This window comes from Bacillus rossius, chromosome 6 (genome assembly GCF_032445375.1).
Source record: "Bacillus rossius redtenbacheri isolate Brsri chromosome 6, Brsri_v3, whole genome shotgun sequence".
Lineage (NCBI taxonomy): Eukaryota > Metazoa > Arthropoda > Insecta > Phasmatodea > Bacillidae > Bacillus > Bacillus rossius.
The window spans coordinates 33,351,382-33,639,739 of NC_086334.1; the positions used below are offsets into that span (position 1 = coordinate 33,351,382).

A 288,358-nucleotide genomic window follows, 5' to 3' on the forward strand; every position below is an offset into this window, starting at 1 on the left:
ATGTAATTTGCATGGAAGCTCGAAAAATTCCTCAAAATAGTAGGTAGATTTTCAGTAGTTTTATGGTGTCTACTAACAAATTAAATAATGTTTGAAAAAATCACAATACATATTCCTCCCATGTTGAAAACCCTAAAATACTTACATTTATATTGATAAAACTGTAGCATGTAGACTTATGTCATAGCATTCCATTTTAATATCTGATTTGGGAGGCATAAGACACTATGTTCACTACTGGGCAAAATGCACTTATAATTATAAACTTGACCACTGTTTGGCTACAACACTAATATCAAACAGCTCTCTTGTGACAGAGTATTATGCTTCCAAAGTACACATATGCACTTACAACTTTTTTTTTTGCTATCAACAACAGTTTAATCTTTCAATCTACAGAATAAACATACATGGTGTTTTATTAACATAAAATGTTTGCACAAGAGAAATTGGGACTATGTTTTTTTTAAATACAATATAAACACATATGAACATTATAAAATTATCTGTATATTCACACTGGTATATATTTACAACAGTTGTAACGTTGTAAACACTGAAGTTGAAATATATACTACTGTAACATTAGCAGAGTACTACATACAGTCAAACTCCTATTTTAAATTTTTCAAAGAACCAGAAAAACAGTTTTGGCGATTTCAGGAATTGAAGAATCATAATGAAGAAAAAGGAGTTTTAAAATAAAGGATATAGTATGTACTTTAATTCTAATAGTATTGAGATTATTATTTCTGGTTAAAAAATTGAATAATTTAATTTGCAAAATATTATTATTCACTATTTCACTTAATGTTACATTCTGTTAAAGATTAACTAACAATAAAAAACTAACAAGATAATTTTTACAAACAAATTTATACAAAATATAAAACTTTACTAACTACTAAACAAAATACATTTAAGTTCATTCAGCAATGGAAATTCTTTCTCCATTAAAACTTTTATCATTATGTACAATAATGGAAAAAATAACTGTCAAGGAACAATATAAATGTTTACATAACTGTAAGTATGAAATATTATTATTATTACAATATTTCACTTATATATCACAAAGTTAAAAATGTATTAAATATTGTTTTTCATTTCATATTTGTTATCAATGTACATTGAAAGTCCATTTAAAAAGTACTAAAAAAGAAAAAAAAAACATTTCATTGAAAAATTGGTCCCACGATTACAATTACACATAACATTTTCAATGCACATTATCTACATTTTTAAAATTCTGTACACCAATGGTGAAAATAAAAACAAAACTAGAAATTGAAAAACATACTTGTAGTATGCTTCATTCAATACTGCTGCAGCCAGCCATTTAAAACATATACAGAAGATTCCAGACTATCCAGGGTAATGACAAGCAGGGGTCCACGGATAACCGAAACGTAAACAGAACTTACATTTAAAGAAATATTACCACTATTACCAGACTGAAAATTCTACTTTTAATAATTACTTCTAGCTGTGTGACCACCAAGGTTCAACATTCAAATGCCTCTACTGGAATTTAACTAAATACATATGATCCTATCATATTATTTTTTATGTCTGATGAATTTGAATTTTACCTGTGTGTTAGGGATTTATGAGTTTTGTGCTTTGAGGATGGTAAATTTAAGGATTTAAGGATTTTAGTAATCTTATAGAAAATTATTACTTAATGTAATTTTTTGGCACATTCTTATAAAACCAATGAGTAGGGGCTAGAAAAATTAGCATTTTACTATAGATTTTATATATATATATTGCTAATTTACATTTTAGATGCTATTATTTTTTCAGCTAATTTGTTTAAAATAATACTTACTTTTAAATATTCTTCATAAAATTCCAAGTATCTGCTACATATTTTTTTGACAGTTTTGATAATTGTTTTACAAAATATATCTTCTCAACTTAAAAGAAACAAACCAGTCTTGTAGACTGTCAGTGATTTGTACTTTGCAGTTTGTCTGGGACACATGCACATTTATGATTAAATTATTTTAATTTTATGTTATCAGCACTTTGGGTAATACACAAACACAACACACGTCAACCATCTTTGCCACAAATTTTCAAATCTCGCAGATTAATGTTGTATTGTTGTATGGTTGGCTAGTAAGATGAAAACAAAACAGGCTGCACTCTTGCATTTTGCTTTAGCAGGAGCGTGAAGTAACCACAGCAGTACTACAGGTACACGGTGTTGACCCTGTGGCGATTTCCTGCTAATTGTTCTCTACACTAGTTTTCGTGACCATCATGTTTCGTGATATTGCCATGTCTCTGTGATGCAGCCAAGTTACATGTATCCAAAATAACATCAACATAATAAGCCCCACCCAATTAATCCAGTTGATTTGTGTTTTATTCTATGAATTTAACATGCAATTTAATGTTCGTTAGCATATTGCACACCAATTTTTTTAAGTAAAATAAGATTTTTTTTTGTGTTTTTAGTTTAGAAAGACATTAAAAATATTTTTATTGTATAAAATTGAACTAAAGAGTTATTTGTAAGTATCTGTATATGTGAATATTTAGTTTACAAACATTTATAATGTAAATACTGTTTTAAATAAATAGCATTAAAAATGCTAATTATACAATTTCATATGTTAATGTGTAAAATAATATGAGCTATAGATGCTAATTTTTCTAGCACTTACCAATGAGTAGGGGCCTGTTCTTTTCGCGATCGCGATTAAACGACGATAAACGCGAAATCACCGTTAAATACAGTTTTTACGCGAAATCGCCATAACACAGCGTTTTTACACGAAATTTTGTATTAAAACGCGAAATCGCAGTGTTTTTACGCGAAATTTAAATACTGGATAAAAGACTTGTCTCGTCAATGGTAACAAACACCGCAACATGGCCGCCAAACATTAATCATAAATGAACTAAAGCAAACAAAAGCTTACACACGCTCACGTTATAATGTTAAACCCAAAAATATACTGTTAAAATACGCAAAACTACGGCGTTTATTTTCCTTTCTGGCATAATGTTTGGATAGATAAGACAAACAGGCGAAGTTTTGTAGCGTACACACATCACACACCGCTCGGGGCACTGACGTCAGCTTGGAACAGCGACACCTGATAAATACAAAAGCAAGCAGATGATTGGGCGAACGGTGTTTGGAATAGCCTTACGTGAGTGGCCATATCACGTCAGCTGGGGGCGCTGGCATATAGTTGGAACAGCGTCGTAGTATCAAGCAGATTATCGGGCGAACCAGGCACAAGCATTTTAAATCGCGCCATAAAGCGGAAAAATGTAAACAAACATTAATTTTCGAATGGTGTGACGATGATGATTAGTTGGCCAACAGTTTTTATAGATTTTGTTAGGACGTAACCACAACGCGGAAATACTATAACGCCGAATGTCAAAATTGACCACAACGCCGAAATAACAACTGAATGAATTTGTGTGCATTTCTTAAATGTACCTTAACGCCGAAATACCACAATCAAACCTTACCTTACCTTACCTTACCTTACCTTACCTTACCTTACCTTACCTTACCTAACCTTACCTTACCTTACCTAACCTTACCTTACCTAACCTAACCTAACCTAACCTAACCTAACCTAACCTAACCTAACCTAACCTAACCTAACCTAACCTAACCTAACCTAACCTAACCTAACCTAACCTAACCTAGTCTAACCTAACCCAACCTTTGTGGCAGCCCTGTAATGACATTTTTCGGCGTTGTGGTACACAGCAGTTTTCTAGCTGTCGGTGTGATCAATTTGGCATTTCGGAGTTGTGATGCGTCCTCGATTTTGTTAAAGGGATTAATAGTTTTACAAATTAGTTTGACGCCAACCGCCGGTGCTCCCTCTGGTCCGCAAAGGTCGTTATGCCACAACAACACTGGCTCCGAAGTGCGACGAACACGCCCGAGCGTGATCTTCACAAAGTGTAAGAAAGTGCACCGCAACGAACGCCGCAACGACGACAGCGCCCGGCCGGGTGTGGCAATGCGCCTAATTAAACTCTTGATTATTTTGTTAATTAGAACAACCAAATTAATAACAATTTAAAAGAAGGGTTCATGTAAGGGTAATTATGTCTAATTGTCTTATAAGCATATGTCGTGTAATTTGTTTCTAAGTCCAAAACTGGTCGGGTCGGTTTTCCCGCGTTCCACGCGTTTAGGCGCGAGGCCGCCGGGCGGTCTCGAGCAGTCTTCATCGCGGGCTCTCCGGGGTCGGACGCTCCGCGAACGTCGGGCCAGCACTTCTAGTTTCTCATCAACATTTCAGCAATAGTGTAAGTTTCTACAAACCTTTCAATTAGCTCGGCGCCGACCCCACTTAAGTCGCACGATACTTCGTGCGACATTTAACTTAATATTTAATTCCCTTTAGGGATTTTAAACGTAATACGTAAGGCCATGTCCAGTTTAAGGACCGCGTAATATTGGCACGCAGTTTTCGGCTCCAGTAGCCCATTAATTGTTATCGTCGAGAATCTTGTGAAAGACTGAATAACTTTCATACTGTAACTTTCTTCATGTTTTAGTGTAATTGGCAACGTGTGTTTTAAGTGACTATCTTGCCACGCATTGAGACTTTACGCGTACGTCGCTCACTGACGTGATTGCATAACTTTTCGAGTCTGTAGTTTTGTCGCAGGCTAGGCTGCAAACCACCCTGATCACAGGGACTCCGCTACTCGTTAACTTTTCTGTATAATTTGTCGCGTCCACAATTCCGTGACTGTAGGCTAAATCTTACTCAGAGACACGTAGCCACAGCTTCAGCCCGTCGATTCACTTTGCAACCTATCCTGGTCGCGCGTATTATTCGCCGGCGTTTACGTGTGTCACAGCGGTACGACAACGGACGCGGCCAGTAAAAGGACCATCCAGTGTATCGACGTTGAATAAAGTGCAGTGTTCTGATAATCTGTTTATTAATTATTTTCAAGGCGTCCTGGGTGGCCTAAACAGCCCAGGTAATTTCTGAACGTAATTTTCAAACTCCGAGACGCACCCCTGCCTGCAGCCACGAGGCCGAACCCCCGTTAAAAACCCTGAGATATTTTACAATACTAATAATTAATTAAAAGCTAAAACCAGGCAGCGGGAGTGGCGTAAAGTTTATGGGAACAAACTAATAATCAGTGTCTAAATCAAAAGTATTGTCATATAAATATATGTAACCTATATGTTTAGGGTATTCAGTAATGAGTAGGTACAAGTAAAATTATTTTACTTAAATAATTTCAGATATATTTACGGTAACACACACTTTTTTTTTTTTAAGTTTTTAGCACCGCTTTTGTGTTTTTAAGTGAATTTTAGCACCGCTTTTGTGTTTTAAAAGTGAATTTTAACACCGCTTTTGGTAATTTTTAATGACGAAATCTGAAAATTTTATTTACCACTTTCAGGGGGCCCTACCAATGAGCAATGAGGTTTTATATGGTGTTTGAGGATATATCTTCAATCAATCAATGATGATCAAAATCATTTTTTAATGAAATTATTTCAAAAAACAAAGTGGGTAGTTAGCCATTTGTAGATTAATATTTGGGGTCCAGTCTGCTGCCAATGATAGTAAGGCAATTTTGTTGTAAAAAAAAAATTAAATAATTATTGGGAACTCTGGAAACCCAATGTAATGACCTGGAGATTGCCCAGAGTCGATGCAAACCATGTTCAATAATTCACGTGGATTTTTTTTCTAACTATCCAACATGCATCACAATTATACACTTTACTTTGTTGGCCCTTTTTGCCAGGTTAGTTTTCACTTTAAATTTTCATTATTTTTAAGAGTTTCAATTGTAAATCTAAATTAAAAACTTAAAGATAAGAAAATGAGCATCAAATTAAAAATATTCTATCACTCCAAGAACAACAGCTAGCAAAACAATAAAAATTATATGAACTTTGATGAGTAGTCTTAAATGAAATTATATGTATAAAAACTATTACATAAATTGGTCATATATATATATAATATATATAAAATTATCACAGTTTGTAAACAGCTGCAATGATTAAGTCAGTAGTAAACTTAATTCATTAGCTAAGCCCTAAAGCACAGCTCATTGACATGTTTAGTTTGCGATGCAAACCGCTCTGCCGCTTGCACAAACACCAGACCGAAGATGAACGTCCCGAAGAGGATGAGGAACGCAGACACGACCACCATGAACTTGTCCTTGTTCAGCAGTATGTGAGGATCCTTGCGGAGAGTAGACAGCAGGAGGCACACACCTTGAGGGCAAAAAAAAAAATTATACAGCACTGCATTTGTGTGGATGACCAATTTTAGTTATGGTGACACAATCAGTAGCGGATCCAGAGGGGGGGCTAAGGGGCTCAAGCCCCCTCCAAAAGCATCTGGCTCCACTATTGTTTTAGTGTTTGCCTTGATAAAGCCTAGCCTCAGCTGGATCAAGCCCCTCCCAAACCAAAATCCTGCATCCGCCACTGGACACAATAAATGGAAAATCTATGGCCAACGTTTTTTTTTCCTGTTTAACATCTGTTTGACATTTATTATGATAGTTCATGACAGCAAAGACCAGGGATAGTAAGGAAGAAATCAGCCAAGGCTACACTGGTAAGGAACCAGTCCTGCATTATGTATTTATTAACAAAAATGAGAAACAAATTCAAGTAAAGAACAAATTAATCAAAAATTTTTGTTTACGCAACATTTGGCCAGTGCAAATCTTTGACTAAATGAATCAATTGAAGATATTTTTAATATTCAATTTGACTTCACCAGGAAATTTGCTATTTGTTTTATTTGCTAAGGTTGTGATGTAAAGCTTCGAATCTGATGTGAAGCTTCACATTTGTTGCAAAGCTTTAAAATATTGGAAGTCTAGGATTTGTTCGTCAAAATATTAAGTTTTTATTTTATTTTTGGGTTGTATGGTTAAGCTTAAATAAATGTTTTACTAAAAATAAAATCATGAGGTGGCACCCTGTTTGCTTTTATGAACTCAATATTATGCTAGGTTATTTTACAAATTTTAATAAATGATGATGGTTTACACGGAGCACAATTGTTTATTCACTTAATCAGTTCAAACATTATAAATGTTAAACAATTTTTTTTTAAACTTCAATCCAATGCTGTGGTAGGAGGCGAAAGATCTGACCAATCTAACAACCGAGGTCACCCTCACACAGGGGCACACACGTTATCGGCAGATAGGAAAGAACCCCTTACCCCCTCCCGAAAACCTAAGAAATTCTGAAATACCTATCACTCTCACCACAAAAGGAAATAATTTAAAAGAAACAGCAGGCATAGGTTCTACCGTGTTTTATCGCATAATGGTCGCACGCGCGTAATCGTCGCAACCATATTTTAGGCTGTCAAAATTGGGATAAAAAAAACTTCTCGCGTAAATGTTGCATGATGTTTTTGGTCCTGCTAGTAGATGCCGAGCGCTATGTGTAGGTATCTTTTCCGTATAAAACAATGTATTTTAAAGTATAAATCTAATATTTATTCGGTCATTACCACTAACTTAATAAATTAACGGAAAAATAGGAAGTTGTTTGATGTGTAAAATTTCTTATAAAGACATTATTAAACGTTATTTCCTTTATCTGATCGTCTGCGTCGCCGCCATGTAGGTATAATATAAAATTTAATTTCGGTCATTACCACTTATTTATTTAATTAATGGAAATACAAAGTTGTCTGACGTGTAGATTTTCTTTTAAAGACTTTTTAAATGGTATTTCCTTTATCTGATTGTCTGCGTTACCGCGGCGTACCGCTTATAAAAATGTAGCCAGCACATCATTCATGTTTGGTTATGTTGCTTCCTGTATAGAGCGCGCGCACGTAGTCAAATATCGATATCTCGCCGAATGGATGCAACGCGTGCTCTCTGTCAGGTGCCGAGTTAACTACATTTGATAGCCCGCATTCTTTCGTGGCAAGTGTGTACTACGACACGTTAGTTCACGTCAGATACAAGTCGCGTTCGCGTTAGAGTTTTGGTTTTTCTATTAAAAGTTGAAGAAAAATTTTTGTTGCACGACTTATTAATTTAAATTTTTGGTGTGCTCCTTTAAACTTCACTTTTTAAATAAACGTACTTTCCATGAACAGGTTTTGTTTTTATGAATAACTTTACCTAACAAATTTTTTTTTCCGCATTATCGTCGCACCCCTACTTTTCAAACTTGATTTTAGAATAACATGTGCGACGATTATACGAGAAAATACTGTATTCCACTTTCTCCCTACCCAAATGAAATTTTATATACGTTCCTTCCCTCAAATAGAGTTTATATAGCTGGAAGCCATGTGTGATTGTTAGGGACAAAAATTATACGGTGAATTGCGATGAAACCGAAATAACACGAAAAGGCATGTGAAACACCACAGAACACAGACATGCAAGTTAAAAGTTAATGCACCGTATTGAAATGCAAGTTATTTTATGGAATTATGTAGCATTTATCCAAAACTTAATACAAATCATAATTCAAGCAATCTTTTAATGATTGAATTTCAAGGCATGTCTTTATTTACGAACAAAAAATTGTACCAAAGTGCACGGTTCACAAAATTTAATTTAATGTGTTTTGTTGTGCATTTATTATTGAAACACTTTTAAACCACAAATGCTCGCTAATTTATTTTTGTTGTTTGGTTTAGACCATTTTATTACAAATATTTTATCTTAAAAATGCAGCATATGTACATATTTTATCACTACTTTAGTGGAGTATGTATTACAAAACAGCTTTTCAAAAAAATCAAAACATGACAACAAAATCCTCTGTTTTCAAAAACTAAATTGGACTAACAATAAAACCATAAAATATTGTCTCTAGAGATTTTTTGTGGAGTACACTTTACCAGTGCCCTTGACCAGGGCAGCCCAGCACCAAGCATGGTTCTTGGCAAGGGGAGGGCGCGCACCCGGCCGCCGATGTTATACAATACACATTCATACACTCACCTTTAACGACTTCATGTCTTGGAAACAGTTTGAATAAAGTTTTATTAAGCTTTGCATGTGACTAGAATCTTTAGTTTTTCTGTACTGATTTTGACATTTTACATACTGCACAATTGGCCATTTTAACTGCATATGGCACACAATTATGCACCAACAACAGCAAATATTCGGGCGAGACGTAAATGAAACGGATAGAGCTTGGAAAAAAATCTGGCTGCATCCAAGCAACCAAGGTGACGTAACAAGGGAGTGTGTGGAAGAGGTAGACCTGCGCCCCCCTGTATCCGCCACCGCACTTGACACACGTCCCCCGCACTCTGCCCTGACCTGGGAAGACGAAGATGAAGACGGCGGCCAGGCTGCCCAGCATGTCGATGACGGAGCCGATGTCGGGGCTGACGACGGCCAGCGCCAGGGTGAGGGCGAAGCACGCGCTGGTGATGACGACCCGGCGCGACCGCTCCTGGAGGGCCACGTCCGCCGACAGCGTGTGGAAGAAGCTGCACCAGAGCTGCGACACCGCCTCCCTGCGCCAACGGTTCATCCGTTCTCCGCTTTGTTTCGGCTGAGCTTCTCGCCAATGCGGTCATTTAGAGATGGAAACATTCTAATCAAGGATGTTGGGGAAGGAATCGACCGCAGTGCACAGCGAGACACACGTTTTCCTGGAGTGATTTTCGGGAAAGCATGGGAAAACCGACATCAGGATGGCCAGACCGAAATTGACGAGTACCTTAGACTGCTGGGTTCAGTGTCTTACCATTACGTCACCTTACTCCACTGGATCGACAATACTGGCTGAACACACAAATTTTTAAGATGCAAATTACCACCTCACATTGAACCAGTAGCATTTAATTTTGTATTGAGGTCATTTACTACAAATATTTCACAATGTAAGCATCATATTTAATGTTTTACAGCAAATTTTGCTGACTGATAAATGCTATAAATGAACTGCTATTTATAAAAAGTAAGGCATTTTTTTATCATTATAATTTTTGCATGGCAAAAACTGTCTTTGCCACTCATTAAAAGTTCATGTGCTGGGTTTGCGCAGCTTGGTAACACATAGAAAATAGCTTCTATAGTCTCGTTTTTGAATGTTTTACATAGATGTCTGGAATTAGCCGAAACAAAATTGAACACAGCCAGCCAGCCCCCCCCCCCCCCCCCCCCCTTCCCCTGTGGCACCCTGGATAAGCCTGACTTCATGGTAGACATTAATGTTTCAGATTTACAAGTAGCTACCTATCAAATGACAATGGCAATGCCTGAACTGAGAAATGTCCTAAAGTTATATGGAATCACATGACCTTGAGTGACCTCCCACATGATACAGCATAAAATTTTGGTTGCAACCTACCCAGCCCCCCTCCCCTCTTATCCTTTAACCATGCTGAATCTACTGCAAGGCTAGTTTATCATAACTGACAAGTACCAACCAAAAGTTTCCCAGCAAATGGTAAATAAAATTGTAAAGTTTTATGTTTCAAATATAAATTGATGTTCAATTTATTTAAACTTTTTAAGAGCAACATAAATACAAACCATATTGTGTCTGTGACAAGGAAGACCTAATTGGCTTTAAAGAACAAGAGTCGCCAAAACCATCTGTCCTTATTTATTATTAATAGTACTTGTGAAGCAATCACTACTTAGATGGCATTTTCCAAGACAACCACAATAAAAACATTTTAATTATGTATGATTATGTAGCGTTTTTCCTTGTTTCATAAACTACAATAATAGTTTCAATAGCTAAAAACTGCTCAAGTATTCAACGTGCCGGATTTGATGGTGTACGACTCCCTGGTTGGGGATGCACTGACACAGGCCTGCTAGAGATATTGGGATATTTCATCACAACTCAGATGCGTTTGAGGAGGAGCTACAATGAGGGGCTGAGGCAACCAAACCCAGCATCACTGCCATCCGTTCGGTTCCCTTAAACCCATTCCGCAACTGTGATTACCTCAGAGGAAACCCAATTCCGAGAGACTCGCAAGGTGCTCATCCAAGTCTATCACAGTTCTGGGGACACCAGCTGACTTGGCTAGTACAGCCCTCCCACTATTGGAGCGGGGAACTTCTCTAGACATGCTCTGCGTGATCAGAGCACCAACACCAAAGGAAGACGGGACGTGCCCTCACCGGCCGCAGAACAGCAGGATGGGGTAGGTGGTGATCGTCTTGACCGCGATGGAGACGACGCCCATCAGCACCAGGGGGCTGGACTTGTCGTACGACTCGAGGATGTCGCTGGTGACGAGGGACCCGAACGTGAGGTAGCCGAACGCCCCCGCCAGCGTGTACACCACCGCGCACAGGCCGATCGCGCACGATGTGCACAGCGTGAAGTTGCGCAGACTCCTGCCCTTCAGGCACGCGTAGATCGGGATCACACTCACGTGGCACTGGAACAATGTCATCCACGTGAAAAGACAGTAAAAACAATTGTTTAACCCTTTGAACTCCTATGTTGAGCCAGGACCTCCATCTTTAGCTTCCTGTTCCAATGATTTGTCAAGTCTGTCTCTCCAACCCTTTGAATCATTCTGCATGGAACAACGTCACATAATTCAAGGGACTGGAGAGCATGACTTGACAAAGAATTGGAATAGGAACTTAAGATGACAATCCTGACTGATGAGAAATTGGTGTTCAAAGGGTTAACACCATTAATTATTCTCCTTATTCGTTTAAATGTAAGGTGAGCACTCGAACTTTGAGCAATCCACACCCAGGTTGATCACTGCTACTTCCAGCTTGCCACTGAAGATGCACAGTTTGCTCCCAAACAAACAACTACCTATTGTCCGCACAAATAAAACTGTATAAACTCAAGAAAATCATTTTAATAGGTACAATATGAACATTAACTAGGCATGAACACTGAAGATATTTTCTAAATACAGCCAGGACTGTCAGTTTCAATCAGTATTAAAAGGTGATTAAATTATTTTTTAACTATGCTTGTTTCTTTACAGTATAAAACATAGCTTACACAAGTCATATATTAGGTAGGTAATATTAAATACAAAATGTGCTTTCTAATAAGAAAAACATATAGAGGACCATGGAACAAGCCAGAAAGACTTGTTCCTTTACACATGTACAGCATTATTTATGATAGTAAAAGTCCAAGGTGCATTCACCTGCTAGCCACCTCAAATGAACAGCAACAAAGTTTTATTTTCTCTGTTTGGGAACAAATTGCTTTGTACTCCTATGCATTAAGAGCAAAAATCTTGCCAACTGTCTAACTGAGGCTGCTGGACAGTTTGAAAAGCATCACATTGAAAGTTTTTATTTGTTAATGTTTTATGATAGGTATTGGACAACACTGAAAGCATTAATAATATTCTAATGTAGCTGTAAATTTGAGTTATTTTCCCCATAAGTAGAGCACACGTATTTAGAAACAGAAACTCTTTAAGAATGTTTTGACAGCCATCCAGTCAATCATTTTGTTTAGTAATTATTTTTACCAGTCCTACGTACGTCTTGCAAAGAAGCAAATGGGAAGAAGTGGCTTGCTACGACACCGGAGCGTTCCTTGTGCACAACTTCCCTTGAGCGCTAATAGCACTCTATTAGTTGCATCTTAGATTCACATTCTTATTGTAAATAGTGCATCAAGTACCCCATTAATTGCATTACAGCCAATCTGAACATTTTTTAATACTGGCCAAGATTGTTCTCACAGCTAAGAATGTGCTGAAATGTAAAACAACTTCTTCCACAGTGGAAACAGGTGAAATGCAGGCTGTTTTTAAGTATGTATCAACTCTGTGCTGTTTCAACAGATATTCCTAAACAATATTAGATGGACTTCACTATAGCGATCTCAAACATTTTCAATAATGGAGAGGAGTTCATGTAGTCATCAAATCACTGCCAGGTAATTTTCCGTGACCTGTGAAATATGTTTTAGCATGCATTATTATTATTATTATTATTATTATTATTATTATTATTATTATTATTATTATTATTGCAACCTCCACAATAAGAGGCATACTACCACATTGTATATGAATGACATCTGGTATCACTTCTGCGACTGCTGTCTACTGGATGCATTTTATAACTTATGCAATAAATTTTGCCCAAGTTCATTTCATTCATCAAAAGAAAAAAAGAAAATTTAAGAAAATACCTAATTCAAACACATTTTTCTTGTAAAATGACTTTGACATTCTAAACATGAAATGTTATGTATGCCATTGTTAAAATTTAAACTTTTATTTCATAATGTTATAATTTATAATGAAATCTTAAACCACAGATTATTAATTTCAGAAATAAATTTTAAAAACAGAAAAATATTGGTTAGCAGATTTAAAATAAATAATATAAAAACATGATTTATTCAAATTTCAGTAATTTTAAATATATTAATTTTGTAATGTTTCAAAATAACACGAAAATAATAAGAAAAAAAAGGGTTCACGTAAAAACCTGTATGCACGTTGAAAGTTATAGGTACTTTTTGGCATGACTAAATAAAGCATAAATGTAAAAGGTACAAATAGCGCAGCATTCCTCATATTAAAGTCTAAGAGCATATTTTTAAAATTATTTTTGTTGCATAAAATATTTTTTCATTTGTTTGAAAATAAACCATGTGCTACATTGTATATGTTGTATTTGAACACAACTGGACTAAACACGCATGCACATTAAACTTAAGCCTGTTAAATTTTCAATTCATGATGCACGCACATTTGTTGCACACAAAAATTTCACCCTCAATGGGCTTAAGTAGTATTACTAAAAAAATTAACTGTAGGTAATATTAATGATGATTTTATGAGTATGTTAAAGTGCAGCCTGCAACACTTTAGCTGAGGAAACAATCTGCTCTTGATTCAGAAAATTCCGAAGACCACCGACAAAGACAATGCATAAAAATTGGAAGACATCAGAAACAAGCACCTGGTATCCGAAGCATATGACTGGAATGACGAGGAACATGTCCGTCCAGTGGTCCGGCGCGCTCTTCACCGGGCCAGGAACGAAACCTCCATAGTATTTCTCGTAGACTATCAGCGCCACAACGCACAGGACTTCCACAACACCCAACGAGCTGCAACAACACAACAAATCCATCAGCAATTCATTCTGACAGTTTGTAAAGAGAACAGGGTTAAGCTGCAATGAACCAGCACATCCTAAAACAAAATTCTTCAGGAATCTTCAACTGCTAAAATACAGCCAGACTACATCAAGTGGTATGCATTCACGTTAAAACCAGATTTAAGTTTCTGATTAAAGTCAGCTTGTGGGCCATTCTTAAGTAACTTAAAAAAAAAAAAAATCATACACTTTCCACAATCTCAATAATAATTTTTTTTAATGTCTTGACCTTGGAAGTTCAAAGGTAACACTACAGAACTTCTGCCCTCTTTGTAGAAATTCAGCATAATTTCTTTGTTTATATATCAGTATTCTATTTTGTTATTATAATACTGTTATATAATACTTTTATTATAATATTGTTAGTATTATAATACTATTATAATTCTTATTCAGGGTTGGTTACCTGGTTTTCAATGAATATCATCAAAATTCCAGTGGGGACCTGGACCCGATATTCTCACCATCCACGACCACGGCAAATACTGTGATCATCTATAGCATCTAAAGTTTCTCATTCAAGAAAACACGAGTCTCTAAAAGAATAAGTGCATGTTTGCAATGAAGCAAAAGTAGCTTTCTCTTAATACAGACAATGGTTTTACCGAATGTTTTTCAAGCAGCACATTATTAATGAATGCAAAAATATTAATTTACACATTCTGCATAAATTACACTATTCCAATGTTCTTGTACGAGAATACAATAATGAAACAACAAAAGCTGAACTCATTTAAATTTCACACAATTTACATCCAAATTCTCTCAAAGTAAAAAAAAAAAAAAAGTAAGTAACATATGTACGATAAAACTTGAAGAAAAAATAGTTTTTAAAAGTTTCAATATTAAAACATATACTACATTGCATCTGAAAATTCAAAAATCCTGAAAATTATTAAGGCCATTAAATTTAATAAAAAAATAGCACACATTAGACTTGCTCACAAAATTGCATGCTTTGAATGGCAATAAAGCAGTTTACAGCAAAGCAAAGGCAATAAACGTTTTCACCCTTATGAGTGAAATAGTGTATGGCTATAGTAGTGACTTACAAAACTGCATTAAAAAAAAATTCAAAATTCAAGGAATTAATAATTAACTTAAGGCTTAACCTTTCGGCAACATCAACGTCATTGGAGATGATAATGAAATGATATTGGAGCATTGACTGGATGGGGGTACCAGAAGTACGCTGTTAAAACCTACCAACTCACAGCAATACCCACCATTTTTCCCAATTACTAAAATCTGGCCATAACTGCCGAGAATTCAACAAGAAAAACAGAACATTTTAATGTGTTGTGCATACTGTACATCCTCCCTACTCAATGGTTCGCCACTGTCTCACGGATACCCTACGACCGGGGAAGGGTGCCTATGTTATCAGCTGTCAGGCATGGTAATGACATGTGTGAAGGACTCACGAATCATGGCGCGGAAGTTTGCAGCAAGCTCACGCAGCAGTCAGTGTATAATGAGCTCGCCTTCCGGCTGCATGCACGTTGGACCTTCCTGACCTGACGACCCGGTAAGCAACGAGGCACCACCAACCACCAACCTGTCACCCTGACAAGTCCGTGCTCTCCGCTGCCCTCTCCGGGGGCATATCAGTGTATATATTCCACACAAAAAACCATTACGTCTTATGAAACCCAAAACACACACAAACACTCACACTGCAGGAATACGTACGATTGGCAATAGCAGCAGGTGACGTCCAAGCCTAAGTGTTCATATGCTGTGTGGTAAAATGTCGTATTCAACTGTTCAATTTCCTAAATAAACCTGGCCATGCTTGCTTAATTTTCATCATACTTGAATTCCAACAGTGGGAAAGTAAATTAATGTCCTAATGATGGATGTATGTATTTATGATAAGCTAGATTAATAAGCCATTCCCTACATTTTTTAAATAACTTAAGACTTGGTTTCACAGATTGAGTCGGTTATTTCATTTTCTTGTCTCTACAATTACTTTCCTGTAAATTTATTCTGATCAATCTGTTATTTGCTGTGAGGTCACATATTTTCTCTCCAGATATTTAAGAAATGGTATTTCCGAGCTGTAAAAGATCAAGCTTTATTAATTAACTGTTAAGAAAATTTGTGACGAAACATAAAATGCAATAAATTTACAGGAAAAGGTCTAAAAAAAAAAAAAAAATGACAACCAAATTAAATTACAAATATTGCTTTGATGCAATACGTTATTTAGGCTTAAAAAAACTCACATTAAGAACATTTGCAATTACATTCAGAGATAAAAGTGTATGTAAATGATTTAAAATACGTACAACATATGCATGCTAGAGAACAAAGTTCTGCAAATTCACATGCATATGTACTGAATTACCGTATTTAATTGCATAATGTCAGTCATCACATAATGTCCGCACATTTCTTTTTAAATACTTGAAATGGAATTTTTTTAAATCCGCATAAAGTCCGCACCAGACAAAGCAACCTTGGCCACCCCTGAAAGGCACAGTAACGGGATGGAAAATTACCGACGCTGTCAACAATGCTTTGACCTTGAGTTGTTCATTTCTCCGGAGCTGTCGCTGAGAGGGTTTTGTAGGGTGGTGAAACCGTCCGGACTCAGAAACTCGCACTCCACTGCGCAGCTGCCTGCGACGTCACGCACAAGCGAGTACACGTCCCACACTACGTCACAAAGTAGGGGAGGTAGCGGAGAAGTGGTGGGGGTACATGCGCACAGTTTTTTTATACACACAGTGGGCAAGGGACAGGGAGGGAGGCTCGTCAGCGCCGGCTAATGCAGACATTAGACATCTGCCCTGTGCCGTCAGTGGCCATCTCAATGAAATATTAAAAAGATATCTTTTCACGCAAAGTGTTTATTTTGTATGGGCAGGCTGCAGCTTCTGAACATAAGAGCGCACACGCGAGTGAGAGAAGAAAAAAAAAAAAGAGTGGCGTCTTCCACTAATCGCCGGCACCCAATTATCTCGACACCTGTCTCATTTCTCACGTCCGCTGCGGAGAGTCACCAGTCACCAGCGCTCTGCTAGTAAACTAATTAAGAGAGAACAATTTTTTTACTCTACACAAAGCGTAAAATTTTGAGGAAATTTTTTTTTTTCGGACTTCACCTTATAATGTCCGCACCCCATTTTTTTTGTCAAAAATGTAGCCAAATTACTGTGGACATTATGCGAGTAAATACGGTACTATTCTTCCTCTATGTGTTTTTTAAAAGTACCATTCTAAATCACCAAAATAAACAAAAAGTGTTCACTACTATAGTATATTTTCGGTGATAACAATATAAAATTAATTCTCATGATAAACAGGCATATAAAGAGCTTGAGCACACTTTGAAACATACCCAATGTTGTAACTCCCATAACAAATAAAAATAGGTACTGCACCATGAACACATGGCCATAAGAAAGATCAGAAATCCATTGGGTCTATCATAGCGTTGCAAAATTGCACATAAGGAGCAGACAGCTGTCTGTGACGTAAGAAAAAAGTTAAAACTACGATGAACAGCAGTTTGCACATAGACATTGCACACAATCAAAACTGATTAAAAGTTTCACATAAACTGAATGTTTGCCTAAACTTGTGCTCTTTTATGCGAGACACCAATGAGGAAAGAAATGTGCATGTCTGTGCCTACAGTTACCCGCGCATGTAAGGTAGTACAGACACGACCAACCTGGCATATTTAAGGAAGTCTATCCTCCTAGAGTAGCACAGGGGTAGTATCAGCAGGGTGGAGCTCGCAGTAATGGTAAAGCCACGGTTCATGTACCAGTAATAGCAGAAGTCTGAGCCATGCTGGGAAGACAACACTGCAGAAAAACAAATAGTGGCAATATGCAATTATTTGCAACTCTTCTAACTCAAATAAAATAATATTTCTTAGGAACAAGTTCTGAAACCACTGCTTCACTTTTCTTAATAAAATAAAATATAAAAAAATATATTACAAACTACATAGTATATTATAACATACATCAATAAATTTATTGTACATTATTGACAATTATGTACAGTGGAAGGCTTTTACAATCTATGGTTCAGTACATTCTGTAAACCAGTGGCAATCGCGCCGCTTGTATTAAGATTTTTCCGGATGGCTTCCGGCAGTTGACCTTCACCGCTTACCAAGCTGCTGGCGTTTTTAGTTCATTCAGAGTTTATCATTGATGTTGGTTATCAACTGTCAGTGGGCGTGTCACAAATATAAATAAATAAAAAAAAATTAAATAATGGGTTAGAGATCTGAATCAAGTCGCATCATATTATGTCTTTTTTAAACCGTATAGCTGCTCTGCACTTCTCTCTATAGAGAGCACAATATATTTTAATTTTGATGTTCGATAATTCAGAAAATCGCTAATCCAGCATGGCCATGGTCCCGCAACTTACACTGACTGTACTTCAGTACAAATCCTAATCAAGCAAACCTACACGCTAGATCGTGCTCGTTCACAAACCAGGTACATAAGCCATGCCTAAGAGACTACACGTGAACCACGACGGGTGGGCAGCACCTCTGTCAAACTGGTCCCCTATGATGACCAGGAAGGTGACGCACGTGCCCAGGCAGTACACGGTGATGCAGACGCTGCCGACCCAGAGCCCGGTGCGGCCACACGACCACTCCAAGACGTCCTGCAGCGTCCTGGCAGACGCCTGGTCGGCGCAGTAGGCCAGGATTATCAACGAACCCATTATCCATGCCAGCAACACCTGAAACACCACACATCCATTGGGACTGCAGCGTCTACCGTCAAACAATAAAAATGGCAGCTCTTCAATGATTTGATGAAACTTCTACTGATTGACTGAACTGGGATCATTTGAGATGGTGAGGAGTGATCAGACGAGTACAGAGCATCTGAGGAATGGATAGGTGTCGGAAATAGGAACTCCAAAGTAAAAATTCACTGGCTGGATTTTTCCAGCAATTTCCATCACTTTTTCCACTTACAAAATTTCTGAGTTAGACTCCGCTGGAAATTGAACCGAAACTAACTTAATGGAAGACGAGAGGTCTGACTGCTCGACCAATACAGCCTCAAGTAAACCTAAAATTTACAATGAAAGTAAAAACTAAATTTTTTTCAATCATTCTCGAACTCAGATCCGGCCATTCAGGAATGAGTCACATTACATAAATCCTCTATAAAATTTGCTGTGTTTTCATATAAAAAAAAAACATTGACAGAAACAGCATACTTCATGACAGATGGTATTTATCTGAGAGAGTGGCACAACAAAAAAAAGTGTTTTTTTTTTTTACATCTTGGCATTTTTAAAATAATTCTGATAATCGGAAATGCTAACATTGTATTGTTTCATTACCCGAGACAGAATTATTTTCCAGCAGCACGTTAATAGAAAAATATAATTACAGTTAAATCAAGACATTCACATGTTGTTTGAAATGTTAATGCGAGCAGTTGTGTTGTAGAGTTATTAAAGAATTCTTAATATTTTGTGGTATTGTGGTTGTTTGATTTCATAACTATATATTTCCAAGATTATATTCTCATACATGTTGTTGATTCTTGCAAAAAAGAAAGGTTTGTTAGGTTAGGTAAGCTACGGTAACCAAACGTATGTGGTATGTAACTAATGTAGGTAACCTAATTAACAAACCATTTTCACATTTTTACAGTATTTTTTTAATGTAGCTAACACAACTAATTGTTCACACAAAAAGAGTATTTTAAATGTAGCTAACCTAAGTTCACCATAAAAACTGTAAAATACCAGAAATATCACAATGTTGTTATACAGAATTATAAAATATGCCAGGAAACAAAAAAAAAAAAAAAAAGTAATAATGGATTTTTATTTGCTTTTATTTTTTTTGAAGCTCACCTCTCCTACAATATTACCTGACAGATGAAAGGTAAAAGCAAAGAAACCTCAGCTTTTAAGATCATTTTAAACCACTTGAGACCGACATTGTAATCATTGTAAGTTTAGTTCCATTTATCATTTATCACAATAATGGAGTTCTAACAGCACTCTTTACCAGAGATTGAGTCCCAGACATGAATGGTTGGACAAAATGAGCATGCTACATTCTTTAAGACCAGATATGAAAAAATGAGATGAGATTTTGAGATTAACTTAAGATAGTTTCAATTTTTTTTTAGTGATTCTTAAAAGAAAAATTATTATGTTAGAAATCTTTATTTACCTGTGCATAGCCGAGTAGTGCAGACAGTTATTAATAAAAATATTTAAACATATTTTAAATGAGTTAGATATGCAATGAATGGTAGTAATGCTGAAATTTCCTTGCTCCTACTGATTTTTCAGTCCCATGAAGAAAAAATAACACATAAAAAAGTTCACTGCAATGGAAAGCAAAAAGGTTTCCTCCCAATGGTTGGACATTGTACATAGAATAGGCTACAACAATTTATTATAAGTCGTAGAACCATGAATACAGTGTCAGATCGCCACAGTCACAATACCACCATTTTCTTAAAGAAATCAACATCAAACTACATACTTACATCTCTTAGAAAGTACAGAACAAAATTAGTAACTAAGGATCTTTTCGCACATCAAAATACACAGTGCAAGCAAAATGCTTAGGCCCGTTCTACAATGCCACGTAAATGGAAGACAGATCTTCCGGAACACTTCACTACCGCGTCTCTGCTGCTCCCACACTGCACAGAAACTTAATAGATGGCAACCAATGAGATTGTATTTCGAGGCTATTTAATATTAGTTTAATTAAAAAAAGTAATATGCTTTGAGATTATACATGATATTATGATAAAAAAGTAACCACAAAGTAATTATAAAATACTAAATATTCTTGTACTTCAAAAACATTTTAACATATTTACAATATAAACAAGCATGGCTACCACCACAGCCAAATACTTGGCTTCTATTGGTCGCACGAAGCAACGCAAACGAAACAGCTCAGCATTGCCATCTCCTGCTGCGTGCTGTTGTAGAAACTCTGTTCTGGGAGATTTGTCTATGTTTCCGTGTATTTGTAGAACAGGCCTTATGGTAACTTACAGCTTGCACTGATAACGCTGTTAGAACTCCCCCAGCTTGATCAAATGCTTGCGGGAAGTTCAGTAATCCAGCTCCTAGAGCAGCATTGATAATGAGAAATATCACAGACAAGCGACTGGAACCTCCTGCTAAAATAACACACCAAACATTAAGTCATTAATAAATCACAATTTGTACCTTTAGACATTAAGTACTAAACAGTTTTTAAGAATCTAAATGTCTTCAGGTATACTTTGTTATAATTCACGATACCAATGTAATTTATATAATGTACAGAAATAGCGTATTTGATAATGAAATTTCGGTATCGCAAAATAGACTAGTTCGTGGGGGGGGGGGGGGGGGGGGGTCCATGGTGTAGTTTACGATACTGATAAAACTTAATATTCAAAAAATACAATACGTGAGAAATAGTGTATTTATAGTTCCCCGCCCATAACCTCCATATTCCTGCGCTTGTCCCGTAAGAACGTAGGGTTGGTAATGACGTAAGCGACGCCATCTTGGTGACGACATTAGTATTGTTATGGAATCGTAAGATGTAGTAGTCCCGGTCCCGGCCAATGACAGAAACTAAGATTAGTACGAAGTTAACAACTTAGGTGAAAGTGAATACATACCTTGCTCTTCGTTGATGCTAATACTTAATGAATTACTAAGTATTAAGTCATCGTTTATCACGGAATCTTCTTCCAAAATAAATTCCATAATTATTGTAACAGCACCCCGATGGTATAAATAAATATGTTTTATTTTATACTGAAGAGATTTTTAACGAACACATAATTCTAAAAAGTATAACGTCCACTATTTTGAAATCACGTGCAAATATTTACAAACATGTATACGAAGCGTTCTGGTACCTTTCCATTGTGGTTAACAAACTCAGCTGACGTTTAACAGTTGACAGATACCAACAGGCGAACAGCAGACAGCTACAACTAGTGGTACCACTACATAAACATTCACTATTGAACATAAAGTAAATTTTAATACAATATTTACCAGTATTAGTGAAACATTTTTGAGCTCTAGAGCTTGAAATATTAATTGAACTATTTATATTGTAACAAAGAATGTTTTTATTTGAATTATTTCCAAAGTAAAGTTAATATTTATGTGCAATAAATGTGTTCGAGCTAATGTTGATATCCTGTTTTCCGATTAAAATTTATTCGCGCCGTAATTTTCTCCAAATTTTTGGCGTGTATGGTGTTTATTTGATTTTTTATTGTCCCCTACCGAAACATGACTGTTGAAGAACTTGGAAAAGATGCAAAAACTAATTTGCCATGGTTAGTAATTATATTTGCTCGTGGTTTGTTTGCATTTTTTGTTTTAATTTTTTGGTTTCTGCTTTGTGTGGTACCGGTAACCTATAAGTACCAACCATCTGCCGATGGTGATTTGGCATCTGATTAACTAAAATGTCTGTCAAGAAATGATACTATCTGTGTGAGGAGGGAAGGACTTGAGGCTTCAGAAACTTTGGGAATAGGAAAAAGGGTGGGGGCTGTAGCTCCTTGCCACTGGGGGGAAGCCCAATCGCAAACGTATCGTATCTTATAAAGATTAGGGGAAATAAAAATATCCAATGCCCTCGGCTCTAGCCTGCCGATCTGCAGTCTTGTGACAGGCACCTTAGTCAATCAGATGCCAAATCACTTTCAGCGGTAGTAGTGTAGATCTCGATACCAAAACAACAGTCATGGCGGCGCTCATGACATTACCACTCCTACATTCTTACGGGGCTAGTGCGGAGATATAACATTCACACTCTTGTTTTGTACAAAATACATTTCTTAATGAGACTAATTTTTGAGTATCTTACTATATGCACCAGCTGCGTTTTGGGCCGGAGCCTATACGCCTAATCATGTTGGGAATTAACCATTCAAGAAATGTTTTGCATGCATTGTGTGCCTAGACTAACTCCTCCATTTTATATCTAGTTTTAAAACTACCACTTTTCAAACAATTGAGTTTGGAAATTGATTGATAAACTTTCTTAGAACTTAACTAAGGTGTAAACTACACAGATACCTCGAGAAAAAAAAATTTATATCACTTTATGGTAAAAAGTTATATAATTTTAAAAGTTTCAGGTCATTATTGTCCTCTTTGATATGCTTAATTTTAAAGGCACTTCTTAAGAGAATTATTTTCCTTAGCCTGTGTGTGTGTGTCTTTTGGTATTTATTATGTTGATTGAAATGTAACACCGAAAGTAAGAAAGGCTGGTGCACAGTAGCAGTAGACCTGACTGTACTGCCAGAGGGACAGATCTGTTTGGTTTTTCTCCCTAGCTAACCTGGATAGTGGATAAGCGGGGCGATGGAATGAATACGAAGGGAAACATGGGTTCTAAAAAAAACCATGTTGTTCATTTGTCAATGATCTGAGCCTGAGTCCGCTGGGTTTAAACTCGGGGTACTTTGGAGAGAGATTTTTGATCAGTTTTATGTACCTCTTTTTTCTAGATATTAAATTTTTTCACAAAAGTAGAATTTATTATGTGTGAGTTACTAAGCTTGGGTAAAGTAGGTGGCTATATTACATTTTGAAAATATAATTTGTGAATTTTTTTTGTTACTGTTTATCAACAATTATTTGGTTTCAGGGTTGAAAAGTATCGTCCAAACAAACTTGACGACTTGATATCTCATGAAGACATTATCAATACCAGTGAGTAAACGAATTGAAGCATATTGCATGTGGATCAAGTATTGTCGTGCTTTACGTCATGAAAAACTAGATTTACGAATTGGAATAGCCTTGGCTTATTCTACAAAGTGAGGAAATTCTCTGCATGTATCTAAACTGGAAATAAACATGTAATGTTTGTAATGTCAAGCAAACAGCATAATATTCATTTGTGATTAGGTTTGGAATCCTCGAGCAATTATAATTTTTGTGTTTTAGTTACCAAAAGAAAAAAAATTGAACTTTATTTACTAAATTGGGATTTTTTTTAATGAGTTAATTTTTATAATTTTTTCAGATTAACAAAAACATGTTACTACACCTGTATGAAGATGAGCACTGTATTTAAGTGATAAATTTATTTTCCTTTCATTAAAATTTTTTTGTTGTACTTTAAAATTGAACAGTAAGGACATGTTTCCTTTTAAGTGTTTTCAAAATACATTTATTTTTAATTGCTTTTATGCATTAATGATTGTTTTCCTTTTTCTTTTCTTTGTCAAAAGACTTATCAGTTCTTCTATTATTATGTTCAGAAAATTCTAAAATTACGTTTTCTAGACTTAACATGAAATTCTTACATTATTATAAAAAATAAACCCATTAATTTTTTTTTTTTTATGTGTATGCTCAAAACAAAGTTACCACATAAAATTTAGCTCTCAAATAGCTCTCAAATAATAGTAATGAACAGAAAACGAAATAAAACCAATGTGGAGTGTAAGACACAGCCTTAGGATCTTTAAGTGTGTATTTGGATGTTGTATGGTTATGCGGTTGCTGTTAATTTTCAGTTGGGAGATTCATCAAAGAGGACCAGCTTCCACACCTGCTGTTCTACGGGCCACCAGGAACCGGGAAGACGAGCACTATCCTGGCTTGTGCCAAGCAGCTGTACTCTCCCAAGCAGTTCAGTTCGATGGTACTGTGCCTAGTGGCAGCGTCGATCAGGAACATACTTCGCCGGACTAGTAATTTTCCTAGATTATTGAACATCAATATATTTCTAACATGAATACAAAGTGGGCAGGGCTCATAACAGGTCACTATTGCAACTAAAAGTAATTTTTTTTTCTTTAAAAAAATTAATTTTGTCTTTTTTTTATTTAAATTTTTGTAAATGAATCCATTTATTTTAGTCCTTGACACATTTTGTTTGGACATAATTTTACTGTCCAGTCCATATGAAGCACATCTGAATGACTAGACTATGCTCCTGTCTACTGATAACCCAGGCTTTTGTAGGCTCTTACAGGTTTATGGGGTGTGGGATATACAGGTTTATGGGGTGTGGGATATGCCATCACATTGCATTACATTTTTTTGATTTTGAACTTTTGGTTTTTACAGTAAAGTACAGTAAAGCATGGACTTCAGTTAAAGCTTTTGATGTAGTTAAAATTTTTGTTTGGCTTGCTTGTTTTTAGATATTTAAATGTATTTTCTTTTTAGATGCAATTTGTAAAAATATTGATCTCTTGCAAATTTTGTGCTTCTGATTAAATGGTAATTTACTTGTTCAACTTTGAGCTTCTTTTTCATTCATATTTGCCATATATTAAATCTTTGTTGATACGTATCTTTAATTAAAGTTTTAGTGTACCTAGCATCTTCACAATTTTGGAATTGGCTTAAACAATGGGAGAATACCTATAATTTTAAGAATTAATGGCTTCTAAAAACTTATAGTAGTGGCAGATTTCATTCTAAATAGGTAGAGAATTTTAGTGACATGAATAAATGAATGATTAAATAATTAAAATAATGAGTAAATGGGCTTAATGCTTTGTTGACATCAATGTCAATAAAATTGAGATGGTGTGATATGAGAAAGGAGTATTGACAGAAGTAATTGGTTGGAAAAACAGGAGAACCTAGAGAGAACCCACCACTCATGGCAGTCTGATTCCTGTTTACATAATTTGACAAACAATTTAATGCTGGATTGACTACCTTTTGCTGTTATACTTTTACACTGCATTAGACCTTTTGTAAGATGAATCTTCTGTCAAGATAAGAAGCTAAATACCTTTTCATGCAGTCAAGTATCTATTCAATTTAATCCATTCAATTCAAAAACTCACGTGAATGCTCTTCAAAGAGTGCATTCAATGAAATTTTAAGTTTTTATTAAAAGGTATTTCGCACACTATTCAAGTATTACTTGCACTATCTTAGAAACATTTTATTTGTGATAGACAATTATTTTCTTGAAGAATTTGGTTTTATTATGTTTTATTTAATATTCACAGTTGAAAAAAGTTTTAAAATTGCTTCTTGGCCATTGAAATTTATAAACTCTTTTTTCATAGTTACATTTTTTGGTTGCAATTTTCTTCTGTTTAACCAAAAATTCCTTCTAAACATTTAAGAAATTTGTCAAAAGGTTCTAGAAAAATAATTTTCAAGATAATAATAAATATGCAAGAAAATATTTTTAAGGAATCGAAACATTCAATCCCTTGAACAACGTAATGACCGCAGTTAGAATGTTTCTGTGTTGTGAAATGTTTTTCAAGGAATTGAATTCAAGGCCCAAATGGTTTTACCATCATTACAAACTTTAATTTTTTTTTAATTTCATTACAGTATTTTATAAAAATAAGTGTAATATAGCCTTGCTGAGAAAATTATTTCAGTTAGATTTGAAAAAAAACTGGTATTCGCACACACGTACTTTGAACCCCGTTTGCCATGGAACTGGCTTCACCCCCACTCCTGCTAAAGCCCATCCAAATGTTTACTGTTCTCAAAGGTTCAAACTTCTTGCTTTGACCAGACAAGAATCAAACTGTATGGATCATGTTCATGTGAGGCTATTGTAATCTGTAAAAATCTTCGTGATTCAGTAATCATTTAAATTACCTTTTGTAAATTCTGTTCCTTTGGTGTTCATTCCCCCCCCCCCCCCCCGTCCCCCTTTCCGAGATTTTATTTTTCACTACACATTATCACGTTGCAGTTTGTTTAACATTAAAAATGGATAGCAAATTTTTCCCTGTTAGTGTTTTCTTTACAGATTTTGCAATCTGTTGTTATGTCTCAGAAAGGATCATGTAACCTAAGTCATTTGCAAGCACAAACACATCATGGTAAAGTGATAATGAGAAGTAATGTTGAATATTTAGCCAAGATATCCAGCCCAGGTGGTTATTTATTGTGTGTTCATATCATGTTTCACTTATATGTGAAGCACTTAGTGTTTGTTTGGTGTGTAGTTGTACGGAGCATCAAACTTATTATTTATTGCAGGTGCTGGAGTTGAATGCATCAGACGACAGAGGCATTGGTATAGTCAGAGGCCAAATTCTCAGTTTTGCAAGTACCAAAACAATTTTCAAGTCTGGTTTTAAACTGATTATTCTTGATGAAGCAGATGCAATGACAAATGATGCACAGAATGCTTTGAGAAGAAGTAAGTAGTACAGTTAGTATGTAAAGTGAGACCTCATTATAAAGTATTTCACAATAAAAGATATATATTTTTAGGTCCCAACATGCTGTTTTACATTTAGTAACTGTTCAGTTTAAAGTACTGCCCATAACTGAGTCAATGGGATAACGATTAATACCATGTAAGTTAAAATATCTTCACAAAATATAACTCATTATTCATTAATTTTCAACCAATTTAAAGATAAAAATGGTTACTGTGGACCATCTTTAGAAGATAGACATATGCTATCGCAGACTTGTCTGTAGGCCTTTTTAAGACCTACAATTAAGTAGTACATATATGAATTTGATGTTTTAGTGATGTATATTCTAACGAATATACTTTTAAGTAAAAAAAATCCTAGTATTTTGTCACTGCAACATCTTAATTGATGCAGAATATCATACTGTATATGCTAATGTTAATAACATGGTAAATAATTTATTTTCTCATTTTCAAATTTCACACTACATTTGATGGTTCAACCCCCATTTCACCAAGTTGTCCTGACCATAACTTACATGATTTTATGAGGCCTGAAAGGTGAAAGGTATTTAATCTAGCATTCTATGGTTCGGAACATTCTGTAATCCGTTGCTATTTTAGCAGCGTGTGTTTAGATTTTTTCGGATGGATTCCAGCGGTTGATCTTGGTCGCCAAGTTGCAGTACTGCGCTGATAGCATTTTTAGTTCGCTCAGAGTTTATCATTACTGTCAGTTTTCATTTCATTGTAGTGTTTCTTGTTTTATAGCAGTTCCAGAAATTGAAATTCTATGTAATGTTTTGTAAAATGTAGGTATTCCAGAAAATTTTTTTTTTTTAAAGTGCTAAACAATTTACATATATAAATCCTAGTCTAATTCTAAGTAGGGGTAACAATAGTTCTATCAACCAACACTGATTATAGTTGCGGTAACATAGATTGAAACATAAAACTCTCTTCTCAGAAGAAATAATCAGCTAGATTGATTTAATTACTAAAAAAAAAAAAAGTTTTCTAGAAAATAGGTATAGTGAATGCAGTGATAACTCGATTTTAGTTTTATATATGTAGCTATTCAGTTATTTGTGCATTATTTTACTTATAAAGCTGTACCAAATTGATCCTTCAATTTTTCAGTACCTAGGTCTATTTATCTAATTTTTAATCTGTAATGGGCTGACTCCAAATATTCTGAATTTAATTGAAGAAAATACTGAAAAATCAGGAAATATAATTGTCTGGAACAACATAGAATACATTCCGTATGTTACAGGTTATGTGTTTTTTTCCCCCCTTGTTCCTTGCAGTAATTGAGAAGTTCACTGAGAATGTGAGGTTCTGCATCATCTGCAACTACTTGAGCAAGATCATCCCTGCGGTGCAGTCGCGGTGCACCAGGTTCCGCTTCGGGCCGCTGAGTCCCGAGCAGATCATGCCCAGGCTCGAGTTTGTCATCGAACAAGAACAGTGCGTACACTTCTCGATGGTTTCGACGGCATTTGCGGCACAGTGGACATCTTTGAAACTTTTTGTTGGCCCCTACAGTTGCAATTGACTTTGCTATTAACTTACCTCATTGTGGAATGTGTTAAAGTTTGCTATCAGATCAGATTTCATCGTCACTCTAATAAATTAGTCATTAAGTTGTAAATCGTAATCACTAGAGACTAAATTTTTAGATTTTATTTTTAGTCCAAATTTGTTTTAACAGAGGATTTTGATGTTGTGATACTTCACCGAAATAGTGGTAAAATTTGTAAGCTGCATTTTTACGATAAATTAATTTGTAATTGGTCTGAAACAAATAAGGCAGAGCTGGTGGGGATAAAACTGACCTCATAAAGGGGTCACTCATCGTGCTGGTACCGTTGTCCGCTAGCGTGTCGGCCACGGAGGGCGGCAAGAAGGCCCTGCTGACGCTGGCGGGCGGCGACATGAGGAAGGTCATCAACGTCCTCCAGAGCACCGCCATGGCCTACAAGGAGGTGACCGAGGACAACGTGTACACCTGCGTGGGACACCCGCTGAAGAGTGACATCGCCAACATTGTCCAGTGGCTGCTCAGTGATGCCTTCTCCTCCACTTACAACAGTATCCTTTGCAAAAGTGTTTCCTTTTGGTTTGTTTCTTTTGTATAACTGTGGTAGCAGGTTTATACATTTTGTAAAAAACGATGGGGAAAAAAAACTGCAGTTTGGTGTATAAAAATGGAAATTTATGATGACTTAGCATTATATCAAGCTGTAGAAAGGTGTAGTTGATTCACATCTGATTGAGTAGTTTTGAAATTCCCGATGAAAATCTACTTTCAGCACTATTACTCCAGATGGCATATTTATCATTGCCATGGACCCCGTAACCTTGTGTTTAAATCCTCAAATACCATCAAATCCTTAGTATTCAAGGAATTAAATATTTGAGGGAAAAGTTTGGAAAAAAATTATTAGAGGAAATTAAGTAAATTAAAAAAATTGACATTGATAACCTAACTAATTGTAATTAACTAGGTCAATTTTTTGTATACCTATCCTGTTACTTTTCCCCAAGAATTGTACTTTCAATATACATATTTCAACAGTGAGATTAAGTGTACAGTATTACTATGACTATGTATTGCATACACATTAATTTTGTGGATTTTTTTTTTGTTTTTCATTGGTATAACTGTTAAAGATTAAACTGTTCCTATATGCTAAATTTACAGCATTGTTTGGTTTTTCTTTCATGCATCCTGTTAATACCTCTGATATAATTTTCTTAATACAAGTTTAGAAATATTGGATTTGAAGACCGCCAAAGGACTTGCTTTGCACGACATTTTGACTGAGGTTCATCTCTTTGTACATCGGAGTAAGTACTTTCAACACTTTTGTTAGAATTGGAATATACATAAATACCTAGATACCTTGACTTTGTTTTCCAGATGCTTATAAGTATGTAACTGTTCTGTAATGTGTGGTGGTGTCCACTTAAACTATTAATGGCGTACATAACCCAGGGATGTACCAATTCCAAAGTGCATTCATTTGAATTGGCTGTTATAGTTGATCTGTCTGTAGATAATTGGTGTCTAACAGGTAAATCTCCATCATAAAACTTACAATTATGTTAACTGATGCCAATCATGTAGATGTTAGAAATAAAATTTCAAGCAAAACAGCACTTTAAAATTTCATTCAATGTACTGGATGTCCACAAAAGAATGTCCCATTTTCAGTAGTATATTATACAGTAGGGGCCGGTATTAAAGAGCACAAGTGCACGTGCACACCCAGTTTTCTACAGAACATTTATTTATTTTGTAGAGTTAAAAGTTCCTTTTTATCTACTTTTACCAGTGGCAGCTACCAGAGTAACACTCGTCGCTTTGTTAGCATCTGTCACGGACGTCTGTTTTTATTTTTTCGATTGTGGCGATACGGCAACGCTGTAGTGTTCACAATGGATCTGTGCACGAAACGCGCTGCCTGCATGCCTGCCTCGGTCCTTTTGCGCATGCGCACGAAGGAATTACGTCACCCCCTACGGGACATTTAACACTGGACGAGTGCACGGCTCTGGTGTGCTCGTGATTGTCCTGGCGTTTCATTGATGTAGTTCCAAATTTCAGCACGCACAGCAGCACTGATCAGAGAAGTAAGTCATAACTTATGAATCAGCCCGGTAGATGCCAGGATTGTCCACTCCAATACTATCACCCCTAACCAAACAAACTTTTCGTTTTCAGTTTTTTACGTCCAGTAGAAAAAAATAGTTGCGTGTGGTTCAATGCGAGCGTAAATATCTTTAAATAATTAGTGTGACTGTGCGTTTGTAAAATATTTGTCTGTGCCTTCCGCAGGACAACATTTTTCTGAGGTACCTATTTTATAAAGTTTCCCTTTGTTGTAACGTTGTAAGACTTTAACTGTGAAAATGTGACTGCGTTATTTAGCGCGTATAGCAAACATGTACAATTTTTAAAAATCGCCATAATGAATTCCGTACAAACAATTTTAGCGAACAGAAAACTTACTACAAGGAAAAGTTAACAATTAAAAATTTAGGAACACTATGTCAGAAGAAAGACTTACTGCTTTAGCAATGTTGTCAATAGAAAAAAGACTAATAAATAGCATGCATGATTTTAATCATAGAGTCATCAACAAGTTTGCTCAGCTGAAAACCAGAAGAATGTTTTTTTTTTTACAAATAAATAATGGTGCAATACTTTTGTAGCATTAAAGTTTGTAAAATCATATTTTTTAGCTTCACATTGCTTTCAGGCACAACACTTTGATAAGCTTAAGCCCAGCCACAAATTTGAAAAATCAAGAACATCAAACATAATTTATTATTATTTATGTGAGGCTTGATCAGCGATCTACCATTTTGAATTACAATTTAAAATTTCTTAAAAAACAACTAGTCTGCTCAATAAGCTTCGTTGTGTTAATTCGGGCTACAATTACAGACATGAGTTTGTGTAATAAACGAAATATATCTTTCACGACTCCAAGATAAGCAGTAACTGCTACGGTGCCGCACCAACACAGATAATCTGACACCAAAACAGGCTTCTAGTACGCAGTAAGGTAGGAGGTCTTTTTTTTTTCTTTATGAGTGCATATGTGTTAGCATGTGTGTATGTATGAGTGTGTGAACACCCATAATTTAACATCACCGGCCGCTACTGATATTATAACAGTTTAATTTAGATTTTAAACAATTTACAACAAATTCTACATTAAAATGAAGGGAAACTAATCTAGTTTTTCCTACAAATGTTCAATATGTGCACCTTTAGTTATACTTATACGGCACACATTCAACCTGAAGTACAATTCTTTGCACACCTTGGTTAACACATCCAGAGTAATGGGAGCAATAGTCTCTTTAATTCTGTGTCTCAACTCTGGCAAACTATTAGGTAGTGGCGGAACGTAGACACATTCTTTTATGTAACCCCAAACGAAAAAAAATTGCATGGCGGTATGTCAAGTGAACGTGGAGGCCTTCGAAATAGAGCTCTCTCATCTCGACCATTTCAACGGTCAGGGACTTTGATTTTCAACCATTCTCTTACACGGAGATTCCAATGGGGAGGGGCTCAATCTTGTTGCCAAACAAAGTTTACAGGTTCACCTAATCAGAGAAATTATGCTGAGGAGTCGCCTTTTTGCATAGGTGGCGCTGCAAGTGAGAAAACAACAAAGCAGTAGTCGCGCATGCGCTTATCTAAAACTGCTTGAGTTACCCTCTTTTATCGCAAAATCGTCGCACTCACGTAATCGTAGCACCCATATTTTTGGGTGTCAAAATTTGGATTAAAAAAAACCTCTCGTGTAAAAGTCGCATGATGTTTTTGGTTCCGCTATTAGATTCCGAGCACTTTGTGTGGGTATTTTTTCCATATAAAACAATGTATTTTAAAATAGAAATCTAATATTTATTCAGACATTACCTCTTACTTATTTAATTAATGGAAATACGTGGTTGTCTGATGCATAAATTTTCTTTTAAAAACGTTTTTAAACGTTATAACGTTAATCTTTTCATCTGTGTCGCCACGGTGTACCGCTTACAAAAATGTAGCCAGCGCTCGTTGCAATCATTAATGTTTGGTTATGTTGCTTCCTGTGTAGAGCGCACACACGTAGCAGAATATCGATATCTCACAGAGTTCATGCAATGCGCTCTCTGTTTGGTTATGTTGCGTCCCGTATAGAGCGCGCACACGTAGCTAAATATCGATATCTCGCCGAGTACATACAACGCACGCTCTCTGTCGAGTGCCGAGTTAATTACATCTGATGGCCCGCTCTTTTTCGTGGAGTGTGTACTTACTACGGCGATAGTTACGCGTTCGTTCATCCTGCATTTGGATCACAGATTTTGTTTTTCTATTTAAAGTTGAAAGGTTTTTGTTGCACGACTCAATAATTTAAATTGTTTGGCGTGCTCTTTTATACATACTTCACGATTTTAATGAACGTAATACCATGAATTGGTTTTTTTTAATGAATAACTTTATCCAACAAAAAAAAAATTTTACGCATAATCATCGCACCCCTACTTTTCAAACTTGATTTTAGAATAATAAGTGTGACGATTATGCGTGAAAACACTGTACTCTTTGAGACCTTGAACCAACTCTCTTCAACGCTTACAGTTGATACCATTAAATTCTATAACTGGGACATTCTTTTATGGACATACTGAATAATGTTAAGATTTGCTGTTTACATAATTTTAAGATTTGAAGTACTGAAATAAAAGAGTAACTTACCTTGAAACAGTAATTATGTCATTCTTAATGTTTCATTCTTTGGTTTTTTAAATTAGTTCTCGAGTGCTCCTTTGTTTTACTTGCTGTTTGATAAGCGAGTTTAAAAAACTGTTTGCTTTCAATAGAACTAGACAGTTGGTGGTTCAATGTGTTCAGTCATCTGTGTTCTAATATCAGTTCATGCCTGAGGAGAACCCACTGGACATTGTGCTTCTGGGCGGTTCCAGTCGAGCTGCCGGCCGAGGCGAAGACCGGCCTCCTGGTGGCCATGTCTGACATCGAGCACCGCCTGTGCCGGGGGGCGGGGGAGAACGCCCAGCTCGCGGGGCTGATCGCGGCCTTCCACATGGTGCGGGAGCTGGTCCCCGCGGAGGCCTCCGCCCCCTGAGTCCACTGCCTTGCTCCGCCGCGCAGGTTATCACCGCTGCGTTACCTCCCACAAGCGTCAACTGCAGAGATATTTTTTTTACCAGTGTTTGTAATTGAGGTAATCAGTAATATTAACTCTTGTTGAGTTGAGACTTTTAGATAGCCGATTGTTGTGGTGTAACAAACAGAAAAACATGAAGTCATGTAGCAACAGCATACATAGACTTATCATGTGTTGCAAATTAATTTCTTAGTTTCATAAGTCAAGGACTGAATTTTTTCTTGCAGCACCTTATCTTGAAAGGTTCACAAAAACTTTTTCTGAAAGTTTTTCAATTTACGAAATGTACCACTGTACTACATCATTTAAAAAAAAATTTAATTTTCAGTTTATTTGTAAGAAAATGTACTTCACGGCAACAATTACTTTTTCATGCTTGGAATCAGTGGGTTATAAGTGTAGTATAACACCAAGAATAACAAATTGCCAATGCTGGAGAAATGTTGTAATGTCATGATTTGCAGAATGTGAGTTTCCAATGAACAGTTTACATGTATACATCATTAAACTGCTTTGTTTTAGGAGCTTGGTTATAAATGTTTAAAAATTGGTTCCTCGTGAGACCTTTGCATCAAAGAGTTCTCTGTGACCAGAAGCACGTTTTTGCATAGAGAGCCAGTTCTTTCCAAAGGTTTCTAAATTTTTACTCTGTTTTATTTTAATAATTTTTACAGTAAACTATTAATTTTGTACAGTAAACATCATTCCTTATTTTTCTTCCCCTCAGAAATCATCTAGTAATGATTGTAAATGTGATTCTACCAATGACACAGCATATAACCAAAGGAATTAAGTTTTGTCTTGCACAACAATCTTCAATTGGCTTTATAGGTTTACTCGGTTTCAGGATGTAGACATAAATGATAAACTTTTATTGTTTAGTAAAATATTGTGGAAACTTTATCTAATGATGTTATGGGGAAGAAAAAAATTCTTATGTTTTATTACCAGATACTTGAAAGATGCTGTCATTTATTATTTTCAAATTAAAATGTCAGGTTAACCAATTAGTTTCACAACAACTCTATTGGGCTCCCAAAATGGCAATCTACTTAACTTAAATGCACACCTAATACACTACACACAAATCGGCTTCTTTTAAAGTTGTGGCTATAAATACAGCAAATTTATATGTACATTTGTACATTAACTATTTTCTTAAAATAATCAGCAGTTTTTTCAAACACACATGGGTATACAGTTATTCAACATAAAATGTTAATATTTGAATTTGAAGATGAATTTTGGCAAACTTGATTTAAATGAGCAAGGATACCAACCTGACTGTGTGACATTTATTGATTTGCACGTTCGTTGACCATCGTGGTTCGTGATATTGCCTGTCCCTGTGGTGCAGCCAAGTTACATATGAAATAACTTATAAATATAGGTAAGCCCCACCCTATCAGTCCAGTTGATTTGTGTATTATTATATGAATTCAACTGGCAACTCAATGTTTGTTAGCAAATTGTACCATCAATTTTTTTTTAAGTAAAATTTGCATTAGTATTTTGATATTTTAATCGAAACAGCAATGAGAAAATTGTACAGAAATTAAATATTTGTTAATTGGAGTTATTTGTATTTAAAATATTCAATTTTCAAACATCCAGACTGTCATTATGTGTATACCGTATTTACTTGCATATAGGTCGCGGCAATTTTACCCAATTTGATGGGGGGAAAATGAAGTGCGATCTATATGTGAAGAAATCTTTTTTTAAATTTTTGAGGATTTTTTTTTTTTGCAATACAGTAGAATCCCGCCGATGCGACCCCCCTCTGATGCGTCCATTCCGTTTATACGACCATTTTTTGAGAAACCGTGAAAAATTTGAGCAGAGAAAGTTGAAAATTTGAGTAAAATCGGCTGAAAAAAACGGCTGTTACACTTTGTTGGGCGCTATGTGTTCACGTTTATCTTGGCGAGAGCTGTACTGTAAGCAGGCAGGCATAAAAAAAAAGATGGCTAAAAATAGATACCACCCCTCTAGACTGTCCACGCGGCAGTGTCTAGCCGAGCTCGGCGCGTCCACTATCGCACGAAAAGCCGTCTCAGCTGTCATGTTATCTTACCCGCCCGCACGAAAAGCCACTGTGGTAGCTTCTGTGAGAGCATAAGAAACTCGTCTGGCCAGGCTGGCGGTAGCGGCGGCTTGACGTCATACGTGACGTGACGCTTACCTCTTCCATCCCCTGCTAATTCTTCAAGGCTCATCCCTCCCAGAGCCACAAACCATTGTATAGTCCATTCTCGGTAAAATAAATATTTTTATGGGCTTATACGACTGTCCTTCGCCTTTAATAAATACTTTATAAGTTTAAGTTTTTATGATACAATTTGTTTATTAGTCACACAGCAGTTTCTGCTGAAAAGTCACTAATACCTCGAATTTTATTGAATAGAAAAATTTAGCAGGGCCGTAAATATATTTATTTTACTGCATAGTTACTTTTCCATCTGCATTCGAACATGATTTTTTTTCTTTTTTTTTACGCTGTGAAGGGTCGTGGAAAAGATAATTGCTTGAGCTGTCAAAATAAACATCGCTGACGGCAAGGGCGGGAGTGTATCCTGTCGGTCTGTCGCTGTGATTATCTACTCCAAAAACATGTCACAGCATTTCAGGATACAATTGTTCTTATATCTTTCGTTTATAGCCGAATGTTTTCTACCTGATCCACACAAGTTCCTTCGCCACGTTTTGAACGAAAGTAACAACCAGCCGGCTAGCATAGCCGAAGTCGTGTGACGTGAATTCACTTAGCGTGAGTATTTATCGGAACCCATAACGAAAACCGCTGTAGATATAAAAAATCATAACAGGCCTTTTTATTCGTAATTAAATTTACTACAACTTTTATTCTGTGCACTTTTTCAATACAAAGAACTGTTTTCAAGTTATAGTCTACAATTAAGACATTTTAAGAAGTCAGGAATCTAACTTGACTTCAATTTTTTATATTCGGTTATTACGAGTACTTGTTTTACAACAATTTATCACGCCATTATCAGCTCTCGTAGTAGCGGAGTTTTACAGTACCCGTTAACTCTTTCGTGCACGGTGCGCCGGCTGTTCGCGTCATTAAATTACCGGTGCAACCTATATGGGGGGAATCTTAAATACCAAATTCAAGACTTCAAATTATGGGTGCGACCTATATGCGATGGCGACCTATGTGCGAGTAAATACGGTATTTATGTATTTTAAACAAGTAGCACTAAAAATGATTTTGCAATAACAGATGCTAATTTTTCCAGCTCCTACTAATGTGGGTGTAATGGTGATAGTCAGGGCCTACCCTGCTCTTATTGTAAACTACCTTGTGATAGCCCTCTGGGACAGTGCAGAGCTTGGGTTTTGTATGCTTATAAATAGAAATAATGTTTTATCATTTTATGCCACAACATGTTCGTGTTAAAAATTAACTAGTTTCTCACAGTACATTGGTTCTGTCAAAAAATGTTATGTCAGATCTCCTTTTTAAGTCATTGTAGTAGGATAAAAATAAAAAAAACATTATATATATTTTTTGGAATATTTATTTATAAATTTATTTCATAGATCTAGAACAGTTATTTTAATAGGAACATCTTAGAGTGGAAGTTCAGTTTTGTTCTCTTTAACACAGGTAAACATTAAAATAAGTTATGGGTACTATATTGCTGGTCACTAATAATATGATTTGTGAAAAACTACATTAAATTCCTTTTAAATAATCATTTAAAAAAAAACAACTAAAACTACGTATAACACTGAATCTTTGATTGTACTTTTATAATTATAAACAATCTTTAATCATAGATACTAGAACATCTTAAGTGCAAAAAATATATAAGTGTTGATATACATATTTAGATATTCTACCATTTCACATACTTGGAGATCATTGACAGTTGTACATGATGGTAGCACAAAAAAAAAATTATATTGCAGAAATGTCAGATATATGACCAAATATTGTTATTGCTATAAGTTTTGTTTGCATTTTATTTTGAAAATATGATATGGTTTGTAATATAGTTGATGTTTGATATGTAAAACTCATTAAAATTACATAAACTTAAAAAAAATACAGACAATTTTTTTTATCACTTTTCTATGGTTTATCTGCTCTCCTGAATCCTAAATTATTATATTTTCTTGAAAATTGTAACAAAATAACATTCCAGTGTGTTTTCAACATACCTAGTATTCGTGCATGGAGCAAAGTTAAAATTCACGTTGGTGGTAAATTGCAGAGAATATCTCTTACTACACAATCAGCTGAAGCTCGCAACACTAGGAAAGTCACTGTAATTATTTATTAGACACAGCGTGTGTCGCCAGAAGATAAGTTAACAAACACTACACGAGTGAGTTCTGTTGCCTGAGCGAAGGCGTACACGCCAACCGCGGCGTTGCACGTTGCACTCTCCGGTTGAACGCTGGGCCCAGCCGCTCAGCCGAATATGTTGCTGACGAGGTTGTTGAAGCCACTGCTGATGGACGAGAAGATGCCCCCTCCTTCTGGCTTCTTGTGCGGCCCCTGGGCGTGGTGGTAGTACACGTGGTGCGGCTGCGGTCTGTAGAAGTTGTCTTGCCTCTGGAAGTAAGCGTGGCACGACCCTTGGTTACCTATCCTGCGTCTGCTGCCGAAAGCACCGCGAGGGATCCCATACGGACTTGCAGTCCGTCGGGCCCCGTTACTCTTACTACGTAGTTTCACAGCTAACTTAATATCCGTGTGCAAACTTGCTAACTGATAATTTATAATGTACATACAGGATATCTGCAGGTCACTAAAGTCACAAAAAAAAAAACAACCTAAAATAAACAATAACTGTGCTAGAAGTCACTAAACTTTAATTCCCACCAGCAGTTTGCTACCTTGGTTTTTTTTTTTTGGACATCTTTCTTCAGTTTACAGTCACGGAGATTATCCTCTGTAATCATGTGGAAATTATCTCTGAAAAGATTATAGCTTTTTGAAATACAAATCGGCATGTTATTGTGAGTATATCCATGTGGAAATTATCTCTGAAAAGATTATAAGCTTTTTGAAATAAAAATTGGCATGTTATTGTGAGTATATCTATTGGGAAGTATGTACATTAAATTTTGATAATTATATACAAAAATATGATGCTGTATTGAAAATAGTTCGAAGATAATTTTATTGCTGAAAAAGTCCTTACATTGGTTCACCAGATATTTTTGGACACCCTGACTCAAAAGGCAAAAGTGCAAATGAGGTTTCAACAACTTTGAAAACAGTAATAACATATTTACTGCTTTTAGAGTTTTAAACTGATTCCCTTTAGTAATCATCACAAACACATTTAATTCCTATAGAGTATAAAATATAACTCTCTACTTTAATTTTTTTTAAACAAATTTCTGGTCCATCACAACAGCTTCAGTTTAACTTTATTTAAAATACAAACATACCCATTGTTATTATAAAAGATACATATGATTGAGTCCAAATGGTAAAACTACAGGTAAATTGTCTTTTCTCATAAATTATATACATTCAAATTGTTCATTTTTATTTTTAAAACTTTAGAATTCCTTATCCCAATGGCTCAAGTCAGAAGTTCCATAAACTAAACTATTAGTGACTTCTTGGTTGAAAAAGAATTTAGCTTTGATAGCTGTTTTGTCTGATGCTACTTTAACACTACTAATATTACGGTGGGTCCTATTGTTATTCAGTTACCATTAATTAATCTATTAAGGATCAGTTTCTGAATTAAAATTTTTAACCACAGATAACTACAGTATTCTCATATGTTGAACAATGTTTCGAAACTTACTATAAGATGACTGTTCATATAAGGAAACCATTAACATAGGTGGCATAAAATAAAATAAATAAAATAATAATGGATTAATCACTAGCTATCACAGAAATTCTTAAAACCTATAAATTCAAAATTGTGAAACAGCATTGCACCAAATATTTTTAATAAATAATTTTGAATCTGTACTGTGTAACTGTGATGAAAATATAATTGGGGACTTTTATAACAGCATTGTAGGTAAGTGCAGCTGTTTCTGAAGGATCTGTTTGGTTGCAACTACATATGTACACAATTTAAAAATGAAAAAGTTACAGACAACTTAAAACATTTTTCCTTTCAAACATGCATCATGCAAAAATCTTCCATCACCATAAAATATCTTTACTTAATTTACACTCAAAGTTAAATGTGATAGCCAAGCTCACCTGCTGTGTAGTGTATGCAGTAAATTGCACCATTGCTCATAAACATATTGCTGTACATCTGCAAGAGAGTAAAACTGATTCTGTTGTAGTTTTGTGAACAATTTGGCTGCATTTCAGGTGTTAATTTTTAACTCTAAATATTGGGAGACATCTTTCTCTATCTTCTTCAATAATTATTTATTTACTGTGTTTTATTGCATAATCGTCGCACATTTTACACTAAAATCAAGTTTAAAAAGTATGAGTGCAACGTTTATGCAAAAAAAAAAAATTTGTTAGGTAAAGTTATTTATAAAAACAAAACCCATTCATGGAAAGTACGATTATTTAAAAAGTTGATTATATAAAAGAACGCTGAACAATTAAAAATAATAAGTAATGCAACGAAAATCTTTCTTCAACTTTAAATATAAAAACAAAATGTGAATGCGAGCCTGAACTGACGCATAACTATCGTCGTAGTACACACTACGAAAGAGTGCGGGCCAACAAATGTAGTTAACTCAGCACTTGACAGAGAGCGTGCATTGCATGCAATCGGCGAGATATCAGTATCGATATTCAACTACGTGCGCGCGCTCTATACGGGAAGCAACATAATCAAACATGAATGATGCCAACTAGCGCTGGCTACATTTTTATAAGCGGTACACTGCGGCGACGCAGACGAACAGATAAAGGTTATAACGTTTAAAAAGTCTTTAAAAATAATTTACACAATAGACAACTTCGTATTTCCGTTAATTAAATAAGTAAAGTGGTAATGTCTGAATAAATATTAGATTTCTACTTTAAAACACATTGTTTTATACGGAAAAGATACCTACACAAAGCGCTCGGAATCTAATAGCGGGACCAAAAACATCATGCAACGTTTACGTTTTTTATCCAAATTTTGACGCCCTAAAATATAGGTGCGATGATTATACGCGTTCGACGATTATGCGATAAAACAGGATATATATATATATATATTCTTCGTGTGATTATTAAGGTTTTGCAAATGTCTGGTAGTACAATCAATATTTAAACATTCAGAACATTCTTTTTTGATTTCAATAACAAATTTTCTTAATTAAAATCAGTACATTTAAAGTTAAATTACTATTTGAGTGCCTAAGTATGTTCATTTAGTTTATCTGAATATATTTTAATAGTTTGGAATCCAATTTGTACCTTCCCAATGATAAACTGAATGTTGAAACCATCAACTTCAATTTTGAATGTTTAGCATATCTAGTCAGTACTTTGGGATGGCCTCAAATACAAGATAGATACTCTAATGTATAAAATAAACTAATGCAGGGTGACACAGAACTTAATATGACCACAAATATAATACGGCCATGCACATTTTACAATCTTGATTATAAGAAGACCTTGAATTTAAAACACTCCATATGTAAGAGACAACGATTTAAGAAGACTTCCACTATATGCCAACCTCAACTGGAAGGCAGACCTGGAATAAAAGAGGAATCTTGAATAGTAGTCAGTCTTGATAAGATGACTGATACAGAGCAACTTGTAAAGTAATTTTAACTTAACTTTTTACTTATTTTTTATGTGAGTTTTATTTTTACATTCCATAGGGGGAAAATGTTTTCATTTAGAGGTGAACCTTAAAGAAAAATGTTTATTTTCATTTCAGTTTAGCAAAAATCTGCAACTATAGTTTCATTTTCATTCCATTAAAGAATATCAATATTTGCACATCTCTATAATTGATGTTTGATATTTCTTTGCATTTCATATCATTTCAGTTAATTCATTCATTTATGTTGTTTACATTTTTTTTTAATAAGCGTAAAACTGTAACAGATGAGCCACAAAAATTCCACGTGTAGACTTTGGTGCTCAGTGCATTAATTTGAGCAGAATTTGCAGTTCAAAAACATTAAGTATCAAATGCTATTTTTTTTGGTAGAAGTTATATGTTACTAAATAAAGTCTTATAATAACCAAGTATTTACAAGAAATAGTTTGCAGAGTAACAAGTAGGTGTCAAACTTTCTCTTGTGTAATACATTATGTACAATATAATTAGTGTATCATGTGTTGATAGTTCACTGGTTGTTAAAAAAAATGAAATAAAAAGTATAGTTATTCATCAAAATGTATTCTGCATGAAAATACACCACATTAAGATATTATACTTTAGTTAATTTGTCTTCATAATAACTCTGATCCAATTCACAAGTTGAATGCTCAAGACTGTCATCTTTTCCAACTTTGGAAGGTCAGTCATTGTTCCGACAGTGGCTCTTTCGTATTACATAGTTTTCGGCTGTAGCTTGGATAGCTGATTCTACTTCTGCAGTTTGTTCTCCAATTAAAAATCTGTGGTCTAAATGAAAGATAAAAATTATTAGTGAATTATACACTTTCCTAGGTTAATTTTTTCCCTTCCTTCTTATTACTACTACTTTGCAGGATCAGCCAGCAGAGTTACTCGGCAGTGTACAAAGCAGGTCGTCACTCAGAACGTTAAAACCAGCATGATTTATCTGGCAGATTGTTTGATTTGCAAGCGCATCTTGAGTGCAAACCGCAGTGTGCCTTCAGCATGCACTACGCAGAGAGAGAGATGGAAGCAGAAGAGGCGGCGTGGACTGTGTGCCCGCGGGGTCTACTTACATCCCGTCTGCTACTTTACATTGGTCAGTTTACAGTGTGAGGGTGGTTGTTTCGCGGTGGTCGCTAAGGTGTGGGGAAGACAACAGAACCTTCCAGGGATGAGTTAACTCTCACAACAGCCGCCTCAGCACTCTCTAGCTGAAAACACATCAACCCACATTTCAGTTCAAACATCGCACCATCCCTCCTGCATGCTGTACACCCAGAACCAATAGCAATAGATCTACATACATCACCCAACATATCTTACAGTATAATACATTTATCTATTACCAGATAACTTTAAATTATTTATAAAGGATGTAGTTTCTGGCGTAAAAGACAAGGTCAGTTTTTTCAGTAACCAAATAAAAAAATTCAGCTTGATAGAGACATGAGGCCGCTTAGCATTGGGCATTGAAGTAGCACAACATTTTTTTGCCCATCTACTTGCAATCTAAAAAATCTTTGTGTGACATTTTATGAGGAAGTTATGTGAGTGTATATGGCATTTTTCCAAAGAAATTGCTGCTTTTCGTTTGCTCACTCTCAGATAAGAATGTAGGATACAACCGTGATTGATGAGAACTGATAATTGAAAAGGTGAGATGGATTTTATTTTTTAACATCAGCAGTTTTATTAACAAATAGGGGAAAGATTTAGTTTAAGCTACCTTGCCCTCAAAATCTGCAGCATAAAATAGACATAATGAAAAACAACATACATAGAACACCAACACCTAGAGCTTATAATGATACTAAGTTCAATATCATAACATGTAATTTGTGAATGAGAGCATAATTATTAAGCTGGTTAGTAGTGTAGATTATAGCACCTTAGTAAAATTGCTCTTAATTGCTCTTTCTTTTTTGTCTGGCCAAGAATACAAACATCTGATTCAACAAAAATGAAGTCAAAGGTTTTTTCAGATCATTAGTACAAAATCAGGATGGTAGGTGTAAGTAATGCTTTAATTCTGACACAAATTGATAAAATGCATAATTACATGGCTCTACTTGTATGCAGAACACAGACTGGACACCATCAACATTTGTAAATATTAACTTCACTTTTGGCATTTTGCAGTTACCTAACACAAAATCCTTTTATGTGTTTTAAGAGGCTGAAAAGTTATCCTGATAATTTGTTAAAGGATCAAGGATGTAAGTTTAAGAAACCATTTATAAAACTGACTACTTGGTATGTTATTATTTTGTCACACATTGTCACATACACATTACTATTACTACATAGTTCATACATTGCAAAAATGTTTGTCTGCTTTTGGGAAGTAAAGCAAGATATATATTACAAAGCCTTTGGTACGTGTCAGTCATTTACATTTCCTTGTAGCATGTAAACCCAGTGCTACTATTACACAACCTTTATTATACTAATAGCTCCTAGTTAAATTACACATTTATTGGTGTTTCTGTCCTAAGGCTCTCTAAGAATCAAGGCAAACTATTTTGCCTTGCCTACAAGTTTTTAACAGCTTAGTCAATCAGCATTATTGTGATGCCACCAATCCATTTATATAATTTCAGAACATGTTCACATAGCATCCATTTAATTTTTCTCATTAATGCTGAGATAGGTATTTCTTTGATAAGTTGTATATTCTAATTTTTTAAAATTAGTTTGACGTGGGAATGTATATCTGTTTACAATAAACTGAAATGGAACTTCTTTGTGATGCAGTGAAATCAATATGTATTCTTGTCTTTTTTACCAAAAATTATCATTGACCATTTAAATGTATGTATAATGCTTGAGGATATGAATTTTGGATTTTTTGAAAGTATAGGTTGCAAGAAAGTAGATTTTGAGGGTAAGATGATCACTGGTGCATGCAGTAGTGGTAAATCCTTTGTACAAATTAAGCTAAGACTACCTATGAATAGTAAATATTGCTATTACAGTGCACACAACCAAATTTTGTATGCTATGCCTAACAGAAATTTAGCGTTAAGACCATAATAGTGACTTCCGGCATTAGATGTAATTCTGGGGTGAGAAGTATAGTTTGCTGGAGCAATTTTATTGATACATTTCTAGATTAATGTTAATAGAATTTTCAGCAGTGTAACAATATTGAATGCCATTGACCAATTTTGCTAACATTGTCCAATGTGATTAAAAGAGCATGTAGTGAAGGTGGCTAGTGGTTAGTAGTTATCTCTTAATGTTTATTATATGTGTCACTCTATGCAGGTATGGGCTGCTGCATTTAGATTCACAGACTGTTATAATGTGCATCACAAAGCAATACAATATACCTAGTTATAAGAATTTAATTTTGAGAACTTAGAAGTTTGCCAGATATTGACCAAACGTAGCTTGAATGATGTAGCTGTGGGTGGCTCATTAATGACTAGAGATTTTGACTTTGCAGTGTGGTGTATCCATCACATTTTTTGTCTTTGATGGTTTAATTATGTTTTTAAGACATTATTTTTTTTAAATTAATTTATTTAATTGCTTATTTAAGATGTTTTTGTATTTATTGTAATCATGTCTTTTTTTTTGTTACTTTTTAATTCCTGCTGGCTGATAAGAACATGCAGAAGGCTAGGGCTTTAAGAAAGTTACAATTTTTTTTTGGTATAATTATAGGTAGAGTGAGTAATACATGATCCACTGACAGTTTATGAGGTTTTAAATGGTTGAGTTGAATGATTGTAGAGTTTGTCTGGAAGCAAATTAAGTTCAAAATAAATTTGCAAAAAAGTTCTTTAATTGGTTATGTTGTACAAATCAAGATGCAAACTCTGGCCAGATGCGGAAGTTGTCACCTTTAATTTTGGTGAAGAATAAAGGGAACAGTAGTGAAAATCTACTCAGGTTATGACTGTCGGAGCATAGTACTGCTTTGTACAAACTACAAAGGCAACAACCTTTGAAATCATGAACTACGCTACCTAACTACATTTGTATGATCATTAAATTTTAGAAAATGTTATTTGAAGGCTATGCTTTGTCATTCCTCAAAAGTATTGCTATGCATAATTCAGTGTGTGAATGATTTAATTCCAACAATATATTATAGAATAAATTCCCTTGGTAAGCGTAAATTGATAACCATGTGTGGGTAATGCTGACATGAAAATTTCAGGAAGTAAAAGCTGTTGGTAGGTAGACAGAAAATGAGTGAAAGACAATAGGAGAAAACAAACAAACTAGGGCACGGAATCAAAGCGTGTGAAGTTACTTATTAGAGAGCATTTACTAAAAATATTTATAATTTGAAATGTCTCTAGGTAATATACTATAAATATATATATACACACATGTGCATCATGGTAAATCTGGCTTTTCGCTAGGGAAATTGAACTAATAATGCAAGTGAAGGTGGCTTAGGTGTTTCTGAATGTATTATAAAATGGATAATACATACTGCTTCTTGGATTTAACTGCTAGAAACTTCAGTAGGAATGTTAGAGACCTTCATTTTCACTCCTCTCAAAAACTAAGACCACTAACACAAATGCCAAGCACACTTATTATCTATTGCCTACTGGCAATTTTAATCATTTACATGACTTGAGATAAAAAAAAAATTTGTATTGTGACTGCAAATGTTCATAACTGCTTATACAGTACATATGCACATCAATAATTTCACTGCGGATAAGGGATCATCTGTGTATCCATTCATCATGTGGTCAAAATAATCTGGTAAGAAAATATTTTCTTATTTTCACAAAAATTAGCATAAAAGTATCAAAGTAATAAAATAATTGGTTGTGCAAGATTAAAATATAAAATATTTTCGATATGTAGGCTATTGCAGTGTTGTTCCACTATTTTTGTCTGTCTGTTCTCACTGTGCCTCTAGACAACAATTACTAAACAGCAGAGTTTTCTTCTACAGTAACAAACATACAAAGCTAACAGTGATTACTTTAAAAACAGTAACTTTGTCAAAAATGTGTTTAGTCTTTAGGGTTTGTAGTACACATGTACTGCATGTATAAAGAACCTTTTGTCAGTGTACATTGCACAAAGTTTTGGAGAGAGGAAAGTAATAATGCTGCTCTAATCCATTTATGGTAATTTAAAATTTTTCTGAAGCCATGAAAAAACACAATCACTGCCCTTTGATAGCTGTTGGTTTGACATTACACTGCAAGGATCAAGTCCAGAGTTATGGCCATTATGGTTTAATACTTGTAATGTTGTAATTAAAGAGAGTGAAATAATTTTCCACTGCATTTCAAAATTATTTCAGACTTAAATTTAAAATATTACAGTCATTCACTGTGTGAATTTTCATGTATATGTTTCACAATAGTAGTGAGGCTGGTTACATCTTGTAACCAATGGGGAAACCTAATTTATAGTCTCTGCAATAGCACTATTCTATCCCAAACGTGATATCAGAAAATATTTGTAACAGTCTATTATGCTGTAGAAGGGTTAATATGCATGAAGCTCAGTATTTTTTTTTTAAATGCAATTGTTCAAGCAAATGATTATTTGGAATTTCACTTAAAGATAAGTGATCTTTAAGTCTGTAATTTTGTTAGCAATAATGTTTTGGAAATGAGCCAAGAAACTGCTATGCTAGATGCAATATCCTAAACATTATGTTTATTTAGTAATTTGAAATTTGTTTGTTTGTTCCATTATTGTCTGCTTTCTATTTAATAATTCTGTGATTTTACATGCGTTAAAACGATTATTTATGTTAGTAGATACTTTTGGCAATAAAAAATTGTAACACCAAAATTTTATCTTTTTAACTTTTGTTACTAAAACTTGTTTAATTGTTCAAAACTAACTATTACTATTTATATCACTGACTGATGCACCATTAATTAAAAACACTTCCTAGTACCGAAAGTACTGGGAGTTCTCGGTTCCGTTAAAGACTAGAAACATAATTCCTGGTTTTGAAAATCTGTTACAGTTCTGAATACCCTAGTTGTAATAAATTGTAGTGGAAACAAATTTTGTGAAAACAGTATTTTTGTTGAGCGACATTACAACCTTTACTTGGTTCTGGCAAAGAAGTTTTTTTGGCAAGATGATACAACTGCAAATTTTCTCATGCGTGTACTTCAGCTCTGTTTTTCAGTGAACAATAAATGCAAAAGTAAGGCTGGGTGCACACAGAATCAGATTTGACGCAAAGTAGCATGGCACGACACCACAGTTGCCTCGCAACAGCTTAACACCGTATTTTTGTTACATTATTTGTTTCCCACATTCTTGAAATCAAATTGTTGTCGCGATTCTCGTTCAAAGATGGATTACATAAAATAGGTCTTTCCTGTAATAAACATACTAATTGGTCTGCATCCAATTCCATACCATGGCAAAATCAATTAAGATACTTTACATGTGAATATTAACTCAAATTAAATTAACAATGAATAACAGTCTTTAACTAGTCTGCTATAAACACACTATGGCATGCCTTTGTTGACATGTTTTCTATAGTCGCGCATGGGCAGAACACTACAGCCATCAGACAGTCTGCTCGTGAAGAAGAGGGAGCAGTCATACAATGTTGTCAACTCGTGTCTGATCACGACAGTTTTGTGGAGTTGTGCCGCGTCTGATTCTGTGTGCATTGCTTTTATGTAAAAACATGTGCAAGTAAACTACTATCAGACAAAATTTCGCGTTGTGTCGTGCCTCATAGTGTAAGTGCCCGTCGTAATGTGAATTTGTGTATTTCTTGATTTCTTCGTAAATACAATATGGATCCTACACCATGATCATTTCTGCTAATTGTAATATTGAATTTGTTGGGTCATCATTAGCTGGGTTGACCCAACTCAATCCAAACTGGTGAAATCTGTTTGTCTGATGTTAACATACGAATCACTGTTTCGGTCTCCATAGCTAAAGAGAGTCAAACTAAATAAATTCTAATTGTTAGCAATCAAATTTTTTTCTTCCTGTAGATGCTGCTTGAAATACAAAACTTTTCTTTACTACAGCACACCAATTTTATCACTTTTTTAAAATTTATGTTTACTATAAATTAAAAAAAAAAAATTATATGAAGTCCTTTACTGTCAGTAAAAGTTAAAACATTCAGTTCAATGAGCTATTTAAGATTCAACCAAACTTTTTATAGTCTGTGATTTTTGGGTTTGTGTAAAAAAAAAGTGTGAAAATACCATGAATGGACCATTTGGAAAATGTGATGTTGCATGGAGGCACAGTGAACAAAACAAAACTATAGACTAGTATAAAATTTGGCTCAAAATCTGCTTTCAAATTACATGCACTTGAATGCTTTAAGACTGTGAAGACAAACTTGAACCATTTACTGAGCCATCATAAGAGAAATTGCATATGATGATTAAAAATTGAAGTGACAAAACTAAAGGCCATAGCCAGGTAATAATAAAGCAAAAATGTTAAACATGACATTTTATGTCAACAGTATGGTAAAAAAATAATATAAGAATAATGCTATTTAGTTTTTAATGGTCAATATTATTTTTATTGTGTACTACACCATATATTAATCAACTAATGCTGAATTGGTACTAATGGATTCATGCAATGTAAAAAATAAAATAGTTTTGTTAAAACACTCTTAAGAGTGACAATTATTAAATTAAAATAGATTTTTTTTTTCCCTCAGGAAACAAATATCATGACTTCTTTCCTTTTCAGATTTTGAGCCAAATACATACAGGTTAAATATTCGACTTTCAGTGTAGGTACTTTGAAAGTTTTATTTTTTTGTTATTATCTGTATGATTAATATTATAAATACATAATTATGAACTAAATTACCAAATCAACCTTAGTAATTATGTGGTCCTCCAATTCAATATTTATGGTCATTGATAACATTTATAGGCACAATATTTAGAATACAGTACAGCAGTGATTACAAACACAAGCAGTTAACCAACTTTATGGAATATGTTTATCGTGGGGGAGCTTTTCTAACTGTCACTAGCACAGAGTGCTAATAAATTCATGAATTAAGTTTCTTCCGATTATAAATAATTACTTTCATGCAGTTCATGTTCTCAGGTTGCCCGTCTCTCACCTTGTTGTGTAGAGACAAAATTTTATTCATAAAAATAAAGTTTGTTCATTAATATGACACTAAAATGACTCATTAGGTACTCACAAAAATACTGACAATTATAATATATTGTTTACAGTATAATTATTTGTAGTATGCACGTCCAAGATAAAATTACTCACAACAATAAAACCTAATCAGCAAGAATTTGCAAGTTTGAAAAATGTGCCAAAGTCAGTTATGTAAAAATGATTAAGTAAAGCAAAATTAATTTTTCCCTATCCATTTCATCCACACATTGAGGTAAAAAAATTGAAGCTAAATTAATGAAAGTTGTTGAATTAAATGCAATTAAAGATTAAATATTTGTTATGCAAGTTTTGTCAAAATGTTGCTTCATTTTGTGATATTTCAGTTCTGTATGGTTTATTAGGTTTTTCTTTATCACAATTCAATTTAAAATCTGGTTTCTAGTCATTGGTCAAGAATAACAAACACTGCATCACTTTAAAGCATTGACAACTTACTACAAATTTCAATCCAGCGGATAAGTTTGAAAAAATAATGAATGCAGGAGAGTGGAGACGCTATAATCCTAATCTTTTTATTGGGAAAAAAAAAAAGATTTTAGTCTAACAACTGCCCAAAATTCAGCTTTTACCTAATCCTCATTGATATTGTAAGACTTTTTTCCCCACATTACACAGGCAGACTTAAGGTAAAAATAAGTACTGCAGGGGTAAGCATCCACTTTGAAGATGAGTACAGACTTCACCTTGAGGTAACGAGGCCTGTGGGAATTATAATTATATAGAATAAGTTTTGTATTCAGTTATTTTTTTATGTAGCTTTTATCATATCAGATCAACCAAGCCTTGTGTTTAAAGGTTTAAGCTCATATGTTTAGTTTTTTATTTGAAAGAATGCTATCAAATAATTACAAAAATAAGTAGTGTAAGTTATAAAAGCTCCCCTGAGAAGCATATATCATGACACAATTTATTATACACTGGGCTAAATGTTAGTGCATTAGAAGACAAAGCTCAAATGTTTTCACTGTAAAACGTTTTACGCAAATCATATAGTGTGGAGTAGGTACTACATTGTGAGTTAAACATTCATCTGATTAAATAACAATACCTTACTTAAATGTTTCAGATATGTTTTTAGTAAAGTCATTTCTCAATTTTCCTGCTGTCATTTTATATTATTGCATGTTAAAAATTAATTGTACTTTAAGCCTTTATTCAAAATATTTTTTTTTTGTTGTGGAAATAGCATAAACTGCTAGTTGGTAATGGACATGTGTGATTTATTTGTGGGTTCACATTCATAATGAGTCCATGCACACGTTATTGTTTTGGTCTAGTGTTCATGTTACCATGAAGCCCTGGAAACAAGGGTTTGGCATGTCTGTCGTTCAGCAGTTAACTGTTCCAGCACGCAAGCACAGTCGCGGAGACGAGTTGGAGCACGGCCTGGAACGCGCTCCCGTCCGAATCCCGCGCGTGCCGTGAGCCGTGGGAGCTGCCGCCCGGGGCGTGCGCGCGCGGGTCGAAGAACGCGTAGGGTTCCAGCCGGTGGTGGGGTCCGGCGCCGCCGCCTTCGTGTCCCGGCAGCTGGCCCCCGCCCTCGTCGCTGCCGTCAGGGCAGCCCATCTCCCCGCGCTCGCCGCCGTTCCCACCACCGACCATCCCCGCACCGCCGCCGCCACCACCACCGCCACCACGGGCCACGAAAGTCGTCGGCCGGGCGGGCTCGCCCCCCCACGGGGGCCGGCGCCACGGCCCGGTCTCGACCCGGCGGCCGGGACCTACCTTGGTGGGGTGCAGCGTCACGTTGAGGAGCGTCGGGTGCTGGTCCACCACCATGAAGTCCATCTCCCGGGGAACGTAGCCGTCCGCGTACACCTGCGCGCAAACACACACACGGTCCGGTTCCACGCGTACAAGCCCTCACAGTCACCAAGATCCGTGACTCATTATGACTGCAGAGAATATGAAAATACAGATGCATTACTACATACAACATTCCAGAACTTTAAAAACTAAGATTATATAACGATACATAAAGACTATAGCTCAATCGACTTGAGGCTTCAAGTATTTCAACTCTTTTGATGAAGTACTTTTACTAATGCAACTAACAGAAGTATTTGAACTAAAAGTAATAAAATGTTATTCCTAAATGACTAATAAAAAGTAACAAATTATTTTGTATTTTTTTTTTTTTTTTAATTTCTTCATTGAACGGTATTACTGTTTTATCTATTTACTTGTTTCTGTATTCAATTACATTTTTAACCATTCAATGTGAATATATTTACTGCTTATAAAATGTAGTGTAAAGGTATATATATATAAAAATGTGATGTCTAAATGAAGGAATATAATATTCATCAGTGAAAATAATGATGTTTTAAGCCCTCAATAAGCTTTCCAATACAGCTCCCAAGGGCAGTGTTTAAACATGATAAACTGATTTAGTCAAGTCAATATTAACATTCTTAATTTGGTTTCCAACTGCAGGTTACACATGCATAAGAAATGTTTCACCATTCAATAAAATTGGCATTGGCAGAGTCTGCTCAGATAGTATCCTTGTTGAAAAGCTTTAAAATTATCCAAAATTCTACACTTCTTGAAGTTATGTTGAAGAATTTTTGTGCTTAATACAAGTGCAGCGTTTCAGTGTCTGTCTCCGCTCCTAAGTTTGAGGAACAGAAAATTTCCGTATTCTTAAATATGTTTGCTCGTGTTGTATTTTAATGCATACTATTCCCAGAATTATATTGTAATGTGTAACTGAAATAAAAGAATTTCCAGCTTTGTAACCACGTAGCACAGTTACGACAGGAGTGAGAATGAATAGCTGAAACTTTTGAAAAATTAAATTACATACAATGGGATAAAAGTTCAGTGAGGAATGTTAAGTAGCACATAGTTTGGTGGTGTTAAAAGTTGTTGAACACAATGCAGATAAGAGGCGAGAGTCAGCCCTCGCTCACCTCCAGCTTGTAGACGCCCGGCAGGAGGATCCTCCAGAACTCTCCGTACTTGGTGGACTGGAAGCCGACGTCCCGCCCTTTCACCTTGAGGGAGGCCTTCTCGACGGGGTTGCCGTTCTCGTCCATCACGAAACCCTGGACCCCGCGGTGAGCTTCTGCCAGGAACTTCACCAGCGGCTGCCAAACACCAGTCACACATAGAGACAGCACTTTATAGTTTTAGTTTAGTTCAATTTTGCTTTTGAAACAGAAGACTCCGGTGTTGTTTTTACTTTTATAAATTCTGTTTTGTTATATTTACTCAATTAAAATAGTTTATTTGTTTACTGCATTTTTACAAGAAAATAATAATTTAAAATAAATTAGTGAGCATTGGTAATTTAAAAGTGATTCAATAAGAGTGGCACAATAGAACATATTAAATTAATTCTTCTGATCTATGCACTGATCAGGCTACCTTTTTTCCCCCTGGAAATAATAACATTCCTTGAATTTCAAACATTAAAAGTTTACATTTTTTTTGTGATTTGAATTAAATTTTGGTCAAATGCTGCTTTTAATTCCCTGATATAACTCGCATCTTGGTGTTCTAAAGTGTATTGGCATGCTTTTCGGTGTCATTTCAGTTTCATCGCAACTTACCATATAATCTTGTCCCTATTCATGCACTGTGATCAACTACTCAACTGCAATTCCTTCCTGGAGAACCCATAATTCAAGTTCTGGTCCATACATCCCACGTTCAGTTTTCCAAGGTTCTTCCAAAACGCTCCAGGCAAATGCCAGAATGTTCCTTACAATACCCCTCCCCTGAGTTATGCGTATTCTCTTTTAATAACCTTATACTAAACCTTATGTAGAGTCCTGCGTGTCTGTCTTAGTGGACTATGTTCAGCCCCATGATTTGATTGCAGAAGTTAAATTTTCCTTTGCTGCAAGAATATGTGACCTCCAGGAGTAGTTAGGCTGGCGGTAAGTGACAGTAAAGCCTAGTTACATCAGAGCAACCATGTTGCGTGACATGTTGATTGGCAGTATCGATGCGTAGACACACACTGCCGTTTTCCATCGAGTGTCTGTCTCTTTGAAGGTACGGCAGGTGACGCTGTTGCTCCAATGCAGTTGCAGCCCTAACCTTCAGGATTCATCATTGTTCATTGAGTGTAGGTGTAGCTGTCACACTTGTGGGACCATGCAAGGGTGGCACGAATCCCAGCACCCACTTCATACCCAAGAGTTCACAGCCCGTTATAAGTACTGTTGCATCAAACCTCAAGGGGCATAATGTGATGTTAAACTCTACAATTACCTCGTTGCATAAATACAAACCTCTTATTTTCACAGCTTAATATTATTGGTGATATCTGAAGATTCTTAGTAACCCAATCAACCAGCAATGCTGTAGACATAAACATGGTGAACTCTTTGCAATTTTTTTTTTTAATTCTGTATACCAATAGTTTGGAAAATTTTTAGTTAAGTTATTTGAAAGCTGCGTATATCATGAGTATAATTTCACATACTAAATTTGCAATGCGTTCTTAGTAACCATTATTTTTTCAAAACTTTCTAAAATTCATACTTCAGAGAAAATCCAGCCTAAAACCAAATTTGACAATTTTTGTTTTATGTTAATTTGTTTTTTATCGACCCATAACATTGTAACTCTTTCAAAAATATTTCTAAAGCATTTGGCTAGAGCCTAAGTTTAAACAAAGCTTTAGTTTAGCTGGGCGAACTAAGTCCAGTTACAATGTTATGTACCTGTGGCTGTGGCTGTTGGAAAAAATACCCCATTTGGAAGAAATTAATCTTAATTTCCTTCATCTCGGCTACACATATAAAGAGGTTGATGGAATAACAGTTAACATTTAAAGAGCACTCGTTTTACACTCCTTTAAATTTCCACAATTGTGAAAGGGTCATTTGGTTCTGAGAAATGTCATAAATGTATGCAATTTTCTTGGACATGGCATAAATCTTTATAAAAATACAGAATTGCATTGAAGAACTAACACCTGTGCCACAATGACTCGCATTATACTATGGCAATGCTACAAAAAGCAGCCATGGCTGCAGAGCACGCTAAAAGATTAGTAAGCATTTCATTACGCATCTGTGCGGGAGCCAACTTTTCCAAGCTGCGTACAACAATCTGTGTGCAGCACGACAGCTGTCATTTCACCACAAGTGTCGCATGTGTGAGGCATACCATCCTGTTCTCTTCCCAAAACTTGGGCAGTTCTGCGGCAGGGGGGTACTTGCAGCATGACAGCTCTAGCGTGATCTCCATGCAGCCGTACCACACATAGTTGAAGTCCTGCATCCCACCTGGAGAGAAACATTCATTGCATAACCAATATTTTAAAATTATTACCTACTGAAGAAAGACCCTACATTGAAATTTTTATTACAAACAGGCAAGTGATCTGCAATTATTGTGCCCATGTGTATTTATGATCACATTAAAAATTATATGTTTTCAATGTGAATTATAAATTCACTGTAACTTTATTTAAAAATATTTTACACAATTAATAAACTTTAACAAATTTGAGGTGTATTTTTACTAAAATAAAAAAAATATTTTGTGACGAAAACCAAATGAATTTGTGATATTAACATAAAAGTGGTAAACTATATGTATTTACGTATGTGTAACTTTCAATACGAGAAATCGTAGCTACAAAAAGTTACACAAGTAAGAAATAACTTTTCTGTAGCATTATAATTGTAACATACCTGTACCACAGCTGCACACAGAGTCTACAGGTCATGAATGTCACGCAAAAGTAGCGTATGAAATACTGGTCACAAAAGTCATAAAAAAGACCAGAAATAAACAGAAGCCTTGTTCTAACTTGCATTTTCTGACGTCCCACTTCAGTTTATTGTCATACATTAAATAGTCTACAAATAGTTTAAGACTACGTAATAACTTAAATAATGTGTGCATTATCTGTGAAAAAGTTTTTTTTCTAGCTTAAAAATTATTGTGCATAGCAGATCTATTTAGTATTATGTTTAATTTTGCTCACAATGCATATAAACTAAAGCTTCGTCCACACAAGAGCACTATGCTCGCTGTGTTTGTGATGTTCGCTACATGAGTAAAAGATAGCCAGCTGCATCTCAGGTGTCACTGGTTACACATAACTGTGTTCGCTATATCTGCTATGTTTGCATTATGGCGACATCTCTGGGTGTTGGTTCTCTGCTATATTTATAAAAAGTCGCTGACTTCACGCATGCGCAGATAATCAAAAACATCCACAGAATTGTGCTGTACTTCTACATTTGCTTTAAATTAGTATTATGTGACATAACAGTTCATTGAAGAAGTACGAAAATATCCATGTTAATGGAATAAATCAACAGAAGAATATAGAGAGCAGGATATCTGGGATAATGCCTGGAATTTGATTTCAAGGGAGGTTCACTAATGCTAAGTGTTACAAAATAATGATTATTAGTGTAAATTGCATTTGTTCTTAATTTTCCTTTTACTTCTTTTTGACGATTTATCATTAAAGAATTATATGATGAAATCATTGTTTACTGACCTCAAGCATACTGCCAATCATTCTTCTGATAAAATGCTTCCCCTTTAATTTAGATTATTCTCCTCAGTTTTATTCTTCATGAGAAATAAAATGCTATCAAACTGAGTTGTATTTATCCTGAAGAAATCCATAAATTTCGCTTCATCCTCGTGCAACTGCTTCATCAAATGATGAAATTCTCCCAATTATTTTCTTTTTAAATTTACTTCATGAACCCGTAACCCCAGATTATTTTAATGGAATCAGCACTCGAATCCCACGGCATGCGTCTCTCAGACATCGCGAACTAGGCTGGATCTGCCTGACCACCTAGCACAGCGAACATAGCGAACATCGCGAACACAGCGTAGCTTTCTGCGTGGCCTCTTTTTAACCCTGTGATATAAATAGTTTAAGAAAATTTTTTTAAATTTCCTAAAATTGTTTCGCTAGATATTTGTAGACACCCTCCCTCTATTAAAGTTTTGCTAAAATATGTGTGTGTGTGTGTTTACCACATTTAAGACATTGCGGTGGTGGGAAATGTAGGCCTGGTCTTCCCCTCCCTCGGCCATTCCCCTCTAAAGCCTGTTGCGCCGAGCGGTTTAATTTGCGACGAGACGAAAGCAAGCACCAGCACAGAGGGATGCGGGGCTAGGTACCTATGAGGGGGTACCACTCCGCTCCGTTGGTGATCCCCTGGTTGAAGGCCGGGGTCCCCGCCTTGCAGGCCACGCCGCGCTTCATCACCGGGTGGTTGCTGGAGTAGGTGAGCGCCAGGTGCTTGAACACGTCGTCGTCCGGCGTCAGCGACGGGGCGGAGGAGTAGCTGTGGAATACTGGGCCCGCAGGCGCAACGCACAAACACAATCACAGAACTGACACAGGCATGACGACTTGTCACTTTTCGAACATTCATCTTGCTCTCATACTTTTCATGTCCTTGTAATATAAAGTCATCAACTTTCTTTAAAAAAAATAAATATTATTTTGTGTTCAGCTGTATTATTTAATTATTTTGTTATATTTCATCAGTTGTTTCATATAAATGGATGTACATGAATACCGGTATGTATTAATTTTTAATGTCAAGTGTTATATTCAAAACTAATTTAATCACTTATAAAAAAATACAATAAACTAATTACGTACAGTAAAATGCTGTCAAGAAATTTATATAAAAAAAAAAAACATGTATGCCTACTAGCAAAATATTTTTTTTTATAAGGGTGGGACTACTTATGTTTACAAAGGCCATGTTAATAATTACTAATTTTTATAATGCAGGAGAATTTCTTTAGTGAATTTTTTTTACAAACGTGTTTCATTGTAATAACAAATATGTATGTGCTTTACCTTTTTTTTTTTAAAGTTTTATTTAGAATTTTTTTAACTTGATGAAAACTGCTGTATGGTATATATAATTTGTTATGATATTTTTATAAATAAATTTAATTGCTAGTTATCTGAACTTGTATTTTTAAAACCTCACCTTTGCATAGGGGTGAAGACCTGCACATTCCTTGTAGGGAGCACAAAGATAGAATCCACAGCATATTTACAATTTGGTTTTTATATTTTTAAGATAATTGTTTCAACATACCACTACAAAGCGTTTTTGGAAATTAAAAACAAAGAAAATTTTTATATTACTTTTTTTGACTTCGATATTTTTTTTTTTTACAAAAAAAAAAACAAAAACAAATTAAGCTCTTGTTTTGCAACTTTAGACTTGTAGGAACAGATTTTATAACAAATAGTTGATTCAAAAGATATAAAATTTATTTTAAAGGTGAACATTTAAATTTTTCTTTTAAAGGATAAAACTTACTTTAAAGTATTTATGTATGTGCACAGCTGTCAATTAACTCATTTTTGTGCTAAGCCGCACTAGAAGAATTGCATTTTTTTCCCTAATACTGCACCGACTTGGTTATATTGTCACATTTAATTATTTAAATATAAATTTACTTTTCCTTCTTTAGTATAAGGTTTAACAGATTTTGGCTGTTACTTGTTCTTAATCTGAGATGATGTAGTCTTAATGTCTATAATTTATAGTATAATTATAAATCATATACAATATCCTAGTCTGTATAAGGATGGGTTCACAAGTAGGTATAATTTAAATTAATAAATGCACCATCTTCTTGATGGAGTTAATACTTACTGGAGTTTGGCGTGTTATCAAAGGGATAACTGGCAACGAGTGCACCACCGTGCAATCCTCCAGACAGCACAAACTGAATTTTGGATATCCACTCTTTCACTGCATCTGTTTCGGGTTGTCCTCGTTTGTTGTTCTGCTTGAAGTAGTCGGGAAAGTTGCGATTCAAGTCGAAACCCCGGGCATTGTACCTGTGCCAGAAACAGATTTCACAGACTGTACGTCTACTGCTACTTTTATCGCAATCAAAACAAATTTAAGGTGATGTTTCAAAAATTTTTTTTTATTGATATATGAGCTTCTTTGAGTGTGAAAAGTCAGAGTAAAGAAAATGATTATAAATAACTTTGAAAACCAAATACCTAGTACATATGTATAATGCGAGTATGTATACAATTGTGCAAGAATGTAGTTAAATTGAATTTTATGGAAGGTACAATTTTTTTTCTAATGTAATCTTTTCCTGGTTTTGTTTTTTCTAAAATATAAATAATATTCAATGTTTGAACTTTGAAGTTAGTTTGACATAAATATATTTAAATTTTTACTTATGTTATTATTTTGATAGGAACAGTTTAAAGTAATAAAATACATAAATTACTCAAATCTAAGATGTTATCAATTCTAAGATGCATTTCTCTTTTGATCCTTATTTTCTCTTAAAGAAAAAATTTACCTCTTACTGTGAAATGCACTTGAATTCAAATAACAAAGCTGTAATCATGAATCATGTGAAATGTAATACTAGTTTATGAGCTCATAGTATTTTACTACCTTTACAGTACTGCCCATTGGGTTTCGAACACAGGCTGTACTGGTAGACCTTGCACTTAGCCTATTTAGCGAGTTTTCTTTTAAGTAGAAAGAGATGCTTCTTTGACGTGTAAACTGCTGTTGTATTTCTGAAATATATGTGTGACTTGCTGAGATACTGGTGCATCTATGATTATCAAAATTTTACCTTAATATGTCACCCCTGGTTCTTGTGCCACATCATGAATAAATTTGGTGAATTCAATTGTAAGATGTACAATTTTTTTCCTGTGCTGTAAGTCACACAAAAAAGGAGTTTCTTAAAAATTGAGTACATTTATTATTTGTTTGTCCTGACAATTTTAGGCTGTTGCTGAAGGCAAGTGTTTATTCATGGGATTGCATAAGTTTTCCAATATAATCTTCTTTATTTTTATTCAGCTGGTAATGTAAGTATTGAATGCTAAACAAGGAACTAAAAAAATATCTGTTGAATTGTCCAACTTTTAAATTAATTTTTGTGTACTCCCCGTACCCATAGTCAATGCCATAGCCACATGAAAATCCTCATATGTACTGCTAGAACAAATGTAACATTATGTGCTAGACTTGAGACAAGAGGCCCTATAAAAAATAATGTGCATTGGAATTGTAAGCTGAATGTAAGATAATGGCTAGCAAACCACAATCAAGTTGCAAATGCAGCAATGGACGTAAATTCCTCGGGGAAGGAAGGGGGAGCCCCCCTTGGAATTAAAAGGGCTCTCAGTGTGGGAGTACACTTACATTTAAAAAATCTTAAACTGTGAAACTCAGAATCCTACATATTTCAGCCCTTGAATGCAGCAGTGGAGGCCAATAGTTTGGCGGAACTATATATATACTCCAAACACCACAATGCTGACGTGACAAGACTGACCAGTTGAAACTGCAATCTCTTTGTTTCTCTTTATCTATGAGCTTTTTTGATCCCAAACACTAAAAGAGACCTGCAGCTTGAACAAAGTTAAAAGGTGCAACGACAGGGAATGGTTTGGGCCTCGTGCTTCTTCTGAAAAAAGTACTTGAACATCTCTTTTGTACTGTCTTCATACTATTTTCCATTTGATACACTCATGTAAATGTGTGTAGATTTTTGACTGCAATTTAGTTAGCTCATAGGTTTCATCTGACAGTTCATAAAAATTGACTCCAAATTTAAATTTACAACTACAATTACCTACAATTATGTAATTATGTGTCCTTTCCCAACTTTTGAGTCCTGAATGCACTTCTGGCTATGTTTTGGAAGCTCCATGTACTTGCGCATTATAACGGTACGGTAACACGTTCTAAAGTACCCACGAAGAAAACAATTTTTTGATGAAAGTAACCCTTCATTATCATTATCATCGTTATTAGGACGTCTACACAATGCAATGGTTTTGCACCATCCAGGAAGCTGTTACTGCATCGGTGAGGTCTTTGTTGGCAGCAATATCAGATCACTAACCGAGCAAGTTGGCGAAACTGTAAAATGTTGACCTGGCATTCTAGAGCACCTGGGTTCAAATCGTGGGCCGGCGATCCTATTTGCAGTTTTTTTCAAGGTTTCCTGAAGCTACGACAGTCAAATGCTGAGATGCTTCCTTGCACGAGGCCTGGCTGATTCCTTCCCGAGTTTCTCTGAATAGTATATAATGTATGTCCGTCTATAATCCCTCGCTGTCTGTAAGACGTAAACTATACATAAATAAATCTAAGCTTAACATTCTGATGGATACAAGCAAAACGTCTTAGAGAAACCAATGAAAGAACTTGCCTTGGTCTTGCCAAAGAAACCAGGTTGTCTACAGTTTATGAAAGTCGCTGGAAGTCATTAAAACTTTAATTCCCTGCAGCCTTTTTTTTAACCTTCATTGTGTGTGTTATTTTATCCTTCATTTTAGTTTAAAGACTGATGTTAATTTAAACAGGCTTGAGACCGCGTACTTAAATCACGTGGAAATCATCTCAGAAAAAGTTTGAGTTTTGTAACTTAAGAATCTGTACATTCCTGCAAATATTAGAACTAATTCATACTACATTCTCAAATTTTTTTTTTAAATTTTGCTTATTATGTACATAAAAAAAATCATCCTGTCATATAAAAAGGTCCTGGAATTGGTTACAAGGTACGTATTCGTGGACACCCTGGAAAGTGGAATACATCACAGCAACTGTCTGGAAAAAAAAATTGGTTGTCTGTAAAGTCGGTTTACGGACGATAGTTTAATGTGACAACGTCATAACAAAACATTGATGAAACTGGTTGTCTGTAAAGTCGGTTTACGGACGATAGTTTAACGTGACGTCATAACAAAACATTGATGAAATGATTGCATACTTTTATGAATAAAATTGAATCAATTTTATTGAATTATCACTATTTTGTATGGATACAAAGAAGGAGTGAAATGAAATCTACAATTTAATTGATAGATTTACTTTTATTTGCACACATTAATTAAAATCGTTGTCACGTCAAAAATAGTTTTAGTTAAAAGTACTAAATTTAAAAGCTACTTTTGAAAAGCCCGCCTTAACCTATTTAATATAATAGTAGATTCACAGGCCAATCGAGTGGAAGATAGATGCGGCGCAAGCGTACAATGAGTGTAACGGGACACAACGTAACGAGACAATATGCATAACGGGACACTTTTTCGTGCGTGCAGCCGGCGTTCATTGATTTATTAGACGTTGTCACGTCAAAAAAAGTCGGTAAACCAGGGGAGAACCGAGACGGGGATGGCTGGACTTTGCTCCCGCAAGTGTCGAAGCCGGACGTGCGACACAGCTGGACCGCCACTCACCGGCCCTGCCCGCCGTCGCACTGGCTCTCCCGGGCCACCTCGAAGCCGTCCGGGTTCATGGACGGCAGGATGTGGATCCTGGTGTTGTCCAGCAGCCACTTGATGTACGGGTCGGTGCTGTAGCTGGTCACCAGGTACTGCAAGCAGCGTGCGTGCCACACTGTCGTCACGAGTTTCATCACCAACACATCATCACATGTCAAATATTTACGTACGACAGCAATTAATGTTTACAAGTTTTTTTTTAAATTGATATCGATGGCTTAGAATGAAAACCTTGTATCTCATAAAATACAAATTTTACAGCAGAGAAAAAAACCGTGCTACTGATATACGTGGTTTCTTTTTTTCCCGATAGAAAGCAGTAGGATGCACATTTTATTTCTTTCAGCCAAACATTTTGTGAGATACAAGGTTTTCCAGCCAAAAACATAAAAAACCTATTTTCGTCCAAAAATTGAGATACAAGGTTTTCATTCTAAGCCATCAATATGTTTGAGAGAGCGCTACATTAATGTGGCAAAATCACTGTACACTGTATAAATTTAAAAGGTTTCACCAATAAATTAAGTATGTAAACAAAACTTTTTTAAAATATACACGTACCTAATAATAATATTAACAATGCACAAGTCTAGTCCTTTAAAATCCTAATTCTGACATTTCAGTTATGTACTTGGAGCTGAACAATTTTCTTTATTGCAAATGATAGAGAAAGTAGGCCTATTTAAGACGGAAAATTAACCCGGGTTATTTCAATGAAATAATTTAACGACAATGGCAAGTTACAAGAGAGTTTTACAACTTTATTAACAAAAAATTATTATGGTGCTTAGTGTTATTTTTTTAATTTTTGTAGTAGCTATCTTAAATTAAAAAAAAAAAAACTGCAATAAAATTATTTTTTAGCTATAACTTTACAGGTGTATACCAGCCTAGGGATGCATTTTGTAGACCCTAAGCAGCATGTATGTTTCCAAATAATTTTTTCGTGATGAACCTCTAGCTGAAAATTTTTAGATCTAAATCAAACATTAACTTTTTGCAAAAATATTTACAGACCAGCTGTGTGTTAAAGCACTATCATTTTCTGTGTATCGTGGTTGGCTGAGTTTATTTGAGTTACATTTTTAATGTCAACACACTAATCTTAGCCTTCCAGTGCGGAAGCAAACAAGTCATTTTCTCTTACAGACAACCCGTCAATCATAAGGAAATAATCGCTAGCGAGAGAATGTCTTATTACGGTCTAAAGAGTAATCAAATTATTTTGCGAGAAATTTGTGCCTCTACTCAGGGGCGCAACAACTAAATTTCCAAAGGGGGGGCAATATACCTTTTTATAAAGAATGATCGATCCCCCCTATTGAAGCGGGGGTCCGGGGGTTCTCCCCCGGGAAAATTTGTATTTCAAGGTGGAAAATGGTGCTATTTAAGCAGTTGTATTATCTAAAAATTGATTACACAGCACTTTCTTTGCCCCCGTTTGCCCCCACTTCAAGGTTTCAGAAGGGGGAGGGGGAGGCCAAATACCCTTGCCCCCCCCCTGTTGTTGCGCCCCTGCCTCTACTCATCCAGAAGGTTATGGCCAGAGGGGCAGAGAGAACCCATGACACTGCATGCAGACACTCACTTGTATGAGGTGCAGCATCAGCTCCCGTCCCACCGCCTCATTGCCGTGCATGTTCGCCACGTACTTCACATCAGGCTTGCCAATCATGTGCTCGTAGGGCGACGCTGACACTACCATCACCCACAAGTCACGACCTGCGTCAGGAAAACCATGCACATCAACCTATTCACAAACCTGCATGCTAGGTGAAAAAAAAAAACAACTTTGAAACTTCAAAACTTTCTACCAGTTTATTTATGTACAGGAACGTACACTGAAAAAAAAGAGGGGGGGTGGGAATAGGGGCTGCATCCCCTCAAAATCCTAAATCTTTTATTCCGACAAAAAAATTCAAAGAATTTGAAAGCAAACAGTGGGGGCAAAGTAGTTATATCCCCCTTGGAAATGAAATTCTGTAAACATCCTTTTCAACATTTTTTTTTGTAGTAGCTATCTTAAAATTAAATCAAAACAAAAAAAATCTTTAAGCCAAGTCTACCATAGTTGTACTTTAAATATATCAAACACTTTATAACAAAATCAAAATGGGGAGAAAATAAATAAATAAATAAATATATATATATATATACACACACCTAAGAAACTGGTTCCATTTTTTTCCCAGATATACAAGGGCTGTCTACTTTGTGGAAGATTAATTTAATGCAAATAAAATTATAAAGTATTGTTACAGTTTTTATTTTTTGTGTGTATATCTTTGCACAAAAATACAATACCTGATAATTGCACGATCTGAAAGCACTATATCAAGATATCCTGACTAAACTGTTCAGGGTGCTAAATAGCTCATCAACCAAAGGCTAGCAAGTACATTCATGTAACATTCCCTTTCTGAAGTATTTAATTCTGTAATGCAACACAAACACGTCTGAAACTTAAGGGGGTTAGAGCTCGTCATCTTGCAATAAAGTTTCCGTGCTAAATATATTGGGTCGACAGGGCACAGGACTTAGCTTTCGCTACTTGCTGAAGTCAATACTTATGAACTGGTGAAAATATTAAGTTAGTTGTAGTCTCCAATGTGAAATAATAATGTATTTACTTGCGGCGCTTACAGAATAGAGCCTGTTAGTAAAGGTATAGAATAGGGATTGGGAATTTTAATTGGTGAAGTGCCTTTTTTTATGAAGAAAAAATTATATATCTATGACGTTTCATCAAAGAATCTTGACTTAGTGATAATAGTATTGGATAAAAATAAAACTGTATGCTATTAACTTAAAAACTCGTTATTTGCAAACTTGAAATTTACACAGCGATCAAAATGTTTACTATTTTAAGTTTATTTAAATAAAAGAAAAGGTTAGAGTGATATCTGCTTTTGCAAAACTAGATGCTAAATATCTTATATTAGGCTCATACTTTATTACTTTTAGCCATCAAGTAAACAGATTCTTTAATTATTGGCGTGCTGGAATTATTCTGTAGCGGATCACTGGTTCGCCATCCGTGGTATAGAAGGTCTGGGAGATATAAACCAAGATCCCCAGGACGGTGATAGAAGCCACCCGCGGGCTGCCGTGGAACTCACCCTGCACGGACTTGCCGATGGAGTAGAGCGCCGTGAGGTTGGGGAACCTGGAGGAGGTGGTCCGCAGGAACTTGGTGAGCTGCTCGTGGTCGTGGTACTTGAACTCCAGCCCCTGGGAGGCGTCGGCCGAAGACGTGGCGGCCCCCAGCGAGTCGCCGTAGTACTGGCCGTACGCCGAGTCCAGCGAGTAGCCGGGCTGGTAGTGGTCGCCGACCTTCCTCAGCGAGGCGGGGTCGTCGTCCTCCCCTCGCTCCCTGTCACCTGCGGGGTGCGACAGTCGCGGCGTCAACACGCGCGGCACCGAGAAGCAGGGGCGCAACAACAGGGGGGGGGGTACAATAACCCCCCCCCCCCTCTCCAACCTTGAGGTCTCAAAGGACAATTCCTAAACGTCAAATATTTTAACCAAACGTTTTCTGCTCTACCGAAATCAAATTAAATTAAATTTAGAGTGGTTGAAAGACAAACAAATCAGAATTCCCATTTTATGTACACTATTAAATCTGTTTGAATTGTTTGTAAATCGCATAAATATTGTGTAAAAACTTTTTGCTGAAATAATTTTCCATACGACCAACCATTACTGCATGGGGTGGAAAAAAACAAGGGTTGAAAGTAAAAAAAAAATTTATAACTACCTCAGTAAGGACACAATCAAATTAGTTCAAATTGTTTTTAAATCTTATAATTTTTATCTAAAACTTGTCTGAAACAATTTTCATAAGATGAGCCATTGCTGCAGGGGGTTTAAAAAAAGGGTAGAATATTTTAAAAAATACATAATTTCCATACAATATACACTATCAAATTCATTACAATTGATTTAATACCTTGAATTAATATCTACAACCTTTGTCTGAAATAATTTTTTATTCGACCTACCATGACTGCAAGGGGTGGAATAAACAGGGGTTGAAAAACAAAAAAATTCTTAACTCCCTTAGTAGGCACACTATCAAATTAGTTCAAATTGTTTGTAAATCTTATAATTTTTATCTAAAACTTTTGTCTGAAACAATTTTTGATAATACAAACCATTATTCCAAGGGGTTGAAAAAAACCTGGGGTTGGAATAAGAAAATAAATGAAACTTCCCTACCATGTACACTATCGAATCCAATTTTATTTTTGTTTAACTTCCTAAATATTGGCTAAAACTATTGTTAGGTAATATAAATTTTCATCCAACCAACAATAATTACTGTAAGGGTTGGAAATAACAAGGGTTAAATTAAATATAACCATTTTTTTATATTAGATATACTATACTATAAATGGCTGAAGCAATTTTTGATGAAATGAATTATTACCGTAAAAACAGGGGTGAAATTTAAAATAAATACAAACCTTTCTCTTAGTGTCAAATTTGTTCGGTATTTTTTTTTCAAACCATCTTAATATATTTAACCTTGGTGCAAATCAAATATTTATACCACCATGTTATTAGTGCAAGGGATGAAAAATAGTGTTTAAAGGTTAAAAAAAATGAAATAATTACCTTAATTGGCATATAATATGAAATTCGTTCTAAGCTATTCAAGGCTGGATACATTGAGTTAAAAATATTCGTAATATTTTCGCTGCATTTAAAATGAGCGAATATTTATTCAATCATTTTGTAATATTGGAAAACATAAATATTTTATGTACATTATTTTCTTTAAATTTTCCAGAAGTTTATAGAAGATTCCAAAATATTTTCAGAATAAATAGGTACTTATAAATCTACCTACGCTTCTTGGCTGCGCCGAAAGGGATTTTTGTAAAGAATTCTACGTTGAATTTCATGTCCGAGTTTTTCGCATTACAAGTGTATTATTTGCAGCATGAGAACACATGAGGTTACATGTTTACACAGCTCTGGCAAGAGATGAAACACTCGCTCATCGAGACCCTGTCCCTTCCCGCAAAGCTGGACTCACAATCATTTGCACGCCCGTCAAATACTTTTTTCCATTTTAATGCTGCCAACAGACCAAAAATCTTAAATACTGGTGGAAATTCATCTTATATAATTATATATAGACCACCATGAAAGTTAAGCACTTAATAAATAATTAAATTCAATTCAAATTTTTTTTCACCATGTTATTTGTTAAAATATTTTCAGTGTTAAAAATATTTAATGGAAGCAGCTAAACAAATAATTATCCTACTTGAAACCCTTATAAGACAGTAAATGACGCCGGCAATGGGTGATCTTGCTAACATTTTGAAGGTTATTCGACCCGTCCGTCCGTCCGTCGAAAGTTAAGAGCTTGGTGACGGACGGGCGGGTGGAATAGTCCGGGCGTGAGTGACGGAAGGGCGGGTGACGGGCACTGACCCTCGCCGGGCCTCGTCAGCACCCGCTGCTGTCCCTCGGCGGGCTCAGGTCCTTGGAAGAGGATGCGGCCGCCGTCCGCCGCCTCGGCCGCCATCGCCGTCACGTGCAGGAGCAGGAGCACCGCGGCGACGAGCGTCGAGGCGAGCCACGCGGTGGACCTCATGGCGCGGCTGCGGGCACAGGGTTGCCATTCATCATCATCATTACCACCACCAGGGGCGCAACTACAGGAGGGGGGGCAAGGGTATCCCCCCCCCCTCTGAAACCTTGAAGTGGGGGCAAACGGGGGCAAAGAAAGTGCTGAGTAATAAATTTTTAGATATTAAAACTGCTTAAATAGCACCATTTTCCACCTTGAAATACAAATTTTTTCCCGGAGGAGGACCCCCGGACCCCCCGCTTCAATAGGGGGGATCGATGATTCTTTATAAAAAGGTATATTGCCCCCCCCCCCTCCTTTTTGGAAATTTAGTTGTTACGCCCCTGACCACGACCACCACCAACAACAAAACAACAACAAACATCAACAACAACAAACAACAACAAAAAACGACGACGACGACGACGACTTCCATAGTCTTTTCTCAACGGATATTTACTAAAAATCATCTAAGCAAGTATACGCCATCATCACTTCGCGACCTTCAAAGGCCCTGTCATAATGTCGAATTTTCGCTTCCAACACCTACCGACAAGCTGTGCCAAATAAAGTTGGAGGGTCATGACCTCACCGAAAACGTCACTAGCGCAGCCCATGTTTGTTTGATGTTGTTTCGTGTTGCAGATTAAAAAAAAAAAAAAAAAAAAAAAAAAAAAAAGGGGAGGGGTTTACCACGATCCCAGAGGTCTTGGTGTTATTCCTAAGCACGCGTCGAGTCCGGGCTGAGGGAACAGAAGCAAGTAGTACTTCATGCCGCCGCGGAGCGCCACCATCGCTTCCTGCCGATAGCGGCCGGAACTCGCCGCGGGAGAGAACACACGTGTGTTGCGGAACTGTGCGGTCAAGGAGCGGGGCTCGTGTGCCTCGAGGTCGGGAGGCCCAGCGCGTGCCAGACCTAGCATCTGGCACCAGTGGCGTACCCAGGATTTGTGTATGGGGGGTGTTAAGAAGCATGCCCCCCCCCCCTCGTATTAAAGCGAGGGGTCCGGGGGTCCTCCCCCGGGAAAATTGTATTTTAAGGTGTAAAATAGTGCTATTTTAGCAGTTTTCGGTACTTAAATTTAAATATATTAATGGTAATAATTTTATTAATTTTAATATGAAATTTGTTTGAGTGATGAATAAGAAATTAATTAAAGATTTGGAGCAAAGGGGAAGGGGGGTTGGAACCCCTAATCACCCCCCCCCCCCCGGCTACGCCCCTGCCTGGCACGTCCTGTAACAGCATCGACTTACAACAACTTCATGCACACGAGCCATTGCTTCATGTAACCGCAATAACTGGCAACAAAGATTAAAAGATAAACTCGTGGATATAGGTACCAAAATCAGTTGATATCAAATGTTAATTGCTTATAACAGCACAGATAAATCCGTGGAAGGAAATTTAGTCAGCAAAATATTACAGCACTGACTTAACAGTGGGCTGACGACGAGACAGAAATCACAGGCAAATCATCATTGTTAAGGCAGTAAATAAAGTGAAAAGTAGATATATTATAAAGTATGTTAATCCCTTATAAAAACAATTAGGTACTTAGTTAATAAGACATTAAACAAGTGACGTATTAAGGTTCCTAGATGTCCCGTTAGGTATTCTCCAAATGTCGTGCAGCGCTCCGCAGGTGTTAACAAACTATTTACAAACCGTTCATGATTCCTTGAAAATGTCTGATAACGAATAGTATTTAAGAGCCACTGCATGTTCCTACACAAGTTTCGTCCATGACGTGTATTTTTGGACAGCGAAAAATTCTAAAACGGAAGTTTTCACGGGCATTTCGAGGTATGAAAAATTCCACACACAGCGTTGTAAGTTGTATAGGGACGTGCTGGAAGACTTTGTCTTTGATATTCCATAGGGTCACCCATGGACGTCGGAAGGATATTTTTTTTTTGGGGGGGGGAGGGGGGACTTCAATTGATTTAGTTGTTGAGGAAGATCCATTCCCTTGGGGGGAAAAAAAAAAAGCAGGGGTCCGGGGGTCCTCCCCCGGGAAAATTTGGGGTTTGAAGGTGCAAAAAGGTGGTTTTTAGGCATTTTTCTTTCCTAAATTTTCTAATTATAGTTGGTTGCAATATATAATTTATTTTTACAAAAACTATTTTCAGAGAACACATTTGTAAAAACACAGTTAACATATCTGCTGGTGCTATATCCACACAAAATCATTAATTTAAACATCAAGAGAAACTACGAAACTAAATATATTATTGGAGGGGACGAAATTGAAGACTTTTATTATTGGGGGGGGGGGACGTGCCACCCCCCCCCCCCCCCCGGTTGTGACGCCCATGTCACCGCTACAAGTCTCACAGAGGTACCTTACCAAAGCGAAGACTGACTGCACGCCAGTTCGGTGCCTGAAGCGTAGAGGCGAAGGGGCGTGTGATGTGAGAGCCAGTGTCGCCTTTAACGCCCCCGCGCTCTTACGGCTCGTGCGATCGACATAAACCAGCATATTTTTATTTTTATCACTGTAAGCCAAGAAAGTAGTCAATTGTCAGTTCTCCGGTTTTATATATATATAAATATTGATACGTGTCACGGAAACACATTAACAAAAATAATAAAAGTTAGTCTATGTCCATCTGGAATAATGTGAAACCATTTCTGACAGAGGTCCGGCAGTTTTCGAGTACCTATACCTACTACGGACACACAAACAAACCCAACTCCCTTTACAATATTAGTGTAGATTTTTTTTTAATATTGCTTCGTAAAAACATGAAATCATGAACTAGCTCAAAGATCATCCAGCAAGCTGAAGAAGCCGTGAGCATAACCGTAGACTTAGAAACAAACATAAATCATATGATGTATCCAATGGAAAAAAAAAAAGGAACAATGTGGAGAGAGAGGGAGGGAGAGAGAAAATGGCTCTTGGCTTTCGGGGTTCGTAAAGTTTGTTGGTAAGTGTACTTCAATTCCGAGAAGTTAGTTTGCAAGGCGTCTCTTGCCAAGCCCTCCAGCATAATACAGAAAAGTGGACACACTACTAAATTAATTAATTAATAAATAAATATTATCTAAAGACGGTATTCGTAGGACATGAACGGATTTGCAATCAAGAGCCCTAGACATTTTGTTATTTCGAATCCTAATTTACGGAGCTGCAGGTAGTCTGCAAACAATAGGTGCTACACGGTACAATAAATTAGATAATATCTCCATAAATAAAGCTGCTGTTTACTTACTAATTTCTTCTTCCCGTTTTAATCAAACCAAACTAAGCGTTGTAAAGTAAGTAGACTATAAAATCAATAAAACCATTTAAATGTCGTTGCGTATGCAGCAGAAATAAGTTCCTTTAATTCGTTGCTACAGTGACCAACAAAGGGGCCTTGGAATGGACAGGTATGTCTGTGGTTTTTAACGAAGCCTTGTAGACATTATGCTTATGCTTGTCCAAGAATGTTTGGTCTATGGGTAAATTAATTATTACTGTCAAAAAAAATTAAGTTACACGACGTAGTGGAAGCAGTCTTATTGTTGAGTTTTCTCCTGCATTTTCTTCTTTATTAATATGAATTAATTGTTAAAATATTGGTTTTACCGTTTACTCATGCGCTAATTCCTTCATATCTGGAAGACAAATTGCTTACTCTGATGTGAAACAACTTTTGGAATGCATCTATACTAATATTATAAAGCTGAAGAGTTTGTTTGTTTCAACGCGCTAATCTCAGGAACCACTGGTCCGATTTTAAAAATTCCTTCAGTGTTGGATAGTACATTTATCGAGGAAGGCTATAGGCTATATTGTATTATCAATAACATAAGGAATCCTTACTAAAAGTCCAATTTAGAATCAAATGCGTTGGAGGGGGTTAGATACAACATGCAGTACACGTACGAAGTGTGTGTTGACAATGCCGCAGGCGCTAGAAGTTTATTTCCTATTGCCACGCACTAGATATCATTCTTAATTTTCCCATACAAGTAAAAAACACCCGTGATATTACAACGAAGCAATCAGTACCCTCATAAGAGTTCAATTAGTATTTAAATACTTTTTATCACTTTAAATCGCAAATCTAAACTACTGTTTTTTTTCCCTCTCTCAGTGTTTAATTTGTTTTTTTATTGCCCTTTTTTTCAAGTATATATATTTTACAGACTTAAAACTTCACAGTAATGTTTCTTATGTTACGCAGCATGACATTTTCCGAAAATTAGATCCCATGGGTGGTTAAAACCAGACTGCCGTAGCGAAGTACGGGTACATCAGTTGTACGATGCGTGCACGAGTCGGGAAACTATCGGTGCTATTCATTTTCTCGCCGGTACATTATACAGCATTGTAATAAATTTTCACTGAATTTTTTTTATTTAGCATTACTGTAAATGGGAGATGTGGCTTAATTTTTTTCCCATTAGTATAGCCGTGTGAAGCTGGGTCGGGCAGCTAGTTTAGAAATAAACACTAGAAAGCCAATCTTATCCCCTGCTCCTACGCGAATCTATTTTGAAAGGAAATAAGAGCATTAAGTACGAAATCCTGTTGTCCTTGCGAGCGAGCGAAGGTCTACAACTGTTAGGTCCAGCATGTTCTGGTCATGGCTGCCGTAATGACGTCGAGGAACTGTCTCCCGGCTGGGGTTCTCGTGTGCCGTGCACAAAGACAAAACTAGGCACCGTCATACACAAAAAAACAAAAGCATTGTCTTACCACGCCCACATAAACATATAGGATTGTTACCATCACACCGAATATTATGTGTATTAGAAACAGCTTACTGATTTTTCATGTTGTTGACTTATTTTCTTCGCATGGCCATACAATTATTATACAAGGTGAGTCTGAACTCGGCCGACAAACTTCTGTCGAAGGTTCATCACTACTTGTGGTCTCAAGTGCTTCCAACATTTTAATTTATTCATAACTAGCTGACCCGGCGAACTTCGTACCGCCTTAGCGTAGCAATGATGCATTACTTTATTTTGTATAGCTGACCTATCTTAGGTATGAGTACCTATTCAATTTGAATCACTATAACTGAAAAGGACCTTACTAATTTAATTAAATAAAAAACAAAATATATTGTCAAAATAGTGTTTATTCCATAGGATTCAATAATTCCACTAATGTTTTTACAAATTGCTATTGAACAACTTGGCATTTTTAAGTAAACAATGAGCTCAATACCACGCGCGCTCTATAAATCAACTAATAGTCTCTGTACCCCTCACTGCTTCTCTCTACTCTAATGCTTTTTGATAAACTATATTTTTAGTTTTATGTTCTGGCGCGTAAATAAATAATGTTGATGGTTTTCCGACACGGGAACAGGCGACATATAATTGGCCATGTGAAAAACATGGATTTTCTAGGTTGATGCCACATACACTTAGCGACTGCCCTTGCGATTTATTTATTGACATTGCAAATGCAAGCCGCACTGGAAACTGTAAACGCTTAAAGCTGAATGTCATAAGGTTACTTTAAAAATATTTATATTGTACAAAGTGTTGGGTTAGTTTGAAAATAATTTTATATATGATGGTTCAGTATTCTTAAATTTTCTAATTTTCCGTTAAATTTTTTCTTTCATAAGAACCTTCTCGTGACAATAACAAACACAACAAAAAAAGAATTAGTGAAATCGGTTCAGTCATTTACGCGTGATGGCGTGACCAAGGGAAATAGGAATTCATTATTCTTAAATTTTCTAATTTTCCGCACAATTTTCTTAATTTTTTCTTTCATAAGAACATTATCCTGACCATAGCAAACACAACAAAAAAAGAATTAGTGAAATCGGTCCAGCCGTTCACGCGTGATGCCGTGACCAAGGAAAACGGGTTTCATTTTTATATATATAGATGTGAGTGCCTGCCAAACAATCAAGTAACTTATAATACAAAACATATAAACATATAAACATTACACTATTATTAAAAACAGTGTTAATTTTCATGTCTTCAATACAATGATAATCGCGCATGTCGTTGGTCGTGCACTCGGCATTAGACCTAGACACCGTCTGCTTCCCTCGAGAAGCCCCGAGCTAACGTCGTGGAACGATGACGCAGATGGGGCTCGTGAAGAAAGAGATTGAGAAGGTTTTTAGAGGGGGGGGGGGAATGGGGGGTGGAAGAGAGAGATGGAGGATGCCTCGGGCGTCTGGAAGCTCGGTAAACAAGGACAGTAAACTGGCTGTATCGATCGCGCGGTAGCTTCCTGCTCCGAGAAGGCTGTCATATCTTCCCTCCGTCTCTCCAATCCCTCACTCACACCGCGTTATCCCCCTCCCCCAACCACCCCCCCCCCCCCCCCCCGCCTTCTATACACAAGACAGTCTGCTCACTGCCAGTCGCGTTCTAGGCTCACCACGCCAGCCGCGATTTCATCCCAGTTGTGCCAACGAACAAACCCACAATACGTCTTCAACATCTTATAGAAGACATTTCTTCGCCGAACCCAGCAGGCTGTACGTATCACCAGAACACCACCATCCTCTTGCTTTTTTTAAAATAAATAAAAAACTGAACTCAGCTTATTAAAAAATAAAAAATACAGAATATCAGAATATGTTATATATATTTATGCTCACCGTTATTTTGGTATGCGCAGTTTATAAATAATAACCGAACTTTTTTCTTTCAATTATTTTGTGCAACTTAAATCATAGTGGTTCTAACGATTTTTTTTAAGACTTAAAAGTAATCAAGGATAACTACACACTTACGCATATAAGTCTATATTAAATGAGATATGTGAGATAAACTGAGTCGTAATCGTTAAAACCTGTATGCAGTTAAGGGGCACAAGGCTATACCCAGAGTAATCGTGAAACATTTTGGAAAATGCTGCCTGGCATGGACGTATCCGACGGCTGTATAAAACGATACTTGCAAATAGAGAAGATTATTCATATAATATTTAACTTGGAATCGCCTCCTGTAGGATGAGAGACGGGAGAGAATCAGAAGAGAAATGGTCGGCATGTGCTGAGTTATGCAAGCGCTATTTTTTTTTTTAAATATGTGTATTTGTGTCAGTGAGGTGGGATGATAGGAGCGACGCACGCTGGTGCTTCTAGCGCGGTATCGCCCCTAAGCGAAAGGCTCTGAACTGGTGTGCAATCTTATCGTCGTGCATAGCGCAACTATGAGATTTGAGTGGTGACCAAAAGCATTATATGGTGGAGAAGTTAAGTTAAAGGCGTAATTCAAATCCCTTGAGAACTGTGCAAGCGAGCTAAGTGTTTTATGCCTAATATTTTTTTTCTGAAAACACATTTTCTTTTCTTAGAATAGAGTTAAAAAATTAAATACGAAAGCAGAGCTACTCTTCCGCCCTCAGCGTATTCTTAAAAGCTTTTCGTAAACACACACCACTCGGATATCTTGAGCAGGTTTCAAATCGCGTGGTTTCGCCTGAATCCCTGCTCGCCGCATGTGCGCCCGGGGCGGACACTGGAAGGTGGAGTGGTATTGATCAAAAGCTTTACAGGCGGATAAAAAAAAACAAAAAAACCGGGCAGTGGTTCCTCAATCCGGAGGATCCGATCCGGTCCGGGCCACCTTGAATCCGGGTTTCCCAAAATCTGCCCGGACACGGCCCGCCTCGCTGACGTCACGCCTTGTCGAAGGACGGCCTCCGAGCGGTCTGGCGATATTTTTCCAGCCAACAGCGCCAGCTGGTGACATTCCGCAGCCTGCTCTGCAATGGCGGAAGCCTCTAAAAGGTGTGAGAAAATATTTAGCGAACTTACTAGACAGACACATCCGAGTTTCAGACGAGAAGATTGAGTTCTGTTCCACTGAGAAAAGAGTTGGCCAGGTGACTTGTTTGCTCCGGAGAGTAGCAGTTACCTGGTTGCAAACGAATATCAGGCAGTGCTCGATCAGCGAGTGAGAATTCGTGTGGGCTCTCGATTGCTGGGTTGAACAGACTCTTTAGTTGAACGTGTAGTGTAAGTGTTGATGGGAGGTGTTCTTTTTAAATTCATTCATTGGACTATTTTTTTTGTATAAATTGTAAACCACTATAGTTTAACAAGTGTAAATATATATATATTAATTTATAAGGAGAATATAGATTAACTAGCTGCAGTATCCGGCGTTGCCCGGGCTCAAAACAGGGTAAAGGGGACCTTTTTCGAAATCAGATGTAGTTAGTAATTGTATTCTTAATTTGAATGTCAAGTGTGCAAAATAATTTATATCACTTTCAGATCTCGACAGACGTTCTGCCAGTGTATAGTTATTTACCTGTATATATCGAAAAATTGGTGGTCTGTATGTAATCTAGACTTTATAAAGCACTATAGAAAAAAGCTGAAAAATAAGAGATTACTAATATTGAAATGATTCCATTATCTAGCTAATGCTCAGCATGCATTGCAATGCCTCATTCGGTTTTGTTTTGTAATATGTTTAAAGTAGTTACACATATAGAAATAATCCATCCTTATCTCTAAATATATATTTATCTCTATTTATATATATCTCTATCTCTATTTATCATTTATATCTACATATATACATACATACCTCCCACTATTTCTATCTCTTCTATATATAAATCTCTATATAGCGCTATACATCTATATATCTCTTTATATAACCCATTTCATTCTCTATACCTCGCTCTATCTCAACTTATCTCTCTGTCTCTCTCATTCTCACTCTGTATATATATCACTCTATCTCTGTCTCTCTTTTATATTTCAATAAATTGTCTCATGCGTGCGCTCTTAGACAACAAAAACAGACGAAGTGCCGCTAAATAATATGAAATAAACACATTTTTTTGAAACGATTCGTGCTCCAACTATTGAAAAATAGTTATACCGTCTCAGAAACCTTCACGGACATCCGGATAAATGGTATAGGAACGCATACGGCACAAACAAACGAAAATTAAAGACATGACAAACGCATCGAACGAGGATGCGTTTAAAATTCAAGGCAACTCTATATATTGACGAAGTTAAGAACCAAACTGTTATTAGTACCTTTATTTTGCTAACCGCTGCGAGCTCCACTAAGCGGGCTGGTCTCACCAAGGAGAAAAATATGAATTTGCAATACCTGTATGATCGTGCGATAGACATAGAAAAATGACACTCACTCACTATTTGTATGTCTATGACCTATGATATTTTCTGTTATAAAATGAAATTTTCACTTTTTCACTCCTTAAGGATGGAATTTCATATTAATATGTAGCCTATGTGTTATTCTGATGTATAAGATATATTATTGTAAAGTTTCATTAAAATCCATTCAGTAGTTTTTACGTGAAAGAGTAACAAACATCCATACTTACAAACTTTCGCGTTTATAATATTAGTAGGATAAATGACTATCAAACGGAAACTCTCTTATATATACATATATTAAGCAACAAGTAAGCTACACTTTGTGTTCATTATGTATATTCATAGCCGGAAATACGGAGTTGTCTGGGTTTGCACAGGACCATCCATCAACGTCTTGAAATCACGTCCTACAGAAGTAGAATTTGGGTGGGGTTGACTAGTACAGAATTTTAATGGTCAACATCTACGATGCCTATACTAAAACGTGAGACAGCCGCAGTGCAGAAAAAAATAAAGTGACCAATTTTTCTTTTATATTTAACTAGTGTTTAACAGTTAACATTTTACAGATAAACCGGCAATTATTTGCATTTCACGACATGATCTGTTATAACTTTTAATTATGTGTTACGGCTTATAGTAATCAACACTTTGCCACTCATACCTAGTATACTAAGATTTTTTACGATTTTTTTTACCACCTGCTCAAATCTCCTTTGTTCTGCATGAAGAAACGTTTCTAGCTGTCTGGCTGTCTTCATAGATGGAACTTTTTGTGACTAGCGTTTGCGAGTCATGATAAAAATTAATTCAATTCACTAATAAAATTAACCTTGAACCTACAAACAAATCGATAAATATCAAAATCAGCTTAATTAAAAACACATGCAGTGTTAATTGTTGGAGAATGAGGTAGGAAGTTGCCAGACCTCACTATATGACCGTGTGGCGGACATAGAGAAATGACCCACACTCACTGTTTTATGTCTGTTATAAAAATTCATTTACCACTTTTTCACTACACTAGGGATGGAATTTCATAGTAATATGTGGCCTGTGTGTTAATCCAGGTTATGAGGTAGCTGTATGCCAAACCTCATGCAAATCCGTTTCGCGGTTCGGGCGTCGAGGAGTAACAAACATACACACTGTGATAAATTAAAGGCCTGGCATCTGTATCTTTGGGGTAGGACCGCCCATTACCACAACTCTATCCGCGCCTATGTATATATTATGGTTTCATTAAAATTTTATAAATGCGGTTTATGTTACATGGCTTATGGATATATGAGGACATTACCGACTCCTCTCATTTCGACAAATAAACGAACAAGGAAAAACGGAAGCACAGATTTAACTGTGGACGGAGGAAGCTATCGTCTTCCCGGTGCTCAAGGCCAATGAAGAAGACACGCACTCCGCTACCGACTACTCTTGTTTCTCACAACTGTCGGTCGAGCTGGAAGCAAGCAGGTCACTTGAAATTCCTGTTTCAGCCCAAGCTTGGAATCGCTGGTGGATGGGGGGGGGGGGGGGGGGGGGGGAGAATCACGTTCACAAGGTACACAGAGCGTGCTCAAAGGCTTACAACATTTCCGTAAAGAGTAAGGGGGGGGGGGGACGACTTATTACGGAATAATAAACCAAAAGACGCCATATCTGTTTCAACCATTTTTGAAGTTATAGGCCCTACTTCTTTATGCGCGTTATTAAAAAAAATTACGATGAGCGCGCACCATGCAATGAAATTTTACATACAAAAACGATCTAAGACATACAAATAAAAATTAATATATGTGCTTTTAAATCTTATATTTTAGTGATTTATACTGAATGCTGGTCCATATCAATAAAAAAACATTTATTGTGATTATTAGTGATAGGAATTGTGTTTTTAAACTTTTTAAAATGTATTTATCAAGTATATTTATATGAGTGAGGTTATGTCCCTTATGTATAATTTTTTTTGGATTCTAAAATATTATTATATTATTATTTAATAAATAGATAATATAAGTAAATTAAAATAAACTTTCAGCATATTTTTTATTTTCATTATTAATTAAAATTTATTTGAATTTTTTATCTTGATTATATTTATACTTACCAACCGTATAATTATCACTTCATTAATTTTATTTTTATTTCTTTTAAGTATTTGTATGCAAAATTAAAGTTAGTTTTTTATTACTTACGCCAAGTAAGTATAACTTCTAACGCATGTACATAAGTAAGTACATCAACCATTTATGTATTGTTTAACATGAAAAAATTTGTCTTATTAATCTCAGACATTAATTAAATTATATACTATGCCTTAACGAAACCAACAATTTGAAAATCGATATAAATTATAATAGCCCTATCCCATATATAAGTCCTTTATGTTTTCTTTTATGAGATAACGATATCTTTTGCAAGCAGCCGTGTTACGCTGAACACAGTTTACGCACAGAATTTCGATACGAAGTGTTTGTGAAGGTCTGGAAAACTTGGAAAAACAAGAGAAGTCACGGAATTTGAAAGTGGTTAGGAAACATCTGGGCACTTTTTAAGTTGTGAAATTTAATCTGAAATACTGTGTTAGCTAAATAACGTACATTGGGACTATAATATGTGTTAACTGCGAAATAAAACTAGTGGTATCAACTAAATATAATTAAAATAGTACTATACAAAAGTAAACGAAAATGCCAGAGGATTCGGGTTCGATTCGCCGTCCAGGTCATCCATGCTTCGTATCCTCTTGTGCAATCTAAAATTAAGGAGTTTTAAAGGACCTATTTACTTCATCACCTTCAAAACTACATATTAATATGTAGAAAACTATTTGTAATATCACAAATACCTGAAGAAAATAACGATGTTTAATAGTTAAAGCACAACAATTAATTTGTTTGTTTGTTTCTGCTCTACCGTCTGTAACGACCGGCTGTCGAAGGGACATAAGGCCTGGTTTATAAACAACGCAAGAACGCAAGATCGCAAGACGCGAAATATTCAGCAACCAACTTTGCAGAGTACCATTTATAAATTACGCGAAGCGCAATAACGCAACGCAATTGTTAAACTTCCAACTTTCTTGCGTTTTGTCTTAGGTTTCCGACGATCATATTAGAAGAGAAGTGTTTAGAAAACGCAAACGTTTTACGATGTTCTGTTTACTACATACATAATGTTTTTCACTAGTTAAAACTTACACACACTAAAGTAAATAATACTTTTAAATCAAATTATTGACATAATACATATTTTGTTTTCATCATTAACATGAATTGTCAATTGGTTTTCTACTGTTTTAAAATTTTAAGTTAAGGGTTGGTAACGTCTTGCGATTTGTGTGCTTTATAAACGACTGTTATTTTCTTGCGTTGGTTGCGTGATGCGACGTTGCAACCGTTGCAACAGGTTTATAACCTGCCCGTTCTACAATGGCACGGAAATGGAGACGGATCACGTAAACTGAGACTTATCTCCCGAAACATTTCACTATCGCGTCCTTGCTGCTTCCATCATGCACGGAAACGTAACAAATGGGAACTAATGAAATTGTATTTTAAGGTTGCGAAATATTAAGCCGTATTTACACATGTAATAAAAAAAATAAACCAGGGAGTGATAATATAAAACAAGATATTCTTGTACTTGGAACAATTTTTAATGTATTGGGAACATGAACAAACATGGCTACCACCGCAGCCGAAGTACTCTTGCTTCTATTGGTCGCACGGAACAACGTGCTAACCGAAGCCAACCAACCCGTCTTCCCTCGCACGTTGCTGTAGAAACACTGTTCCGTGAGATCCGTCTCTGTTTACGTGATACCGTCTCCGCATACGTGTCATTGTAGAACGGGTCTGAGCAGCAATAATAAGATAAAAAAAAAGTTTCCACTGCACGTCCAGGAAGAGTACCCCCACCCCCTCTTGCCCACCGCCTACTCAGACACTAAACATGGTGTCTCCGGACCTGCCCACGCGCCTGCAGCGACCGGGTGACCCAGATGGTCCCCGTCTGAGCGCAACGGTAGCGCCCCCCACGCGTCGGCGCCTCCCATGCAGCAATTAAGGGTCCGCTCCCCGTTTCTTTCATTTAGCGCTCACAACATGATTATATTTGATTATTTAATAAATAGATAATACATAAATAAGAATGAACATTCAGCATATTTATTGATTTTCATTATTAATTAAAAATTTATTTAGATAATTTTACTCAATTAAATAAATTTATCCACTGTTCATATTAATATTGAATACTGGGTATTTATTAAAAAAATTGTTTAACTTGATTGAATTTGTACTTACTAACCGTATTAATATCACTCAATTTATTTTATTTGTTTTATTTATATTAAACATGTGCATGCAAAATTAAAGTTAGGTTTATTTATTACCCTCGCCAAGTCAGTGTAACTTCTAACGCGCGTACGTAAGTACACGCAACCTTTTTTTTTTATTGTTTAACTTTTGAAATTGAAATAATATATACGTGTGTACGTATACATATATTGCATAACTTTTGCATAAGAAGCTGCCAAAAATTACATTTCTAACGTTTTTCCGATCAGTACCCAGGATTCAAATAAAATAGCTTATCATCCCGCCTCACGAACACAGACACACCCCTGACGACAATTCTTCATCAGAGATCTCACTTTCTCGCCAAGATGGATTCCTGGCCACACTCCCGCAACAAAGCACGGGAAACAACAAGTTCACGGCTGTGGAGAAGCTTGATTGTTGTGCGACCGGCGGCCGTGGAAACTGACTGCAGAGGGCGGAGAGACGGGACGCCCGCGATCGTCGCTGACCGGAACGCGGCAACGGTGCCGGGGAGTAACGGTAGTGCCCACTTTCACCGCGCCGCCGCGCTGCGGGGCGCATCCTCCCATTGTGGGCGCTCGGCGTGTGACGCGGGCTTGCCGTCTGTCACCGGCGCCCGAAGCCTGCCCGTCACTCTCTGACTCCGCCTGTCCGTCAACCAACAGCCTGTGCAGAAATTAATTTTTTTTTTTGCGGGTGGGGAGGAAGAAAGGGAATTGAACCACTTTGCCCGTTTTTTTTTTTACATTCAAATATTTTTTTAGAATTAGGAAGGGGAAAAGAGAGTTTACCCATTTTCCTGTTTACTCTCACAGCTTTTAATCTCGAAATTGTTTACAATTTATGCAATGTGTCAATACCCACTGTTTTTCAGCAAAACCTCGAAAAAAAATTCAGTCACGACTGAATTGTTCGGACGTTGAGCCATCCATCTGAACGAGCAAACACAAACTCCACAGGCCTGCGTTCTGGCAACAATTGACCGGCGCAATGAAGACACAGATATAATCTATTCACACCCTCAAAAAAATTTTTCGGGCCCTCTGATTGGCTGCAGGTCATGTGATCGACGGACGGATGCTGGACGAACAGAGGCGACGGACTAGTGCAATAATTACGTCCTGAAATACCTTTTCATAATTTTTTTTAACGCCTAGATTCATAGTTATTGAATGGTCTTGCCAATTTGTAGGAATAGCATCAACGTTTTCATTATTTTTGTCAAACACACGGTATATTATAATACAGTATGTCCATAAAAAATGTTCCTCGTTATAAATATTTTTAGTATCAACTATAAGCAATGTAGAGTGTTGGTTTAAGGTCAGAAGAGTAACTCAAACCGTTTTAGATAAGCGGATACGCGAGTACTGCTTTGTTTTTTTTCTCGCTTGTAGCGCCACCATGTTGAAAGAATGGATCTTTTTGTACGAGAGTGGTTGAACGTCGAAGTCTCTGACCGTAGGATCGGTCGTAATGGTTGAGACGACAGAGCTCTTTTTCGCTTGGCCTCCAGCTCTCGGTGCACGGCATGTTGTGGGAGTAATTTCACGAATGCGACAGAAGTCAAGGAACATAAGTGTGTAACAGCCACGGTGCTGCCATCTGTGGCGGACGGCGCAAACCAAAGTTAACAAAGACAAAGGGACACTTCAAAGTATTAACTATTTAATAATTTTAAGAATGTGGGCAGTATTCTAATAAAATCTCTTGTCCAAAATCAGGTTCAAAGCCGGGGTTTTAGTATATTTTGACGTGACGTCTAATAAATCGATGAACGCCGGCTGCACGCACGAAAAAGTGTCCCGTTTCACACATTGTCCCGTTACGATGTGCCCGTTACGCTCAATGTACGCTTGCGCTGCATCTATCTCTCTTCCACTAAATTGGAACGTAGCTAAGAACACAATTTGCGTTCATTTATAACGCTCTGGCATTTTTTTAAATGAATTCTGCGTCGAATTTTCAGTGACAGAATTCTGTATTTATAAGTGCATCTGCAACGTGAGAGAACACGCGAATCTGCTCGTCACCGAGGTTAGTAAGATGTTGACACATCGCAAGAGTCACCAAAAGAAAGTCCCAGCCTGTCACGAGCGCGTGACGCGGTGTCTCCGGCGCGGCTAACAGCCTTTCACCAGAAAACAACTCGCGTGAACTGGAGGGCGGCGCTATGCGGGCACGACGATCATCTCCACGCGTCCGGGAGAAACTGTCTCGTCTCGCTTCCCAGAAGCCCTTGCCAGCTCAGCGCTCGCCGTTCAGCTGCGCCGCTAGAGGTTACTGTACACTCACGGACTTCTCAGCGATCAATTCAACTTGACTGGACAAGGAGCTCTTCGTAATTTCAAATAACTAGTGACCGGAAAAATTCGCGGGTTCAATGACCTCTAGGATGAACTCCACAGTTCTACGTACACTCGGTCAAATGCCACCCACTCATTGGCTGCTGTCTTGTGAGACAACGTGTGTCCCAACGTAGCAGCCTGTGATTCGATAAAGCTTTGGTCGGGTGTTTCTCACTGGCCCAGCTTCATTCAGGTGAGTTGTGAGCCAATAGCAGAGGCAGCACTGAGGTATAAATATTTGTATTTTAGCCTATCGCGAAATGAATTCGCGAATTTTTCCGGTCTCTACAAATAACTAGAGACCGCAAAAATTCACGGATTCAATGAACTCCAGGATAGACTCCACTATCCTCTACACATTAGGGCAAAAATGCCAACTGCTCATTGGCTGTTGACTTGTGAGTCGTCTCGACTGGGTAGCCTGTGATTCGACACTTCTATGAGTGAGAATCTATAATTGGCCCTCATTACTCCAGATTAACAGTGAACCAATGTTGAAAGCATCACTAAGGTATAATTATTTGAATTGTAGCGTTTCACGAAATGAATCCGCGAATTTTTCAGGTCTTTGCAAATAACTTAAATCTTCGTACGAAATACGCGCCTACGCCATATTTATACTCCCGAGTTGTACGTTTTGTTCCAAATAAAGGTGTACACACGCGTGGACAAAATAAGATTGTTCTTACTGTAGACTTAACTACTTTTTGAACATTTTTTTTAGTATACCAATAATATTCTTTTGAAATCATGTTCAAAGTAAGTGAACCGTTAATTTACGAATATAGCAGACAATTTACGAAGATCCCTGGATGACTTGTAATCAAGCGTTCTTCATAAATTGAAGCTGAAAATGTGACCCTATTTGGCCAGTTGCCGCGAGGACAGCTGAGCCAATCGAGACAATTAATTAAAATCTAATTGACTCTGGAATTTTCCGATCATTACAAATTAAATATATGTTTCCCTTTCATTAAATTTCGCGTAGTTAAAGAAAATTTAGCGTTAAGAACATTTTCTTTGTCAGTCCGAAATGAGTTTAACTTGAAACAATTCTTATGTAACTGACTTGAAATTTAAAAAACTAACGTTTTATAGAGTAATCACAGGATTAATTAAGTCTTTATTATATTGTGATATATTAAACGCGCACAAATATTTATTTCCGCAAAGCAGATTAAGTGTACCGACCAAATTTTCAAATCATATCTACGCACTATCCAGCTCTGGTTAGCAATATTCCAATTGTCCTTTATTTTTTTTATCACAATTAATAAAGCACACGGGCAGGCCTTTTACAGAGTGGATATATAATCGAGTAAAAGTTGTTTTCAGCCAATGACAGGCCATACATAGCATGTTCTCGAATTTGCGACACGGCTTGTTTGTGCGCGCTTGCTCCTAAATTCCGCGGGCTTCCAGAGGCTGCCGCGCGGAGTGCCGTGACTGGAACGCCAGTGTTCTAGGAGCTTCGGGCGTCGTATCGGGTTGACCCGGATGACGCGACACGCAGAACATCGTGCGAGGCCATTCCAGAAGGATGGCCGATGGGTATAAAAGCGTCGACGCCAGCCTCCGGGCCACTGCAGTGAAGAGGGCGAGTGACGGGTATATCGGGACTGGGCGTGTACGACAAACAACTGAAGTAGCTCGAGACTGTGGTGTGGGACAGAGGAGCGAGGTAAGAGGCGAGCAGTAGTGAGAGCCATTGTTTAGCCGAGTTCCAGCGGGGAGAGTAAACTGTGAACTGGACCAAAGATTGATTAATTTGTGAACATACATTTTGAGCACTGTACTTTAATTAAGATTTTAAATATTAGTAACCAATACACCTGCAATTAATTAATTGGGCTAACCTTTCAAACATGTTTTCCACTCGTAACAATGCTTTATCCTTGTAGTGGTAAACCACCCTGAAAGTGATGTTTAATAAACAACTTAGCTGTTTCGTGAGTGTTAGGCTACAGAAAATAATAACGCCGTGGACTAATTGTGATCTTTATCGAGCGTTACGGGTGTGATATACGGCATAATTTGGCGTAGCTGCACGCCTGGAAATTCTCAAGGAACGGTCGCTTCTCGCCGCACGCACTCGTAGCGGGAGTAAAGTCCCCTTCAGCACTGCCGGGACGTTACCGGCAAACTCGTGACGTCACACGGGGAAAAACCGTGAAGCCAGACGGCCTCCGAGACGTACTTTGGTCCGGCTTGGCGCAGCCGCCACCAGTCGCACCAACACAAACACTCATCGCGAGACGCCCAGCACTGCCAACTCATTTACATCCAGGAAAACAGCACTGTGGCCGGTGTTCCAAGACACAAAAATGAGGGTTTAGGTATTCAATATGCTACACCTGTTCCCTAAGTTTCTAATATTTTTAGGGACCATATTTTGGTTTCCTATCCGGTGCCGATCTGTCGCCCAAATTACGCGCATGCGCGGAGCTCACTTTTTCGTTGATTTCGTCCAGATTAAGTACCCGCGTCTGGCGCCAGTAACTCGTATGTAGTCAGTTTTGTGATAATCAGGGTACGTACCAAGCGTGTTGGTGTGACAAATAAAACTTTATGGTATCAAAACTATCCTGGAATAAATTTTGTACACTTTAGTGGTCATAACAAGAAATAATCGCAAATTAAAAAAGTATTAGAGAAAATTCGAAGTGCGGTTCTATATCTGTGCGATGGTGCTGCTGCCTCTAGTATTTTTGCCGTAACAATTATATCGATGGTTGCGAAACGTCCAGTTTCTGGCCTCGCGCAGGTCACCGTTTATTAATAAGTTGCCGATTTGTTTCCATACTGGGATTCGGTTGGGACACGTTCTGGAATACGGCCCGCGAGTTAGGTTACGGTCGTGTCACAACCACAACAAGGCAGTGCTTATTCGCTACCTTACCCGAAAATCGTGGAATACCACCCTATATTAGTTAGTACTTTATACTATTACTGTGGGAGGAAAGCATCGCGAATACCCGGTGAGTTATATTTATTTTCAGCCAGAAATTATTACTCCAATATCATAAATTGTAAAAAAAAAAAAAGAACATAATGGACCCACAACCCACGCCCTAACAAGCTAAAAAAAAATAATGGAATGTGATACAATTATATAATAACAGTTATAGTATCTAAGATAGACACCTTTAACTTTTATGAATAATTTAATGAGTTAACTCTCGATTCATACCAATCTATTGAGGGGGGGGGGACATGGTTGAGTACAATATTTAGTGCCTTGAAGATGTTTCTGTTTCCACTTAAAGGTACGAAGATCCCTGGATGATTTGTAACCAGCGTTCTTCGTGGAAGTTGTTAGCAGTGTAGGTACCTACGTGGTCGCAGCGGTCCGGAGAGGAGCTCCAGCCGCGGGGAGTGACCCGGATGCTGCGCGCTCGTGTTGCCCGGAGACGCCGAGCGGCGAAAGTCCCCGCGCCCAGTCGCGTCTTCCCCGGCAGACGCGATGCGCGCAAGTGGGTCGCCAAGCGCCCTGCGCCGCGGTCTTCCCCCCCCCCCCCCCCCAACACACCCGGCACTGTGCGTGTCTGGCTCCTTGGCTCGCCCTTTGAATATATATACTGTATAGAAGTCGCCAGCCCAGGTTAAAATTTCTAATACGGTTTTGAGGTAGTTGGCTAATTCACCGCCGCAATCGCCACCATCCCTAGGGCATCGACTTGTGGTGGTCCCTAGCGGACAAGTGTCGAACTCTTCAAACACCCCTTCCCCCTCGCGTTGAACGACCTTGAGCTGCAGTGAATGATCGGTGGGGGGTGCGGGGAATGACAGCGGGCGACAGTGCTGCGCTCTAACGTGTAAATAACAACCTAAGACGATACAGGACGTTACGGCAGCGCCCTGCAGCGGTGAAGTTCCCAAGCTGCTCATCATACGCTCCTGAAAAACGTAGAGTAAATCCTATCCACTCGCGACTTCTACTTTTACAGTATATATATTCAAAGGCTCGCTTAACTCCGTGGCGCGAAGCACCGCTCCCAACGTTCCCAAGTCTGCGCCGCGTGACGTGTCTGTCTCCCGAGCAGCAGTACCACAATTGTTCGAGCACTGGCCACCACGTGAGGGTTCCTACAAGAACTGTCGACGTGTCAACAGTGGCAGGAGTGTACGTTAAGATCCTTGCGGTACGTCTTGAGAACTCTAAATTTGAGACAAGTTAACCTGTCACAGACAACACTTCTAAATTGTTTAGCTGACTAAATGTTAATAAAATAATATTTGACCTCATATTTTGACATGATTTTCCGACCGGAAGAATGAGGATTCGACACCGCTTAAAAGTAAATATAGCTCAGTAGAGAAGACTGTGATCGTGGTCGTTACGCATGACTCTACCGGTTAACACTTGCAGTGATGACGTAATGAGCGTTGGTGGGGAGCGTCGAACTACAGTCGGCGAGAGCCATTATTTCCGAAAGTAATAGACCGATCTGCGTGATTCGAACTTTAATTTGCTCGTGAGTGAGCACTGAATGGTGCTAGTTGAGTGGAATAACTATAAAGGTACTAAATTTGGTTTTGGAGCCATTGATCGCAAAATGCTTAAGCGAAAGCAGGTAATGTTGGAGAAGAGAGATAAAAATAAAAAAAAGTCACACGCAGCAGAAATTGAAAATGCAAAGAAGGGTCGCAGGTATCGAAAGAGGCAAGAAGTAGCCGAGAGAAATGAGCCAGTGGTGCAAAACGAGCCCCCGAACGAGGCGCGAAATTTACGCTCGAGCGAGCCTCAGAGGCGACGGGGAATGCAAAACATTGTTTGGTACTGGACGTGGATGTGCTCTCTGGTGATTCTGATGTTGATAAGGAGTCAGTTGAGCCAGTGGTTGTGAACGATGGGCCGAGTTTGCCGCGGTTTGGTGTCGCAATTTTTCTGGCGTGGCCGCTCGAACGTCAGGTAAGACGTTACTTGAATTCATGTCAAAAAAAAAACGCAACAGCAATTTTGTTAAATTATTTTATTTATTTCATACACAACTTTCCGTTAAGCGGGATGGAAATTCACGGCGTATGCAGTCCAAAATACAGCCTTACTTTTTTGCATATTATAATTTTTTATTTTAGCATCGTGAGTACTTTACTCACGAGAAGAACGAAACTGATTAACATTCGTGGGAAAAACTGAATACTACCTGGTGTTTAGTGAATTACTTTTATTTTAACTCTAGTAATTTATTCTTACATCATCTTTTGGGAGTCGAAATTTCACCAAAAGAAACTAAGTAAGCGTTCAGCAGCCACCAAGTTTAACTGCGTCCGTGGAGACAGACACCAACGTGACAAAATCAAACTCATTTTTATTATCGATATCAGATATCAGATATCTATACACGTCAAAAGCCCACAATCATGGGGTTCAACACAGGACAGTTTCACTTTAAATTTTGTGAAAAAAATAAATAAAAGCTAGTTTCGTTCTGTGCAAAGTTATCACCATGTTACTATCAACTTACTTAAACGGTCCCAAATGGGAAATAAAGTTATCTTTACTATAATTTTTTTATTATTGATTTAAAACATGCTGGTTTACGTTGTATATCATAGAAACCTCTAGAACGGACTAAGTGTTACATACACACGTTACTTGTTGCCAACTGTCGTTGTCAGCCCTTTTGTGTTAGTCTGTACTATGATATTATTTTCACCAATTCCTCTATATGAATTTAACTTTTGACATCGGCTGCAACCATCAATGACGTATGTCTAAAAAACACGTTAAAATAATTTTTTTCCATTACAAGAACAATTCACAGAACGTATATTTCTTAGGTTATAACTAATTAATACATATTAATAAAAAACATAGCTCTTGAGATATTTTTTTAATTTAAAAAATATCGTTGAGATTAGATATAAACAGATGACGGCCAATCAGATATAAACAAGCCAATGTAACCTTAACTCTACGTGGAAAGAAATCATCACTAGATGTACTGTGGGTTTATGTTGTAGTTCTTGAAACACGCATAAAGGATGTAATCCATCTGTAGCAGAGCTCTGATACGGACAGTTACGGTCATTTCAAAAAATGTCAATCATCGGGCGGAGTCGGCATAGTTCATCGGGTCAGTGATCCCTTCCGAGTTCTCCAGAGGTCATCCCAAGGTCGTAGCTCCGGTTGCGGTCCTCTATCTAAAAGAACGTTTTATTTTTCTTTCCTACCGACGACGCGCTGAGAAAGATAACCACATGTCTATCTACCTGTTAACGACGGTCTTTTGAAAATAGCTTCGAAATCTGGGGCACTTAACCCCCCATGCGTTGACGATAGTGGTGTTTCGACCTTTTTACGAAATCTGTTTCGAACGTGAAGTTAACGACAGCTCAAGTGATTCGGGCTACGTCTAAAGTCTCGAACGTGAAAACATTAAAAGATAAAAAAAAAAAAAAAGGCGCGTGTACTTATGTACGCACGTTAGACGTTATGAGTATTTACCTACTTGGTGTAATAAAATACCAAATTTAATTTTGCATGCAAATAATTAATAGAATTAAAATAATAAAAGGACCGGTGTAAATAAAAAATATAACTAAATACTCAGTATTTAATATTAATACTAACACGAGGATAAAATAATCATTTAAATTAGTATAATAAACGAGATAAATTTTAATTAATATTTAAAAAACCAATAGATATGCTGAATATTAATTGTATTAATTTTAATTATTATTAAATTATATTGTAAAAAATTTATAATGCAAAAAATCATACATACGGCACATAATCCATAATCTCACTTATATACATTTGAAAAAGTTTATAAACACTATTTATCACTATTATTCACAATAAATAAATGCTTTAATGAATGGACCATTATTTAATATCAATAATTAATAAATATAATTTAAAAGCACATGCTATATATAATTTTTATTTGGTTGTAGCCTTTTTTTCATCCTGTGAAAATTTCGTTGCACGGTGGCGAGCATCAAAAAATTCACTCTCATCATTTTTCATAACGCGCCTATAGAAGTATAACTTCAAAAAAAAAGTCAAACAATATGGGGGACCAACAGTGTCAAACTTTAGTGTTCTTTACTAGGACAGCCTGAAATCTACACATTCGTATAAAAATGGATGTTGGTATACATATCTGAGATTGATAAACTCCAACACCGTTTGACCGATCACCATGAAATATGGCACATTGAAGTTTTTTTCCATGTAGAAGGTTTTTATGCTATAAATGTTTTTTAAAACTCTCCAAACTTGTATATCGTTCAACCAATCGCCATGGGTAAATTAATTTTTATAACAGAAAATCATACGTCATAGACATACCAAAATTGTGAGTGTTTGTCATTTTTCTATGTCCGTCACACGGCCATATAGTAAGGTCTGGCAACTTCCTATCCTTCTCCTTGGTGAGACCCGTACGCTTAGTGAGATGCTTTGTATATGTGTACCAACTTCAAACAAATACAAAAAAAATTTAACGCTTTATCGATTCTAAATAACATACAGACCACCCATTTATATATATATATATATATATATATATATATATATATATATATATATATATATATATGTGTGTGTGTGTGTGTGTGTGTGTGTGTCCGTGTCCATGTAAATAAATATACACTGGTATACATTGTTCTACAATTATTTTGCACACTTGACGTTCATATTAAGAAGAAAATTGTCCACGTCTGATTTCGAAAAACAGTTCCCTTCACACTGTGCTCAGCCCGGGCAACGCCGGGTACTGCAGCTAGTAAATTATAAAAAAAAAAAGTCGTCAGTAAGAACAGAGGAAATTGATTACCTAGGCCGGTGTCACAAATTGCAGTTTAACCGGAGCGGTTCCCAGTTTATAGTCTGATATTTCTTCTAGATAAATTGTTTACATGCTCGATTTTGATAAGTTTAGTGTGCATTCTTTGAGAGTCCTGCGGTCGAAAGAATATTCGGTCAAAAATGCTGAGGAATTTGAAATCGCAGCGGCAGAAACGCATAGTGTGACACCGGCCTTACACTTAAAGAAATTACAGTGATTTCACGGACTTTTCAATTAAGCATTTGACTGAAATAAACCAAAGATTTATTCATTGTTTTAAAATTACTGAATCTTCGTAGAAAAATACGGCGTACTTCGAATCTCGAGTCATGTGTTTCGTTCTAAACAAAGTAAAACACACACGTGGACCAAAGAAGAGTTCTTGCAGTAGAGTTTTTTTTAAATGTTTCCTTTCTATGCCAAGAATATTCGTTTCAAGTCATGTCTAAAGAAAGTGAACTCAGTGTCCGTAAATTAACGAAGATAGCCGTGAATTTACGAATATCGCTGGGTGATTTGTTACCAGCGTTCTTCGTAAACGAAAAATAATTTTTTTAACACAGTAGCGTCTGAGTTCCCACACAAAGGTGAGAGAAGCTCCTTGGTGATCGTGATCGCTGTGACGTCATCCACTGTTTACGTTGTGCTTCGGCTCTTAAAGGTTCTCTCTCGGATCAGTAACCACTCTCTCGGGTCGAGCGGACGAGAAGGCAAGCGAGCCTCAATCAGACCTTATGGAAGCTACGTGTTAGCGGAGCCCACTTATTGCCGCGCCGTCCCGTGTGCCGAACGCTAAAGCACGGCGCTACGAATCTTCAAGGAGTAGGGTATTCGGAACCGTGACCGATTTTCAGAACCGGGAATTTCGGCGCTTGTCTTCAACGGAACCGAGAATTCCTGGTACTTTCGGTACTAGGTAGTTATTTTATTAATGGTGCAGTGATCGATGGTTTAAGTAGCAATACATAGTTTGTTTTGAACGGTTAAACAAGTTTTGGTGACCAAAAGTAAGAACGAATATCTGCGTTTAAATTTTTTATTGCAAAAAGTATCCACTAACGTGAACAAACCACTTTATTCTCAGCCTTACTCTCAATCTTTAACTTTGTAAGAAAAAAAATTAAACAAATGTTTTAACGTATGCAAAGTCATAGAATTAATAACTTAAAATAACATTTATTATTTTCATAACAAAATTAAAAGAAAAAATTGCCGTTAGTTAAATAATCTTGGCGCAACAGCCACCAGCACACAGCAGTCCGAGCACAGACTGCCTCAGGAGCACAGACTCACTCCCCTCACCCCGCCCGCAGAGATCACTCGCCAGAGGAGAGTAGCAAATGAAAGTAACCTTAGCGCGCAATTAAAACGGAATTTTATGCTGTCGATGTCGAATCCCGAAAGTACCGAAAGAATCGGGAATAGATTATAATTTCCCGGTTATTACACTATATAAAAAGTACCGGTAATTTCCTGCACTTTCGGTGCCGGAATTTCCCGGTTCTGAACCATAGTCAGGAGATGACATACGGTGGTGAAGCCTGAAGCTACTTTATACATAGAGATGCGAAAATTCCGTGCATTCATTTAGTCGCAAGTTAGAATGCAAACCTTCACACTCCCTCACTGTGTTCATGATTGGACCGCAGTTGTTTGGACACGCCCCTCTACGACCGCGAGCCGATGATGCCCAGCTAGAAGAGAAGTAAGAGAATCAGGTAGTGCCAGTTAACAAGGATAAAAATGTTCTCGCTAAGAAATCAACCAATGGGAAAGTAAAAATGGGTGGAGCACACCTATGGCTATGAATTCTACCCTGAGACCAGACGAATCCGCGAATTTTTTTGGTCTGTATTTATACCGTACCATTGCAATATTGCAACATCCAAAACATCTCGGAAATGATACTCGACCACTCCTGATGACGGGCAATAGGTACGAATTACAACAGCCGTCGTTAAAAACAGTCGCTTCCAATAAATACGGTCCATTATAACTGGTTCTACGACGCAGACACCCACTTTAAACACGTTTTGGGCGTCCTGCTACCACGGCGCAGATTGTCAGCCGAACGACACAGAAGGCGTGTTGCGTAGTCAGGTACGGAAAACGTGAGCGAAAACTGCGCAGCTTAGTCAAACAGAGTGACACTTTCTTTTGCTCCATGTCTCGACTGACTCTAATAAGCCCCTCCCATCCGTCTAGGGGTCGGCAGACTGCGGCTCTTTTTCGTGGGATTGTGCGGCTCTACAACTCACTGCGCTGCCATAACACAAAAAAAAAAAAACCCGAACAAAGTCAAACGGACCAATCAAAACGCAAGTCCTCAAACCCCAGCATTCGCACCGCCCTGCCACCGCACTCGCCCAGATGCTTTTTATATTGTAATAATTAATTAAGTAATTAAAATAATTTAACGTTTTTGTTTTATTAGCGGAGCTCTACTAATAACTACCTTTTACTTTACATTTACGTGATTTTTTTTCCAAAGTAGCTATTAATTTTAAGACTTTATGTTGAATTTGTGAATAAAATATTTTTATTCTAGTTTCTTTTTATGGTCTTAAAATTCCACGTAGATATTGAATATAGATGTTGCGGTTCTCTATAAAAAAAAATGGAGAATCAGTTTATTTGATATTTGGCTCATCTCACTCGAAAAGTATCGACCGCAATGAAAACATTTGTAAGCCCAACAATGTTCATTCTTTCCTGCCTTAGAACCTAAGATGCACATATTTTTAGTTATACGAGTAGTATGTAAATGACGGAGCTGGAACATGGCTTCAGGCTGTGGAGCGTGTGGGCACGTCCGCCATCTTGGATTGTGACGTCACGGCGGCCATCTTGGATGACCTTGACCTTGACCTTTGACCTTGACCTTGAATTTGATCCTCAAAAATCGTCAAAATTTGCCAAAATTGGGCAAAAATTGTCCAAAATTCCTCAAAATTCGCCAAAATTTCCATTTCTGTGGAAAAAAATTCCGCCAAAAAATCTCAAAAAATTCCACAATTCAAAAATCAGGATTTCGAAAATCCTCAAAAGTCGTTTTACCCTAGAAAGAACCCAAATTCCTAAAAGCGGCTTAAAACTCCTAAGAGCTAGCCGCTCTAAGCCGTCGAGGTCATGACCTTGAAAATTAGGATGCCATGGCAGCCATATTGGATGATGACGTCACCGTTGCAATTTTCGTTACGGCCGCCATCTTTAACTTTTTTATTTATTATCCGATTTTAATGAAAAAAATTAAAAAAATTATAAAAAAAAATTAAATAATAAAACTTTAATAAAATATTTAAAAAAAAACATACATTTACGACACGGAGTTCGGAGTCCTCGGTTCGAACCCGACGAGCGCAAAAAAAAAATAAAAATGGTGACCGATCCTTCCCCCCGTGGTGACTTTTGGCAGACTGACTCCCACCACTTTTCTTAAAGCATATATATCGTCACCCAGTATGACGTCATGTCCGACATCTTGTCTTCGTTGCTGGAGACCACCATCATGTATTCGTCGGCGAGAGTGCGCTGATAACATGTTAGTTTAGTTCTTATCCGCTAGAGTGCAGTAATCATTTATTACTGTGACACCTGACATCTTGAAATTCGGCCGCCATCTTGGAAATCCGTAATTATTTAGCTAGGAATTCGGGAAAAGTTCCAAAACTCATTAAATAAATAGCTCATTAATTTACATATTGATTCGATCCGCTCCTGTCCTTGGTTCGATACCCGATCGACGCAATAATGTTTAATTTTATGTAAAAAATAATAATTGCAATAAACCATGTTCATCATATATTTAAAGAACCTCTAAATCCTCTACGACCACCATCCTATCAGACATCAAGACCGCCATATTGGAAATTCGTAATTTTAATGCTAGAGATTCGGGAAAAAATTCAAAATTCATTTAATAAATTTGTAATCTATATACTGATTGATTAGATCGAATAAGGTCCTTGGTTCGATCCCTGGTCGATACAAAAAAAAATTAATTTTAAAAAATACCACAAAAGCGACAGGTTTGAGAAAATAAAAACACCACAAGTTCTTTTAAAAAAAATTATTACATAAATTCAATACACTACTACAAGTACAAAAAAAAACATTGACAAATTACCAAAGCCTTTTGGATTCCTCGTTTCAAACAGTCTTCTTATTGTACGGACTAAGCCTTTAACATGACTTTAAATGTCTATCCGATCCGTTCATTACCTCAGCCAGAGACGGACTGAAGTCCATATCACCACGGTCTCACTTATATAGACTCATCAGTCGGTACAACACATGAGTCAAAACAAGAACCATGTTCATTATACTCACACTTAACTTTCTCGGAGCATTTTACATAATGAAGATGTAAGCTATCAAGACGTGAAATTAGTTTTTTGCACTTATTGCACTGAAATTGTATTCTTTTAACATTATTAGAACAACTGCTTCTTTCATGTCTGCGAGCATTTGAGGTGATAGTAAATGATGCGTCACAGTATTTGCACTGACGCAATGTACGCTCTTCATTAGTTGAAGAATCCATTGCTGACGATGAAACTTCGGATGATGGTGGTATCACGTCTGTTGAAATCTCCTCCAATGTTGACATCGTCGGTGCACACGGGATCTGCTCCTTCTCCGTCGTAGCTGTCGTCAAGGTTCCCGTAGTCGATGGTACAACCTCCGAGTTCAACGTTAAAGACGGTAAAGATACCATCGAGGTCTCAAGAACAGCTAATTGACACGACTTATGCACCAGAAGAAACAAACTAGGTGATCCTTACACCGCCGTCGTCAGAAACAAACTGAGCGTCCTGCTGTCTAGGACTCGCTTATATACATGCACCGTATGGAATAATACGCTAGTCAAATCAAGAACCATGTACAATAATTCTAGAGTCAAATCTACAAATTAAAAAAGAGGATCATTTGATCGAAAAAAAATTCGATCTCTCCAATATACGCCAGGCTCCAAGAGCTACAATTCACGTCATCAGATCCATCTACATTTTGCTCCTATGCTTCAATTGACCATTAGCTGCAAGTGCTCCAACAGCTCCATCAGCTCCAACACGTAATGTACGCAATTTACGCGCAATACATGCAATTTACACGCAATAAATGTAATGATTACACAGTACACACAGGAAATGGAACGTACACACAGTACACACAGGAAACTGAACGTACACACAGTACACACAGGAAACGGAACGTACACACAGTACACACACACAGGAAACGGAACGTACACACAGTACACACAGGAAACTGAACGTACACACAGTACACACAGGAAACTGAACGTACACACAGTACACACAGGAAACGGAACGTACACACAGTACACACAGGAAACTAAACGTACACACACAGTTCACACAGGAAACTAAACGTACACACAGTACACACAGGAAATGGAACGTACACACAGTACACACAGGAAACTGAACGTACACACAGTACACACAGGAAACGGAACGTACACACAGGAAACGGAACGTACACACAGTACACACAGGAAACGGAACGCACACAGTACACACAGTACACACAGGAAACGGAACGCACACAGTACACACAGAAAACGGAACGTACACACAGTACACACAGGAAACTGAACGTACACACAGTATACACAGGAAACGGAACGTACACACAGTACACACAGGAATCGGAACGTACACACAGTACACACACAGGAAACGGAACGCACACACAGTACACACAGGAAACGGAACGTACACACAGTACACACAGAAAACGGAACGTACACACAGTACACACAGGAAACGGAACGTACACACAGTACACACAGGAAACGGAACGTACACACAGTACACACGGGAAACGGAACGTACACACAGTACACACAGGAAACGTAATGATCACACATACAGTAGCAGAAACACACACAGGCTTAGTTGGAAATCAGAATATAAGAAATAAAAACATTAAAATTTTTACTTTCAATATTTTATTACTTCTCAACATTACACAAATACAAGTAAAAGAAGCCATTATTGTATGTAGCCAGCTTTCCTCAGTTCTTTGAGTATGAAGGATATTTCTTTGATGCACGGATAGTTTCCTGCACAAAGCGAGCCATGTAGAAGTCTTAGCCGGTCAACCAATATGTTTGGATCTTTCCATGATGTGTAATCAATCTCTTCTACCACCATCTTACTTGCTTGTTTATTATAAATACTTTTAATATCACAATCGTCCCAGTGATCATAATAAGCATTATCAGATTTATTTATTATAACACGACGTTTCCATCGTTTCGGTCTCAGGACATCGCCACATTCTTCGATCTTGTCAGCTCTAGGTGCTTCATCACAGTCTATGCCTTTGTCATCAGCCTCAGAGTCACTGTAACAATCACTGTAGAAGACATCCTCTTCACCCAGATTACCGTATGAATTCGCTATCGATGATGTCGAAGTGTCTTCATCGTCTTCATGCTTCCTTTTTAGGAGTCCATCATTTTTACAAAGAATGGAGGATCTACTGAATATAGGCTTGAATGTATTCTCACTTTTCACGGTGTTGATACTTCCATTAGTTTCAGTCTTCCCGAAGCCATTAGCATCCTTCAATTTATGTTCTTCCTCACGATCGGGTGAGCTAATTCCATCACGCTCAGGACAAGGAAAATTATTGTCATAATGCAGATCACTCTTCTTTAGTCTAGTGGATCCATCGGTGTCCTCTATGCCGTAAGTAGTCTTGACTTTACATGTTCTACCATGTCTTTTTAAGCTGTCAATTCGTGTTAACAACCTGCTACAACGATTACAGCTTAACATGTTGCGTAGTGGGTTTCTAGCACAATCATTCTTCTCATGTCGTCTAGCATTCCTTCTCATGACAAAATCCTTGCCACAGTATCTACAGCGGCTTCCTTCCGATTCAGCTATAGATAACAAACCACGATCCATGGTAGCTTCTGTGACTAATGTTAGATACAAACTGTCAGTTTTCTCCAATTGGAACCATTTCTTAAATAGAGTTTTTGAAATATTACATCAGCGAGAGTTAAGTTATCTAATGTAAAGCAAATTGATGCAAGTAGTTCCGGCTGTCGTCAACAGATGACGCCACGTGTTGCTTGCAGGTAAATAATATATATTTCATAATGTGGGATGCGGAACGCTCACTATCGATCGGAAAGGGAGGTTGGCTTCGATAGTAGCCAAGGAGAAAAAAGTTCGTCCTTCCTGCTAGTGCTTCTCAGATTTCTCACGGTCCGCCATCTTGGATTACGACGTCACAGCGGCCATCTTGGATGGGTGTGACCTTGACCTTTGACCGAAACCGCAGGAATGATCGCAAGCACACGGATTAACCATCAAAATATTGATAAGAATAATCAGGAGCACACGGAGAAAACCATCATAATATTGGCAAGAATAATCAGGAGCACACAGAGAAAACCGCAACAAGTTTTCTTTGATATAATTGAAATACAAAAAAAATTAATAAAAAATTAAAAATAAAAAGGAAAAAAAAAATTCAAACATTCTGCTAGCTTGTGAACTTCTCATTGTTGAGCAAAGATATAGTTCTAGTACAAGCCAGAATGAGGTTCCCATATGTTCTTTGATAACTATATATATCATCTGGTTTCTCGGTAATATGCATTATAGCCTACTTCTCTTTTCTATCAGAACTGCAAATATAAGACATCAAAATTTCAAATAAAAATGGGTCTACGGTTGTATATAATATGTATATTCTGAAGACACTACATTTTTTTTAAAATTTAGAATGTTCGTTTTGAGGTAAATGATAATAATTATTGGTAGGAATTTGTAGTCAAAAATGGCAATCGCCGGCTAAGTAAGGGGTGAGTGGCCCCCACACGCATTCGTTCCAAATTTTGGCCAAACGTTGCGTTTGATGGGTTACAAACTCACCCCAAATTTCAACCTTGTAGCTGCACTAGAACAAAGATAAAAATACCACTAGTAATTTTGGTGAAGATATTTTTCTCAGTATCTACTGGACCGATGTTTATAAAAAAAATATGTTGTAAATATATTCAAGGTGATCAACAGAAACAATCAAGAACCTACTATCGAAGCCAACCTCCCTTTGCGATCGATAGTGAGCGTTCCGCATCCCACATTATGAAATATATATTATTTACCTGCAAGCAACACGTGGCGTCATCTGTTGACGACAGCCGGAACTACTTGCATCAATTTGCTTTACATTAGATAACTTAACTCTCGCTGATGTAATATTTCAAAAACTCTATTTAAGAAATGGTTCCAATTGGAGAAAACTGACAGTTTGTATCTAACATTAGTCACAGAAGCTACCATGGATCGTGGTTTGTTATCTATAGCTGAATCGGAAGGAAGCCGCTGTAGATACTGTGGCAAGGATTTTGTCATGAGAAGGAATGCTAGACGACATGAGAAGAATGATTGTGCTAGAAACCCACTACGCAACATGTTAAGCTGTAATCGTTGTAGCAGGTTGTTAACACGAATTGACAGCTTAAAAAGACATGGTAGAACATGTAAAGTCAAGACTACTTACAGCATAGAGGACACCGATGGATCCACTAGACTAAAGAAGAGTGATCTGCATTATGACAATAATTTTCCTTGTCCTGAGCGTGATGGAATTAGCTCACCCGATCGTGAGGAAGAACATAAATTGAAGGATGCTAATGGCTTCGGGAAGACTGAAACTAATGGAAGTATCAACACCGTGAAAAGTGAGAATACATTCAAGCCTATATTCAGTAGATCCTCCATTCTTTGTAAAAATGATGGACTCCTAAAAAGGAAGCATGAAGACGATGAAGACACTTCGACATCATCGATAGCGAATTCATACGGTAATCTGGGTGAAGAGGATGTCTTCTACAGTGATTGTTACAGTGACTCTGAGGCTGATGACAAAGGCATAGACTGTGATGAAGCACCTAGAGCTGACAAGATCGAAGAATGTGGCGATGTCCTGAGACCGAAACGATGGAAACGTCGTGTTATAATAAATAAATCTGATAATGCTTATTATGATCACTGGGGCGATTGTGATATTAAAAGTATTTATAATAAACAAGCAAGTAAGATGGTGGTAGAAGAGATTGATTACACATCATGGAAAGATCCAAACATATTGGTTGACCGGCTAAGACTTCTACATGGCACGCTTTGTGCAGGAAACTATCCGTGCATCAAAGAAATATCCTTCATACTCAAAGAACTGAGGAAAGCTGGCTACATACAATAATGGCTTCTTTTACTTGTATTTGTGTAATGTTGAGAAGTAATAAAATATTGAAAGTAAAAATTTTAATGTTTTTATTTCTTGTATTCTGATTTCCAACTAAGCCTGTGTGTGTTTCTGCTACTGTATGTGTGATCATTACGTTTCCTGTGTGTACTGTGTGTACGTTCCGTTTCCCGTGTGTACTGTGTGTACGTTCCGTTTCCTGTGTGTACTGTGTGTACGTTCCGTTTCCTGTGTGTACTGTGTGTACGTTCCGTTTTCTGTGTGTACTGTGTGTACGTTCCGTTTCCTGTGTGTACTGTGTGTGCGTTCCGTTTCCTGTGTGTGTACTGTGTGTACGTTCCGATTCCTGTGTGTACTGTGTGTACGTTCCGTTTCCTGTGTATACTGTGTGTACGTTCAGTTTCCTGTGTGTACTGTGTGTACGTTCCGTTTTCTGTGTGTACTGTGTGCGTTCCGTTTCCTGTGTGTACTGTGTGTACTGTGTGCGTTCCGTTTCCTGTGTGTACTGTGTGTACGTTCCGTTTCCTGTGTGTACGTTCCGTTTCCTGTGTGTACTGTGTGTACGTTCAGTTTCCTGTGTGTACTGTGTGTACGTTCCATTTCCTGTGTGTACTGTGTGTACGTTTAGTTTCCTGTGTGAACTGTGTGTGTACGTTTAGTTTCCTGTGTGTACTGTGTGTACGTTCCGTTTCCTGTGTGTACTGTGTGTACGTTCAGTTTCCTGTGTGTACTGTGTGTACGTTCAGTTTCCTGTGTGTACTGTGTGTACGTTCCGTTTCCTGTGTGTGTGTACTGTGTGTACGTTCCGTTTCCTGTGTGTACTGTGTGTACGTTCAGTTTCCTGTGTGTACTGTGTGTACGTTCCATTTCCTGTGTGTACTGTGTAATCATTACATTTATTGCGTGTAAATTGCATGTATTGCGCGTACATTGCGTACATTACGTGTTGGAGCTGATGGAGCTGTTGGAGCACTTGCAGCTAATGGTCAATTGAAGCATAGGAGCAAAATGTAGATGGATCTGATGACGTGAATTGTAGCTCTTGGAGCCTGGCGTATATTGGAGAGATCGAATTTTTTTTAGATCAAATGATCCTCTTTTTTAATTTGTAGATTTGACTCTAGAATTATTGTACATGGTTCTTGATTTGACTAGCGTATTATTCCATACGGTGCATGTATATAAGCGAGTCCTAGACAGCAGGACGCTCAGTTTGTTTCTGACGACGGCGGTGTAAGGATCACCTAGTTTGTTTCTTCTGGTGCATAAGTCGTGTCAATTAGCTGTTCTTGAGACCTCGATGGTATCTTTACCGTCTTTAACGTTGAACTCGGAGGTTGTACCATCGACTACGGGAACCTTGACGACAGCTACGACGGAGAAGGAGCAGATCCCGTGTGCACCGACGATGTCAACATTGGAGGAGATTTCAACAGACGTGATACCACCATCATCCGAAGTTTCATCGTCAGCAATGGATTCTTCAACTAATGAAGAGCGTACATTGCGTCAGTGCAAATACTGTGACGCATCATTTACTATCACCTCAAATGCTCGCAGACATGAAAGAAGCAGTTGTTCTAATAATGTTAAAAGAATACAATTTCAGTGCAATAAGTGCAAAAAACTAATTTCACGTCTTGATAGCTTACATCTTCATTATGTAAAATGCTCCGAGAAAGTTAAGTGTGAGTATAATGAACATGGTTCTTGTTTTGACTCATGTGTTGTACCGACTGATGAGTCTATATAAGTGAGACCCTGGTGATATGGACTTCAGTCCGTCTCTGGCTGAGGTAATGAACGGATCGGATAGACATTTAAAGTCATGTTAAAGGCTTAGTCCGTACAATAAGAAGACTGTTTGAAACGAGGAATCCAAAAGGCTTTGGTAATTTGTCAATGTTTTTTTTTGTACTTGTAGTAGTGTATTGAATTTATGTAATAAATTTTTTTAAAAGAACTTGTGGTGTTTTTATTTTCTCAAACCTGTCGCTTTTGTGGTATTTTTTAAAATTAATTTTTTTTTGTATCGACCAGGGATCGAACCAAGGACCTTATTCGATCTAATCAATCAGTATATAGATTACAAATTTATTAAATGAATTTTGAATTTTTTCCCGAATCTCTAGCATTAAAATTACGAATTTCCAATATGGCGGTCTTGATGTCTGATAGGATGGTGGTCGTAGAGGATTTAGAGGTTCTTTAAATATATGATGAACATGGTTTATTGCAATTATTATTTTTTACATAAAATTAAACATTATTGCGTCGATCGGGTATCGAACCAAGGACAGGAGCGGATCGAATCAATATGTAAATTAATGAGCTATTTATTTAATGAGTTTTGGAACTTTTCCCGAATTCCTAGCTAAATAATTACGGATTTCCAAGATGGCGGCCGAATTTCAAGATGGCAGGTGTCACAGTAATAAATGATTACTGCACTCTAGCGGATAAGAACTAAACTAACATGTTATCAGCGCACTCTCGCCGACGAATACATGATGGTGGTCTCCAGCAACGAAGACAAGATGTCGGACATGACGTCATACTGGGTGACGATATATATGCTTTAAGAAAAGTGGTGGGAGTCAGTCTGCCAAAAGTCACCACGGGGGGAAGGATCGGTCACCATTTTTATTTTTTTTTGCGCTCGTCGGGTTCGAACCGAGGACTCTGAACTCCGTGTCGTAAATGTATGTTTTTTTTAAATATTTTATTAAAGTTTTATTATTTAATTTTTTTTTATAATTTTTTAAATTTTTTTCATTAAAATCGGATAATAAATAAAAAAGTTAAAGATGGCGGCCGTAACGAAAATTGCAACGGTGACGTCATCATCCAATATGGCTGCCATGGCATCCTAATTTTCAAGGTCATGACCTCGACGGCTTAGAGCGGCTAGCTCTTAGGAGTTTTAAGCCGCTTTTAGGAATTTGGGTTCTTTCTAGGGTAAAACGACTTTTGAGGATTTTCGAAATCCTGATTTTTGAATTGTGGAATTTTTTGAGATTTTTTGGCGGAATTTTTTTCCACAGAAATGGAAATTTTGGCGAATTTTGAGGAATTTTGGACAATTTTTGCCCAATTTTGGCAAATTTTGGCGATTTTTGAGGATCAAATTCAAGGTCAAGGTCAAAGGTCAAGGTCAAGGTCATCCAAGATGGCCGCCGTGACGTCACAATCCAAGATGGCGGACGTGCCCACACGCTCCACAGCCAGAAGCCATGTTCCAGCTCCGTCATTTACATACTACTTATACGCCATAATTTCGCAAGTAATGTTTTTTTTTCCGCATGTGCAGGTGATGATAAGTACAATAAAGTATACGTAATATGTATCCTTCTCAGAGAGTGTGTAACTGCGTATTAAGTTTAAAGCTTTAAAATATGTACTGCGTCAAAATACAACTTAACATTCCATAAATTTTGAACGGAAATGCGCGTCTGTTGGAGAAACCATTTTCGCACATGTAAGTTGTTTCATCCGGTCGTAAAAGCCCCGTTACAAAGTAAAATGACTGATCCGAAAAATATGTACAACAAAGTTTGAAGGCTAAATATTGGACGAAATTGGGCTACGAATTTCTCCATAAAACCAAGTTGGACAGATATCTCAAATATGTTTTAAATCCTGTCACACTAGCAAAGTTCACAATCGAGACGAAAAGGAATCGGTCTACGACATCAGTAAGTCTGCAGTCACATCACGGTCCCGCCTCTGCGAAACGCAACCACTGCTTGTATGTATGTGGAGCACATTAAAAAACGAGAAGGGGCACTGGGGGTGGAAAAAAAGCAGGGGGGAGGGGCTCACCAACGCCTTGACACCGGTATCGAGGTCAGGAGCGCCTGAAGGTCGCGCCGCGCAGAAACAGTTACGTGCGGTCCGACCAGCCGACTCAAATAACCCCCCCCCCCCTTTTTTTTTTATTTTATTTTACGCGTTTACCATCACGTTTCGGAACGAGGGGACGACACGGCACAACTCAAAGCCCCGCCTGCAACTGCGCAATAGTGGCTTCGCGGTCCACTCAACCTCAGGCCGAGTTCCTATTGGCTCTTTATGTATATCTAATTAAATACCGTTCCAGACTTTTTTTTGACGTGTAACAACTTAGCTCTCGGTGAATGGCATTTGGCGGGAGTTATTTCGTGAATGCGACGGAACGTGTGTGTGTGTGCATATATATATAATTCCAAATGGTGCAAACACTATGGGCGGTATTCCAAGGCACAAAAATTATTGTTTAGGTGTTTAATATGCTACACCTATGTGTTCCCTAACCGTATTCCTAATACACGATAGGACACGGCCAGTCCCTTAGTATTAGGGAACAGATTTTGTTGTCCTATTCGTTGCTGTGTGACGCCATTAACTCGTATATAGTCCTTTATTTGATCATCGGAGGACCTACGCGTGTTGGTGTGCCAAATGAAACTTTATGATAGTGAAACTATCCTGGAATTCATTTTGTACACTTGAATGGTCATAACAAGAAATAATCGAAATTTATTTAAAGTACGTACTTGGAATATAGGAAAAGCGGTTCTATTTTCGTGCGATGGTGCTGCTATATCTCTTGTGTTTTTTTTTTGCCTTAGCGATTGCATCGACGGTTCCGAAACGTCCGCTAGAATGCGTTGAAACGAGTTTCCAAACCCTCGCGCAGGGCGCCGTTTATCAAAACGTGGCTGCCGATTTGTTCCCCCTCGCTGGGGTGGTTCGGTTCGGGACACTTTCCTGGAACACGTCTCCCGAGAGTTTGGGTTGAGGTTCGCATCCCAACTAGGCAGTGCTTCTTCGCCACTACGTCTCGGGGTAGGTACCGGCCTAAAGGTGGGTTTACGATTGAAAATTAAGAATTAAGACTTAAGACTTAGTCGTGTACTTACCATATGACTATGTAAACTAGTGGAATGGTTTATGATTGTCGTGTGTGAATTTTGACGGGTCGTGTGCGAACCATATGACGACTTAAGACTTAACAGAAATGGTTATATTTTATATTTTTCGTTAAGACTTAAGGAAAGCGACCAATCACAAAAAAACCGGAACCTTTCAACCGGAAGTTTATGTCTTATTATTGGACCGATCGAGGCAGTATTTTGGGTTGGAATTCGTATATTTGTCATTTGTAATCATCATCCATTTCGAAAAAATAGATATCCCATTTGCCAATAACCTATTTCAAACCTGCTTCTCCGTTTCGAACAATGGCCGACCATGTGTTTTTTTTTTTTTTGCTGTGATTGGTTAGAATTAACGACTTCTGTGTCAATCATAAACTGGAAAATGTAGTTTTGACTTAATCGTGTGCTCGATGTTAAGTTGTAGTTCTTAAGGAAATCAATCGTAAACCCGGCTTAAGGGGCCCGCCTCGTCAGGGGTGTATGTGTGTTAGTGAGGCGGGATGATAAGCGCGACGCTCGCTGGTGCTTCCAGCGCGGTATAGCCTCTAAGCGCAAGTCTCTGAACTGGCGCGCATTCGTCTCGTCGTCACAGGATAACTGTGAAATTTGAGCGGTGACCGTAACATTATATGGCGGAGAAATGAAGATAAAGGTGTTAAGCAAGTCCCTTAAGTGCTTTCAAGAATCTGTACTGATTGTTTTATGCCTAAAAATTACTCTGAAAACACGCGTTTTAGGCATTTTAACGCTTCTAAAAATACAGTTTAAAAACTTAATCCGAAATTAAAAGTACTTTTCGGTCCTCAGCGAACTCTTAAATGCTATTCGTAAACAGGCCCAACTCGGATATATTGAGTAGTTTTGAAATCGCGTTGTTTTTCCTGAAGCTCTGCACACCGTGTGTGTGCCCGGGTAGGCGGGCCCCTTAAGGGCCTCCCCTCGCAAGCGGCGGCGACTCGCCGTGGTTCAACCCTACGCAGCAGGACCGCGAAGGAGCGCCTGGTGCGCCGGCGACGCGGCGCAGAACTGTGGCAGTGGGTCACCAGTACACGCCGCGGCATCAGACCGCCCGCGCCCGCCGGAACAAAAGGCCCCCGCCGAACTTAGAGCCGGCGCGCCGCACGTCGGAACGGAAGAGAGTCGTGCACGCGCCGGCTCCACTCCGCTTGACGAGCGACGACCATGAAATCACAGTTGCGGAGCTGCAGACACGGGTGGCTCCGGGGACGGGCAAGTCGAACGGAAGCCCAGGCCCCCTCCCCCACACCCCTCAGCAAGGGCCACGCACGCGCCCCTTTACATTTTATACTTTCCTTGCGTGTCTGGTTTTCTGTACGTGCAATTGGGAATTTTGATTCAATACTAATTGTTGGGTATACGCCACTGCAGTTTTGCACTGTTTGTCATGAAAAAAAAAAAAATTAAAAACGTAAATTAAGAATTAAAAATGAAAACATAAACCCACAGATAACAAGCCTTAATTCAGCTATGTTGAACAGATAGACCCCAACGATGAACCTAAACAACACGACGACAGCAAAGACGAACACATTCAAACTTAAATATCAGACAGCAGAAGAATTCCGTGGAAGGAATTTAGTCATGAAAAAAAAATAACAGCACAGACGAACACAGGTAGTTAACAACGAGGAGACAGTTTCAACAATATCTGTTTTGCCATTGGAAACCTACCGTGTTCGTTGGTGTCTTTGTGTCGTCCATAATATCTGTTTATACTCATCGTTGTGTTCGTATATTTGCTGCTTTGTCTAGGGTTTGTTGTTTACCTTCATTTGCTGTATTTGTTGTAACTGACTTAGGCTTGATTGTTCTCTGTGGGTTTAAGTTTTAATTTTTAATTCTTAATTTTAATTCTTGAATTTTTTCAATGACAAACAGTGCAAAACTAGTTCTCTGTAATAAAACTAGGGATATTAATGAGAAAAAGGGAGTATTAAATAATTATTAGAACGTAATTCAAAGTCCTGGTCAATACAATTACAATTGAGGTTTTTATGATTTCTTGCTATAAAAACTTTCAAAAATATTACTGCCTCATGTTATGACCCGACTTTACCGGAATTCGATCAATAGCATTAACTCGAGTTTACTTTATTACGAAATAATATTATAATTTCTTAAGACATATTACCATAACATTCGCAGAAAATTAAGTTCAAGGTTGAATAAAAAAAACTGTTTTCTTAAATTGTCCGACAGCTGAACCTTTTATAAGTTTATAACTATATTTTATCGAAGTTATAATACGAGATTAAAAAATTATTCTAAAACATAGGTACGTTTAGCAGATAGATTTGATTTTAAAAATAAAATAAAAATTATATTTAAAGATTTTTTTTAAGTATTCAAATTCAAGTAGCTGTACAAGAATACAAAAAAAATATTAATCTTACACCAATAATGCTTGAAATTAAGATAGTCTCAAGTGAGGATTGGCTAGAAAAGAAACGATTTTCATTCCCCCCCCCCCCCCACACAATTTTAATTAGGGGACGCGAGCTCTTCCCTTTGCCAACACCTGGAACGCCCATGGAGGGGATGAATTAATGTCAAGTTATAGATATAACTCAGGTAACAGGAAACCAGCTCCGAAATGCATCACCCAACATTTTTCGGGCCTCGCAGACCGCAGCCCGCCTGGTCTTGACCGCCTCTTAGGCCGGTATTCCAAGTCACAAAAATAATTAAGGGGATTAGGTGATGCATATGATACACCAGTACCCTTACTGTATTCCTAGTTCCTCTAGGACACGGCCGGTTCCTTTATTTTTAGGAAACGGATTTGAGTGTCCCAACCGTCGCCTAGATGTTTCCCTAAATCCCGCACATGCGCAGAGCTCACTTTTCCCGTTTATTTCGTCCAGACGGCGAACCCGCGTCCGGCGCCATCAACTGGTATAGAGTCCCTTTTGTGATCATCGGGGGACGTACCAAGCGTGTTGGTGTGCCAAACGGAAACTTTATGGTGGAGAAACTATCCTGGAATACGTTCTGTACACTTCAATGGCCATAACAAGAAACAATCAACCAAACTTGAGAAAATTAGAACAACAGTTCTAGTTTTGTGCGATGGTGTTCTAGTATTTTTTGACTTGACAGCGTCTAATAATTCGATGAACGCCGGCTGCACGCACGAAAAAGGATGACTCATTGTCCCGTTACGCTCATTGTACGCTTGCTCCGCATCTATCTCTCTTCCACTCGATTGGAACAACCATCGATTTGACTTTTTCGAGGCACATTAAACTTGAAACACTCCCATTCGTTTCCTACTTTTCCTATCCTTAACAAAATAACACAGATTGGAAGAAGTTCAATAGCAAACATGTATAAAAGTTATAGTTAAAATAATATGTTCGTTAAAGTAATAAACATATTTGAATTAATGAGTGCAAATAAAAGTAAATTTATCAATTAAATTGTAGATTTCATTTCACTCCTTCTTTGTATCCATACAAAATAGTGATCATTCAATAAAAATTATTCAATTTTATTCATAAAAGTATGCAATCATTTCATCAATGTTTTGTTATGACGTTGTCACGTTAAACTAACGACCGTGAACCGACTTTACAGACAACCAATTTTTTTGCCGTAACAATTGTATCGGTGGTTGCGGAACATCCGCTGGAATGCGTTGAAACCAATTTCTGGCCTCGCGCAGAGCACCGTTTATTGAAACGGTTGCCGATTTGTTTTCTTACAGGGATTCGGTTCGGACACGTTCTGGAATGCGTCCCGCGAGTTAGGTTACGGTTCAGTCCCGACAAGGCAGTGCTCATTCGCTACCTTACCCGCACGTCTTCGAATACAGCCCTTGGACTCCCGAACCCAGTTCCGCCGATCTTGATTCTAAAACGCTCTCTATGACTAGCCGATCGATCGTCGTGGCAAAAAAAAAAAAAAAAAAAAAAAAAAACCGGGATTCCTCGACCAAAGATTGCATGAACGTTCAAGTTCATTCAGTTGTACAAAGCGGCAACAGCGTCTACGAAAACTTAGGCTCATCTGTATTTGCTGCCATAATATTACGCCATTTTTTTTTCAGTAAAATACGTTTTATTCTAAACAGGAAGTTGAAATTTGAAGTCGGCTGTCCGTCTCTAGACTCAAAGGGTTGTTGATACGGTGCTGCCTCATCTCTGTTGATTATAAATAAGTGAAAAAAAAAAAAAAATACCGATAGCCTAATTGAAAGCTTTTACAATATAAAACATACTAAAAATTAATAGTTTTTTTATAAAGTTTGAATTCTAATGAAATAACGACAATTATAAAGACTTAAGATATGAATATCTAATAGGGGCAGTGGTCGTACTAGAATATTTTTTTTCTTAAATGTATTAAGTATTATCTGAAAGGTTATCAACATTTCTCTTATATTATTTGTTCGTCGTCATGAACCTCCAGTTCCGTCGTCCATAACGAAAATCAGAATAATTTTTACTCGGCGCTCAACACACATATGGTGCCACAGAGAATGGTAGAAATAGCCTTCACGGTTTAACTGCGTTTGCCATCCGAGTGAAGCAACAGCTCCTGACGACATACACGTACGTTACTGCCGGCGCGAGACGCGAACAAACCAGGATATAGGAGTGAAGCAGCTTCTTGGCTTCTGATGGGTTGTAGCCGCGTCCAAGGCGACGAATATGTCACCGATGTTTCGGTTGTCATTGCAGTCGCCATCGTCAGAGTTAAAGTCAGCTACTGAGGTTATTACAAGTTCTCCTGCCTTTAAAACTCTCTCGCCTGAGAGGAAGGTGTTTCCCGATTGGCTGCAGCTGTGAGGTCAATAAGGACTCTTTGGTTAAAAAAAAAAAAAAAAAAAAAAAAAAAAACAACTTTTATACGCAGTTGAAAATGGTTATATTATAAATTGAACTATAATTGTGCAAAAAATACGAAATATTAGAAGCACAATAATTTAGGATACTATCCCTTTGCAATCCACCGCACGACCTCAATTTCATGCGCGTGGCCACGCGGTGGGACCACTCATGTCAGGTGACACTGGTCTCCTCACCTGCGGTTTTACGAATCCTGCGGCGAGAATGCAGTGATGTGCGCGCGGGAGGCTTCGCAGTTCCTAATTTTCGAAACCAACATCCACCAAGTGTTCAAAACTTTGGACAGAAGTTGAATCTAAAGCTGGAATTACCGTGGCCCGTTCCCTCCGTATGTCGATCACATGACCTGCGACCAATGGATGACACGCAAAAAAAAAAAAAAAAAATTCCATCTGTCCGACCGTCGAAAGTCTGGCAAGCTGTAACTTTTGGTTTGGTTGTACCAGTCATTTGTTTGTTCAGATGCTTTGCATAGAAACATCGGAGTTTTTTTTAAACTCACATCCAAACAGTAATTCACTACTCTGATTCCCCCCCAGGATCAGGATATGCTAATGCAATACGTACAGGAACACAACATAAATAATCTCCGAGAGAAAAACATGGATTATTGGCAGCACTTGCTTGGGGAAAACATTTTGACGGACGGTTGAAGTCGGGCGTGGTTTGACAGACGAAAGAGTGACTGACGGAGGCTTAATCATTTTCAAGGTTTCGTGGCAAAAAGAAAAGACCACGGCCGGGGAAACACTTTTTTTTAAACATCTAGTTAATAAATCAAGGGGCTGGCACCTGGGTTCTGTGAACAGGACCAATCATCATCCATATCTTACAAGCCCCGCCCATGTTTCCAGTTCCCCTTCCGCCGAGAGAGGCCGCGGAACCGCTGGACTCCCCGAGTGAATTCCTGCGCTCTGCGATTAACGGTCCTCTCGATTTTCCTGTTAGGTCGATCCGAGCCTCGAAATACAGGTCGAGTTCTCTGGCCCAAACCCGCCCCGTACCCGCGACCATGTGCAGTCGCTGTGCGGCGTTAAGGCCCGTCCTGCAATGACACGTAAACGGAGACGGATCTGCAGGAACACTTTACCATCGCGTCAGCTGTTTCCACAATGCACGGAAACGTAACAAATTATCAAACAATCATTGTGAACTTCACGGTTGAAAAATACTAATTAAAAAAAAATATTAACCTTCGAGATCATAAGACGGACAGGATTTACATACCTAATAAAAATAAATCACTAAGTAATAGAAGAACACCAGATAGCCTTGTACTTGAAACAATTTTTAACGCATCAAGCACATAAAAAAACATGGTCGCACGTAGTCACGTAAACGGAAGAAATAAACATTGCCGAGCTTAAGCCCGTTCTACAATGACACGTAAACGGACACGAATCTCCCGAAACATTTCCCTATCACGTCTGCTGCTTGAACAATACACGTAAACGTAAAAAATTAAAATAAATAAATAAAAAAAACCAATGAGATTGCGTTTCAGTGTAACGAAACATAAATTAATTTTAAAAATATATAAATTCTTCGAGATTGTAGCACAGTCAGAATTTACTTTTATAATTAAAATAAACGACAAAATAATAATAGAACACTAGATATTCTCGTACTTGAAACAATTTTTAACTTATATTAAAAAAAAACGTGACTACCATCACAGCCAAATACTCGGCTTCTATTGGTCGCACGCAGCAAAGTAAACGTAAGAGCTCAGCATCGCCGAGCTAATTCGTCTGCGAGTACTCTGTTTCGTGTCATTGTAGAACGGGGCTAAGCTACCCAATGTTCAAACCTCCTGGTTACGTGACTCCCGTGCGGCCAATAGAAGCAGAGTATTTGGCTGCAGTGGTAACCATGTTTTTTTTATGTTCTAAAATTAATTTTTTTTTCAAGTACAAGGATATCTACATCTAGTGTTCTTTTATTAATTAATTATTTATTGTTTATCAGGTATGTAAATCCTGCCCGTGTTATGATTTCGAGGCTCAATTTTTTTAAAATTATTATTTTTTAACCGTGAAGTTCAATCTCATGGGTCACCATTTGTTACGTTTCCCTGCACTGTGGAAGCAGCAGACGCGGAAGTGAAATGTTCTTGGAGATAACGTTACCTTTCACGTGTGATTGTAGAACGGGCCTTAAGAGACAGGAACGCCAGGCTGGTGGACCGAACGTTCCGTGTTCGATTCCCCGGGGGGGGGGGGGGGGGAGGAGGGGGGAGGGGCTGTAGCGGGAGAGATTTTTCTTCCGCTAGTAGAAGACCCCTCCCTTTCATCGCCGCACGGCGGAGGACGATGGGAAGCCACGGCGGAATCACACATCCTCGACCGCTTCGTCACCGCGCCCGAGGTCGCTATCACCTCGACCACCACCGGGCGTTCTCGACGGTAATACGTCACTCGCGGTCGAGAAATTCGAGGTTCGAATCCCGGTACGTCCGTCCTGACATTAAATTTTACAACGGTGTCCTTCAATATCCCAGAGAATAACAAACACAGTTTACCAGTACTAAAGGAAAAAAAAAACATTAAAAAAAGTTAATTTCTTGTAGAACATCCTTCCTACCATGAAATAATTCTTTAATTTGACAGAAAAATAAAGAAACAGAACTGTTTTTTTTGACCTGACATCTTAAGATATAGTAACTGCTACATTTACTGCATAAATTATGAAAATAGTTATACCATAAATTATCAAGTATCTACTGTACAGTTAATTTTTGTGAAGAAGAATGTATTTTAAAAACTGTAATATGTTTGTAATTTTTTTAAAATTTATGTAAATAGCAATGCATGTGCATGTATATTTTATATTGTACAGCTTGACGGAGGATGGAGCTTTGACTATGTGGAATCCACGGAACCAAAATAAATTAAATAAAAACTAATGCTTGGATGGTTACTAATAGGCTGGCGGATTTCTTAACTGTTATCTTCGACTTATGCGAGTATTTATCTAACTATAACGATCCCGCTATCTAAATAATTAAAAATAATATCTTCTAATAAAGGAACTGACATGTTATTAAGTATTTTGTTATTATATGTAGGTATGTCTCATCTCTATAGATATATAGGCTATATTGTAAGGATTTTTTTTTCGCTCATCTAAAATTTAGTATAATGCCAACTTTCGTTATTATTTACTTTTATATTGTAAACTAAAAAAGAACTATTAAAAAATAATGAAAACAGGTTAAGCAATAGTTTTTTATAAACACCGCATAGCTGAATTCTGTTCAGATTACGGAAACAATTGGGAATTTTCGCGCGATAATCCGTCAACCATGATTAAACACTATAAAACTGTCTTACGTATGTAATGTTATTTCAATGTCTTGTAATTACATATATTTACAAACTATTCGTGTTTATTTTATCTCGATAGCTTATTTTGCATTTGTTGGTGGGTTCCGAATTTTGCGACCAGTTTATTTAATAAGCCTTATTTGTGAGTTTTAAAAGACCAATACTATGAACCCTTGTGGCAACATTTCAGACGAAACACAAAATGTAAGAGAGCAATAGTGATAAATTGATAGTAATGGTCTTTAAATAATAGCAGTGGCAAGAGAAAGAAACAATCAGCGTGGAATGTAATACAGATTGCCCTAAATTATTTTGTTATAATTAGTGTTTTTATCCATGAATTAAATTTAGTTTATAATGTTACTGTTTTTCATAGTAATCGTGAATACCAACATATTTGGTTCTCTAAAAATCACTGGGAACTAGTGTTTTTCAAGGTTGTGAGAAAACCAAATTTTAAGATATTTATGTTTTATATACTAAAAACAAAATACGTCATGTGTTTCTACCACACGATTTCCGGCATTCAGTTAATGCCAGGGCAGAAGTACAAATTAGTACAAAGTACTTAAAAACCATTAAATATCACTTATTTAATTTACAAAAAAATATTTACATGAATTTAATTATAGTTATATGATGAATTAAAATTTAATGATGAGCAAAAACATGAAACACAGAGGAGAAATGAACGAGGAAACCTCCCGCCTGATACGGCGGCCGAGCTCACCTGCCGGGCGTGTAAGTGCGTGCGGCACGGATGTGGGCAACCAGGGCCAGCGACGGCTGCGACCGCGAGAACAACACAGCAACCTGCACACCCGCGGCGCTGGAGCGAGACTGGCGGCTGCTGCCCGCACTAGCGCCGGTCTCCCGTGCCCGCGGCCCTTCTGTCCCCGGGGGGGGGGGGGGGGAAGAGAGGCGGGAGGGTTCCGGAGCATGTGCCGTGGAGGGGGAAGATGGAGCGGAGGGGGAACAGACTCCGCGGCTACCCGCTCATTTCATTCCATTTTCTCGTCGGTGTGCATAGAGCTTCAGGAAAAAGCAACGCGATTTGAAAACTACTCAAAATATCCGGGTGGCGTCTGTTTACGAATAAAAAAATTTAAGAATTCGCTGAGGGCCGTTTAATAGTTTTGTTTCCGGATTAAGTTTTTAAACTGTGGTTTATAAATGAGTGAAAATGGCTACAAGGCGAGTTTTCAGAGTAAACTTTAGGCATAAAACAACCGATACAAATTCTGCATTCTTGAAAGAATCTTAGGGGACTTGCAATACGCCTTTATCTTCATTTCTTCGCCATTTACTGTTACGGTCACTGCTCAGCTGCACAACGTGAAGGCCGCGCGCCACTTCAGAGCTTTGCGATCAGAGGCGACACCGCGCTAGAAACACCAACAAGAATCGCACTTATCATCCCGCCTCACCAACTTAAATGCACCCCTGACTAAGCGGGCTCGGTTCAAGGTCGCGGTTGTAATTCTGTCCCGCTGGAGAGCGCTAATAGTCATGGGGGGCGCGGAGGACTGCCATACTGGAAAACTACCATAATGAAAATATTCCGCCTGGCCTCTTCAAAAAAGGCGGAAAAGTACCATAACGGAAAACTGCCATAACGAAACGGAATTATGCCATATTTTCTTATACACTCCATCACTCCATGGCATGAGTACAGCAGCATTGCTCTCGAAGTAATATACAGAATACTCGGTAGGTAACGCTATCAACCCTCTAGCTGTTTCTCAGGTTAACTGTAAAGCCTACAGACAACGCTTCTGACTGTCATAGTTGCAATTACAAATCACCGCATAGATCGCGCACTAGTAGAAACAAATGTTTTTAAAAATGTATTATAGGGAGCAGCATTGTATTCTTATTACTATTTGTAAAAAAAAATGTTTTTTCTTTTCTTTTTTTTTTCCTTCCATTTATGGTACCTACTTTTCCGTCACCTCCGTAAAAACTTAAAAGGACAAAGGGGAATTCTGCCAAAATTACTTATACATTTAATGGAATGAGGAAAACGGCCATAATTGTAAAATAATAGAATTAACATTTTTCCATACTGGAATAATTAAAACAATTGTAGATAATTATTTATTGAATGCAAATCCAACTCAAATAACAAGGGCTTTCTTATATAATTTTTTTCATTATTAGGGTGATATATAACAAAAAAAAACTATATAAAGGTTTTAAATATCCATATTAAATTATTTAAAGTCTACAAAATGTCCTTTTAAGAAGCTGTAATGTGAGGAAAATATTGTGTAGTATAGAAGGCACAGGTCAAGCAGAACAGATACTCTATGGGAGACATAGGCTCGTATATCAATTTTGGTGGGCTTTGCAGTGTCATGCAGTCTTTCAAAAATAAACTATGCTAAAATTTAAGTAATTTTTATATTAGGAAAAAAATTACTATGCGTAGCATATTATTCTGCCCCATTAAAACAGTCAGATCAAATTGAACGAATTATGACACAAGACACTGATACATATCAATAACTTTGCGACAAAACACGAAACAACACAACACCAGATTGATAAAGTTCATGTTAACTAATTGGTTACTTTGGTTTTCACAAAAATCTTAAAACAGAAATATATAAAAAATTACGTTTTCTTAAGTTTTTTTTACCAATAAATATTTCTAGATTATTTTTACTAATGGTTTTAAAAGTGTCACTAAATCTGTAATTGCAAGTTGGAATTCTTAATCCAAACTGAGATATTATGTCTGAACCAACAAAAATGGTAATAAAATGTATATAATAAGTGCATCACTGATTGAACATCTAATAAATAGAATATGCAAATATTTTATATAGGGATGTAGCAAATTCAAAATAATTTATTGGCCTGAAATTTTTAAATATAAATCTAAGAACTTTTTTCTGCATACTTTCAATTCTATTCTAATTAAAATAAGTTTATGCAGAGAAATTTATAAATTAAATAAGACCTAAAGATCTTCATGTGTTGCTAATAGTATTATCTACATGTTGGTGAATAAAAGGTTGGTATCCACTATAACTCGAAGGTCTTAAAAGAGGACACCACGTTTAATGTCATTACTTAATTGAATTCGTATCTATCGTAATCCAGAGAATTTTTTACTGAAAATAAGATCTGGACAGATGAAATATCTTGATGAATAGTTTCACTAACATATTTCCCTAATTATATTTTGTTAATCAATTATGATTACAGTTGTAATATCATTTATTAAAAAAAAAAGAGTGTTTAGCTCAAACTACTAGGTACTTTGCGGAACACTTAATACCATGTAATTGCATTTGCAAATTTGACTGAAAAGCGTCTATTTATAAGATAATTAAAACATATATATCACACATTGCTTGACGTGGCCTAAATTGATAATTTTTTAATCATAAGATTGTTGGAAAGTATCAAAGGCATTGCTCATTTTGAAATAAATAGAAAATTTTATATATATCTGGATGTTATGCTGGTACACACATATATTTATTCCTAAAAATATTATATATATAATACGTGTGTCATTAAAATATATGTGGTTTTACAAAAATAATATTTTTAGGAATATAATTCATGTACCTATAAATACTTCTAAAATACTTCATAACAAACTCAATAGTATGTGACTAAATTTAACTGTCAATAATACTTCAAGAAAATATATACCGATAAATGGTTGAACACATAACATCGGTATACAACTCACTGACTGATACACACTTAATTCAAATATTTTATGTTCAAAAGCAAAATGTTTTAAATGTTTGAGCTTTATTTATAAAAAATTAGAAGCTACAAAACTAATTTTTTTTTTTTGCAAAACTCCGTTCCCCCGGAGAAACCCCCGGAATGGCCACCGCATGGGGAGCCCAAGAAAAGAAACGGGCTCCCCATTTGGAAGCCATTTGGAAGATTTTTTTCTGTTCCACCCACCGTTTCTTTGGTAGCCTGACTTGTTACAAGGGATTGTATTCCTACCAGAGAAAATGCCACCATTTAGTATGGGCAATCCGCCTTGGAGGAGCCGGGGCGCGAACCCGGGTCCTACAAGTCACAAGGCAGGCGCTCTACCCCAGAACCAGAGTGGTAGAGCGGATACTTGCAGTCTTCTTAACACTAACATGATGTTATTCCACGAGTTTACCGTAGTTTCGTGTGTCATTAACACGTGCAGTACGTGCAGTAACGCTAACGCTAACGAACAAATTTATGTATTCTTATGTTCTTCGTTCAACATTAATTGTGTGATTTAATAACAGTGAAATATAATTTGTATAACTAGTCTGGCAATATTTAGTTGATTTTCTGCAAGAAAACTTACAGTCCCGCTGTATAATAATTATGTAGAAATATAGACTAGTAAAAACATATTATGTCAAAAGCTCGCACTGTCGATGGTAAAATTATTTTGAAATAAATGTTAGATATTAACAGAATGTGTTTAGTTTAAATATGTGTGTGCTTACAAGCATCAAGTTATTGTATAACATTTTATTTATTTGGTTAAAAAGCCACACAAAAGTTAAACTTATTATTTCCCTTTTGGCTTTTTTTTTGTTTTACCGTGCTTAATATGCGCAGTTAATACTGGAAAGCTATTTAAACAAGGGCTTATAATGACTTTTAACTATTGTAGGTAATGGGACAACACAAGACATAAATTGTAACACTAATTAGTAATGATACAGTTATTTTCATGTAAATGTACAAATTAACAAATATGTAAGTTTACGTGATTTTTTTTGTTCTATTTACAAAGAAAATTTACGGTGCACAACGGCAAACAGAATAACTTAACAGATAAAAATTTAAAAAAAAAAAAAAAAAAAAAACGGCTATACAGAGACGCACAGGTGAACAATGACGACAGCACAGAAGAACACAGTAAGCATACATATTTTGAAAACCACAACGATGATAGCGCAGACTCAACACAGTATATTGTCACGTGCACCTAGCCGGTGCCACCGCCATTTCTGTCACGTGCACCTTCAGAGGGGGGAGAGAATCGTAGCTCTTTACATAGAAACAACTCGCTTGGCATCAACTAGTCTTAACTTCATAAAATACTTTACTGTACCTAGGATCATAGGTTCGTCATCCCGTACAGGATGTCTGGTGAGAGCTGAACTAAGGAGATTTTGCAAAATAACATAATACTTAATTAAAATTATTTTATTCTTAAAGTCAAATACTCAACATCATTTTAAAGAACATTTAAATAGCGGGATTACAATTTAAAACAATAATCTCTTTACTTCCTTAACGATTGAACGACCTTACAAGAGAGAGAATGAGAGAACTTCACTAAACACTTCCCTAGTCCTTCCGAATACCTCAAATCATAATTAATACTTAAAATTAAAACAAAGATAAGTCCATACTCACATTTTCCGAAAAGCCTTTCTTGATCGATTACTTTAAAAAAATAACGTAGGGGCCTCTCCTGCCCTTGAAATCCCGAACGAACATTACATTTTAAAAACTATGACGCGTGACCCCTGACGAGGGCCATAGCCTCCGCCCGAAAGCTTGACGACTACATTATGACCTAACTTAAATTAAACGACTCGTGGCCTCTGGCGTCGACCATAGCTTCCGCCCGAAAGCTTGAATTCCTACATCACGAACGAACTAACAACTCGTGACCACAGGTGAGACGCATAGCCTCCGCCTGAGTGAGCCTGAATTCCTACATCACGAACGAACTAACAACTCGTGACCACAGGTGAGACGCATAGCCTCCGCCTGAGTGAGCCCCGAGTCACCACTCACTTGCGCTTAAATTCGCGCGCCCTGCCGCGCCTACCATAACAAAAGCTCGTTATTGAAGTCAAATTTACTAAACAACTAACTAGAACATCTGGGAAGACTACCCCCCCTCTACCCCAATGTGCAGGCCACACCGCGCGGCTTGTTACGACAGCGCGCCCCAGTAACTGCGGCCCGTGGCTGCGCCAGCGCGCGGCCAAACAAACAAACAAAATTCTGCAAGCCCGCAGCGCGCCGCGCCGGCCCCGTGCCCCAATTACATGGTCACGCCACTTGCGCTGACGAGTGAACAGAGCAGCCAGCCCAGAGTCCCGTCAGTAAAGTCCCTAAATTTGATTTCAACAACCCTGCAAAATTTCAACCCGCGACATAACCCTCCCCTCACAGAGCTCGAGCCCCATCGAGCTACCTCAAAATTACAAATTGTCTTTTTCCATTAAACCATAACTATAAATTCCTCATTTCACAAAAATAATAATTTTCTTAGTTCCTTGCTGTCTGAACATACATCTAGATTCTGCATAAGATTTATTTTAAAACAACAAGTATTCATAAAATTAAATGTAAAACTTTTATCTGGTTTGTTCTCACAGGAACCTTCAGAGGCTCGAGTTCTCAATTCTAAAAAAATTGTTCTGTTAGTGAAGCTCTCTTTACAAATTAAATTACTGTTCTTAGTTTCTCAGTATTCGTTAAACAATGTGCAAATTCTTGATAATTATTATTATTTTTTTTTTTTCGGTTTCCGTTTATTACCATACTTCTTTCGTTCTTCAAAAAAAATTAAGTGTCCTTACAGTGTTTCAATTAATTAAACTCTTATCTCGTGAAGGTTGGTGCAACTCCTCGAAGTCAGTGTTGTCGAGAAGAGTAGCTCCCTGGGCTGGCCATCAGCAAACACCACTCAACTCCAACAGCTACTGGACTGGCTTCCAGGGCAGCTCACAACTTCTCCCCACATCTGCTTCGGAGTTGTGCCATCCTCATCACGAACAGATTACAATTCTGAAACATCATCAACAGGCATTACCATCACGCCTGACAAATACAAAACTAACTACTAAACTGCAATCGATGGGCAAGGATGCAAACACACAAAAAAATAAAATTAATTAATTCAACTGCTAACATAAAGTATCCCACCCTTAGCATAATCTAATCAGGCAAATAATTTGATAGGAAAAACTTAAGGAAGGGAAACATGACCTCCAATAATTTTCCCTAACTCTTGAGTCTTGATCTTCTCTATACAGCAAATAGTCCCCACGAAGTAACTGGGTTGAAGGTCAGTTCACATGACCCACCCATAACCTCTTCTACTCTTCTTTTCTTCTGGGGGCAACCACAATGCCCACCAATCTCTCTCCATGGTGCCGAACCAGCTATCCCATGAGAGTAAACAACGTAGTCAATAGAAGCGCAGAGGGGAAACACCAATCTCTGGCTTGTCGAGTCATAAAACTGCTTTATCTTCTTCTTCTTCTGAGTAAAAATATCTGACTAACCTTGCTTCTATTCTTCCAAACAGTAAAAGTTCATCAGGTATCTTCATGAAAGAAACATTCTAACTAATAATTCTTCATTTTTCTTCTTCTTTATTTCTGTTAGTTGTAATAGAAGGCCATGTTAGGGAGGTTATAGGGAAAAAGAGTGGCCAATTCCCACCCCATCACCCACCTAGATCATGACTAATTAACTTTTAAACTTTCTATTTCAAACAAATAAAAAAAAACATTTTTTTTTATTCAAACTTTTAAACTATAATTACTTTTACTTCATAACCTCAAAAGCTAATCAATAATTCTAAATGAAATTGTGATTTACTGCATCCTTGTTCCATCCGATCTGTTTGTTTATAACCTTTCTTGTAAAGTATAAAATTTTCAAACATTACTAATTCAAAAAAAAAATTAAATTCTGGTGTCCTTTGAGTTACAATTAACTTTACTATTTCTTAGCTTGAAATAATTTAAGTTTTCAGAACTATTTCATTGTCTAATTCACAACACTTAAAAATCAACTCAAAACAACAAATCATCAAAATCAATAAGATCATCTGACCTACCTATCAGTACTGTGAACTTGAACTGTTCGTACACATTTATAATAAGCTATTGTATTTAAATTCCAACCTAAATAAGGTTTAAAAAAACTACTAATCCCTCTGTAAATTAAGAAAATTAACTTTAAAAATTAAACTTAAGGTATTAGTTCTTTTTGACAGCTACCACAACTCACTAGTTCCATTACATTACTATAACCTAAAAAGTTCTGTAAATAATGTTTATAACAAAAAAAAACTCCAGTTACTGTCTTCCATAAAAAAAAATAAAACTTTACATGACCTTATTAATCTCCACTTGTAAGTCCATGGCTGCCAGCTTTCTCTTCTCTTGAATCTTCAGTCTTGGCTCTTGTTTCAGTGATCTTGTATCTTGTCTCTCGAACTCTTGTCATCTTGTAAACTGGACTGCTGCTCAGCTCATCTTAAGGAATCTGTAATAGTTTCAAAAATACATGTTAATTTAAATTACATAATTCCTGTTCTTTAGTCCTAAAAAAAATTGTATTATTAGTACACATTACCCTGAAACAACATTATTATTTATTGTTTATTACTTAAAAAAAATGCTTTACCATAAAATCCTTTTTTTGTTCTTTTCATTAGGCCTATTTATTTTCCTTCTTCTTAATTAAATTCTGCTTCAAATGTTAATCCTAACTTAAGACCTACCATCTATTTATTATTCATTACCTACATTATTTATGTTACCCTAAAATTCCCATAAGTTTCTAATACTTCCTATCAAAGACATTCTCTCTCAAAAAAAATTTACTTATGACTCTTAACTTAACAAACTTAAAAAAAACTTTTACACTAGACTTAACTTATTATTCATTCTTAGTTACTAAATTTCTATATGTAAACTTTAGTACTTACAAACAAAAACTGCCTATTTCTCTCTACCTCTTAATCTCTTTCAATTATTACAATAATAATGTTACCTTGCATCTTTAAACTTTCTTCTTTTCAATTAAATTAGACATCTCATAACAATAAAAATTCTGCCTATACTCTTCTTATGGGTGTACAACCCAACAACAAAATTTCAAATTCTCAAGTTTCCTTATATTTAAATTATGCAATACAAATAACCTCTGTGGTGCCTGTACCCTTTTAGGCCTACCACCTTCTCCTCTCACAGCATGACAACTCTTATTCCTCGGGGTCTGTATTCACTGTTACAAATCAAATATCTCAAAAAAATTAAAAACAAATTTATTATTTTAAGAAAACAAAAATTTACATTGAATTTACTATGGAGCCTGGAAATCTTAATGTCTCACAGCAGCTAACATGACTAAATCCCATGGAACCCCAGGTTTACATAACCTGTGCCCAAAAATTTAAGCATACCAGGCTTTCTCTGCACTGGTTTTACAGCATCACACACTATTTAGGGCCCCTGATCTGCCATCAGTCCCAAGGAGTTTTCCCACAACCCCTCTCTACACAAGCGCCTACCGCATTCCTCTCAATTGGCTATCGGTTTTACGGCATTCTTTTGGGATCCGACCATCAAGTTAGGGCTAATCGAACACTAAACCTCCATACTTCCAAACTAATGTAAATCAATTAAATTTTCTCTGTAAATTCTAAAAATCAAAAAAAATTATTCCAACATGCCAAAGAAACTTCCAAAAAAAATTCATAATCTTATCTTCAAACCATTAAAATAAAAATAAATAGATTACTCTGTTTTCTCCTTAATAACTGTAAACTGTCAACAAATATCATGTCGTAAATTTTAACTATGCTTACTGACTCTTAATCATAAAATCTCATTTGTCCTAATTAATAAACAACCGATTTCCTTAAAATCTCACTGTATCTCTCACACTCAAACTTCACTGGCTGAATATCTCAATAAATTCAAAAACAATTATCTAAACTCTTAAAGAAACTCCTCCCCAATTATTCAAATTACTTCACCTTATTTTATTTCATTACTTAAAACACCTTACTCAAAAAAAATTAATTAATTATCTAGCTATCTTCCATTATTATTTATTTACCGAACAAAACTTTCTCCTAAATTAATTTAGTAAAATTCAATTTCACATTAGGCAAGTACACTAACTCTCTACAGCAATGTTTCTCATTTCCCTCCTTCCTAACTGAATCCAATCTTACTTAACCTCCAGGGAATTTACCTCACAAAATAACCAAAAATTTCACTGTAGTGCCTATCTGCTATAGGCCCACTACACAGCAAGGGACTCTAACCCCACCAACAAACTTCATTGAAATGGTACCCTATCCCATACAGGATAGCCACTTCGGTACTACCATGGGGAACTCCTGCCCCAAACTACTCACAACTCTCAGGATTCTCCTGACCCTTAATTCCGTAGTCAGCCCATCTCCTATGGTCTGCGCTACAATTCCCTTTCTTCCCAGGGACACAACACCTCACCTTAGGGTCCCTCGCCCTAAAGAAAACATTAATTTTGTCTCTCTGTTCCCTTGGAGTAAATTCCCTCTACACACAAAAACTATCCTTCCCACTTTTCTCAATGCTTATCGATTTTATAGTGTACCTTCTTAATAATGTTTACAAATCCCAAAAAAATATTTTTAAAACCGAGGTAGAATTTAACTAACAAAAACATAAACAACTTACAACGAAACACTTCTAGCCTATACATCATACACTTCTTAAAATAAATTACTTACATACTGAAAGTTCCTCTTCTTCTAAAACACACTTAAATTTAAATTTATTTAACCAATAGTCTATTTTCTTATCGCTAAGTTACCGTACAGCTGATCAAAACAAGGTCACGGCCGTCCACGTCTCTGTACGTGCTCGTGACGTCACCGAATTCCATCAGGTGCGCCAACCCTCGCTTGCGGTTCCTCCGTTCTCCGCTAGGTCTCAGCACCTCCCCGTCACGTGTTCACTCTGCCACGTCCACTGACGTGTCGTTCTGAAACAACTCTCAACATTTTTCTAATTAAAACAAAACATCACTATAAATTCTATAACTCTCTTTTACATAAACTCTCGTTTTCTCTTTAATTCCTTTCTAACGTTTATCCTTCCCTCGACTGATTTAATTCGTACGTCTCGTCTCCTACGCGCACGAAAACAAAACAAACTTCTCTTGAAAATAATTCCTATTTACGACAAAAAACTTTATTTTAAATTATAATTCTCTTAACCTACAATCTTAAAATGAACTTCAATTAAATTAAACCACTTGCATTATCTCTAATAAGCATTTAACTTATAACGTATTCTCCTCACGTAATAATCCCCGATATAAATCTACAATAAATTCAACGACTTAAAACAACTTATCACTATAAACTTTATCCTTACAAGTATCCTCAAATAAACATCTGTTACGTCAAAAAAAAAATCTCAAAGACTTCCTCCACTATAGACTAAAATTCCGTAATCCTCTCCTCAAGTAAACTCTTAATAACCTGCTATCAGAAGCTGAAACTAACTTAATAATAAACATAAAAATCTACCTCTCTCTCTCTCCAGAAATAGAACCTACCCGGCGCCTCCACCATTTCTGTCACGTGCACCTAGCCGGTGCCACCGCCATTTCTGTCACGTGCACCTTCAGAGGGGGGAGAGAATCGTAGCTCTTTACATAGAAACAACTCGCTTGGCATCAACTAGTCTTAACTTCATAAAATACTTTACTGTACCTAGGATCATAGGTTCGTCATCCCGTACAGGATGTCTGGTGAGAGCTGAACTAAGGAGATTTTGCAAAATAACATAATACTTAATTAAAATTATTTTATTCTTAAAGTCAAATACTCAACATCATTTTAAAGAACATTTAAATAGCGGGATTACAATTTAAAACAATAATCTCTTTACTTCCTTAACGATTGAACGACCTTACAAGAGAGAGAATGAGAGAACTTCACTAAACACTTCCCTAGTCCTTCCGAATACCTCAAATCATAATTAATACTTAAAATTAAAACAAAGATAAGTCCATACTCACATTTTCCGAAAAGCCTTTCTTGATCGATTACTTTAAAAAAATAACGTAGGGGCCTCTCCTGCCCTTGAAATCCCGAACGAACATTACATTTTAAAAACTATGACGCGTGACCCCTGACGAGGGCCATAGCCTCCGCCCGAAAGCTTGACGACTACATTATGACCTAACTTAAATTAAACGACTCGTGGCCTCTGGCGTCGACCATAGCTTCCGCCCGAAAGCTTGAATTCCTACATCACGAACGAACTAACAACTCGTGACCACAGGTGAGACGCATAGCCTCCGCCTGAGTGAGCCCCGAGTCACCACTCACTTGCGCTTAAATTCGCGCGCCCTGCCGCGCCTACCATAACAAAAGCTCGTTATTGAAGTCAAATTTACTAAACAACTAACTAGAACATCTGGGAAGACTACCCCCCCTCTACCCCAATGTGCAGGCCACACCGCGCGGCTTGTTACGACAGCGCGCCCCAGTAACTGCGGCCCGTGGCTGCGCCAGCGCGCGGCCAAACAAACAAACAAAATTCTGCAAGCCCGCAGCGCGCCGCGCCGGCCCCGTGCCCCAATTACATGGTCACGCCACTTGCGCTGACGAGTGAACAGAGCAGCCAGCCCAGAGTCCCGTCAGTAAAGTCCCTAAATTTGATTTCAACAACCCTGCAAAATTTCAACCCGCGACAATATGATTCCTAAGAGAACAGTTGCGACGTTTCGGGAAAGAGTTCTATTCCCTTCTTAAGACACAACTGAGGTTTGTCATAACATACAGTTTAATGAGTAATGGCGTATGTCTGAAACTACATCTTGAATTAATTTACCTATTATTTAAAACTTTATTTAATGAACTACACTGAATTTGTTGAAATTCACATAGATACTGACTTTCTTAAAACTTATTTGTGTTTTGTTTGTTTACACGTTTGTTAACAATTCACAGATATAAGTGCATAGAAGCTTACTCAAAAGAGGAACCTGTTTCTGTAACAATAAGTGTCAAGCGCGTAGTAAAAAAAGGGGGGAGTAGGGTTGCCAGATTTATTTACACAAATAATTTTATTTTACAAAAATTACAATGGCAGGAATTTAAAACAGTAATTAGGGGATCATCAACTGCCTAATTTTTTTTTAAGTATTATGTTTGTAAAAGAGTTTCCGGAGTAGGGACTGGCTTCTGCCCTCCCCTTCCACAAACACTGGCTGCACCCATGGTTAATGTGTAAACAAAATCACATGTAGTTACACGCACTAGTACACGATATACTTAAAACATGTGAATTAAAATTTTGGTGACTGTAATTTTTGAAAAAAATAGTAGTTGTATTAATAATATTAGATGTCAATAATTTTTCAAGACGTGTAATGATTGCCTACATTGAGTACTCTAGTCTGAAACTATGTATTTGTACTGTTATGCAATGATCGTACACTCACGTCTGTAACATTGTGCAATCTGAAGATGAGAAAATATACACTATCGAAGTTTATGGACCGAGTCGTAATAAACTAGATTCATATTCCAGAGAACACTGGTTTAAATCCCGGCTGGCCATTGTCATATCGTCTTCGTCTTAAAATTAACAGCGAAACATATAAGTACCAGAATAGACCAAAAGTTCTGTATCATGTTGCTTTAATATTTTCCTTACTATGTAGGCTTCGGCCTGAGACGTACTTAAGAGTCTTTCCTACCTAGACCTCCCAAATAGGTACACTTAGTTTGAATTTAGGTTAGGAAAAAATTCTGTTCAGTGTAGCTCACGACTCAGATGTGATAGCGCGGCAATTCGTGTGTTTTTGTATAGAGAACCGACAACACTTGGCTGTACAGATTGTACTTTCACAAAAAAAAAATGCTGATATTATGCCTTCGATATCTCATATCACAGGCCAATGTTAAATAAAATTTTCGTCGAATTGAAATGAAGTGTAAGCTACCGTAGAGTGTCTGTTTTGAATTATTTTTTTTTTTAATTTTCCTTGTCTCGTTTTTATTGTTTTTATTTTAAACAATTACACTAAAAGCGACTCGCTGACATATTCGAGCAATAATCGGAACCCAGTATTACTGCGAACTCTATTTTGATTTCATGTAAATGTACAATTTATAAATATATATGATAACATGAATATATATATATATTACAAAAAATTAATATTGTACCTCTTCACTACCTCAACACACATCAGTATTTTTTGTCGTTCCACTTAAAAGTGGCCTACTTCGGTGAATTCATGTCTCATTCATAAAAATAAATGCATTGAAAATATGAAAACTTTGGTGTTTTGTTGGTGAAGTACGTTTCCGGCACTCTGCCTGTTGTCGGCCACACAATGCCATCTCCTCTGGCCCTAATACTAGCCTGTGTTCACACGTACGGACGTGTCCAAACTAACAACCTGTCACGCGCACACTCGCATCGGAACAGGTACCTGGTGTTGATTTGATGCAATTTCTCGGACCTACGCCATTGGAGTTTTGCACTGTTCGTCATGGGAAAAATTCATAAATGCGAAAATTATAAATAAAAATGAAAACACAAACCCACAGAAAACAGCCTTAATCAGTTGATGTCGAAAAGATAAACCCAACGATGAACATAAACAGGAATTGTGGGCAACACACTACTTGATGAAATTTTGTTCACTTTGCATTCAAAATAAGTGGGAAATAACTGTTTCTAACTGATTCATAAATTGATTCGTAAACAGTAATTTTGTACTTTTTGATGAAATTTGGCACACTTGGCTTTAAAATTAAGAGGAAGATAACTAGGCCTAACCTTTGAATATACCTATATACTGTATAGAAGTCGCGAGTGGATAGGATTTACTCTACGTTTTTCAGGAGCGTATGATGAGCAGCTTGGGAACTTCACCGCTGCAGGGCGCTGCCGTAACGCCCTGTATCGTCTTAGGTTGTTATTTACACGTTAGAGCGCAGCACTGTCGCCCGCTGTCATTCCTCGCAACCCCCCCCCCCCCCCCCCCAATCCATCATTCACTGCAGCTCAAGGTCGTTCAACAGGAGGGGGAAGGGGTGTTTGAAGAGTTCGACACTTGTCCGCTAGGGACCACCACAAGTCGATGCCCTAGAGAAGGTGGCGATTGCGGCGGTGAATTAACCAACTAACTCAAACCGTATTAGAAATTTTAGCCTGGGCTGGCGACTTCTATACAGTATATGTATTCAAAGGCCTAACTGTCTTTGTCCGAGGTAAAAATAATTCTTCAATCCCACTCACTATCTACATGAGTTTTCGAAAACCCACCCCTCTAAAGAAGTATTATAGTACTTTTGTTGAAATTGTGCACACTTGACGTTAAAATTAAGAAGACAACTACTATCTACATAAAATTAAAAATATATATATATCCTTTACCTGTGTTCAGCCCGGGCAACGCCGGGTACTTCAGATTGTCATTTATAAAGATAACAATGCAATTGTCAATTTTTGCAAATAAATTGGCCGAAATGTAAAAATTCTTCAATGTCGGCTCTGTTGATAGGGCCTTGCATCGTCTGTGCTTACGTGATTGGTTGAGTTTCTTTCCGGTACATGTCTACTGTCAGGGCACCAATCACAGTGGTTCAGTGCGGAAGAAAACACATCCTGAGTGGCTCGGTCAAATAAGGCAATGGCTTCTCTCGCAGACGGCTGCCAATCACAAGGAAGAAGCCGCTGGCGCAGGCATACCATATTGCGATCTAGTGTACGTTCAGATTTTTTTTTCGCGAAAAACGCTTGTACCTAGGAATAGCTCTTATATAATAGTAGTGCCAAGAAAATTAATTAGCCAACCTTTAAAAGGTAATAAGTTTAAGAATTTTCTACTTTTTTTTTTTAATTTTACTGAAATTTTTTTTGTACACATATCTGTTATCAATGTATGCATGTTTAACTTTAACAGAATGTATACATTATGGACTAAAACCAAGTATGATATAATTACTACTACTTATATACTATGAAAATAGAGCAGGGCTTAAAACAATGATAGTTCACCAGTATATATATAAAAAAAACTACACGAAGGAAACCTCAAATCATCCTTTCCCACCGTCACCGTTTACCAATACCTACTTTACTAACTTATCATCCACATTCAGTGATATTTTCCCAAAATGTTTTCCCCCTTTCTGCAGTATATTCCATAAACATTTTTAAAAGGTAGAATGGATGAGTTAAAATTAAAATTTTAATTGTAGATTTATATTTGCCAATATCGTCCATTTCCATTAATTTATGCGATTAAGCATTAAAAAAGGAATCGACCAAATTGTTGGAACCCTTGTCAGTACTTGGATTAGAGGGCTTATCGTGTGAATTCATAACAAGAGCTTTCTTGCGTTTTATGTTTACTCTCAAATTTTCTCAACAAATATTTACTGAGTATTGTCTAATAGCAGTAAAGTGTCCCTCAAGTGTTAGAAATTATAACTGGTTGCGTGACCACTTCACAGGTAGGAAATAACGTTTAGTGACAAATCTGGTGAGGAATGCGGGATCCAACAACGAATACAAGAGAACCATTGATAGTTGATAGAGACCCGAAAAAATCGCGGATTCAATTCGCGATATCCTAAAATTGAAATAGTTATACACTGCTTCTGCCATTGGCTCACAACTCATCTTCAGAATTCAGAGCCAATAAGAAACACGTAACCAAATCTGTAACGAATCACAGGCTACTACGTTGGGACGTCTCACACGACAGCAGCCAAAGAGTGGGTGACATTTTCCCGAGTATACATAGGGCTGTGGAGTTCATCCTAGCGGTCATTGAACCCGCGAATTTTTCCGGTCCCTAACCATTGGGATAATTTACAGGGAGATATGTTCATAGTTGAATCCAGCGGCAGAAGGAACTGCTTAGCTGCCCTCCAGAGAGCTCGCAGAGCAGCCGCGGAACTGCCGGCCTTCAGTAGCCCACCAGAGCGAGTCTCACTCCTCAGGTGACACGTGGCAACACCGCGTAGTAATTATCGCGACCCTACTCCCCTCCGCCAGACGAAACCGGCACCCGGGAAGGTGATGTGGACTGCGATAACGAGTCTCCGACCACACGTGACTAGGGGCGACGGAAAAGTGCCATAATGGAAAACTACCATAAGTTAAAACGCAACCATACAGTCCTAATACTCGAACGAAATGTGTAAATTATGTCTGTTATTTATTTTAGAAAGAATTTGTAGAAATAAGCAGCATACAAAATCTTGTGATTCTAATTCATGTGTTAACTACAGGTCTCTAGTTGAAAAGAAATGCAATCCAGTGACCGAAAATCACAATTACCTGACAACCGACGGTTAAGTAAGTAAAATATTGCAGGATTTATATAATATGTTTAAAATGCCACGACAGATTGTCACCATCAGGTGTATAGCCATCTATAGTACTGAGGTGGCAATTCAATTGATTTGATTTTACGCCATGTCTATCAAAAGAACTATAAAATAAACTTAAGCATAAATTATTTCACAAAAAAAAATTGTTTACGTTACTACATCATTAATAATACCCACATTATGTTTATGATGGGCTGTTGGGGTTCAGTTTTCGTAGACTGACTTCACTACAACCTTACTTCGTAATGGCTGTGGTGTTGTTTTTGTCGTGTCGCGGCTGTCACAGGGTATTGAGATTCCAGCAATATGTTTTAGGCGTGTACTGTGAAAACCACTAGAAAAGTATTTTAACATATACATCTAAAGAAAAAGATGCCTTAAAAATAGATAAAAACAATCAAAAAATTTCCAACCTGAAAACTGTGAATACGGAATATTTGTTATACTTTACTTGAAAACGATTCACGTTTGCTGTTTAAGTTTTATTGATTAAGTAGTTTTGAAATTAGGCCTATATTTAACTGCGTAAATGACTACGAAATCATTTAGAAATACTCAAATGAGCTGGTTAAGTGAAAACACTTCAGAAAATTAATTTATGAAAGCCTTGAAATCATTTTATGTATGTTTACTAAAAGAATAGCCTATTTCCGATATAATATTTCTTCTTATTCTGAAATGCTTGCTCGTCCGTGAACAGATTAATAGCGAGTTACGATGTGAAAGGAATTAGCCATAACCTACAGTAAGGAAGCATCCTACAATTTTTCTAGAATTATTTCAGGTATCAGCAGAAAAATTCGGTGGGGCTGTATTGGGACTCGCGGCCGTTTGTTTCGCGTGAAACGTCTATGTCAGCGAGTCGCTTTTAGTGTAATTGTTTAAAATAAAAACAATAAAAACGAGACAGTAAAAATTAAAAAAAAACTATTTAATTCAAAACAGACACTATATGGTAGTTTATCGAAGTCATAACATCAATATTAACTTTTTTTTTTTTGTGAAAGTACAATCTGTACTGCCCAGTGTTGTCGGTTCTCTATACAAAAACACACACGAATCGCCGCGCTATCACGTCTGAGTCGTGAGCTACACTGAACAGAATTTTTTTTCCTAACCTAAATAAAAACTAAGTGTACCTATTTGGGAGGTCTAGGTAGGAAAGACTCTTAAGTGCGTCTCAGGCCGAAGCCTACATAGTAAGGACAATATTAAAGCAACATGATACAGAACTTTTCGTCTATTCTGGTACTTACCTATATGTTTCGCTGTTAATTTTAAGACTAAGACGATATGACAATGGCCAGCCGGGATTTAAACCTGTTTTCTCTGGAATATGAATCTAGTGTCTTACGACTCGGTCCATAAACTTCGATAGTATATATTTTCTCATCTTCAGATTTCACCATGCTACAGACGTGTACGATCATTGCATAACAGTACAAATACATAGTTTCAGACTAGAGTACTCCATGTAGGCAATCATTACACGTCTTGAAAAATGATTGACATATAATATTTAAATACATTTTAATTCACATAAATACAACTACTATTTTTTCAAAAATTACAGTCACCAAAATTTTAATTCACATGTTTTGAGTATATCGTGTACTAGTGCGTGTAACTACATGTGATTTTGTTTACACATTAACCATGGGTGCAGCCAGTATTTGTGGAAGGGGAGGGCAGAAGCCAGTCCCTACTCCGGAAACTCTTTTACAAACATAATACTTAAAAAAAAATTAGGCAGTTGATGATCCCCTAATTACTGTTTTAAATTCCTGCCATTGTAATTTTTGTAAAATAAAATTCTTTGTCTAAATAAATCTGGCAACCCTACTCCCCCCTTTTTTACTACGCGCTTGACACTTATTGTTACAGAAACAGGTTCCTGATTTGAGTAAGCTTCTCTGCACTAATATCTGTGCCTTTTTAACAGAAGTGTAAAGAAACAAAACACATATCAGTTTTAAGAAAGTCAGTATCTGTGTGAATTTCAACAAATTCAGTGTAGTTCATTAAATAAAAATTTAAATAATAGGTATATTAATTCAAGATGTAGTTTCGAACATACGCCATTACTCATTAAACTGTATGTAATGACAAAGCTCAGACTGTTCGTGCCGAAACGTCGCAACTGTTCTCTTAGGGATCATATACTGTGTTGAGTCTGCGCTATCATCGTTGTGGTTTTCAAAATATGTATGCTTACTGTGTTCGTCTGTGCTACCGTCACTGTTTATTAACATCGCTGGGTTCACCTGTGCGTCTCTGTATAGCCGTTGTTTTTTTCAATTTTTATCTATTAAGTTTCATCGTTGAGTTATTCTGTTTGCCGTTGTGCACCGTAATTTTTTTTTGTAAATAGAACAGAAGCATTCATGTAAACTTACATATTTGTTAATTTGCACATTTACATGAAAAGAACTGTATCACTACAAAATAGTGTTACAATTAATTTATGTTTTGTTTTGTCCCAGTACCTACAATATTTAAAAGTTTTTTGTAAACCCTTGTTTAAATAGCTTCCCAGTATTTACTGCGCATATTAAGCACGATAAAACAAACAAAAAAAAAAAAAACCAAACGGAAATAACAAGTTTAACTTTTTGTGGCATTTTAACCAAATAAATAAAATGTTATACAATAACTTCATGCTTGTAAGCACACACATATTTTAACTAAACATACTATTTTAATATCTAACATTTATTTCAAAATAATTTTACCATCGACAGTGCGAGTTTTTTTTTACATATTTTTTACTTGTCTATATTTCTATATAATTATTATACAGAGGGACTGTAAGTTTGTTTGCAGGAAATCAGCTACTTAAAATTGCCAGATTATTTCACTGTTATGAAATCACACAATTCATGTTGAACGAAGAACATAAGAATACATAAATATGTACGTTAACGAGGTTAGATGTTACTGCACGTGTTATTGACACACGAAACTACAGTAAACTCGTGGAATAACATCATGTCAGTATTAAGAAGACTGCAAGTATCCGCTCTACCACTCTGGTTCTGGGGTAGAGCGCCTGCCTTGTGACTTGTAGAACCCGGGTTCGCGCCCCGGCTCCTCCAAGGCGGATTGCCCAGACAAAATGGTGGCATTTTCTCTGGTAGGAATACAATCCCTTGTAACAAGTCAGGCTACCAAAGAAACGGTGGGTGGAACAGAAAAAAACCTTCCAGGTGGCTTCCAAATGGGGAGCCCGTTTCTTTTCTTGGGCTCCCCATGCGGTGGCCATTCCGGGGGTTTCTCCGGGGGAACGGAGTTTTGCAAAAATATTTTTGATAAATAAATCTCAAACAAACATTTAAAACATTTTGCTTTTGAACATACAATATTATAATTAAGTGTGTATCAGTCAGTGAGTTGTTGTATACCGATGTTGTGTGTTCTACAATTTATTGGTATATATTTTCTTGAAGTATTAAGACAGTTAAATTTTATTCACATACTATTGACTTTGTTATGAAGTATTTATAAGCACATGAATTTTATTCCTAAAAATATTATTTTTGTAAAACCACATAATTTTTAATCTCACACGTATTTGATATATATAATATTTTTAGGAATAAATATATATGTGTGTACCAGCATAACATCCAGATATAAATAAAATATTCTATTTATTTCAACATGAGCAAAGCCTTTGATACTTTCCAATATTCTTATGATTAAAAAATAATCAATTTAGGCCTCGTCAAGCAATGTGTGATATATATGTTTTAATTATCTTACAAATATACGCTTTTCAGTCAAATTTGCAAATGCAATTACATGGTATTAGGTGTTCCGCAAAGTACCTAGTAGTTTATCTTAACTACTCTTTAATATTTAATAAATGATATTATAACTATAATCATAATTGATTAAAAATATATAATTAGGGAAACATAGTTGTGTAACTATTCAGCAAGATATTTCATTTGTCCAGATCTGATTTTCAGATAACAAAATTTCTGAATTACGATTTATACTAATTCAATTAAGTAATAATATTAAACGTGGTGTCCTTTTTTAAGACCTTCGAGTTATATTGGATACCAACCTTTTTTTCACCAACATGTAGATAATACTATTAGCAAAACATGAAGATCTTTAGGCCTTATTAAATTTATAACTTTTTCTGCATCAACTAATTTAAATAGAATAGAATTGAAAGTATGCAGAAAAAAGTTATTTCAGGCTTTAAATTATTTTGAATTTGCTACATTCCTTTATAAAATATTTGCATTTTATATTTATTAGACGTTCAATCAGTGAATTTTTTATATACATTTTATTACCATTTTTGTTGGTTCAGACATAATATCTCGGTTTGGATTAAGAATTCCAACTTGAAATTACAGAATTAGTGAAACTTTTAAAACCATTAGTAACTATAAAATGTGTAAAAAATTATAACTCTTTTTGAATAATCTAGAAACATTTATTGGTAAAAAACTTATCCAAAAAGATATTTTTTTTGTATACACCATTAATTTAGTGTCCGGTTCGTTTAGTTTATATTTTTACTAGCACGTGCTCCGTCTGAATCTTCAAGTGTATAATTGATGCGTAGTAAACACGACAAACCGTCTACTAGAACTTGAGAATGAAAAAAAAAAGTGTTGAGGTACAATATTATTTTTTGTAAAAAATGTATACATATATATATTACATTTATCATATATATTTATAAATTTGTACATTTACATGTAATCAAAATAGTGTTCGCAGTAATACTGGGTTCGGATTTTACTCGGGTATTTATGCCTTGTGTTGTTCCAGAACCTCCAATAGTTAAACTGATCCCTTATGGTGACTGTACCCATGACGATGTTGAGCTTGGTTTTCGGGTTGCATCGTAGTTGGTAGAGCAAGGAAAGGGGTGGGGGGGGGGATAAGGGTTACACTAGAAAGAGTCACTAGCTGGAAGATTATTAAAACGACGCCCCCCTCCGCCGAAACAACCGACCGACGCTGTGCAGGGAAGAGCTCCCGAACGGAAAATTCAATATTGCGGGGCGAGCGACCCCTGACATTTGCGCGCCGCTGGGGAAGAGGGTGTTGCTGGTGAGGAGGGGGGGGGGGGAGGATGCTCGGGCGAAGGGAGGCAGGTTGTGCTCGCTGTCACAACTACAACCCTCTTTCGACGCGGCGAACAGAACGAGAGCGCCAATACAACGGCCTCTGCGACAGGAACGTGAAAACACCTCGCGTTCGTTTTCATTAGCGTCTCGTGTCCACGGTCAGATGGTCCCTCCACCAACCTTCTCTACGCAACCGACGAGCCGCACAAATTGTAGTTCGTCCGTGGTTGAGGGACCGCCTGTTTTACCCGGCACATCGAATTGCAGTTTTTTCTCTTCGTTTCCGATTCCAGATCTTCGTGAATAAATACTTCGAAAATGGAACTGTTTCCTTAACAGTTGCGGATACACCTTCAAATTTTGGGGACTGAGTATGACTGGACGGTTTTAGAGTGGTTGTTGAATATCTCCCAGTTAAATGGGGATTCCGAAACTTTTGTAAACTATCAGCTCCTTCAAAAGGCTTGTATGACTCATTTATGATGTCTTAACACCATCTTATTTATTATTTTATTCTGATATTAAAAAAAATCACATTCTGTATAGTAGCTCAAATGAAAGTAAAATAATATATTTTTACAAAAAAAAATTGAATAGACTTGAAATGTCAGGTGCAGACTGGAGTAGATCATATTTTGCTACCCCACCAGTATATTAATGGCGTAAGGGTAATCACTTCCATTTCTCCTCCCAAAGCAGTAATGGGCTTATTTGTATTCGTATATACGAATACTAATGTATTCGCAAATATTACTTTAATGAACACAAATATGAATATATGTTTATATTTACAGGTGAACACGAATAAAGCTTTATTCTTATGATCGAGAAAATATTCTTATTCGCACATTAAAAAAACCCTGTAATTTTCTTAAAAGTTGTAGTAAGTTATAAAAAAGCGGAAATATTTTTAATGAAACCAAAATTGTATGGATATAATAAAAATAATATTATAACATCATAAAAATAAAAATAAACTATTCTTACATTTTGAAACAACTAAATAGTTCATTAATTTGTAAGTCTTAAATTACTTCATTAAAAAAAAAGTAAATTCTGTAACAACTTCATAAAAACACAATCACATATTTTCCATTTCCATATGGTACACTTCACTCAGTTATGAGTTGAATGATTAATTAGTTTGCAATACAACCCGTTTTTAAAATTTTTGATCATTAAATTATTTTAAACAATTTAAAATTATCCTAAGCCTTGGTATAAAGCATATTTTTATACAGTCAGGTATTATTGCAAGGGATCCAAAATAGGGTTTTTGGTGATCAAATACATTCAATAATAAGTACCTTAGTGCTTAGTAGGCATCAGACAATGGAGGCGGCTACAACCCAGAAGCCAAGCTACTTCATACAATGGCCGCGAAAGCCTGCGATTTATATTAAGTTTTTTAAATGTTACAGAAGTTTGTAGATGTTTCCAGAACATTTCAGAATAAGTAATTATTTCGAAATCTACCCACGACTGTAGGCTGTGCCGAAAGGGATTAGTTTTAATAATGTTGGCCTTTTAAAAATTAGTTTTTTAATAATGTTAGCCTTTTAAAAATAATAGATAATGTGTAAAATATATCTAGCAAAAAAAAAGTAACATGAAATGCTAACATGGTGAAATATCCATAGTAATTGCCCTCAATAGGGTTGTATCCTAAATTATTTTGGTTCTTTAATTTAGTTTAATTTATGATGTTTAATACCTTTATGGCATAGTTATGTATAAATGTTTATAAATGGTTTCATCAATTATATATGTAAGTGTTTATTCAATGGTTTTGAGACACTTAAAATCCAATTAACATTTGTCCTAGCATGAATTGAGAGTGTTAACTTGTGTGGTTTACAGTCTTCAATTAACTGTTTGTATGTAGCCTTAGTCGGACAACTCTTTCAATTTAAGATATAATTCATAAATAAACAATTATGCTTGGGTGGGGGGGGGGGGGAATTCCAGTAAAGTTAGAGACTTTTTTAATAACTGAGTTTACCGTGATGAAAGGACAAAAATTACATATTGCTAATGGAACTCATTGCCAAAAGTACATGTTTTGAGATACTCGCAAACCACGTTTAAAGTTACGGTAACGTTCAGGGTTTTGGATTTTTGAAGTGAAACATTGCTGAGAGGGCAAGAATTTTCGAGCGTCACGGAAATTTCGATCGCATGAGGGGAAATAGCGAGGTTTGTGGTGGGGGAACTAGTAGAGGAAATGGCAGGGAAAGGTAGAAATGATGCAGCATACTTGCATGCTTGCAAAACTTGCTATCTTGCGCACTCGCACACTTGTGCTCTTACTCGCGCACTCACGCACTTGCATATGCGCGATTGTTTCTTGAGGGTGTCGCGTCGAGCTATCCCCACTCCGGGGCCGTTGGCGCGGTCGGTGATCGCTGGAGCAGCCTTGAGCGGGCTCCACGTGGCGGCATGCGGCTCAGGTTGAACCTGCCATGCCATGCCAGGGATAGGCGGGTCGCCTGACGCCACCCCGACTTAAGGGAGTATTTGGGCAGAGGGCAACACAACGGGGTTTCTCAACGTGGCCTTGCCCGGATTATTTTTTAGCCAACTGGTAAACGTGACGAACGTTTCCGTGAGATGTTGGGCTTCTCCCACGGTACTCCCGTTTACTTTCGTCACTGTTTTATCTCAACTCTTTACCCCTCATCATCCGTCTCCCGGGCACACATGTGGTGTGAAGATCTTCAGAAGAAACCACGCAATTTGAAAACAGCTAAAGATATCCTCTGAGCGCGGATAAGTAGTTTTGTTTCAGTATTTCATTTTAAAACTGTATTTTTAGAAAAGTGAAAATGGCTTAAACACGTTTTTTCAGAATAATGTTTAGGCACGAAACATCCAAAAGCACTCTAGGGACCAGCATTACACCTTTGTCTTCGTTTCTCCGCTATATAATGTTAAGGTTACCACTCAAATCTCATAGTCGCCCTATGCACGATGAAAGACTGTGCACCAGTTCAGAGCCTTGCTCGTGGAGGTGATACCGCGCTAGAAGCACTAGCGAGCGTCGCGCTTACCTCCTTCCTCACTATCAATAAATACAACCTTGATTTGGTGGCACTTTTTTCATTAGATTTATTTCTCGTTGACAGCCAGGCCATTTGAGTCGGACACGCTTGCTTGCAACGAGCGCATTGCAAGAACATCGGACAAGGTATAGACCGTGCACATCCCAGCATTTGCCTGCAGTGAGGGAGAACCAAGGAAGATTTAAATGAGACTGGCTGGATCACGGGTTCCCCAGAATAAGAGTTGTTTCGCCGTAGTCCACATCTCGCTCAGAACAAATTACTATTACACACATTATTAGGCCTACTTTAATTTTGATCATCAAAAAATAAAATACCATTTCAGTAATTGTATTTTTTTTATGTGTAACGTCTTAGTTCTCATTATAATGGCATTTGGTAGGAGTAATTTCGTGAATGGAACTGAAATTGCGTGGAACGGAAACGTTGAACCACAATGCTGCCATCCAAGGGCGCCCATACCCGGGGGCAGGGGGGGAGGTCGTGCCCCCCCCCCTTAGCTTTCAGGGAAGGAAAAAATATATATTGTGTAGTCAGGTGTTTTACTTTAAAGATAATTATTTAAATTCGGTATTATGTAGAAGTGGTTCAACACGAAGATATTATTGTATGTAGTTTTTTACATGTCTAATTCATTTTTTATGTTAGTTCAAGCATTAGTTTCTGCTGCTGCGATATAAGGTGTTGTGTACAGGGAGAAAATGTGGGCAAGTTCAAAGCCCGTGGCGAGTCATTCCCCTTCGTAATCCTGCCCAAGCTCACGCGATAGTAAAACACAACATATTTAGACCAGTCAGAGTTAGACGACGCGACAGTTGACATGTGCTTGCAGACGGCGAAATGTTTTGCTACTTTTTCATCATAATAATGTGTATGTTCACAAATAACATCTCAAAACAGAGACAGTTTTATGCATATGGTATAGATTTAGTTTAGTGTAGTCAGTAAGTATAAATAACTTAAGTGTAAATAAATCAGTGAAAAGTGTAAAGATAAAAACCATTGTTATTATGCAGTGTTTCTTAGTTTTCCTCATTCGTCACATCCGCTCAGAATATTCACAATTTTTAAGGTAAGCTTGAACCATTAAAGTTACTCAAATAAGAATTATTGTTCAGAAAAGTCTACAACGTAAAATTTATGTTGGAATTTAGAATTTAGAGGAAAACCTTTTTTTCCTTTCAAAAGTGTTTAAAAGGATAAGGATTCCGCTACCTTCAGTAGACTCGGAAGCAATTCACACTGGAATCCCGATTTTACGTACGCTCACGGTCGCTTGGATTGCATTCGTAAAATCGTTATCTTCATAAAATTTTAAACACCCCACCCCCTGAAGATACATGTTATAATTTAATGAACGGAATATATATAATATTAAATAGTAAAAACAATGACTGCCCTCTGCCCTCCCCTGCATTCCCCCCCTTTTTTTTTAACATTCCATAACTTGCCTCATTGTACGAGTGATATAAAGTGACCTCACAGCGACTAACCACAGTTGCACCACGCATTGCATCATGTTAACTTTTGTGTGGTGACAAATACATCAATACTGACCTGCTAGAAAATTTTCAAAAGCAGAGAGAAAGCAATGACGAATTCAAAACCATTTTCGAGGCAGTAAAAGAAGATTTTAATGAGCTTGACATAGATATAAAAATCCCAATATTGGCTGGAAGGCAGGCCCACAGATGTAACGTGAATGTCCAGTGCTCATCACCTGAAGACTATTTCAAAGTTGCAATTTACAATCCGTACATGGATTCTATAATTATGTCACTTACTACAAGATTTGAAAGAGATAAAGGCATACCTTTCAAAGGTGGAATTCTTCACCCACATTTGATGAAAAAGGAGACGAAAGAAGATTTCATGAGAGACATAAAAAGTTTGCAAAAGTTTTATCAAATCGACAACTTGGAAGCAGAAGCAAGATTATGGTATGACGTCTGGACGAATAAGGAATGTTTGGAAAAAACAAAGCTCCATGATATACTTTCAGAAACAATGTTTTACCCAGCAGTAAGGAGAATGCTTATATTCTACCAAATCATACCCCCCACAACTTGCACAATAGAGCGTTCTTTCAGCACACTGCGTAAAGTGCAAACGTGGCTGAGAAGTACTACTGGCGAGGACCGTCCAGCTTGTGCCTTCTAAGTGTCCACAGGAAAAGAGTGAAAAATCCTGGTTTCGAGGACAAAGTACTTGACTTGTTCGGCAAGAAGAAAAGAAATTTACAGTTTGCTTTTTCAGATAAATATTATAGTCAAATCCGTAATCAAACTTATGCATAATAACTTATCTTAAAATTTGCTTTTTATGTCAATACCAGTGAAAAATCGTGTGATGTGTGCATTTTAAATTTGTTTTCTGTATTAAATTATGAAGGTAGAGAAGCATAAGATACTGAAAACTAAATTCTTATACTTTATTCCTACTTAACAATTCTGTTAACTTAAATTAGGTTAATCCTCTACATGTATGATTGTGTTTAGACACTGATATGAAATTCCTCTTTGTTTATCTTTGCTTTTTTCATAAAATGTTCATATTTTATAAATAACCCATTGAAATTCATGTGTTAAACAATAAATTTAATTATTATACGAAGATGAACTTGTAAGAAAGTTAATGATTGGCTAGCATATCCAGGGAATAGCGACAGCTAGGACATTCAGCTTATGTTTTGTGTTTTGACATCTGAAAGTCATTTAAATAGCAAAGGAAAAGTACATTCTTTAGAACGAAGGAGTATTCGTTCTACCACGTTTTTGTAGAGACATCGTTTTAACTTCTGATTATCCACGAGATATCAATTTTTCAAGATTTTATTATAGTTTCGACTGACATTCAAGTTTTTACTAATAAAGCAATGTGGCAGAAGTAGTATTTATGAATTATATTATTGTGACATATTGTGACAACAAATCTGAATCATCGTAGGCGATAAACTGCAACCACGATAGGGTTTATTCTCGATCTATTGCTTGCTTTGAAACGAACTATCAAATTTTCACGACGGAAACGAATGAAACCAGTCAACTAAGTTTATAGCCAGCAAGACTGATTATTGACGCTGTTCAACGTGCTGTAATGCCAGCGATCAACATTTTTGACTGAAGAGAATCGAGCTGAGGAGAAGAATTTCTTCAAGTTCATATCAAAACCGCTCCAGCCGGAAGGAAGGCCAACGATTGACCGGCAGTGGCGATATAGAAGCAGTCGAGGGCGCCGTGTTTCACACAGAACTTCGAAGTCGACCATTGATGCGTACCGTACAAGACATTTCCCACTGCGAGGAAGGATGCAGCGGCAGTGTGCAGCCATAGTTCCCGGACCACGCACAGATGTGTTGCAGAGCCAGAGGTCATCTGTGTCGTCATACTTTCGCATGTACTGACGGAGGTTGGTTATCGTCGTATTGAATAACATTTGAACAATTTTCGAGAGTCTCTTGAACTATCGATTATCAAGTACCTAAATATTTTCTTTTCATATAATCTGAGATCACACTAATTTTCCAGAAATTCATCTTCAATTTAATTTTATTGTGAATAATTTTTGGCATGAAGTAAATTTTAATTTGTTCTAACTACCTATAATGCTATAATGTTGATTTTGTGTCTGATCAGATGGAATTAGAAGTTGCTGTTTGATTAAGAACTTAACTTTGCAATTTACTTTTGAGAATTTACCTTGTCCCTTAAGTGTAGTTGATATCCAGTTGTCCAAATTGCTGACACCATTGAGCAAAAATAGCCGTAAGCACTGTTTAAAGGCACTCATTGATAACATGATTTGAGCTGATAATATTAAATTGAGTTTGAAGTTACATGATTTGAAACAATTCCTTTTGATAGTAACTTATATCTTATTTGAATATTTTAAACAGATTTCACATTTGTAATTTGAAGCTTTACTATCACTAAATAAACTTATAGTCCTCGACTACTGAATCAATCTGTGCTAATTCTAAATGATAAGCAATTATGATTCATATCGAAACATACTAATATTAATTTAACTGTGAACGAGGGAATATTTTGTGTGATACAATATCGCCGTGATAAAGGTAAACAACAGTTGAAAATAAAATAAAAATGGTTTGAAACAATTTTTGACAATAATTATAAGCGTAGTTCAGGTGTTACATTTTAAACCAACTACATATTTTCTTACTGTGATAACATATTAAAATCGTTTCTCTCCCAAAGTTAAATCTTTTGACCAACACGTTTTAAACTTTATAATTATTTTAATTTAATTTGTACGCGACATTTATTTAGGGGTAAAGAGAGCAATGATTTGAAGGACTGTATTCTTGATTTCGTGTACCCGAGACGCTGCAAAAATATAAGGACTGTATTCCTGCATTTGTGTTGCTAAAAGTTCACTTGTTTCAATAAAATAGTTAATATTTAATTAATAAAGTAGCTAATAAAGTATTTTATGGTGAATGAGTACTGTGGTCTAGTATTTTAGTAACAGGACAAAAATTATAAGCAGGGTCAGAACTGGAACTATTTTATGGCTAGTAACAAGCCGCAGTTAGTCTTCCAAAATATTAAAAATACTTTATACCCCTAAGTCTGCCCCCCCCCCCCCTACAAATTATCATATGCCCTTGCTGCCATCTATGGTGGATGGCGCGAACAAAAGTACCAAAGTTCATAAAGCCAAATAAATACTCTAGAGTATTAACTGTTGAATGAATTTTAACATGATGGGCAACATTTTATTAAAATTCGTTGTCGAAAATCAGGTCCAAAGGCGGGGTTTATTATTTTTTTCAAGCCTTTTTCACTTTTATCGGAGCCGTTTAATTATATACTTAGTTTAAAATTTCTGCCTGCTAATCAAATGATTCAATAGTCGACTTAGCTGCTGCGACAATGAATTATAGCGGTGGGTGTGGAAACTACGTGAGATTCGCGTCAAGAAATGAAGTTAAACATAAATATATTTATCATCCAGCAGGAATTCTACTTTAAATTATGAGTTCGAGTTTCGTATCATAAGTGTATCTGGAGTATGAGAAACATGAATTTGCTCGTTACATATGTTAGATGTTACACATCTCTGGCGAATAATAAAAGACTCGCTTATATGTTTTTTTTTTATCTTGAAGGATATTTTATGTATCTATGTCTAGGTAAAGGGATAGTTGCACGTCTACGATAATCTTCTGAAGGCGAAGGAGCAAATTCCCTTCAAGGTGGCTGTAATCGCTAACCCCGCACGCTCATGTGAGAGGGTCCTAGGATTGGTTCCCAACATCCCAGCATCCCAATGGTTCGAAGCCCACATTAATCTTGGAGGTTCTTACGCCTTAAACCTCTGCGCATAACCAAGGGACCAAAAACAAACTATCAAACAAAAAATCTCAATCTCGAATCGAAACAAAATCTGGCGCATTTCCTAAATGCAAACAAGTCCTTCTCCGTTTAAACCTAAAAGTTAAGGTGCTGGCCAGTAACAGACGTGAAACCACGTGATGCCAGCACAGCACGTAATAGGCATGTGCCCCAACGAGTGTATATGGCTTAAAGATGAGTGACACTGTTTTCCGGCCAGAAGGCAGGCTCACCTTTCACCTCCCCTCCCAAATCTGCAACCTTTTAGCGTAGTTTAGGAGTCAACTTACAGATCTAATATAATCCAGAGCAGTAGATAGGGGCACATCCATAAGGGATTGCTCCCCCTTATGATCGGGAAAGGTGTTATAGAGCTTCAGCTGTGACCAGAGGCTAGGGGGCTACCCATCCCAGCATAGTCACCACTTCGGCCCCATGCTTCACTCAGCTAACCAGACAGTTGGCTGTGCCCTTAGACCTTATCAGCTCTGCTGGCGCATTCACCCCGATCTACCATATCACACTGGGACCCCTCAATCACCCAGTGAACCCGTGGTCCGGTGGATGCCTATCCAACCTCTCCTAGCTGTTCAGGCTAGTAACCAGAGCTGTGTCGTCGCTCACAATGTAGATTATTCAAAGGTCACAGATGAGTGACAGTTAAAGTATTATGAAACGTGGTGTATTCATATGTATGTATTTAATTTAAATTTTAAAGCAGTTTGATTACAGGCTGTACTGCCGCCAAGCAACGAGTCAATCATTTCACAGTAATAAGTAAAAATAAAAAGGTTTAAACCGTGGTAGGCTGGCTAAAAACAAATGGTTCGGAGGTGACGATAATCTAGGAGTCCCTCTGTGAATAACGGTGCCATCTAAAATCTTACCAAACGAACGCCCAAGGCGGATAACGACGGATACATCCGCAACGAAGCAGCTCAAGAGAGGGGGGAAAATGATGGCTAGCAGAGGCTCACCTGGATACGTGAAGTTGTTGGCATCGCTGGAGCAGGCTGGCCTCGCTCTCCTCTGCACACTGCTGCTCCCCTGGCTCGGGACGCCCCCAGCCAATCAGCTGTCCTCTCGCGCATGCGCCGTGTCACGCCACCCCTCCGCTATCTCGCCCTTCCCTTCTACATTCCCCCCACCACTCAGAGACGCGACCTTCCTGTACTCCCAGGGGCCCATTTCGCTGAGTTACGTGCCTTGTGGGTTAAAGAGAAAGAACAGTCAAACAAGGATTCAAACTTGGAATGAAAGATAATAAGCTACAAACATGTACTACAAATCTTCGTTTTGAGATTTTAAATGTTATCTCAAAGGGTATCGTAGAATCTCATGTACGCTAGCTAACATAGTCAAGGTGAAAGATCACAAAAACTATTTTTTTAAAAAATAAATATTTTGTTTCCTATTACTGTTAAAGTTCTGAGAAAAGTTTTGGAGCATAAACTTCTCTATAAATTTGATCGTAAGCGATAATTTATACAGTTAACCCTTCTTGGGGTGAGGAGCGCTTATCCGTAGGTAAGAAATCGCAAGGTCAACTCCCGAATTTCGATCACAAATAGAACAATATTTGTTACGAACTCCGACAGAAAGAACTTTCTTAGTTCTGTATCCAATTACAGAAACCTGAAAAAAAAAAATGGTTTCTTTTCCATTAAATGTAATTTTTAATGAACTAGTGTTTAATTTTATAATAGACAACCTCCATTAGCTGGTGTGATAGATTCCTGGTGTGAATGCCGTTTCTGGCATGGTCGCATGTGTTATTGTTGTTTGAAGTAATTTTGGAAGCCATCCTCTGATAATAAGCTACTTTCAGCACAAAAACGCGGGACGTTAAAAAGCCATTAAAACACGACTAATTCTAAACAAAATAAACCATACTACCTTTGAATATATATACTGTATAGAAGTCGCCAGCCCAGGTTAAAATTTCTAATACGGTTTTGAGGTAGTTGGTTAATTCACCGCCGCAATCGCCACCATCTCTAGGGTATCGACTTGTGGTGGTCCCTAGCGGACAAGTGTCCAACTCTTCAAACACCCCTTCCCCCTCCCGTAGAACGAGCTTGAGCTGCAGTGAATGATGGATGAGGGGTGCGGGGAATGACAGCGGGCGACAGCGCTGCGCTCTAACGTGTAAATAACAACTAAGACGATACAGGGCGTTACGGCAGCGCACTGCAGCGGTGAAGTTCCCAAGCTTCCCATCATACACTTCTGAAAAACGTAGAGTAAATCCTATCCACTCGCGACTTCTATACAGTATATATATTCAAAGATACTACCCACTGAGAGATCGTAACCTTGACGTCAATAAACTAAGCCAGCTCGATCAAACAGTTGGAAAATCATCGTTTGAACAGGGAAAAAAAGTGTGTATAACTGAGTACATGAGATAGAAGTGAAACTTCTTTGGCAATTCAAACCTCGACTCATAAGTATATCGTAAGGGGTCCAACGACAGACAGACAGAGAAAGAGAGAGAGAGAGAGAGAGAGAGAGAGAGAAAGAAGACTATTTTCTAAATAAACATGAAAAAGAAAAATTATTACTTACTGAAAAATAACTGATTAGGATATAATTATTGATCAATGAAAAATGATTAATTAACAATAAATATTTCGCATAGTTGAAATACATCATAAAAAAACACTGTGCTTGTTACTGTTTCTTCAAACAATTCTGCCATTTGGAACATGCCAAATCTCTGAGCAAAAAATTTAATTCATAACATGTAGCGCTATCTATGCGGGAAATGCAGGGACTGTTTCAACAGCACCCTCTTCTCTACTGGTTGAACATGGAGGAACGTGAGCGTGCTGGTAGCAAATATAAAATTCAAGGCACTCACAACTGATTGTGTACGATACCTATATCTATTTTCTGATCCACCGCATGTGCTCACTCTCTTCGTTCATATCTCTCTCTTGGTTCCACCTTTTTGGGCAAGGGAATCATCAGAGAACGAAAACGAGCCCAGCAATATATATAACATAGTGCTCTCTTTCAATCTATTTGACCAAGTACCTATTCTCTCGTCGGTGGTCGTCTCTCGGGGCGTGCGCATCTCTCTCGCGGGCTGTTGGCTGGGAGTTCCCTGCGACCTATTGGGTAACCGAAGGCTGGCAGTGCGCGGGGGATTTGTGTGCGTGCTGGGGGCGGCCTAGCAGCGCCAACTGCTACCGACCGCGTCCCGCGGGTGGCGGATACGGGAGCCCAGCTCGAGAGTTGCAATCTCGCTGGGGTGGCTGTGAATAACCAATAGCAGTCCGCGGACCAATGGCCAGCCTGTGGAGTCGTTATTACGGCTGTCGGGGTGAAAGGTAGCCTGAATGTAGCTCGGCGCGCGGCAGGAAGCAGCTTCGTCGGCGAAGGCACCGTAGGGGAGCTCGATGTGCCTTAGTAGCGAAGTGTAGACGAACTGCGGGCTGGAACTTGCGGAGCTGTGGACTGCCGCGCGCGCAACGGAACTGAACAGCATCGGAATTCTGAAGGAAGAGATGGCGACGCCTTCAAGTTGGGGCCCTGTTGGAGCCAGTGGTAGCCTGGGCGGCGCGACCTTCAACCGACCCGGGAATTTGGGGGGCAAGAGGGTCCGACTCGCAAGATACTTCATTCGCCTGAACGACTTACCCCCACCCTGGCTTGAAAGGTCGTTGGCTGTTGACTGGAAGAAGGAAGATGAAGATGGCGCAATGTCAGGCTGCCTTTCGCTCTGAGAGCCAGCAGTTCGAGCCGGTTTACTGGCTCGTCTGCCCACTTCTGTTTTAACTGTGGCTGCCTGGGCAGCTGTGGCTGGGCTGACGTGTGAAGTCGCCCGCCCCTGGGGGCGCATGCGCCCCTGGTTAATAATAACCCAGGAGCTCCCAACTTTAAATGCGGGCCGCAAGGCCCAAGCACCCAACTCCAGCATGGTTGATTTTTCAGCCCCTCCAACTCTTCTTACCTGGACCCTTCTTCCCTCTTGTCCAGTAGTTACCTGCTTGCTTAATGCATGTTATTTGATCCCCGCATGAACCGGCCCAGGGTTTTCCCTGTGTCTATGCAGGTTTTACCTGGGTCACATTAGCTAGCTTTTAAGCTAGGCGACCAATGGGGCGTCAGTCATGGCGCCAATCGCAGCCATGGCTGGCCAGTAAACCCCAATAGCACACGATGCACGCGCCCTTCTCCCGCATGGTCAAAACCCGCATGGTAGAGTGTATAGGCTTCGGCCTGAGACACACCTAGGTCCTCCCCTAACCTGGACCCTTCCCTACACACTTAGATTAACTTAGGCTAGGAAGAAAAAAAAACCTATTCTCAGTACATTTTAGCATCAAAACCATTTCAAAACAATGTGTCACGAAAACGTTGCATTACAATTTGGCCTTGAAATTTTACTTTATCGCGTATTGAGCACACAACCAAACATTGCGAATAAGCATCATATTGTAATAAAAAATAATACGCTTCCAGTATAAAATTTTCCGATGGTACATTTTTTTGAAGATCTAAAAGAATGACCCCAAAAAAATGTAATTTTAGTGAGTAACATATTCTTATTAAGTTAATACCATTTTGAATAATATAATTTTAAATAAATGTCTCTGACTCATAATAATATAATTTAATTTTGGTCAATTTGCAATAATACATATTAAGTTAAATCCTAGTTATGGTGCCAAATGAAAAACAAAGAACTAACGATTTTCATAGGGCTAGTGTGGGTACATGCAAAAATTAGGAAACAATCGATCTGCTATTAGTATTCTCGTGTTGATTTATAAAAATCACACTTGTTTTTGCAACCTAATATACTTCAACAAAGCAATATCCTAGTGTTTGCCGACTTATTAAATAAGGCCTATATATCGCATAGGTTAACATATCTTCTTTGATAACTATAGGTAGTCAGTTATCTTGTATCCCGCACAACATGCAATACCTATAGTTTTCTTGTTTCTTTCTGAAATGCAAATATAAGTCATAAAAAATTCAAACAAAAGCATGTTTCTTTGTTGTATACAATGTGAATATCCTGGAGATATAAATTTTTCAAGTTTGAATGTTCTCGTTTAGTTCAATGAAGATAATTATTGATAGCCATTCTTAGTCAATAAAAATTAGTTTTCTACTAAGAACCAAACATAATAGAGTGTATTCCAACAAAATATGTTACAGTTACAGAAAACTGTTAGTACAAGAAGGACTACCAACAAATAAGAGGTCTTGAAAAATCACACAAGCACTTCAATACTCCTGAATATATCCAGAAGTCACTTTTTGTAGGTTATTTCTTTCACAAAGCACTCATAAAGCCTTTTTAACCAATTTATACTGCCTTAGTTCCATAGTATAAAGAATTTGTGCAGTTATTGTTGTTAAATTACTCATTTCTGAAAGTCAGAGGCTATTAGAAAGGTAACAATGAATATTTATGTTAAATATTTGAAAAATGTGTAAATGTCAAAAAAGTAGTGTTGTACATCATATTAAAATAACAGTTTTAAAAATCAGAAAGGTCCAAAAACACTTCATAGCTTAACAACGCCCTTTGTTTGCAGCCCAGCCGTGTAGAGTGGCCCAGACAGACAGTCCAGCGTCAGTTGCAGCTTAACTGCAGACATATGCTGTGCTGTAAGGACAACAAAGGCTTGAAACCTAGAAGCGCTACCAAGTCTCCTACTTTACTTGCGTAAGGAAGTCCGTGTGTTGCGACAAGATGTGCGGGATGCCTTAAATGCTCAAATGCCATCCACATATAGTTCAGTGTATATACCGACCTCCATGGGAATAAATCCGTGTGAAGGGGGGGCTGGGGGACCTGGACCTCCCTTGGAATTCAGAAGCCCCTTACTGAGGGGGCCTGCTTGCGTTTGCAAAATCGTGACTGTGAAACGGAGTTGATAAACACGAACATCAAAACTATGTTTTATGGAAAATTTTCTGTGAATATTAAAGTTTTCTGCTTATTGCATGCATATAGGCCAAAATGTGGGCAGCATACAATATACAATCATCCTCTACAGAGATGACTTGTGTTGGTTAAAACCACCTGCAAAACTCCTGGGCCGCATGAGCCTCCCTACAAATTTCCGTGGGGCCTGCCTGCGAATCCTGCAGATTTGCGCCCCTGATGTCCTTCATAGCTTAAGTCTTAAGGGGCCCGCCTAGACAGGGGTGTATTTGTGTTAGTGAAGCAGCTAGTGCGACACTCACTGGTTATTCTAGCACTGTATAGCCTCTTAAGTGCAAGGCTCTGAGCTAGCGAGCATATTCTTGTCATGCATAGGGCAACTATGAGATTTAAGCAGCAAATATAACATGATGTGGTGGACAAATGAAGTCCCTTAATTGCTTTCAAGAATATGTACTGGATGTTTCGTGCCTAAATATTTTTCTGTAAACACGTTTTAGCCATATTTACTCTTCTAAAATATACTTTAAAATGAAATCTGGAAACAGGACTGCTCATACACTCTCAGTGTGATATTTCTGATGAATACAATTTGTTGCGATTTAAGTTATTGTTTTATGTATATTAAAAACAAGTATTCAGTAAATACAAAACAATAATCTGAGAAATACAGTACACAATGTTATGCATGGGCGTCGCAAGAATATATTTTTTGGGGGGGACTTCAATTGATTTAGTTGTTTGAGGAATATCCATCCCCTGGAAAAAAAAGCGGGGGGTCGGGGGGTCCTCCCCTGGGAAAATTTGGGGTTTGAAGGTGCAAAAAGGTGGTTTTTAGGCATTTTTCTTTCCTAAATATTCTAATTACAGTTGGTTGCACTATATAATTTATTTTTTATAAAAAATATTTTCAAAGAACAGAAATTTGTAAAAACACAGTTAACATATCTGCTGGTGTTATATACACACAAAATCATTAATTTAAACATCAGGAGAAACTACGAACCCCTACGAAACTAAATATATTATTGGAGGGGACGAAATTGAAGACTTTTATTATTGGTTGCGACGCCCATGATGTTATGTATTAGTATGTTGGTATTTGAGAAATGGCATCTAGGCTGCCATGTTGGTTGGACTTCTTAAAACAGTGTTCATGATGTGGCAATCGCTTTTATATGCTCGGACGGGTTAAGGCAATGGAAGAACATATGTATATGAATGGATGGTTGTGACAGATTATAGCTTAGTTATGGCAGGTATACAACACAAATAATGAAATAATTCCTTTGCTACGTTAAGGAAGAAAGAAACAATGCATAGTTAAAGTCTCTTTTTAATATTCTCTATCACATTGTTGTTATATTGCACACTTATATATTCAATCCATCATCACACTACATTGAGAGAGTACCTTAACTTCTTTCACAAGAAAAACATGTTTCCTCACATGAATGACAGAAGCTATAAAAAGTTAATTTAATACAGTATTACAAATATGTATTGAATAATGACAGTTAAAGGTAAACTGGTATGTTAATATTTGTAAAATACAGTCACAAAATCACACTTCGTACCAAAAATGATTCCAGAATACATCACCTATTAGAATCTTTTACTAGGCAAATACAGTAAGTTATTTCTATTTTATGTACCTCAATTTCAACAACACTAGTACACAGGTAACTTTCTATTGTAGTCCTACAATCATGAATGAGCTATATGTATGACCCGACCCTATGCTAGAAGTTGAAAACAAAAAAAAATATCGGTAAAATATGATTACACAATTTGACTACACAGTCAAGGAAATTATTCAGCACCTATTCTCCTAGGTGCCAAAATAATTTCAGGAAATTGTTCACCAATATTTTAAAATCATCTAACATGAAAATGCAAACAGAACCCAAACAGTGAACAAACTAACAAATTACTACAGTTCATTTTGAATGTTATGTACCAGGAATTATAAAAGGCAGTGTTTATATTCACGGAATGATTCAGAAGGTTTTCATTATCACTGTGAAGAAATAATTCATGTGAAATTAAGTCAAAAATTTAGTACTTAATTAATTTTTTTTGTAAGGTGCTTACCTAATATTTATGAATCAAGGGGTACTTCAAAATTAAATTCCTAATTTAAAAAAAAACCTTATTCACTATATAAGTACCACATTTTAAAAACAATTCTTAGTAAAATTATAAATTTAGTCATTTACTATGCAAATGGGGATTTAAATCATCACCCTCTTTTAAAATGTACTATTGTTAAATATTCTTCTAAACAATTTTTCACAAAGAATATGCAAATGTGTAAACCCTTCCATTAAAATCATTAAAGTAAACATATTTTTCTGAAGTAAAAAATTTAACATTTGATAAGGTTTGTATAAAAATTTTGTAACAAGCACATACAAAATATTAAAAAAAAAAAACTATACAGAAAATAATTTACAGCTGATATGAAAGTAAATCTCAAATGATGCTGCAGAGCTCAAAATATAACAAATACAAAAATAAAATTCTAACACCAAGCTTTTTTCTGTGGACATTTACAAAATCACAAACATTTCCTGGGTAAAGTGAATTGTATGTGCTTAAGTAACTCTATAACTGTCAGAGAAACTAGATAACTTAAGGGATAGTGCAGTGGTGAAGGCTTCATGCACAGTATGTAATGGAGTAGGGGATAAACATTAATGCAGTACAGTACATGTCGTATTTATTAACATAACATGGCACAGTCGGCAAAATAAATATGGATTCATTCGTCAAACCCCTCAAAAAGCTTAGGCGCAATGGTGATATTGCCAGTAATTGGCTGCAGTAGAAAAATAAATTAAAGTACTACCATGAAGTAATCGGCGGAGAGGGTTTGCCGCCATCCCAACAAATAGCAGTATTGATAAACTTAATGGGTCATGATTCTGAGGACATTTACGAAAATTTTAAGTTTGGTGCTAGAAGAACAGCGAGAACTAAATACAGTGCTGAGCAAATTCAATGTTTATTTTTCCCCCTACATAATTTTACGTACGAGAGGCATGTCTTCTTTAAATGCTCACAGTGGGGAGGCAAATCGTTTGACTCGTATGTGGCAGAATTTACGAAGAAATCAGAAAATTGTAAGGTTCGCACAATGCGAGATGACCTTATTAAAGATCTTATCGTATGTAGTATAGCAGACAGTGCACTACGTGAGTGCATAACTAAAATAGCATGACTCACATTAGTACAGGCAATTGACTTTTGCAGAACAGCAGGAATCACAGAAAAAACGCCTGGAAAAATTTCAAAACGAAGCAGTGGAAGTGCAAGAGGTAACCTACAGAAGTCTTTGTCCAGAGACAACCCAGCTGTGTGCCCAGGACGACTCGATCTGCAAACTTGGAAAAAAGGAGCAATGGCGGTCTCAGTGTTCTCGATGCGGAAGAAAACACGAACGTCGGGGGTGTCCAGTGTATGGTGCAAAGTGTAACAATTGCAAAGGCATAAATCACTTTGCCAAGATGTGTCACTCTAAGAAGAAGACAATTAGAGAAGTGCGTGAAATGTCGTCGACTTCATCTTTCTCATCTGAAGGTATGATTGTTTCTGAAATTAAGTGCGTTGAATGTGTTGGTTCCACCGAAACACCTCCAGCATGTAGTGAACAGGAAATATTGTGCGCTTATTTGGTCTCTGGTAATGAGAATGAGTCAGAATGGATAGCCAAGGTTAAGGGAATGAATGCATAACAAATACAAAAATAAAATCCTAACACCAGGAATTGTTCTGTGGACGTTTACAAAATCACAAAAATTTCCTGAGTAAAGTGAATTGTGTGTGCTTAAGTAACTTATAACTAGATGCTACTCATAGTCTAACATATCAGCAATATTGTAGTCTTAATACTGAGTGGCAAATCTCTGACGAACATCATAAGATCAAAAAATATTACTATTAAATAAAATAATGGAAATATAAACATAGATGTACTGAAAACAATAATTTGAATTATGTGCACACTTTTTCAATCAGTAGTATTTTACAATCAGATACAAATTCCTTCTAATCAGGAGCATTTATAATGGTAACATAAAATGAGATTATAAATATGAGATAAAATCTATATTGAGATAAATAATGCAAAAAATACAAAATCTACAGTTATTACAGTCTTATAGCTAAGTCTCAAACAAACCTGCTAATTTGACCTTAAAAACTTTGCTTCCCACATCAATACCCACTGGAAACATGGCTAAAATAATCATAGCAGCAAAATGTGCTTGCGAGCTGCAGCGGAGAGGTAGCTCGCAAAGCCATCAGACGTTCACAATGCTGTCCCTGTTGTGGTCCCCGTCTGACTTGCTGTTCGGGCTGCTCAGCTGGTTGCGGAACATCCCCGCGTGACCTTTGGCCTTCAGCTTTTCTTGCATCTGGGTCAGCATGTCTTGCATCCTCCGGATCTGGAACAAAGCGGACAGACAGGGCATTTCTCAAGTGAAGTTATCTGCGAGCACGGAGCTACGGACAAGTGAACAGAATGTTGACGAACCATCCTGCACCGGTGCTAGTGCATCACGGTCACTGCAAGCTTGGGAACGTGATGACCTGCAAGGTACGTTGCCCATCTGCTCCTCATACCACCCGTTCCTCCCTTCTTTATAGGTTCTCAATCGTCAGGCCCTTACCCTGCCTGACTGTGATGGCCCGGAGCATGCGTGCCCACCTCTGTCCATAATTACATATGTTAAAATTAAGTTTGCAACATAATTTTTATGAAAATACACAAGCGATGCTCTTGTGTGCAGTCTTGTTGTCCATCTTCTGGGGTCTGTGCTTGGTTAAAAATAAATGTGATACACAACTACTATTCTGATTCTTTGTAGGACTACACACTTGAGATGTTTCTCATATCTTGCCAATTTTATTTTAATTGTAACCTTGAAGCTAGTTTGTAGCTTGCAATGTTGGGGACATAGGCAATTTGCTTCAATCCCTTACAGCGCACAACGTTACAGACACTTTCAGAACTGTAACACTACCTTACTGAAACATTACAAGAGACATATGGGTTCTTGTAAGCCATACTGGGCCCTGGGAAACTGATATTGTTTCAGTTCTAAAGCGCACTGAGTGCTGACTACACGCACTGTCAATCATCCTTTGTCTCCTGACACCTACATATCTCTTGATACAAGTGTTGTCAGAATTTTACAATTTTAAAGCAATTTTTTTTTCCACATAACATAAATATGTGGCAAAACATCGACCTTAACTTTGCCACTAGTGCAGATAATAATAAAAGATAAACAAATAAATAAATAAACAAATAAAAAGAGAAACACATATAAAACAAGAAAATAAATATATAAATAAATTTACTGAAAAAAGGAATTTATGTATGGATAAGTAAATAAATAAAAATACTTTTTAAGAAAAATAACTTAGTATGATAATTTCTTTTATGTTTTAAGTAGAAACTCTGTGAACTCTCATAGAGCATCAGGATGAAGATGACTTGACCATGTAAGAACTAGCAAACGGTGATAGTTTAGGAACTTACTTCTTCATCCTTCTGCAACAACAGCCTGTCAGTATCAGAGATGCTAGAATCAAAGTGCGGCCCAGAATCCCTTTTCAGCTTGCTGAAACAGTCCACAAAAAGTACGTTATACGTACATATATTAGCTAGAATGGTTGGTTCACAAGTAAAAAAAAAAAAGTAAGAATGCTAATTTTGACTAATGTTAACACCAGGATCTTGTCTGGATATTGCAGAAATGTTGTTTACGTGTATGTTTACTCTGGTTACAACTGTCTGATACTACGTGTGTTCCATGCTCACAAACAGGGGCGCAACAACTAAATTTCCAAAGAGGGGGGGGGGGGGGGGGGCCCAATATACCTTTTTATAAAGAATCATCGATCCCCCCTATTGAAACGGGGGGGGGGGGGGGGGGGGGGGGGGAATTTTGTATTTCAAGGTGGAAAATGGTGCTATTTAAGCAGTTTTATTATCTAAAAATTGATTACACAGCACTTTCTTTGCCCCCGTTTGCCCCCACTTCAATGTTTCAGAGGGGGGGGGGGGGGCAAAATACCCTTGCCCCCCCCTCCCTGTTGTTGCGCCCCTGCTCACGAACACAGGGACATGTGTCGTGTGTGAGGTTACAGCATGAGTGAGCATACCTCCTCTCCCTGATGGCTTGTTGCGATATCTGCGAAATGCACTGCGCCCTGAAGTTCTCATAGTGGACGTCCTGAGTCACATCTTTCAGGTCCTGCATGTGGGTCGAGATGAGCATGGTGCGGAGCTTGATGAAGTCGCTGTGCTTCGGGTTTTCAACTGCAACGTGGAACAAACGCGTTTCCGGCGTTCAGGTAAAACACTCCTCTGGACAGTGGCGGATCCAGAGGATCACCTCGGAGGGGGCACTCTAGGATTTCAGAATAGCCAGAGAAAAAAATGTCTTCAAATTACTAATATTGTGTTTAATCTACTCACACTACACATAACATCCAACCACCAGATTTTATGATTCTATAAGAAATTCATTAATTATATTAAAATATTTTATTGGTTTCAGAAACAATCATTTTTGTCTGCAATATTAATGAAGCAGACAACTGGTTTTTCGGGTTGGAAGGGGGGCACTTGCCCCTGGTGCCCCCCCTTGGATCCGCCACTGCCTCTGGGTCATACTTAAGATGAACCATCACAATTCATCAGAGGCATAAGCAGATTTCATTGCAAATGGGGCGGAGATTTGACTTCAGATCAAGGAATCTACCACTAAATGTAGATAGTTTCTTTACTCTATAATTGCAATGTTAGTGCTACACGCCACGGAGAACTCATATGCAGCACAGCTACACCGCTCTACCCACTGTTTGCTTTCAATTTCTTTTCTTTTCTTGGTGGGATTGTTAGACTCAGACTGTTTAGGATTTGGGAAGTATATGCCACTGCAATTATTTCATTTGAACTAGAACAGAGATTGTTAATATACCAGTCAAATTAGATGACAAAATACCAGAACCTGTAAAAAAAAAAAAAAAATCTTAATTTTGGCACAGTGTTGTAGTTGGCTTTGGTAAACATGTTGCATCCCTTGATTTTAAGGCCCTTGAAGTTGTCAAGGCATGCAATTTACACTGTATCACCTTTCTCATGTCATGCAACATATAGTATTTCTAAGTTCTGATTTGTTTCAAATGAAAGAAGGGACATCAATTAATATTTATGTGTTTAATTTTGGCATATATTTATAGTAACAAAAATTACAAAAGTATAAATAAATTTTTTGAATACATTAAAGCTACTCTATTATAATTAATGTAGACAGAAATACTTCACACCAAATTTGCTGTACATCTGCTGCACAATCCAACAGTATATTTAACAGCTCTGCACACTTTACCGCTCTAAATCTGTAACTTAATACCAGCAAATTCAGACTTTTGAATTTCGCAGCTAGGTAACACGGTGGATGTTGCCATGATATTTTGGCTTTTTACAGAGGTATTCCTGTTTGCCTTTAAAACAAGCATTCTGCCAATGCTGAGACATCATTTTATCATACTCTTATCTGTTCTCCAGGCTTCCTTGGGAGTTATAGCTTTGAATATATATACTGTATAGCATAGGCGTGCGCACGGTAGGTGCCACAGGTGCCTTGGCACCACCATTAGGGTTAACGTTATTTTGTTTTTTACAAGCAGAAATAATACACACCTTAAATAGCACCATTTTGCGCTTTCAAATCCAAAGTTTTCTGGGGGAGGACCCCCGGACCCCCCACTTTAGGCTCAGGGTCAGTGAATGATAGGGCTGTTGTGTAATCTGGCACCACCACTACTGAAGTCCTGCGCACGCCTATGCTGTATAGAAGTCGCGAGTAGATAGTATTTGCTCTACATTTTTCAGGAGCGTATGATGAGCAGCTTGGGAACTTCACCGCTGCAGTGCGCTGCCGTAACGCCTTGTATCGTCTTAAGTTGTTATTTGCACATTAGAGGGCAGCACTGTCGCCCGCTGTCATTCCTCCGCACCCCCCCCCCCCCCCCCCCCCAACATTCACTGCAGCTCAAGGTCGTTCAACGGGAGTTTGTGCGTCACAAAACTGTAGGGATGAGAGGTGGGGTAGAGGGTGGGTGGAGGACAACGAGTGTTTGAGGGAGGGTGGGGAAGGGGTGTTTGAAGAGTTCGACACTTCTCCGCTAGGGACCACCACAAGTCGATACCCTAGAGATGATGGCGATTGCGGCGGTGAATTAACCAACTACCTCAAACCGTATTTGAAATTTTAACCTGGGCTGGCGACTTCTATACAGTATATATATTCAAAGGTTATAGACTGCGCATCAGGTGGGAAACCGGCAGCCACATGCTAAATGGTGTATTTTTAATTATAAGTTACATAAATATTAGAGCCATATTTATAAATCACACAAGAAACGCATGAAGAAAAATGTGAAATAACAGCATTTTAAATACCTTTTTAGTGCAAGAAGCAAAAAAAAAATAATTCAAACATCGACCAACTTTCGATTTCATGCATTTCTACTTGCATTTCGACCTTAAATATTTGCAATGAATGTTTTTGAAAACTTTTAAAAATGCAGACACTATGTATATAGAAGGCGTAAGATTTTATTTTTATCAGTGAGTCACCTTTACAATGAAAGTAAATTATGATTTAAATATTTTTATTTAGAATTTTACATTTTTTTTGTGAAAAAGATTGTTTATGAAAAGAAGTCCATTGAAGAAGTTTTTTGTATAGTTCTATAATTCGAGTTGTAGTGTTGATGATGTCTTGAAAATTGTGCCCAAAGCAAGCGTCCAAAAACTGTAATACGGAAGCTGTATTGCAGGCTGTAGGCAAAATATTAAAAAATTCATAATGGCTGAGCCTAAACATTTTAACAAAAACAAATTTACAAAAATGAACTGTAAAAATATTGCTATCCCTTATATGCTGTTTTTACTTCTTTCCCTTTAGTGTTCAACGCCACCCGCATGTAGGATTTTATTGATTTTGCTTGTTAATAACTCTTATGAAGAAATACTTTTAAAAAAGGCGATTTTGTTTGCGATACCTTCCTGTGGAAACTCAGACACAGACTTATAGTGTGTGATTATGACACTAAGAGAGACAAATATTTTCAACTTTGAGTACCGTACCTACCTACATATTTTCCAAGCTTTTTATATCTAGCAGATGACAAGAAGCATAGATCTGGTAACAGAGTTTGCTAAAAAACACTGAATGATATGCTTATATAGGTAAGATCGTAAAAAACAAAACAAAATTGCAGCAACCCGACTTGGAAGGTGGCTCCAATGGAGTTAGGAATTTCCAGACGAAAGTGTGCTGTGCCGTATTTGAAATAATTTTCCACTTCACCATCGCCATATCGCGAATATCAAAAAAAAAAAAATGTGAAAATGGTGCTTGATCATGCTTGATGGTGGTAAATTGGGATGAATAAGAATTTCTGTCATTTAACAAATTGAAACTGTCTCCACAATGCGAACACTGCACTTCAAACAATTTTTTTGGTGTGGCACGAGGACTGCAAAGACCATCAGCTGGAAAAAAAAAAATAAACAGCATCTCGCAACACCCGTGTACTGACACACGAGTGGCCACCACTTGGCCAAGCCGAGCCTCGAACATCCCTCAGGACGATGGGCCGGCGGGGGGCTTACCCTCGACGATGCCCCAGGGGTACTGGCGCCCCCGCACCCTCTTGCCAGCGACCTCCAGCACGGTGTTGCTGCCCACCACCGCGAACGGCACGCACGCCTTCAGCTCCCGGTCCTGCTGCTTGAAGTCCTCGTCCTCGTCGCTGTCGCACTCCGGGAACTGGTAGATCTGGAGCAAGCACGCCCCGTTCTGGAGCACGGCGATCCAGGGCGGCTGCCCCCCCCCCCGCCCCCCCTTCTCAAGTGACCAATTAAACAAACACAAGTGCTCACAAACTTTTATTCAACTTAGCTCTCGGTATACAGCATTTGGTAGGAGCAATATCGTGAATGGAAACGAAAATTCATAAACACGGTGCTGCCATCTGTGGCGAATGGCCCGAACTGAAGTTCACAAAGCCAAAGGGAAACTTTATAGCATGAACTGTTTAATGATTTTTTTTTTTTTCAATATAGGCAGTATTTGGATAAAATTCCTTGTCAAAAATCAGGCCCAAAGCCGTGGTTTAGTATTTTTTCAGGTTTTTTTTGCTTTTATCGGAACAGTTTCATTATACAGTTTAAAATTCCACTCTGCAGTTAGAATGATTCATAGTAGATGTAGCTGCTCCTGCAACAAATAACAAATTCTAGTGGCTGGCGTGGAAACTACATGTGATTCACGCCAAGAAATATAGTTGAAAACAGAATTTGCATATATGTGTGTGTGTGTGTATGTGTATGTGTGTGTATGTATGTATGTATGTGTGTATGTATATATATATATATATATATATATATATATATATATATATATATATATATATATATATATATATATACAGTGAAACCCCTTATTTACGTTACCGTAATTTACGTTTTCCCGTTATTTGCACTATATTCTTCAGGTCCCGTTTAGTTCCCATATAGTCCAATACAATACTTTCCCGCGAATTACGTCTCAAAAATCGAATCCATCCCGCTATTTACGTCACGTAACAACCATAAACAGCCAGAAAATACCGTGGAGCTAGTAGGCAATGAACATTTTAAATCGCAAAATATATATATTTTTTTATAACATGAAAAGTTGCTTTTATTTCTAAACATGTAATAATTTAAGCCTAGGCGTGTAAAAGTACGAGTAATTATAGCAGGAGACAACCTAAAAAAAAATGCACGAGGGAAAAACGTACAATCACGAATGTACAAACATGGCTGCTTGTAAGTTCTGATACTGTATTTATGTCACAACTTAGCCGAAATACTGGTACGAGACATAAACTTCACAAGATAAAATGAGCGGAGTCTTGGTAACTGTTTTATACGTCTTTTATAATTTCGGAAGTATTGTACAGTTGACGCATATATTTTAAACTAACAATTTATTTCTGGGGATCGTAAATAATTAATTATTGGTATCAAGACATCACGATAAACGTAAACTTGAACATGTCACGGCAGCGAGAAAACTGGTGCGTATACCAATAAACTGGTATTATAACCGGATAAAATGGGTACACGGGAGGTGGAGCTTATATTTTTTTCCGCTAAGCTCGCATCTATTGGTTGGCTGCTGATGGCAGGTCATGAGTCTGGGCGGAGCATAGAGTGCGCATGCGCCGCCGCGTCGTTACAGCAGCTGACCGAGTACAATGACCTTTCTCCGCGTACGGCGCGCTTTTGACGGTAAATTTTCATCAATTTGCGGCCTTTTTTTTTTTTTTTTTTTTTTTTAATTTTTACTGTGAGCAATGTGTATGTAGCCCGTATTTGATATAAACCCTGCCGGTTGCAACTGTTTTTATAATTTGGAGAGGCAAATAATCTCCTTGAACAGCCAAAAAAGCAAGCAGAAGAAAATTTCAAATTTTTTTGTTAGGACATTTTGGCTTTCATTCTTTTTTTATTTTTGTCATATGCGGTAAATTAATAATTGATTATATACTAAAGTAAAATTTGTTGTTAGTGTATTTGTACCTGCATTATAGTATGTGCTATTAAACAAAAGGAAAAAAAAAAAATTCTAAATAAGGTAAACTGTACTCCTTTTTATACTTTTCCCTTTATTTACTCTTTCCCGCATTTTACACTTTTTTACTTTGTCCCCATGAAAGGTGTAAATAAGGGGTTTTGCTGTATATATATATATATATATATATATATATATATATATATATATATATATATATATATATATATATAGAGAGAGAGAGAGAGAGAGAGAGAGAGAGAGAGAGTTATCACGCTCTGCATTATTTTAAAGGATTCTAGGTTAAATTTTGTGTCAGAGTTTTGTAATTCAATTGTATTTTCAATATGAGAACACATGAGTTTGCTAGTTACCGAGGTTAGATGTTACACATCTCTGGCAAATACTGAACACTGAAAGACACACTCAGAAGTGTTTCTTTTTGTTAAATGATGTTTGATGTTCTTCTTTCTGTTATTTTTTATTATTGTGTGACATAATGAACTCTTTTTCCTCGTAAAAGAGGTTGAATTCCTCCATAATACGGATACGCCTTTGTTTAAAAATGTTTTTTTTTTTTACAGAGAACGTTATTTGTTTCATCGATGGATGTTCAAAACAAAACACAGTTGTGGTTAGTGATTTAAATAGATGATTAATAAAATGAATTGCGGTTTCGAAATATTTAAGTTTTAAATTAGTTTTTAATGTTCAACTAGCTGAAATATTCGGCATCGCACTGGCTTTGTGAATAATGAAGAGGTTTCATTTAAGGAGAGGGGGGTTTGGTTTTTTTATAAACTGAAAAAGTAACATGTAAAAAACTTGGGTTGGTACCTGTATTTTACTATCTTCTATGTCTGCAATGATATTCTCTTTCAGTTTCTTGACCTCTTGGGTGGTCAAGGTGTCTGCTTTAGCAAGGACGGGCACAATGTTGACTTTCCGGTGCATGCGTCGCATGAACTCCAGGTCTATCTGTCGTAATCTGCAGACAAGAGTCACACCAGTACGAGTGTGAATTGCACCTTAACGTCTAGTTGACTTAGAGGTCATTTGCAAATGGTTGAGGGATGAAGCAACACGAAAGGAGCCAAACAGAATGTATTTAGGGAGTTCTTCGACAAAAGCCCATAGGCTCACGGAAATATCTGTCAAGTTTCCCACCCATGAAGAAACTGGGAACATACTCCGGATCGCTATGGTGGGAGGTGAGTGAACTGACTGCTCAATCACTACAAACCCTAAAAGATGGGAATGCACAGAAACTAAAGCCCACCGCACACGGTACAATATTTTCTACTAGTTTGCTTAATAGAATGCTTACTGGTTTCTGTACTGTGTAGGCTACAAGCTGAAAGACTAGGTGCGCTACAAGTTTCTGCTGCACACGATTCTAGCTGCCTTGCTAGTTTTTTTAAGAGAATATTCTCCACAACAAATTTTTATTATGATAATTCACATTTTTTACTGCATACAAACAAGGCTCTTCTTTGTATGCATTTATTATTTAAAACGTTTTAAAACGAGGAGTTGGTCACTATTCCACTTCTTTCCGTCCATGTTTATCACGACATGCGCGCTTAAAAGTGTAAACAACCCCTCATGCTGTTTTCGTGAGTTCTGATTGGCCACTCCTTAAATATTGGAACACACCAAGCAACGAAAATAGGACGCAGTCTATTACGCAAAACCAGTAGCCCAGCTCGTACAGCTACTAGTATCCAGTTTGAATTTGAGTGAAGAAACTAGTAGTAGAGCCAGTACGACTCCTAGCTTACAATATTGTAAGGAATATTGTACCGTGTGCGGCGGGCTTAATACATGATGATCTTGATAAAAATGGACTTCAAACCACATTGTATACTTACTCTTGACAGTTGTGCAATAACAGGTACTTCATGCGCAAAAAATCCACTATGGCCAAATCCTTGTTTCGCAACGAGGATAAAAAGGCATGTTTACAGCATTGAACAACAAGCAAAAAAACTACTAAGTGGTAGTTTTTTTTGGAGACACTAGCAAAAAATGTTTTTGCAACCTTTAATAAACGTACAATACTTATATCTGTACCTGGGTGGCAAAAGCAATATGTCCACTTTTCGGTAAAATGCTTGTTTAACCATAAAATAGACCACCATTTGACGTTCTTTCTATTAGCATACAACACTGAAAGCTATGATATGTCAAAAATTTATATATTTTGTTTAGAAAATAGTTGAGTATAAAAGTGAGATACTAATTTAAATTCTTTAAATTGCTGTCTTGAAAAAATAGGTTTATTTGAAATAGTGGCTTATGCCTCCGAAGTATAGATGTATAGATGTGCAACTTCTATTTGAAATTGGCGTTAAAGATTTCTATCAATTTTATATGATAAACAAACATTTTACAACATAAAGTAAAGCAATTTAACAAACGTAGTATGAATATACAGTCAGTGCTCTTTACTCTGGCGTAATCTGTAATTGGGCAGCACATTCATATTTTTTTGGGATGATTTGGAGGTTTTTAAACATGATAACAGATCTATTTTTAAGCAGTAATGCTTATATATATATATTTATATATATTTCGTTTTTACCATATAGAAGCTTGTTTTAAAAATCATTGTGCAGTATATAAATGTGTTTGGTTTTTCCATTAAAACCACATCTAAGTTCCATAATCCTGAAATATTGCTGATCCGGGAAGACTGTCGTCCGAAACATGCTAAACTAAAATTCTTTTACTATATTGTGAAGAAATTTTTTTTTCCCTACCCATGGCCATATGGTGGCACAAAATACAAGCAGCAGTGGACACGGTTATCCTGGATGTTCTTGCGGTTCAGGCCACTCTCGTCAGTGAAGTACTGCCGGAACTGCTCATCGATGTAGCCGCAGCAAGCCTTCCAGCTGTCCTCGCAGTTGATGGCATCACCGAATCCTGAAGAAAGTGATATCGTTAAGTACCTGGTGCTACGGTAATCCAATAACTGTAAGTGAAGTAGCAGACCATCATGTGTCTTGTATTTACATAGCGCAGGACTCTGTCCAATTTATGTCCTGTTCCAGATAATTATTTTATTTTTACGTTCCACATGGTTGAACTTGCAGACTTTTAGAGTGGCCGAACTTAAACAAAATAAAAAATAAATATGTATATGTATATAAACAGAATATTATTTTTGCCTTGTTAGCTAGCAAAGTGGAATTTATAAAACATTTTTGTGCAGTATGGATAAAGAGAATAAAATGGAATAAATAACTTAAAATATTTGGGTTTAAAGGCAATACTGGTGGCTATATACTGATAAATGGTTTAAATTTGTTTTAGAAAAATTTATATAACATTATTTAGCCTTTTAAAATCATAAAAATTCTGAGGATATTAAAAGCCTAAGTACATAAAATTAAATAATTTTTTTTATATAAATCAAACCATATTAAACAGTAGCCAGTAAAATTGACCTTTAAAATAAAAAAGTTTTATATTCCATTTCCTTCTTATTTATACTGCACAAAGATGTTAAAAATGTCTCTTTCCCAGCTAACTATATATATATATATATAGATATATATTGCATAACTATTGCATAGTTAGCTGGGAAAGAGACATTTTTAACATCTTTGTGCAGTATAAATAAGAAGATAGAAAAAATTATTTAATTTTATGTACTTAGGCTTTTAATATCCTCAGAATTTTTATGATTTTAAAAGGCTAAATAATGTTGAATAAATTTTTCTAAAACCAATTTAAACCATTTATCAGTATGTAATAGCCACCAGTATTGCCTTTAAACCCAAATATTTTAAGTTATTTATTCCATTTTATTCTCTTTATCCATACTGCACAAAAATGTTACAAATTCCACTTTGCTAGCTAACTAGGCAAAAATAATACTCTGTTTATATACATATATAGGGATTCTCTTTACTGCTTAAAAATTTACTAAAATTTTAAATATAATAAAACCAACTAATACATTAAAAATTTTAAAAGCTTTAAAATTTCAGTAAAAGCAAAGTAGCCATTAGGAAATCCTTGAATCCACTAACATTTTGGAAAATTCAAATAAACACTTGAAAATGAGTCTCTTTTAATCATTTAAAAATCAATCGAGTACCTATGTATTTTACAAATAGTATTTATAGAGAATGGAAAAATTTGAGGATTCATTTCGAACTATGCTAGAATCAAAACACATTTACCTTCATGCCGCGTCTGTGATCAGACAACAGTTTATCTGAAGGACTGCAAGCCTATCAAAACAATTATTGAATCACAAAGCACCCCACTTCACAAGTTTGATGAGACAGTAGCCAATGACCAGGTGGGATTTGCCAGAGTAAGTAGATGATTATAGAATCTATCCTAGCTAGAGGTCATCGAAATCACGAATTTTTCCAGTCTCTAAGTAGTTACAATGAAGGAAATTTTTTTTATCAATGTACCAGTAGGTTCCAAAAAACGTTTTTGAAGTTATACTTCTTTAGGCGCGTTATGAAAAAATGATGAGAGTGAAATTATAAGATGCGCGCGCACCATGTGACTACATTTTCACATGAAGATGGCGGACCCACGTGTATGAACATAAACCCACATTAGGGGATATACCAAACGTATTGGTGTGCCAAATGAAACTTTATGACTTTATGATAGTGAAATTACCATGGAATTTATTTTGGTAAACTAAAATAGTCATAGTAAAAAGTAAATTCCAAGGTTCAAAAAAAGACCACATTATTTTGGTATTACATCAAATTAATATAATTCACATTTTCCTCGTAACCTTTTGTCAGAGCAGTGGTTGTACTGCGCGGTCAAAATGCTGAAGGGCCGTGGTTCAAAACTCGGCGGTAGGTATTTTTTTTTTTTTTTTTTTTTACATTTTTGAAGTTATACTTCTTTAGGCGCGTTATGAAAAAAATGATGAGAATGAAATTTTAAGATGCGCGTGCATCACTCTAACAAAATTAACAGGTTGAAGCTGCCCGCTAAACCGCTCATGAAGTCTCGAAAAAAAGCTACCAACAAAATAGAAATAGAACCTCTATTAGTCGCTTCTGATCACTGTTTTCATATTTATAATATTTATCCACATGTTTCTAGTTTCTACATTCACAACACGTGTTGTAGTCTCATACAAGTGCGAATTATATATGTGCTAATAAATTACATTCAGTAGTGATTTAAATTGAATATTTTGATTAATATTATTTACTATTCGTAAATATTAGTAAAAAAATTGTGCTTATATACTTTTGTGTGTGCTCCAATATAATTGAGGTTAACTATCCGTATGTATTATTTATTGATATAAATTAAAATATTATTTAATATAATTAATAATAAATATTATTAAATTATTAATGTTAAATATTTATTATTGGTTATTTAATATTAACAAAATAAAGAAATAAATTTAATAAAAAATTTGTGATAAAAATTAAAATATAACATAAAATTAAAATATTAATTTTTAATATTTCTTATTAAATTTTCACCACTCACCACCTCCGGCTAGCTCAAATTAGGTGATGCGTGGAACATACAGGTTGTAGGTCACGAAGAAAGAAGAAATTTATAAACAATGTTCGATGTATTACCTGTTTTTAATTATTCTTTTAAAAATCACAAAATATTTAGCACAACAATGTAACCGGTACCTCCATAAAGAGGAAAAACACATTACAAATTACATTATATTGCCCGGATAAGTTCCGGGCAGCGACGGCTGGACAAAAAACCCTTTGTAGCTTCGCTGTTGGCTTCGCCTACGACTACGGTCAAAAAAATTCAAATTAAATTAAATGTTCGAAAGAAAGATCTTAAGCGTCGTCCGGACCGTAGCCGCAAAGTTGTACTTCAAAATAACATTGGAAAAATGATGCGAGCCATCGCCCGACCACGACCTCTCGGCACGGTGCTCAGACAATGACTGATCTTACAGCCTAAATGAAGTGCACTAGCTGGCGACATATATTTACGTCGCTGCCTTCGCTGCATCGCGTCGCCAGATCGTGTCGCATCGCAGTATTGTGAAAAGGCCTTTAGCCTTCCTTTCCTTCGTGCGGGCAGTGTCCTGGGCTCGCTGACGTAATTTTCAGTCAATCACGGCGCATGGTAACAAAGGCTTCCACGAAATGCTTACTTCTGTTCCCACGACGCAGCGATTTTGTATCTTTATCGCACTCCTGTGACCGTGACTCACACGCCTAGCGCGTGAAACAAAGCCTCGGTCGTGGAAAAAATGAAGGAAAATCACGTACCAGCATGCCTTCCCACACACAGAAGCCAGCAAAAATATAAAAATATGAATTTTAAAAATAAAAACAATAAACAAGGTGAAACACTTTACGTATAACTTCGAAAACCTGAAATTTGACAAAAAAAGTTTATAACAAAATATTATTACTGGATTGCATGAGGAAGGCTGTAATCTGGTTGTTACAAAATAATAAATATTTTTAAAAATAAATGAGCAAATTTAATGAAAACTTTTTGATAAAAATGAAAAGTGAATATTAAATTAAGAAAATAATAAATATTTAAAAAAAGAATAAACTTAAATTAAATTTTTGAATTTATTTTTAAATTTATTTATTTTCTTTTAAAATATTAAATAAAAAATAATAAATATCTAAAATTAAGGATCTTATAATATTTAGTACAAATTATGTCATATATATTTATTATTCTTTAAATTTTATTTATTTAATTTTTCAAATTTAAACTGAACTTTATTGACTGTGTTGACTAACTTTTTTCAGCCCTTTTATTATTTTATTGTAATTAATTATTTGCATGCAATGAAATACTATTTTTTTAATGATGCTCACGCGCGTACATAAGTACACGCACCCATTTTTTCTGTTATCAATTGTTCAACTCGTCCAGAGATTAGCCCACCTGGTGTATCCACTATGGTCAGCCGCAGTTTCACTCCCCGCTCTTCAATGTCCATTGTCTTCTTCTCTATAGAGGTAGTTTTCTCCACACGCTCTGTTACAAAGAAATATTTCTTCAATATTTGTTAGTAAAGCCACAATCATTGAAAGTAACACATAACTATATAATTTCTTAAAAAATAAAAAAAAAGCTGAATCAATACTAGATTACATTTTTGGGGTTGAACCACAGTTATTGGAAGTTCAACATATAGCAGCAGTTATCAGTGACATTGGCAGCTAAAAATTCCAACTTCAATTCCAGGGTTTAAATAATGTTTGAGCGTGGCTTTTGCATTGTTACATAAATTTTTTTACAAAACTTAAATAGATTACTATTTTAGTAGCCACTGATTATTCATTAAAAAATTACTTCCTTATGCTCTCGCAAATGATGCAATGCAGTTTACAAAGAGGTATTTAAGTCAAAATGCTCATGGCATTACAAACAATTTTTTATAATGCATTTTTAATAAATGGTTAGTGAATGTCCATAAATCAAGGCAATATGGACACAGTGCATAATTTACAGATTATGATAAATTACTTGTAAAATATAAAAAAATATTAAAGATGAAGGAATGTTTATAGATCATCTCAGATGAGACAGCCTAGGAGGGTACCTGATTAGTTTCTCATGTATTTAGAAAGAAGAGAAGATGAAACATGGAGGGCATATTTAACAGAAGTGATTCAAACTAGAAATGCATGAGAAGATAGAAGGATTGAAAGCAATTGCATGGAAGCTGTGACGCTTTTAAGAAATACTTAATCTGAAAGTGTCAAGATTAGCACGAGTGCTCTACATGCATTGATGATGTAGATACTTAAGGGCCTTTCATTAATTACGAAAGGTTGATTTTGGCCATTTTAGCCCCCACGTAAAGACATAGGATTTTCCGGACCCCCCTCCCTCTCATTACATAATAGACCTAGTTCTTCCTTAAAAAGTATTAAATAGTTAAATACCATTAGAAAAGGTATAGTTACACTTAAAAAGTTATTATTTTACATAAATAATTTTATTTTTATTTTTTAAAACATTATTATTCAGTCTTTGGAAAAAAAAGTATTATAATTAAAGGTAAGATTTGAAACAATCTTAAAGTAAGGAAACAAATCAATCAAAACAACTACAAAGGAAGAATACTTTAGGTAAAATAATGAACGACTATAAATGAAACACTCTTGCGTTACCAAAATGTTTTCCTTGCAGGCAAATTTCGACTCTTAGTAAAATATTATTAAATAATGGCTTTTAACCCCTCTCCCCCTTTGAGGTAAGGTCATGTATAGATTTTTAACCCCCCCATCCCCTTCACTCTCGGGACCCTTACTTAATTAATGAACGGCACCTTATTGAAGTGATTTATCAAAGAAACAGCGACAGCCTTTCCTGCATCACTCCAGGAGGTTGGCAAACAAGGTAGGTGCTATGATAAGTGACTACAAAGATTTTACATAATCTGTATTTGAGACAACTTGGGTTCGATTCCCAGTCCAACCACCCTGATCTACATTGGTGGCCCTAGAATTTTCAGGGATCCAGCCCGTTAACTTATGTGGGGGAAATCAGGAGCACTCCCCCGGAAAATTCGAATAAATATCTTATTTCAAAGCAACCTGTATTTTTAAATTTAAATCAAAGTCCAGTGAAATCGCGTCATTTGAGCCAATAAAATCATGCTGTGTCCTCGGCAGCATTTGACACACTAGCATGAACCTGCAATGGCGTATGTCCATTCAAATAGCGTACGGCGTAAGACCAAAGAAAAAAATTACAATAAATTTACGGTCTTTTCAAAGAAGATTTTAACTAACAAAAATTAAGAGTTCTTCGTTATTTCAAATGACTGAATCTTCGTAGAAAATACGCCGTATTTTGATTTCCGAGTTCATTATAAAAAAAAATGTAAACACACTCTCGGACAAAAGATGAGTGTTCTTATATTTGACCAGTTTTCGGAATGATTTGTTATTATATCAAGAATATTCTTTTGGATTCATGTTCAAAGAAAGCGAACTCAGTGTTCTTAAATTTAAAAAAAAAATGATTGGATAGTTTGTAAGGGGTCGTCCATTAATCACGTGATGTTTTTTTAGCAAATTTTTAACCCCACCTCCCCCCTAGTGATTTGTGGTGAGGTTTCAGACTCCCCCCCCCCCCCCACCCAATAAATCACGTGTATTTTTTTGGTACAAAATATTTTTAAAAATTTCAGAATATTATCTTTAAATATAGGTATAATCTAATTTAATTCTGGAAAATTAAGCACAGTGATAAAAATGTCCAGACACACATTAAGGTTGCATGTTTATTCTCACTGGCATAAAAATAATAAAGGAAAGGCTTATATGTGATATACGCATGTATTCGGCGCCAAAATCAAAGTCTTACTGGCGACTGGCAAGCCAGGCCGGGTGGTTCATGTTGCGGCGGGCGGGGATATTGTTGCCTGGCTACGGCGAGTCAAGGTCACGCGGCCCTTTTCGGTTTAGTAGAAATCGCGCGAAAAAATAAATACACGTGATATCTCTCTACACCCCCCCTCCCCCCCTTATGATATTTCGTGATTTTTCCCGACACCCCCCCCCACGTGATTAATGGATGATCCCTAACGTGCGTTCTTCGCAGATTGAAGTGTGAGACAGCGTGGCGGCGGCAGAAGGTGGAGGCACTCACCGACGGCGTCGGGCACCTTCCGGTCCCGGTACAGGTCGGCGAGGAAGAGGCTGTTGACGAGCGTGGACTTGCCGAGCCCCGACTCGCCCACCACCATCAGCGTGAACTCGAAGCCCCGCTTCACCGACTTCCGGTGGACCTGCTCGGGCAGCGTCGCGAAGCCTATGTAGTCCCTGTCTCCCTGGAACAGCGCAGCGGCGGCACTCACAGACCCGCCCGTCCGCCCGCCCGTCACCTTCCCCGGGAAGCCTACAACTCACGTAGTTTCGGTTCCCTGCAAGAATTTCCGAAGATTTCAGAAGTTTTGCGTTTTGGTATTAACGCCACTTCAGCTGCTAAATCAGAAGTTTCCTATGAAAGCAAGCATGTTGTGACTGACCTAACATAACCTAACCCTTCGATTTTTTTAATTTCAAATTTCGAGAGAAATCCGAAGTTGCACGAACGTGGTAGGGAACCGAAACTATGTGAGTTGTAGGCTTCCCCACCTTCCCCATCCCCTACCCAGTGCTGCCGACTTAACAGGCATGCACACAACAAAGGCCCGTCCCATTTCCGAACGTGAATGACGTCACGTTGTCGCCCTGTCTACAATTGCGATGTACAACGTCCGTTGACATACAAAATGATACTCAAGTGTTACTAACGCATCTTTCAGGAGTATTTTTTTTTAAAATATTGTTAACAGAGGCTGTATTTTTAAGATAGAGCCTCAAATATAATAATATTGTTATAATTACATTAAATCATTTACTTCGTGTACTTAATTATAGTGAACCAAAGCCACATTATATTTTGTACAATGAGATATTTCAGTGAAATACATAATGCTGAAATAGCCATTAAAGTCACACATTTCAAAACAAATCATTAGTTGGTTAACAATGTTTTTTTTTTTTTATAAAATCCTGTCTTTTATTGAGATAAAAATAAGCAATAAAAATAATTATTACGTCTTCGACAAAAAAAAAGTTAGTATTTTTTCTACGGCTGTTTTCAAACAAAAATTCTGTGTAGACAAGGTCGTAATGCCAAGTCTTCTCAAATAACTTTTATTTCGTCAAAAGTGCCAAATACTATAAGCCACTATATACCTATATCGTATATAAGACAAATCATACAAAACGTTATAACAAAGTTTCGAGGTCAAAGGCCGGGTTTATAAACTACGCAAGGAACGCAAAGACACAAAAAGTTCAATAACGACATATTCAAATACCCACTTATAAACTACGCAAGATGCAAAACCTCAGCGCAAACATCAAACAACATCAATTCTTGACTTTAGGCTTGCGTTTCCGTCGTCCATATTTGAGAAGAAGTATTCCGAAAACTTTAAAGAAGCAGACATTACGTGCATAGAAAGCCATGGTGTTATTACATTTATAAAAGTTTACACTAGTGTAAAATTTCTCAAGTGAAAAAAAAAATAACACTTTTAATTAAACTTATCAACTGTTCTCACGATAAAGTTTAATTATTACAAACGCCCGGCGAAGATATCTGTTTTCTATTGTTTTGCAATTTATACTTAAAGAGTTAGTGACCCGTCGTGTGAATCGTGTGCTTTATAACAAAAAAAAAGGGGGATTGTCTGTAAAGTGGGTTTACGGACGATAATTTTACGTGATAACGTCATAAGAAAATATTGATGAAAAATTGCACACTTTTTAACGATGGTTGGCCGGTTCTTGCACGCTCGGCTCAGGCGGAACATGACAATGAGTCATGCTTTTTCGTGCGTGCAGCCGGCGTTCATCGATATATAAGACGTTATCACAAAAAAAAAAACAACCACCGAGATGTTCTTGCATCGTTGGGTTCCTTGCGTAGTTTACAAACCCGGCTTAACAGTCAAATCTTCCCGCGACATACAGGCGTAAAGCCGTAACTTGTCTGTTCTCAATCCACCACCCATGTCGACTTTGCTACTGAGAGGCACTCTGTGTGCGACGTGTCTGCGGTGTTGATGGTGGTTTGGTGAGAGGGTGGGAGGAGGGGTAATCGTGCCGCGCACGCTGATTGGTCGGCCAGCCCGTGCGTGTCAGTATGTCACCGGGCGAGGAAGACACGTGCCACGCACGGCTGCGCGTGCGTACGGGTCGCGTTCCATTCTTCAAGCCATTTTTAAACATGACACGGGGTCCCTTCGCTGACAAACGTTTACGTATAGATGATGTTCGTGATTGAAAACTATGTGGTTTTACAGAAATAATATTTTTAGGAATAAAATTCATGAGCCTATAAATATTTTTTCGTCAAAAATTTCTAAAATACTACAAAACAAAGGTTTCTGACTAAAATTTTACCGTCAATAATACTTCAAGAAAATATATACCGATAAATGGTTGAACACACATCGGTATACAACAACTCACTGACTGATACACACTTAATTGAAATATTTTATTTTCAAAATCAATATCTTTTTAATGTATTGTTTGTTTGAGCTTTGAGTTTCATAATGCTTCAGTTACTAAAAACTAAAAGGCTACAAAACTTAATAAAAAAATATATTTTTGCAAAACTCCGTTCCCCCGGAGAAACCCCCGGAATGGCCACCGCATGGGGAGCCCAAGAAAAGAAACGGGCTCCCCATTTGGAAGCCACCTGGAAGGTTTTTTTCTGTTCCACCCACCGTTTCTTTGGTAGCCTGACTTGTTACAAGGGATTGTATTCCTACCAGAGAAAATGTCACCATTTTGTCTGGGCAATCCGCCTTGGAGGAGCCGGGGCGCGAACCCGGGTCCTACAAGTCACAAGGCAGGCGCTCTACCCCAGAACCAGAGTGGTAGAGCGGATACGTGCAGTCTTCTTAACACTGACATTATGTTATTCCACGAGTTTACCGTAGTTTCGTGTGTCATTAACACGTGCAGTAACATCTAACCTGGGTAACGAACAAATTTATGCGTTCTTATGTTGTTCATTTAGCATGAATTATATGTAATTTCATAACAGTGAAATATAATTAGTATAACTAGTCTTGCAATTTTTTAGTTGATTTCCTGCAAACAAATTTACAGTTCCGATGTACAATAATTATATAGAAATATAGACTAGTAGAAATTTATGTAACAGCATGCACTGTCGATGGTAAAGTTATTTTGAAATAAATTTTAGATATTAAAAGAGTGTGTTTCGTTAAAATATGTGTGTGCTTATAACCTTGAAATTATTGTATAAACATTTTATTTATTTGGTCTTAAAAGCCACAGAATAGTTAAAAAATTTAATATCACTTTTGGCTTTATTTTGTTTTACCTGTGCTTAACATGCGCAGTTGGAAAGCTATCCAAACAACTGTTTGCAAATAACTAAATATTGTAGGTACTGGCGCAACACGAAGCATAAATGGTAACACTATTTTGTAGCGATACAGTTATTTTAATAGAAATTTACAAATATGTGCAAATCAAAATGAATATTAGTTTTATTTGAAAAAAAAAAACATCACAGTGGGTGGTTCTGTCATAAGATACTGTCACTAGTCAATTAAAAAACGGTTTGCTATACTGGAAAGCTCTAGTCAACTTGTAAAATATCTAATGCAGGTTTGGCGCACTTAAGTTAAAAGTCTTTCGTCGTTGTAGTCTGCACTGATTTTTAGCTTGTGGGTTTTTGCCGCGTCAAGTTGGAAGATATAGTCTTCAACTAAGGTAACTGCTAACCTGATAATGGCGACTGCAATCTCGTCCGAAACATCGAAGACTATATTTATCCAACTTGGACGCGGGGAAAATTCCACCAGAAAAGCCAAGTTTGGTATAGTCTCTGTCATGTAACTTATCTCAAATTTGGTAGTTCCCAGAAGAACGACCACTGGTCCACGTATCCTTTCGCCAATGATGTTATGTCAGTAAACAACTTAATGTGATTACGTTCGTAAAAAAAATTGGTTGTCTGTAAAGTAGGTTTACGGACGATAGTTTAACGTGACAACGTCATAACAAAATATTGATGAAAAGATTGCATACTTTTATGAATAAAATTGAATCATTTTAATTTTAATAATAAAAGAATAAATACTTGAAATTATACTAGTAATCAGACTTTTAAAATGCAAGAACAATTAACCTTTATTGCCGAAATTGTTGTTGTAATAAGCAATAAAAACCACATTAACTTTTCACTTCACTTTATAAACAGTCGATGAAATAGTTCACGTGTAGATGACTTGTAATTAATTTTAAAAACTGGCGTTTAGCTATAACGTTTTAAATATAATTATGAAAAATGTTTTCATATAAATAAACTGTAATCAAATATCTTTAATCAATTATATGAATCACCATAATTTTTTAGTCAATTGTAACAGTCGATGAAACAGTTCACGTGTAGATGTAAGTTGTGTGCTGTCGCTGTCTTTCTTCTCCTCGGAAGTATAGGCCAATCGAGTGGAAGAGAGATAGATGCGGCGCAAGCGTACAATGAGCGTAACGGGACACAGCGTAACGGAACCTTGTGCGTAACGGAACAATGTGCGTAACGGGACACTTTTTCGTGCGTGCAGCCGGCGTTCATCGATTTGTTAGACGTTGTCACGTCAAAAAGACACCATGTGTTTGAGTAATGTCGAGTCTGAGACAAATTACACGAGACAGACTCCATACTATTTTTAAGATAACTGTTTTTATATCGTAATATTTGCGTTTCCAAGAAGCATTTATGGCAACATCTTGCACTGCAATGTATTAAAATTGTATAGTGCTGACTGTCTAATAAGTTCTGCATACAGGTTACTTCTTATAACGCATTTTTTTTTACAAACTAGCAGTTTTTTGACGAAGAAAACGGCATCACTTTCGCTGGCAGATTATACTTCCTATCGAGAAGTGTGCACTATTGTGGTAAATAATAAACATTTAAGCGGAAACCAAATAAAAAATAAATTATTTAAAATTAATACCTCATAAATTAATTAATTAATTTGAAAATCATCTTAAATATTTTAAGATATAATAGCAATAAATGCATAGCTTTATTTTAACGACGGGGTTTCCGCTTTGTCACAACATCTTGTATTCTGAAATTGACTGTTGTTCCTATTTCACCGGTTACTTTGTGGAAGAAACGTGGTTGTATTTAACCGTTGCAGAATGCTTACAGTGAGTGGCTAACTAGAAAGTGGATATTTATCAGTGTGAGGATACCTTGACTAAACTTAACAAAATGCGTCAGAATTTGATCGAAAAAATTCGATTACGTGCGTTCATGACAAAATAATAATAATTATACGACTTGAGATCCATTGCTACAGCTGGACTAGGCGTTTGAAATGGGAGCTGAACATCTTGTGTATTGCAAATAACGTAGAATGTATTGTTACGAACGCGAGCAAGGCCGGGACACGTGCAGGTGCAGAGCTGGCTGGCGGCTGCCGCAACATGATATGCGCCGTGCGCGCCTGGAAGATTACAAAGATTGTCGCTTCCCCCCCCCCCCTTACTTCCCACAACTCCGCGCGCGGCGCCCTGTCTTTGACACGTAACTGACACCTGACAGCTGCGGAGTTACGCGAGCCGCCTACATGTGTTTCGATAGATTTCTGCCGTCGTGTCGGCGCGGAATGACGCGACTGGCCCCAGCCGCGCACGTGTTATGGAAATTGCGGCTGATATATAAAATGAGGACGGCGGCCTCAGAGTAGAGAGTTCGGAGTCAGAGTTCAGTCGGGAGTTCTCCCGCGGTGGAGTTTCCAGGGCGATAGTGTCGCGGGCGCGGCGGAGTCCCGAGCGAAGTTCCGAGCGAGGCATCGAGTGGGATCTCGGCGAAGGGGAAGTGCGACGGCGGCGACGGAGGACCACGAGGGGTGCTGCGGCGAGAGTTGCGCCAGAGGTGCGGACCAGCGAGGTGTGCGGTGTGTGAAAACGAGTGACTGGGGAAGCAACATTTTTAAGTACAATCGATTAATTTTCATTTTTAGATTATTTGCTAGTAATGTAAATAGTGGAAATAAATAAAACTGTGTGTGTGATAAAAATCTTTAAGAATTTTACGAACCCGCGGTAAATCGTAACAGTATTTAAGATGGGAAACTGAGCGTTTGGATAGTGTTTAAATTTAAAAAAATCCACAATCACAATAAAACTAGTAGCTGACTTAAATTATTATTATTATTTTTTAGATAATTGTGAAAGGGTGGAAAGGGAAAAGGTTTAGTCAGAAAAATTTATGAAAATTAAAGGTCACTAACCCTAATTATTTCAATGAAATCATTTTACAACTGCGACATATTTTGCGGTGGCTGTAGAAAATCGATCAGTGTAGTATTATCTAGACGCTCAGTGGTCTATCTTAAATACTTTATTATTTTCAGTAAGATTGTTTGTAACCCTTCTTCCTCCTTAATTGGAAGAGGGGTTGCGTCCCCGACTCACTCTGGGCGCGAAGGGAAAAAATAAATATTAAAACCAGGCATAAAAAGCTAAACAATATAAATTCCCCACACCACTGCCCAGGGGTCAGGCCAAAAAATTCAAAGGATATAATAGTAGAGTAACCATTAAACAAACAAGAGGCAAGACTTTGGACGTATGTTATTAAAAAATAGAAATTTGCAAAAATAATTTTTACTATACATAACCATACAAGCTTAGTTACAAAAGCTGACGTTAATAATGGCAGCATCTTATCCCCATTTGCGATACTAACAATAACCTTTAAAAAATCGTAAAAATATAAATACTGATAACAACAAGTATAAAAATATATAAGGGCGTGAGGCGTGGCCACTATAAAATATCAAAATTTACTGACTGCCCTAATACCAAAAAATCAAACAAGACAATCAATACAAATATATAAAAAATCTACAAAAATAATACTGAAGTACAAACAAATTATTTAAATAAAGTTCTTAAACTCTCAATCAACGGTTTAGTCTTTCTTCAGATGTTCGTTGCTAAAGACTTGCCAAAAAAAACAAAGTTAATATCCTAGGCGTGCGCTGGCTTCCTGACCTTCCTCACCAACTCCAGAGTCTAATGCCACGCCGGGCCATAGGTACGAATTCACAAAGGCGTGAACGATGACCAAAAAAAAAATTATCTTATTTTTAAGGGAAATGTAGCAAAAACTCTTCACGTAACATAACCATGTTACCACAGAAGTATTTATCATCAGCTTCAAACAAAGTCTTACTTCTTTATTAACTTGCCAATGATTTTATAAAAACGTAGAATGGCCGCACCAACCAACATCAGGCTGCGCATGTAGTCCAATACCGATCGCATACATTTAATAATACTGCACAAGCTGATATATTAGCTAAATGCCAACTTTACGTATGCAAATTCCGATGACAAAGTCTCAAAAACAAATTGCAAAATGTTCGTTTCTTCCAAACTTATACTTTTATTGCAACTACAGGCAAACGGGCGACCTTATTAAAAAATCCCACACTGGAACAACGTGTGAAACAAATGGGCCTCTTCACCAAACAGGCTAATAAAAGTTCCGTCCAAATAAAATTTAGTATGGGAAAATACACAGTTCACTAGGTTTGCCAAAAACCAGTGCAGCACCACGAGGGTAAAAATCAAAATCGCGGCCTCTCTTTACCTTGATTTCTTCTGTACCACAGGGCAATCCATTTGCCCTGTCCAGTATCGCCGGACGGGGGACCGCTGGCGGGAGTACGTGGATCTTCGGGCGCGCTGCCGGAGGCTCATCACCGAATGGCTGGCAGCGGAGCGGGTCCGACACATCCAGTCACTGTCATTTCGTTCCGGTTCCATCTTCCGCTATGCACGGGGCCTTCGTTCCACCTCGTCTGTCATGCCGCCTCTGGACGGGGGACCGCGGGGTTTGTGTGAGTCCCCTGCCCAGAAGGCGGAACTCCTGGCGGGCTTCTTCCATTCATCTTTTACCCCCACACTCCTGCCAGGGGTCACGTCGCTCCTCCCGGTCCACTATACCCCACCTCCCCCTCCACGACCTGGTGATATTCCCTTGACCACCCCAGGGGAAGTGTTCCGTGTCACCTCTCATCTCAAGCTTCGCTCTGCCCCTGGGCCCGACCACATCCATCCGCGGCTGGTCTTCTCCCTTTCCAGGAAGGCCACCGTGTTTCTCACCAAAATCATTAATGGCATCTTCCTCACGGGTCACTTCCCTACCTCGTGGCGGGCTGCGACCGTTGTGCCCATTCCAAAGTCGCGTGCAGATGCTCACCTTCCCGCGGGCTATAGGCCCATCAGCCTCCTGTCAGTCCTCTCTAAAGTGGCCGAGAGAATCATCCTCCGTAGGTTGGAGCTTCATCTCACCCCTCTCGGTCCCCTTCCTGCATTTCAGTTTGGTTTTCGGCGCGGGCTGTCGGCGCAACACGCCGTGGCGCGCGTCGTTGACCAAATCACCGAAGGCTTCACCTCCTTCCAGCACACTGGTGTTGTTCTGCTTGATCTGTCCAAGGCCTTTGATACCGTCAGCCATCACGCGCTCCTTCTGAAGCTGGCGTTTCAGGGCTTTCCTCCTGCTCTCATTCATATTCTTTATAACTTTCTCTCACATCGCTCATTTCGTGTCCGTGTCGACCAATCTTTTTCGCAGTCCTGCCATGTTCCTGCCGGTGTCCCTCAGGGAGCGATCTTGTCGCCCCTGCTTTTTTCCCTCTACACTTCCGACATACCGGTCCCCCCCCATTGCACTCTCACCCTCTATGCAGATGACACTGCCATCTCCACCTCATCTCGCCTTGTTTCCGACATTCCCGCCCGCCTCACGGCGGCGGTGTCACTCATCTCCTCATACTATCACTCTTGGGGAATCCGGGCGAATGCCGGCAAGTCCCGGGCGACCCTCTTCACCCGCCGTTTCCCTCGCCCCCCGCCCGCCGTGGTGTCCCAGGGGGTGCCGATACCCTGGTCCCCGTCGGTGGTGTACCTGGGTGTCCGCCTGGACTCTGGTTTGCGGTGGGGTGCGCATCTCGCTGATTCCGTTTCGTCGGCCCGGCGTGCCCTCTTTGCCCTGGCGCCTATCCTCAGGCCGACTTGTCCTCTTCCCTCTTCCGATCGTGTCACACTTTTTCGTCTCTACGTCCTTTCCATTCTGCTGTATTGTTCCCCTGTGTGGGCGCACGCCTCCCCCACAGCCTTCCGCCCACTCCTCGTCTTTTTTCACTCTTCCCTTCGCATGTTGCTCGGCCGCCCCCGGTGGACCCCCATTCCTGCCCTTCTGGATGCCACCTCCCTCCCGCCGCTCACCCTTCTGATCACAACTCAGGCCGATCGTTTTTTACCGCTCCATCCGTCGCTCCCGCCTGCCCATTGTGGCTGCCATTGCCGCCTACGACCCCACCCTCCCTTACCCGCACCGTCGTCTCCTGGACTACCAGGCCCACCGGCCGCCCTAGTTGGCGTCCCCGGCCGCCCCTCCCGTGCGTCTCCCATGCGTGGTTTCTAGCTGCCGTGTGGCCCCCGGGGCGAACATTAACCCGGTGACAGTGCGCGTGTTCTGGTGAACCTGCCGGCCCCCTGGCAATGGTAGTGGTGTTTTGTGTATTCGTCGGATGCATTCATTTCTGGGGTTTTTTAGGCTAGTTTTCCCCAGTATCCGCCCTTCATCTCGTTTGTGGTGCTCGGTTCCCTTTTTTGACTTTATCCCTGATTACACTGGAAGAAACAAGACGTTTGGGACAGTGTTCGTGGTGTTTTGTGTTCGTCTGTTGTATCAGTTTGTGTGTATGTTGTTCCATATGTAAGCGCCCCGGCGCCTTCCTGTACAATACAAATAAAAAGCATTTAAAATTCAAAAATTCAATTCATTTGCCCTGTCACCCATCGTGGAGCCTCCATCCCAATACTCTTCGTCGCCCGTTGCCGTCCGGCATACCAGTCCGCGCCGTCACATGGCTCTCTCCTCGACGGTCGCTCGGCACCCACTCGCGGCCCCAGCTGATTTTTTCTTCCCGGCAAGCCGAATGTCTGACGTCATCAGCCAACCGCCGGGCGCTCGCCAAGTGGTATTTACGTGAAACACAATCGATGTTCTTAAACTCATAATCGATAGCTACCAAAAGGCGTATAACTAATTAACAGAAACAAATATAATTTAAAAAAAATTTACAGATAAATTAACATTAATTAAAAAAGGCGTAAAAATACGTGAAATAAAAAAACCATATAAAACTAGAGACCAGCAACAAAAATAAATTACAAGTAAAAATGTGGCCCTGCCGGCCACATGTTGTTCACTGTAACTTCAAAGGCGTATATAAGCACATACGCACTGGGAAACACTATAGGCAATCAATAAGTTGTATATCTGTACCTCAAAGGCATAAACCACTACGTCCACTTTTGGGCCAGATGCACTTTTAACCATAAACTTGACTACTGTTTGAAGTTCTTTCAAGTCGCACACGACACTAAAATCTACGATGTTAAATAATTCTAATATTTGGGTAGAAAACAGTTGAGTAGATAAATGAGGTACTATTTAAAATTCTTTAAACCACTCTCGTGAAAAATATGGCTGATGTGACGTAGGCCGGCTTGCACACTCGTGACTTGAGACGAAAAGTGAAGTATTCCTCCATTTGATTAACCTGCACAGTTTCTGGCTTAGATTTTACCTACTAGACTCTGCAAGTTGCCCAGTGTCTTATGGTTATGCCTCCGAGGTACAGATGCATGCTTTCAAGTTAATTTTTTTTTTCGTGATGTATTTTGCGGCTGAGGTTTGGTCCGTAGAGTTCTGACTCGCTCTGTACGTGGCGACCGACCGATCTGGGCAGTGTTCACGAATGCTGGAAGAAAAAAAAAAAAAAAAAAAAAAAAAAAAAAACTTAGGACGCGCCTCTCGCGTGTTTTCTAGCCGCCCAGCCTCAATTTTTTTTTTTTGCCGCTTCGAGCACGAAAGCACTCTTCTTCCGTTGTTATCGCAGCTCTTGGCAGTAGAGCAGGGTAAAAAATAAAAAAAAGAAGGAAGGAAAAAAAACGTGCCTTATCATTTTCAAAAGGGTTGGACGCTGGAACAGCGGGCGGGCCTGAAACTGGCCCCGTTTCCCCCTGACGCAACTTGGCTGTGTTCCACTCGGTAACGGCCAATCCCACGCGAGCATTCAGCGGTCCTCCCGGCGGACGAGGCTTTATTTACACGCCCTCAAGTCTTCCGTCTGGAAAACCCCCCCACCAGTTAATTAACGTCCCTGGGCATGTCCCCCCCCCCCCCCCTCTCCCCGGGGCTCTTGAGGGTCGACTTTCAAAATGCGTCACGAGTTCACACCCGTCCTCTCCCTTTCAGCGACCACATTAGTTCAAGCCGCCTGGATTCCACGCTCGGAATCTGAAATTAAATGGAATATTAATCAAGATGGGCGTTTAGGGCCTACTTGATGTCTGCGCGGCGGCATCGAGTTCGCCCGAGATGAGTGCCGTTCTAGGACCCTGTCTACCCGGGCACACGCACTGTGTGCAGAGCATTAAGATAAAAACATGCAGTTTTAAAACTGCTCTGGCTTGTTTACGAAAAGCATTTAAAAAATACGCTGATGGCGAACTCGAAGTTTTGTTTCCCCTATTTCGTTTCTAAACAGTATTTTAAGAAGAGTGAAAATTGTCGAAGATTTTTTTTTCAGAAGAATTTTTTTTTTTGGCATGAAACACCCGGTACAGATTATTGAAAGCACTCAAGGGACTCGCACTTTATATTTATTTCTACGTCATGAAATATTATGGCAACCTCTCAGATCCCACAGTTGTCCTTTGGACGACGAGAGCCTTGCGCTTAGAGGCGACACCGTGCCAGCACCACTAGCGAACGTCGCACTTATCATCTCGCCTCTTTACCACAAATACTCCCCTGACTAGACAGACTCCTTAAAATAATTGTGTGTAGTTTTTTCTTAAACTTAAGTAGACTTTAAAATTATATTTAAAAAAAAACACTGCATTAATGACTTTTAGAAATGTCAATAATGTGTTTAAATAGGGGCAATTATTTTCAGAAATTCGGACTTGATATTTAACGGGGAGGTACTCCATTGTACGCAAAGCCCTATGGTCATCCGCCCTCCCCCAAAATTCAAAGTTGGGTCCGCCATTGCAGGTTTTTTTTTTATCGCCAAGGGAACGAGGTAAACACACTGTTTGAAATCACAGTATTTGCGGACTTTTCAACAAAGAATTCTATCTCAAATAAACCCAGAGTTCTTTGTAATGTCAGATAACTGGATCTTCGTGCAAAACTACACGGTATCCCAACTTTCAAGGTTTTGTTTCACGTGGAAAACAAGATAAAAACATTAACGTTTTTAAATGATTTGTTGGTATAAAAGTTTTAGAATTAATTCGTGTTCAAGGTAAGTGAATTAAAAACACGTAAGGTAACGAAGATTGCCGTAAATTTTCTAAGATCATTGGATAATAATTTGTAACCAGCGTTCTTCGTAGGTGACAAATTTGTTACAGTGCACGCGGTGGATACGTGAGTTTCAAGGAACATCCTGTAGCTACATTCGTGGCACACTCGCGGAAGGAAACATGATTTGACGAAAAAGTAACGCCAAAAATTAACATAAATTGTTTTACGTATGAAAAAAATTAAAATTATAAAATACCTAGAAATGTAGGAATTCATTATTTAAAAACCCATAAACCCAAACACCATCGGAAAAACCCAGATTTGTGGGTGGAAAAACCCATGAGTGGCAGCCCTGGCTAGCTGCACAGGAGGAATGAGGAGGAAGGAGAAGGAATGAGGAGGGAGGAGGAGGAATGAGGAGGAAGGAGAAGGAATGAGGAGGGAGGAGGAGGAATGAGGAGGAAGGGGGAAAGAGGAGGAATGAGGAGGAAGGGGGAATGAGGAGGAAGGAGGGAAGAGGAGAAATGAGGAGGAAGGGGGAAAGAGGAGAAAGGGGGAAGGGTTGAGGAGGAGGTATCTTTGATGGGTGAGGGGGGAAGGATAGGCGACAGCCCACCAATACGAGTCGCAGCTTGATGTCCGGCACGTGTCGACGAGCACGCGACCGCCATCGCAAATCCCGCCCAGGGACATGGTCGAAACCGATTGTCATCTACGGGGCGGTGGGGGTTTACGGACGCTTCGCCACATCCCGCCAACCAAGCAGCTGGCCAGAAATTTTTTTTTTCTCTGCTTTCACAAAAGATTCCTTTGAAAGCCAGTTGCCAATAAATATTTCACAATAATCACAAGAAAGATATTGCAACTTTGTACAACACGCGGCTATGTTTATTTATTTTTGCACATATGAATTACCTTTTTCGAGATTACAAAAAAAAAGGTGCATAATTTTATATTTATAATTATGTTTTATTTAAGAATTTTTTTTAAATAATGGAAGTTATAATCAAAAATTCAATAATTTGACTTTATTTTGTTTTATTAAGCTTATTAATGTGCGCAGTTGATACTGGAAAGGTATTCAGGGAACGGTTTACAAATAAATTTTAACTATTGGAAGTACTGGGACAACAATTGCCAGTTCACACTACGTGATTATTTATTCTACATTTATTATTAACATGTTAGATGTCGATAAATTTGCGCATTCTTGATAGACCTGCATTTTACACTCTAAGAAAAGCGGTTGAAAGAATATTCAGCCAAAAAAACATTGTGGAAATTATAGCCGCAGATGCAGAAACGTATCCTATGTGACGTAGCTACATTTGTGATTGGTGAATTCACCAACTGTAACTTTCCTACTCAATTTCAAATAAAAATAAAAGCCTCCTCCACCCTGGAATTCAGTGAGGTGTACCTCTCTAGGTTCTCAGGGAAACCTACAAACATCTCTAGCATAGGGGCGTATGCAAGAGCGGAACCAATACCTTTGTCAGAACTGTGGAAACTTCTCAACTCTAGCTGATTTAATCATGAACGTCAAAACATTATCAGACCTTATAAAAGTTTACTGAAAAGACACTGAAAAGGGATTACTCTGTAAATAAAAGCGAATCGTAATAACTCGTAATTACACCGGCCTTTGATCAAGTCCAGCTAATCAGAGCACTGAAAAAAAATTATACTTTTAAAACGAATTTTTTGTTCGTTAATTTACTTGCCGAATAATTTTTTTTTTTGCTACAGGAAACAAAACCTTTGTACATTTTCCATCACATTAAAACAGGACTTACAAAATGTCTGTTGTAAATACTTTCATGTTCAGCAAAATTCTTCACATCAAACATTTTATTTTACATGGTCCACACGGATTCATTGTAAGTTTATGCTTTCTGTTTGTTTGTGGCTTTATAAGAAAATAGCTTGGAAACTAGTTTCCAAAGAATTTCTTTGTAAAATTACAATTTTATTTTCACACTAAACACTTTTGAATTCTTGCGGTTAAGATGGCTTTCACATATCAATATTCTTGTCCTAATAAGTTGTCAGTTCGAACAGGCGTAGGATAGACTGGATTGAAGTGAAAAATCGGTGAAGTTGTTAGCCGAAATGATTGCAAGAAGTTAATTCCAAAACGTTCAGATTACCTACGATTACCTCTGTCCACGCAGAACGAATAGGTTACCGGACACAGGACAGACCATCGCTGTATTGCAAAAAAAAAAAAAAAAAACACACTGCGGAAATGGGACTTGACCAAGCATCATGATGATAATTAACTAAATACACAGTGATATATATATATATATATATATATTGTAAATGGAACAGAAATGTTAAATGTAAAATCACAGATTATTGTAAATATTATCTAAGTGTGACACTAAATTTTCTTTTGAAATAAATTCTGTTATAGAGAAAAATTATACATGTGTATGTATTATATATATATATATATAATGGTTGTACTGTACTCCCTTCTTCAGAAAATCCTGGCTAGAGCCTCGCTCTGTGGGTCTGACGGACAAGATAGCCGGTTGTAATGGGAGGCCTCTCCTTGCACGACGAGGCTGTGGGGCCCGTGATTACAAGGGCACGGCTCTCAACTCGACGGGTCCCGCTGCCACGGCGCCTCTTCGACCGCCACAAAGAGAGAAGGACCATTAAGGCCCCGACGTCTGGCCTCTTCATTGACCGCCGCGGGACCGCTAACACGCCGAGAATAGGTGCATCGCTTCACGGACACGTTAACTTTAACTCGGACCAATGGAACCTAAACGACCAGCTTTTGTCTCACCGTCGCTTGCGCCGTTCATGTGCGCAAGACTGCGTTTACGCTGGACGTATTTCGTGAACAGCTGCGTGGTAGCAGGCAAGATTAGTAGCAAGATTTCAAAAACACTGTACAAGACTAGTCTGAATTCTACCGACAAATTTCGTGGCAAATAAAGTTACAGTTTAAAGTTTAAAGTGCTTCCCAAGGCATTTGAAGCTGAAAATTGTAGAGAAAGTATTGAAAATGGAACACCAAGTTTTTGGAAGGTGTTTAATAGACTTAACATGTATGCTGTCGTAAAATGATTTCATTGAAGTAATAATAATTGGGGGGTAGACATCCTCATTTCCCTCACATTTATGTGGACCGATGTCGAAGTTTGTCGGTCGAAATCAGACTGATCCTTTGTATTGCGACCTTCAGTGTTATTTAAACTCATTTAAATAGTACCGGCACACAACTTCGTCGCTCTCTGTCTGGAGTCGCGTATCAAAATGTAAAAAAAAAAAACAAAAAAAAAAACTGTTTCGCACGTAAATCCCGCATTTCCCCTGAACAACGGTATAACAAAGATATTAAAAGAAGAAACAGACAGCAGAGCATCAAAATAACAAAAAACAAAGAAGAAGGAGAACCATAGCCACGTGTTGCACACAATTTACAATCAATTAATACAATCAATTCTTGTATAATTACAAAATATTTCTTGGCAACTGGTTTCCAAAGGAATTTTTTTTTGTATGTGATGTGATGCAGCGTCGCTAGAAGGGTGGACAGCCCTGGTTCGTTCTTTCACGCGCCAGCGCGCGCCGTGTTTTCATCTTCTCGCCTCGCTGACACGATTGTGCGCAGGCGCAGCTGTGAAGCCCCGGCGCGCATGAGCTCCGTGGCGCAGTTTTCCCGGAGCAGACCAAAGAGTTGGGAAGGGGGGGGGGGGGGAGGAAATATTCGTGTCCAGGGGTATAGCTGGAATCTCAATGATCCGTCGCGTCCGTCCGTTACCTATCCGTCCATCCGTCAGCAAGCCGAGAGTCCGTCATAATAATTTTCTACTTGGATGCTGCCGAGAAATATTGAGGCTTAAATTTTCGAGAATTTTTTTTTGTATCTTGTTAAAGTACATTAAGCACTTCTAAAAGACTAATCTAACGACGCAATATTTATTTGAATACCTTTTTGAGTTACAAAGCATTATTTTGCGATTGTCCGTTACGTCCTTTGGCTTCATTTTCGTGGTAGAATGCACCGTGGAATTATACTCGCTTATTAGTTTCGGCAAGATGTCAAGCCACTTGTAATTTCCGTTAGCCGTGAACTGCCGCCACATCTTGGAACGCAAAGTTCTGTTAAACCTTTCGACAACGGAGGCTTTGACGTTACTAAATGTAGAGTAGTGTTTGATGCCATACCTCTTCATCAAAGCCTTGAAGGTCGCATTGTAGAATTCTTTCCCGAGGTCCGTTTGCAGGTGCGACGGTACACGTCCATCATGCAAAATATTGTTCATGGCCTTGGCTACGTCAGTTGCAGTCTTTGATTTGACAGGTCTAGCCCAAGCGAACTTGCTATAAACATCGATGACTGTCAACATGTACTTGAAACCTTTATTCAATCGGGAATACGGTATCATCTCAACAAGGTCCGCCTGGAATAAATCATCAATTCCACGAACTATGACTTTGCGACGAAGGTATTTCCGTCTAGCAGGAGCATGAAGTTCGCGAGCGATTCCGGTTCGACTCATTGTATGTAGCCGGCTTCCTTCAGTTCTTCAAGTATGGAGACTATTTCGTTGATGTGCGAATAGTTTCCTACACTAAGCGATGCATGTAGAATTCTAAGGCGATCAACTAATTCATTAGGGTCGTCCCAATATACATAGTCAAATGTCTGACCACTTTCTAGCTTTTTTAAACCTTCGCCATGTATTGTTAGTTCACTGAAGAGATTAGCGAGAATGTCGATTTTTTCATGATCTACGTCTTTATATACACCACTATCTGGATCGTTATCGCGAAAATGTGCATTGGTTAGCTCTAGCAGTTTTTTGTACTCTTGTAAGTCGTTGTGAGAATATCCTTTAGGCTCCCTGCGAAACAGCAATTCGTACAGACCCGGAGTCCCGCGCGTTTTGAACTCAGCTACGCGCACGATATTTCCTGGTAGAAAGTCTATTTCTTTAGCACCGAGGAACCATTTATTATGTTTTCTGTACACTCCGTAGGTCGTGTCATTATTCCGGCTCGTAAACGATATCAGGTATGGTCGGACCATTGCATTAACTTGATGTCCCTTTTTCGGTATTTTTTTCTTGTGCATGGACTCTGTACTTGTTAAGTCCTCTTCTTCTCGATCTGGTTCATACTTTCTCTTCTTTACAGTCGGCATTTCATCTTCAACTTCTGTCTTCACAATGAAGGCTGGTTCTTCCTTGTTTTTAAGTTCGTCGAGGCGACTAGTGATTGGTTTAAATATCTCCTCATTTTCCATCTCACGTGCAAGTCTGGTTCGTCTAGCAAGTAAATATTTTTCGCGAACAGACTGTATAGCTCGATGAAGGTCACTGGCCAGGTCCGACATTGTACTGGCTGAAAACTTATTGCAAGACCTCCTTTTATACTTTTCTATTCGTTCGCAGAAACTTCTTTCTTGTGTTTGGCCAAATCTGAATTTGTTGACGATTGAGATAGTGATGCTTTCAGACTACTTTGAAAAGTCCTCAGATCGTCCCGTCTTTGTGCATTCGAAACTTCGATCATGTCGCGAATGCGAGAATCCGAAGCTTCCACGCGCTGGTCTATGGCTACGAGGTACTCAAGTAATTCCTTTTTCACCCCGTCTATTTTTTGAGCCAGTAGCAAAATGTATTTGCGGATAACGTCGTCATGAGACTTGAGAGCAGTACGTAAGTCTCGACTGCTACGACCGAATTTCGAAATGCTATGACTCATGTTTGGTGATAAACTGATCGAAACCTCGTCTGTACCTGCCCTTATATAGAGGCCAGTCTTTGACTATAACTAGGAATCCGTGTTCTTCTTTCCAACACAAGGAGCAAATGTCTTTGAATTCCTGGAATGTCATGTCGGTGTTTACGTGATCGTCGTAAGCGTGGCGTAAATTAAGTTCGTCCATGCGAAACAAAACTATGACATTCGCATTATCTCGCAGCAAATGTTTTGGAATACGACTGTACGTCTGACACAGGTAAACGCAGTCTACCTTGGCGTGTCTGCCCATGGAAAAGTACTCTTGTATTATGCCTTGTTTCTCGCACATTACATCGTCGAACACAAACACGGAATTAGGCTTTGCTTCGCTTGGAGGTACAACATCGGTATTATCGCTAAACGGAAAATACTCCAGACCATCCACGGATCGTAGAACAGTTGCTAGGCGCTGGTACTTTGGCTGTTGCAACGACTTGGAATACAAGTAAACGTTCTCGAACCGAAGACCGTTTGGCTCCTCCAGTAAACTCAGTAAAACACACGTCTTGCCACAGTTGGACGGACCCGCCATTATGCATCGTACGGCAGAAGGCAACAGTAAGCCATGTCGTGATTCACGCGCACTAAATACATCGTCTTGCGTAATGCGCACGGGCAAACACACGTCTTGCTTGACGACCTGCATTGTACTAAAGTAATTGTATAAAAGAAGCGTATTTATACTTTCTGGTCAGTTGTGCGTAATGACTCGAAGAGGTAAGAACAAAAAACACATCGGTGCGGGACTCGTAAACTCGCTGATAAACAACCTACCATTCGAGCTACACATTCCCGGCTACAGATTTTGCGGCCCCGGCACGAAACTAGCGAAAAGGTTAGCTCGCGGTGACGTGGGAATTAATTCTCTGGACGAAAAGTGCAAGCAGCACGATATCGCATATTCATTAAGCAAGGATCTGGAATCCAGGCACCGAGCCGACGAGATATTGGCACAGGAAGCCGAAGATATAAGTAAATCGTCGAACGCGGGGCTAGGAGAGAAAATCGCAGCGTGGGGCGTATCTAAAATCATGAAGGCAAAGACGAAATTAGGACTGGGTGCTCGTCGAGTCAGCTCCATCAAGTCAAAGACTAACTCGCGCAAGACCAAACGCAAGACTGGTGCAGGCGTGCAAAAAGCCAAGCAAAAATTACAGACTCTCGACAAGAAGATTATAGGAGGATTTCTTCCTTTGCTTTTGCCTGCATTGGGTGCTCTCGGCGGCCTTATCGGTGCAACGAGCGGTATAGTGCGGGCAGTCAACACTTCGAAGAATGAACGCAAGCAGTTAAAAGAAGCACAGCGACATAATGCCAGCATGGAAGCCATTGCCATCGGTAAAAAAAACGGTGCAGGACTCTACTTGCATCCTCACAAGACAGGTCGTGGCATGAAAAAGAAACGAGTAAAGAGAAAATCCTAAGTTCCCTGCCGAAACGACCGCTCACCAACGTAGATTTAATAAAGTACGCACGCAAACTTCAAATACCAAATTTCCGCGGCGTGTTTATGCGAGACACTTTGCCCAGCAAGCCAAAGACACGTGAGTGCGCCATAATTAATTTAGACACGTCGGCGGGTCGCGGCACGCACTGGGTGGCCTATGTAAAGTCTGGAAAAAAAGCTACTTACTACGACAGTTTTGGAAATTTACGCCCTCCGCCCGAACTGCGACAGTACCTGGGCCGGTCCACTACGTTGTTTTACAATTACGAAACGGAACAGAAGCCTAATCAAACAAACTGCGGACACTTGTGTCTTCGCTTTTTAACAAACAAAAATTAGCTGACAAATAAAAATTGCTACTTAAAGGTTGTGCAGTGACGATAATTTATTAGTCATGTCGATAACACTTACCTTGACAGGTCACGCATCTGAGCTGCGGGCGGTTCATTTCCCGCCTCTGGATTTAGACGGAGAATGGAGCATCGGACTCGTAGATTTTCAAACGTATAATGCCATACCGAACATCGACGAGGAAAACTGCAAAATGTGCTTCTTGAAAAGTGATGGAACAACAGCTCGGGAAGTTTCCATACCTACCGGCTCTTACGAAATTGACGACATTGCAAATTACATCAGGGATATGTTACCACAGGATGTAGACTTTCAACTGCGTGGAAATCCAAACACTCAAAAAAGCATTCTAACATGCAGTGAAAATGTCGACTTTACGAAACCTGGCACCATAGGTACCATGCTCGGATTCGAATCAAAGGTTTATGATACGGGAAGAACGTACGAATCTACGCGCGCAGTAAACATTTTGCCTGTGAATGTCATAAGAATAAACTGTAATTTGGCAAGTGGAACGTATCTCAACGGAAGACTAAGCAACATGATTCACGAGTTTTCGCCGATGGTCCCGCCAGGATATAAACTGGTAGAAGTACCGCAAAGTATCATTTACGTTCCAGTCGTCGTGAAGTGCGCACACGAAGTCGTCGTCCGAATCGTTGACCAGCGAGGACGATTGGTGAATTTTCAAGACGAAGAAATTACATTACGTCTGCACTTGAAGCGATGGGCATAAAGTTCGTAACACCGAACAGTTATAAAAGAAATCGTATTGTCGTGAATAAGAACAGTTCTCTACCAGACATCGGTGCGTTAACACCTGACAACATAAAGTATCTCCTCAGTATTGGACAAGTGCCGAATAAATATGGAAGACGAAATCCTCAACGTGGAAGATCCGGTCATTTTTGATGACAGCATTACGAAAATGGAATTGCACGAGTACCAGCCTTTCCTGCTCGGACCGTACGCACTACCATCGGAAGTACGCATTGCTGTACAGCACCAAGATATTTGTACTTTACCTTCGCAGTCATTTCTACGTATAAGAGGCACGCTTACAAAAGCGGATGGTACGCATCCGACAACGACATCAATATCCTGCAATGGTATTCTTCACCTAATCGAGCGCATTACTTATGTACTCAATGGTGTCGAGGTAGACCAGACGAGAGATGTAGGCATAACATCTGCTATGAAAAATTACCTTTCGCTCACGCCAAATGAACTGTCTGCTGCAAAGATGGCCGGTTGGGCTCTCGAGGATGAATATAAGCTTCCGGTTTATGCCGAAGGAAAGTTCGAAGTTTGTGTTCCTCTGTCCATGCTTCTCGGATTCGCTGAGGACTACAAGCATATAATCATTAATTCGAAACAAGAGCTCGTACTGCTTCTAGCCAACACGCACATTAATGCAATTGTCACCGCTGCTGAAAACCCTCAAGATGTTTCGCTAACACTTCAGTCTATCGAGTGGATGCTGCCCCACATCCAAGTGAGCACCGTTGAGCGAGTCAAGATGTTGAAGAACATAGAAAATGGCAAGAACTTCGATGTGCCATTCCGATCCTGGAGCCTGGAAACTTATCCTGGCTTGCCTCATAGTCAGCGTATCAATTGGATAGTAAAGTCCAGCTTCGCTACGGAAAAACCAAGATACATCATCGTCGGACTTCAGACCGGAAGACAGCTTAATGCAGGAGTAAGTCGCTCCATATTCGATAACTGTCAAATACGTAATGTAAAAATATTTTTAAACAGCGAAAGTTATCCGTACGTTGACATGAACATGGATTTTGAAAGTGGAAGATTTCTTCTAGCATATCAAATGTATGCCAAGTTTCAGCAAGCTTACTACGGTCGGATACAGTCACCGATACTGAGTCCCGACAGTTTCAAGAACAAGGCACCGTTAATGGTGTTTGACGTTTCCAAACAGGATGATCGTATAAATTCAAACATCATCGACTGTAGGATCGAGATAACGACTAGCGGAAATATTCCGCCAAACACCTATGCTTTTTGTCTGATACTTCACGATCGGCTTGCTTCGTACAATTGTCGAGACAAACTTGTGAAAATTCTGACATAAATACCGTTTCGTTTTCTATGATAATTTAGTTACGACCGAGCATTGCTAGCGACAAGATGTACTGCAACCTGCAAGGTTTCCAGAGCCAAAACGGATTCGTGCTCAAGGAAATTAGCGTCACCTCTGGAGACAAGACTCGAACCCGCAGCTTCCGACCTCCGTATCCGTGGAAACTACTAGACGAAAAAAGTAAACGGTCGAATGAATGGTTATGTAAATATTATCATGGACTAGAGTGGGACGAAGGAAAAATTCCGTACCACCAAGTGAAAAACACTATTGAAGATTTACTACTGCAAAACGAAATAATCTACGTCGCTGGACCTGAACAGAAGAAATGGCTACGAGAACTGTGTGACGTCGGAGCAGCTGAAATTGTGGATATACAGACCGACTACGGCTGTCCTTCCCTGCGCAAGCTTAGTGCAATATACGCCGTGCAGCTACGTGACAAGTTTGAACGTGTCTGTGCCTGTACAAACTCGCAGTTAATGCAGAAATGGCACACACAGTGTTAGTAGGAGCCTGCATATATAAATGGCGTACATACGTACGTGCCTTCAGTTGTCGTTCGGCCTGCAAGAAGATGTTTACGTTTCATCCTGCTAACGTGTACGTGAGCGCAAGACCTAGCTTCAGCAGTGTCGAGTACAGCTACTGGGATTCCGGGTATCTACGTACATATACAGAAACCTGTGATGGAGGCGCTCAGCATTGGCGGTTTGCGCACTTTCCTGTGTCCTACGAACCGACCCAGCAGCTGGTAGATTGTTGCGAACCTGGAAACTGTGCCGTCTATCACATGAGACCACACACAATCCTTCCTGCCAGCATCGCTGAGGTTGTCGCCTCGTCTGCATGTGCAACACCAAACATGGACGTGTTGCAACCTGTTGCGACCTGTGATGCTTCTACGCAGACGTCCAAACGGTGTGCGTCTCGTCGTTGCAGTTCAGGCAGTGAATCTGTCCCAACTAGCACTGAGCCAAAGCCCAGGCGTAGACGTGGTCACAGACGTCATCGACCATGTCTTGTCGGAGTTGTCAACGTCACAGAAGATGACCAGCTGGAAACCTGTGTTCCTGATCCTGTGGCCTGCGAACCAGTTGGAACCGGAGTCAACGAACCAGTTGGAACCGGAATCGACGTGTCAGTTCGTGCGGCATTAAAGACTTTGCTTGTGAAAATGCTTGATTCCTTAACCTAATATGTATTTGTGTACTCTTTATAAATAAATGTGTAAAACTTGAACTCGTATGCTTTTTATTTCTACAATTTTTAGGTACCTAATAAAAAAATAATTTTAAATACAGACATTATTTTGACTCATGAGGTATACCAGTAGACCGCGGGTATATAAGCGAGGTTCGGACGACTGGACCCGCAGTTCACCTCTGGTCGCGGTGCAGTACGGACGTGCTCTCTCCATTAAGTTTCGTGAGATTTAGTTATGTCGAGCGGAATAGAATGTTTACCGACAGCAGCTGGGACCTCGATGGCAGCAACGATGATGGAGTCGGAGATCCCGATACCATTAGCAGAGGAGACCATGGCAGCGGAGGGCTCAATGGCTGAGGTGACGACAGCTGTGAAGATCCCGATACCTGCTGCAGAGGAGACAACGATACGTGCTGTTCCATCATCAGCTGAAGTTTCACCATCTGCATTCCAGACTTCAACTAATGAAGAGCGTACATTGCGTCAGTGCAAATACTGTGACGCACCATTTACTAGAACTTCAAATGCGCGCAGACATGAAAGAAGCAGCTGTCAGAATAATGCTCAAAGAATACTGTTTCAGTGCAAAAAGTGCAATAAACTAATTTCACGTCTCGATAGCTTGCGTCTTCATTATAAAAAATGCTCCGAGACGTATAATGAACATGGTTATTGATTTGACTCATGTGTTGTACCGACTAATGAGACTATATAAGTGAGACCCCAGGTGATATGGACTTCAGTCCGTCTCTGGCTGCGGTGATGAACGGCTCGGATAGTTAGACTTGATTAATAGACCAGTATCTAGCTATTCTTGAGAACTCGATGGCATCATTACCAGTATCAACACCAACCTGGATCGAAGGTCTACCATCATCAGTGCAGAGCACGATGACATCGACGTCTACAGCTACACCTGCTCTCTCAGCACAGCAGGAGATTTCGACGCGTGCAACATCTTCTGCAGAGCAGACCTCAACGGCTTCAGAAGTTAACATGTCAGCAGTGTTACAATGGTTGTCAACAGTTCCAGTGGCATTGATGAAGGAAGGTGCATCCAACGGTGTTCCATCATCCGGCTGCACGTACTGCGAGAAGATCAAAAACTTGAAATTACGTGATTATGTAATACACAATTGTAGTGATAACTCTGAACGCATTAAATATCAGTGCAACAGATGTTTAAGCAAGTTTGTACAATATGGAAGATTAAAACGACACCTCAGGAATTGTGATAGACTGGCTGTACATTCATCGGAATCAAGCTGTATATTTTGTAACAAAACATTGGCAAATATTCAAAGTGCAAAACAACATGAAATATATCACTGTCCTTTTAATGAAGTCGATAATTCTGCTTTGTGTGCAAATTGCGGTGTACCAATATGTCGACCTGATAAACTGAATAGACATTTAAAGTCATGTAAAGGACTTAGTCTGTATAGTAAGAAGACTGTTTCAATCGAGAAATCCACAAGGCTTTAGTAATTTGTCTGTGTATTTTTTTTGTACTTGTAGTAGTGTAGTATGTATGTAATAAAAGTTTTTTTAATAGAACTTGCGGTGTTTTTATTTTCTCAAACCTTGCACATTAGTGGTACTTTTTTAAAATTAAAGTTGTTTTGTATCATCCAGGGATCGAACCAAGGAGCTTAGTCGATCTATTCAATCAGTATATAGATTACAAATTTATTTAATGAATTTTGAACTTTTTCCCGAATCTCTAGCATTAAAATAACGAATTTCCGATATGTTGGTCTTGATGGCTTATAGGATGATGGTAGTAGAGGATTTAAAGTCTCTTTAAGAATGTTGAACATGGTTTATTGAAATTATTATTTTTTCATAAAATTAAACATTATTGCATCGATCGGGTATCAAACCGAGGACAGGAATCCATCGAATCAATATGTAAATTAATGAGTGATTTATTTAATGAATTTTGGAACTTTTCCCGAATTTCTAGCTAAATAATTACGGATTTTCAAGATGGCGGCCAAATGACAAGATGGCGGGTGTCACAGCAATAATAAATGATTACTGCACTCTAGCGGGTAAGAGTTAAACTAACATGGCGTCAGCGTACTCTAGCGGCCGAAAACAAGATGGTGGTCTCCAGCATCGAAGACAAGATGGCGGACATGACGTCATACTAGGTGACGATATATATGCTTTGAAAAAAAGTGGTGGGAGTCAGTCTGCCTGCAGCCACCATTGAGGAAGGAGCCTGTCGCCATTTTTAATTTTTTTTTGCACTCGTCGGGTTCGAACCGAGGACTACGAACTCCGTGTCAAAAAAGTAATTTTTTATTAATAATTTATTAAAATTTTATTAATTGAATTTTTTTATAAATTTTAAAAAAAATTTCATTAAAATCGGATAATAAATAAAAAAGTTAAAGATGGCGTCCAAATTGCAATGGTGACGTCATCCAAAATGGCGGAAAACACATCGTCGGAATTTTCGAGAACACAATGACGTCATTCAAAATGGCGGATCCAAGATGGCGGATCCAAAATGGCCGCCGTGATCTACTTGTCCCGTTACGTTATGTCCCGTTACACTGTGTCCCGTTACACTGTGTCCCGTTACACTGTGTCCCGTTACGCTCATCCAAGATGGCCGCCGTGACGTCACAATCCAAGATGGCGGACGCCGACACCACCACCACAGCCTGAAGCCTGATCTCGGAACCCCATTTACATACTACTCACGAGTTTATGTTGCTACACGTTGGTCCCGCCATCTTTGCGTCACATTTCCGTTCATCGACTACCGTGCCATTTTAACGAAATTACTCCCACCAAATGCCGTGTACCGAGAGCTAAGATTTCCACAGGTAAAAAAAAAAATTACAGCGTGCAACCTTTGAATATAATCTATTTATATACTGTATAGAAGTCGCCTGCCTAGGTTAAAATTTCTAATACGGTTTGAGGTAGTTGGTTAATTCACCGCCGCAATCGCCACCATCTCTAGGGCATCGACTTGTGGTGGTCCCTAGCGGACAAGTGTCGAACTCTTCAACACCCCTTCCCCCCCCCCCTCAAACATGCGTTGTCCTCCACCCACCCTCTACCCCACCTCTCATTACTACAGTTTTGTGACGCACTAACTCCCGTTGAACGACCTTAAGCTGCAGTGAATGTTGGGAGGGGGGTGCGGGGAATGACAGCGGGCGACAGTGCTGCGCTCTAACATGTAAATAACAACCTAAGAGGATACGGCAGCGCCCTGCAGCGGTGAAGTTCCCAAGCTGCTCATCATACGCTCCTGAAAAACGTAGAGTAAATCCTATCCACTCGCGACTTCTATACAGTATATATATTCAAAGGTGCAACTCAGTGTGCGACCGGCCTTGCGGGCAGACCGTCGTCGTCTCCGCCGTCAGGTCACACGGACTCGACCGCCAGGCGGCGCGGTGTAGCGGCACGGGGCTCCGAGCAGGGCTGGCGGCCGGAAGCGGGGTGGGGGGGTGAAGGGGACGAACCGGAAGTGCGCGGCGTTATCGCTCGTAGGTGTCGACGACGGCGATAAACTCCCCCCCCCCCCCCGCCCCACCCCTTCCTCATAGTCCGCAGGCGGTCCCAACTCCGGTGCCACGCTACTGAATGTACGGTAATCTAGAGCGGTGTTCCAAGACGTTCGAGTAGGGTATTGGGACACAATCCCAACCCTAACTCCAGAACGTGCCCAAAACCGAACTCCGTTAAGGAAACAGACAGGCAAACCGTTTTACTAAACGGTTACCTGCGTGAAGCTAGAAATCGGTTTCAGCGTACTCCAGCGGACGTTTCGCAACCGTCGATACAATTGTCACGGCAAAAAAATACTACAGATAGCAGCACCATCGCACAAATAAAAACGGAACCGCCTTTTTAATTTTCTCAAGTACTTTTTTTAAGTTGCGATTATTTCTTGTTATGATCATTAAAGTTTACAAAATGTGTTCCAGAATAGTTTCGATATCATTAAGTTTCATTTGACCAAAATCCGTTCCCTAAAATTAAGGAATACGGTTAGGGTACACCTACACCCTTGTTTTTTGTGTCTTCGTATGCCGACTCTATTAGAGTTATTTTTTGCTTGGTCAGACGCAAGGTAGCGCTAAGGTCAAGTTTATGAACTACGCGAGAAAAACAAGAACGCAACTAAAGTTGGACGCGAAACGTTAAATAATGAATTTTCAAACAAAAGTTTACTTATTACGCAAGAAAACGCCACGCAAGTATCCACTAATTCACATTAAATACTGGAAATTTATTTAAATTTTTTATTTGATTGAATTTTTACTTTACTAACCGTGTTTATAATATCACTCCAGTCCTTCTATAATTTTATTTATATTAATTAATGGCATGCTAAATTAAAGTTAGGTTGGTAACGTTTTGTATATTTCGTGCTTTATAAACAACGGTGATAGTCTTAAGTCTTGTATTTTTTTGCATGTTATGTTTATAAATACGGGTTAAGGTCGGGTTGGTTTTTCTGACCAAACATATGTTTTCCTGATTATTAGAAAACATTAAAAATTCCCCGACGATTCCAAGACTGACAGCTTTAACGATCCACAATGTAAATTCGCATGTTTGGGTCTGTTTCCACCATTTAAAAAAATTTAAAAGTTTAATAACTGCCCGGAGCACATCATCCCGAACGCAATGATCGAGGACTCTCGGTGGTGGTAATCGCCAATGGTGTGTGAACACAATCGCCAATTACACACTCGGCGGTACTCGGTGGCCGGAAACGCAAATACCCGGCACACAAACCCATTACCATTAACATTGCCATTACCATTTCCGTAATTAAAAGACCCGCCTAGTCAGGGCTTGTAGTGGTGCTTCTAGCGCGGTTTCGCCTACAAGCGCAAGGCTCTGAACTGGCGCGGAGTCTTCTATTCAAGCATAGGACAACTATGAAATATGAGCGGTCACCGAACCATTATACTGCGGAGAAATGAAGATAAAGGTGTAACGCAAGGCTCTCGGGTGCTTTGAAGAATATTTTCCGGGAGTCTCATGTCTAAAGAATATCTTGAAAACACGAGTATCAGCCATTTACACGCTTCTGAAAAACACAGTTTAGAAACTAAATATACGGAAATAGAACAACCAATCCGCACTCAAGGCATTCTGATATGCTGTTCGTAATCAGACATCACTCTGATAACTTGAATGTGTGTCCGGGTGGTTATTCGTAAAGCGTTCCCTGGATAGCTTTCCAGCTCCGATCGGTAGCTGCGCGTTACGCCGCACTCATGTGAACTGCGCGCGTTGCGTCTCTTCTTCGCGTGTACTCTGCGGCGACTGCCACCGGCCAATGCTACGAGCGCGCGCAATTCACATGGGTGCGTTTAGCACATCTTTGAAACTAATGGATTTAGGTATGCGTGTGTGTACATATATGTATGTGTGTGTATGTGCGTGTAGGTGTATGTGTGTGTGTTTGCGCGAGTCTGAAGTCTGAATTCGACCGACAAACTTCAGACGCAGATTCATAACGAAAAAAAAAAAAGAGTTGAAAAGATTTAAGGTCAAAAGTGCTTCCCAAGTTCAGTACACGACTTTGAAGTTGTAAATAAACAACTGGTTTGTTACAAACAATGAAGTATTTAAAACGTAAACTAAGAGTGTGGACAGATACTTATTAAATGAACAAAGTCCTATAACCACCGATAAACATGTCGAGATAGTTAAAACATTTGATTAAAACAGTTGGCGTAGCAACCTTATATTCCATTAATTTTTTGAACTGTTTAACCTTCCACGCCTTTATCAAACCATTATTTAAAAAAATAAATAATAAAGCTAAGTTAATTTGAACATTATCTAGATGCTTCATGTTCTACCTTAAATACTTAATTTATTAACAACATACCTATTGTTCAGTTTCAACTTTCAGAACTATATTCCAGCCTTGAAAACCACTTTAGACCAAAGGCCGTAATATTTTTTCAACTTATTATTTTTCGTGATAAATATGCACCCAATTTTGTTTAACATAGGCCCATTTGGGGGTGGGGGGAAGGTCTTCTCCAACCTAAAAAAAAAATCTAATTGTGTTACAGCCACAAACAGGATTTGTAATGATTATTACAATTCGCATTCCGCCGACATTGTGATGGTTAGCGTCTCATAGGTAGAGACCTGCAAAATTCGCGGATTCATTGACCTCTAGGATAGACTCCACAGTCCTTTAAATACTCGCGGAAATGACACCTGTTCATTGGCTACTGACGCGTGAGACGTCTCAACTAGGCTGTCCGTAATTCGGCACTTTCTTGGTTTAGTGTTTCCCATTGGCTCACAGTTCCCCGGATAAATAGTAGGCCAATCGCAGAAGCGGTACGAAGGTATAGTTGTTTTGATGCTAGCCTATCGCGAAATGAATCCGCGAATTTTGCATGTCTCTACTCATAGGGTCTTACAACGTTTAGGTACTATGTTAACTAGACAGAGATGATGTCATCATTGCCATACGTATTTCTCTTTCTTATTAGCTTACCACAATTTTACCTTGAATTATGGTACTTTAATGACACTTAATTTATGTGCAGACTCGTAATTGTTTTTGATTTGTGTATTGTACATATTTTTGTAGTTGAAAACTGGCGCATGCAAGATAAACCAATCATCAATTTAAATTAGCAAACTATGATAGTTGTTTGAGCGATGTTTTATGCTACGAGCAGAAATTCAACTATGATCTGTCTCTAGGATTAATAATAATTTTCAGAGAAAGAGAGACAAAATTAAAACTGATATTTAATATTTATCTAAAATATTTCGTCAAAATTGTGGACACATGTGCAATACATGTATAGGATCCAGAAATGTCAACGAACATATTTACGGAAATGCTTCTGTCTGTTGATAGAGATGTTACCGGTTACAATGTAATACAACGGAGCCTTGCTAGTGAATGCCACACAGGCAATAAACACATCTAACCATACGTATTATGTGTTATAGCGTGAGGTTTTTGCGAAAAGTTGGTCAGTTGTGTCTTGATAGCCGTTGTTTTGTACTATAAGGCAAGGAAAACTGTTTCTGTGCCTGTAAGAAATCAGGAAGAGCTTAATTTATTCCGTATGGGTGTTTTGGATATTAACTGATGTGACACGTACAATTTCGTCTCGATACATTTGTTACCCTTGATTTTTCCAGTAGCCCCACGATAAACCAAACACACACCATCACCGATGAATCATTCTACACAACATGGATACAGATCATTTCATTATGCACGGTACACCAGGCATTTCTGCCTCCTCTAAATATTTTGCGTACTGAATCACAATTCTTCTGACGCGTGTTCCTGGCGCAACCCGTACATCTACCTTTTCTGGACGATACAATTGCACCGAACTAACGGCACGCGTACCGTAACATTGGCACGCGTACCGTAACATTGGCACGCGTACCGTAACATTGGCACGCGTACCGTAACATTGGCACGCGTACCGTAACAATGACACATGTACCGTAACCGCGGCACGCGTGCCGTAACCTTGACCCGTGTACCGTAACCACGACACGCGCACGCGGGGTCCGGCAGCAGGGGTCACCGACGACGGACACAGAGCCTAGCTTGTCGCGGGGTCACCGCCAGGGGCGGCGGCGGCGGAGATCCTCGCTCGCGATACGTCGACACGGGGCCACGCGACCTCCGACCTGCCGCCTCCTTCCAGCAGCCACGGTCTCCAGTGGCGCGTGGTGCTCTAATTGCGCGTGGGCTTCCAGACGATCCCTCGAGGTCGCTTCAGTCATGCTGCCATCACAATAGCGCGACGGTGCGACGCGAACATGGCGACGCGACAGAACAATTCTTATCATGTGGTTTTTGCTCGCGCGGTGACCAACAATTAACTATTGGTTTCTTGCTGTTACACACGCACCAAACATACGACAGTCATCAAATCTTGCAGGTTTTCTTTTTAATAGATTTATGTTTGAGAAAGTAGTTTGTTTAATTCGAATTTAACTGTGTAAACACACTTCAGAAATTTCACAAATAAATTTAGTAAACAAAAAGCTTAAAAATACAAGATTAATAATAGATTTACCAAATGCACCAGTTGAAAATCTTTAGAAAACCAAATTCCGACTGCTATTCAGTAAGACGCGATGAAAATATAAAATATTTCTAACTAGCTAATGCCCGGCAAGCGTTGCAATGCCTTTAAATTTTTTTGTAATTTTTTTTAATAGGTACACACATATACAAAGCATCTCTTTATAAATAAATTTTTTTTGTCCAAACAAATCTGGCCACAATTACCCCCCCCCCCCCCCCTATTTTTTTACTACGTTCTTGACACTTATTGTTACAGAAATAGGTTCCTCTTTTGAGTAAGCTTCTCTGCACTTATACCTGTGCCATGTTAATAGAAGTTTAAACAAATATACACATAAAACAAATCAAAATACAAATCTGTTTAAAGAAAGTCAGTATCTAAGTGAATTTCAAAAACAGTGTAGTTCATTGAATAAAATTTCAACCGACAAACAACATTTTAAATAATAAGTAAATTAATTCAGAATGTAGTTTCGGACATACACTATTACTCATTAAACTGTATATCATGAGAAACATCAGTCTGTTTGTGCTTAAGAAGGGAATAAATAGACCTCTCTCCCGAAACGTCGCAACTGTTGTCTTGGGAAAAACATAGTGTGTTATTCTGTGCTACCATCGTTGTGGTTTTCAAAATATCTGTTTTGTCGCTCAACTGTGGCTTACGGTGTTCGTCTGTGTTGTCGTCGCTGTTTTGTAACATCGCCTGGTTCACCTGTGCGTCTCTGTATATCCGTATTTTTTCGTTTTTTTTTCAATTTTTATCTTTTTAGTTTCATCGTTGGGTTATTCTGTTTGCCGTTGTGCACCGTAAATGTTCTTTGTAAATGGAATCTAAATATTCATATAAACTTAGATATTTGTTAATTTGTACATTTACATAAAAATAACTGTATCACTACAAAATAGTGTTACCATTTATATTTTGTGTTGCCCCAATACCTACAATATTTAAAGTTATTTGTGAACCCTTGTTTGAATAGCTTTCCAGTATTAACTGCGCATATTAAGAACGGTAAAACAAGGTTAACTTTTCTGTGGCTTTAAAACCCAATAAATAAAATGTTATACCATAACTTCATGCTTGTAAGCACACACATATTTTAACAAACACACTCTTTTAATATCTAACATTTATTTCAAAATAACTTTACCATCGACAGTGCGAGCTTTTTACATATTTTTTTACTAGTCTATATTTCTATATAATTATTGTACATCGGGACTGTAAATTTGTTTGCAGGAAAACAACTAAAAAATTTACAGACCAGTCAGGTTTACAAATTATATTTCACTGTTATGAAATTACATAATTCATGCTGAACGAACAACATAAGAACACATAAATTTTTTCTTTACCGAGGTTAGATGTTAATGACACACGAACTACTGTAAACTCGTGGAATAACATAATGTCAGTGTTAAGAAGACTGCAAGTATCCGCTCTACCACTCTGGTTCTGGGGTAGAGCGCCTGCCTTGTGACTTGTAGGACCCGGGTTCGCGCCCCGGCTCCTCCAAGGCGGATTGCCCAGACAAAATGGTGGCATTTTCTCTGGTAGGAATACAATCTCTTGTAACAAGTCAGGCTACCAAAGAAACGGTGGGTGGAACAGAAAAAAACCTTCCAGTTGGCTTCCAAATGGGGAGCCCGTTTCTTTTCTTGGGCTCCCCATGCGGTGGCCATTCCGGGGGTTTCTCCGGGGGAACGGACTTTTTATATATATATTTTTTAGTTTTGTGGCGTTTTAGTATTTAGTTATCATTCCAACATTTTATATATAAAGCTCAAACAAACATTTAAAAAATTAAAAAAAAATTTGCTTATGAACATAAATTATTTGAATTAAGTGTGTATCAGTCAGTGAGTTGTGTGTTAAACCAATTATCGGTATATATTTTGTTGATATATTTGGTATATATTTGTTGACAGTTAAATTTTAGTCACAAACTATTGTCCAATACCTCTGTTATGTATAATTTTAGACTTTTATGACGAAAAATATATTTATAGGCACATGAATTTTATTTCTGAAAAACCACGTAGTTTTCAATCAGGAAGATCGTCTTTAACACACACAGTATTATGTGTGTGTGTATATATTTTTTAATCATTTTACAAATAGACGCTTTGCAGTCATATTAAAAAATGCAATTTCAATTTCATAATATTAGGTGTTCCGCAAAGTGGTATATCTCAACTACACTTTAATATTTAATAAATAATATTCCAACTGTAATCGGAATTGATAAAGAAAAGATGTTGAAGGAAAAATGTTTGTAAAACTATTCAGCAAGATATTTCAGCTGTCTAGATCTGGTTTTCATGTTAACATACGTCTCTGAATTACGATAACATTTATTGTATAACATTTAGTAACACAAAACTAATTAAATTAATTAGAATTATCACATAGTAAGATATGACAATAAACGTGGTGTCCACATTTAATACCTTCGAGTTATAGTGGATGCCAAGTTTTTATTTTTCACCAACATGTAGATAATACTATTAGTTGCCCTTGAAGATCTTATTAAATTTATAACTTTCTCTGCATCAATACCTGATTGTATACCTTGTTCTTCAAATTGATTAGCTATGAAGTAGAATATTGGGTCGTAATTTGGAATTAAATTACTAATTTGTATTGTAACAGAATTGAAAGAATGCAGAAAACAATTCTTAATTTAATATTTTAAAATTTCAGGCTTTTATTTTCCTTTAAAATATGCTACATTCCTATATAAATTTAATTTGTATGTTCTATTTACTAGACGTTCAATCAGTGATACAAATTTTATTATATACGTTTTATTACCATTTTTGATGCTTCAGACATATTTCGGTTTGGATTAAGAATTTCAACTTGCAATTATAGAATTAGTGACACTTTTAAAACCATTAGTAACTATAAAATTTGTAAAAAATATAACTCTTTTTGAATAATCTAGAAACATTCATTGGTAATAAACTTAAGCAAAAAGTTATTTAAAACTTTTAAATCTACATATTTATTTTGTAAACTCCATTTTAGTTTTTTTGAAACACAAAGTAACCAATTATAATCAATTAGTTAATATTAACTTTATCAATCTTTAATTATCTGTGTGCTGTGTTGTTTCGTGATTTGTCGTAAAGTTATTGATATGTATGTATGTTTTTGGTTGTTATTCTATGTGCTTATATGGAACCTATTTTTTTATGTATGTGTTATGTATGTTATAAGTGTTGTAAGGTACGAAAAACTGAATTTCAATTTGATCTGACAGTTTTAAAGAAGCAGAATTATATGCTACGCATATTAACATTTTTTGTTTCCGAATAGAACAAATACTTAATTTTCAGCAGAGTTTATTTTTGAAAGACTGCAAGCCTGTGCAAAGCCCACCATGCTACAATTACTTAAAGTATTCCAGTGTGCAAAAATGTAAATTATATGAAGCTAGTTACATTACGATATTACGAGTAAGGCCGTTTTCCTCATTCCGTAGAATGTAAATTTTGGCCAAATTCTCCTTCGTGCATGGAAAACTACCATATATATATTTTTAAATCGTCGTAATAATATAAACCATTTTTGGAAACATTTCTTTCTTCTCGCCCGCGATCTATCACTACCTATCACCGTCAGAAGCGCTATCTGTAAGCTTAAAAAGTTAATCTGAGAAACATCTAGAGGGTTGATAGCGCTACCTACCGAGTATTCTATACACTACTTCGAGGGCAATGCCGCTGTACTCTTTCCATAGAGTGTATACGAAAATATGGCAGAATTCCGTCTCGTTATGGCACTTTTCCGCCTTTTTCGAAGAGGCCAGGCGGAATATCGCCATAATGGTAGTCATCCGCGCCCCCAGAGAAACAAACCAGGCCATTCAGGACGCTTTTGCTTCCTCGCTGGATGGCTGTGATAGTGATGAAAATCAACCAGTCATGAAAATCAGACAACGCTACAGCGTTTTAACTCTCAGCTAGTCTCAAAATATATTATTGCGGAAAATACATGACCCTATGCATAAGCTGTTATCAGGCAAAAAAAAAAAAAAAAAACAGTGTAAAAAATTACTCACTTCATTTTGGTAGCCATTTATTTTGTGGTGTGGCATACCAGAAATTTTGCATCTTCTGCTTATTTATATAGAACTTCATTTTATTATTACAAAATGGCATTAAGTGTTTCTCACACAGTTTAAATGTCTGTTTCTAAGCAATGAGACGTCAGGTAGTTAAATCAACATTATAAACCAAACACTAACCCCATCATCCGATAGCTCGCAGAGCCACTACCTGAAGCTGCACACCCACGACGACCTCTTTTCAGCACAGACCACCCGCGTGACCACCATGACGTCCCAGCGGTAGCCACCAACATCACCAACATCACCATCATCGCTCTCTTCATGAGCTTCGCCGTCGCCGAACCTCCGTGCAGCCTACATCAGCAACCCGGCGCCGCCGTCGCGCAGAGATGCCCAAGAAGCCGACATCCACCAACAAGAACGCATTGTTGGAGGAGCTCGGATTTTGTACGTAGGTAAATCCTTGTCACCACCTCGCCAATAGTGGCCATGTGTCTGTGTTTACCATGTATCAATATTAAAGATGTAATTTATTTTTGGGCGGGAATCCCAAAAGGGACCCTCCAATTAAAAAAATATATATATGTGTGTATGTTGAGTTGACGTGCAACAGAAGTGAAACTTCTTGCTTATTATGTTATTAGGTAAAGGAAACATAATTATCTTTGGCTGTCACAGATTATATATATATATATATATGTGTGTATATATATATATATATATATATATATCCTTACTAATATTATAAATGCGAAAGTAACTCCGTCTGTCTGTCTGTCTGTCTGTCTGTCTGTCTGTTTGTTACCTTTTCCCGGCTGAACGGCTGAACGGATCGTAATGAAATTTGGCAAGGAGATAGATTATATCCTGGGGATGGACATAGGCTATCTTTTGTCTAAAAAAAAAATTTTAAACGTGTTAAAAAATATATCTTAATTTTATGTAATGTGTGTCATAGATATACAAACTGTTAGTGACATTCTTCTATGTCTGCCGAGCAATAGCTTTCAAGCCATTACGTTACGTTTTGCTATTGTAAGGAACTAAGTAGAGAGTAAGAAAAAAATAAAGATCTTGACAGTTTGTAGTGTCGCCATATTTGTTTCAATTTTCAATACCGATTTTTAAATTGCAGAAAAAAAATCATGTTTCATAGACACATAAATAGTGAGTGTGTCATTTCTCTATGTCCACGAGGTCCCGCCGCGTCAATTTTCTCCTTGGGGCGAACCCATCCGCTTGATTAAATAAACAGCTTTTATCGTTGAATGATTTCATGATTTATGTCATGAAAATCTGCTCTCATAAGAAAGTTAGTTTTATAGATATTCAATAGGTGTCGCTCTCTCTCTCTCTGAAGATCAATCTATGAATCATTACAAATTTACTACCTTTATTTTTTTTAGTTTGATTTGATACAATATGATTTCACTAAAAATCAATTTCTACCCCTTCCTATTTTCATTTCCACATTACGAAGTTTCACTTCTTCCGCGCGGAGGGACTCCACGCAATATTTTTGCATGCAATTAAAAACTATTTTTTAATGATGCCAAAGAAGTATAACTTCTCATGCGCGTACCTAAGTACACGCACCCATTTTTTTTATTTAATTTCTTCTATATATATATTTTTTCTCCCTACCTAGGACACTCATAATTCTTTTAAATTTTACGTGTATGTTTTAAATATAATTCGAGTTATACAATTTTTTTTTGTCAAATTGGTCATTATTTATACTTTGTGTCATTTTGGAAACATGCGTATTTTAGGTATTATGACAAATAAAAAAAAATAGTTTCACTAACATTCTTAGGTTTTTATTGTGTTGATAGTTTCAAGTTTAATATTATGTAGGTACATACATTCTTAAACTTATAAATTTCTTCGAAATTTATTCATAGGTTGGTAGGGCCTACTAATATTTTCTATTTCTCAATATTGTTATTTTTTTTACAGTACCTACTTATTTGCAAGGAGTTTGGTTTAGTGTTTATAATTTATCTGCTGAGCGTCAAGAGTCTTAGGGCTGCTGAGACCGAAGACCAGAAATATTTATCAATTATGTAATATATTGTTGAAAATTTTGAATTTTAATATTTCAGGAAAGTTTTTTTTTATTAATTAGAATAGTTACGTGTAATTGCCATTTTCCTTTATTTCATATTAAACATTATGTTTGGTTGAGTGTGAGATAATTTTATTTATGTATGTTTTAATTTCATTTAATTTCTTATATATATATTCTTACCTACCTACTTCTATTAAATTTCAGGCGGATGTTAACATTGTCATTCCAGTTGTATAAATTTTTTTGTCAAATTACTTGTTATTTATACTTTTTGTTATATTTTGGACTATATATATATATATATATTTACTTCATTCAAAGATTTGTGGTGTGTACAGGGAGTGATATCTCTATGAATTTCTATACTCCTTTGTATAAGCCATAGAAAAGAGAGGGAGGGATAGAAAGGCCACTCTCTGAATAACAGCTAGAACGCTATTTGCAGCGCTGTTGTGGCCGTGCACAGTACTAACCGTATAAACATTGGTGGAAGAATGATCTAAGTAGCTATTTATGCTAAAACCACCTATGTCACAAGCTAGCATTACTATTGAAGTTTGCAATTACATCTACAGCATTAAGAGGGTGGAGAGTTTTCAGCTTCTCGACGTTTATTCTCTGTATCCATTCATGTATACAGTTTCTTCGTAAATTGGGAAGCGGTGTCTAACAGCAAATTTATCATCGCAACCAGGCACACAGCATTTTCGTACACGTGGCGGCATTGTATTTTAATTAATACGTTATTTTATACTCAATTTAACAATCTTACCTCAATGAAAATATGACCACTAAATAATTGAATAAATAAATGCCAGATATTTTCCAGTTTCCACCTACGAAGCAATAAGCAAGTAGCACGCAAATAACCTAAAGTCCTAAACAAAAATACGAAAGAAAAATTGCCGCCATTACAAATGAGCCTTGGCAACGAATCGTAAACAAACATTGAGCAGTGAGCACACTAGCGCTCTTACGGCCGTGCACACAAACAAAACGTTGTTCAAGCATCTCTCTAATGAGTGCACATCCCGTGGTATAAGCGGAATATTGCCACCACAGTTTTACATATAAACAAATCCTACAAATGTTTTAAACATTATGACAAATAAAAAATAGTTTCACAAACATCCTTAATTTTTTTGTTGGTGTGTATAGTTTGAAGTTTAATATTATGTATGTACGTAAATTCTTAAACATACAGTTATTTATTAATTTATTTAGATAATTATTCAAAGGTAGGTAATAAGCTTTCTATTTGTCAATATTGTTATTATGGTAGGTAGGAGTATACAGTAAATGCCTACATTCTTATATTCCTTTAGATCTCTTTCGATTTGGAGTGTTTCCGAGCCATTCGGGGTGCTCAACATCACCCCCCCCCCCCAGGTGCTTAAAGCCCCAAAATTTCGAAAGTTTAAGAAATTTTAAAAATCTATCTCTTTCGATTTTAAGTGTTTTCGAGCCATTCAGGGTCCTCGAACCCCCCGCCCCCCTCTGGGAACAAAGCCCCAAAATTTCGACAATTTCAGGAATTTCAAATATCTATTTTTCGAGATGGAGTGTTCCAAACCATTTGAGGTCCTGAACATCCACTTTCCGCAAAAGTGAAAGCCCCAAAATTTCGAAATATAATAATATATATAACTGGATGTTGGCATGTATGACGTCGATAAAATCTTACACCGTTTGACCGATCGCCATGAAAGTTGGCACATCGAAGTGTTTTTATCATGGAGAAGGTTTATATGCTAACCATTTTTTTTGTAACTCGCTGCTAGATGGCGCTGTAGCGCATTAACTTCTAAACCTTTCAACCAATCGCCATGGGTAAACAGAAAACCATAGGTCACAGATACACAAACAGTAATTATGTGTCATTTCTTAATATCCACCACACTGGACATATCGCTATCCATTGTGCTGTAACCCGCGGACAATATATCACCCGGTGTTCAGCCCGGGCAAAGCCGGGTACTGCAGCTAGTATATATATATATATATATATATATATATATATATATATATATATATGCGAGTGTGCAAGAATGCTGCGTCATTTACAGTTCTCCCCTGTCGTCTCCTCTACCGGTTTCTCCACCACGTGCCTAACTATTCCTCTCATGCGATCGAAAATTGTAGCCCCCTCAGCAAAGAAGCTTTACTTCAAAATAACTTTGAATTTGAATCCCCCCGTCCGAGTTTTTTTTTTAAATTTGCTAGTAGTTAGGGGTCCACCCAAAAGATAGCGTCACATGTCGCGCCGAACATAGTTTTAGTTTCCACTGTAGGAGTCGCACTTTGTTCCACGGGAGGAGCAGAGAGGCGCGCGACGGTCCACGAATACCCGCGGCTCTCGCGAAGAGGCCGGAGGTGGCAGTATTTATAGCCGGCGGGAGATGACCCGTGCGGCGACGGACGCCGATGCTGGCTGTCACGGAAATAAACAGCGTGCCGGGGACGCTACGTCCGCGCGGCCACAAGGCCGGCGGGTCTGTAAACTACGCGAGGCACGCAGCGTCACAACACGCGACCAACGCAAGAAAATCTCGGCCAAGGGCGTACGCATGGACGAGGGGGTTATTTACCCTCCCTGAAATCCTGAAAGATAAACGGAAAGAGTTTTTTTTTAAGCAAACAGTGGGCAAAGTGGTTCTATCCCCCCTTCCCTACCCTCGCGACAAGAATTGATATTCTGCGCACGCTCTTGATCTCTGTTTTTTTTATAAAGCACGAAAGTTGCAAGACGCCACAAACCCTCTACAACTTGGAATCTTAAAATCGTTGAAAAGAAATATATTTTTCCGACATTCTTTAAATAGTCAATAACTTGACCTAAAATTGTTATTTTCTTTCACCGTGCGAAAGTTAAAATAGTAAAAATGTTATGCTTATAATAAAAACAACATAGTCGCCTTCGATGCACATAACCTCCGAGTCAAATATGGCAGGCTCAAACGCAAGCCGAAACGCAAGAAGTTGATTGTTGGCCGATGCTTGCGTTACGTTTTTTTACGTCTTGCACAGTTTATAAACGTGTATTTGGAAAAGTCATTGTTGAACCTTTTGCGCTTCGCGTTTGTTGCGTAGTTTACGAACACGGTCTAAGAACAGAAAAAAAAACCTGGCGTGACTGTTGCACTTGCGGGCCACGTCAATAGCCCGGATCAGTAATGAGTGACGTGGAGGTCGAAGCGGTCGCAGTTGTACTGTAGCAGCACGTCCGTCGTCGAAGGAGAAAACAAACGCGATCGTATTACATACTAGTGAGGGGTCTTCCACACTGCCAAGTATCACAAAACCCAGCACGAGATGTCGAAAAAAAAAAAAAAGCAAGAACTACCAAGATTTATTTCCTTATTATTTAGTTTGCTAAAGGCAGGTATCGCGGTAAAAATAAAGTACACCTTAAAAAGAAAGCTATGTGTATTTAACACGCCGGCAGTGATTTTGACACTTCACCTGGCTTTGTTTATCTTCCTTCTCCAGATCCTCCTCCTCTCCTGCAAAAATTTTTCCTCTTCTTTTTCCCGCATTCTTTTCAGAACATGTTTCTCCATTTAATCTTCACAACCACTGTTTAATATTGCAGGTATTAAACTTTCAGAATAAAATGTTCCGTACATTGTAGATCTTGTTTTGTAAATGGGACAGAAATATTCGTGTTAAGTTACAGATAGGCTATATGTTAATTAACACATTTGCATGAAAACAATTATATCACCACCAAAAAAAAAAAGGTGTTCGCAATAATACTGGGTTTAAAATATTACCCGGGCATTTATGCTTTGTGTTGTTCCAGTAGGTACCTCCAATAGTTCAAGTTATTTGTAAACCCTTCCCTGAGTAGCTTTCCAGCATATAACTAAGCATGGTAAAACAAAATTAACTCAAATAGTTGAATCTTCGATTAATATTTTCAATGATTTAAAAATTATGTTTGAATTAAAATATAAAATTATGCGCCAATTTTCGTACGAATTACTTAGATTTATTTCCAAAAAAGTATTTCATATATATGCAAAAAAAAAAACCATAGCCAGATATTGTACAAAGTTACGGTGTATGTTTTGTAGCAATACAAACTGTTTCTTGGCAACTGGTTTCCAAAGGAATTTTGTTTTGTAAAAGTACAGAAAGTTGTTTTCTGGGCACTACTCCCGCGCGCGACCGGCATTGGGTTACGTCCATCTGATCCGTCGCAGCGAACGACCTGGCAGCCGCTTCGCGCCAGCGGGCGATGGAAAACTGCGAGATACGATCACCCATTAGACTACAACAAGTGTAGGGGAGTGCATTTTTTTTCGCGAAAGGATTCCGAGACTAGCCGGGAGTTAAAAACACCAGCATCGTCTGTGTTTTCGTAATTGGTGTGGACCGGCCTATACCTGGGCACAGTGCGCAGAGCTTCAGGAGGAAAAAAAAACACGAGATTTTTCCAAAACTAATCAAGACATCCGAATGGGGGAACGTTTACGGAAAAAAAATATCGTCTACGAATTTGTTGAAGGCCGATTAGTAGGCCTAATTTTTTTTTTTCGGATGAAGTTTTTAAACTGTAATTTCAGAAGAGTAGTTTATAAGGCATTAAAACAACCGGAAAAGTACTTGAGGGACTCGCATCACAGCTTTATCTTGATATAATGTAATGGTCACTGCTCGAGCACTATGCACTGGGAGAAGACGAGGCGACACCTCGCTAGAAGCACTAGGCTCTTCTTACCAGTGGCGTAGCCAGGATTTGTGTATGGGGGGGTGTTAAGAATGCCCTCCCCCCCCCCCCCCGTATTAAAGCGGGGGAAAATTTGGATTTTAAGGCGTAAAATAGTGCTATTTTAGCAGTTTTTGGTACTTAAATTTAAATATTGTAATGGTAAAAATTTTATTAATATTAATATGAAATTTGTTTGAGTGATGAATAAGAAATTAATTATAGATTTGGTGCTAAGGGGGGGGGGGGGGGTTGAATCCCTGCTCTTACCGGGACCGGGGAGCGACGCTTGGCCGCGGCGGCCGCCGAGAAGGGCAGGCCGGCGGGCAGGCACGACAGGCAGAACTCCTGCTCCGGCGCGAGGTACTGGTGGCGCGGCACGGGAGGCTCTCCCAGCGCGAAGGGCGACAGCTGGGTGCGGGCGCCCGTCAGGCTGGAGTAGGAGGCGCTGCTGGGCAGGGCGGCGGGGTTGGTGCGCGGCGTGGGGCTCGGCGATCGCCGCAGGTATATCGGCAACATGTCGGCTTCACTCTCACACTGACTGTGTCGTGATCACACTGGCTATATCAGCCTCACACTGACTGTATCGGCCTCACACTGACTATATCGTGATCACACTGGCTATATCAGCCTCACACTGACTGTATCGGCCTCACACTGACTGTATCGTGATCACACTGGCTATATCGGCCTTACACTGACTGTATCGGCCTCACACTGACTGTATCGTGATCACACTGGCTGTATCAGCCTCACACTGACTGTATCAGCTTCACAATGACTGTATCGTGATCACACTGGCTATATCGGCCTTACACTGACTGTATCGGCCTCACACTGACTGTATCGTGATCACACTGGCTATATCGGCCTTACACTGACTGTATCGGCCTCACACTGACTGTATCGTGATCACACTGGCTATATCAGCCTCACACTGACTGTATCGGCCGCACACTGACTGTATCGTGATCACACTGGCTGTATCAGCCTCACACTGACTGTATCAGCTTCACAATGACTGTATCGTGATCACACTGGCTATATAAGCCTTACACTCACTATATCGTGATCACACTGGCTATATCGGCCTCACACTGACTGTATCGGCCTCACACTGACTATATCGTGATCACACTGGCTGCATCAGCCTTACACTCACTGTATCGGCCTCACTGACTGTATCGTGATCACACTGGCTGTATCAGCCTTACACTGATTGTATCAGCCTCACACTGACTATATCGGGATCACACTGGCTATGCAGGCCTTACATTGAATATATCAGTCTCACAACTGCTATATCGCGATCACACTTGCTATATCGGGATCACACTGGATATATCATCTTCACACTGCCTATATCGGGAGCACGATGGCTATATCGGCTTCACTCTCACGCTGACTATATCGGATGCATACTAGCAACAACGATACTCGCATTATTCACAGCAGTGTCCACGTCAAAACCATTAACTGGCCACACTGACCGCCAGGTAGAGCTACGCTGAACACAGTGTCATTGTATCGGCATGAAAATGTCCACTAGGCACAGCAATCGAAGATCACCTTCCCGAATGCCTGTGTCGCTTCCGCCGCGCACCAAAGCTACAACGACCACACGCACTTCACGAATGGCAGTCCCTTCCAGCATCCTCGCAGCTCGGGAAGGAGTTTCCCCGTCGCAGCGGCTCGACGCACTGGTCGACGAACACAGACAAGTCGCCGCGCTACAGCGCAGCGGGGAAGACTGCCGCAATTGCCGCCTGGCATTTCCCTCCCTTGCCGCGCGCGAAACCTTTCACAGAAATGTCACTGCTCTCTCTCCTAACGTAACCTCCCCCTTCCCCTTCTATTGACCTCATAAAACACTAATATCCTAATAAATTGTCTACGTACATTTCTCAGCACTAATATTTAAACATTTTTTCCCCAGTTACTCATCTTGAATTCTGTATGAACTATTTTTTTTAAACGCTAATACACTTATTATTTAATGTGAAATTAAAATATTTCGGATTTTTTATTTTTTACAAATTTATTTAGATGATGACCGAGAGCTTAACGTTAATCAATGGCCAACAAACGCATTTAAAAAAAATCAAGGAAAATTACGTCAACGGGCAGGCATTTTCCGCGAAAACATCTGAACGCCCATTAGACTGCAGTATGGAATTTATCAACAAAACCAACAATCAGCATTCACAAGCCATCGACGAGCTTTGATCCAGATGTTGTCCACATTGTCCATAAATTGTCGCCATTTCCAGATGCTGTCAGAAACGATCAGCGGCTTGTAAGAGAAAATGTGTAAGAAGTGAAATTCTAACAACACCATACAAAATTGCTGTTGCTGAAAACGAGAATGAAAAGAATGTTAAGGAAAAAAAAAAGAAAAAGAATGAGAACGAAGTTCATAACAGCAAATAGAAGAGAATGGGAAACAAACCAAAGGCGTGAGGCCAAAGGAAAAAGTGGATACAAAGCTAAGAAATAGGAACAATTAACTCAAATACCTGACATAGGAAGAACTACTTGCGTAGTGTGTTCAGAGGACCACGACGAAGACTTGATGCAGTGCTTCAGCTGCTATGGGCGGGCTCATGAAGCGCGCGCAGACATTCCTGAATGTGCAGATGCCTGCATATGCGTTCGATGCAGGATGTTTTGAAAATGTCTGGCGCTTGGGGTTCGAACTTCAGTCCGTCCCGTACTAGGTGCCACTTGCAGTGACATCATTTCTTTTTTAAATAAAAGTTTAATTTAAGTTTCTAAATATTTTTTTTATGCAGAAGTTGAATTTTTGTTCCTTCATTTTGATTGTACAAATTGTTCACTTAACTAATGCATAAATAAAGTTACATATCTCGAAGAAGTTATTATTATATTTTTTTGAAAACACTTAGGTGTCCGCCAATAGGGGGACCTCACCCTACTTTTCACTTGTTACGTGAAGTCTTCATGGCCCCTGAAAAAAAAAACCCACCAGTTAATTTCAACTGATATGAAAGCATCGAGAGCCCTATTAGCAAGTTTAATTTGGTAGCATCTGAGGAATTCTATCGAGATAAATCATCGGAAAATGTTTTGGAAAACATTTGGAATAGTAAAGTTCCCGAGTCGTGATATTCTTCACAAACTTCACTGTTACATGACTCGACATGAAGTTGCGAATTCCTACCAATGCGTCCACTATTTTTTTCAAACAATGATTAAAAACATTTCCTTGCAGCTAAATCAAATTACTAGGTCGCTAATGCGAAGCAATGTCTCTACGGCCAAACAAATGTCGGAAATTTACACTAAGAAATTTGTGACACACATTTATGGCGTTATTCTCTTTCTCTGCTGTTTTTACGTTTCATAATATTACTTACTATTATCTCAATAACATTATCCGATTTTGTACTGCCTTCTTAAGTATAGTGCAGGACAAATTTCATGCGAGCTCTCAGCGCACGAATCAGGGAGCGTGAGATGAAAACGGGGGTGAACATAGAACAAATAACAAGTAAATTTATTGAAAAGTTAATTTATAACCGGTCTGTTTCGAGTCGGAACTACTTGGTTCCGCACGGCTCCGCCTACTACATTTATGCTCTGTCTGATCGTTCAGAGCAACGTGTTTTCATGGAACTACGGAGCTCAGAACGCCAGACCTTCGGTTTGCACTATATAAACACGAAACAGCACGATGTATGGAAGCCTTAAAACTGACTTAACCAATATTGTGATAGTAAAAAAAAAATTCTCTCAGTAAAGGTTTTTTTACCACAAAAATATAACTTCCGTGCTTTAAATTTCTCGAAAAAAATTTTTTTTTTAATAATTCAAGTATCAACTAATAAAAAGTCATTGTAGTGTTACTATATGCTAATTGGTGTTCTTTTTATTTGTCGCACGATTGCTTGTACTGTCAATGGGAAGAGCAGTCCGGTATTGATTTCTAGCATGGCGGTAAAAAGTTACGAAGTGGGTGGTGTGTGCGTTCTTTGCCATGTTAATAATTGAAGTCTAAAATAGAACGACAAACCCCCTCCCCCTTTTCAGAATTTTTTCTCGTCTGGATAGCAAAACATAATTATTTTTATAATGAAATTAAAATATCATGCCTTGCTGATTGCTGTTGACATTTTGTTTTGCCCGTTCCGCAATGGCACGGAAACGTTGAAACGGAAACGGATCACGGACCCGCAAGATGATATCGTTTTACTCCCCTGCCGCTTCCACGGTGCAGGAAAACAGTAACGAATGGCAAATAATGATGCTGAACTTTACGCTTACGAAAATTAATTCAATCTAACAAATTTTGAGAATCAAGAACATAACGCGGTCAGGATTTACATATAAAAATAAATTATGATAATAATCCACAGAGTAATGGTATAACGCTAAATTTCCTTGTATTTAAAATAATTTTCTGTACACGTGGCTATCGGCCAAGGGCAAATACTCGGCTTGTATTTGTCACACGAAGTAACGTAAACGAATGAGCTGAGCGTTGCCGAGCTAATCAGTACGGGTTCATGCCCGCATGCGTGCCATTGTTAGATACTCAGTTACGTGAGTTGTGTCTCCGATTCCGTGTAATTGTGGAACAGGTCTTAACATGATGCTCGCTTCATCATGACATTCTTAGGATTCTTCCAAGTAAGAGCCTTTCAAAGCTACAACGGTTTGAATTCACTAGCAGAACAGACACCTCAGAACAGATACCCACACCCCAGTTGCCAGCAGTGGCGGAACTAGAAGCTGATCTCGGAGAAGGTATGTATCTACTGTAGGACTGTAAGTCTGGTGAAAGCAACATAATTAGGATTTTATGGCATCCACACTTAATCAGCAAAAAACTGTTTTTAATGAAACACAGAAAACATACTCTTTTATTTTACAAAAAAAAAAAATATTTTGGAAAACAGTTGCCAAGAAATAGTTCGTAATGCTAAAATAATTACACTGTAACGTTGTAAAACACGGCTATGGTTATTTTTGCATGTATTAAATACGTTTTTCTCACGAAAATTGGCGCATAATTTTATATTCTGATATTGGTTTCAGTCAAATATAATGATATTAAACGATGGAATAATATAATCGAATAACAAATAATTACACTTTATTTTGTTTTATTGTATGCTTATTAATTTGCGCAGTAAAACAAGAAACTTTTAACTATTGTAGGTGCTGGGAGATCAGAAAGTATTAAATAAGAATCCTAACCCATAATTACTGCAAACACTATTTTGTTGGTGATACAGTTGTTTTCATATAGATGTACCAATTTACTATTATCTTTGAAAGATTTGTGCAATGGGAGTGCATGACTTGATGTAAGCTATTGGACATACGCCATTGCTAAGCATATGCTAAGCTGAACATATTAATGTGAATTAACCGAAAGTATCTTAAATGATACAAATGGAAATGAAATAAATGCACATATACCGAAATGAGTCGGAAACCTAATAATCAACAAAATCACTCTATACAAAAGAAATTGAACTATTTGTAGCTAAATGTAATTAAATAAATAGAATGAAGTAAAATTACATGAAAGAGCACCAAAAGAACCCATTTATAACGAAATAAATCTACTTTAATAGAAATGAATTTCAATGATTAAATGCATGAATTCTTACGAAATAAATCAAAGGAAAGAACTGTAATGTGTGGAAATGTTATCTACTTGAACATAATGTGAAATAACCGAAAGTATCTTAAACGATACAAATGGAAATGAAATAAATGAACATATACCGAAATGAGTCGGAAACCTAATACATCAAACAAGATCACTCGATACAATAGAAATTGAATTATTTGTAGCTAAATTTAATAAATTGCTTAGCAATGGAGTATGTCCTAAAGCTTACATCAAATCATGGCACTCCCATTGCACAAATCTTTCAAAGATAACATCAATGCCCGGTATGGACCCGGTATGCATATTTCTCTGAGGAAGTTGGAAAAGAAAATGATTGATCTATCACAATGTTCCAATAACTTGACTTTTATCTGTTGCTTAGCAATGGCGTATGTCCAAAAGCTTACACCAAGTCAGGGACTTGTACTTGTTCCCGCGGGCGCCAAGCGACGGGCCGCTGTGCTGGAAGTCGAGGCGCTATCGCCGACGCGAGTCGCGCGACGGCCGCGAGCGAAGGGCGCGATGGCGTAATCCGACCCGCGGCCACCGGAACAGCTCGGCAGGTTCTTGAGGCGCTCGCAGCGTGCGAACATCGCCCCTCTCGCCAGAAACCGACGACGGCACGTTCTGGCGAGCAGAAAACGATTCTCTCGCCCCAGTGCAGAAAACGGCCGAAGGCTTTTTATCTTAAGCAAGACTTATTTTGCATTCGGTACACGCCCCACTCCTGAAGCTTCTCCTCTCCGCCATAGAGTGCCTCTAGTCATGATAGTCGCACTTTTAGTTGCCCTCTGAACTTATACACGTTCGGTTACGCTCTGATGAAGTCATCGTCTCGATCTACCCTACCGGCTGTCGTGTGTGTGTGTGTGTGTGTGTGTGTGTGTGCGCGCGCGCGCGCGCGCGTTGGTGCTTCTAGCGCGGTATCGCCAAGGTTCTTCTCGTCGTGCATAGGACAACTATTAAGTTTGAACGGTAACCATAACATTAATATGGCGGAGGAAATGGAAGATAAAAAGGTGTGATGCAAGTTCGTTAAGTGCTTTGATGAATCTCTACCGGATGTTTCACGCCAAAAAATTACTTTGAGAACATGCGTTTTAACTTATATATATATATATATATATATATATATATATATATATATATATATTCTGAAATGCTGTTCGTGAACAGACACCACTAGGATGTATTAAGCAGTTTTAAAATAGCGTGTATTTTTTTTAAGTTCTGCACACTGTATGTGTGAGCCTACCCATGACTAGAGACCCGGAAAATTCGCGGGTTCAATGACCTCCAGGAAAGACTCCAATATCCTCTACACACTCGGGCAAATGCCAACTGTTCATTGGCTGCTGACTTGTGAGTCGTCTCGACTGGGTGGCCTGTGATTCGACACTTCTACGAGTGAGGGTCTCTAATTGGCCCTCAGTCCTCCAGATTAACAGTGAACCAATGACAGAAGCAGCACTAAGGTATAATTTTTTGAATTTTAGCATAACACGAAATGAACCCGCGAATTTTCCGGGTCTCTACCCATGACGGAGGGGGCCCACAAGAAGTTTCGCTTTGAAAAATAAAGTCGGAAGAAGCGCCGCCGCGTCTCGACTCTGGGTCGGCGAGCAGCATTTTACCCTACCCTCGGAGTCCCGTGTCCCTGAGTGGCCGCTGGCATCGTCAGCAGTCCCGCGGCGCGACGTGATAACAGGCCGTGCTGGCGATAAGCCGAGAGCCACGCGTGGCGGCAGGCACGCCCACTAGAGCGCTTTAAAACACACACACCCAGTGCCGCCAACTGCACGTAGCCAAACTGAAGCTCGAGACACGAAAATATCGCTATCGTCTGTTTCACGCTTACGTTTAGTTATTCTTACAATGAATGAAAAATTTCGCGTTACTGCATTCTAGGTATACAAATATAATTTTGTAAGCTTGATCGTCCCTGGTAACCGGATCATGGGTTAGCTGGAACGCCCTGAATCTTTACAAGCCAATGAAAAAAAAATCTGACGAATCACGTGCTACCCGGAGGTAAATTGAGGAAGTGGTAGTGACGGCATCGACTCGTTTACACACACGTATGTGGATTCTAGATGGTAGCATGGGGGGGGGGGATGTAAGAACTAATTCTGCATGTCTCTAGGTATTCAGAAGCAAGAGTTTTTGGGGCGACTTGGCCAAAGCTTATCATTAGAGGGAATGTATATTTTTTTTTTTCGCGAAAAATATGCTGGTCGCTCGTTAGATTGCAATAATGCGTCTGCAAGAGAAGCTATCGCCATATTTGGCAGGGCCGTTCATTCATAACGCGTTTCGCTTTCGCTTTGGATGGCTGAGATCGGTGTGACTACAGTAGGTAGACATGTAACTAAAATAAAATCCCAAGCCAATCACGAAGCACAGAAAAAAAAAAAGGCTAGAAAGTTGTCGCACACAATCTTTTATTTTTCTTTTCGCGGAAGGCACATGACTAGGGACCGGAAAAATTCGCGGGTTCAATGACCTCTAGGATTAACATTATAGTTCTACGTACACTCGGTCAAATGTCACCCTCTCATTGGCTGCTGTCTTGTGGAGGTGTTCCAACGTAGCGGCCTGTGATTCGATACAGCTTCGGTTGAGTGTTTTCTCACTGGCCCAGAGTCGTCCAGGTGAGTTGTGAGCCAATAGCAGAGGCAGCACTGAGTTACAGTGGCGTAGCCAGGATTTGTGTATGGGGGGTGTTAAGAAGCATGGGCCCCCCCGTATTTAAGCGGGGGGTCCGGGGGTTCTCCCTCGGGAAAATTTGGATTTTAAGGTGTAAAAAAAATAGTGCTATTTTAGCAGTTTTCGGTTCTTAAATTTAAATATTGTAATGGTAAAAATTTTATTAATTTTAATATGAAATTTGTTTGAGTGATGAATAAGAAATTAATTAAAGATTTGGTGCTAAGGAGGGAGGGGGTGTTTGAACACCTAACCCCCCCTCCCTGGCTTCGCCCCCTGCTGAGGTATAACTATTTGAATTTCAGGCTGACCTGAAATGAATCCGCGAATTTTCCCGGTCTCTACACATGACCCTGGCTGTGACTCGTACCTGCTGCGCGCCGCCAGCCCAGCGACCACGCCCCCACGCGCCGACTCTCATGAACGCGCCGCGCCGCACTATCTGGCGGACTGCCGACTGACTGGCTTCGGCGAGACCCCGTCAGCAGTGTGACATCGCCTCGCCCGCCCATTGTACAAGTGGAGTGGGAGTAGGGGGGGGGGGGAGGGGATGTCCACAAACCTCCGTCGTTTACCCTCAGTTAAGGGCGTGCGTGCCATTACAGGTCGTTATTTTATACTTACGTTCCACGCGGTTAAACTTGACGACTTTTTGAGAAAAAAAAATTATGTATATAGCGTACGTTTTACATAATTAGCCCACAAAGTTGCATTTTTAATGTCTTTTTTTTCCAGTATGGATAAGGAGAATGAAATGGAATATAAAACTGGAACTTTGTAGGTTTAAAATAAATTTGACTGGCTACTATGTAATGGGGTTTAATTTCTTTCAGAATTAAAAAAAAAAATAGTTAATTGATCTAACATTTTTAAGATACTCAGAATATTTATGATTTTAAAAGGTTAATTAAAATTTAATAAAAAAACTGAAAGAAATTTGAAACAAATTACGCAGTAGCCACCAGCATTGTCTTTAAATCCACAAATTTTGAGTATTTTATTCCATTTGGTTCTCCTTATCCATACTGCACATACTGCAGCTTTGTCCTTTTGTAATATTCATTAAAAAGAAATATTAGTGGAGGGGGAGAGGGGATGACAAAAAATATATTTTAAATTTTGCATGCCTCTAGCTATAGCGTAACTTGGAGAATACGTTTTTATATTACAATAACAAAAAATATCTTTAAGTAACTGAAATTTTTACCTATGAAAAAGTATAAAAAATTTCTCATTTAAGAGTCGTAAATGACTGGAAAATCAATGAGTTTCACAACAAATATGCGCTTAAAAAGTGCCATTCACTGATAAATTAGTAAATAAGCCTACACAGATAAATCAGCGAGATTTAGTCTGTGATAAGTCACTGAATTGAACCACAGGAATCCACTGACCAAATCCCCAGTCATTTTTCCACTTATTTAGGACAGTTCCGACTATTTGCAACTTGGAGTGTATGAAATAGATATACGGTAGCATTATTCAAAATAAAATAAAATATAAGTAATTCCAGTGCATTCCGTAGCTTCACTACATCTATGTTAGCTAAGGTTGTGGGCGTGGTATTTAACTTATGTTTTCCCCAGTATTTTCTTTATTTTCGAAAACATATTTCTATTACGCGTAGGTTGCGATCAGACGGTTAGGAGAACTTCATCCACCCCCCCATTCCTCAATGGGTCCGTTACTAGGTGGATGGAATAGAATGTATATGAATACAGACCACGTAGCAAGTGAAGACCAACACTGAACGGCTGGTTTGCCAAAATGACTTTCAAAGATCGTGTTATCACGGCGGGCGGACGCAACTAGCACGTATAGTTTATGTACGAAAATCTCGCACCCTTTGGTTTGTTTCAGTTTCAATGCAGCCAGTGTTTAATATTTTGTCACAAGTGCACTTTAACGTGTTGTCCGTAAATCTATAACCCTCATTATATGGTCTCATGCGCAGAATTCAACGAAAATCTATATTATATCTTTAGTCCATGGAGGCAACCTCCTGCGCCAAAAGGAGTGCCTCTCCACGGTTGTCAATACTCGCCTTATAATTAAGTATCCGAGATTACGCAAGGTAATTGCTGAGATTATTGATTACTCCCCGAGTTTACCTACTTCATATCTGTTCATTTAATTGTTGGTCTGCAATTACCTCGTCGATATGACACAAAAGACCCCCCCCCCCCCCCCTCGGCCAAAAAAAATTTATTGCGAATGCAAGGCCCACTTCCGTGTAGTCTAGTGTCGCATCTTATCAATCTGCGCAGTTTACCGTACATTCTGCCATTTTCTAACAGTACCTCATGCTGAATAACACCCTTTTTTTCTGTGGTAAATAAACTTATTTTACAATTTCAAGAATCACAAACTTCAAAGGCAGTGATGCATGCTGAGAAAGACAGTGTAACTATCAAAACAGGCTATTTTTTTGCTGACGTTAGTTTTTTTTAGTACAAAACATTTATTTTATTTTTGTATTTCAAATTCCCTCCAGAAATAAATTCATACAACCGCCACTGCCGGAAAGCACCGAGTAGTATTAGGCCAGCCAGCTCCTCTGAAGCCGCCAGTTATACAAGCACTCTGAACAATCAGGATATCACCAACCCCTGACCTCCTGACATTCTCTTTATTCATTCTTCCCTCCAAATTTTCTTTCATCCTTTGTTTCAACGGCCCCTCGCTCACCGAATCCCTGCTTCGCATGCTTGCAGCTGCGCGACTGTCACGTTGGTCCGTCGGGCAGCAAAGTAGAATTAAAGCAACTATGCTTTTGCTTCGCGTTGTTGTTTGCACCAAAGAGTATAGAAGTAAACAGACGTACAGAAGTAAACTAGCGTGTTAAACATGATTCCTTATGATTTTTCCTCTAAAATCGGTTACTAACCTCTCTGACACTACCAACCACACAGTATAAAATCCAAAGAAATTTAATTTTGTTCCGAATTGCATCAGAATCTAGGTCTCTTCCAGAATTTCTCGGGTTTAGGATCTAGGTCCCATCAATACATTTATACGTTTTGATAAATACATATTTTCATAAAATATCGTTCAAATTGTATTTCCGTGTCTTCATATTCATGAAAATATTTAAAGATTTTCATAACCTTTTATTAGGTTGTGTTCGTTGATGTTATTAAAGAATATTAGGTTAAAATAGTTGTTTCATAACTCATAACCATCCGCTCCTAAAATCTCTATATTAATTTACATAAATGCACATCTAGTTTCAATACACACAAATTGGCTATATTTAAATTGGAAGCAAACACACAAATAGGAATACACAATCAGCGCCTTCAAAGAATCAACTGTTACATTCATAAACACATGAGTGTACATAAAAATAACATATATGTTGGTATTTAAACATAAACCTTTAACGAGCTATCCTGATTCCTTTACATTTGAGACGCGACACATTATTCAATACTTATGCATTATATTTATTATTTTAAATACATCAGACAGAAATGTCCAAAACACAACGATCTTTTGACGAGCGCGATTAAAAAAAAAAGAAACACAGGACTCTAACTTGACGTTGTAACTTTTGTTCTAATCGTACCTTTATTTAAAAACATTTATAAAAAATTTTTTTTCATCACCAAAATTTTAAACTATTCAAAATAATCATACTGAGAAGATAAAATTTCAGTTTGTTCAGAACTCACATTATTTAACAAAAAAAAATATTTATAATTTAGCTCCGAATGTGAATGAAATTCTGATGTTGGTACAGACGAATTGTAGGCACTATCTAGGCCCCCTGAATAGGACTACAGTTCTCTTGACACTCTCTCTTGACCACCCTGAGCCCGCAATAAACAAGGACAACAAATTGTTACCCAATCACGTGCAACCTGGCCAGAGGATGTGGTCTTGTTACCGACCAGTGAGTTGGGGACATGTATTTTTCGCGAACACATTTAGAGACTAGCTGCGATTCAAGGGCCCCGCCTAACTGGGGACTCGGACTGTGTGCAGTGGAAGAAACAACGCGATTTTAAAACGGCTCAAGATATCCGAGTGGTGTTTATTTACGAAAAACTTTTAAGGATACGCTAAGGGCGGAATAGTAGTTCTGTTTCATTATTTCGTTTCCAAGCTGTATTTTAAGAAGAGTGAAAATGACTGAAACACGTGTTTTCAGAATAATTTAAAGGCATGAGACACCCGACACAGATTTCTTGAAAGTACTCAAGGGACTCGCATTGCACATTGACCTTCATATAATATACAATGTTATCGATACCACTTAAAAAAATAATTGTTGCCCTATGAATAGAGACCTGCAAAATTCGCGGATTCATTGACCTCTAGGATAGACTCCACAGTCCTTTAAATACTCGCGGAAATGACACCTGTTCATTGGCTACTGACGCGTGAGACGTCTCAACTAGGCTGTCCGTAATTCGGCACTTTCTTGGTTTAGTGTTTCCCATTGGCTCACGGTTCCCCGGATAAAATGTGGGCCAATCGCAGAAGCGGTACGAAGGTATAGTTGTTTTGATGCTAGCCTATCGCGAAATTAATCCGCGAATTTTGCATGTCTCTACCTATGAACGACGAGTAGACTGCGCGCTAGCCCACAGCCTTGTGCTTAGAGTCGATACCGCACTAGAATCACCAGCGTGCGTCGCACTTATCATCGCACCTCACTAACACAATTCCCCATTTGACTAGGCGGACCGCTTAAAACACTTTAGATTTGTCTGTTTTTCGTGATTGGTTGAGTTTATTGTAGGTACATGTTCACTGTCGGCCCACGAATCTCAGCCATCCAGTGCGGAAGCAAACTGGCCTAAACTTTCGTCAAAATATGCAATGGCTTCTCTTGCAGCTGGCTGTCAATTACAAGGGAACTATCCAATGAGCGATCAGATTTGTTTTCGCGAAACATACATGTCCCTACCAATTAATACTATAAAATGCGTGTTTTGTGTAGAGGTTATGTTGAGTCCAATCCGGAGTGAAACGAATCCAGAAAATAATCGTTGGGTTGTAGTAGTTGTCTTTGTTCACCAGAAAAGTTTCCAAAATGTCGTTACGTGTTGGGCTAGCAGGGTTCGGAGCGGAAAGAAGATCCGATGATTAAATTTATGTCTATTTATTTTTACACTTACATAAACTCAATTTTGAACAGTCAAACGTCTGCCCACACAACCTAATTAATCAACTGTGTATACGAGCAATACAACGAATGACCATAAACAATGTAGAAGAAAAGGGGCGATCCAGTAGACAGTTTTATTTCGTGGAACAACTTGACCATGTTTGCAACGTTTCTTTCTACGTTGGTCACGATAGTCGAGAGCAACTCTTACTGCTATCTTCTGTACGTGATTCGCTTGAAAATAGTTGCAATGTTTTGTACCTAATAGAGATAGTCCTAAAAAAAACCGAAAGATATCTTATGAAGCATCCGCGTTTATACTAAAAATGTCTTGGCACATTTCAGGGCAATTTAAACTATTTAGTTAGAGTTTTATTAAAAAAAGGAATCTCTGTAAAAGTATTTATTTAAATTGAAAATAAAGTTGTTATTAATTTATTTAAAGATACATTTCTTTGTATGTGCATCACCATATATTCGACCAAATTAACAACAAAACTCAGATGAATTAAAAAAAAAGATGCACCCTTTCTTTCCACTTGAGGTGGCAAGCGCATGCATAAAGGCCGATTTCTTTCTAATCAAAGCTGGAACAACAGTATTATTTTTTTAAACAGCTTTGCAACTGTGTACAATAACTGAAGCTAATTGAGCCCGTGAAAACTCTCAACGGAATGAAACGACTTCAGCGGTTGTACTGTGCAAAGCACACAGTTGGAAAGACCGAGTGAGGTTAGAAGCAGTCGGCCGGGTACTCTGGTAATTAACACCTACACTGCTCCACAAGCGAGCAGAACTGCCTGGCGGTGAAATTAGAGCCTGGAAACTGCCAGCGAAGGTCGACGAACTCAAACGCTCTGCAACCGTGGCCGCGAACAGACTAAAATTCGCCCAATGCGTCTGTCACTGTAAAAAAAAATATATTTATACATGTTCGTACTTTTACAAGAAAAGTCCATAAAAAAAACAAGATAACCTGAGCAGTTAAGGCCAGCAGCTGCTCAGCTAAATATTAAATCATCCCCTCCCCTCCTCAAACCAAGGAGGGCTGGACAACTAACGAGTTTAACGTAAAAATAAATTAATTTCCCTCGAAAATAAATTAAATTTAACTCAGGCCATTTGCAGTCACCAAGCTTCGCAGCGAATTTTCAAAGTCAGTTATTTCACAATCCCCGTCAAAAAACTATTATTTACAGGCACAAAACAGGAGGTATGGGGTCGCATTCAGTGGCCTGGGACTCCTCGCGGGCCTCGGGGTTCGATGCCCCTGGGTCCGCTACTGGCGATGATGATATACCTGTTAGTCAGTCAGCAATGGCTGCTTGGGGTTGCTTCGTTAAGCAATTGAACTGAGCCCCATGAAAACTCATTTGCGAACGATATCACTTGTAAACTGCAAATAAGAGCTATGTATCATTTATAATTTTACAAAGCTCTGCCTTGCAGTTTTATATATGATATAGTCGGCAACTGAGTTTCCTTGTAAAAGTACAAAATAAAGGTTTTTGCAGTGATGCATTGGTCTCATTAGAGCTTAAACGGTTACATACATTTAAGGGCGTATCCACCTCAAAAGGGAAGGCAGGGAATTTTCCGGAATCCAACCTCTTTCATGGGGGACAAAATTCCATGGTGCCATACAATAGTCAACAATACCAAAATAAAAAAATATATATTATTTTTTTTAAAACAATAGTTTGTGATGATTACTTACAAAAATTTAAAATACGGCACTTGCTCCTTGTTTTCGAAAAATAATTTGCCAGCGTATGCTTAGCATGGTAAAACCTGTTTTCACCAATAGTGAATTTTAACCATTGAGGTATTAGTCTATGGAGTGGGTGTCTGTACTGAAGTTGAAGTCAACTGGTTAGCAACTGGATAGAGAAACAAATCGTAGCTGTATAAAGTCAAATATGCTATAAATTTGTTTAATAGCTTAAAAAGAACTCGCTAGGGAGAATCGAAAAAGACGCCATCATGTTGAGAATATTGCTAAACAAATAAAATACCAACATATCTGCAAGAAATTAGCATTAAATTTCATTATGAACAAAAATGGTTTTGCTATGCAAGTAGGAAAGGGGGTTAGGTGTGATGTTCTCATCTTGATTTCAAGCATTAACACGGCAAATATTGTACACACCATCTCCCTTACTTCTTACCTCCATGAATTTACCATGTTTTAATACAAAATAATCAAACGAAGATCACTATTTTTTCCACTTTAGAAGGAGGTGGGATGGGCAGCTGACCCCCCTTTGCCACTCTCGAATAAGCCCTTGCACACATTAAAACATTCGCCCATGCAAGTGACTGGAAAGATGCAAGATGCAATTTATCATTTTAAGCAGGTACTCGTAATCGTCTTACACTAAAGTTAAAAAAAAATTCACAATTAAGATTTGTGCATTGTTTGCAAACAATGAAAATGTACCAGCGCAGCGGTGGGTATGAACACAGCCAGTGCGGTGGTGAGCATGGATACATGTAATTATATTCAGTAAGATTTAAATACAGAACTATGGACCAGTTATCATTTTCAATCACTAGAGTATAAGATTTAAAAGGACATACATAATTTTTATCCGTATGTTAATTTTTGAAGTGAAAACTTCTTAAGCCGCGTTGAGCGATTTTTGGTAGGGGCAAAACTTATGGGTTCGCGTCACCGACATGCTAGTGACGTGTTGCGCCAGACTGGCGACGCGCACCGGCCTGTGTACATGTATACGCATATATGCACTAATACAATGTATATACTCGACTGTATCATGTGCGTGTTGGACTCTTTTTTGTATGGGTAAAATCTTGTGAGTTCGCATCACCGACATGCTGTAGTAGCAGTAAGCGAAGTTAATTTGACCACGTGAATACATGACCTAGGTCTGACATCACTGGTAAGTCATAGCTAGGTAATGAATTTTTACGTAATTTAAACATACCACTGACATCTTTTGTGACTAAAAAATGATGTAAGGAAAATGATTTCAGGTTGACATCTTACTGACATAATACCAAAATCATTTTCTTACGTACATTTGACGTAGAATTGATGTCATATTACTAGAGACCTGCAAAATTCGCGGATTCATTGACCTCTAGGATAGACTCCACAGTCCTTTAAATACTCGCGGAAATGACACCTGTTCATTGGCTACTGACGCGTGAGACGTCTCAACTAGGCTGTCCGTAATTCGGCACTTTCTTGGTTTAGTGTTTCCCATTGGCTCACAGTTCCCCGGATAAATAGTAGGCCAATCGCAGAAGCGGTACGAAGGTATAGTTGTTTTGATGCTAGCCTATCGCGAAATGAATCCGCGAATTTTGCATGTCTCTACATATTACACATTTAAAAACAAAGTTTTAAGTTTTCACTTCAGTTGAGAGTCCCCATGTCTGGCTATTTTTTAATGCAACCTTTTTTTCGTTGCATGGTGCGCGCGCATCGTAAAAATTCATTCTAATTACTTTTCCATTCCGCACACAAAGAAAAATAACTTTAAAAAACGACACGTTCTTTCTAAATACCATGCTTTGCAGTGTGTATTATGAGTTAACTAAAAAAGAAAATTACCTTCAGAAGGTTAGAACATTATTGAGAGAAGTTATTTTTGGAAAATAATAACGTGATCAGGAGGAGGAATCTTAAAAAAAATGTTTCAAGGCTCGTATATTAATAAAGTTCGTGGATAAAAATTCACGCTCGAGATATCCGATTGTAAATAAAACTCCGTAAGAAGTAGGAGCGGGATTACGAAATACTTCAAATTCGCAAGGAGCGTCGGAGGAGGAAAAACCCGCCACCGAGTGCCGGAAGAGCAGAAGAACGCCGACGCCGCGTTCCGCGGATTCCCCCGATACGAGGGTCGCCGGGGGTGTCGACGGCGAAGGGATTGGGGCTAGAGGTGTAAAAGTAACGAAAAAAAGCGTACCCGTATGTATTCGTTACTATAACAATTAGTACTCGTTACTATCGTATCGTTACTCGTTACTTCTGATACCGCATAAGGCAGCAACGAATCGAGTCATATTGCGTACGCGTACAGTATCAGTATGACGTCGCGCAAATAATAATAAATAGAATATAAACAATTAACAATATTTGATAATTAACAGTGTTTGTTAACCAAGAAACAAATCTCATTAGAGCGGCTTTATTATATTATCTCTTTTAAGATAAGTACAAAAACAAAACGTGAAAATACGCGACAATAAAAAACTAAAACATACATATTTCTAATTTGTAAAAAATACTTTCTTACGTTGTTTCTGTTACAATCTCTAACTTTGTCTACACACACAATACCTTTAATAAACAGTAAAAAAACTTGGACGACTAATTTCCAAATTATACTTTACCTACTTAAAATAAACAAACATCGTTCTTTGTAACGTAAATTCATCGATTATGCGCGCGCGTGCGTAAAACAAACGAAAAAATGCGAGTTACGAAATGCACTCGTGTGTAACGTTTCGTTACTCGTTACTAGATGGCGCACCCGTTAAGCAGTACCGAATACATACGGTTTGCTACAGCTCTAATTGGGGCAGCCGTCGTCGCCGGGGACGAACCTGCCTGCGTCGCCGACGGAGCCACCTACAGAGAAAAACTTAAGACGTCCTGTGCTCACAACCCTTCCATGACCGTTGGAAAAAACGTGGACCACGACGACAGCTGTTCTGGAGCTTACCATACGTGACTGTTGCTGCAACACGGGAACTCTGATGAATAGAGCCTCGAATATTCCTCGGATTATCCTCGCTTCGAAGAGCGCAAATCTGTAGAATCCGCTGAGAGTCTCCACGCATTCCGCGTCCCAAGGGCTTTATTCGTGGCGGTAACTGTCATAAGTCATCTCACTAGGCGTCCAGGCCTATTAGCATACAATGAGCGGAGTACTTTACAATATTAAGAAAAATGGCTTTGATTAAAACATAATTTTGTCATTAATATAATATTTTTTCCAACCTAGTTTCACAGTTAAGATAACTTCTAAAATGAGGGGCTTTTTTTAATTCCGAGGAAGGGGGGAGGAGATGCTGCCAATCCCCCAAGGGATCTACGCCCATGGACGCTACTCTTCTATATACAATGAAACCGCATTAATGGGCTCATTGCCCAATAGGTGTTTTCGATTATCTCTAGGCTAGACCCCACAGTATTCTGTATACTCAGATGTCATGTTCATTGGCTGCCGACTGGTGAGAGGTCTTAACTTGGTAGCCCGTGATTTGATACTTCTTCAATTGATGGTTCCTAAATGGCCACGAGTGGTGCCTATAAATTGTATGCCAATAGCTGAAGCAGCGTACAGGTATACATATTTGAATATTGTCCTATCGCGAAATGTTACCGCGAAATTTTCCGGTTCCTACCAATTACCTAGAGACAGAAAAAAGTTTTTCGAAACATGCTAGAATAAAAAAAACGTTTACCTTCATGCCGAGTCTATGATTGGACAATTTTTTATCTGAATAACTCTGAGCATAACAAGAACACTTGTAAAACAAGCATAGAATCACAAAGCACCCCGGTTGATAGTCTTGACGAGCCAGTAGCCAATGAGCAGGTGGCATTTGCCCGAGTACTTAGATGATTGTGGTGTCTATCCTAGAGGTCGCGAATTTTTCCAGTCCTTAGCAATGCCAGAATCAGAGGCTTATCACATTTTGGAATACACTGCACGTGATTGTGTCCAGCTAAGCAAGAAGACTGTGGTCTGTTCATTTAAGTAGATCACATGTACATGCGCTAAAATTAAACTTTTTCTACCAGACAAATTCCAGAAATACTTATGCTTGCAGTTATAAACCACAAAGACAGCAAATCCTTACTTGTAGCAGAGTGTGGCCATGCATGCATTGCTACACGGTTACCACGAGAATCCACTATTTTTTTGGAACAAATGTGAATGCTTTGCGCAGAAAAGCGAGTGTACATTATTGCAATATATTTGTACGAGTAAAATTTAATTGGCACTCCTTTCAAGAAAACAAGATAAAGACCACTAGCACATGAAATCAAGATGGCAGATTTTGGCAGACGAAAATAATATGTGATCTTCAGCAGGCGAATTAAAAATGTCAAAGATGGCAAACACCGGCACCACACGGGCAACTTTGATTCCAGTGGAATAAACTAAGTACTTTTTCACACATCAAAGCACTGTAACATTTAGGAAATTATACCGGCATTGTTACAATGAAAATTTTTGGTAACTGGTTAAGAATAAAGCTTTAAAACTATCAAAAAATGTTTTATCGACTACTTTTTTTTTCCCAGCGCCATATATACTGAAACGTCAACAACCACACGACTGAGTGGATGAGAACGGGTCGATGAATACAAACGAAATCTGAACCGATAACGACGGACACCACAGCCGTTCACATGCGAATTCTCTCCTCCGTGTTTGCTCTCGTTGTTTCGAGCCTAGCGTTATTACCAAATGGTCCGTTCCATCACACCGGGTGTCATCCCGGGAGATGGGGGACCATCGGCGTCGCCCGCCGATTACAACGAGGCTGGACGCGCGGGGCTTTCCGACAGATGAGTCGGCCGTGATGCGGCCGCATCGCTTCCCCGCGCATCGAACTGGGATGCGCGGACACGATGCCGGGATCACCGTCCAATCAGCGCGCAGACCGCGGCTCGAGCGTCGCGCGAGCAGGCAATACCTGGATTCCCGCACGGCTCGCTTCGTTTTCCGCCACCGAGATTAACCCCACAAGTACCCGTGCTCTCGAACGATTTCGGCGTCTACTGTCCAGTTTTCCAATTACCTCTGCGATGGACTCCACAATCATTTCGCGAAAAGATTACGAGTCTAGCTGAAAGTCAATACACTGTGGTATCATATGCGTTTTGTAATTGGGTGAGTTTTTCCCAGGTACATGTCGATATTGTCACCACGCCAATCACAGTAATTCAGTGGGGTAGCAAAAGCGTCCGGAGTGGCTCGGTCGAATTTGGCAGAGACTTCTCTCGCAGACAAGAAAGGAACTGCTGGTGCGGGTATACCTAGTTGCAGTCTGATAGGCGGTCAGATGTTATCACGAAAAATACATAATTGGCCAGGAGTATCTCCAATAAACTGTGCGTCCAACAGCGTAAAGCAGCGTACAGGTATACAAACATGTATTTTTTCGCGAAAGAATTTCGAGACCAACAGTTCGTTAAAACACTATCTATAATAAACACCGACTGTGTTTCGTGATTGGTTGAAAATTTATTTTGGCCACTTGTCAGTCAGAAAACGAATAACAGCAATTCAGCGCGGGAGCAAAGGCTCCCTGAAATGGCCCGGACAAATGAGCCAATCGTTTCTCTTGCTGACGGCTCGCCAATCACGAGGCAGAAACCACACTGACGCATGCATACCTCATTGCAGTCTAAAATGTAAGATTTTTTTTTTTCGCGAAAAACTACCTGCCCCTACCAATGGCTGCTGTCACATTTTACTTGCTGTACGGGTTGCACGCAAAAGGTATTTCGTCCTTGGTTTCTTGTCTTTCCGGCACGTGGCCAGGGGTGGGTCCGTAGGGGCTGGACCCTTCTCTTCCAGGATTAAAAAAAACAAACAAGCAAAACAGAATAAGAAAATCTTAGCAAATTAGCAACCTATAGATTAATTTATAGGAATTATTGTATTTCATAGTGTATTTCGTCTTCATTATAGCCCTAAATAACTCATACTCATAAGATGATTCTCTTTCAGACGATCGCCAATCATAATGAAGAAACCGCTGGCGGGGTATATCTCATTCAGATTTTTTTCCGCGAAATTACCTATCCATATTTATGAACCTCGTAGACTGCCCACCATAAATACCGATATTTTTTATAAGGTATCAAACAAGTCTAGCTTAATAAATAAAGACATAATTTTTAAGAATTCGCTGGAACTAATACTGAATGAAAAAAAAAAGATGCACTTGATACATTTTAATTTGTCAAACACAAATATTAGATTCAATAGTGAAATATAATGGGAGAGTAAGAGTGTTTCCTGGAAAAAAATTAAAAGTATAGTTCTGAAAAAAAATTTAAATTACTACACATTTCACCGAACTTTTGAAATTACACAATACTTCAAAGCAATTGAGGTGATAACTAGTTGTTGCTAGTTGAACAATGGCTTAAAAAAAAATTTGCAGCGGCTCCACCACGCGAGGCGGCCCGCGGCTTCAGAGTAAACAGTGAGGGAAGAGGCGCCCTTCGCCTGTTACACCCGGGCATTGCCATTTAACCACGTCGATAAGGCAGCCCCTGTGACGTCAGAGCCTGGCAACGCGGCTTGGCAACCAGACCGCGCGCCAGCCGCTAGCATCGCCCGATACACCACTGGCCACCGCACTCTAGTGATGGGCAGAACGGATCTTTTGACCGAATCGGTTCTTTTGGATCAGTTCCGTGGGATGATTCGTTCAGAACGATTCGTTCATCTCGGTCAATTCGTTCTTTTCTGTGTATGGGATCTGGCTCTTTTATCAGGTGTCGTAACTAGTTCATCTTTTAGAGTATTACGTACGTGTTTTTGTATTTGAATTTGAACATTGCTTTCCGTAGCCAGTGAATCACAGTTGCGTATATGAAACAAGATTATTTATATTTTATTACTTTTTAAGTTACAAATATTAATATATAGGCTATTTACACTCTAGTGACAGTAAAGTGTTTACATGTAGACCAACACATTTAGAGAAAAAAGACAAAAATTTAATAATACTGCAATTCAGTATGAAGAGAAACAAATGAAGTACATTAATTAACCCAAAAATGGTAAGTGTGAACATTTGTAGTTACTTTCCCTGTTATTTTTTAATTCATACGGTTTTTTTTTGTTTTTTTTTTAGTTTTTTTATTTCCAAATTTGTGAATGTGAATGTGAAAAAGCAATTTTAAACCACTACTTAACAGTTGACATTTTCAGGTATAGATACTTTTCATGTTACCCTATTTTATTTGATCAGTTATCGTTTGCTCTTGTGAACATGCGCACGCTGTGATTACTAATTCTTCAGACTCCTGACGTCATGAATCATTTTACGAACGAATCAGACCGGGCGCGTGACCGGTTCTCTCATCTCGTTCTCTCGTTCTCTCGTTCTCTCCGCGTTTTCGTTCTTCCGAATCTTTCAAGGTACCGGCTCTCAAAGAGCCGGTTCTTTACATCGCGAAAGAATCGCAAGATTTCGTTCTCTCAAAGATTCGTTCTTTTTGAACGAATCGTTAACGAACGACCCATCACTACCGCACTCGCGAGCTGGTACTCCCTCGCACGTGCCGCGTCGGAGAAACATCACTACATTCAGGGCCGGCGCGTCCATATAGGCTTTGAATATATATACTGTATAGAAGTCGCCAGCCCAGGTTAAAATTTCTAATACGGTTTTGAGGTAGTTGGTTAATTCACCGCCGCAATCGCCACCATCTCTAGGGCGTCGACTTGTGGTGGTCCCTAGCGGACAAGTGTCGAACTCTTCAAACACCCCTTCCCCCTCTCGATGAACGAACTTGAGCTGCAGTGAATGATAGATGGGGGGTGCGGGGAATGACAGCGGGCGACAGAGCTGCGCTCTAACGTGTAAATAACAACTAAGACGATACAGGGCGTTACGGCAGCGCACTGCAGCGGTGAAGTTCCCAAGCTGCTCATCATACGCTTCTGAAAAACGTAGAGTAAATCCTATCCACTCGCGACTTCTATACAGTATATATATTCAAAGATATAGGCGAACTAGGCAACCGCCTAGGGCGCCAAGTAGCTGGGGGCGGCGTAGCACGACACACAACAGCTCATACAATATGTTTAACGATTATTGAAACTAGATGAAAATGGAATTTTGTAACAGTTTGGAATGTTTATATTGATATATAAGTAATTATTTGAAGTCCACGGTGACCTGTTTATGATTTGTAATAAGTAAAAAAAGTAAAAAAAAAAAAAACACAAGCCTGCTTACATTTGATTGTTGACAAAAGCTTAGGCTTACGTGATGTATTTTAAGGCAAGGAATTTTTTTTTTTGGTATGTCCGGCGGGGCATAAGGGGGGGGGGATTAAGGTTTTTTCGCCTGGGGTGCCAATTTACCTTGCACCGGCCCTGACTACTGCCATCACAGCGAGACGAAAAGTACAACTTTGACGGATAGAGAAAATGCTTATGAATGTCATGTTTGCACCATACTGCAAATTTTCTTTATTTGTAAATTACAGATAGTCTACTTGTAAATTTGTATATTCACATGAAAACAACTGTATCACTGCAAAATAGTGTTCCCAGTAATATTGGGTTCGTATTCTTAACCGGACATTCATGCATTGTGTTGTCCCAGTACGGCCAATGACTAAAGTTATTTTTATTTGTTAACCAACCGTTCCCTGTATTAACTGCGCACATAATAAGCATGATGCAACAAAAATTAATTCAAATAGTTGGAAAGTCAATTATTTAATGCATGGTTTAACATTTTTTTTGGCTTGAACTAAACATAATTTAAAATATAATATTATGCGCCAATTTTTGTAAGAAATACTCGGTAATATCTCGAAAAACTAATATTTCATATATATGAGAGAATAACCACAGCCATGTGTTGTGAAAAGTTACAATACATTTCTTGAAGTATTGCCCCGCTTTTATAGTCTACAGAGGAAGTATTACAAACACATCGTCTCATTTTTACCTCGTCGATACAACGTCCAACATCGAAGTCACTCAATTTGTACTGACTTTCCTTACAAGTCCACAACAAACAACACGTAATTGAAACTTTGACAGTGTTCTCTCCGAGGAGAGAATGGCAGGGTTGGCAACCCTGCGTGCGCAGGCTACGGCTGATTGCAGCGCTGTTTAGTAAAAAAAACTTACCGTAAAACATAATAATATCAGGAAACGCTCAAACGCTGTGCATCGCAAATACGAGCGTTCCGGTAAACGGGGCGCAGAGGATAAAGGACGTTCTACCGCGAACGATAAGTACCATATTTTCATATTTTACCCAACCTAGTTCGAAAACGCCTACCCGGGCACTCACAACGTAGCGCTGAGCTCCAGATAAAAAAAAAGTCTGGATTTAATAACGGCTCATGATATCTGAGTAGGGTCTGTTTACGAAAAGCATCTACGAATACATTGATGGCGGATGAGTAGTTTGGTTTTAAAATCTCTTTTTCAAGCTTTATTTTTCGGAGAGTGAAAATGGCTAGATAGCATGTTTTCAGAATAATAATATTTAGGCATGAAAAACCCGGTACGGATTCTAGAAAACACTCATGGGACTTGCATTACACTTTTATCCTAATTTCTCTACCATGTAATGATATGGTTTGCACTCTAATCTCATAGTTGCTCTATGCACGACGAGCAGACTATGCGACTGTTCAGAGCCTTGCGCTAGAAACACCCCGCCTCACAACACAAATACACTCCTGGCTAGGCGGGCCGTTTATTTCTGCTGGTTTTACAAATAATACACGCTGCGGTATCCCTGGTCCAACCCCACCGCGCTGGTGGGCTTTTGTCCGCGCACTGCCTGACACTCCTCTCTATCTCTCTCTCTCTCACACACACATTGTCAAAAATTATCAATTTCAATTTACGAAGAATTCTGGTTACAATCTAAATAGCGAAATTCGTAAATTTACTGTTGTATTCGTAAATTTACGGACACTGACTTCACTAACATTGAACTTTGATCCAAAATAGTATTCTTGGTCTATTAGCAAAACATTCAGAAACTGGTTAAGTCTACAGCAAGAACACACTTATTTTGACCACTTGTGTGTTTTACCTTTGTTTAGGTTTAGAACGAAATATACTACAACGGGGGCATTCAAAATACAGCTTAGTTTATATAAAAGATTCAGTTATTTAAAATTATGAAGCACTCATCGTTTATTTGAGTTAATTTCTTCACTCAAAAGTCCGTAAATTTACTGCAACTTCTAACAGTGCACTCCGATGCCCCTGGTGGGCCTGTCCTTTCTCTTCTACTTTGCAACCAGAAACTGCTCCCCCCTTTTTTTTCCAGGTACTGTCCACCCACCAGCTCTTTGTCCGTGTCTGGATTGCGTGCGGGAGAGAATAAATAGGTTTACGGTAAACTATATCTGCTATTTATTCGACTCCTTTCGTAGGGAAATTTTATTTAAACCATAAATTGGCTTAGCCCTGACTTTTAGTGACTTCTACATCACATTTGGTTCAATACCAAATGGTGGCCAATAGTTTACTAACCCTTGAAAAATCTGTTTACACCAAAAAGACCCAACGATTATTCGTATATGCCTATTTGAGTGCCGGCCTGATTAACCCATGACATGCACATACGGTCTTATCACCCATGCATGAATCTATTGCTATACATGGATACTCGGAAATTTCTCAGATTCTGATGGTGTCACCCTGAAATCCACACTATGATGTTTACTCTTCAAATATTTGTTTTGTATTGGGAGAGCGTGATAAATATACGCAAATTATGTTTTCAACTACATTTATGGACGTGAATCACTCGTAGAATTCGCTGCTAGAGCATCTAATTCGACTGTCGAATCATTCGATTTGCAGGGAGAAGTTTTAAACTGTATAATGAAACTGCTCCGAAAAAAGTGGAAAAGTCTTGACAAAATACAAAACCCCCGGCTTTGGATCTGATTATAGACACGGAACTTTATTAAAATACTGCTTAACTTGTTAGAATTCATTAAACAGTTAATACTACAAAGTTTCCCTTTGGATTTGTAAACTTTGGTTCCCGCCATCCGCCACAGATGCAGCACCGTGGTTACACATTTCCGTTCCATGCGACTTTCATCCCATTCACGAAATTAATCCTGCCAAATGCCGTACAATGATAACAAAGTTACACATCAATAATGCATGGTGCATCTTGAATAATGTTAACAAAGTAGGTTATGTAATCTTCGGTGTCTGGTCTGACACACATTAAAATGCTCCGTACCGCAGTGTGGTGTCGGCAGGATAGCTGCTATGTATAACATCTATTACTCGCTCATGAACGTTGTTATTTTACGACTTACACTCGCCTTTAGACCAAGTACTTTCTCTTCTCTCTCTCCCACACACGCAGGCTTAAACCACGTCCCTGCATTCCAAACATGGCCAAAGAGCAAGGCGGCCGACCCAATTCCATCCCAGTCTCGTACCATTTGCGCCGACCTCTTTTCCGTTTCCCCATTCGCTGTATCTGTTAAGCCCCACCCAGCAATCCTCCGGCGGTGGGTTGGGCCATTAATCTGAAAAGCTCGCTGCGACACCACAAAGTGCTACTGCTCCTGTGCGTTTTGTTCGAAGCGATACACGTAAATGTGTTTTTTGTTGTTGTTGTAAATGGAACATAAATATTGATGTCAAACCACAGATATTTGTACATTTGTACATCTACACGAAAACAATTGTATCGATACAAAATTGTGCTCGCAGCAATACTGGGTTCGGATTCTTGCGCGGGCATTTATGCTTTGTGTTGTCCCAGTACCTCCAATAGTTAAAGTTATTTTCAAACCGTTCCCTGAATAGCTTCCCCATAGTATATACTCACATTAATAAGCACAATAAAATAGAGACAATTTATTGAATATTCGAATTTTTTTTCCATAGTTAAAAACATTATATTTGAATGAAACATCAATTAAAATATTAAACTTTGCGCCAATATTCGTGAGAAATAATTGATATTATCTCGAAAAAGTATATCATATGTGCACAAATAACAATAGCCATGTGTTGTACAAAGTTACAAATATATTTATTGTAGTATCGCAAACTATTTCTTGGCAAATGGTTTCCAAAGGAATCTTTGTAAAAGTACAGACAATTTTTTCTGCTTGTGTGTTGTATCTTAAATGTTCTTGCCCCCTTAACCTTGGTAGCGACTACACGCTAAACTAAAAAACTATTTTATATCTCTACGAAAGAATTTTGTGAAACTGGTTATCTTGAAAAATACTTCTTTGTAAAAGTTCAATTAAAATATTGAAGATTTTTCCACACACATTGCTGCGAGAAGAAAATATATGCTGTAACTTCTTGCTAATCACAATACTGCCTACTACAATATTTTTTTTTTCAGATACAACATGAGATATATTTCAGAAAAAAATATATAATTTGCAATTTTCTATTTGTAGATTAAAAGAAAACATTCAAGCAACTAGTTCCAAAATAATTATTAGTACACTCACAACATTAATTTCACAGTGTAGGAATTAATGTGGCGTTATGGACAGGGGTGACTTACATCTAAAATATACATTTTTAAAATGGCAAAATAGAAACTTATGATAGCGATACAAAAAAATTTATCTATCAAACATACAAACGACTTTATGACGTGATAACGTCTTGTAAATCAATGAACGCCGACAGCACGCACGAAAAATTGTCACGTTCCGCCTGAGTCGAGCGTGCAAGAACCAGGAAACCACCGTGCGAGAAAATCTTCGATAATATCAAACAGGTTAAGGCGGGCTTTTTTAACTAATTGTTCGTGATTATATTTAAACAAATTATTTAAATTAAATTTGCAAAAAACTGTAAACAATATTTAAAAAATTAAAAAGTAAGCAATTTTTCATCGTTTTCTTATGAAGTTACCACGTAAAATTATTGTCCGTAAACATACTTTACAGACAAATCACCCTTTTTTTTTAACGCAAATCTAACGCGTAATAACAGAGAACTGCACAACTATTGAAGTTATTTTTGTTATAATAAACAATAAATGTTCTACTCGCGATTAGGCTCTCCTGTGCAAGTTGGTCAGTCGCTTAGTGTTTCCAAGCAAGATGTGAAAAATATAATTAAAAAACTAAATAAACTGAAATCACTACAGCGCAACGAACGCGACGCCCGATAAAATTGTGTGCCCCCAAGGGCCCTTGGTTTCTCTCGACGGCTGTGCAGGGCTTAGGCCGGGCTCCCGCGGAGGGGGGGAACACACGACGTGAAGGGTCGAAGGCATTGTTATGACTCGCTCTGAGCACTCTGGCAAGCGTCTTAGAGGCTCGCCCTGAGTCAAACACGAGGTGTCAGCAATTTCAACACCGCCAGCGAAACAGCGACGTGGGTCGCCGAAGGCCGACCGCCGCTGCGAGAGAAAATGGGGACAACACGGAACATCAACGCGGACGCGGACAGAAGGATAAAAACGACAGCCACCGTCGAGAAGGGGGCTTCTTCTGGTCACCGGCGACTGGACGGCTGATGAAGTCGTGACATCGGAACCACGGAGCGCCGTGGTCCTCGGCCGCCGCAGTCCGTCGTCGAGAACCTGCCGCGAGCGCGACCCAGCACAGCGTGGGTCAGGAACCTGCCGAGGTGTGGTAGCGAGGCTCCCTGATCATTGTCGGAATTAGATGACAGCTAACACTGTAATAGTACGTGACAGTAAATCAAGTCTCTGTATTGAATTGTCTTTCATTCTTAGTATTGAGCCTCCTATACACCCTGTCTTAGAATAGTCAAGAATTGAGATCGTCTTATAGTTGAATCATAACAGCGTGTTCCGCGCCTGGACGGGGGAGGGAGTCAGGACACTGGACCGAGGCCTTATGCGCGAAGAGCCACGCGTCCAGGGGCGCCGCCAGGCCTCGATCGCCCGTCGCCGATAAGTTGCTCCGGAAATACATCCCTCTCCTTACAAGCAGCCCGCGAGCTGCGGACACCCACACCCCAAGCACGTGTTGGAAGTCACGAACCTACGCCGTCGCGTGCGGGAAATAACACGGGCGTGCTTTTTTTTTCCCCCCACGAAAATACTTACAGACAGTCAAAACCCCGCACACATATCAATCTACGGACTTTTTTCAACGAAGAAATTAACTAAAATAAACGAAAGCTTCTTCGTATTTTTGACTTCCGAGGTTGTTATGTATCGTTCCAAAAAAAAAAAAAAAAAAAAAAAAAACAATTCTGTGTTTTTAACTCTCAGCTGGTCTCGAACTATTTCCGTGAACAAATACACGGTCCTTCTCATTGGGTCTGCCCGGATAAAGAAGCTTGTGTGGTTCTTGATAGGCCAATGTTAACGCCACTGTTGCATTAAATAACGCCCATAATTAGCCCGTCACATAGTTTTTTTTCTTTCCAAACAAGCAGAACGAGAAAGTTACGTTTTAAAGACTGCACTATAATTTTTTTATTGTTAAAAAGTATTCATGTAGAATTACAGATATTTCTACATTTGCAGATTTACATGAAACAAATGTATAACTACAAAATAGTATTTGCAGTAATAATGGGTTCGGACTCTTACCCGGGCATAATTGTTTTTTTTTTCCCCAGTACCTCCAATAGTTAAAGTAATTAGTAAACCGTTTCCTGATTAGATTTCCACAGTATCTGCACACATTAACAATCTAAAACCAAATAAAGACCAATATTTAATTGATTATTCGATTCTCTTTCCATGGTTTTAGAACAAATCTATTCTATGAAACATCAATTAAAATAAAAAAATTATGCGCCAATTTTCATAAGAAATGCTCAGTATTATCTCGAAAAAAACGTATTTCGTATCTGAATTAAAATAACCATAGCCAGATACTGTAGTGTTACAAACTATTTCTTGGCAACTGTTTCCCAAATGAATCTTTCGTAAAAGTATATAAATATTTATTTTCTGTGTATGATCTCCCAGAAATATTTTCGCCACAAATCTTTACCTCTACGGATAACACGTACGCATACGTACAATTTTCAACAGGCATCGCTCGTCTGATGATCTGCCAGCCGTAAGTTTCGCCTGAAACGTGATTGGCTGCTGTAAGACGTGCGGCGGAAACAAGGGCTGTGCCATGTGCGAGAGCCGTTCGTCGAGAGGAGCGAAAGAAGTCCTGTCAGTCTGTCTGGTGTCGGAGGCACGACAAGAGAAATAATTAACGCGCATTCGCCAACCACGTTCATTTGTGACATGTGACACTCTACTCCGCTACCTGTTGAAAAACAATGCAAACCTTCGCTTACCCCACTGAGTGGCACAGTAACCTCGTTTAGAACTAAAACTATTTATCCTTAAAACTATTAAAAACTGTAATATATATTTTTTTGAAAATGGAACAGAAATATTCATGTGAAGTTACATCCGCCACAGATGGCAGCACCGTGTTACACATTTCCGTTCCATGCGACTTCCGTCGCATTCACGAAATCACTCCTACGAAATTACGTACACCGAGAGATAAGGTGTTACATATACAAAAGGATTATGTTTGAAATGGATCTGGCCATTACATGTTCACCACACATATGATGCCATCCATGTTTATAATATTTTTGTTTAAATCGATATTTTTGAGAGTTTTGTGCTTATTTTAAATTAAACGTTCATTCATCGGTCACACATTTCAAAGATTCAGTGTAACAATTATTCGAAAACAAAAATTCTTATGTGCATTTAATTATCGTCGCGCCCGCGAAGCGATTAGAAAATAAAATCAATTTTTTTTTAAATTCAAAATTATAAATTTGTAATTATGAGAATAATATATGCGTGAACGAGGTGACATTTTGGGTCAGACAAGGTGAGGTGTTACAACACCTGGAATCACAAAGTTAAAGACAGTAATTCATGTTGAGAATGATAATTTATCTGTATAATACACTTGTTATGTTTAGGGTACAATTTTTTTAAATTCAAAATTATATATATTTTTTTAGAATCCCTACCAGAAATAAATTCATGAAACCGCCACTGTTATTGTCTTGGCTGTCATCAGACTATCGTGATTCAACATAATGAGACATTTTATGTGTAAGTTGACTAGCTTTATAAGCATGGTTAAATAATGAATAGTATTTAGTTTTTAAAGTAATGCTGTGTAGTTTACATAAATTTATTTTCTTCTTGTTTTCTATATTTTATTTTAGTTGTGTATTTTTTTCTCTGTAAGAAGTCAGGCCACAATTTAAGAGCATATATTGAAAAAAAAAATAATAATAGTTATTTAAGTGTGAGCTAATTTTTAGTTAAGTGATGGTTTTTAAGTGATCAGTGTTTTTTATTTTCATTTGAATGTTTGTTTTTTTGGTAAAAGAATTATTTTTAAAAAAATTTTAAACCTGTAGTTAAGTGGTGGTGTCCACGCCCTATCTTCGCCAGCACATGTGAAAAATAATACGAATGAAATGAATATATAAGTGAAGTAAGCGTGAAGCGACGGTCGCGGATTGCTTGGACGGCGCGCCGAGACGAGACAACAGGCGAGACACCTGATGCTGGAGGGAAGCCGTGGAGCGTGGCGGGCGTGGGGAGCGTGGGGAGCGTGGCGGCGCATCCTCAGAACACGCAGCACTCGAGGGGTTTCCGCCCCGGGCGGCTATCACCGCCGTCAACAAGTGCTTGGGCCCGGTGTTGCCAGCCGTATTCCACGCAATCCTGGGGACACTCACCTCTAGCACTTTCGGGTACTTTTGCAGCGTGACAACATAACATTTTTTTTTTTGCTGATTAAATGCAATATTGACCCAACTGCTATGGCCCGTGCATAGGATATTAAGTTGCGTCGTTGGGTGGGATCTTCGGGGGTACAATTACTGTAAATATTATTTGTAATATAAATATGTCGATGTAAATTTGTGTTGTGCTTTAATAGTGTAGCCGAGACTGTTTTCAGTGAGAGATATCTCTGATCATGTCATCGCTGCCCTACTGTTTACTTGCTACTAGCTGCAACTTGATCCTGTGGTTCTCCGGAGATCCTCAGGAATATAGCGTAGCCGAGGCTCTTTCCAAAAAGAGGCAGGGATGTTAAATGTTAGTAGTTACGGTCAGAAAAAAAATACTGTTTTCCTCCCTAATTGGTTTTACATTCCAAGTGAATATTGTTCAATATTTTTTGACCATTTATATTTTGTTTCCCAATTCGGGTACATTTGCGTTATCTAGAGAATCTTCTTGGGTACTGGATACAGACTTCGTAATTTTGGTACGTATACCCGAATTCGGGTACGTCTGGCAACCTGAGTTGGGCTGCACCAGGGGCTCGAAGTGGGGGGGGGGGGAGGGGGGTGGTTTGAAAGATTGCGAGGAGGGAGGGGAAAACTTCTTCACCCACTCCAGCCCGCCGCAGTCAGTGAGGCGGGACGATAAGGTCGACGCTCGCTGGAGCTTCCAGCACGGCGTCACCTCTGATCTGGCGCGCCAGACTTCTCGTCGTGCGACCATGAAATGTGACCGGTAACCACAACTTTTTCATGGCTTAGATATTGAAGATAAAGGAGCCAATGCAAGTCCCTTGTGTGCTTTCAAGAATCTCTACCACTTCATGCCCACAAATTAGTCTACCCATTCTCTATTTTCTAGAAGTACAGTTTAACAGAACCCCATTAGTCATCCTCCGCTCATGTAAGCAAACCCCACTCGGATGTATCGAGCAGTTTTCATATCGCTAGGTTGTTTCTGAAGCTCTGCACACGGTGTGAAACCAGGTTGGCGGGGCCCCTAAAAGTCCTCATGTTTGTCCGACATCAGCTGATTCAATCTTCTTTTCTGGGAATTTTTTTTATCTTCATATATTTATTTATTTATTTAATTTTGGGAATTTTTTCCATGACAAACAGTGCAAAACCACAATGGCGTATGTCCAAAAAACTGCATTAAATCAAAATTCCCCATTGCATGAATCATTCAAAAAACCTCAAAGTCCAGTCGACACTGATAAGATGGGAGGTTGAGGCAATGTGGGACTGGAGTAGTGGCGGATCAATTGGATGAGGGGGAACCGGGGGAACCCCAAGAAAAAGAAATGCCACCGGCTCATGGCAACGTCCACCATGTTTCCAACTTTGCGTAAAGGCCTGGTTACAACCCCTCCCGAGATCCGAATCAGGATCACCAGGGTTCGAAGCAAGCGGTACGAACACGTTTGCTTTATATATATTTTTTAAATAATTGGCTCATTTGATAATTTTTTTTCCCATTACCATCGAGCCATGCATTTCCTAGGAATCGAACCCAGAACACGCTAACGACACCGGTGAGATGATACGTAAAGTGTAATTTTAGAGACCTGCAAATTTCGCGGATTCATTGACCTCTAGGATAGACTCCACAGCCCTTTAAATACTCGCGGAAATGACACCTGTTCATTGGCTACTGACGCGTGAGACGTCTCAACTAGGCTGTCCGTAATTCGGCACTTTCTTGGTTTAGTGTTTCCCATTGGCTCACAGTTCCCCGGATAAAATGTGGGCCAATCGCAGAAGCGGTACGAAGGTATAGTTGTTTTGATGCTAGCCTATCGTGAAATGAATCCGCGAATTTTGCATGTCTCTAGTAATTATTTTTTTTCAACACACCAGAATATGTAGGCAAGTCATATTTCGAACGTGCAGTGGTTGCCCGTGGGGGGGGGGGGGGGGAAGTCGTAGGTGAAGGCAGTACAGAGAGTGTAGACGTACACGAATTATTGTTTAGTGTGTAAAATAACTACAACACATAAGTACCTAGATCGGAAAGAGTTCTCTATATGAGTTCACATAGGATATGAAGTCCTCGGGATTCTACATTGTGACCGGGAAAATTCTCGGTTTCATTTAGTCATAGGATATAATACAAATATGTAGTACCTCTAAGCTGCTTCCGCAATTGGCACATGATTTGTAGAGAATACTCTTGGCCGATTAGAAGTATCGAATCACAGTCCTCCATGCTGAAACGTCTCACCGGTCGGCAGCCAATGAAGTGATGGCATTTGCCCGATTATGTAGAGGAGTGTGGAGTCTATCCTGTAGGTAAGTGAAAACGCGTATTTTTTTGTCCCTACTCATAATACGTTGATACAGTCACTCAGACGTGAAAACTTCACCAACTTAAAGTGAGGAAACGGTTTCGACCAATGAGGTCCTAGCACTCTCATTTAAACTGTCAACTTCGGCCTGCCTATGCGCAGTGTCCGCTGGAGTGACCTGTTCGGTTCACGTCGGGATAGAATTATCAGTTGTACTAGACAGAAAAAAAATGCCTAGAGACCTGTATAATTCGCGATTTCAAATCCCTAAAGGATAGACTCCTTGATCCTCTATGCACTCGTGCAAATTACATCTGCTGATTGGTTACCGACTCATAACACCTGTTGACTGGAATGATCGTGATTCGCTAATTCTTCTGTTAAAGATTTTTCATTGGCCCAGAGTCCTTCAGATAAACTGTGGCCCAATCACTGAAGCAAAATAATGTCAAAAGTATTTGGACTCTATCCTATCGCGAAATGAATCCGCGAATTTTACAGGTCTCTAATAATGCCCATACATTTTGAAATTCGGTCTATGGTCCACAAAAACCAATACCACATTTCCGCCATGATCTCCCGGAAACAAAAAGAAATTACGAAATACTCCATAATATTTATTCAAATATAATGCTGGGACCAATCATTCGCCAAAACATCCACTAAAAAAATTGTAATATGAAATGATCATAGTTGTAACAGATCATGTAGTTATATCAGCACCCAATAGTGTCCTCCAGTAATTAAATGATTTTAATAATATTCAAAACTGCAATGAAAATAAATACTCTACCCTGAGTGTTTTTCTAAGTATTAAAAATTTCCACACAATATAATAGCACAAACGACTTAAAATGCCGCCAATCTACAATCTAGATCGTGTTAGAAATCTCAAGTTCGCACTAATAATATACAGCATACCAATATTCGGTTGTGACGTCATATATATACACTAGCGCTGTCTAAATAGGTAAATTTGTGTGTACGCATGTCCCCACTTTGTACCTGCAGACACTATATTGCTCGTTGATATTGACTATGGTTTCCAAAATTTTAAATTTATAACACAGTATACTGAAAATACGGCTTAAAACCAAGTTCGAATATCACAACGATGCATCACAGGCGCACAATACACCGTTATTGGTAAATAACCGATGCTGGTTCGAAAAACCTTCTTATTCCCTTGCGATATCCATATTTTAGGCCAGTTTGCACCATACGCTTCTCAGTAATTTATAACCAAACATATCGGTGCATTTTAGTTTTCAAACCGGGCTTTCTAGCATGGGTAAAGCATACAACATTTTATTGAGATTTCGTTTACAAAAAAAAATATTGCAAAAAAATTTTATTTGACGAACATCTTGCGAACTGTTTCGTATGATATTAGTTTTGCAAGGCAGCGTTAGTTTAATTCAAAGCGGGAGTAACACGTGAACTCGTGTAGGTATTGGTGGACTCAATATCAATATATTAAAGTTACTGCTAGGATGTACTTTATTTGTAATTTGCGTTACCTCGTTGCATTCCATAGCTGCGCTCAAGCTCCAGGCGTGACAGTCGCTCGCACTAGCATCCCACCGCACGTGAAGACCACGAGGTCTCCGAGACACAGATCGACACCGCGCACCGTCTCCGGGTAGCTGTTTGTTTACACTCACCTGACATGTCTGCTGCCGGCGAACGGGAGGTGGTTGCTTTAGAAGGCTGTGGGTCTCCGCCTCCCCCGGCCCGCGACACCGACTGCTGCGTACTCAAGCCGCGGGACGCTCCCAGCGCTAGCTGTCGAGGCGCGCAGGATGTCAGTTGGAGGAGGGGAGGGGGGGGTCAGGCACGCGACGCCATCTTGGACGGCGCGGCGACGGTGGCGATCGATGCGGCCGGCCCTTCACTTCCTCGCCCGCGCCGCGCACGCGCAGTCGACCGGCGGCGATCGATCCCCGCGCGGCACGACCGCACGCAACAACCCCCCCTTCCCCTTCTCCGTCTTCATCGCGGGCCACGTGGCTCTCCCTCTCGACCGCCCCCTTCTTCGACACTCGCGCGCTCTCACGCCCGCTGCGTAAACAACCTGCACGGCGCTGTGCACACTCCCGATTCTGAATGAAACCGACAGAAAACCGGTGCTGCTAGCGCCTGCGTTTGGCTCGGAGTACACGCGCGTGTGTACTGTGGACCAATGATGGAAAACCCTCGAAATATCCAGAGACTAACCAGCGAAGACATTTAAAAAGTCTGCAGCCATTGATTAGGTGACTTTGCCCGAGTACGCAGAGGTTGTTGAGTATTTCCTAGAGGTCACTGAATCAATTTTTTTTTTTTTTAGTTCTTACTGATACCCCGTTTGAACTAGCTAGGCTTGTATATTGTAGCCACGTCACGGCTTGAATAAATTTAATAATTATATAATTCGACGATTCGGCCATTTATCTTAAAATAAGCCTTTTTCCTTCACCCCAAAAACGTAGTTGATTCAGACATTGGCAGAGAAAGCTTTTGAAACTTTCTAAAATTTAGCATATTATATACTATCATTATATTATCCTTAACAGTAATAATAATAAAAAATTCCCAAAATTATTTCAAAAACTCATTCCCAGGTTACAGCATATTTTGGCTTATACTGAGTGTTTCCTTATCCATAACCTGCCATTCATTCATACCCACAAAACTTTCAGGAAAACTCCCCAAAACTTTACAAGTCTTTACTTTCTCTTTACTTTCCTCTCCTTCCTCTTCGTCCCGTTCAGCCTCCTCCTCTTCTACTGCCTCCTCTTCCCTGTATTCCTAGGGTTCATATATCATAGATAAAGTGTCTGCAACTACATCTTCACTCCATTTAACATGTTTGATCTTAATTTTAAATGGGGTCGTTGCATGATCCAAATACCTAAAATTTTCATGACACACTTTACATTTTTTGGTGGGGAAAAATTTACCATGGGAGCGGTTTACCTGAGAATCTATCTCCATTTTACATTATCCAATGGCAAATCTCAATAAAATAATAATAATGGGTTTCTGTGCCCAACATAACTTACCAGGATTAACAGTAAAACCAGCTTCTCGCAACTTCTACAAAACTAACTATAGACAATCTAAATCTTATCACAAAGAATTTTAATACACAAAAATATCATCCAGAAAACTCAGCACAAATTTACACTAGAAATACTACAAAATTTTCTCTAAAACTCTGGATATACAATGTTTTCTGAAATTTACCCCAAAATGTACTCTATTTACACTCAAATTATCCCCAAAGGGGTAACCAATCTGGCGTACTTTTGACTGACTTCTTCTAAAGTACGTTGTTTAAAAGCGGTGTACAGGTCTAACGCCATAAAAAACTTGGCCTGACTATTTACGTTTCGTTACAAAATTCCCACCAGATATTTACTAAGTGTTATGGAATAGCGGTAAAATATTCATACAAGTGTTGATAATTATGAGTGACATTTCTCAACTCGCAAACAACATTTAGTAATTATCTGGTGATATATTTGTGACCAGACAAAAAATGAACAAGAGCTAGGTGATAAAATCTACATGATAAGCGCTTGAAAATAATATTATTTGCGAGAAGATGAAGTAAACAGTAGTTAGTGTGTGAGAAGAGGTTGATTTCAACAGTTTTTATGCCTTAACGTATACATATTTTAAATCATATATTGAAAGTTCGCTCTCTTTAGGGCATAAATTACACACTAAAATATTATAAATGACCATTATATAGTGCCTATTATTAAAAATGTCATTCAAAAAATATATATTTAATATTAAAAACCTGCAAATTTCACGTTATGATATAATAAAAGAGTCGAAAAACCATGCCATTTTACACTTGAACTGCATTCGCGTCGAACTATTCGTAGTTCTTACACGCAAAATGGACAATAAACCAATAAAAACATTACAAAATTCAAAAGACCAAGTCACATTGAATTCGGCCGGACGGTAAAATGTGGCATCGACTTATTTGTGTAAATTTCTGTGGTGTTCATCCCAGTACCTGAAAATATACGCGAATGATTTAGGTCTCCATCAATGACCTCACTTGGGTAACTATTTGTAGCAGCCAGTAACTATTACTATCAGTAGAGACAGGAAAAATTCGCGAATTCATTTCGCGATAGGCTAAAATACAAATAGTTATACCTCAGTGCTGCCTCTGTTACTGGCTCACAACTCACCTGGATGACTCTGGGCCAATGAGAGACACACGACCAAAGCTTTATCGAATCACATGCTGCTACGCTGGGACGACTCACAAGACAGCAGCCAATGAATGGGTGGCATTTGACCGAGTGTACGTAGAACTATGGAGTTCATCCTGGAGGTCATTGAACCCGCGAATTTTTCCTGTCCCTAACTATCAGGCTTTCCATTTAGTTGTGTGTAGAGGCAGGCATTTTTCGCAAAAAAAATTGAATGCCTATTAGACTGCAACAAGGAACACCAACACCAGCGGTTTCTTCATTGTGATTGGCGGCCGTCTGCGAGAGAAGTCGTTGCCTTATTTGACCCAGCCACTCAAGACGCGTTTGCTTCAGCATTGAATTACTGCGATTGGTGCTGTAACAATCGATGTGTACCTAAAATAAACTCACCTGATCACGAAACAAAGACTACACTACAGTGTTTTCAACTTTCAACCAGTCTCGTGATCTTTTCGCGAAATATGCATGCCCCTAGACTTATAAGCTAAGCTTTAACGAAGCCAAACTTTGAGAACCAAACAATAAATTGAGAATTGTCATTGCTTTAAAAAAAAAATTGAAACCAAGATGGCGTCTGGCGTCTTAATGCTCCTTAAGAGGCCAATCCAGACCATCGCTACGTCCCCTTCCGAAACCTCCGACACCCATTAAGGCGAGAACTAATTGTGTAAGGGGGAGGGGGGTGGGAACGCGCGCAGCGATACCTTAGTTAATTGCTCGTTCTCGTGAATGTCGAGAGGGGTTATATGGGGCACGGGGGGGGGGGGGGGGGTATGTTTGACCGCATGTCGCAGTATATCACTGCTCCGGTGACAGCTCGTACACCTTCTCAGAGCCCGCATTCGGGAAGGCAAACAGCGGGTGAGTGATACCAGCAATTACGCCGAGACGGGGCGCGTGCACGGTAATTTATTAATTTTTTTGAAATGGAACAGAAATATTCATGTAAGAATACAGATATTTTTTTAATTTGTAGTTTTACATGAAACCAACTGCATCACTGAAAAAATGTGTTCGCGGTAATACTGGGTTCGGTTTCTTATCCGGGCCATTTATGTTTTGTGTGGTTCCGGTACCTCCAATAGTTAAAGTTATTTGTAAACCGTTCCCTGAATAACTTTCCAGTATCAACTGCACACATAAGCATAAGACAACACAATGAAGTCTAAATGTGGAATATTCGATCATCTTTCACATGGTTTCAATAAACTGTGCTTTAATGAAATATCAATTATCCAATCGTAAGCGACAATATCAGGCAGGATATGCTTATTTCGCCAAAATATTCACGTGTAGAACAAAAGTACTGAACAGTCTTGTTACCTAGACAGACTGTTATCACTAATGCAAATACCAATACATGAAAACATAAATTAACTGGTTTCAAGGGTCATCGGAAAAAAAAAGAATCAAAACATTTAATATTACCATTTCATTTACATAGCTTTCAAATTATCATAAATATGAATAAACACGATAACAACACTCGTTAAACAAAACCACTGAGCCCAAAATTTTTCCGAATTCATAGAAGTTGTAGATCATAGAAGAAATAACATGAACATTATAATGGAATTAATCACAAAATAAAGAATTATGTATCTTTTACAAAAATTTTATTTATGCCACGAATCTGTGCGTAAATTGACATCGCTTAAGCAAAATTTCATGTATTTTTTTATAATTTTTTTAAACGTCGTAATACTAGAAACGTTTATGTCGATTGCTTTTGATATAGAGGCATAAATGTTTACACAAGCCTGAGAAACTTAAATGTCTACTGTTTATTTCAACGTTAAAATTATATTTTTCGATGTTTGTTTTGAAAGCATGAATCAACTTTTCTTACCCTCAAATAAATTAAAAATAATTTAAAAACAGTTTTAATAATGCGTTCATTTTCCGTTGATAAACTAGTGTTAAGTTTTAATGCAAATTTGCGTAAATATATGGACGTAGTAAAATAATTATAGTCTTTCGAGAAACCTCAGCCAACCAAATATTTTCTCTTAAACGCCCTATTTTCAGATTATATTTTCTGTGTGTGCGTGTTTGTCAATAAATGCATTTATAAAATTGTATACCGTGAAGCGGTAAGTAATTTTTAATCATGAATAATTGTTTGTAGTTGTAGTAAGTTTGTTATAACCAGAATTAAAATACACAATGTTTTAGGTTTTGCTGACTGCCGTATATTTGAATAATTATTTCTGGACTGTCATGAAATAAAAAAAAAGATTATTTGCACTTCGGTACTTGTCCGAGAATAAGGTTACTTGCATGCTTGTATACATACACGGAATGTAAATCTATGAAACTTTACAAAACCCTTTATTTGTTTCTGGAATCAGGTTGGCACGTATACATCAGAGCATCTGTAGAACGAACAATCTAATCAGTGATAATTCTTTACATAAGTATTGGAATATATAATTATTATTTTATGTTATATTTTAAATATAAAAATTAAAATTTAAGTACGTAGTAATTACTACATGTAAATTCAAGCGGTATATGTACCTTAAAGTATTTATGAGAAAAAGGCGAATAGTTGTTAAAGTAAAAAGGTTGATCAGGTTAAATCAGGTACATTAATTATACGTAAAATCTAATAAATTGAAGAAATTTTACAATGATTTTACATGTTCTTAATGTAGCTAACATAATCTAACCGACCCTCCACTTAAGTTATTGTTCGCTACTGTTTCCAGAAGTCGCTAATCTGAAGTATTACCAGTGAAGCTAATTTGAACACTTTGGAATTCTTATTGAATGTTTTCTTTCAGTCATGAAAGTAGAGAAACATAAAGCTTATTATCTTAACGCATGTAACATTTTGGATTGCTTAGCTGGCAGAGAGACTTCAAATATACTTGCTGTGTATTCTTGCCATATCAAGCTTGATTCAAGCTTAGCTTTGAGAACTTTGATACAAACTTGCGTTCCAAAGCTTTAAATAAGCTTGAATGACAGGAAAGTTAACTTGTCAGTGAAAATCCTTAGTTCAAGCGTGACGTGATCTTGAATCCATCTTGATTCAAGCTTAGGCTTGTAAGTGCAGGCTTGCTGAAAACTTAAATAAATATGGAAATGCTTGTCCTTGTGCGCTGTCAGTCGGGGCAGGTGTAAGACAAGCTCGGTTTATAGCTTGGCATCGCTTTCATTTACTTCATTTCACTTTCATTTTAGAACTATTTATAAAAATTTAACTTGGTTGTTCTGCCATAAATATTTTCAAAAAAATATATTCACTTCATGTAATGTAGGTAATATCGTCATAGTGACATTTTACATCCTCGATATTACACTTAGTGAATATCTGTTGAAAATATTTGTGTGCAGAACAACAAATGCACGGAAGTTATCGAGTTAAAAATAGTTGTTAGCAAAAAGTAACGACAACAAAAAAAAACAATACGTGATTGCTTCCGAAGTTGTCGACCTGAAACGTTAAGGATTATCTGTAAGTGTACTCGCACACAACTGTGGAGTCACGTGGTGGTCGGACAAGGTTTAACGGTACTCATGTTGCCGTGGGCTCCAAGGCGATATGTCATGACTCATGAGTAGGGGCATGCACTTTTCGCGAAAAGATTTCGACTAGTTGAAATTCAAAACACTGTAGTATCGTCTATGTTTCATGATTGGGTGTGTTTATTTCAGTTACGTATCTATAGGGGCAGGCATTTTTCGCTAATAAATCTGAACGCCTACTAGATTGCAACAAGGTATACGCGCACCAGCGGTTTCTTCCTTGTGATTGGCGGCCGTCTGCGAGAGAAGTAGTTACCTTATTGGCTGAGCCACTCAGGACGCATTTGCTTCCGCAATCAATTACTGTGATTGGTGTTTTAACAATCGTCATGTACTGAAAGAAACTCGCCCAATCACGAAACACAGACGATGCTACAGTGTTTTAACTTTCAGCTTGCCTCGGAATCTTTTCGCGAAATTTGCATGGCCCTACTCATGAGTAATGACTGGAAAAATTCGCGGTTTGGATGGCCTTCAGGGTAGATTACACAGTCCTCTGTATACTCGGGCAGATAACGCCAGTTCCTTGGTCGCTGACTTGGTTTGCTTGCGATTCGACACTTCTTTGGCTGAGCCAACAGCACAAGAAGTTTAAAGGTATTTGTATTTGTAATCTAACATATCGCGGAATGAATCCATGATTTTTTTTTTTTCGGTCTCTAGTTATGAGATAATATCCAGAAATTTCACGGATTCGTTTGGTTACCAGGTAGGCTGCAAACATATTGTCCTTAGTATTGCTTGGCTGATTGTTTCACAAGTTTTCCGCCACTCCCCTTTTATGATTGTGGGCCAGTCGCCTATAAGGGCATACACAGGACTGTGGATTTTAGCCTGACACCAAATAAATCCGCGAAGTTTCCGGGCCTCTTGCTATGAGTTCTATCACAACTCCTCGGCAAGAGTTCGGCACCTAGTCGCTAGTCACGTGATTCAAATCCCACTATAATCCTATTAGTCTAATAGCCTCCTTAAGATACGGCGCAAAACCGTACGGCTTAAAACTCTCTTTTTCTCTTTCCATCTCATTTTAATTAAATAAGTTAAATGAAAATTCAACCTGCATATATATATATATATATATTCTTCGTAGCTTAAAACTTTAATTTATAATAGGCCTACCCATGAAAATAATAAAATAAATGCCAATAAATTAATTAAAGTTTAATAAAATTAAAAAAAAAATACTATTTCCGGAAACTAAGTTATTATGAAATATCTTATTTTAATTCTACACCTCGCCCCTTAAAAACGTTGTCACACAATTTATATTGCAATAATTGCTGTGTTGGTTAATTCTGAAAAATAGTACTAAGTTTGATTTAAATTCGTATAAATGAAAATGTAAAATATAAATACAAAATCAGCAAAATGAATTAAGCAAATTCAGGAAACAAAGACAGCTTTATTAATTTTTGGTTATAAATTATCATTTATCTTAGTTCCAGAACATTGTATTCATGTTCGAATATAGATGTATATAAATGCATGTAAGGATGCATAAGTACATATATGCATGTATGTGCATGTAAGAGCATGTAGTCATGATGTATAGTGGCGCGAGGTGGTGCAGTGATTAGACAATGGACTAGCCGTTCTGATCGACCGGGTTATAATCTCTAGTTTTCAACAGATGTATGATTCCATGGAAAATATTCCAATTTTTTTTTTGGGTTGAGGGGGGGGGGGGTGGTTATAGAAATGTAGTAAATTCGAGGATTCAACATTGATGACTTAGAAGTTTACTAGGTGTAGTTATTTGTGTTATTCTATTACCATCCCATTCTCAATATGATAATTTTAAAATAAAATTACGATAGTTATTAATCCGGAAAATAGGCCTTGAAAGAACTTCTAAAATAGTTGACTGTTTCAACGAAATAGTTGGCATTTATTTTTGTGCATTATTTTATTTTCAATCATTGTTACCTGTATTCGCGTTCGAAGTGTAGATTCGAGGTCCTCTCGAATTCGAGGTTCGGGCTCGATAACATTGATATTCGACCCATCACCTGTAAGTAAGTGTGTGTGTGTGTGTGCGCGCGCTTTTAGGTTGTCCCACAACTCAACGTCAACGTCACCCCCTCCTTTTCGATCGTGAAGGTGTTACAGCTTCAGCTACGACCAGAGGCTAAGGCAACAGTCATTTTAACATTACAGAGCTTTTTAAGGTTGAAGTCAGGAACCGGGAACATTCTATAATGATTGAAATATTTATGACGGAATTAAATTAGTGACTCAAATAATAAATAGTAGAAAAATATTATTATAATAACGAAAGAAAATGAAATTATCAGCCCAAATGAAAAGAAGAACTGTTTAAAAAAAAATTACTTTCAATGTTCTGACATTGAATCGATCATCCTGGTAATAAAATAGATTTTTAGCATTTATTATTATTAATACGTTACTATGCGAGACTGATAGTTATTTAGTATCTCCGCTCGAGCCTGATAAAAAAAAACGTTGACAATCTTTTTCTTCAATGCATTCCACCGTCACGCACTTCCGATCATGTTATTTGAGTTGTAGATTCGTAGATGGCAGGCAGTGGAATGCGCAGTCTTCGAGACGTGTGATGGTTGTCGGCGAGGCAGGCGGGCGGGAAGCAGGGAAGAATGGTGCGCCAAGCCCCGCTGCTGCTGGCGCTGGCGGCCAACGCCGTGCCCTTGGGGCTGTTCCGGCCGTGGCCCGTGCGCCGCCCCGCCGCCGCCCCGGCGCTGCTGTTCGCCGCCGCCGTGGCCGTGCTCGTGAGGCGGCGCCTCTGCCTGCCGCCGGAGACGAGCCGCCTGCCGCCCGTGCTGCGCTTCCTCCTCGAGGTCCCTCATGCTCTCTCTCTCCCACTCGCCCTCTCTTCCTACTTCCATCTCTCCATCAGTTCCCTCCACCCGTCTTCACCCTTTCCATCTCACTCTTCCTCTCTCCATCTCCCCCCTCCGCCACTCTCCCACTCACCCCCTCTCTCCCTTGCTCCCACTCGCCCTCTCTTCCCACTTCCATCTCTCCATCAGTTCCCTCCACCCGTCTTCACCCTTTCCATCTCTCTCTATTCCTCTCTCCATCCCTCCCTCTCTCTCTCTCCATCTCCCCCCTCCGCCACTCTCCCACTCACCCCCTCTCTCCCTTGCTCCCGCTCATCCTCTCTTCCTACTTCCATCTCTCCATCAGTTCCCTCCACCAGTCTTCACCCTTTCCATCTCACTCTTCCTCTCTCCATCTCCCCCCTCCGCCACTCTCCCACTCACCCCCTCTCTCCCTTGCTCCCACTCGCCCTCTCTTCCCACTTCCATCTCTCCATCAGTTCCCTCCACCCGTCTTCACCCTTTCCATCTCACTCTTCCTCTCTCCATCCCTCCCTCCGCCACTCTCCCACTCACCCCCTCTCTCCCTTGCTCCCGCTCATCCTCTCTTCCCACTTCCATCTCTCCATCAGTTCCCTCCACCAGTCTTCACCCTTTCCATCTCACTCTTCCTCTCTCCATCTCCCCCCTCCGCCACTCTCCCACTCACCCCCTCTCTCCCTTGCTCCCGCTCATCCTCTCTTCCCACTTCCATCTCTCCATCAGTTCCCTCCACCCGTCTTCACCCTTTCCATCTCACTCTTCCTCTCTCCATCCCTCCCTCCGCCACTCTCCCACTCACCCCCTCTCTCCCTTGCTCCCGCTCATCCTCTCTTCCCACTTCCATCTCTCCATCAGTTCCCTCCACCAGTCTTCACCCTTTCCATCTCACTCTTCCTCTCTCCATCCCTCCCTCCGCCACTCTCCCACTCACCCCCTCTCTCCCTTGCTCCCGCTCATCCTCTCTTCCTACTTCCATCTCTCCATCAGTTCCCTCCACCCGTCTTCACCCTTTCCATCTCTCCCTCTCTTCCTCTCTCCATCCCTCCCTCCCTCTCTCTCCATCTCCCCCCTCCGCCCCTCTGCCACTCTTTCTCTCACTCTCCCTTTCTTCCTACTTCCATCTCTCCATCAGTTCCCTCCACCCGTCTTCACCCTTTCCATCTCTCCCTCTCTCCATCCCTCCCTCCCTCTCTCTCTCCCCCTCTCCACCTCTCTCCCGCTGACCCACTTTCCCTTTCTCACACTCAACCTCTCTCCCTCTCCTCCTTTCCATCTCTCCCCTTCTTCCTCTCTCCAACTCTCTGCCATTCACCCACTCTTCCTCTTTCCATCTCTCCATCACTTCCCTCTCCCCCTTTTCATCACTTCCCTCTCCCCCTCTCCTCCTTTCCATCTCTCCCTCTCTTCCTCTCTCCATCCCTCCCTCTCTCTATCCCCCTCTCCACCTCTCTCCCTCTGACCCACTTTACCTTTCTCACACTCAACCTCTCTCCCTTTCTCACTCTCTCTCCCCTTCTTCCTCTCTCCAACTCTCTGCCATTCACCCACTCTTCCTCTTTCCATCTCTCCATCACTTCCCTCTCCCCCTTTTCATCACTTCCCTCTCCCCCTCTCCTCCTTTCCATCTCTCCCTCTCTTCCTCTCTCCATCTCTCCCTCTCTTTCCTATCTCTACCTCCTTCTCTCCCTCTCACACTCTCTCTACCCCTCTCTCTCCCTCTCACCCGCCGCAAGTCTCAGCTCTCGGTGACCGGAATTTGGCGGGAAGAATCTACGTGGATCGCGCGGTACCGAAATGTGTGTCCACGGTGCTGCCATCCATGGCGGAATTGCGCGAATCAAAATTCACAAAGCCTAAGGGATAAGAGAAACTTTAAAGTGTTACTTGTTTGATAAATTTTAACAAAAAAAAATCAAGGTCCAAAAACTGAGGTTTAGTACAGTTTTGTTAACGTGCGGTTACAAGTTATCATTTATCTTAGTTCCAGAACATTGTATGCGTGTTCGCATAGATGTTATGTATATGAATGCATGTTTCAGTTCTTGCTGAGCCTGCTGTTGCTGGAACTGGCTGAGCTCCTCATATGGTCCTACATCACGGACCTGGTGTTCCACAAGCTCCCGGAAATAGGTTTGAAGGTACTACACATTATAGCTCGTAAAGTGTCTAGACTGTCGTTCACTTAGTCTACCATGGATATGTTGTATCAGAACGGACGTAGGCCCTCCCACAATTCTGATTTCCGGCAACGTGGGTCATATAATAGCTTCTTATCAAAGGTAAAAAAAAAATCATTTAGTAATTGCGGGCTTCCTCGACATTAAACTGGCAAACCAAAATTGGTTTTTATTTGGTAAATATCAAGACGCCTCAGCTGTTTGGAAACCTATGTCTACTTTTATTGTATGACCTACAGTGTTTTCTTAAATATGTTTTGAGAGAAATCGCAGAGAGAAAAAAGACACAGACAAAACTTTTATTGACAAAGAGAGAGAGAGAGAGAGAGAGAGAGAGAGACAGAGACAGAGGCAGAAGCAGGCCCCAACATACATATGTAGACGTAAGCAGACCCACACACAGACAGATGTTCATACAGAAACATATCCACGGAGTCGCAAAGAAAGACTGACACAGCCTGACTGGTACCGAGAAAGACTTTTGTGAACAAACTAAATTTTTTTCTGAATTTCGCTGGTAAATTTTAACTTTTACAGCACAAAATAAAGAATTATATTTAATTTAAAACATACAAATTCTTTAAACTGTGCAAGAAAGCTAGTGAAAAAAAAGCCCTTTAATTATTGGATCAGATATGATTATATTTTTAAGAGAATTTTACTGCTCTTCAATGCAAAATAAAAACCGAAGATGAATTTAATTGCAGTGATATTTGTCATATTTATAGGAAGCGTGATAAGGAAGTAGTTGTTATTATTATCTGTAATTATTATAATATCATCCAGAAAATTTTAAATTTAAATTATTCATATCATTTAACAAAATACAATTACAAAAGCGAAAAAGATTCAAAAGTATGCAATATTAAAAAGTATTCATATTCTAGAAAACATGTCTACAGTAGAAAATAAATAATTAATATTGGAGACCTTTGTCTACAACTATTTGCTGATTGGTTTTTGATCTCAAGGCTATACACATTGATCACAAACATTGAATCTCTAGCGTCAAGAAATGTAGTTGAAAAATATTTGCGTGTATTTATAACGCTCGACATAATTTTAAACAAGTCTAAATACAATTTGTATCCGAGTTTCGTATTATAAGTGTATTTGCAATATGAACAACACGAGAACATTGAATTTTCTCGTTACCGAGGTTAGATGCTACACATCTCTGGCGAGTACTGAAATACTCGCTCACATTTTGTTTTGTTTAATCTGGTGCATTGGTAATACTATTATTATTCTGCTATTTTTAAGGGTTTGTTTACTTAATTTATTTATGAAACCTCAGAACGTTTTTACACAGAGTGATTTTTTACAACTGAATCTTAATTCTGAATTACAGAAATCTCTCGCAAACATATCGATAAAAATAAAACTGGCTGTCGTATATTTGATGCGTAGCCTATATGTAATGGCAAGGAACATTTTTTATTTAAAATAGTTTATTTTTTGTTTTCGCGCGGGTAAAAAAAAAACGCGTAACATAAACGAGATACAGGATGAGCACAAATGATCAGTACAGTTTCAAAAAAAATCATACCTGAATACTTTTTTCAGTCAATAAAAAATCTCTGAAAGTTTTTTTTTTACGAGTTTCAGTGACTCGATATGCGCTCGTCGAGTTACGCGGCAAACATCGGTGCGCTGTATTCAAACTCGCCCCACACTTTGTGCAAAGTGTCGGCGGCGATGGACTCGGAACGTGCCGCTGTGATTCGCCGTCTCAGACCTGGTGCAGAGGTGGCACGAACACTTCTTTGTCTTCGACGTGGACCCCACGGGAAGATATCGCACGGGGGTTGGAAGTCCGGTGATCGCGGTGGCCCTCTGCCCCACGCCGCGCCGTCGACACCTGTACGACCAAAGCCATCTCCCGGCGAGATGCGTGATTAGTAGAGACCTGCAAAATTCGCGGATTCATTTCGTGATAGGTTAGAGTCCAAATACTTTTGACATTATTTTGATTCAAAGATTGGGCCACAGTTTATCTGAAGGATTCTGGGCCAATGAAAAATCTTTAACAGCAGAATTAGCGAATCACGATCATTCCAGTCAACAGGTGTTACGAGTCGGTAACCAATCAGCAGATGTAATTTGCACGAGTGCATAGAGGATCATGGAGTCTATCCTTTAGGGATTTGAAATCGCGAATTTTACAGGTCTCTAGTGATTAGGTGTTACCGACTCCCTTTCCGCTGACTGAATCACGCACCAACTCTTCTCCCGTGCGGTAGGCGGCGCCATTATGAACACTAGCTGCTTATGGAGGAGGAAACCGAAACATTTGAAATAAAAAAAAAACTTTCAGGTATTCTCTTTTGACCGAAAGAAGTTTCGGATAAGTCGTCCACGCCGTTTAGTTTTCATGATATTTTATTGTTAAAAGTGTAGTGATCATTTGTGCTCATACCGCATGTTCTGCCGCACCGCGCCGACGCACTGTCACGACCGCCGCCACGTCAGGTCGCCGAGAGCAGGGGTCATGTACTTTAGGTTCACACCACGCACATTCACCAACACTCCCCCAGGCGTATAATCCCATTAGGGCATGATCCTGGTTAGGAGAAAGATGGGTCTTTTGCATGCCAGACACTGTTGCCAGTGCCTAACATGGGTTCCGGGAACCGGGAAATAGATACGCCACTTCCAATCGCGGCATGTTACTGGGAGAGCGCACGGCTAGGTCGAGAGGTTGAGGAGACCCATCCGACCCGCCCCCAGCTCCGCCGTGAACCCCCAGACAGAGCCAGCCCCCTTCTGCGGGATCTGAGTAGCTACGACACGGAACCATACCTCTCACATCCCTGGGACCCCCTCGGTCACCCAGTTGCTCCTGAGCAGGGCAGGCTGGAAGGCCGTGTGCGCAGGGGTGCCGCGTGTCCACAGGTGCAGGGCCTGGGCTTCTGGCTGTGCAGCGAGACCACGTACCGCGCCGGAGTGGCCATCCACGACGTGGCCGGCCAACCGCTCGTCAGAGGCCTGCTGCTGTACGTCCTCAGCGCGCTCGTGCTGCTCGCGGTGCTCTCGTGGTACAGGATCGACGTGTGGGCCTACCCGTGAGTAGTCGCTGCTCGGGTCCCGCTCGAATGCCGCCCGGACGAACTAACAACGAAGTCATCTCATCTGCATCACGACGTGACAGCGTTCGGACTCTCGCCCGGGCATTTATATACCTACTTTGTGCTGTCCCGGTACCTCCAATAGTTACGAGTTATTTGTAAACCTTTCCTGAGGCATGAGTCCAGGGTGATACCATACACTAGAAACCGGAAAAATTCGCGAATTCATTTCGCGATAGGCTAAAATACAAATAGTTATACCTCAGTGCCGCCTCTGCTATTGGCTCACAACTCACCTGGATTACTCTGGGCCAATGAGAAACGCCCGACCAAAGCTTTATCTGATCACAGGCTGCTACGTTGGGACGTCTCACAAGACAGCAGCCAATGAGTGGATGGCATTTGACCGAGTGTACGTAGAACTATGGAGTTCATCATGGAGGTCATTGAACCCGCGAATTTTTCCGGTCCCTACCATACACCTCCTGACTGTGACTTGTGCCGCCTCTTCTGTGCGCCGCCACAAAAAGGCTGTGCCATCTCCCAAGTCCACTTCAGGCGAGTATTGAGTCTTCACCAGGCCGCCGGTCTGGTCCACGAGTCAGTATTTTATGTTCCCGGCCATCCCACAACTGCTCACAGCTGCGGCCCCGCAATCCACCAACCCGGGGGTCCGCGCCTCGGTCACAGACAGTCCGCTGCCTCGTTTCAGCACAATGCATTACACACCCCTTTTCCACCCCTTCCGGCCCTTCCGCGCCGTCAGAGGCAATAAACCCCCAGGCGGAGCTGCCCTGCGATGTGCACACAGCGGAGTTCCGGTCGAGCCACACACCCCTCCTAGCTCCCAGAGGGGTGTCTATACTGCGAAGCCTTCTTTTCACAGACGAGAGAGCCAAACGCCCGATCGTGTATCTTCGTTTTTTTTTGGTTCATTGTAAAAGGTTAGGTTAACTACATTATAAATACTTTATAACATTGTGGACGGTTGATTTGGTTAGGATAGCTACATTAAAGATACTGGGAAATCAGGTAAACGATTTCCTAGCCCTGGATAGCTACATATTAAAAAGTTATTTGCTAAGCAACCATAAAATGATTTTACAGTATTTTTAATGTAGCCAACCATCCAAAATGTTTTAAAGTATTTATAATGTAGCTAACCTATCCTAATCGACAGCAAAATTTAATGCCACACCGGTTTATACAATGAGATAGAACGGAAAAAAAAGCAAGCATGAACTTCGGGGAACTTCAGGTTTGGCTCTCTCGTCTGTGAAATGAAGGCTTCCCGTCTATACTCGCCCGAGCACAACCAACTTCGGCTGACAATATTGTTCCGAAGCCTCGTTCGGAAGAGCTCGGGTGTCACGTGGTAGGCGCTTTCCGGCCACGCGGGCTGACGTGGAGCGTAGCAGTGAAGCCTAAACACTTGGGAGAGAGGAAAAGAACAAGGACATAAATACGCCAATTTCGGCGGGTAGTCAGCCTACAGGTGGTATACACGTATAAGTCCGGGCAGAAAGGAAGATTTTTACAGGCTACAAAACCACATGTAAAAAGATTAACAAGCGCGCTCAATAGCGCTGTGCTACTTAGCCTCAAAGGATATAAGAATGAGAATATAAATTATATTAATTGTAATGCCGCTTTTCTAAGGTCAAGCGCGGCTCCAGAAGGGGGGCGGTGGGGGCGATAGCCCCTACCAAGACCAGTTTTATTGATTAGTGTATATTTATGTTTACTTAAATATTTAATTTCACATGTTAAACTTTAATCTCATCAAAAGTTGCATGGAGCTACTAAGGTTCTGTATTTGAAATCTGTAATTTGTAAACAATATTCCAAGGCCAATATCTGACCACTTTCATTTTTTGCAACTACGACCTTTCTTTGTGCGACAGCCCCTCCCGAAAAGTCATCCTGAAGCCGCCATTGTCTTAGGTACTATAAATATAACTATTATAGTTAACCCAATATGTTCCATGGTAGTTTCACTATCATAAATGATCATTTGGCACTATACACGGTTTTATGTCGCTAAAAGTGGTTCCGCCATCTTTTGTGACACATTTCCGTTCATCGAATTCCGTTCCATTTTCACGAAATCACTCCTACCGAACGCCGCGCCGTACACCGAGAGCTAAGACGTCTGCACATCAGAAAGTTTCTTCCGTCCAATTGGGAAAAGGGAGGCTGTGTGAGGATGTCTCTGTTTTGGCTTCAGTTTTTAAGACGGGGAAGATGTCAAACCAACCCCCCTCCCTCTTCCCAAACTCCCTGACTCCTCACCCCCACGGGACAGACATTGCAAATGCAGCCCCGAGAATCAAGGTTTGCAGCCAGTGCACACTCCGTGTGGCTTAGACGCGCTACAAGAGCGCAGGTCTCTCTCCTCCACAAGAAACGGGTTGCCAAAAGGAGTTTGTGGCGGTGGAAGGGGGAGGGGGTTTATTAGATCCGCGGTGAGAGGGAGGGGGGGGGGGGGACGCGAGACACGAAGTACACAGACGGTCCCAAAGGAGTCGCGGGCGAGACGGCAGAGACGTCTTCGAGCGGGCTGCAGAGATACGTGACGGAGACGATGCAATCCTCCGCGGGCCACGTGACGCGGTTTGAGCCCCGCCCGCACGCCTGGTCGCAACCAGAGAAGCTCAGGGTGAATGCCTAGCAGCGCAAGCCTGAACAATACGGGCACATAGCTGATGATAAGTAAAGACCAAAAAAAAATCGCGGATTCGTCTGGTCTCAGGGTAGAATTCATAGCAATAGGTGTCCTCCACCCACGTTTACTTTCCCATTGGTTGATTTCTTAGCGAGAACATTTTTATCCTTGTTGACTGGCACTACCTGATTCTCTTACTTCTCTCCTAGCTGGGCATCGTTGGCTCGCGGTCGTAGAGGGGCGTGTCCAAACAACTGCGGTCCAATCATGAACACGGTGCGGGAGTGTGAAGGTTTGCATTCTAACTTGCGACTAAATGAATGCGCGAAATTTCCGCATCTCTACTGATAAGTTGTCAAAACCTACGTATTTTATGATAAATTCACTTCAATTCAACCACTCATCGACAACGAGGATGTTACACAGGCAAAAATATTTATACTTTTACCAGTTTTTTTTGTAGACAAATTTGGCGCATAATTTTTATTTTCATTGATATTTCATTTAAGCGTATTGTCATAGAAAATATAATCGAGTATTCAACAATATGACTTTATTTTGTTTCATAATGCCTAGTGATACTGGGAAGCTATTCACGGAATGGTTTACAAATAACTTTTAACTATTGGAGGTACTGGGACAGTACAAAACATACATTCCCGGATAAGAATCCGAACACAATATAAATGTGAACACTATACATATTTAAGTGAAACAGTTGTTTTCATGTAAAAGCAAACATTTCGCCGCCTTATTAGACGGAGCCACTCCGGACGCTTTTGCTACTTCACTGAATTATTGTGATTGGTGTGGATTGGTGTGGTGATGATCGACATGTACCCGAGAAAAACTCACCCAATCACAGAACGCAGATGATGCTGCAGTGTATTAACTTTCAGCTAGTCTCGGAATCTTTTTCGCGAAATAAGCATGCCTAAGAGACTGGATAAGTTCGCGGTTTCAGTGACCTCTAGGATAGACTCCACAATCATCTATTTACTCGGACAGATTTACGTCCACTCATTGGCTACTGACGTGTTACCTGGAATGCTTGTGATTCGATACGTCTTTTTTTTTTAAAGTTTTTTTTTTTTTTTCATTAGCTCAGAGTCCTTCAGGTAAACGTTCGTCCGATCACTAAAGCAGCATGAAGGTGAACGAGGTTGGAGTCTAGCCTACCGCGAAAATTAATCCGCGAATATTTCATGTCTCTGTGCACGTCCATTATAAATAGAGACCCGGAAATGTCTCGTATTCGTCTGGTCTCAGGGTGGAATTAAAGTACCTATTATGTGTGCTCAACCCATGTTTGCTTTCTCACTGGTTGATTTCTTAGCATATGAAAATGTTTATTAACAGGTTTTTGGTTCTACCTGATTCGCTCACTTCTCTCCTAGCTGGACAGTGTTGGTTCACGTTCGTAGAGGTGGCGTGTACAAACAACTGCGGTACAATCACGAACACGGTGCGATAGTGTGAAGGTTTGCATTTCTAACTTGCAACTTAATGAACGCGCGAAATTTCCGTATCTCTACTCACGAGTCCTTCAGGTGAACGGTCGTCCGATCACTGAAGCAGCATGAAGGTGAACGAGGTTAGTCTAGCCTATCGCGAAGATGAATCCGCGAATATTTCCTGTCTCTGTGCACGCCCCTTATAAGCTTGATGTAGGCTTTTGAACAAACGCCATTGCTATGCTCATGTATGTCTGAAGAAGAAAACTACAAAAAGAAATGACAAAAAAACACAAATCAAGCAAAAAAATTGCTGTGTTCAGGATATAAACACCGCACAATACTCCAATAGGAATATGGTCATCAAACAAAGAAAATCAAAGAAGAATGGACTTCTTTGTTTGATGACCATATTCATATTGGAGTATTGTGTGGTGTTTATATCCTGAACACAGCATTTTTTTTTGTTTAATTTGTGTTTTTTTTTGTCATTTATTTTTGTAGTTTTCTTCTACAGACATACATGAACATAGTAATGGCTAGAGACCTGCAAAATTCGCGGATTCATTCCGTGATATGCTACAATTCAAATAATTATAGCTTAGCGATGCTTCTACCACTGGCTCACTATTAATCTGGATTAATGAGGGCCAATTAGAGACCCTCGCTCAAATAAGTGTCGAATCACAAACCCTCAGTCGAGACGACTCACAAGTCAGCAGCCAATGAACAGGTGGCATTTGCCCGAGTGTGTAGAGTGTAGTAGAGTCTATTCTGGAGGTCACTGAACCCGCGAATCTTTGCAGGTCTCTAGCAATGGCGTATGTCCAAAAGCCTACATCAAGTCATGCACTCCCGTTGCACAAATCTTTCAAAGACGACACCCTTGTTCAGCACCCAGCTCCAGAGTCACGCGCGGGGGGATGCGCCGCATGTTTGAAAGCGACGGGTGTGGCCCTTCACCCCGCAGGCGCCTGGCGCACTGCCTGCTGGCGTCGTGGGCGGAGCTGGCGCACGAGCGTCTGCGGCGCCTGGCGCGCTCCTGGTGGGCGCCCGCAGGCGTCGAGTACGTGGACGCCCGCGTGCTGGTCGAAGACGTCAACTGCGCCGAGTGCGAGGAGTGAGCACCCCTCCTCCCCTCCTTCACCCCTGCCTTGTGTCGTGAATAAAAATACAAAACAAACAAAAATATTTGTCACTTTTCGCATACACGTCGGCAAGTTTTCACACATCCTATCCTCACTATTTCTTTAAGTACCAAAATTTGAGTTTTTTTTTGACGTGACAACGTCTAATAAATCGATGAACGCCGGCTGCACGCACTAAAAAGTGTCCCGTCACGCACATTGTCCTGTTACGCTCATTGTACGCTTGCGCCGCATCTATCTCTCTTCCACTCCGATTGGAACAACCATCGATTTGACTTTTTTCGAGGCACATTAAACTTGAAACACTCCCATTCATTTTCCTACTCTTCCTATCATCGTCCTATCCTTAACAGAATAACACAGATTGGAAGAAGTTAAATAGCAAACATGTATAAAAGTTATAGTTAAAATAATCTGTTCGTTAAAGTAATAAACATATTTGAATTAATGAGTGCAAATAAAATAAATTCATCAATTAAATTGTAGATTTAATTTCACTCCGTCTTTGTATCCATACAAAATAGTTATAATTCAATAAAAATGATTCAATTTTATTCATCAAAGTATGTAATAATTTAATGAATGTTTTGTTATGACGTTGTCACGTTAAACTATCGTCCGTAAACCGACTTTACAGACAACCAATTTTTTTTTAAATCAACTGTTAATTCACGTAAATTTTAACATTACATGCCATCAAATATTAATCTCACTACTATTCACTAATGCTTAAAAAACGAAATTCATACAAAGTAACTTTAATAATAATTATATATATCTAGTCTACGCAAAAGCAGGCGCGTTCGCTTTACAGTACGGTTACGCTTTGGGCTAGTAAAATAAGAAATTTTCGCAGCGAAAATATTTCTTTCGAGCAGTTTCAAAACACACAGTTTTAATCTTATTCCAACTAATAGCCACAATGAAAACGATAGCCCAGCTTGTGTATATGCACACATGTATAAATTATGTTCAGTAACTTCATAAGTCTTATGTAGCGTACAAAACAGTCTTAACTATTAAAACACCCGTTAGTGCATTTCGAGAAGCAGATACTAGTGGGGAAAATCACTTGCAAATGTGTTAAAAAAATTTATTTGCCAATTACTTTCAAAAGCATTAGTGAGATTAACGTCCCATATATGAAAGACCATCTTATAGCCTACACTTAAAGCTCGTTATCACAAACAAATTTATTTATTTTTTATAGTTTTATATTTGTTATTACTTTTATTTAAGTGATAGTTTTATAATTTTAATTCGATACTTCCCTTGCATTTGTTGTAAAATGTCGCGCAAGTGGCTATAATTGCCAACACTTTTGCGATTGATTACACCCATGATATTACACTCACCGAACATCCGTCGAAAATATTTGCAGCAGGTACAACAAAATTATGAGGGACCTATAGAGTAAATGTTTTCACAATAGCCCTTAAATAAAAGTAATGCCGAAATAATAAAGAAAAAAAATAGCGCTTGAGACCGAGACTTAAGTGACTTTCCATTGCATGGTTAAAAAAAATATTAATAAATCGGGGTTTTGGTAAGATAAAAGCAAAAAAAAAAAAAACGATCTCGAGAAACTAATAACTTCCCTCTTAACAGGCCGAAACGATCAATATGCGGCAGGACGGAGGCAGCTGAAGAGGCGTGTGCCGCGAAATGAAAATTCTAGCACACGCGGACGACTCATCAAGCGCAGATGCCCGTAATCCCGACGTGCTGTTCATCTCATCTGCGAATATAATTCCTGCTCCCCGGTGGGGGAGGGGGGATGGTGTTTGTAGGGGATCACGCGGTGGAGGTGATTAACAGCGCGGGCTGGAATATGCATGACCCGCCCGTGACGCAGCCACGCGCCCTCCGCGGCCAGCGACGCGAGATGAGTTCGCGGAGAATGGGTTCCCCCCGGGGAGGGAGGGGCGTGTGGTGTTGACGGGGGGGGGGGAGAGAGGGTGGACGCTCTTTGACGTGCCGCGCGCGCTCGTTAACCGCCACAAAGCGAGATTGCCGTCCCTGCGATTACGAGGAGGCCAGAGCCCTCTCGCCACAGGAGAGGGGGAAAAAAAAAACTACTTTTAACGTCGTTACGGAGCCCCGAGATGCCTCCACGCACACACTAAAGCTAAGTGCATTTCTGGGAGGGGACCTGGGTGAGTGAGGGACCTAGGTGCGTCTCAGGCCGAAGCCTACACGCCCGGTCATGCCGGGGGATTAGCCATGTGTCGCGTGCTTTGTCCGGGAATTGGCCGGCTAAGGCAGATTGAAGCCGTGACTAAAAAGCTAGGTTAAACCTGCATGGACACAGGGAAAACCCTGGGCATTGACATTCGGGATGTAAGGGCGTGCTTTGACAGTGTTGTAGAATACAGGAGACGGACAACGGTATGGATAAAACATGTTGGTGAGAGTGGAAAAACAGACTGCCGTGCAGGGGGTTCGTCCGCAAGTGCTCTTGGTGGTGAGTGGCTACTCTGACCACTCACCCTGTATCCAGCCAGCACGCGTGCAAGGATCTTATTGTTCTGGCCTCTCTCAACCTTTCCCTCCTTCTTACCCCATCCCTAGCCACTCCTTCGCGAGGGTCCCGCGCCTTAAAGCTCATAAGCTCTTAAGAACCGCCAATAGAGTCCTTTTGCAACTCCCGTCGGATAAGCCAGTGGGATTTCCTCGCGTGGTCGGGAAACGCAGTTCGCCAGATACTTGCCTAACTGCGACGACTAGCCACATGTTGTTTGGAGAGAGTCTGGAAGGCAAACAACCACTATTACACAATGATTTTAGATGTATTTTTTTTGGACATACGCGATGGCTGGTTACAGTGAATGTCAGCACAATCCTTAGGAAGACTACTGTGTTCTTGTATGCTGTCAATATCTGTTTGGTCACATGGTTGGGTTCGCCTGAGCGTGTTTGTGTTGGCGTTGTGTTGTCCACATTGTCTGTTTAGCATTATCGGACCAACCCCCTGCACGGTGGCCTCTTTTTCTACTCTGACCAGCTTATTTATCCATACCGTCTTTTATCTTTTGTATTCTACTACACTGTTAATGCATTCCCTTGAATCCTGATCGTCAGTGCCCAATGGTTTTCCCTGTTTCTATGCAGATTTAACTTAGTTTATTTTAAGATAGGAAATTTCGTCATGGTTTTACTCCAAAAATAAATTATTTACCATAGATAATTAAATGAAATATTTATTTCTTTACTTATAAAAATTAAATACAATTTTAATTGAAAAAATATATACAGTATAAAAGCGTCTAAAAACTAATAGAACTTGTCATCAGACTCTTGAGTAAAAAAGCAAAGTTTCCACCAATGGTATTGCCCGAATTTTGGTGTTCAGAAATACTCGAGTTCCCAAGCTTGAGCAAGAAGCACTGAAGAATTTTATTCCTTTTTCAATCTCGTAGCTCCGTGGGAGCGGGTTTTCAGCAGTGGCTGACATAAAAACCAAGCACAAATAAAAACTTTGCGTGGAGTCGGAAACTGAATGTCGGCGCGTCTGTCACTTGCTGCCAAGATTCTGCAATCTGTGGAACAGCACGCCAACTCTAGTTTAACACTGATAAAACTACCTTAAGTGGAAGGTTTTTTGTTCATAATAATTTATTATTTCGTATCCTCAATATCGATTTTTGTTTGGATGTTTTACTGTCATTGAAACAAAATCTTGAACGGAGCACCTATTCTTCCAAGATAAAATTATATAAAACTCAATTTTCTGTAAGCAGGGCCCTGTTTTTTCATACATTTTTACTAACTTTGAGGTAGTTGTTCCGTATTTGAATTTTTTTGCAGACTTAATTACATCGACGAATTCTGTAATATTTTTACTTAATTGTGCTTTTTTTAAATAGAAATCTTTAGTTTTAAACATTGGTGACTATTTTACACACATTATAAGAATTGCACTTAAAAAACATTTTAAATTATATTTAAAAAAGAGCCGAATAAAAACTATCCATTAAAATATTAAATGATGTTAAGTGTCAGAATATTACTAGTTGTGTCCAAAGCAAACGCGAAAAGAATTTAATTTGGTGACTGTGCATTGCGGTATTCAGTGAAACGTTTTTGTGAATATTTGTACGGAATAATTGGATGTCATATTATGATATATGTTATGTATGTTATGTACATACATTATACGTACATACAAAATAGACGATACATATATTCCCTAGCTTATAGACGTCGATACCAATCTAATCGCGTTTATGAGTTCTCAGCATGGAAAATAAAATAAAAATTCAAATACCAGAATGAAAAAGTTATTAAATAATATACGAGTATTTTCAACACATAGGTACATTAAAAAACGTTTGTCATAATTTTAAGTAGATTGTATAATATTGGAAAAAAAGTATTTCTTAATTATTTCTTGAAAAATTGTCTTTGATGGTTTAAGAGGTAGAATGTTTTATAGCTTACTTGTATAATAAATATTACTTTGAAGCAAATTTTACATTAAAATTAAACAGGTGAATAATTTCTAACATTCAATTGTTCTAGTTAAAAAAAATAGATTAGATAATTTGAAACACAGAGCTATAGACAAATGTTAATATTTTTGGGCAACTAAGGTATCAAAATATTTCTTTTTTGATTCACTAGGTTGCGTTAGCGTTAGCGATATTAGTTCATCACCAAATGCATCATTTGTATTAAAACAAAAGACTCGCTGTTTGGAAGCAGTTTGAGTGTGCCAACTAGCCAGGAGTGTATTCGTGTTGGTGAGGCGAAACGATAATCGTGCGACGTTCGCTGGTGCATTGTAAGTGGTATCTCCTATAAGCGCAAGGCCCTGAACTGTCGAACACTTTTACTATCTTTTAGTAAGCTTACAACGGAAACTTTAAGTGGAGACACTTACATTTTATGGAGCCAGCATAAAGATACAGGTATTGCGAAAGTCCCTGCGGTGCTTTCAAGATTCGGAAAACGTTTTACCCACATTGGCTCTAAAAAAAAATGCATACTGAAGGTAAAGCAATGGAGAAAAGAATTGATATTCCGACATCAAAGTTACTCATTTATTCCTAAACATAAATAGCCATAAAGTATTAGAAAAAATATATACATACTTCAAAACAATTCACTGTTCCCCTCCTCTCCAACATTAAGATATTTTGAAATAAATATATTTTTAATTGCACTTTTTATGAATTTACTTGGCCGCCTAACTCTCGTCTAATGTTCCACAATTGTACGCTTCGTTAGGTCGATATTTGTGTATTCACTACGTGGAAGTAAATTATTTGCTGGGATAGATAGAATATATGTATGAGGTAAATATAGGAAAGGAAGGAGTTAGAAGCGAAATAGGTATAGAAAAAAAGGCTATAAGAATATTTTAAAGTATATAAATGTAAATATAAACATAGAAAATATAATATTATGTAGGTGTATTTAGAAGGAATACTGTCTATTGCAGTTGTTAGAACGGAACGAAATCTGCAAAATGTCTACCTAGTTTTCCATATCATGGTCCCAATATCTCAAAACCGCCAACTCCAAAATATTTTTTTTATATATATAATTTTTTTATGGACACGATAACTGTCGTTATGATGTGAATATCACTTCCAGACTGATACATAACATAAATGGAAAATATATGGTAAATCTCGGCTGAGTTCGTTACTGGGAAAAATCGGACTAAGAAATAGAAACCAGAGGTGCCCACCCCCCCCCCCCCCAAACACTATGACTCACCCCCCCCTAACCTAATGATGCGCACCCCCCCCCCCCCCACGAAATTTTTTATGCCATTTTCTCAATGATTTACTCAATGATTTTATAATATTATACTTTTTAGTATTATATTTTATCACATTTTGCATTAATTAAAACTGATTTTCTAATAATAATTTTGGTCATATCAGGTAATATTTCCATCCTGAACCGACAGATGACAAACTGCTTTTGTTGAGGAAAGTGCGGGGTTGTCAATTTGATTTACAAGATCCCTTTCAATTATCAAAGCACCAGAAACGTATTTTCACATTAGAAGCTATAATTATGTAAATAATATATACATTTTTCTCGTCTTTTAACCCCCCCCCCCCCTGAAATTTTAATGACGCAGTCTGCGTCGTTACCCCCCCCCCCCTTGTGGGCACCCCTGTAGAAACTAATTATACCTGTAACTGCCTTGATAAGAAGTTATTACATTTCATTGAAGTAATTAGTACTAGCAATTATTTGGTTAATGTTAACCATTAGTCAAAATAATTCATAACTTTCTTATTAGGCCCATAATCAAATCTGTTCAAAGTTATTTACTCAAACTTTTTAGAATATATATATATATATATATATATATATATATATATATATATATATATATATTTAAATAGGATCAACCCTCGGCTCTGATTTCCCTTGTCTGCAAAGTCGGGAACGCCGCTAGCCGTTCGCAGCCCAAAAGGGAATACGCGAACGCACTCGGAGGAGAAGATGCTGTGTGCCGCACGATTGGCGCGTCGCTCCGCGTGTCTCGAGGATTGGTTGGGGGGGGGGGGGGGGAAGGAAGGGTTGTCGGCAATCAGCAGTCGGCGCGGCGCCGCCAGTAATTGAATATCTTCGCCGCGGAGGCTGCGAGCGACCGCCGGGACTACCCTCCCCCCCCCTGTGACGACGTCTGCTGCCGCGGTTGCTCGCGTCTCACGGGGACCCGAGCGGCTTGTCTGCGGGAAGAGGCCGCCGTAACGAGATAACGCGCCGAGTCGCTCCGGGACCGGGACCCGACTTCGAACGGAATCCAACTTTGGCCTAGATCCCTTTGCAGAGGGTCGAGGGAAGGCTACTGTAGGGTGACCAAACGTCCCGTAAAAACGGGATTGTCCCGTTTTTTAACGATCGTACACGGGGTCCCGAAAAAGTCTCCCGGAACGCCTAAATGTCCCGTATTTACGTTGGGTTGATGATACATTTTTGTCGCGCCTCTCCTCGGGCCGTCTTCCCCTACTGAAATAATCTTTTCGCTTATGAACATTCAATGGACGGAAGAAAGGAACAAGATGGGAGTGGATACTCTTTCTGCAATCTTGCAGGTACTCTACAATTTAAAAATGGACTGTTCTAGTTTTTACAACATTATATTGGAAAAGAAAGAGGTTTTAAAATTGGCTGGAACGAAAGAAAAATATCCAAAATTGAAATACTAAAGATTTTTAACATAACTTTGACTAACAATTTTAGTTATCTTGTTTAATTATGTTTTGTAACATAACTTTGACTAACAATTTTAGTTATCTTGTTTAATTATGTTTTAAAGTATGTCACTTATAATAAATAAGTATTCACTGCAAAATTGTAGTTTTTATTAATTATACGCCTCACAATTTAAATTAAATTACATATTCATAGGTAAATTGAAAAAGATTTATAGGTCTCAAAGTAGCAAAAAAGAGCATGTTTCAATGATTACGTCTCGATGGAGGCACCTCGGACTCTTTAGCTGGAGGGTATCGCCCCCAAACCCTCCTTGGATGTGTCCCGTTTTTTCAACTTTATGATTTAGTCACCCTAGGCTACTGAACTGTGGGGGCCCGCTGGCTCGCTTGCACTTGCTTAAATTTCTGACTACTAAAAGAAGTTCATAAACATAATAATGTCATGGAAAACTTTCTTTATATTTTAAAACTTTTTTGTGTATATTGCATGCACACAGGTGCAAATGAGGGCAGTGCGCAGCATACAAGGACCGTATCTGGAGATGACATTTTCGGTTACTAACTCCAAATGCAAAACTCTCGGGATTTGCGCACCTGGAACCGAACATACCGCGCTTAGGGATAGGGATACGAACCGAATGACACCCACCATCTTGGTTTCAGCAGACTTTTAGGTCTTAGAAATTTCTGTTATCTAATTTTTTAAAATTTCCTTCGTTAAAGCATAGTTCATAATTTATAAGAACTCCCGAAGATAATAGGAATTGGCTACTATAATTGGCGTTTACTATAGAATATTTTTTTTTGGTAACGACTACAACTTTAAAACACTGAAGTCTGACATTACATGATGGTCTTCGAAAATCTTTTAATGTGAGATATCTGTTTTAAAAACGGTTAAATTTCAATATATAACGATAAGACATACAAAAAAAAATCGCGTCGTAACGAAATTTGTTGAGATCGATATGGCGTCTCTCGGTTCCTATATGTTTCCTTAAAGGCGAGTCCAGGTTTTTACCACTGCGGCACACCTCGCTCGGTAATAGCAATGAATGAAAATAAGTGCTTTTATTGTTACGTGTGGGGAAAACATTCCCGGAAAAGGATATACCAATCGATTAGCTACATTTTTATTTGTCAACCCATATTTTCACTATTAATTAAATTACAACGATTCAAATGTTTGTCCACGAGTTAATAACACGTTCACTATCCCCGCTGAAGCTCGGCTCTACTGCTTGTCTCTTACCACGCAGCTCGGACCCAACATACCACTTCGCACCACTCGCTCGTCCGCGCCGCGACGCTGTCTCCGATGGCAACAGTCTCCGCACACGAGAAGCCCGCTCGCTGCCCGCTCATCGCTGGACCTCTTCACTTCACTTCACTGCCCTCGCAGGTCGTCCTCTCCGTTAATACACCTCACAGCCCGTTCTGGAGAGTTCCCGCAGTCCTCCGAAGTGTCGCGTCACTAGAATCCCCGGCTCAATCTCTCGAAGCTACAAGAACAGTGGCGTACCAGTAACGCCACTACCCGCGTGCGGGTCTCTGGGAACGTGCAGAACCCTCGAGAGCCGGGCAAACAGGCGCTGCCAGCATCGCGTCCCTCCCGCAGTCTGTCGCGCCAGTCTCGTCTCTAACGGCATCGTAACAATAGTTAATGCTATCTGCGAATCTATAGATGTTTTAAAAAAACTGGCACTTTTCCGTATTAGCGTTTTCTAAGAAGTTGTATTCTAGACTTTATATAATCCTTACTAATATTATAAATGCGAAAGTAACTCTGTCTGTCTGTTTGTTACCTTTTCCCGGCTGAACGGCTGAACGGATCGTAATGAAATTTGGCAAGGAGATAGATTATATCCTGGGGATGGACATAGGCTATCTTTTGTCTAAAAAAAATTAATTTTAAAAGGGTTAAAAAAATATATCATTATTTTATGTAACGTGTGTCATAGATATACAATTCCTCTATGTCTGCCGAGCAATAGCTTTCAAGCCATTACGTTACGTTTTGCTATTGTAAGGAACTAAGTAGAGAGTAAGAAAAAAATAAATATCTTGAAAGTTTGTAGTGTCGCCATATTTGTTTCAGTTTTCAATACCGTTTTTGTATATTACAATTTAAATTATTTTTTTACAGTACCTACTTATAGCTTATTTGCAAGGAGTTTGGTTTAGTGTTTATAATTTATCTGCTGAGCGTCAAGAGTCTTAGGGCTACTGAGACCGAAGACCAGAAATATTTATCAATCATGTAATATATTGTTGAAAAATTTGAATTTTACTATTTCAGGTAAGTCGATTTTTTTTTATTAATTATAATAGTTACGTGTAATTGCCATCTTATTTATTCCATATTAAACATTATGTTTGGTTGAGTGTGAGATAATTTTATTTATGTATGTTTTAATTTAATTTATTTTTTATATATATATATTCTTACCTACCTACTTATATTAAATTTCAGGTGGATGTTAACATTGTCATTCCAGTTGAATTAATGTTTTTGACAAATTAGTTGTTATTTATACTTTTTGTTTCATTTTGGACTATGTTTTTTTTTTTTTTTACTTAATTCAAAGATTTGTGGTGTGTACAGGGAGTGATATCTCTATTAATTTCTATACTCCTTTGGATAAGCGGAATATGGCCACCACAGTTTTACATATCAACAATACCTACAAATGTTTTAAACATTATGACAAATAAAAAATAGTTTCACAAACATCCTTAGTTTTTTTTGGTGTGTATAGTTTGAAGTTTAATATTATGTATGTACGTAAATTCTTAAACATAGAGTTATTTATTAATTTATTTAGAACATTATTCATAGGTAGGTAATAAGTTTTCCTTTATATCTCTTTCGATTTGGAGTGTTTCCGAGCCATTCGGGGTCCTCAAAATCACCCCCTCCCCTCTCCCCCCAAGGTGGTTAAAACCCCAAAATTTCGAAAGTTTAAAATTTTTAAAAAATCTTTCTCTTTCGATTTTAAGCGTTTTCGAGCCATTCAGGGTCCTAGAACCCCCCGCCCCCCTCTGGGAAAAAGCCCCAAAATTTAGATAATTTCAAAAACCATTCTCTTTCGATTTTTAGTGTCTCCCTGCCATTCAGGGTCCTCAAAATAACCCAAAAGCCCCAAAATCTCGAAAATGTCAGGATTTTCAAATATCATTTCTTTCGAGATGGAGTGTTCCGAACCATTCGAGGTCCTGAACATCCACTTTTCGCAAAAGTGAAAGCCCCAAAATTTCGAAATATAAGAATATATATAATTGGATTTTGGTATGTATTACGTCGATAAACTCTTACACCGTTTGACCGATCACCATGAAATTTGGCACATCGAAGTGTTTTTATCATCCATTTTTTTTGTAACTCGCCGCTATATGGCGCTGTAGCGCACCAACTTCTAAACCTTTCAACCGATCGCCATGGGTAAATAGAAAATCATAGGTCACAGATACACAAACAGTAATTATGTGTCATTTCTTAATATCTAACACACTGGACATATCGCTATCCATTTTGCTGTAACTCGCGGACAATATATCACCTGGTGTTCAGCCCGGGCAAAGCCGGGTACTGCAGCTAGTATATAATATAAAATACTGATGGCATTTGGATAGTTAGCATTTTTAATAAAACAAAAAAAATTTTTTTTGTGTTTTCCAGTAATTTCCAAAAAATTGTAAAGTACATTTAACATATATTTTATCCCCTGTAGGCAAAAATAAAAATAATAGATTTTTTTAGGTATTTGTAGGCTACTGTATGTTCACGTAAAAATATTACTAAGCTGAAATAATAATAATAAAAATTTAATTTATTCTAAGATATCGGAAAACAAATTTCATCCGGTGGATTTTTTTTTCCTTTTAATGTGTAAATAAAATAAAATAGCTATGCGCGTATGTCTGAAAAATTGTTTTTATATAGGTTAAACAATTTTGGATAAGCTTTAACTTTTGTTTAGTAAGTATTTCATTAAATATTTAAATGTGGTGCAATGTTTAATGTTTAATATTGCCTTATGAAACTGTTTAATTTTTTTAATTTTCTAAATAAGTAACAATTTAAGGGAACATTATATTTTTAATTATTAAATGTATTCAACTAGTGTGGTTTCTTATTGAATGTAAAAATTATTAACATTTTCCAAAATAATTTCGACTTTTCAATTAATTAATTTATTGTTCCATGAGGTTACATAAAAACAATTTTAAAGAGATTTCTATTGTGTAGCAAAAGTCTTTCCTCCCCTGAAACCAATTACATTTGGTTTGCAGGGGCCAGTTAAGCCCTTCGTACCTCATTTAAACTAAGTAAGCCGCAAAGGAAATTAAACCCGTAATATGATACGTTAAAAACCGGTAAAACCCAGTTTGTACAACTTCACAAGAGCTGTTCCTGGAAATGCTGTACTCTTCTCTCTTAATTTAAAACAGAAATATTCTAAGAAATTTGAGCATTTTTTAGGCAACAATGTAAACAAACGAAGGGTTCTTGGAATTACCAGATATAGAGATTTTCGTATAGACCACGGCGATTTACTTACTATAATTTTGCACGCAAATATTTATAAGAAATAAAATAATAAAAGGAATGAGGTGATATAAATACGGTTATTAAAGTATAAATTTAATTATTAACTTTAAGAACCAACTCGAATTTTGCATGCAAAAAAATAATAGGAATAAATAATAATAAAATGAATGGAGTGATATTATAAATACGGTTGGTAAAGTATATGTTCAATAATATAAAAAATAAATAATTACTCAGTATTTAGTATTTATAAAAGCACGTATATAAATTTAACTGTTCTTTTAGTAAAATAATCGAAATGAATTTTAATTAATATGAAAATCAATAAACATGCTGAATATTTATTCTTAATTATTAAAGTAAAAAATTTATTAAATAATAATATAATAATTTATAAAACTAAAAATATATTTGTACCTATCATTTTAATAAATTTAATAACTAATTGTATGCACATGATTATATTAATATTGAATACTTAGTTTTCATTTAATTAATATTTGTTAGTGTAAATTTCAAAATAGTTCAAAATCTTAAATAAAAAAGGAAGTATAACTTCTAACGTGTGTTCATAAGTACACACACATTTAAAAAACGTTTTTTGAAAATAATCCACGGTAATTGTTTGGTTAAAACTAAAAATAAATAGACTTACTATCCTTAAATTCACAAAAAATACCTGGCCAAAATTTAACCAATATACTTCGTCAGTAAAAAGTAAACATTTTTAACAGTAATATAAAAAAGATAGAAGTGAAAAGTGAAAAAGAAATAAATTTCCCAGGTAGACAGTCTTTCATGCTCCGTGTAAGAATTTTTATTTATTTATTTTTTATTTTCTTAGAAAATTGAAGTCGTCTTTCGCCAAACGGACGTCCCTTCAAGGTCTGGTCCCGGAGGTGGCTCTGGTTTCGCGCGCGTAAAGAATCCGGCGCGGCGCGAGTGTCCCGCCGGGGCCGACTCCCGTCGCGCGTTCCCGCGCCGACCCGGAAGTTGGTGCCACTCTCCTTCCCGTCCGGGTGGAAGAGGGGGGGGGGGGGAAGTCACGTCGTCCCGGACCGAGAGCGGTCGTAAAGTCGGCCGGCGTCGCGCGGTCGACAGAGTGCTGGGAGAGAGAGTGTGTGAGATGTGGAGGTGGAGAAACCATCCTAGAGAGGTTCCCCTCCTCCTCCCCTTTTTTCCACCCCTTCGCCGACGAACCCTACCGATGGTAAAATATCTGCGCTGCTTCTTCTCCTCCACGGTAAAAGGGAGTGAAAGGGGTTGACCGACCACACACGCCCCCTCTTCCCCCTTAAACCGACATCTAACACATCCTTTCCCGAAGGACCACCGTCGCCCGGGCCAGCCCAGCATGACGTCATCAGATTCAAGGCACACGACCTCGCGACGATCGATGACGTGGGAACGCTGCAGACACTCGGCCAACGCAAACCTTTGCATCGTAGAGTGACGAAGAGTGCTGATGCTCAGCAAGTGGGGGAACTCGTCGGTGGAGAGAGAGGTGGAGGATGAATATCGAGCGCCCCACTCCTCGCTCTCGGGCCGAGCGTTGGTATAGAGACGCTGCCGTGCTGTGTGTTACGCCGCCGACACCGCCGCGACGCAATCGTTCCATGATGACCACCTCTCCTCTCTGCAAACACGCTCAGGCCGTCTGTCAGTTACACATTTCGCACACATTTTGGTATTCAGTATGTTTTGTGGTTCAAGTGTAAGTTGAATGATTTTTTTCTTCGCTCAAGTGATTCATTCAAGTGCAAATTTTCACTTCTAGTGACCGTGTCGGCCACCTAATATTTGTCACATCCTCAAGCCACTTCTACGTTATAGGTATGAAAAAAAAAACTGTTCTATAACAGATACGTTTGAATGAGAAACGGTTAGAAAAAATTTCCTCTGTAAGTGACTGAATTTTGCAGCAGTTTCGAGCAATTTTCCTGTTGGATGTCGCTGATTTTAATACAGTAGTTTTCACAACAGCGTGTAAACCCAGGAAAAAAATTTTTCTGTACTTCTTATGAAATAATAAATTTTGGGAAATAGTTGCCAAAATATTTTTGATAATCGAATAATTTTTTTTACGTTCCTAAACATATTTTACGCGGTATGTTTATAATAATTGCTTTAACAAGTGAAGCATAGGCTTTTTACATACAACGGCAGTGTGACGTACAATTTCGATTGCTCTACATGAAGTGCTAAAATTATATATTTTCAAGAAAAAAAATAATTTTTTAGAATTTTTTATTAGCACAAAATATTTATGTGTAGAGTAAGTGATGCTTTCCTTTCTAAAAAAAGGGGGGGGGGGGGATAGGCCTCTGTATAATAATAAATTTTTTTATAAAGTTCACTCTTTAGAAAAGAAAAAAAGGGGGGGGGGGGGGGGGCAAGAATATTCGTTATTATTATTGAACCATTTTCTTTCGAGGGCTTAATGCCTTTTTGGTAAATGTTTATCGGTTAGTTCCTCGTACCAATAACGTAATAGTGTCCATTTATATTACTTTACCACTTTAGTATAGAGATAAAGCCTTGGTTTTTATATTATCGCTTCCGTAGGAAACTAAAATAGCTAAATTTTTATTAAACGTCGTTACTCTGTATTATTTGGCACTTATATATTATTTACATGTTGCTTAGTAATCCAATAATTTTAAACATTTAATCTTATTTTGCAATTAAATTGCTTAAAAAATATAATAGTATTTTTTTTGGCCGTGTTTATTAATTTTATTATATTTCAGAAATAATTTTCGAACATAACCAAACACATGTAACATATGGCGAGAACCATAAAATCCATTTAAGTTACGATCTAAAAGCGATCTTAATTGTTTTACAAGCAGTGAATCTAAAAAAAAAAAAAGTGGTTTTAGAAAACGCTAACATTGCAATTATTTCCAATAAAATTAGGCTATTTCTACTTTAAAACTTCCAATTAAAAAATTATAAAGAATTAAATACTTATTGCAACAAAACTACAAATAGCGAAAACTGATATTAAAGTCAAAGATCTTAAATTTACGAAACAAGTGTTGGGAAATATAAGTTAGTAAAATGACGATTGGTACCACTTTTAAAAAATAAATTTTTATAGCCCTAAAATGTAATCTAATTTTCAAGAATTTTTTTTGGCAGTATACTGAAATTATATACAATTTTACATACATCTAAATAAAATTAATACAATATAGAACTATGTTTTTATAAATTTTTAATAAATCCCATTCAATTATTCCATATAAATAGGGTATTTTATGTAAATAAAATTTTATTAATGCAATAAAATAGGTTGAATAAACATAATTTATTATTGAATTTTTTTATTAAAGTTCTATATTATGGGATATTGTCTCTTTGTTAGTTAAAGTCACGCGCAAAAACTACTCGACTGATTTTGTTATAGTGTTTTGTGTTTAAAAGCTAATGATTAGAATTAAAAACGTGTATATATTTTATTTCACTACGATGAAGAATTCTGGATACATAACAATTAAACCACAATTTTTTTTACAACGAAGTTCAACCAATATAAAGTGAGCTGCCATATCTACCAACACCCACTACTATCATACTACTACGTACCACATACATAATCCAATTAATTTATTCTATCACAATAACTATCTCACGATTGATAACTTTTTTCATACGATGTGATAGTTTAATAAAAATAATCACAGTGCGATTATTCGCACGGGGACACTCACTATTAAATAGTAGTCTTGCCGGGATGTTTCTCAGGTAACTACAATTTTTTTCCCCGTGAAAATCATGCATCAGCGCGAAACACACAGAAAACGCACAGCAGCCTGACAGGCAGGCAACTCCCACTACACAGTTGCATGCAGCGCTGGTGGCGGCGTGCTCAGGGGCCAGTCATGTCACGGCGAGCGATCATAAAACAAACGGGATGAGAGCTCAGGTCGACGTGCCAACGGGTGCGCGTGCGTGGGGAAGGGTGGCGGGAAGGAGGGGGGGGGAGGGGGTAAGGGATATTAATTGCCCTCGCATACTCCGAGCACACACTGCTGGAGAGGGGTAATTTATGTAGCGAAGGCGCAGGGCGCGCGCACGTGTGTGTGTGTGTGTGTGTGTATGTGAAGGGGCGCTGAAGAGGTAAAAAGAGGGTGAGGCTCACTCCCTCCCCTTCCCCCCACCCAGAGAGCCGTGGTGATAAATCGCGGCGGGGTGGCGCCAGAACTCTAGGAGACGCCGCGAGATGTTTATCCCCGGAGGTTCAGGTGGTCTTCTCCAGGAGTCGTGATGAACGCCACCTTCCACCCCACAAGGCTAGGGCCCTCCCCCCTCCTCCCCCCCCCTCACCCGTGGCCTTCAGCGCCTCCCGAGGGCTCGCAAATTAACTGCGCGCGGATTATATCGAGCTCGGCGGCGAAGGGCGGGCGCGTTGTTTCTCCCGACGACGTGTGTCAGGGCGACGACGATCTTGAAGCAATAAGTGGAGTGGCTCGAGGCGAATCAACGGCGTCGTGGTTTAAATCAATTCCCAGGTGTCGTAAACAGCCTCCTGCGCTCTGAAGCGAACTGTTGGGAAATTCAACGCTGATGTTCGGGCGTTGGTTTAAATTGCTAGAGCGAACAGGTATAAGTCTCTCATGATTGGATATCTGATGAAAACCTATGTACCTCGGAGTTTAAGGACATAATGTCAAGAAAATGTCAGTAAGGCAAGAGGAAGACTATGTCAGTAAAGGATCTGGCTGGTCTCTGTCTTCAGTGACGTCACTATTCGATATAAAGAAAGATTCTAGAATCAGAGATGTAGAGTGTAGCATAAGCAAGATTTATTATTAAAATTGTATTCAAATCGTAAATATGATTTTTTTTATTTTATATATAAATTACATGTTTACTCACGCCAGGAATCGAAACAAGGACAGGAATGGATTAAGTAACTAAAAATTTGAAATAAGCCATTTTTTTTTAAAATATTTTTGGAATATCTTGGTCAAAAATCAAAGAATTTCAAATTTACGGTCAAGGTCAAGGTAATGAACTCGGCGGCTTAGGGCGGCTTGTTGATAGGGGATTCAAGCCGTTTGAGGAATTTTAGTTTTTTCAAAGGCAAAAATCTTTTGAGACATTTCAAATTTCGAATTTTACATTTTTTGAGGAATAAAACGGGAAATTTTACCTCAAAACGGGAATTCATCCCCCCGAATTAGGGATATGTATATATTTTAAAGGAATTTTGAGGAATTTTTAGTCAGTTTTGAGAATGTTTTATAAAATTTGACACCAAGTTGGCTACCGTGACATCATGATGGTTGGTCATTGAACCCATCCTCAATACTCGCCACGACTCTGGGCGCAGGAACCCCCTTTATATACTACTTCAGATATATTACTTTGTTACTTACAAACACTTTGGAATGACACTAGAAGGATAGTGAAAATGCAGACCGCTTACTAAAGTTAAATTTTGAATCTATACTTAATTACCCTTTTTTTCCTCAGAAACTTATTATTCACTGACCCGGAGTTAAATGCATTTAAAAGTAACAGGTGTGTTACGATAGGTCACCAACATTTATAGAACTCTAAAATCGAAAAAAAAGTGTTAACTATCGATAAATTGTGTTTTTGTTATTCCAACCAAGAAGTTGCTCGAGTAAGCGGGGAACTTCGGATTATGTTCGGAATAGTTCGGACGTCTAGCTTCATCCCAGTGAATCTTATGCGCCTTTTTTTGAATGTGGTGCCCTAAATTAAACACTTCTTCAGATGTTGAATAACTGGATTACTAGTTCATGAGGATTGATAAATATATATATATTTTTTTACCGTAAACTGGAGTAAAATATTTAGCGCAGGCATACAAATAGGTGGTACAAATAGGCAATAAACACGTACGAATACAAGCAAAGTTGCCGTGTCTCGGTGGTCGCCAGCTAGGTACTTACAACTTCCCACCCACCCACCCACCCACCTACCCACCCACCCAAGCGGTTTGGCGTAGGCTATAAATACGAGAGGGCCGCCTAACCACCCAATTACGTACTTCTAACCGAAAGTTGGGAAAACACAATCACGAAAATCCTCTTATAAAACTTTCCTTTAAGAGTAAGCTCCCGAAACAAGAAACTCGTTTAAACTTTCCCCTCTATTTCACAACTGCCGCCTGGTAGTTTTTGTTAGATGTTTCCTTTTGCGGCTTGTGAATACCGCTGTGGGCATTGAAACATCTTCACTTTGACTCAAAAAAGAATTTTTTTTCTTGCCCGTTCTACGTATTGAAATGTCTACTGTGAACCATCGCTATGCCGGGATCAAAATACTGTAGCACGATAACGACGCTTTGCGGCGCGAATAAAATATTTTTCCTAACTAATCACGTTCGGTACATTGTGACGCCGACGTGATGAAATTCGTTGACGCGACAAACTTCCCAATTATAGAAAGTCCTTTTTTTTCCCCTCCTATATATCCATCACGTCGCGTGTGCTGCGTTACTGGAATGAGCATCAGAATTGGGTGATTGATTATTAAACTGGTTGCGTTGCTTATATAATTTTATCTCGTGTATTTTTTACGGCTTGTTTACTAAATTCGTTAAAAATATTCTTTTAAATACTTTAACGTCCAATTATTTTTCTTCCAAGTAACATTTTTAATTTTTTCTAGGCAGATAAATTAAAAACAATTAAAAAGTAATTGCTTTCATAATTGTGCGAATGTAAAATAAAAAAATAATTTATATCTAGTAGTTCATTTAAGTACGATGCGCAGTTAAATACCGCATTTTCCACGATAATGGGATATTTTTCTAAGGTATCGCGTCCTTCACGCAAGTAAAAAAAATATCGATACACATTCGATTGCAATTAAAAAAGTTATTATTTTTTATAAGTTATTGTATGGTATCTTCACTTTTTTGTTATTTACCACAGTTTTTATATTTTCTGAAAGTAACGCATTCACCCAATCTAAACTAATATTATAAAGCTGAAGAGTTTGTTTGTTTGATTGAACGCGTTAATCTCAGGAACCACTGGTCCGATTTGAACAATTCTTTCAGTGTTGGATAGTACATTTATCGAGGAAGGCTATAGGTTATACTATATTAGCAATAACAATAGGGATCCTTACTAAAAGTCCAATTTAGAATCAAATGCGTTGGAGGGGGTTAGGTACAACATGCAGTACACGTACGAAGTGTGTGTTGACAATGCCGCAGGCGCTAGAAGTTTATTTCCTATTGCCTATTAACATTGTTGCCACGCACTATATGCCTTATCATTCTTAATTTCCCCATACAAGTAAAAAACACCCGTGTGATATTAACAACGAAGCAATCAGTACCCTCACAAGAGTTCAATTAGTATTTAAATACTTTTTATCACTTTAAATCACAAACCTAAACTATTGTTTTTTTCCTCTCTCTGTGTTTAATTTGTTTTTTTCTTTTACTAGAATTATTTTTATTTTTATTTAATTTTCATTTTTCGGACCATCAATAATTTTCCTCTCCCGTTACAATTCTGACAAGGACTTTATATATATATATATATATATATATATATATATATATATAAGCGAAATACCACTCACTGACTCACTCATCACGAGATCTCTAAAACTATACACCCGATTGACTTGAAACTTAGCATAGTTACTCAT

At 38.5% G+C, this 288,358-nt stretch overlaps 4 protein-coding genes across 11 annotated transcripts; 1 reads left to right on the top strand and 3 right to left on the bottom strand.

The window, feature by feature from the left end:
- Positions 1-223: 223 nt before the first annotated feature.
- On the bottom strand, positions 224-22,047 carry LOC134533010 (sodium-coupled neutral amino acid transporter 7-like). The gene is made up of 8 exons (XM_063370137.1): positions 21,771-22,047; positions 21,151-21,278; positions 18,645-18,843; positions 17,804-17,939; positions 13,918-14,068; positions 11,131-11,393; positions 9,304-9,503; positions 224-6,253 (listed from the first exon to the last, which is right to left on the bottom strand). The coding sequence occupies exons 1-8, from the start codon at positions 21,856-21,858 to the stop codon at positions 6,063-6,065; spliced, it is 1,356 nt and encodes a 451-aa protein (XP_063226207.1). The 5' UTR covers positions 21,859-22,047; the 3' UTR covers positions 224-6,062.
- A 239-nt stretch (positions 22,048-22,286) lies between these two features.
- LOC134533012 (replication factor C subunit 5) lies at positions 22,287-37,503 on the top strand. Its single transcript, XM_063370140.1, has 8 exons — positions 22,287-22,445; positions 23,771-23,835; positions 24,648-24,775; positions 27,106-27,268; positions 28,582-28,741; positions 29,154-29,365; positions 30,047-30,124; positions 33,770-37,503. The coding sequence occupies exons 1-8, from the start codon at positions 22,399-22,401 to the stop codon at positions 33,928-33,930; spliced, it is 1,014 nt and encodes a 337-aa protein (XP_063226210.1). The 5' UTR covers positions 22,287-22,398; the 3' UTR covers positions 33,931-37,503.
- A 762-nt stretch (positions 37,504-38,265) lies between these two features.
- On the bottom strand, positions 38,266-114,539 carry LOC134533011 (carboxypeptidase M-like). Of its 3 annotated transcripts, XR_010075231.1 has the most exons (12): positions 114,393-114,539; positions 67,600-67,769; positions 65,274-65,534; positions 63,743-63,876; positions 62,110-62,246; positions 58,525-58,713; positions 57,018-57,199; positions 55,026-55,144; positions 52,814-52,990; positions 51,624-51,716; positions 42,824-42,961; positions 38,433-38,560 (listed from the first exon to the last, which is right to left on the bottom strand). XR_010075231.1 is itself a non-coding variant. In XM_063370138.1 (11 exons), the coding sequence occupies exons 2-11, from the start codon at positions 67,760-67,762 to the stop codon at positions 38,417-38,419; spliced, it is 1,599 nt and encodes a 532-aa protein (XP_063226208.1). In that variant the 5' UTR covers positions 67,763-67,769; positions 114,393-114,539; the 3' UTR covers positions 38,266-38,416. The 3 variants fall into 3 exon arrangements, 2 of the variants coding, with proteins under 2 accessions (XP_063226208.1, XP_063226209.1); XM_063370138.1 differs by lacking the exon at positions 42,824-42,961 and having other exon boundaries at positions 38,266-38,560; XM_063370139.1 differs by lacking the exon at positions 42,824-42,961 and having other exon boundaries at positions 38,266-38,560; positions 57,018-57,194; positions 58,526-58,713; positions 114,393-114,533.
- Positions 114,540-151,547: 37,008 nt separating this feature from the next.
- LOC134533014 (septin-2) lies at positions 151,548-249,650 on the bottom strand. Of its 6 annotated transcripts, XM_063370145.1 has the most exons (10): positions 222,351-222,420; positions 216,147-216,598; positions 171,510-171,686; positions 168,789-168,881; positions 164,657-164,822; positions 162,732-162,882; positions 159,947-160,112; positions 156,421-156,577; positions 155,795-155,876; positions 151,548-154,694 (listed from the first exon to the last, which is right to left on the bottom strand). In XM_063370145.1, exons 2-10 carry the CDS (start codon positions 216,151-216,153, stop codon positions 154,551-154,553), a joined length of 1,143 nt encoding a protein of 380 aa, XP_063226215.1. In that variant the 5' UTR covers positions 216,154-216,598; positions 222,351-222,420; the 3' UTR covers positions 151,548-154,550. The 6 variants fall into 6 exon arrangements, with proteins under 6 accessions (XP_063226215.1, XP_063226214.1, XP_063226217.1 ...); XM_063370144.1 differs by lacking the exons at positions 216,147-216,598; positions 222,351-222,420 and adding an exon at positions 249,525-249,650; XM_063370147.1 differs by lacking the exons at positions 216,147-216,598; positions 222,351-222,420 and adding an exon at positions 249,381-249,533 and having other exon boundaries at positions 171,510-171,690.
- Between the last annotated feature and the right edge of the window lie 38,708 nt (positions 249,651-288,358).

Bases quoted from the DNA above. Each gene is read 5' to 3' on its own strand.
- LOC134533010 (XM_063370137.1), bottom strand. From the start codon at position 21,858: ATGGAATTTATTTTGGAAGAAGATTCCGTGATAAACGATGACTTAATA. The intron at 18,844-21,150 runs GTAAGTTACCAT...GTGGTGTTTCAG, and splicing joins CAGCGTTATCAGTGCAAGCT to GTGTTGCTGGCATGGATAAT. The intron at 11,394-13,917 runs GTGCTTGTTTCT...ACATTGTTCCAG, and splicing joins TCATATGCTTCGGATACCAG to TGCCACGTGAGTGTGATCCC.
- LOC134533012 (XM_063370140.1), top strand. From the start codon at position 22,399: ATGACTGTTGAAGAACTTGGAAAAGATGCAAAAACTAATTTGCCATG. The intron at 27,269-28,581 runs GTAAGTAGTACA...TGTTCCTTGCAG, and splicing joins ACAGAATGCTTTGAGAAGAA to TAATTGAGAAGTTCACTGAG. The intron at 28,742-29,153 runs GTGCGTACACTT...GTTGTCCGCTAG, and splicing joins TTTGTCATCGAACAAGAACA to CGTGTCGGCCACGGAGGGCG.
- LOC134533011 (XM_063370138.1), bottom strand. From the start codon at position 67,762: ATGAGGTCCACCGCGTGGCTCGCCTCGACGCTCGTCGCCGCGGTGCTC. The intron at 52,991-55,025 runs GTATGCCTCACA...GGTGTTTGGCAG, and splicing joins TTTGGGAAGAGAACAGGATG to CCGCTGGTGAAGTTCCTGGC. The intron at 38,561-51,623 runs GTAGGTCCCGGC...GCTTACTTCCAG, and splicing joins TGACGCTGCACCCCACCAAG to AGGCAAGACAACTTCTACAG.
- LOC134533014 (XM_063370141.1), bottom strand. From the start codon at position 214,149: ATGTTGCCGATATACCTGCGGCGATCGCCGAGCCCCACGCCGCGCACC. The intron at 168,882-171,509 runs GTGAGTGCCTCC...TCTTTGTAACAG, and splicing joins GAAGGTGCCCGACGCCGTCG to AGCGTGTGGAGAAAACTACC. The intron at 160,113-162,731 runs GTACCAACCCAA...TGCTTGCTCCAG, and splicing joins TAGAAGATAGTAAAATACAG to ATCTACCAGTTCCCGGAGTG.